Consider the following 228281-nt stretch of genomic DNA (forward strand, 5'->3'; position numbering starts at 1 on the left):
AGATATGCCAAAATAAGAGTTGGTGGGAATAAGAAGTTTATAACGGATGTAGCAAAACAGGGTAATGAAGTGTGACATAATTGTTGTGTTTACTGTAGCCAGAATTTACATCTGTTGAGATATTTTCCTGTTACATATGCAATCCGATTATTGCCTTATTAGGGTAATTTACTGCATCCTAACGAAAACAGTGTCTAAATGGCCGTATTCGCTGGCCCTTCATCAGATCTGATGAAGGGAGCTTGAATTTCAAAAACTTATACCCCCAAATCTAGTTGGTTTCTAAGGTGCTGCTGGACTCGAACCGAGCTTTTCTACTGCGTGCCAACACGGCTACTCTCTGAAACTATCTAAATGGCCTCATGTGACCTCTGAATGCTTTGGACATAACCATTTCCCACATGGATCTTCCCAAGTGCACAACTGCATATGCAGCCATAAGATGTGGCTGTCCCAGCGTGTTTCAAAAATATTCAAAAAGAAAAAAAGTGCGAGTTATAAGGAATTCATCAGGAGCAGAGTTTATAAAGATGTTTGGGTTAATGCCTATGAGTTGGCAAGTTCCAGTTCATGCTCTGGGGGACAGATGAACTACACTAGGAAGCTGCAGAACTGGCATTCCCCGACCCTCTTACTGGATGCCTCAAGCACAAGACAGAAAAGGCCACAAAAGACCCACCTGCCCTGTGTGTGCTTAGTGTTACTTTACCAAGCAAAGGTTTAGTAAACCTGTCCCCCCCCCCTTATAGGTTGATCTTCAAGTCTATAAAGGGCCAACTTTGCCCTGGCATAAACCCAAGGGAATTATCCATCTGATTTAGTTATTGCCGTCCATTTCTTCTATGCAGTCCTTTTATGTACGCCAGTAAGGAAAGTACGTGCGTACTTTTGCAATCACTTCAGGATGTGTCCGTTTACCAGTTTCTGCCACTCTGCTCTGGCAGTTAACACAGCACTGACACTGAAAGAAGTGTCCCTTGGAAAAAGACAGGCACCTTTCCTCCCAGGACATTCCACTGACATCATGAAGATGATTTTGCATACGCCACTTGTTGTGCATCTTGCAGTCGCCCCCATCCGCCACAACATTAATTTAGCAGAAGAGATTAGCACCTATGGTCTCCAGGGATTAGATGTGCTGCATAAATCCAGCCATTTACCTAAATCAGTCATAGCAATTTCTTTAGCTCCAGGATTAAACGGCATAGGATTAGGTAGGTGTGGGTTTCATGTATCGCAGTAAACTTCTGAAGCTACAGCAGACACAGACTAAAAAAGCGAGACAATAGTCCTTAAAAGGAAGAACCTAAATCGGGAGGGGGGGGGGAACCATTTGGTAAGCAGTTAGGATTTTTACAAAGACAATTAAAAGAGACGGAATAAAATTGCGGCAAGTTAAAAGGGCAGCTGGTTTGGAGAGCTGCTCTTCAAGAGAGATACTTAAAGAGATCCCATGTTCTAGAGAGCACCAGTGGGATATGGTAGCTTGGTGGTTTGGATGCCGGTTCAAACTCCTGCTCAGTTATGAATAAAAATTCAAACCCTTAAGTAACCCCAAGTAAGTCACTGCCTCTGAGCTTAACCCACCTCAGGCTACATCTGAACATTACAAAGCCCTTGAGTTTGCCAGGGAACCACATGAGGACGTTGTATCCCATGTGCAATGGGAGCTTTTTTGCCTCCCAGATAATAGTCAAAAGGAGTCCATTAATCCCACCCAATTTTCTATTTATTTGCTACATTTACATCATGTGCTTTCTCTCAAGTGCTCATAGCTGCCTCCATGTTGTGGTTTGTGGACACAAAAACAGCCCTGGCTCAGGAGGCTACAGCCATGTCTCCCTGCCTGCTGTGGTTGCAAACAGAAAACAGCAGCCTACTTTCGTTGTCTTTGTAAAATCCTAACTGCTTGCATCATGAACCTGATGAGACACAATGTAAACGATGCAAAATCCTGCGTGCTCATGGGTTGGCAGGGAGAGTTTAGGTTGTCCTAACAACATTATGCTCCGAGAATGCAAAATAACAGCACCATACCAATAGCACAAATGAGCAAGAGTCCAGTAGAACCTTGAAGACTAATAAAATCTCTGGCAGGGTATGAGCTTTCATGAGCCACAGTTCACATCTTTAGGTATCTGCCAGAAATTTTGTTAGTCTTTAAGGTGCTACTGGACTCTTGCTCTTTTCTACGGCTGTTGACAGACTAACACAGCTACCCATCGTGATATAGTACCATACGGATATAAAGGCATTTCTAGTTGCTTCCCAACAATACAGTCCTGAGCAATAACACCCTTCCAAGTACATTTAAGTTCTCTGCAGCCTATGGTTTATGATTGCTGATTGTCTTCTGCTGTCACTAGCTACTGCTTCTTATTTTTATACAATTTGTCAACGCTGACAAACAAAATATGGACAAAACTAACAATCCTTCTACCCAGCTCTGGATATATGCATTGCATTTCAAAAGCATATTCTATACAGTAAAGTTCATTGTTCCTGTCTTGCGTATATGAAAACAGAAGCAGAGAAAGAGGCTTGCCCAGTTCTCTCAGGCATTGAGTAACACACCAACCCACTAACAAGCCTTACAGTACTGGGGGTGGGGGAGAGATAAATGCTGTTCAACCTCCACAAAACATGTATAGATCCTTGATGAGAAAATGTTCCTTTCATTGGAACAGGTACATATGCCTCATAAAGTAGGGCATACACACCAGCATTTGCCAAAGATAGCATAATTGGCTGCCTGTCCTACCTTAGCAAAGCAAAAAGTGGCAGCTTGCCTGAAAGTAGGACAGCCCCTATCAAAAGCAAGATTCTCTATCCACTGTAGCTAGAAGGAAGGGAGACAGGTCAACTGGAAAAAAAAGAGAGAGAGGGAAAGACAGAGTAATTCTAAACATTTTACTTTATTCAAATGACTGCTCAGCTCCATGCGAAAGGAGAAGAGCCCAGAATATACTCTTGACAATGAACCACTGAATCCAGCTAAGAGCTCCACCAAGCTCCGGGCTCCCTTTAAGTGACACTTTGGGTGAATTTGTTAGCAGTCATTCTATAAATATTTGATCCTGACATTACTTTCAACAGAATCCTTAAAGAATGGCAAAAGAAGCAGCATGAACATATTTTTCCCTATTTGCAGCTTCAATGGGTATGGCAAGATCAAAAAAGTACAGGGGTCCCCAAATACCTTGCTATGGCCCAGGTGCACTGATGTTCTCACCAGACGGCTGCCTGGCATTACATTTTTCTAACCTGGTGGTTGAATCAGGTGTCCTGCTGCATTGGGCACCAAAATTAAGAGCTTGGAGTCTCACATATGACAGATCGGGGCCCCTTTCCAGCCAGGATTCAGCCTCTGTGGTTTTAGGTTCCTGTTGTCCACTCACCCACCTCCTTCTTGAGCTCTTCTTCGTTTTGTTACCGCTATAACGGAGGGCATGTTGGCGCATGTGTGGTCTCTAGGGAGCACACATACAAAAACTTGTGGTATCTATAGAGGTTAAAACCTGATGCATCTTCAAGATGACATGTTGTGTGTTTATCTTATCCTGCATTCTCTAATGATAGTATGGAAGCTAACCACTCCTGGACCCTGCAACTTGGGAGATCTTTGTAGGCAACTTGTCTGCTAAATGTCTTACTCTACCTCAGAGCTAAGCAACAGACAGTTTTAGGTGTAAACAAGAGCTGAAGTCATCGTTGGTATCCAACCCCTTTCCCAGAGAGAAACAGTATATACACCTTAGGTCTTCCTGGGTGACGGCTGACCAACCTTTAACTGCAGTGAAGACATGGGTTTTTACTTGTACAAGCTGGGGTTGGTGGTGGTGCATGAGGAACAGCAGAAAGAAGGCGACAATGTCAAAATGCTGCCCCCCCATCTCCTTGGTCATGATTCTATATGCTCATAGGGGTTCAAGCAAGCTAACCCCTCTCCCTCCTTTAACTGACTCTCAACAATTCATGTCTCCTGGAACACATCAGTCCCCATCAAGCCACGCTGGAGAGGGGGAGGGAGGCCTTTTTCTCAGACCCACTTATTGCCCACGCATAGTTAAATTGTGGAACTCCCTGCCCTAGGATGTGGTGATGGCTGCCAACTTTGAAGGCTTTAAGAGGGGAGTGGCCATGTTCATGAAGGAGAGGGGTATCCATGGCTACTAGTCAAAATGAATACTAGTCATGATGCAGACCTATTCTCTCCAGGATCAGAGGAGCATGCCTATTATATCAGGTGCTGTGAAACACAAGCAGGATGCTGCCACAGTCGTCTTGTTTGGGCTTCCTAAAGGCACCTGGATGGCCGCTGTGTGAACAGACTGCTGGACATGATGGGCCTTGGTCTGATCCAGCATGGCTTTTCTTATGTCCTCTATACCTGGAAGTCCTTCAGATATGAACCAAAAACAACAGCCTTGCTTTGTCTGGATAACCCAAGTTGCAGCTTTTGTGAAGGACAGTAACCTATCAATCTTCCTCCCACGGAAACATGAAACAGGGCTCCCATGGAACTGGGTGGAAGTGGGTATTATCTCCTACCATAAAACCTCAGTGGTATGCCAACTTTATCTGCCTGTCTTTAAGAGGGGAGTGGACATGTTCTTGGAGGATAGGGCTATCCATGACTACTAGTAAAAATGGATACTAGTCATGATGCATACCTATTCTCTCCAGGATCAGAGGAGCATGCCTATTAGGTGCTGTGGAACACAGGCAGGACGATGCTGCTGCAGCCGTCTTGTTTGTGGGCTTCCTAGAGGCACCTGGCTGGCCACTGTGTGAACAGACTGCTGGAATTGATGGGCCTTGGTCTGATCCAGCATGGCTTTTCTTATGTTCTTATGTGGTTCCTGTCCAATATGCATCCCCAGTGCTAGAGATTCTTCTACTATATTTTTCCTTAATTTTTTTAAGAATAACAAGGTTACCCTATCCTAGGTATACTGTTTAGTTTCAGGAATTTACATTAAAATATCGCCTTGCTATGAAAAGGTATGTGTGTGGGACTTCCGGTGGTGTTGCTGGGGTGAGTGCTACGTTTGCCCAGGAGCTCCTGAATGAAATCCAAGTTTGCGTTAACCTTGGGGTGTTTTATACACTCCAACCCGACCCTTGCAAGTGGGTTGGGTAGCAGGAATTCCCTGCAGCCCATTATTGCAGTTTGACCTCCTAAATACTCCGAGGGAGCTTTATAAGTCCCCCGGAGTTTTGGATGCCGGTCCTGCCTGGGCACTGAGGGAAAGAAATCGCCAAAACGCAACTTCGGCATAAGACTCTACCCTCCACCACCTTATAACCAACATAAGGACTACTTTAAGACAAGAACCTCACCTCTGGATGCCCAAGTGAGTACACAAGAATCCCTCGTTTCTTACTGGCGTACTGAATAACCGGGGGGGGGGGTAGATGAAGATATTCCCAGTACCCTTATTCCTCCCTTAACTGAATCGGATAAGTTTGACTTACAAAATCCACCAGGATTGGAGACAGGAGCCTTATCAAGTTGATCAGCTTAAATCAAAACAAAGAGTTAGAAGGACGCTTATGAGATGGACTAAAATCCTTACCAATGAGAAGCAACCTTGAGGGAAGGGGAGGGAGAATTACTCTCTGAGTTGCCGGTGAAAAAAGGACTTCCTGCCACGTTTGCATAACAAGGGATTCCTTGGACCGGAAGACCCTCTATACCACCCTCTCTATCATCTGTTCTACAACAACAGGAAGTAAGTCGTAGGACCGGATACACGTCGCACTCGAGCAACATAGAAATAATTCCTGAAGGAAACAACCATCGAGAAGAGGGGGTAGAAGGTCTGCGGCGAAATCAACTTCCGGAATACTTCCTGGTTTGATCCGACCTAGAGCGTCCGGAAAAATTGTTAAGCTGATAATTGAACTATTCTTTATTAACTGCAAGCCAGAGGGCCCTGTCTGACGACATGTATTTTACCAGCCTTATTTCAATGTAAATGTCTGGATTTTATTTACAAATGTAAACGTCTGGAACTCACCCCTGTTTCGACTTATTACATAGCCCTGCCTTCACAAAATTAAAAGAAACTTCACAGCCTTAACCATGGAGAAAAAACTACAGGAGATGTTTATTAAACAATCTGAGGCAACAGTTAAACAATTTGAACAGATGACAACACAGATGGCGCAATTGATTTCAATGGTGACTACTCTTGACCAATCTGCACAAACTATCAATCAGAAGATGGATGCTGTCACGCAAGATATAAAAGACATCAAGACCCAAATTATGACTATGAAGATGGAAAAAGATGTCAAGGATCAAATGATGATCATAAACACAGACAAGCAAGTAATGGATTCTTCTGTCAAAAAGGTTATGGAAGTACATGAGGATATAAAAAAGAAGATAGAACAAGAAAGCAACCTGCTTGTGACAATTAAAACAGACATACAACTGATGGATTTCTTAGTTAAAAGAGCTGTGGAGGGTCATATGGAAACAAAGAAAAAGATAGAAAGACAAGAAAAACAGACTGAAGCAACACAAACCAACCAGAATACAGTCAAGATGAAGGTCAGAGAAAGCTGCCGAGAGAACAAAGAGATTTGGCTTTTACACCTGACTGATCCACTACAGATCCGGAAGGAAATATTAGATCATGGGTAAAGGTCTGGTTTGAATACAGGCATGGCTATTTACGGTATAAATTGAGATTTGGACGTTACAAAATAAAATGGATTATACAGAAACTTTTTTAAAAAATATTGAAGATGATGATATTTAGTATGATTCTCAATGGCATTTAAACTTAAAGGATATTTTTAAATTCATGTTACAATGGCTGCAAAATTGTTAGATGCAGCCAAAGGGAAAGGGATGGATGTTCCAGAAAAAAGGGGATTAGATTAAAATGTTAGAGCTGGAGGAGATGGAGACTAATTCTTGGGATAACGGGAGATTTGGATGAATTATAGTGAACATATATAATATCTGGGGAAAATGGAAGGTTACCTTTTACTCTGATCCAAAATGTTAAATTTTATTTGATATGAAATCTTAGTATGAGATTAATATTAGGATCAGAATACATCAACGATGGACAGTTATACTTTAAGAGGTAGATGGAGGAGGGGGGAAGCCTATTTGTTTTATTTTCATTTCCAATCAAGACAACAATTGGTGTATTTGTGACATTGATATTGTTTTTGAATTGTTGTTGATACTATGAAGAATTTATAGTTTTAAAAAACCAATAAAAATTTATAAAAAAAGAAAAGGTGTGTGTGTGTAAAGTGCCGTCAAGTCGCAGCCGACTTATGGCGACCCTTTTTTTGGGGTTTTCAAGGCAAGAGACTAACCGAGGTGGTTTGCCAGTGCCTCCCTCTGCACAGCAACCCTGGTCTTCCTTGGTGGTCTCCCATCCAAATACTAACCAGGACTGACCCTGCTTAGCTTCTGAGATCTGACGAGAGATCAGGCTAGCCTGGGCCATCCAGGTCAGGTGCAAAACCCGCACTCTTATCAAATGCACAACACCGTGGAATCTTTTTTGGGAGGGAGAGAACTTACAAAAGAAAAACTGGGGCGCTCAGTAAGGCCCTGAGGGTTCGGCCCTCTGCCCCCATGTTATTTCCCTGTGCTAAAACATCCTCTCGTTTGCATAACTGGCCGTAGGGTTTGTTGTTAGATACCAGGGCTGGATCTGGCCCCTTGAATCGATGCCCTTGAAAGCCCCCTTACGGCCAACGCTAGGGGGGTGGTGTTATCATTCCATACAGCAATGGCACCACGAGCATTCCTTATCAAAGCGAACCCCCACGCTGTACTCCAACCCAAGAGCGCATGCGCGTTCGCCTCCCGCCGCGATACAAACTCCGCTTTCCCAGCCGGCAACGAATACTGACGGTCGAGCCACGCCCACTCCCCCACGCACGCGCTGCCGTCCCCGGCGCGGTTTCCATAGCGACCGGCGTACACAGCCGCCGAGCCAGGTGCGAAGGGGGAGAGCCGCCATGGCGACTGGAGATGCTGAGTCCTCGAAGGACGTCCTCAACGGACTCCAGCTGGAGGCGGTCATCGGCTTCAATGGTATCGGGCCCGTGGGCTACAAGAAGGGCAGGAGGTGGCTTGGGTTCAAGTCTCCACGCAGCCACGGAGTTAAGACGCGGGCTGGTCGCGCTGTTGCTCGGCCTCACCGACCCCGCCGAGTGGGGAAGGTGGTGATGGGGAGGAAGGAACTGGAGAGGCTACACTGACAGGGCAATCCTAAGCAGAGTTACTCCGTTCTGAACCCATAGGTTTGAATGGGCTTAGACTGGAGTAACTCTGCTCAGGATTAGTAGAAAAGGGCCAGAGTCCAGTAGCACCTTAAAGACTCACAAAAATATTTTCTGGTAGGGTGTGAGCTTTCGTGAGCCACAGCGTGAGCTGTGGCTCACGAAAGCTCATACCCTGCCAGAAAATATTTTTGCATTTAGAGAGCTGTGGCTCACGAAAGCTCATACCCTACCAGAAAATATTTTTGCATTTACAGAGCTGTGGCTCACGAAAGCTCATACCCTGCCAGAAAATATTTTTGCATTTAGAGAGCTGTGGCTCACGAAAGCTCATACCCTACCAGAAAATATTTTTGCATTTAGAGAGCTGTGGCTCACGAAAGCTCATACCCTGCCAGAAAATATTTTTGCATTTAGAGAGCTGTGGCTCCCGAAAGCTCATACCCTACCAGAAAATATTTTTGTGAGTCTTTAAGGTGCTACTGGGCTCTGGCCCTTTTCTACTACTGCAGACAGACTAACACGGCGACCCACTGTGAATTATCCGCTCAGGATTGCACTGTTAGTTCCCTGGAGAAAGAGAGGAATGTCATTGATGAATGGGGGGGGGGGCTGGGTTTCCTGGGAAACCTCTAAGGCTGACAGTTGTCTCTAAATGCTCAGTGTGCAACAGCCACACTCTGTGCATGTCCAGGAACACAATCTATTATTGATAGACTGGCAGTGAGTTAGGTTCTGGCACCTAGCCTCCGTGAGTCTTGCTTAAAGTCCAGTGGGATTTGAAATTTTGGGGGTTGGTAGGATGCGGGGGTTTGATGGTGGAGGGTGGAGAAATCTCTGGGTTCTTCACAGAGGCATTGAGAAGTGTCACCGAACCCGTTCTCCTTCAGGCTTTCATTTCTGTTAAAGTGGGACTCGGCTTCTGTTCAGGCTTCCTGCTTCCTCTGTGCGGGCTTGCAGAGCTTTGTGGAAGGCAATGGAGGCATCGTCATGGAAGGCAGACCATGGAAAATGAGTATCTAGGACTGGATGTTTCTACAGTGAAGTAGATGGTGACATTCTGAAGAGGAAAACAAGCAAACAAAAATATATTAGTTTACAAAAGTCAAATGGCTTGTGGGTTTTGATTTGAAGAATATGTGGGGATAGAGGAAAAGGTGTGAGAGCCTACACGGGAGAAAAGGTGTGAGAGCCTACATGTGACTCAGCATTCTTCCAAAAGCCACAGTTGTCTTCTTGTCAAAGAGAGTGCTGGCTAACTAGTTGAAATAGTTCAGAACAAATTCCTTCTGTCTCCCACAGATCTTTGAACACAGAGTGGTCAGGGAATCAATCTGTATATATCAAAAAGGGTCTGGGCACTGAGCTCTGCTCTGAAACTACAGACTAGATCAAATCTAGCATTCACTTGGCATATTTATTAAAGTGTTTATGCCTTTATACCCTGTAGCTCATGGTGGCTTACAATTCTAAGTTAAAACCATCCATGGTACAACAGAGCTCTATTTACACCCCCCCAATAATGCCTGCTGCTCAAACCCTATTAAAAGTCCTAACAAATAAAACAGCCATAAGGTGCTTCCTAGAAATGATGACCAGCTCACATCCATAGGGAGCCTGTTCCACAAGATGGGAGTCACAGCTGAAAAGGAATGGGCTCCAATACCATATCTGCAGCCTTAAGTGGAGGTACAACCAGAAGCTGATAGCTAGAAAACTGTAATTAGCACAAGGGGACATATGGAAAGAGACAGCCCTTCAAATATGTGTATCCTAGGCCATGACTTTGAAGGTGGTAACTAGCACCCTGAACTGAACTCAGAAACAACCTGGGCGCCAATGAAGCTGTTTTAAAATAGGCAGGATTGTTCCTATCGGCTAGCTCCTGGCAACAATTGGGCTGCCTCATTCTGAACCAGTTGCAATTTCTGGATTGTCTTCAAGGTCAGTCCCATGCAGATTATGTTACAGTAGTCTAACTGCGAGGCCGTAAACGCATGGATTGTCATGGCCAGGTTGGCTGAGTCTGAGAACAGGGAGAGTAGATGAATCGGATGCTGCTGATAGAAAGCACTCTTGAGCACCTTTCCAACCTGCTTTTCAAACAACAAAGCTGGGTCCATGAGCAGCCCCAAGCTTTTAACCTGCTCTGCAAATGCTGACTCCTTTCCGTCCAAAGCAGGTGGGTCTTCAAAGCATCAGTCTTTCTTACCAGCACGACCTTTGCAATGCGGCTTCAACTTGTTCTGCCTGCAGTCTGCATAAAGAGTAAAAAGAGGGTTTGGAAGATAACTCAATGGGGAAGAATAATTGTGGAATAGAGATCAAAGAAAAGAGTTCAAAAACCCCTGGTATGTTTTTATGGAAGTGAGTTAATGTGGGTCAGCGTGGGAGATCTCCTTGTGTTTGAGGAGTTTGCTCATCAGCTGACATTATTCACTGCAGATGGGAAACCAGTAAACAATGCATTAAAAGAACCTCTGTGTCCTCACACAAATGCATGTAACTAAAGTCCAGAGCACTTCACATTATTTCCTCAGCAACATGAAAATCTTTCTTGCCCCTGTTTGCTTTTCAGGGCATGTGCCGTCTGGTCTCATCTGCCACCCAGATCGGGAGCACCTCATCTATCCACTGGGATGTACAATTATCATACAAGGCATAAACATTCGCACTCAGGAGTTCTTACATGGTCACACCAACTATGTCTCCTGTGTCACGGTTTCTTTAAGCGGATCTTATGTGGCTTCTGGTCAGATCACATTCATGGGCTTCAAGGTACACGAGGGACCCTTTTAAAAACTGTTCATGCTCCTGAGAGTAGCTATGATGACATGAGGAAGATATGATACTTTCTCATCCCTGATCATATTGGTGTAGGCTGTAAATGTTGTATACTGAACCCATTTAGGTCTTGTACCTTTATACCTGTAGGCTACAATCATAGAAGTGGCCTTTTTCTTTTTCTGTGGTTGGGCTAATGGAAAAGACTAGGTCTGCGTTGTTTCCCTGGTGGAAATTTTGTTTAAGCAAAAAAATAAACATTCCCCTTTCAGGGTGAGATGGAAAGACAGTGTAACTGCAATGGATTTTTTTAAAAGTCACACAAGGGAGGCATCAGTGCTGTGTTTTTGAATTGCCTTATAGTATATGTGTATGTGATTCTGGGCAAATCACTTAGCACCTCTTGAGTTCTTTTCATAGACGCCAACGATACTTCTTATTCTGTGCATAGCAGGACAGAATGGCAGCTCTTCTAGACTTTAAAATGCCTAATCATTCACTTTTTCCGTTCTTCTGCTCCATCTTGGTCCATTTTTGATGCTGCCGTTTGTCTGTGAAATGGAATGCACCTGTCAGGCTTGTGAGATCTTCTTTCATTTAGGGAAGTGACACAATCAGCCATTTCTGTCTCAGTGAAGCTTTATATGATATAAAGGGTGGCCATGTTGATAGATTGTTTTAAAAGGCATGTTTATGGCTCTTTAAATTAAATTTTTTTGGCTCTAAATATCTTTCCCCTCCCAAACTTCAGCGCCATCCTAAATTTCATTGTCATTCTGACTTTTTTTTTTCTTTTTGCCCCAGGCAGACATCATTTTATGGGACTACCAAAAAAGAGAAATGTTAGCTCGGTTGTGTCTTCACAAAGGCAAAATTGAAAATCTTGCATTCTCTCCAAATGACCTGTACCTTGTGTCACTGGGTGGTCAGGATGATGGAAGGTAACCGTCATTAAATTAGTGACTTCCCCTCTTCTTTTATGTCCGGTGCGGAGACTGCCGATGCCTAGTGGAGTACTGAGAGAATGGGCTGTCAGGCTTCTATTGATGTTGAGTCCTTCCAATATTAGTTTTTCTTATTGTGAGGGTTTGTGATGCTGGGATGATTGTATACAAGTCTGACCCATTGAGCTGCCAAAGCATTCAAAGCTAGTGGGATGAGATGATTGCGAGGATAGAAAAGATAAGGGCCACATTCAAAGCACACTGTGCAAGGAGGCCTACACAACTTGTGACCCACTGAGCTGAATGCATCTCACCAGCCATATATTTTGGCCTGCCAGGCGCTTGATGGTCTCCCTGTTTTGCTGTATGCCTGGGACTGAAAAGATGGAGATTGTCCTTTCCTTTACCTTTCCTTTAATGGTACAGCTTTATTGGCCAAAGCCTTAAGCCTAACTGAAGATTGTCAAACACTTGATAGGCCACAGTATGGGTTGTATGCTGTATTCATTCATTCATGTGGGCTGGACACTGCTACTGTTAGGTGGATTGGTAATTGGTTGACCAACCGAACCCAAAGGGTGCTCATTAATGGCACAACTTCATCCTGGAGAGGAGTGACCAGTGGGGTACCACAGGGGTCTGTCCTGGGACCAGTACTATTTAACATTTTTATAAATGACTTAGATGATGGAATATAGAGCATGCTAATCAAATTTGAAGATGGCACCAAGTTAGGAGGGGTAGTTAATACCCCGGAGGGTAGGGTCAGAGTTTAGAATGACCTTGATAGACTGGAGAGCTGGGCCATAAGCAATAAAATGGATTTCAATAGGGAGAAGTGTAAAGTACTTCACCTAGGCAGAAACAACATAAGGCACAAGTACAGGATGGGAGATAGTTGGCTTGACAACAGTACATGTGAAAGAGATCTGGGAGTCTTAGTGGACCACAAACTAAACATGAGTCAACAGTGTGATATGGCAGCTAAGAAGGCCAATGCAATTCTGGGCTGCATCAATAGGAGTATTGTGTCTAGATCAAGGGAAGTAATACTACCACTGTATTCTGCATTGGTCAGACCTCACTTGGAATACTGGGTCCAGTTTTGGGCTCCACAATTTAAGAAGGATGTTGACAAGTTGAAGTGTGTCCAGAGGAGGGCGACCAGAATGGTCAAAGGTCTGGAATCCATGCCCTATGAAGAGAGACTTAGGGAGTTAGGTTTGTTTAGTTTGGAGAAGAGAAGGTTGAGGGGAGACATGATAGCCATGTTTAAATATTTGAAGGGATGTCTTGTTGATGAGGGAACTAGCTTGTTCTCTGTTGCTCTAGAGACTAGGACACGGAGTAATGGGTTTAAACTAACAGAAAAGCGATCCCACCTGAACATTAGGAAGAACTTTCTGACTGTGAGGGCTGTTCGACGGTGGAATGTGCTGCCTCGGAGGGTGATGGAGTCCCCGTCTTTGGAGGTCTTTAAGCAGAGGCTAGATGGCCGTCTGTCGGGAGTGCTTTGATTGTGGGATCCTGCATGGCGGGGGGAGGGTTGGGGTCACTGGGGATGTGGGGGGAGGTAGTTGTTAATTTCCTGCATTGTGCAGGCGGTTGGACTAGATGACCCTGGGGACCCTTCCAACTCTATGATTCTATGATTTAAGTATGTATACCCTGCTTTGCTCCCTGGAGGGACCCAAAGCGTCTTACAATAGACTGGAATCCAACTCTCAGCAAAGATGCTAAACATCTGGTAAGATGTTCCTTCTACTCCTTCCCTCCATGCAGGGTCACAAGTTTTGACCAAAGTGCTCCCTTTGAAAAGCTGTTATACAGTACCATGGTTTGCAAAGCATATTCCCACAAGATGCTGCACACTGCCCTGAGTCAGCAAAACACTTCTGAGAAGCTGAATTTCATAGGACCAGTCTTATGCTTACAAAAAGGGATTAGACAAGTTGGCTTGACTTTTATTAGTAGCAGCATGTACCTTGATATTGGACCAGGGTATCCATTTGCCACACCTGAATATATTTGTGTCATTCATTTTTCTGACATGGCACTGCTGCTGTCAATGCATTCTACTGTTAGCTGGCATAGCTAGTCTTAGAGCTGGGTTGTACTTTTATGATAACTATCGCATTGCCATATGACATGCCAAGAGATTAACTATTTTGAAATGTATTCACATCCTCCCATTTTATGATATTAGGCTTTACCTTGGGAAGAACGTTGCGCTCTGTTTAATCAAGCATATATTCTACTTCTAAGGTCATAAACGTATGTGGACTTGAATTCAGCGGGATTTGCTTTTGAATAAACATGCATGGAAGTTAAATCAGCCAATTCAAATTCTCTCCCTTTTCTGGCAGCATGGTGGTGTGGAGCGTCCTAAAGAAAGAAGCCATTTGTGGCAGTCCTGCTTCTGCTCGTAGCGCTGGGAATCCGACCACACTGGTGTATTCAAACTGCAGGGATGAGATGTTTGTTAGCGCTGGAAAGTATGGCTTTGTTCTTATTGGAAAGATCCCCATTCCATTTTGAAAATAAACTCTTAACAGCGCAATCCTAAGGGGGGGTAACTTGGGGAGGGCCTGGGGACTGTGCAGCTGTGCCACCTTCTGAGTGGCTTCCTGTGCCAGGGCCGCAAGCCAAAAATGCATTTTTCCAAAAATGCTGCAGAACTGCTTCATTGAGTTCCATGGGGCTGTGCCTCTCGTTTTGTAGGTGCAAGTTCAATCCGGCAAAAGGGGGCGTTTCCAGGGCAAAAGGGCTCAAGGAGGTGACTAAAGTCAGTCCCGCCCCTGGGAATGCCCCCTTTGGCACCGGTGCAAGCCCTTGTGCCTGAGGAACGCTGCCGCCGTGGCACCCATATGTGGCGCTGCTGCACAGCTCCCCACCACCAGAGTAAATACCCTTTTCTGGTGTTAGTGCCCACTTAGCTGGCAGAAGTGGCACTAATATTGGTGCACAGGTCACAACGGCTCCAAACCGCTTTCGCCCCCCCCCCCTTTCAGGATTACTCTGACCATGTCTATTTTATTGTGCACATGCTATTTACTTGAGTGGCAAAGACACTGAAAAAATGAGAGTTGTTTTTCTGTCAGTGTTTCTGAGATTGTAGTGGAGTAGTTTCTGATTACCCAGCAACATTCCTTATTGGCATTTCTGCACCTTTTACACCTAACAGTGTGTTTAGAAAGCAGTGCACAAGAGCTGAATCCTTACATTCTATGATTGACAAGTGTAGTATTACACCAGGTTCCTCCTATAAAATTTACAGTGTTTACATCCAAAGGTCTACAAAGGCAGGGCACTGTAAGATTGGTCCGTGCTGAACCTTTTAATAACAGAAGAAAGGTGTTTTTTGAAATTGTTAGTTTGTTCCTTCCTTTCATCACAATCATCGGCTTTAATGGAGAGTGAGGCAATGGAATCAGACACCTGCACTTTCCTTGGGGCTTGCTCTATCTTGAATGATTACTACTTACATTTAGCAAATTGCAGGTGGCTTCAATGGAAAATAAGGTGGTTTGAGCATGTTTGGTGCTGAGGCAGGACACATATCTGAATCTTGCCTGAAATGACCTAAAACTCCAACCAATCTTGCCTGAAATGGCCTAAAACTCCAACCAACCCACCCCCAAACTTCTTAATAATGGGAGATAGTTAGGTTCCTAATGCACCACTGTGAACATATAGGAAATTGCTATATACTTCTTTTGACATTGGTAGGCTGGAAAGAAAATGGTAAATGCACCTTTGAATACTGTGCTATTGGAAAGATTTATTTGACGTTGATCTCATTGGAAGTGATTTTGAAATATGTTGTTTGGCTGCAGTGGAACTATTCGTCTATGGGAACTGGATTTACCCAACAGAAAAATCCGACCTACTGAGTGTCAAACAGGGCAGCTGAAAAGAATAGGTAATTGTGCTATGGTAAGTTGTCTACTGAACTGTCATTTACAAAATAAAGCAAGTTAAGCTCCAGGCCAAAAAAAGAGCAATTTGTAACAGCGCTAGATTTTCATACTTGCAGTTCTTTCATACGAGGCAGCACTCAATCTTTACCCCTATCACTCAAAAGAAAAATTGCAATGAATTTCTGATGTGCTGGTTCAAAGCTATTCACTCGTCACCGTGAAGGGTGTGATATATGCTCTTAACCTTTTCCCTCTTCATTCTTCCTCAGATGACAGAGGATGACAGTTACTTCTATATAGGCACGTCCACTGGCGATGTCCTGAAACTCAATACGAAAAGCACACTGATGAGTGATTACGGCCCAATAAAAGAAAAGTTCAGCCTGGTGAGTGGATGCTGTGCTCTGCCTCTTGCCAGCAGAAGAAGTGTAATCAAATAAATTGTGTGCGGAGACTTAAGACCACGGAGGACCGGGCAGTGGGATCCAGGTGCCTGTCTCTTGGTGCCAAGCTTGCCAAGGAGAGCTGCCTGTTGGGTCTCTGCCACGTTACAATGATACCCTTGTGGATGGCCCGTAATTGCTGTAATAGCTTAGCAGGGGTCAGATGACTCATATGGCCAATAGGGTTCCATTTGGTCCATAGAACTTCCGACTCTGGTCTGACCAATGCCTTCCATGAGTACAGGTTGAGCTGCTGTCTGACAGATAATCCTACTTACCTGTGTGATTGGCTATATATTTAGAACATTTTTGTACTGACCTTGCTCCAAGGAGCTCAGCATGAGGTCCATTTTCCTCTCCTCCACTTTTATCTTCATGACAACCCTGTGCGGTAAGCTAGGCTGAAGGCATGCCTGTCAAAGTTCACAAAGCAAGCTTCATTGCAGAGTGAGAATTTGAAGCTCGGTCTCCCAAATTATAGTCTTACCCTCTAACCACAATGCTGCACTGTCTGCCTTCTGAGGAGCTTCACTACTTGGTTGGTGCCTTTAGTCCAATTTGCAAACCCCAATAAAAGAGCATTTATATAGGAGATCTGTGAGTATAGGCCTGTAAACTTTGATATGTCTAAGTATTTTTGGACAAGGTATTATACCTTATATCTCCACTGTAAGATACAATTATTAGTAACAAGCATTACATAACTGTTAAGGGGTAATTTATATAAGAACTTTAGAATGTTGTGTACCAGCATTAATGTTCTAGTCTTTACTTCAGGAGCTCTCCACCATTCTTTCCTACTGCAGTTTTCTCCCCCTTCTTTCATGCTAAATATGTATAGTACAAAATCTGCTATTAGCCCTCTTTATCTTTCATCCTTATGTTTATGCTTTTTGCTGTCTTGGTCCTTATTCCTGAGAATGGCTTCTTTCCTCTCCTCTGTTTCTTCTCAGGTCCAGCTTAATTAGCAAAGCCTGATTCACCTTATTTGATTCCTCATTTGTGTGGATTATAAACCCTCTAAATATTCCTGTACAGTACATAGGACCTCTAATGCAACATCTCTTCTCAAACCTGCAGAAGGCATGGCGGTGGGGATGGGAACCCAGCCTCAAGTAGCCTACTAGTCTAATAGACTTGGACAGGGACTTGGATGAGGACTGCTTACCTAGAGCATCATGCTACCTGTAACACAATCCAGATGTGTTTGTGGTATGGGGAATTAAGAAGAACTAGAGATGAAATGGAGAAAAGTAGGATAATTGGAATAGAGCATGAGCTTTGAATAGACCCTAATGCTATTAGAAGGAGTTATGGAGAACATGAGAATATAAAACAGAGAGATTGTTCTGGAATTCTGGAAGCCTTTCTTTCCTAATTCCTGTTTGTAGGATAAAAGTGAAAGATACTTTCAAACCATTTCTCTTTATTAGGATGTTGTGGATGCAGATGTGGCATATTAGTTTGTATGGCATACAGTACACAAGGGAGCCCCGTGGCGCAGAGCTGCAGTACTGCAATCCAAACTCTGCTCACGACCTGAGTTCGATCCCAACGGAAGTTGGTCTCAGGTAGCCGGCTCAAGGTTGACTCAGCCTTCCATCCTTCCGAGGTCGGTAAAATGAGTACCCAGCTTGCTGGGGGTAAAGGGAAGATGACTGGGGAAGGCACTGGCAAACCACCCCATAAATAAAGTCTGCCTAGGAAACATCAGGATGTGACCTGGTGTTTGCACAGGGGACCTTTACCTTTACACAAGGGAGTCTCCATGTCTGACTTCTTTTAATTTTCCTGTTGGAGCAACCTATGTCCCATTTAGGTCCCATTCCTAAAACCAGCTGAAATTTTTGAGAACTCAGTTTGATCCCACAGTCCATCAGTGGGAAGTGCTGATGGCCTCAGGTTTTCCAAGATCTCCCTTCTCCCCAGCAGCCATTTCTGACCCCAGTAAAGATTATTCCCAAGATTGGTAGGTCCATGTGGGTCAGGAGGCTGCGGTGGAGAGAGGGAGGGGTGCAAAATCAATCCCTCTGGGCTCTTGCATGACCAAAACTCCATTGACTGAGCGTGATTTTGCCCCCTTCCCCCTCCTAACTGTTGTCTCCTGACCCACATGGTTTTTACTAGGAAATGCTGGTTGTGGGAGGGGAAAATAGGGAAGACTGAGGATCATTGTGTGGACCTTGCAAGGTCCTTGTGCTGAATCCAAACCATTAATTACACTGATTTAATAAAAATGAGCCTTCCTTCCTATATGTTTTCTCTTGAAATCCATTTATAGTTCTAAGAGACTTATTATAGATTCTGCACATAGCACTGGAGGGAAGTTAGATAGCAAAATCACTCAGAGTGCTCTTAATCTTCCTGAAATTTTCCCTTGCTGATGATTGTAAGTTGGGTGAGAGAAGCTGTGAGAATCCACAAGCAGAAAGAGAAGCTATGTAGGCAGAGAGATAAAACATAGTCCTCCTTTGGATGCTGTGGTAAGCTGGTCCTTGAAGATGACAAACCATGAAAATTGAGCGGCTGAGAACTGAAGCAATATTCCCAATCCTACTGGACTAGGCACCCTGAGACCATCATTCTTTAGTCTCTTCCAAGGTACCACTTCCTGTGCACGCACGTGCCTTTCATTATTCACATACACCTGATAGCAGGTGCAGCATAGAGGATTAGTGATACAGTTTGGTCTCAAATGTCAGCCATGAGTTCTCTATGGGTAGTGTTCTTTTATCCTACCGTGTTTCCCCGAAAATAAGACACTGTCTTATATTTATTTTTCCTCAAGAAGACACACTATGGCTTATTTTCAGGGGATGTCTTATTCCGAGGGAATCAGAACTGTCCTCCCTCTCGGCTCCCGTTCTCCCTTTACCACCCCCTTCCGGTCCCGCCCCCAGAGGCCCAGGCGCGCTGGTCGCCGGGCCTTTGAAGTGGCCGCGGGAGACTGCATCTGCTCAGCTGGGCTCCTCCTGGTCTTCTCCACACCAGCCCCGGGGTGCCTTATTTTCGGGGTATGGCTTATATTAAGCAAATGCTTAGAAATGCTGCTACGGCTTATTTTATGGGTATGTCTTATTTTCGGGGAAACACGGTAAAGGTATATTCCAGTAGCAAGATATAGTGGAGTTAGACAGGGTGAAATCCAAGCAAGTGGAAGAGCAACAGGAAAACCTGAGTTTATTGCTGAACTTTCTATGGCTATAGAAATTTAGAGCATGTACTTGGGACAGGACTAAGAGCCCAACTAGATGCTCCATGCAGACATGCATAACATTCCCTCAGAGCCCTTATTAAGCAGAAAAGAGCTGCCCAAGAAAGAGATGATCGGAAAAACGAGGAAAGAATCTTTGCAAGGACAAGCATTGCTTTTCTCTCCACAAAGATCCAAACATATGTGTGTGTGTGTGCAAGTTGGGAGGGGGAGCTGAACCAAGTAAAGAATTATGGACCCCCATCTGCTCCTCTGATCTCAGTCATTATGTCAGAAGCAGCATTTCCTGTTTAGAAAGGTTGGTTGGGATGATGTCACATGCACTTGCATGTAAAGTATAGTATGGCCCTAAAACAGCTTAGGTATGTTTTTGACCTGAGGAAACATTGATAAGAAGCTGAGGAAGCCTTCAACAGAAATGATTGGCAATTGGAATGGTGGCTGTATCACAGAATACTCAAGGAGCATTTCACTATGTCCCTGTTTCTCACTTTTGGAGAGACCATAATTTTTTGGAGCCCTGGAGATGGACCAGCTACCATAGCACAGCTGAACTTGAAGCTCCTCTAAGTTGAAAAAAAGAGATCTTCCTAAAGGCCTTTTCCTGAGTGATGACAAACTGAAAGCCCTTTTTGCAGTTCAAATACCCCTTTAGTGTTCAGAATTACTGTTGTTTTTTCATAGCGATCGTTGCTACAGATTCATTTTTTAGAGTAGTTGTGCTAGTCTGTTGCAGAAAAAAATATACCCCGAATAGGAAAAGAAAGTAATCCAGCAAATAAAAAAGACACATTTATTAATTCCAGTATATGGTACCCAATGCATTTTTAAGGTTTGTTGCTCTTCACTGGGGACAACAAGCAGAATCACCTGCTCTTTCAGTGGTCATTGCTGGACTTAGCTGGCTAGTAGCCTTTAGGCCAAGTTATCAAAGTTAGTTCACATGCAGGGTAATCTGTTTTTGTCTCTTGAGTGAGCTCTGCATTTGAAATTCACTGGGATCCATGTGTTGGGGTTAATGATATTTGTCTTCTGCACCTGTTGGATTAATTTCTTTTCTTAGTCTGTGGCAGAAAGGAAGGCAGAGGCTTGGATCCTTTCCTTCCTTTCAGCTTACAGAAGGCACTTCCACCAGGCAAAGTTAGGCAATTTCCCCTCACACTGCATGCCCCTACTTCACTTCACTGACTCCCCAAGGCACTTTTTGGGGGTACAACAGGAAAGCTCCTTATAACAGACTTTACCTTTTGATATAAATATAAATTTTCCCTCACAAACCACCCCTGTTACTTCTGAGACTTATGACTTGTCTTGTGTTGTTTGGGGAATCTGCCAAAGAGACTCTTTATTTAGTATCCAATGATACCCTTCTTTGGTACACAAGAGGCTGCTTGAAGTAAAACTTGAAAAGGTTTTGTCTCCTCTTCAGGGAATGAATAGATCAGGTATACAAAGTGACAGAAAATGAATGTGGCTTGCAACAGAAAAACAGGGGTGAGGAACTTCTGATATACAGGAGATATTTTGTCATTCAAGATGTAACTAAGGTTGTTCACATACAAGTGTTGATACGTTTATTCTGTATTCAGATTGATCTCTCTTGGCAGTCACTGCTTTGTGTCATACACAAAAGCTTCAAACACTAGTTCTTAAACTGGAGGAGTTAGGAACTTGTACACAATTTCACAGTTTACTTCTTTATACTGGCCTAGTATCACTCTTTTCCTTACTGCTATTTCCCATTAAACACTTAGGGGTCACCCTCTCTACCGCAAAGCTATTTCCTTTTATAACTGGCTATGGATTCTGCTTGATCCTAAAACCAATGTGTGTTCCTCTCACTCCAAAGGAGAACTCTGTACAGACAACTTATAGCTCACTCCCCTGTCTCCCACTCTTGTCTGTTGACTGCTCTCCCCCAACTATCAGCTCTCAACTAACAGTTTTCAACTCTAATCGTCAGAATTCCATTCAAACTCCCTGTCAATGAAAGGGTTCTATGACCGGGACAACTCTTTAGAATGCAGCTGTCCATCACACTTCCCTTTGTCTAGCACAACTACTCATGCTACATCGAATCCATCCCAGTGTGTCCTGTGACTCCTTATATGTTAGCAACATTACTGCTGCATGAGCTTTCACGTCATAAGCAAGGCCTGACGTCATCCAATGCACTAAGTAGACAGTGCACATACAAGATAAAAGAAAAGCACCAAGATAGCAGAATCAGCAAAATGTCTTGTGGCATAAAGTGTTGTCGGCCTGAGCACGTTTCCTCATATGCATGAAAGTGGGCAGCAGTGTGTGTGTTTGGGTGCATTTTGTACATTGCCACTCTATCAGTTCACTCAAGGAAGTTCTCAGTTTAAAATAATGGCTTACAATTAAATAGACACAATACCCAAGGAAAGAGGGCCAGAAAGGGAACAGGAAAATAAGCAAGTTTAGGTACCAACTTTTACATAATGATTCCATAATGAGCAGTGGAATGACTGTTGGTAGAACCGGTTCTGGGAGGGGAGGCTGTAAATGGCAATTTGTCCAGCCAGGCCAATAGAGGAGCATCACTGTCTCACCTCTGCCTTTGATGCTGACAGGTGGATCTGCTGCTGCAGCTGGAGATATGTGTCAGGAATACAGAGAACATATATCTGTCTACTTGGGTGACCACTTCATGCATCTGACAAAATGTGCTCTTCCTACCAAAAGCTTATGCCACAATAGATTGGATCCATCGATCAAACAGCAGAAGGTGCTGACAGTCATGAATCTGTCCCACTTTCTCCTTCCTCCAGCAGCTATTTCCAATCCCTGGAAAGTAGATTCCCAGGGTTGTTGGACCTGCATGGGGTCATAGTCACACATGTTGCTGGGCCATAATGAAGAGAGGGGAAGAGGACAAAATTGCCTTTCCTGTATCTTTCAAGAACAGAGTTCCACTGATGGAAGAGGCAGGAAGAGCAATTTTCTTCCCCTCCATTCACTGTAGCCCACTGATGTAAAAGGCTGTTATTCAATGTGGGTCTCGCAGTTCTGGAAAGTCATATTTCGCCTGTCCTGAAGAGAAGAATCTGGTACGGTTAGGTTCCTAGGCAAGGGAGGCTGGTATGGGAATAGAGCCAACTACTAGGAGGGCTTCCTGGGATCTCAGCAGCGGAACAGCACCAATTACTGTGACTTGAGAGCAAAACCATCTACAGAAATTGGGGGTTTAGAATGTTCTTTTCATGTATTTGGAGTAGCCTCGGCGTTGATGTATTGGGGTTGTGTTACTGACTAAATATAAACCCATATAATCTCTATTAAAACTGAGTACTGTACTGTAATTGTTAATGTGCTGTAATACAGGTGTCTAATATTTTATCCGCCCACTGAACGTGGTTGTCTTGGGTGATCTTGTGAGATACAGAATTTGGGATTGATTGAAAGTACGTAAGTTAACTCTTATGCTACTTTCTTACAAACCATTCATAAGAAAAATCTACTCTGGGCTTGAAAACTCATAATTATTGAGACCTGTACTAGTTCTCTGCCTGGGAAACTAATAACAAAAGAAGGAAGTTGGAGAGAGTATATAGTCTCTGACATGTTGGCTTGATTCCAGGTGAATGTTTCTGCTAGTGCAAGTATTTCCACTTGTAGAGTGTGACTTTTTAGGCTCTCCTCTCCTGTGCCAGCCTGTACTACCCTCTGGAATCTTGTTCCTGGCCAGGGGGACTCCAGGAACAAGATTTTAGGGGGCATTTTGTGTCACTCCAGGATGGAGGGACATCACACTCCTTGGGTAGAAATCCTTGTGCCTGCGGAAACCCTAGTCTGGATCCAGACCAATGTCTCAGTAATATTGGACATGCAACCTTTGAATGTACAGTGTATATGGACCAGAAAGTATGCTCTGTAACCCATACATATTCATGTGTGTGGTTGATTTAATATCCTACAATAATAGAAATTTAGACCTGGAAGGCAAGAGAATGAACATCCTAATCTAGCCCGCTGTGATGAAACAAGACATACTTATTCCAAGTATCCCTTACAGAATATTTGTTTATGTATTTCTTGCCCACCATTCGCTAGACTATTGACTCAAGGCAACCGCCCCACATCATCCAGATTGTGGCATGCCATAAACAGAAGGCAGGAAGAGTTCTGAATAGCTGGCAGGTCAGAGAATTAGTTTTTAAAGACAGAAACAGCCCAGCTTTGTGACAACATGTTTTCAGTGACTTTCTTCCCATAAAAATAGCAAATGTCATGCAGGGAGAGCCATATGTTGACTTCTGGAGCTCAGTGCTTTATCAACTGTTTCTCTCATTAGCACAGCTACTCAATGACTTTTAAAAAATAACAGAGTGCAATCCAGCTATTGAAATGAAAGCTTACAAATGAAATGCTAGAAAAGCAAACAGTGATAAAGTAATAAAGCAAATAATCCACAAACAAAAATTTTAAAAATCACTTCAGATTATTGAGCCATAGAATGTATCCCATTGTTTCCAGACACTGAGTCCAATCCAGCATCATGGCTATGTATAACTGACATTAATGAGAGGTATATTGCACTCTGTCTTTTGAGGACCAGGCAACAGAGATTAGCTCCACTGAAATATCACTACCATATGTGTTAGGAAGTGGCACTTTTTTCAAGTATTTTCTTGATTGATAAAGGTGTGCCAAAGTCAAGGGGAAGGGGGCATTTCTTTATGGAGACATTGCTGCCTCAGATGTCAAGTAAAAAGAAAGGATTGTGCCTTAAAATATGAGGGTGTTTACATTTTCAGCAGTCTGTAAACCACTTGAGGAAAAGCAATTAGAATATGGCAAAGAGCATCATATCCCTTCAGTGGAAAAAAGTGAGCTTCATTTGCCTTGGGAGATAGCTTTTGTAGTCAGGGTTCATCAGGGCTATGGTTTTTTTTGAGTAGTAAATAAATAAAAAAGTGTTAAACCCTCTGTTTTGCTCTCAAGGGAAATAGTAAGGAGTAAAGGAGAGTGCTGTGTCGTTAATATGAACTGCTCAGTGTCATGAATGACAAGTGTGGATTGTAAATCTGCCGCAGTGGTTCAAAGAACAGTCTTGACAGGAAAAAATACCAGGGCTGAAATTCATCTGTTGTTGGTATGAATTGTGACCCTTAAAAATTGTTGTTGGTTTTAGCTATTGGTGGTATCTGGTTTAATTCTGATTTAGGCTGAAACTTAACCATAACATTCCACTGCAATCGGTTAAATTTCGAGTAAGCATGTCTAGCATTGGGAGTGGTATTATCAAGCTCTTCTGGAATATTATGGCTCTGTCAAAAAGAGTGCATTAATGTGCCAAATATGCAACAAGGTAGTCAAAAGCTGCTGCCATGTAACTTCTTAGAAGTGGGAACATTTATTTATAATCTTGCCACCTGTCATAAATCTAAACCCAAGAGGTGTTCAGAATCAAGTACTCTTTTAGGAAGTACCATTGAGCAGTAAAGAGAAGAGACAGAGCTGCTGAGTGTTTGATAGCTAGAGACCTGCAAATTGCTTTTGATGCCCCCTAGAAAGCTTTGTATTTAGAAATAATCCTGTATCTGAATAATAGTTCTTTGGGCGGAGAAGTACCTATCATTTTGCTAATTATATCTGCATGAAAAGAGGCTGCCTGGATAATGTTTATTCCACCCAAATCAGTCATAAAATTCTGTTTACCTCACGAGTGCCTTTCCACATTTGGTTGCATTATTAACGGTGCTATTAACTGCAGCCCAATTCATACTTGCAGACAACTTTGTGGGGGTCATAACGCAATTATATGTACAGAGTTTGACCTCATAAGTAGTTTCTGTGAGCAGCTCCCCACACATTGGGTGGGAGCCTATAGAAGCAGAAGGAAGCTGCAGAGAAGAGGATGTTCCCTACCTTTCCTCAGCACCTCTGCGCTGCCGAGGGTCAGGAGACCCTCATAATCAAAATGTACCTGGTAAGAGAGGTTGCAGTGAGGAGGGGGAATCAGGTGAAGTCCCCCCCCCCAGGCCTCCCCTCAATTGCCAGCAGAGAAACAAGCTCTCTGCCAGTGAAAGAAAACTGAGGAGGCCATTTCATTAATTAATTCATTCATTTGATTCGATTCGATTTGTATGCTGATTCCTGCTCATTTGTAGCCCCCTATGCCATGTTGCATTTTGTTTATGAAAGTTCCCTGACCCTCTGTAGAAGATTTTCAGGGGGCTGCGGAGAAAAGGGGAAAGCAGGAAAGACCTATTTCCATGAGCTCCTTTCATTGTTAGCCTCCAAGATCTATCCTTGGAGGGGCTGTGCTGGTAAGGTGTGAAAGCTTCCCCTAAAAAGGTAAAGGTAAAGGTCCCCTGTGCAAGCACTGGGTCATTCCTGACCCATGGGGTGACGTCACATCCCGACGTTTACTAGGCAGACTTTGTTCCCCTACACAAAAATAATTCAGATGGTTTACCACATGGAGCCATGCTAGGAGATCTGGACATGAAACTAACTCTCAGTCTGGATTGGCTCACAGTTGTTCTTTTGCGTTACCATCTAGTCTTATTCATACCCTGCTAATTTACTTCCCAGATAAGGTTGCCAACCTTCAGGTGGGGCCTGGAGATCTCCTGCTATTACAACTGATCTCCAGACAATAGAGATCAATTCCCCTAAAGAAAACCGCTGCTTTGGAGGATGGGCTGTATGGCATTATACCCTGCTGAGGAGTTTGAATGGAATTCTGAGGTCCCTCCCCTCCCCAAACCCCACCTTCCCCAAGCTCCACCCCCCAAATCTCCAGGTATTTCCCAACCCAGAGCTGGCAACCCTATTCCCAAAGCTGGTAAGTTTGTTCTGTTGATATCCACCTCCTAATTGTATTGGCTTTTAAAGATATTCTCCAGCTATCCAAAGCAGAAAACAACACATCTGGATTGTGGACAGACTCCACCATTTAGTGTATGAAAACTGTTAAGTCGCGTGGGCGATACACGAGTCAGGAGGCAGAGTTACTACAACATAGCTTTATAGTGATTACCGCTAGCTAACTCAGTACGCACCCTGCTTATATGCTCGCTCAGCCCTGCAGGCCACACACACCCAGTACTCTATTGGGTGGCTACAGCCGTTGCAGCCAATGAGAACACACAAGCACTCGAGTCTGTGATTGGACAGTTGCAGTCTTACAGCCAATACGAACACGCAGCTCAGTAGTCTGGAGAAACTCCAAGCTCAGTATAGATGGTGCTTTCTGCTGCATACATAACAAAAACCAATTCACCACTTATGCTGTCTGTACCCATGGACAAGACTACAACTTTAGTTTTCTATTTTAATTGGTTGGAAGAAAATTGTCTTTACCGTAATTGCCATCTCAGCCCTTCTAGGAATAAAGGAAGGAGCATGGTTTCATCTAATTGAGGAGAAGGGAGATTTCCCTTTGGCCAGCTGTTTGTGCATTTAACTGAGCTCCTTTAAAAGTGAAAATATCATTTATAAATTTGTTCAGAAAAAGAGCTGAAATCATCCTTGCTCCACCTCTTTACAGGGATGCCCTTTGTTAAGCAGCCTGTGGGAGCAGAATGAATCCATAACTCTTTCCAGAATATCAATTTTTAATTAATATAAGCAGCGTAGGATCCAGATTAGCTCCGGAGAGCCCCCCCCCCCCACCATCGTAGTTCTCTCATTATTATATCGGAAGCTGCTAAGATTCACAAAAGCACCCTAGATCAGATCCTCATCTTTTTCATATCAACATACTTATGGGGGGAAAGGAGCTAACTCAAATCAGTTATCCATGATGGTACATTATAATGCGACGTGTTCCTTAATGAATATCTTCTTTGTTGGGGCCCAGTCTTCCAACTTACATAAAAGATTCCTGGCATGTAGTTTTAACATGATAACAAGCATGGTGCAGCTGCTGCTGCCTGTGGCTCTCTGGCACGTGTCCACGGCACAACTGGAGGTTGTGTCTCTTCCATTCATACTTCTAGTTTGCATCAAATACTAATGAACATTGGTGTACTGGTGTGTGAACTGGTTCTCATGGTGTCTATCATATTCCCACCATACACACAGGAGCACATCTAGGGAAAATATCAGCCAGAAGCTCCTTAATAACATACCCTGCCCACAACGTTCCTTGGCTACATTTCACTGGCACTGACTTAAAAATAGCATAATCCTCTCTGTTGTGATGCAGAGGAAAGAGTACATATGGAAAAAAACACCCTTAGGCAATTAAATGTTATCTGCATTGAATTAGTCAGGAACCTGAAATAGTGAAGGTTGAATTCCTTGTAAACACAGGTTTGTAACTAAACATGAGAAAAGAGCTGCAGTTTCCTGGCCTGTGGATACATTGCCTTTAGTTAATGCTTCTTATTCTGATGCATGGTAGTACTGATCAGTTTTGTCCCTTTTTTGAAACAAAAAAGATGAAGTCTTCAAGCGAGAGAGGGCTTGGGATAACATGGATTTGTGAAACTGCTTTTTAAATTTTCTGTCATTACAAAAGGTAATTCCTTCCCCAATTTGGCACAAGAGCACAAATTTGCTCTCACAAATACAGACTGTTCATTATGTATCCACATTTTACAATTTTTGGATTATTATAATGGGGAGGGGCTGTGGCTCAGTGATAGAGCATCTGCTTGGCATGCAGAAGGTCCCAGGTTCAATCCTCAGCATCTCCAGTTAAAGGAACTAGGCAAGTAGGTGTTGTGAGAGACCTCTGGCCTGAGACCCTGGAAGGCCACTGCAGGTCTGAGTAGACAATACTGACTCTGATGGACCCAGGGTTTGATTCAGTATAAGGCAGCTTCATGTGTTTCATGTGTTTATTATATCTGGTTAACTTGCTCTGCTACTAAACCTCAGTTTATGTGTATGCATGCCCTCCATCACTGTTTCTGCTTTATCCAACCGTCAAGAGGTTGCATTGCTTTCCCCCACGATTTCTGGATGCTTGCTAAACACAAATTCAGAAAATGCAGGGAAACGCGCAGGGAGATCGAGGCGACCTCTGACGGTCGGAAAATGCAAGCATAAAACAAAGCCCTGAAGTAGTTGGCGGGGTGACCGCAAGGAAACAGCCATGCATAAATGGCCTAACTTGTTAGTGATGGTGGTGATTTTGGGTAAGAACTCTTCTCATGGTAGCTCTCTGAGGTCTGTTTCTTTTCTAGATGTTTTCACACTGCAGGCTGATAATGTCTTCTTCTGCACGGTTTGAAAGCAGAGTACTGATAAAGCAGTAATCTTAATTGCATCCACACCAACTCAGGGAGCAAGACAAATACTCTGTTGAGCTATTCAGTCAACCTGCACAAATGCAATGATTTGGCTAGAACATAAGTGTCTTAATGCTGTGTTTTTTCCTAGGGAGTCACAGCTTTGCTTTTGTTGAAGACGGGTGACTTAGTCATTGGTACTGGAGCTGGAATTGTAGCTCACTGTTCAGGATCCAACTATAAAACAATCAAGTGAGTTTCTGAGGATTCATAGGCAAGGACATTGTTGCTCAGTGAACCTGCAGACAATGAAACGATGAAAACTAATACATAGCAATATGGTACTAGAATTGGTTTTTCCATATGTGTACCATTAGACTGTGGTACACTTTAGATAATTGATCAGATTTTTCTAGTACAGGTGCTTTCTAAGTAAATCTCAAAAACAATCCTGTGTATACTAACTTGGAAGTAGATCCCACAGAGTTAAATGGGACTTATTCCCAAGGTACTTTATGTGTTCATATTTAACAGTCATTGCTAAATTATGTCCCCTGCCTCTTACACTGGACAAAGCAGATCTAGTACAAGAGGGTTGCACTGTCCTTTTGGTGCAACTTTGCAAGCAGAGCTGCCAAACTGTAGTGTTTTGACTAGTCAAGATAACTTTTGATTGACAAATGTAACTGGAAGATCCATTTTTGTCAAGAAAATATCAATCCTATGTTGCCCAGAGGTTCTGAGTGCTACCATATGCCCCCAGACAGATTCCCTGTGCCTCCCCTTGAACCATTTAGGTGACCCCACCCAAATTTTACATTAACGTGAATCATATAACCTTTCCAGCTCCATGAGCCCCAGGCTGACGTGGCCTCTCTTAGCATTTGTAGTCTCCCTCTGACATTACTCAATGTGACACAAAGGTTGATAATTTAATTTAATAAAATTCAACTTTAAAGGATAGATTTATTAAAATATATTGATGTCAATGTGTGAAGCTGATGATCCAACTGCAGTTTTCAGAATTTCCAAATGAGAACATTTTCAGTTAACGGATTAAGGGCAAATGCCATAGGTTTGATTTGGGTGAATTGGGTTATTGTTTCTTTAAATTCATGAAGCTGCATTTTTAAAAAAATAATTTTTAGGCCTTCATCCCCCCCCCCCCCCCGCCCAGTTACCAATGCCAGATTCTATTGTGAGCTGTTGCTGGAAGGAAGGATAAAGTAGAAATCAACTGAAAGCAAGAATTGGGAGGGAGGGATGGTCAGATAAAACTTAATCTTTAATACAAAACTTTTCCTTGGCTTTACAGAAAAGTTCAGTTGCAAGGTGCCGTCACGTCCATCACGCCAAGAGGGCAGGGCCACCAGTTTTTTGTGGGCACCAATGAGGCGCAGATTTATCGCTTCTCATATTCGGAATTTAAGGACGAGCTCATGACCACCTGCCACAGTGAGGCCATCCATGATATCATTTTCCCATAGTAAGTGTGACCCAAGAAGTCTTCTTATCTTTTAAAACAGGGAGCATGGCAGGCTTGGTAGATATCATCAGTCTGAAACTTTATTTTACTAACCGTTACCCACTGATTTACAAAGCATGCATTTACTGGCAGCATCATCAGCTAGTCAGTTGTATCCATTTCTGGGCTTTTGCTTGTAAGCAATTAAGGTTGAAGTCCTAGCATTATTTAAGTTTAATGAGACTTATTTGTGAGTGAGCCTGTTTAGGATTACCCTGTAAAACAGACCAGGCTAGCCGTGGGATTTTCTCTTACTGCCTGAACCTTTTATGTGGGCTCCCTTTTGCCCTACCATAGTGGTATCATGTTTTTCCTCCATCCCTACACATGTTGTGCTTTGGAATATTTGGTAGGATGTTCAGTGCAGAATGGATACATAAATTTACTTGAGCACCTTCTGATAGTGACGGTTACTGCACTTGTATTCCCAGCGATGTATTAAGAGTTTGAAAATGTTATAAAAATACTGTTCACACTTTCTATGTATTCCCACCAATGTATTAAGAGTTTGAAAACGTTATAAAAAATACTGTTCGCACTTTGTTTGCCCCCTTTAGCTGTGAAGATGTCTTCCAACCATTTATAAGCCGTGGTATCCAAAAACCCTTTTAAAGTGATGTTTTTTATAACATTTTCAAACTCTTAATACATCGCTGGGAATACAAAGTGCAGTAACCCCCACTAATGTTAAAGATATCAGCATACAACAAACTAATATTTTAAGATGCACATACACAAAAATTAGGAAGGGCAACATGAGTCTATGGAAGGTGATTATGCATTGGTAACTCATTAAGAGAACAAAACAGTATAGCCTAAGATAAAAAACATTATATAAGGATCTGAGGAACTCTGTGTACTAATATATCCTATTAAGATCCTGCTCAGAAAGAAGTTTGGAAGTTTGAGAATGTTCTGAGGAAGTTCACCCCTACGAAACAACTTGCAGCATAGAATATATGAAGAAGAACTGTATAAAAGAATTACTTTATATTCAGTCTGCATTATAAGGTGTCATTTTGTAAGACTTGCATTACAAGTGTAATATGTACAAATGCATTGTGAGTCTTGAATATAAGTTCACACCTATAGTTGGGTACTATTTTATATTTTGTTGGTCCTGCACATTTAGTACCCGACTCCTCCCTGTTCATCGTTAACCACCTGGAGGTTGGCAACCCTAAGTGGGAGCCATTTCCTCTTGAGAGGACCCCGTGTGCTTGGGGACTGCATCTCAGTGATTCAATGAAATGGATGGGGCTATGTAACTGTCCTATGAGAAAGAGCCACGTGATCAGTCCCAACAACATGGTTGCGTCAGATGTAGTCCACAGTTACGTAGGACCTGTTCATAGAAAAATGACTTCCCCACAGCTGAAACTGTATTGAAAGAATACCATCATTGAGTGGCGTTGTACCTGCAAATGTGGCTCTTTCCCCCTCTAAAGCCATGAGCCTCATTTAATCCATGCCTGATATTGGCTACAGAAATGACCTTCCATATAACTGGTGGTGCTGTGTATGACAAGGAGGTTGGTTCTCCTAGATTCTGGGTAGGCCCTTTGCGATGCTGTGTGCACCGGACCATCATCTGTTTGCATTCTGCTAATGAACAAGCAGGTGACATCCCATTTGCTGCCCGTACTGAGATATGACATTTCTTAAAGACGATGGCTGAGTTGCTGTCTTCTGCAAATGAAGCCTGGCAGCTTGAGATGGGAGAGCACGTTGGGCTTTGTGGGGTGGGCTTTGTGGGCCACAGCTGTCTCCCCTGCCCTCCTTTTCATGCAGTGTCAAACATTTTATTGAGTTACATCAAAATGAATGTCAGAAACAATTGCAGGTTGCCCTCGTCCTCAAGCACCAGCAGACATATTTTCTGTTTAATGAGACAGTCTTATAAGATTTGTAGTAATCCGATGCCTGTGTGTGATTCATGACTTCTGTGTGAGAAGTGCTCAGGTGAGCTTGCTCGGCGGAGCTATTCATTTAGGTCTCCCTTGGATTCCTTATTTGTTATCTAATCTTCTGCAGAATGCAGTGCAACCTTTGAACCCTTCTGTGTTCTCTGTGCAGCCCTTAAAACCAGCTATGTTCTTTGTCTTGACATTCTGAAATACTTCAAAGTGTTGGTGTTATTCTGCTGCGTACAACCCGTAGGATGAGTGACTCAAAAGGAAAACCACTTTGATGAGACTGTCTTTGTTTTCTTTCTTCTGGTAGCTCTTCCTGGGCTGTGTTGAATTAAAAATGACACCATTCTCTCCTTTACTACCCAGTTATTGGATTATTTTTAGTTGTCATTCCCATAGCACCCTGTTGGCTAACAAATTAGTGTTTCAGCACTTTGGGAAAGCTCAGGCTTCCTGTTCACAGCCATGGTTGTATTTTTAAGCCTCCTTCCTGTGTATTGGAGCTCACTGATCTAGATACCCAGTCCCAAACTTCAGAGCTGTCACAGATGAAGAAGAGTTGGGTTTCATATGCCAACTTTCTCTACCACTTAAGGAAGAATCAAACCAGCTTACAATCACCTTCCCTTCCCTTCCCCACAACAGACACCCTGTGAGGTAGGCAGAGCTGAGAGAATGTGACTAGCCCAAGGTCACCCAACTGGCTTCATGTGTAGGAGTGGGGAAACAAATCCAGTTCACCAGATTAGGGTCCGCTGCTCACGTGGAGGAGTGGGGAATCAAACCCGGCTCTCTAGATCAGAGTCCACCGCTCCAAACCACCACTCTTAACCACTACACCACGCTGGCTGATCTTCTGTGAGCTCAGAGGCAAAGCTGTTTTCTGCAACAGCATTCATGCTTTTGGATGCAGTAGAATCTGAAATGGAACTGCATGACATTCAACAGAACAACTTAGTCACCATTCCTTTCCTTTGCCCACCCCCATACTTTCACATAATAAATGTTATTAAAGTGCCTAATTCCCCTCCCCCCCAGTAAACCAAGTCGTCTGCGACTTGACGGCACTTTACACACACAAACCAAGCTGCTTGTGTTCAGTGATTCTCAAGAACATCATCCCAGTTCCTTCTGTTTTCTCTAGGTGCAGCAGGGAAGGGCCAGACTTTCACCAGTGATTTACAATGGTGGGTGAAAGGTCACTTGAGAGTGACTAGTCACTCTCCAAGCCATTAAAACATAGCGCTCTGCCCTTCCTTCAATGCTGCTGTCCTACGTTTCCTTTTAAAACTATGGCCGTAGCTTCTCTTCTCTTTCGCGTGACAGGAGGAGGCGTTCACACACAACTTTGCTCTGTGTGGGAAAACAACAGCACCTGCATCCTTTCACATCTGCCTCTCCTCCTCCTTCTTCCACCACACACACCCTTGCTCTGGACAGGAAAGGAGCATACTATTGATCCCCCCCCCACACACACACCTGTATCAAAGCAGCTATTATCCTCTTCCAGGGAAAGCACATTGGTAAATGTCCCTCCCATCCTTTGCAGGTCAAGTTATAGTTTGGCACAGTGGTCGTAGTTTTCTTTGGGAAAATAGCCGCAGAAAGGTTTATTTATTCAGGAGACTTTTATGCCACCTGGTTGAGGTGGCTTACAGTTAAAATGATAAATTATCAATATACAAAGCAAATAAGCAATGAAAACAAACCATTAAAGCAAGTCCAGAGACATAAGAGCAGCATAAAAGTATCTATAAAGCAGACCTCAGGTCAAAAACAGACCACAAAACAGCTGGAAAGATAAAACCCCTAATTGAAATCCTGGCTACAGTGAAATGTTTTGGCCTGGTGCCTACAGTATTCCTGATGAGCATGAAGGGGGAGGGCATTCCAAAGGAGAGAAGCCGCTATAGAAGATCATGTCTTCAGTTGCCACCCTCCTTATTTTTTGAAGGCAGGAGGCACACAGAACAGCGTTTCCTCACTCGAGTGCTGAAGACCTGCCCCGAAACACTGTACTTTTTGTGCAGACTGCCATTTTGTAAGTGGCTCCACCCACTAAGCCACCATTTTGGGCCTGGCAGCTTCTATAAAAACTCTTAGACATAGTATTATACTTTTACTACAAGTTATGCTGTATAGACCATGTGTAGGACTTGTTTAATCCCATGTATTCAGAGAAGCTGTTTATTTCCCATTTTTATTGCATTTTAGAAAGTAGGCAGAAGGTCTTTGTAGTGGGAGACCTATGCCAGTTAAAAAATCCATCTTTTGTAGTATGCTTCTGCGTTCGCCATGGTTACTTGATGTCCTTCAGCCTCCAGTTATGTTTTGCCAGCCAGACACTTTCACTGCCCTTCACCCTTACTCTTTGTTCCTTTATGGGGGGGTGGGGGTGCGGGGAATGTAAAGTTCGGCAAAACTCCGTTGTAGATTCTGCAAAGTTGCACAAAGTTCCAAAGTGCAGAGTAGAAACAGTTTTTTGGTTCAAACAAAAATATTGCAGGCATCTCTGTGGTACAGAGATTAAGTGCAGGATATGCAAATATTTTAAGAGAGTTGCACTATGGGTACAATGTACAAATATCATTTTGTCCAGTGTGCCCTCTGAACTGGGGCTGCACATGGCCTCTTCCGACCATACATTATGTGGGAGTTCTGTGATCATATCTCCCGTCATATTGTTTAGCATTATAAAGATTCTGGAAGGAGGAAGGATTGGAGTTGTGGTGCAGGGACAGGGAGGGGTTAGACTAGAGGTGGGGAACGTCAGGCCCGGGGGCCGTTTAAGGCCTGCAAAATCATTTGGTCTGGCCCTTCATGGATCCTGGCAGATCTCTACCTCAGAAGGATCTAAGACTGGCGATCGGCCCCTCTCGCTGACAGGAATAGCCTCTATTCAAGGCAGATGTGAGTTTGTTTTGCTGAGAAAAGGAATCTTCCCCCTCCCCCCGCCGCCTTATAGAAGAGTCGTTAGCTATGGAGCTGCTAGGACAGCCCAAGAAACTTTAACCCTTTCCCACCCAGGCAGTGGAAAAACGTATTCCCTCTGTACTACAAGAGGGCTGAGGGCAGAAGTGGCGACAATGGAGGGGTTAAAGGAGGCAGGGCCAGAATGCACGGGGGTTGGGAGTTCTTAGCCAGTGTGTCCTCATTTCACCCCTGCAGGCGGAGGTAGCAGGAGCCGGCTGTAGAATCCGGCCCCGGCGTGGTGCTGGACGGCTACACCTGGCTGGTGCAACAGACTATCCTGTGCCACCAGGTGGGCGAGTGCGCCACTGGTTGGATGCCTGCCTGCTTGCCCGCACGGGGTGGGGGTCATCTGGGGGAGCTGCCTGCTTGGGGCTTGGTTGGCTAATTTTTAAGTTGATAATTTTGTGTGGCCCGCAAATGATGTTATAAATGTCCAAATGGCCCTTGGCAGAAAAAAGGTTCCCCACCCCTGGGTTAGACCATCCTTCTCCCCCCGGTGCTGTTTCCTTGCAGATATTGCCCCCTCCCCAGAGCTGCAGTATAACGATAAAGAAAAAAGAAAGGGATGATATGGGTTCTAGAGTTGCCAATCTCCAGGTACTAGCAGGAGATCTACCGCTATTATAACTGATCACCAGGCGACAGAGATCAGTTCATCTGGAAAAAATGGCCGCTTTTAGCAATTGGACTCCAGGGCATTGAAGCCCCTCCCCTCCCCAAATGCAGCCCTCTTCAGGCTCTGCCCCAAAAGCCTCCCGCTGGTGGCAAAGAGGGATCTGTCAACCCTAATGGGTTCCCTAGTGGTGCTAATAGCCGTTCAGAGGAAAGGGTGGATTTCTGTCAAGGAAAGGGCATGGTGGGAAGGGTTCTTCCCCCTCTATTCCAGCATTGTGGCCTCCGTCCAGTTCACGTGCACACATTGTGGCTACTTTATAAAGGATACAACAAGGAGGTCACCGATCTCCCACTTAATGTGTAGCTTGACAAACACCAACACTCCTTTCCAGATGACCAGCTTGCAATGATACATCAGCTAATGTTACTCGTTTATAAGATCCAGACTTCTTACACTGAAGTATTACTTCTGTTGTAGGAATATCACATTTTCCCGGCACACTGGTCATAATATTTACCCCGCACTCAATGCAGTTCTCTCCACATACAGTGCAGGTATTTGTTCTTGTGTTTGTCTTGTAGAACATGGCTGGTGGGAGCGTTACAAGAACCCACGACACTAGCGACAAGAGATTGTTAATATCAGTGGCCTCTGCAGCAAGGCTGGCCTTTCATTCTTTATGCAGGGGCCAGATATCAAACTACTGGTGCTGGGTTAAGATAATGTTTTCTCTTGGGAAAGGCCCCTGAGAATGGTGAGTGGGCAGGGGCTGAAGGATTGGAATGCTGGCTGGGAAGGGTAAATGCTGGGATAGAGGACTTGGGGTGAGGGGGGTAAGAGAAACTGTGAAAAGTTTTGCTGTCTGTGCCAGCATCACATCTCCCCAAAAAGCAATCTACCTGCAGTCAATTTTGGATACTGTCAGAGAATATAAGGCCCAAGGCCTATGGTTGCCAGCTCCAGGTTGGGAAATACCTGGAGATTTTTGAGGCGGAGCCTGAGGAGGGTGGGGTTTGGGGAAGGGAAGGACTTCAATGCCATAAAGTCCAATTGTCAAAGTGGCCATTTTCTCCAGGTCAACTGATCTCTGTTGGCTGGAGATCAGTTGTAATGGCAGGAGATCTCCAGCTGGTACCTTGAGGTTGGCAACCCTACCACGGCCGCATTCATTTTTACCATTTACCTTAGGAGCCCACCTGCCCTTTTGAGCTCCAGTTTGTATCGAAATCGTCTGAATCTAGTGACATACAAGCTTTATGGCTTTGGCCTCTACCTGGGTATGCTACCAGACAGGACAGAAAGTAAAACACCTATGCAATAAAAACAAAAAAAGGAGTCTTGAGGCCTCTTAAAGACAAACAAATATGTTGTGGCATAAGCTTTCACGAGCTAGAGTGCACATTTTCACATCTATGAACTGAGTCCTCAGTTGAAAGAAATATGTGTATATGGTAGAGGAAAAAATGTAAAATAATGGGATCAAAAGGCAGAGAAATGCAAGAGAGACTGTGACATTGCTTGGCAAAGTTCAGTTGTATATAAGATGAGCACAGTGAAAAGTCACTGCATGAGCAACCAGTGATAATATCATCTTTCGATATACGATACAATACATGCTAAGCTGATTTAATAGCTGCTTGGTTTACTGGGGTAGTAAAATGATAGGAATCCATAGTGTTCGTGGAATGAGATAACATCAAACTTCCCAATCAATTCTAGTTCGGAGGTTTCCCACTTTTAAAAATTATTTTGTTGGAAAATATGACTTTCTGGTCAGCCGCTGAATGATCTGGTAGATTGAAATGTTCTCCCCACTGGTTTCTGAGAGCTGTAATTTTCGATATCAGATTTATGTCCATTTATTCTTTTGCTTAGAGGCTGACCTGTTTGTCCTATGTAGTCAGCCAAAGGGCATTGCTGACAGATTATTGCATATATCACATTGGAGGATGAGCAAGTGAATGAGCCCCCTGATGGTATGGCTGATACTATTAGGTCCTGTAATAGTGTTTCCTGAGTGGATATGCAGTGGTTTCTGGTGCACTGCATGAGACACATTTACTTTCCTTTCTCCCTGGGCAGATCTCCGGATCTGTGACACTGGAACTTTCATCTATTTTCTGAGTTATCCGGAAAGCAGGTTTTTGGTCCAGAGATACACTTACAGCTCTTAAAGTGGATAAGTTTCATTTCCTGGTATTGGTTATTTAATTATCACTGTGGGGACTTGCTTTGAACCTGTTTATAACATTCGCTTTTGAGCTGGCGCCACGCTTGGCAAAGGGAGGACTTAATGGGAAATTCTGACTGTGAAACAGACTTTTGGGGGGGATATAGCTTAGCCCTAGCATCTGGTACTCAATATGGGGTGGTTGTCTAGTCCAGGGCTTCTTAAACATTTTTCCACTTGCGACCCCATTTTGCCTGAGAAATTTTTACGCGGGTATATAGGTATATAAAATAGGTATGCAAATCAAACATTACTGATAATAAATCATAAAGAAATGTATTTTAAAACAATTCTTTGGTATACATATAATGTTACCATTTTACTGTTGCCAAATGTATCGCGACCCCCACATTCAGTGATGCGACCCCATATGGGGTCGCAACCCACAGTTTAAGAAGCTTTGGTCTAGTCAAAACCTAGTAGGATGTCTGTTTATTGTTTGGACCTTCCCAAGCCTGATTCTCTGCCTTCCATAGTGGTACATCTGACTTATTTGCCACTTGCTCCAAGAGTGACATCCGAGTGTGGTATACGCCTGAAAACAGGGAGCTGCTACGAATAACCATTCCCAACATGACCTGCCATGCAATAGACTTCATGAGAGATGGCAAGAGCATCATTTCAGGTAAATTACCTGTTGGATTTGTCCCGTTGACTGTGGTCTCTTTGCCTTAAAGGGGACAAATGGACCACTACGTTCTGCCCAATGCTTGTAAAGGTTTTGGTCACTTTAGAAATGTACTGTTGCATCATGGGAAAGTGGGTGGAAATTCAGAGGAAGTAGTGATATCAGTTTCCATAATTTTAAGTCCTGGTAGAGATATAGGCAATGCTTAGAAATTTACATTGGCTTAAACCTTGCAGCTCTTATAACCACTGCTGTCTACATACTGAAGAGAAATGCAATATGGTCCATCTATCATCTTAGTGGTAGTACATGATCAAAGTTCTAATATGGAAATGGCAACTAGCCACGCTGACCATAAAGTGACAAAAACATTAATGGGTTGGAAAGACACTTTGACTTCAACAAACGGTTTCTATATGTCATTAGCTTGGAATGATGGGAAAATCCGTGCTTTCACCCCGGAAACTGGACGGCTGATGTATGTGATTGAACATGCTCACAGCATGGGTGTGACAGCTGTGGCCGCCACAAGTGACTGCAAAAGAATTATCAGTGGAGGAGGCGAAGGTCAGGTAATGTAAATCTGATAGATAAAATACATCCTTGGCTAACACCTTTGCCAATTGAAAGCCATTCTGTTTTTGTATAGTCTGTCTTAACAGAGTACAGGTTGCACATCAAAACAATCAGATGTTGTGGCACACCGATTTCCTTTAAAACCAGCCATAGCTTTTCATGATCCTCACAGTCAAAAGCTGTGCTGTAATTTGTGAAACACAAGCTGATTTTCTCCTGAAATTCTCTTGTATGCTCCAGTAACAAGCGTAAATTTGCAATGTGATCTCTAGTGCCTCTAGCTTTTCTGAATCCAGCTTGAACATCAGGCATTTCTCATTCCATATATGGTAACAGTCTTTGTTGTAAGATTTTGAGCATCAGTTTACTTGCGTAAGAAATTAATGCGATGGTCTGATAGTTGCTGCAGTCTTTGATGTCTCCTTTTTTTGGGAATGGGAGTGTAAATTGACCATTTCCAGTCTGTGGGTCATAATTTTGTTTTCCATATTTGCTGGCATATCCTTGTCAAGATTTTGATGGACTCCATTTCTGTGGCTTGAAATAGCCCTATTGATATCCCATCATCCTGAATACAGATTTGAAAAAACAGCAAAAAAAACCTTGCCAGCAGGGGGGGCAGAGAGCACCAGATGTGGGTGGGGAGGAGCAAAAAATCCACACCTTTCCTTCCACGGTTTCTCTAAACCTGGATGTGTTGTTTTAGGAAAGATCATATCAAAGAAGGTTGAGGGAAAGTCACAGCAGAGCCAGAGAAAACCCAGAAGGGGAAAATCCAGACAGAAAACCCAGAAGGGGAGCATCCAGACAGTAATGTCATGGAGGAAGCCCCCAAAAGAACCACTCTGCAGTTTGTCAGGCAGTGTGCCACAAGAGCTCTTTGTAGAAGCAACCTTAGACTGGAAGAAAAAATGGTGGAGCTCTCTCTGCCCCACCTACCTCATAGGGTGTCTGTTGTGGGGAGGGGAAGGGAAGGTGATTGTAAGCCGGTTTAATTCTTCCCTAAGAAAATCGGCATATAAAAACCAACTCTTCTTCTTCTTCCTCTTCTTCTTCTGTCTCCTCTCATCCCCCACTTTTGTTACAGTAAAGACACGTGCCTTTTCCCATAAATTCTAATAGCAGTGTGGCTGGGTCTCTCAGGTTATACTAGACTCAAATCTACTGCATACCAACATGGCTACCCTATGAAATCATCATTCAATATAAGGCAGTTTAAATCCTTTATAATGGTGGTTTTTTTGGCAGTTTGGTGTTGTTGTGCTAATGAGCCGTTACAGATTAATAATTGTAGGTAGACTTTTCATATGATTTGGTATCTGCTAAAACCCAGTTCTGTTCAATGGGTGACAGTATATACATTCAGTTGTACATCACCACATGGTGAACAATCAAAGGATTGGAAATTAAGCTTACGTACATTAATATGGGAAGCATCCCACTGAGCATATGGATTGCATGTCCCTGGTTCAAACTTAATCTCAGCTATCAACATTTTCAGTGGCTTTCAGCAAGCTACTGTAATGAGAGATTCCTCTTTTGCATCGAATTAGAGAATCTGGACTAAACAATTTCAAAAGGCTTTGCCTATGCAAACTGTTTAGCAGCAGAGTTCTCTAGAATTTATCTATGAATAGATTATTATCAACTTTTAAGTCTGATAATACAAATAAGGGGTGTGTTTGGTTCTTTCATCTATAACCAGCAAACCAGACTGAAAACCTTCAGAGACTTTCATCTTATATTGAGAAAAGAAATCATTCTCTTTATAATGCAAGACAGTAGAAAATACAGGCATGTAAAAGTTAACCCTACTATTACTGTGAAAATGACTGCTAAAATTACCAAAGTTCCTAGTATTGTTGAATCATACAGTGAGTAGTAGTTTTAAAAAGTAAATCAAGTTTCAGGTTTTTGTCTCACTGCCCTTAAGGATTAGCAAAAAGCCCAAGTTATGCACCCAAAAATCTCACCTAGTCCTCTTCTGAGAAATCCATCCAGAGAACTCTGCTTTGCTTGCCACAGTAGTGCATATTTATAGAAAAACATCAATCTTACCAAGAAAATACCAAGACCACAGTTACACAGCCCGGATAACCCACAAGAACCAATCAATCTTACCTTTTGCTAAATCGGTTCCAGTATAACCATTTGATTATTATCTAGATAAGTGATTGGTTCTTAACTAAATATGAGATAACACAAGCGCAAATAAGCCAATCAACAAGCGCATATGAGTTATATCTGATCTAGCAAGATGAGAAGGCCAATCTCAACTTCTTCTAAAAAAACATTTTAATCTAATTTTTCTGTAACTGTTTCAATTAACTGTCCAAAATGAAAGTAACTTTGAGCAGAGTTCTGTCCCCGTGTATTGGGGTACCATAGCCCACTAGATGCAATGAGTGGATCCTTATGTTACAGTCATTCTATGTAGGGGTATGAAAAACAAAACCAGCAGCAGAGTCAAGGGACTATGAAATGCAGGAAATACAGAGTGAAATGTAATCGTGCAAAAAAACCCCAAAAACTAGTCACGGGAAATATGAAGAACCTTCACTAGTTGCACTAATCATCTGTAATGGGTGAAGAGTTCTTGGTTTTAGTAAGAAAGTTATATATATTTATTGATACAGTCTGTTCAACCAGCCAAAGGTTAATACTTAAAAGTAAGATAGTTAACCCCTGTGATGAGTGAGAAACCCCATGTCTTTGTTAGGGTGGGGTAGTAGGCAACTTCTTGATGAATTTCAGCTCAACAGGTTCATGTTTCAGCCTGTCTTTGACTTTTTTTGTTGAAGAATGGTGACTTTCAGTTCAGAGACAGAGTGTCTGGGGAGACTCATATGTTCTTTCATAGGTTTCTGTATACTGTGATTTTTAATGTCAGGTTTGTGTCCATCAATATTTTGCAGTGGGAAAATGTTAGGTGGCATTATAATTGCTTTTTGCAAGTGAAATGTTGCCGTATCTGTCTCTGCTACTTCTGCTCTTGGGTTGCAGGTGAGAGTGTGGGAGATCAGCAAGAGCACCCGCAAACTGGAAGAGGTCATGAAAGAGCATATCTCTTCTATTTCGTGCATCAAGATCAAGAAGAATAATCGGGAATGTGTCACTGCAAGCATTGATGGAACGTGCATTATCTGGGATCTTGTGTATGGTCACTTTCAAACAGGCCACAGCACGGCACTCATTCCTTCCTCTACACAGGCTGTTCCTCACAGAGGTTTTCTCTGCCTTGGCATCCAAATGAGAATGATTGTTTTTGGAGCATCCACACAACATCAGGCTCCAAACATCTTTTCCCTGTCCTCAGTACACTATTTCCCAAACCTGCTTTGGGGGAAAAGTGCTGTCCACTCATGTTACCATGTCATCTGGATGGGAAGGTGTGAATTTTCAAAGGTCCTACTCGCATTGGCACCATTTTACTTCCATCAAGCCTTCAAGGCTGCTGGTTTACTATTGGCACCACCAGATGGCTTTAAAATTGTGGTAGTTGCTATAGCATTATAATGGTATTGCGCTATAAAGCTATAAGTGCTATATCATTTACTCATTTTAAAAAAAAAACAACCTCAGCAATGCAGCAGGGAACAATGCAAGGAAAATGGTAGCTGGCAGAGGAAAATGCACACAAAAATACTTCTGTGTGGAATCTCCTTTGCCCAGCACAATGCCTCTGCACTCACAGTGGTGATGAATGCAGGATGGAGAATCCTCATTGTGTTGATGCAGCGAGAGAAGCCCAACAGAATGTCTGAAGTTAAAGCTTGGCTATGTAAACCAATCATCAGAGAATACCTCAGACAGTTCAATATCGGAATGCCTCTTTTCACCTACTAGCAGAAAGTCACATGCTCAATTCCAGATCAGTAGACAAGTGCCCGAAAAGCCAAAGCAACTGGTGAAGGTGGTCTGGCTAGATCAGACAATAAATACATGACTTCTGAAGCTTGGGCTTTTGTTTTTCCTAGTCGTTTCATGAGACGTCAGATGATCCTGGCCAACACCTTATTCAAGTGTGTGTGTTATCATCCAGATGAGCACCAGCTTATCACAAGTGGCACAGACAGGAAGGTGAGTGACTATGCGGACGCAAAGAGAGGCGCTTTCAGATAGGTCCAGCCGGGCTGGCCACTGCCTTAGATCCGACCAGTACAAAGTAAAAGCTCATGAAGCAGTTTCATCATTGCTCTCTGAGGGAAACCTTGGACAGCTTTTCTATATCTAATTTCCTCTGGCTTCTAGATTGGTTACTGGGAAGTGTTTGATGGATCCCCGATCAGAGACTTAGAAGGCTCCCTGTCTGGTTCCATCAATGGGATGGATATCACAGCTGATGGAACTTTCTTTGTTACTGGTGAGTTGAATGAATGAGCAAGTGGTCCTAGGATCCCCTTGGGTCAGAGATATTCTGCTTTCCCTCTGCATTTGGGCTCCCTCCCTCTTTCACTCCTGCAAGCTGGCAAGATTTAGTGTTATGAATCTTAAATTTGAGACGAATGCTGAAGCTATGCAGTCCTGGGAGACCCAAGAGCTATGTCTCAACTTTTCAAAAATTTACATTTTCATTATCCCATTGTGTCCGTGTGTGTGTGAAATGCAGGCTGGCAATATTATCACAACAGTGGCATGTGGGAGGGGTACTTAGCCTTTTCACTGCGGACCATTTTTGTAGTCAAAATTGCTCCCTCCCATGCTGTTTTTCAAACAATGTTGTGGTGGTGGGGAATACAGATCCTCTTTTTTGTTGTAGGTGGGAAAAGGCAGCTGGGAGAAGGGATTTTGAATGTAAAAGCAGCCCAATGGGAAATAGTTAAGCAACCTCTCCCCTAGCACCACTGATGAAACCACATTTTCAGCTTCTTCCCTTCAAGCTTGTAGTTCACCATGAGAGGGGCCGTGGCTCAGTGGTAGAGCATCTGCTTGGCATGCAGAGGGTCCCAGGTTCAGTCCCTGGCATCTCCAGTTAAAGGGACCAGGCAAGTAGGTGATGTGAAAGACCTCTACCTGAGACCCTGGAGAGCTGCTGCCGGTCTGAGTAGACAATACTGACTTTGATGGATCCAGGGTCTGATTCAGTATAAGGCAGCTTCATGTGTTCACAAATAAGTAAATAGAAAGCAAGTCGGGAGATTGACAACTGATATTCTGGTATAGGTTTCTGCCAAAGAGTCAGACGTCCTCTGAAAACAGAATGGAGATTTTGCTCCATTTTGCTTATTGGATCACAAAAGAATAACAGTATGGGAAAGTGAAAGAACCAGCATAGTCTCTGAAAGAACAAAATTTGAATAGGCGTGTGGCTGTTTTTGAAGGTCCTGGTTGAAACCACCAGCAGTTTGGATGACCACCACCCAACTGCTTGCCCTTCGATCATAAGAACATAAGAAAGACCATGCTGGATCGGACCAAGGTCGATCAAGTCCAGCAGTCTGTTCACACAGGGCCCAACCAGGTCATGCCTCCCAAACCTGTTCCCATCCCTATTCTTTTTTAGACAACCACCATTTTCGTGTGGTTTCCATTTCAACTCTCAAAACCCCTCTCGGTTTGCTCCTAGAACAGAAAACTGGCAGCCTTTCACTGCAGCCTAACTGGTTTTCCTCATCTCTACCCCAGGAGGTGATGACCACCTGGTGAAAGTATGGGACTATAACGAGGGCGAAGTGACTTACGTTGGAGTTGGCCACAGCGGCAGCATCACCCGCCTGAAGATCTGCCCTAACCACAAATACATCGTGAGTGCAAGTGCGGACGGTGCCATCCTTCGCTGGAAGTACCCTCATGCCAACTGATGCCTCAGAACACAGCAGTTGCTGCTGAACATTTAAAAAAAACCTGGTTTTAAAATATTCTTTTCAAGTTGACATTGTTTTTGAAGCTTAGTAACCCTTGCTACTCCTCGGGGAGATGCTGGTTTGTTTTGTAAAAAGAGTGATTCTGAAATAGCCAGACCTTCCCCGGTCTTATTCTGCATAGTTCCAAGTGCTTCCTGTTCATACTGGTTTCAGTTAATGTCCAGTCCCTCGGCACTGTGAACCCCAGGCTTGCAAATGTGTATTTATGTTTGTGATTTATTCTGTTTGAAATTTCAGTAAAAATTCTTTGTCCCATCGCGCTCCTTCATAATGAATCCTGTGTTGTGCATATCTAGTCTTCTGTGTGCATCTTTAATTCTCCTGCTACAAAGACAAAAGGCTTAGAGTCTAAGTTGTAATTCTGCATTTTGGAAGGGCTCTCACCAGTTATCATATACCATGATGCAGTCAACAGTGATGCAGGAATGCTAACCCCCAAGCTGTTTATCTAGTAAGTTATTTATCCAGCTTCCTTCCCAAAACCACTGCAGAAAACAAGCTCTAATGTTATTTCCAAACCTTATTTCAATCGCCAATTATGAAGTACAGAATTTGTAAACTGTTTAATGCTAATTCTCTCCAGGAAAAAAATGGGTAGACCAGCCAAGCCGCTGGTGAATGGGGCCAAATGCAGCACATCCTTATTTTAAATAGGAAGGGCATAAGAAATTCTCATCAAGAGACAGGTATCCTCTGTTGGATGCAAGAAGGAATGATGGATCCATTTGAAGAAGAAGAGTTGGTTTTTATATGCCAATTTTCTCTAACTTTTAAGGAGAATCAAACCGGTTTACAATCTTCTTCCTCTCCCCTCAGCAGACACCTTATGAGATAGGTGAGGCTGAGAGAGCTCAAAGAGAACTGTGACTAGCCCAAGGTTACCCTGCAGGCTTCATGTGGAGGAGTGAGGAGTCAAAACTGGTTCTTCAGATTAGAGTCCACCGCTCTTAACCACAACACCATACTGGCTCTTTTGCTGTATCTGTGGTATATGTTTCTCCCTTTGGTATGATTGGTGCCTGTGAGGAGCAACTAACACCGTTTTACAGGCTCCCATATGGCTATTTCAAGGATTTAATCTACCTGTTAGCCTCCCTGTTGACAGGAATGGTATCTGTGAAAGTATTCTTTCTTGTAGAGCATTTCCTACTTTTGAAGAAGCAGCCATCTCACTGCAACATGTTTCAGGATAGTTCTTATGCATGACTTGCCTTCCTATACTGTACGTAACCTTAGCAGGGGGGCTGTGTCACCATGTGGTTGAGAAGAGCAAGTGAACAGTTTTTGTTTTTGTTTTAGTTTAGTTTTTTTTCAGGGTACAGAAAAATAGGGAAATGGGAAGGGGAAAATAAGACTACATTCAATACTTTTCACCACTTTTCACCAGCACATGAGCACATATGATTTTTGTCATTATTTCCCACATCAATTCTCTAATATTATTTTTAGTAATTCTTTTCAGATATAACTTCATTAAATCTATTACCTAATTTTGCTAATTCCCCCTTTTTACACCAAACGTCCATCTTTCGTTACCAAACAGAATGAAACTATTCCTTATAACTCAAACTGGGATATATACTCATATACATCAATATTTGTCATAAAAAGGTTGCCATCTTAGCTTGTGTTCTTCAGTCATCTTATAATGTAGCATGGCTGAAAGTCTTGACATCAAGGCATATTCACGCATTTTTATAATCCATACCTTTAAGTCAGGTATCTCCTTGTCTTTCCATTCGAGTTTGGACCTGTACCAGTCTCGCTGCTGTCATTGCATATTGATACAACTCTTTGTACTTTGGTGAAATTTGAGTTGGAATTAATCCCAAAAGAAAGTATTTAGCTTCCATTTGAAAGCTCGTATTCGTCAACTCTTGTATCTCTCTATGTATTCTTTTCCACAAGATTTGTACTTTTTTACCATTGTCCACCATTGGTGAAAGTAAGTTCCTTCTGTGTCTGAACATTTCCAACAATTGGCCTGATTTACTTTATACATCTTCTGCTGGTCCTTCAGAGCAAAATGCCATCTATAAAACATTTTGTACCAGTTCTCTCTTACTGTTTGAGATCTAGAGAACTTGATATCTGTTTTCCACATTTCCCCCCAAATTTGCATTGGAATAATCTCTCCAAAGTTTTGCATCCATTTCACCATGCAGGTCTTTACTTGTTCTGATGTAGTGTCTATAGCCAACAGCATTTTATAAATTTTTGACAAAAGATGGTCTTGGGTTTTGGTAATCAAAATTTCAAATTCTGTCAATTTTCTCTGTTTTGCACCTTGTAAATAATCCTTTCTTAAGGCATGTATTTTTTGATGATACCTGAACCAGGAAATCTTGACATTTTCTTCCTGAAGTTCTGGTAAAGTTTTTACTTGTCCGTCTTTCTTGACTAAGTCATTATAAGTAAGTAGGTCATTTTTACACCTACTTGCATAGTCCATGTATGCTTCTGTAGGGGACATCAGTCCTGGTGGTGAAGGACTAAGAAATCTTTTAAAGAGTTCCATACTTTCATCATCTGTACTGGTAGGTTTTCTGTATTTTCATTCTTTGATCCTGTTATGACTTTTTTAGTCCAAAGCCATTGATGAAAACCAAATCCAAATTCTGCTTTCTCCAGCCTAATCACTCAATCTTCTGGGCGTAAAATCCAATCTGTCAGTGCTGCTAAAGTTGCTGCTTGATGATACAGTTTTAAATTTGGTAGACCCACTCCTCCTCTGCTTTTCTCATCTTGTAAGACTGCAAACCTTACTCTAGGTTTCTTTCCATTCCAGATGAACTTATTTATTCTTCTCTGCCACTAGGCCATTGTCATAGGGCTTATGTAAATGGGGATTGTCTGAAAAAGAAAGTCTTCTTCTGGATAACAAAGAATGCTTTCTGCTTTTGGCAGGTACCCACAAGATCTCAGTTGTATCTTCTTTGCCTTTTTTTTTGTCTGCTTGTGTCAGCTCCAGCTGTATCTTCTCTGACGTCTCCTTTGGAGTGTATGGCACTCAACTGGATTAGTTCTGCTGTAGGTTACGTCTGTGTCTCCTCCAAGCAGGGAGAATGAACATTGTAGGAGAGACCAGAGCGGGTTGTCGAACCAGTAAATAAACCATATGAGAACATACACTTAGTAGTCACAACCAGTAGCTAAGATGGTCAGCCTGCATCTGGAGTGTACCACTTATCACTGCAGGAGGGTGCTCCTGACTGACTGCTTCTCCGCCCACAGAGAAGTACAGAAAGAGCTATAGACTAGGCTAGGCTTTTTTTAATGTGTAGCAATGCTCTTATTTCCTCCCCATAGGAATGTAAATGAGAAATAGGATGTAGCTGATCAGGGACATCTCCCAGCTCCAGATCACTGGATAACTTGGCCCAAATCAGTGTACCATCAAATGATTTCATGCTGACCTGGATGGCCCAGGCTAGCCTGATCTTGTCAGATCTCAGAAGCTGAGCAGGGTCAGCCCTGGTTAGTATTTGGATGGGAATACCAGGGTTGCTGTGCAGAGGAAGGCACTGGCAAACCACCTCGGTTAGTCTCTTGCCATGAAAACCCCCAAAAGGGGTCACCATAAGTCGGCTGCGACTTGAAGGCACTTTACACACACACACACACACAGGACACAACCATTGCGCATGAAGCACGCAGACATAGGTTTTATGTCATCTCACATCCATTCAAAGGCAAGATCTTGGTGGAGGGAGTTCACACACTCTGCAGCAAGTCTCATCCACTGAGGTTCTTGCATGTGTGATTCACCCCCGCCCCAAGTTTCCTTGGTTTTAGCTTTTGTGTTTGCTGCCTACCTGGGAATCACCAGCATTTGCCACCTTTGTAGGAACCCTTTCCTAGTCCATCTTTCCCCACATGCCTAATATCATAGCATATCCAGGAAATGGAATTGAGTTCCTTGAATTGCAGACCTGACGCATGAGGGCACAAAATATTTTTCAGTGTTCTTTCTTCTAAACTCAAGGTTAATTTCCAACTATGATTTTTAAGCACAATTGTAGTTCAATTGAAGCCAGTGGTTAAAAGCTACCTTTTGTTTCAAGACGATTCCTGACTTTTGCTATTAGATTTTCTGCAGAAAGACATGTGTGATTAAAGATGCATTAATTTCTAGTTTGTAGTTGAAAAATAGGGTCAAAATCTCCCAAATAAAAAGGGGAATTGAGCAATTCGATCACATGGTCCAACATGAAGTGCTATTTTCTAACTTCCATTACAGCTCAGCTTTTTTTTGTTTTATCTGCAAATGGGCTTCATAAACATCACTGAGATGTTCTTCCGTAAACCCAATTTTTAGGATTGAACCCTATTTATTGCACTAGCTAATCTATCCACTAGGGGGCAGGCAAATGCTTCTCTACTCCACCTGGAAAAAAGAGTTTTGATTGGGATTTTACGGAATATATCTCTGATTTCAAACCATTTACTCTGCAAAAATAATTTTATTTGTATTATTAGCTGAAAATATTATTTGTATTATAAGCTACACGAACAACAGATCTCTTCAGATGGATACACCTCTCTAGATGGGGTTTAATTTTTTAAATTATGAATCCTTAGCATTTGTAATCTGAAAAGTTGTTTACAATCTCTATTTTACTCAACCACACTACTCTAGGGTAAAACATTGTTATCATTTCCATTTTTCAGATGAAAAATTAAGTCTGCAAGTTAGTGGTGTGTTCAAGTCTTGAGGTCTGGTGTTGAGCTTTAAGTGCTGCTTCCACTGTATAATAATGCCTAAGTGAGCTCTGACTCACAAACAAATTATGATTCATTGCTTCACTAGCCTGCTTGGCATGCTACATACAGTGCAGGCCAGTGAAGCAATGAATCAGTGAATCTTTGTAGGGCTTTTGTTTCCTTTGGGTGGCAGTCATCTGGAGATTTCAAGAAATGTCCTTCTTGCTTTTCCCCATTGATTTGTTTTACCCTATGCATCGGATAAGAGTGAACCCCTGCCAAATTACGTTTGTTTGGACTTTAGACCCATCCAGAGTATAGTAACCCAATGTCAAGGGGGACAGGGCATGTGCACTAGTGATATTTGTGTAGAAGAAAGAAGTCTGGGAAGAAGAAGAGTTGGTTTTTATATGCCGACTTTCTCTACCACTTAAGGAAGAATCAAATTGGCTTACAATCACCTTCCCCTCCCCTCCCCACAACAGACACCCTGTGAGGTAGGTGAGGCTGAGAGAGTTCGGAGAGAACCATGACTGGCCCAAGGTCACCCAGCTGGCTTCATGTGGAGGAGTGGGGAAGAACATTTGCTATGCCAAGGCTAAGAACATCTGCATCTTCTGAAATTCCCAGTACAGTAGTTAAAAGGGCAGGAGCCTTGTTGTCCTCAGCATCTGACCTGCCTTGTCCAGTATTCCCCCATTTTGGTTCAGTGCAGAAAACGGATTGCATTCACAGTGCTGACGAAGGCATCAGGCAAAAGCAGGCACTGTTTCGTTGTTGATATTGGTCTTAATGCTAGTTCCCTGCATGACTCCTGCTTTAAAGATTGTATTGTCCAGGCTGATCCCACCAGCAGTGTAAACCATTAAGTGGAAAGCAAAGACCAGCCTGGTATGATGTAAATTGAAAGTACGGCTATGGGAACTGGCTGAACAATGGACACAGATCACCCATTGCCCTTCAAAGCCACAGTGGAGATACAGGCTTGTGGGGTGGCTCAAACAGTTGAAGAAGAGTTGGTTTTTATATGCTGACTTTCTCTACCACTTAAGGGAGACTCAAACTGGCTTACAATCACCTTCCCTTCCCCACAACAGACACCCTGTGAGATAGGTGGGGCTGAGAGAGTGTGACTGGCCCAAGGTCACCCAGCTGGCTTCATGTGGAGGAGTGGGGAAACCAATCCAGTTCATCAGATTAGCGTCCGCCACTCATATGGAGGAGTGGGGAATCAAACCCGGTTCTCCAGATCAGAGTCCACCACTCCAAACCACCAGGCTTAACCACTACACCATGCTGGCTGTGGGGGGCGGGGGGCTGCAATCAGCTCCTGCTTCAAATTTACATTCCTTTCATTCCCTTTCTTCCCTCACTTCCCCCCCACACCTGTGCATCATACTCCCATCACCTCATACATGGACCCTGGCTTTTCAGTTCTGAAGGAATGAACACAGTACTAAGCTGGGAAATGCATGCTCTGCGGAGCTGAACAGCTGGGCCCCATACATATTCATCACAGGCAGAACGAAATCACAGCAAACACAGTGCATAAGTTACCGCAGCAGAGGGGTAACCGAGCTAGCAGCTGACCTTTCATGTTGGAAATCAATGGAGCATGTCTAGGGCTCTTCTTCGGTTGATGAGAGCTCCCTGAGAAAGCTGCACTCACCTGTCTCTCTGTCACTCAGACTCGCACCCATCCATCATTTAATACAATTACTAACCAGCCTGCCTTTTATGTATAATTCAGCTGCGATCGAAAGGAAAGAGACTTAACTGTGCCAGGAAGTGTTAAGAGAAAGGGAAGTGGCCTTGCTTTTAATTTCAGGTGATTCTTCCCCCTCAGAGATGTGACGGGATCATTAGCAGGTTGGAGCAAGCCATGTGACTGACTTGGGGCCAACAAGTCTCTTAAGAATGCACTGAATATAGGAAGTCTTAACATTGCATTTACACATACAAACAACACAAACCATGACACTTGCATAGCTATTTTGGACATTAACTAATCCACTGCTTTCCTTTTCTTCTCCATTCCTGGCCCGAATAAAGACTCAGAGGTTAGTCCTGTTAAGGATGTGCACTTTCAGAGATTAAATTCTTTGTTGACCTACACGCTTAAGTGGGAATTCCCATTGAACTGAAGGGCACTAAGGAAGTTGGAAGATTTGGGATTTGAAAGGGAATTGCCAAAGGTTGGCACAGCCATTGTAAGAATGCTATTATTGGAGATACATTGGGTACTAATTGTGTGTGAGCTGAGGGGTCAATTTGCTCACAAGAAAGAAAGGCAGACTGTCCTTATTAATATTCCCAGAGCCTGCCTGGTTTGCTGTGAAAAATAAATATTTAGAAAAATAAATATTTAGAAAATTATGCAAGGTGATTTCTACTGTATGTTTTGTTTAAATTTTAATGCTCCTTGATACGTTTTTAAGATGGCTATGATAAAAGTTATCTCTTGGTGAACATATGAAGCTGGCTTATCCTGAGTCAGACCAATGGGCCAGTGCTTTCTACTCAGACCACTCTTCAAAACCTCAGGCTGGGGAGATATTTCCTAATCAGGCTCCCTAAGGTCGTTTAACTAGTGATGCTAGCAATTTAACCGGTGCCATTTTTCAGAAGAAGAAGAGTTGGTTTTTATATGCAGACTTTCTCTACCATTTAAGGAAGAATCAAACCGGCTTACAATCACTTTTCTTTCCCCTCCCCACAACAGACACCCTGTGGGATAGATGAGACTGAGAGAGCTGTGACTAGCCCAAGGTCACCCCGCTGGCTTCATACGTAGGAGTGGGGAAATCAATCCAGTTCACCAGATTAGTGTCCACTGCTCATGTGGAGGAGTGGGGCATCGAACCCGGTTCTCCAGATTAGAGTCCACCGCTCCAAACCACTGCTCTTAACCACTACACCACGCTGGCTCTCTTTCCCTTTCTCTTTCAGGCAATTCATGTTCTCTACCATAGAGTTGCTGCCCATCCACACATTGGTTGTGTCCCTTGGGTGGGCACTAGGCACAGTAGAGTAGGGAGTTTCATCTACAGAGTCATGAGAGACATGGGCAACTTGTGTTTGGGAGACCAAGGAATATCAAACACTACATTTGCAAGTAAGATGTGGCCAGTTGTGACCTTTAGATAGCAACTTTAGTCCTGCATGTTACATTTGAAACAATCCAGAGTTAACCAAGTGAACTGGAATAGTTACTCTACAAACAATATATTATGTTATTATATTTTTATCCGACCCTTCCTCCCAAGGACCAGGGTCACCATACTGTTAGGCTGTGAGAGAGACTGGGCCAAGATCATCCCTTGAGCTTCAAGTACTTGAAGGGCTTCAAGTACTTGAAGGGCTGTCATATAGAGGAGGGTGCCGAGTTGTTTTCTGTTGCCCCAGAAGGTCGAACCAGAACAAACGGGTTGAAATTAAATCAGAAGAATTTCCATCTAGACATTAGGAAGAACTTTCTAACAGAGCAGTTCCTCAGTGGAACAGGCTTCCTCAAGAGGTGGTAAGCTGTCCTTCCCTGGAGGTTTTTAAGCAGAGGCTAGATAGCCATTTGTCAGCAATGCTGATTCTATGAACGTGGGCAGTTCATGGGAGGGAGGGCATCTTGGCCATCTTCTGGGCACTGGGTGTGTGTGGGGGAGGTAGTTGTGAGTTTCCTGCATTGTGCAGGGGGTTGGACTAGATGACCCTGGTGGTCCCTTCCAACTCTATGATTCTGTGATTCATGACACACTGAAGGTTATAACCCAAATCTCCCCAGTCAGCTCTTGTACTACCACAGCACAATGGCATTCTTACCAGTATATCAGGCATCCTCTACTTTTCTGAGCCTATGGACACATGTAGAATTTTGGGAGAGGCTTGTGGTCACCACCGGCCAATCACCAATGGACTGCCATGTCTTAGGGCCAATCACAAAGTGGCCATAGGGAGACGTTGCCAAGCCCAGAGATACCAATGTATGGCCAGGCTGAGGGAGCAAGGCTGTGGTCCTCACGCTCAGGATGAGTTCAGCACTTTGTTGGCAATAGAGTTGCCAGGTCCCTCTTTGCCACCGGCAGGAGATTTTTGAGGCAGATCCTGAGGAAGGCAGGGTTTGGGGAGGCGAGGGACTTCAATGCCATAGAGTCTAATGGCCAAAGCAGCCATTTTCTCCAGGTGAACTGATCTCTATTGACTGGAGATCAGTTGTAATAGCAGGAACTAATACCTGGAGGTTGGCAACCCTACTAGTCAAACAGCAAGGAGCCAACCCAATTTGTTTGATCAAGAAAGACCTTTTGGATTTTATTCTGAAGAGTCAAAAGCAAGCAGGCACCATGAAACACACTGGCAGGTGCCATAGGGATCGCTGCACTAACTTTTGAAAACATTTAAGAAAAATCTTCAAATTAGAAAGAGTAATTTTTTTGAGTTAAGCTTTTTTCCACATTGTGTGAAAAAATGGACACAAATCCAGTTTTGAAATTCTCCTGCACATCGCATTTTATTTGGAATCTCCTTTAAAAAAAATCTGAATTTCATTTTAGGTTCTTAATGTTTAAGAATGATGATAAAATGTATCAATACGAAGTGCTTGTAAAGTCTGTCAATGAAAATGCTTGAAAGGTTTTTTTGACAGACCTTAATATTGACCTCTATCTTAGGAAGATAAGACCTAGATATTAGTATGCATTTGATAGGAACTTTCACAGAAGATAGATATAATTTAATGCTACATATAAAATCCATATGTCCCCCTTGCTGACTAATGAAGTCCAAGCTTTAGCACTCCAGCCAGCTCTTTGCCCACAGGCACAGAGAGATGCTGTCAAGGTAAAATCTGGGTGAAGTTTAAAGTAGCTGGCTGGTTTATGCTACTTCCCTGAAGATTAAAAATACACATCTCAGATTTAATAACTCTGGATAGGGTCCATTAAATTTAATTTAATTTCTGCATTTCACTCCACTGGGACACAGATACTTAGCTAGAGGTCTTACCAGGTCTCGCCTTTTCAAAAAGTGTTGTTGTTGTTTGTTTTTTTAAAAGCCCTTCACCTCTTACACAGAATTTCTCTGTATATGATCCTAAGGCTTTTTAATATGAGCTATACTTTGCCTTTATTTTTCTTATTATTATAACTACCTATTATTTATACATTGTCACTAACCACAATGCTCTGTAGAACATGAGAAGGGCCCGGCTGGATCAGTCAGAGGTCTCATCTAATCTACCATCATGTTTCTAAATGCCAGATCTGTTAGCCAGATGCCTGATTATTTTTATTTTTTTATTTTCTACAACTGTGCAGTTGTAGAAATTACTACCATCAGTAAACCACTAGAGTTATTGGGGCAGGCTCACAGTACCATCCTAAGCAGAGGTACACCCTTCTAAGGCTGCTTAAAGACTGCCAGATAGGGTAAGGTGGGCTGGGCTGGGCTCACCACCTCCCTCGGTAGCTGATTCCACTCTTGAACAACTCTTGCTGTAAAATAATTTCCCTAATATCCAACCGGTACCTTTCCACCCACAATTTAAACCCATTATTGCGAGTCCTACCCTCTGCTGCCAACAGGAACAGCTCCCTGCCCTCCTCTAAGTGACAGCCTTTCAAATACTTAAAGAGAACAATCATGGAAACTTTCATATGCCTACAATAGCACTTCCTAGTTCCTGGTATTCCACATATGAATACACTTCTTTCTAGAAGGCAGTCTCAGTAGTGTCATACAGCCCCTCATATAGCTGCAAATGAGGAAAGTAAAAAAGCAACAACAAGACATGATGCTTTTATTCCCATTAATAAACAGAGAAGGGGTACAAGGAGTTAACACTGTGAGGTAAGCACATCTGGAGGAATATCTCAAGCAACGTGGGGAAAAGGTCTATCCATCCTAACTCCATTCTCTGAGGGTCAAGCCTTACGCAGTCTGTTCAATGAATTGCCAATTCACATTAGCTGAAAAAACAATACAATAAGAGGTGAAATGATAACGTGGTTCTAGCTGTAAGTAACAGCGTACTGTTCTATGATGTTTGAAGGCTGAGAGAACAAACATTTGTGTGAATGAATCTGAATGAGGGTAGAGGAGCTAGAGAACCCAATATAATGAATATTAAACCTAAAGAAGTCCTAATTGCTCAGGTTACAATTTACCAACATCCCAGATAAGAAATAGGAAATGTTTAACCCTCCTTGTAGAGTATAGATTAGAGGGGGAAATGTTGTAAGGCTTGTTCTGAACTAAAACCCACATTTACCTTTGCACCTCCCAGCTCCCTAGCATTGATGTGAAGGACTGTAATGGCTTTCCTTTAACTTGACATTAACAAAGAGCCCTTTTAGTCATCAAATTCCAGTCATGACTGGGCTTTCAGTAGCTTCACCATTCAGTTTCCTTCTCTGGTTTCCAGGTCTTGTTGATTGTTACTGTGTTGGATCTCCAGTGTTTCAAGAGCCAAACGAGAAGGGAAGGGAAGACAACCTGCTTTTACTGAAATACATTGGTCTGGGAACGTGTTTCTCTTCCTTCTGCTGCTTCAGTTTAATCTGCCTTACTTGGGCAGCTGGGAAACATCTCACAATCTATCTCCATTAGGGTTGTGAAAAAAAAAATCCAGTAAATATGGGGTTCGGGTTTATTGGGCCTGATTTTTTCAGTAAACCTGGAATAAGCCAAATACCCATACCAGTAAATTTCAGTATTCGGCTCATTTCAGGGTTTGCCAAAAAATTCAGGCCCATTGTAGTCTATGGGGATTTTTTTTCAAAGCTCCTCTGGGGGCGTTTTTGGAGGTAGAGTTCCCAAATTTTCAGGGTAGCTTTAAGGGATTCTCCTTGCATGAACCCCAAAGTTTGGTGAAGATTGGGTTGGGGGTCCGATTTTATGGGGTCTGGAAGGGGTCACCCCCCCTCCTCCATGCATGGTAAAGTTTACAATATTTTTCTATGGGGAAAGGGGGCTACCCCTTTGGGACCCCATAAAATTGGACCCCCTGCTCCAAACGTTACCAAACTTTGGGGTTCATGCAAGTTCATGCAAAGATTCAGTTTCCCATGAATCTTTGAAATGGTCCTGCACAATTGTGCATGCCCATTGCAATGATTCATGGGAAACTGAGTTTTCAAGCAGGTGACCATTACAGACTGTGAAAAGTAAGTAATTTTAAAATTCTCCCCAGGGGGGGGATTTTTCAAGGTAGAGTCGCTGCAAGGGACTCTCTTTGCATGAACCCCAAAGTTTGGTAAAGTTTGGGACAGGGGGTCCCCTCCTCTCATACCTTCTTGGCTCTCAATAACAGATCCCCCCCCCAAAAAACAGTACCCTGCCTTGATCTGAATGAATTGGGTAGGTAAGTCAATCATAAAAATATATTTCAACTATTGCTGTTGTTTTCTGCCTTGTAGGGGGAGAGGGGGGAAATACTGCCAGTGTTCATTTGAATATGATAATCCCACTTTATGCAGTTTTAAAAAATTCAGTTTACCAAGACATTATAATGGTCAGGGAGATCCAAAAATAAACGAAAGGCCAAAGTACTTTTCAAGGTAGCCCGTTGGAAAGACTTGCTGAATTCACTGGTAAGCCATGCAATATGATGGCATCCGTGAATGCCAACACGTTGTGTGAGGGACTGGCGGACAGCACGCTCCTCCTCTACACTGATGCACAATAATGCAAGCCAGAACACAAGTGAATAGCCAAGACTAGCACAGCTAAGCGGATAACCCACTCTTCCAAGCACATCCTGAAATACCAGGCTGACTGCCTTTGCCTCTTGTCTTCCTCTCAGGCATCTCCTGGCAGCTGCAATCACCTCTGGTAATAAATCTCCTTGTTGCAAGCACTAAGGACGATGGGCAAACTGCTGGTCTGACTTAAATTTTCATGGCTAGAGGGTAGCTTGCGCTGCAAGAGAGGACATTCTCAGGTTGTGTGATATTTAGAAAGCTGGACAAGCCTCTGTCTGACACAACCCCTCCCACCTCTGGCTAGGGTTGCCAACCTCCAGGTAGTAGCTGGAGATGTCCTGCTATTACAACTGATCTCCAGCCGATAAAGATCAGTTCAACTGGAGAAAATGGCCGCTTTGGCAATTGGACTCTATGGCAATTGGACTCTAAGCCCCTCCCCTCCCCAAACCCCACCCTCCTCAAGCTCCGCCCCAAAAACCTCCCGCTGATGGTAAAGAGGGACCTGGCAACCCTACCTCTGGCCAAAAGAAACATCCCAAGTAGTCCCAACAACACCATCTACTCTAGTTAACATTCAGATCTACACAGTGGAAAAGAAATGTGGAGGATAAATTAAACTCTTTTACTATGTCATCCTGAGGAGAGTTATACCCTTCAAAATCCATCAGAGTTCAATGAGGTTAGAAGGGTGAAACTCTGTGTAGAGCTGCACTGCTAGTGTGAGAATTAAACGTGATTTGAAATAGCTGTGAAGAGTCATGGGCCCAAACAAAGACCCTGCACTTAGAAAGACCAAGCAATGCTTCCTTGAGAAAACCAGGCAGTCACAACCCCCTATCCCTCCTCCAATGTCTCTGACCCAAATCTTGAAGCTGTGCATTGCAAGAGGCAAACATTTCTTTGGATGACTGATAGGAATCAGGAGGAAACTTCCCAGTTGCATGGTGGCTTCTGGTGTGTCAGTAGGGTTGTCAACCTCTGGTGGTGGCTGGAGATCTCCTGCTATCACAACTGATCTCCAGGTGATAAAAATCAGTTCCCCTGGAGAAAATGGCTGCTTTTGCAATTGGACTCTATGGCATTGAAGTCCCTCTCCTCTCCAAACCCCACCCTCCTCAGACTCCACCCCCAAAATCTCCAGGTATTTCCCAACCTGGAGCTGGCAACTCTATGGGTCAGTAACATGGTGGCCGCCAGGCCACTAGGCCAGACACAGTTGCATAGTGGCTGCCACCACTGTGCCAGGCCCAGTGGTGTGGTGCCCACTGCCACTAAACCAGCCCCTGGTGACTGTCACTGCTGGACTAGGCTCATTTGTGAGGTGGCCACTGCTGGGCCAAGCCCAGTAGTTTGGGTGGTGAATCTCTGGTGCCTGCTGCTTAGGGTTGCCAGGTCCCTCTTAGCCACCATCGGGAAGTTTTGGGGGTGGAGCCTGAAGATGGGAGGGTTTGGGGAGGGGAGGGACTTCAATGCCATAGGATCCAACTGTCAAACCGGCCATTTTCTCCAGGGGAACTGATCTCTATTAGCTGGAGATCAGTTGTACTAGCAGGAGATCTCCAGCTAGTACCTGGAGGTTGGCAACCCTACTGCTGCTGGATCTGTCCCCAGTGAAACTTCCTCCATCAAGGGACATGACAGGGGAAGGGGACAGGACTTTGGCCTGCAAGGTACAAACGCCAAGGTTTGGAAGGCTCAGTCATATTGTTGTAGTTGTCTAGTAACTTCCAAAATGGCCACTGAGAGCTCAGTGGCATTATTTTCTTAAAGCTACAGCCATTTTTCTATTATTTTGAGGGAGGGGGTTAATTTAAGATTTTTCTGAAAACCTGCGATTTCCTTCAGTTTGTTGAGAAATCCCACCATCTGTCCCTAGCTTACGGTTCTCAGATGCCTGGTAATGGCAGACAATCGCCCGCCGATTCTTGCAGCTGCCCACCAACACTCAGCTGGTCAATGGGTGGAAGAAGGCAGGCTGAAAGGGGGTGGCTGTTTGTCTTCATCACCAGGGCAAGGAGAAATTATGGGACCTTCCCCCTTTTACTAATGGGGCATCACCTCGAGCAGCAATAATAGCCCTTCTTCTCTCCCCACCCTGGCTTTCTTAAGTCGACCTTGAGGATGGAGCCCCTAGCCAGCTGGGTTGGGAGGGCTGAGTTGGATATGATGTCACCACACGCTGCTCAATTGCTGCCCCCTGTACTCGCCCCCTAAGATCTCCCGCTGGTTGCTAGGAGGGACCTGGCAACTCCACCCTAGCACCATTTTGTACATCTATTCTCTGTGACCTGGTTGAAGTTAGGTAGATGATAATAATGGATGTTGTTAACTTCATTTATAACCTTCCTTTCTCATTGAGATGCAAGATGAACTACAAAATATGAAAAACAATTCAAGACAGCAAAGACACCCCCCCCCCAATAAGCAATGCAGTAGAACTAGGACTTAAGAACTGGTAAAAAAACATGAAAACAAAAAAACCAAAACCCTGTCTACAGCATGACATACCATAATGCCAAAAGAAGTTGAAAAGGCAGAAGACGCTGTACTGGAAAGGGAGGTGATGCATATAATAAACATTGCAAAAAACTACAATATTATCCAATAGAGGCACCCTCATGAGCTATTCTGTTCTACTGTGGTTCTAATCCCTTTATAAAAATGCCCTCCTGAACATTTCAGTTTTGCGTACTCCGTGAAATGATAGAAGTATGGGGCCCTTCCAGACCACCTCAGGCAGGCCATTCCTCCTCTCTTCATTGCTTTGAGAATATCAGGTCTCGTCTCTCTCCCCAAGCCAAAGATACAGCTGCAGTTCCATGACAGTCTCACCTGCAGGCCCTGGGGATTCTCAGGGGGTGGTTGATCTGACACTGACGGCTTCCCACCCCCACCCCCACCCCCCTGCATCATGATAGAAGCTAGTTTCTTTTCAGCTAAAACGCTCTGTTATCAAAGTCCTAATTGAATTCCATTTTTAATCAGAACGCAGCTTAACAAAGATCAAATGCAAAAAAAATTCATTATCTAAGAAAAATACATTTTTAAAGATAATACAATTTGGATTTTGAAGCTGAATAATCAGATTGCTAAAAGAGAGAGCTCTTTTTAATGGGCTCAATTGATATGTCACAATTCTGCAATCACTTCCTTGCATGTTTTCTACTTTGGGGTAATAAGTTTGTGCTCATTTATTTATGTTTTTAGCCTGCCTGATACTGGAGGCTCAAGTCTAGACAGACAGACCTTATAAAACTAGTCTAATTAAAATGAACTAAACAGATTATACGGAATGTTGAAATCATGTATATTACTTCTATCAATCATCAGCCCAAATAACTCAGCATAGAAAATGGCATAGTCTCTCCAGGGTTTCCAGGCTGGGAAAGATGCTTCTCCGGATGGAACAGAATACTGGCCACCTGAGAATCTTTTCCAACAGTGGCTACCTGAGTTCCTTTAATTGAGGATATCTAGAAATTACAGTAGGACTTTTTTTTTTGTCTGCCCCATGGTAGAGAGTGGTAAGCTACAGTACTGCAATCAAAAGCTCCGCTCATGACCTCAGTTAGATCCCGACAGAAGTTGGGTTCAGGTAGCCGGCTCAAGGTTGACTCAGCCTTCCATCCTTCCGAGATCAGTAAAATGAGTACCCAGCTTGCTGGGGGTAAAGTGTAGATGACTGGGGAAGGCATTGGCAAACCACCCAAAAACAAAGTCTGCCTACTAAATGTCGGGATGTGACGTCACTCCATGGGTCAGGAATGACCTGGTGCTTGCACAGGGGACTACCTTTACCTACTATGGAGCACCTCCACATTAAGGCTAGGATTCCCAAGATTAAAACTACAGTTGCCAACTTTCCCCCAGTGCCTTATGGTGCCTTAACAGCTGTGTAAGAAGCAGCGATTCTGCAAATGAAACCTTACTCTGTGTGAAGTTGTATCCTTACCATGCGACTATTGTCACAGGAATCCTGCCAGAGAAAAATAGTTGGTGCCTCTAGTTCAACCCCTACTCCTGTACCAACTTTAAGAAATGACTCCAAGCCCAGCACAATGTAAAAAAAAGAAAGAAAGATGTTCTGTACTCTCCTTAGTGCCAGATTTCTTGGGCAATCATCAATAATTCCACGTGTAGTGTTGGTACCTTGGCTTGTATATACACATGACTCTTTCATAGTTATAAGACACAAATTTACCTTCTTAGCTCAAATCCAGGATTCCAGGATCAAATGCAGGATTCCAGGATGGACATTAGTAACTATGGAAAACAATGACAACTCACCATTCCTTGGGGTGGGGGGTGGGGATAGCAGAAGAGGCACAAACCTGATCAGAAATAGCAGCTGGCAAATTTTTCTTGCTGGTTTTAAACTGCTGCTTAAATTTTCTTTCTTTCTTTCTTTCTTTCTTTCTTTCTTTCTTTCTTTCTTTCTTTCTTTCTTTCTTTTGCTGGCGCCATAAGCAAGGAAACCATGAAAGCCAGGAATTAACTTTGGCTAATGGAAGACTGAAGTTCTGCTGCCCAAGGGAAATACAGCAGTGCTAAATGAGAGTTTGGGAATGGATATGGACATAGGGGGACTTGGACTTGAAGGGACTGGAGGCAAGACATCCATGGAGACTTCAGCCATGTTCATGGCACTTCCCTGATTGAGGAGGTAACCGTTAGGGAGACATGAAGTGCTCATGGTGACCCCCATAGGGTTTCCAAGGCAAGAGATGAACAGAGTTGGTTTGCCAATGCCTATTTCTTGGTGGCAACCCTGGACTTTTGGGCTGTCTCCCAACCAAGTATTAACCAGGGCTGACTTTGCTTAGCTTCCAAGATCTGATGAGATCAGGTTAGCCTGGGCCATCGAGGTCAAAGCAAGAATGGATAGTTGGACACATACTAAAGAAGATCCACCCCAAACTATGCCCCATTTGAAAACAGCAGAAAGGTACCATTTTGGACCAGTCTTACTTCTCAAGAGCCATTGGAAGCTTTCAATCTGAGGATATTTTGGTGTCTCACCTGCCTTAATTTCCCCAGAAGCAGTAATAGCTCGGGCTATGAAGCGGCATTGTGAATCAGCTCTAGCTGATATAAACATGAAGAATTTCCACCAAACAGGATAGTTCTGATTGGCCAGATTAACAGCTAAAGACATAACAACGATTACAATAACAACAACAACAATAAAAACAATAATAGCAGTGACTAAAAATAGGGAAATGACAGAGCTTTATAAAATTATTCATGGGGTGGACATAACATTTTCTCTTTCTTCCATAATACTAGAATTCATTGGACAACCAATTAAATTGATGGACAATGTATCCCAGACAAACAAAAGGAGGAGGAGGAAGAGGAAGAGTTGGTTTTTATATGCCAACTTTCTCTACCACTTAAGGAAGACTCAAACTGGCTTACAATCACCTTCCCTTCCCCTCCCCACAACAGACACCCTGTGAGATAGTTAGGGCTGAGTGTGACTAGCTCAAGGTCCCCCAGCTAGCTGCATGTGTAGGAGAGGGGAAACAAATCCAGTTCACCAGATTAGTGTCCATCGCTCATGTGGAGGAGTGGGGAATCAAACCCAGCTCTCCAGATCAGAGTCCACCACTCCAAACCACCGCTCTTAACCACTACACCACGCTGCCATGCTGAAAGAAAGTAGTTCACCCATAGAGTAATGAACTTACGGAATTCACTGCCTCAGGATGCCATTGTGACCAGTAGTTTAGCTGGTTTTAAAGGGGTGGTGGTGGAGAAATTCTCGGAGCATGGGTCCTTTGGTGGTTCTCAGCCACAATGACTTAAATGGAACCTCTGGGTTCAGAGGCAACATTCGTCTAAACATCAGTGCAAGGGGCAACAATGGAAGAAAACTGTGGTGTCCAAGTCCTGCTTGTAAGGCCTTCTGAGGACACTTGGTTGGCCCCTGGGTTAAACAGGATGTTAGACCATTGGTCTGATCCAGCTTGGCTGCTCTTTTGCTCTTAGCAAACAATTCCCTTGGCGATGGAAATTACAGAGACTGTACGACAGATTCCATTTCTGATCCTAGGAAATCTTAGATTGTCTTATCACCTGGCTACTACACATTATGAAACTGTTGCTTTGTAAAAGTGACTTACTCCATCAGTGGCAAAAAAGCACATGGTCTCATCCGGTCTGTCTGCCTGAGGGGCTATGTTGCCATTCTCAAGGCCTCTGTTTGGCATGCAGGTGACTCTGGAGAACTGATAAACGTAACTGTGGATAGACTGTTACATGTGCCTATGGACCATTAAATTTTCTTTCCAGCCCAGCATTCTTAAAACACCTAAATTGCATGGCTGGGCCTGAAGCTCATTTAAAAGATAGGCTGAATGGCAAGGCAGTCCCATGACACAATGAAAGCAGCCTGCAGTTATACCCTTTGGAGTAGTAAATCAAGTATTTCTCCTCTCAGAGAAATTAAGCCAGATACTGACAAACCGCCCTCTGCCCTACTCTCTTGGGCTGATGACCTCTTTTCACCCATGCTGGGCCCAGTGATAAAACAGGAGAGTCTATTGAAATGGTAACATTGAGCCAGATCAGCTGTTGCCAATGGGTCAGCGCAACCATTGTCAGATGTCCACTAGGTTCTAACACCTTTCCATTTCCCCAGGAAGGCAGAAACATTTTGGGAAGATTTGACTTGCTTCAGGCCCCAGGAAAGGAGAAATGGAGGCCTCTTTTCACACACATTCAGGACTGAAATAATTGCCTATGTATTCATAAGGGGGGAGGGGCTTTTTTGGAAGGGGGAGGCAGTACCTTACCTGTATTCATGCCCCCAGTTACATAAGAGCATGACCAGAAAAGCAGTTGGATCCAGTGTACCACTTCTGTAGGCAAAAATCATTCCACCCATAGAAACGTCTTCTCTCTGAGTCTCTCTCCTTCTCATGCCATTGAGAATTTGGAGCTGTTTATCTCTTATTTGCTCAGCAAAGGGCTCAGCATTCATGCTTGCAGAAATCAATTATGAATGCCCAGAAGTAGGGATGCTTGAACCTCAGCACTTCGGCTCACATCCTCTTCGTCGTTTGTGATCAGGCAACCAGTTTTGTTTTCAACAAGACTATTAGTTGACCCAACAAGTTGCTTCAACATATTCCTTCTAAACAGTTCAGTGCAGCGCCATCGCCTTTTCATGTGTGCACATTCTTGCACTTCCCAACCGAGTTTTATTCCCTCTCCCATCCTTGCTGCACCATTGCTCTACTTGGCAGGTAATTCTTTAAGTAGACAGTAAAATCAATCACATATAGTATAAATCAGTCACAAATGTTGTCATAAATCTACCATTCGGTGTGTGTCTGAGTAGCCCTAGAGATGTTAATGGCTGCCTGTCTGTTTAGATTGGGTTTTCGTGAATGTGTATTTTTGCAACAACAAAAAAACAACCTGATGCAAACTTGTTCAGCAAGTGTTTGGTGCCATACTGAACAGACGTAGAGGTCAGCTTCGCGTCTGATACCCACATCAATTGTCAAACACTTTTGCTGCAAAATGTGCAGTATCTCTTCCTGAGAGTACAATCTGGGTGGGTAATGTGGCCACTCCCCTTCTAAGACTCCAAGGATGTTCAGCCACCGCAGATACTCCACAGCCACTAACACACCAGAACAAAAAACAAAAACAAAAAAACAAAAAATGGGGCATTCTGAAGGGGGAGGGAATAGAAGCCTCTGTTTCAAGAAGCCTTTCTTCTGCTCAGAAAGAGCTCCAAGGAAGCATGAAGCATTTGAATCCCCACCTTTTTACACGCTGCTTTGTAATTGGCTATGAGAGAAACCAAGCTTGCGTGCCCTGTGCTTTGCCTTATACATGGGGATTTCACCTGGGCTGAGCTAAGGGGAGAGGGAAGAATAGGATTAACAGAGGAATGAGAAGTCCTGGGATTTGTGAGGGCTGGCAGCGAGGTCACCTCTAATGGACAGAAAACTCATGCATAACTCCAAGGAACAACAGAGACAGACTGGGGGCGAATGTGAGTGAAAATACCCATGCATAAACAACCTAAGATAGCCCACAAAGGGCCTGGTCTGGGCATGGCGGCATTATACCTCCAGGCTGGGTCTGAGTGGATCCTGAAATAATCCGTTTGCTGCAGCTCCCATTAGGCTCCTCCAGGCAGGTTGAGCTTCCTCTGCTGACCATATCTGGATGGGTGATGTGGTGTGTAGACTGGGCCTCCAGCTCTCCCTGAAAGCAGGCAGCTTTGCTGGTGCTTTGGGTCCGGGTTCAAGCCCCCACACAACCTGACAGCACCTTATTTTCAAATTAAGGGGTAGGCTGGATATAGATTGGCTTTTCTTATGCCATCCTTTCGTTAGTAGGTAAACACTTGATCTGGTTGCAAGACGCCCAATTATTACTGAAGAGATAGGTTGGAGGCCCAGTTATGTCCAGAAAGCACTTCTCCTTCTTAGAATATGACTTCAGGTAGGGCCACATATTTGCTTAGGAGGGTGGCGTTTTCTGCCTTTCTTGGCTTTGTTAACTGACTCAAAACAGTCTGTTGAAAAGCTATGAGGAATATCAGTCATCTGACAGAATCAGCATTTCCGTTAACAACCATTTCCAGACTACTGTGTTCCTGCTCTGGTTCTCACCTGTCACGTCACTTTGTACCTGGCTTGACAGCAAAGAAATCTGACTCTGCCTGGCAGCCAGATAATACCATCTCCTTTGGGGCCCGGCCTTATGGCTCAGAAGGTGAGGCAGCAGCTTTGGTCTTAGGCTGAACAAATGCCCAGTCATGGTGTCCACCTTAGATATCTCCTATAACATTTAATCACTTTAGCTCATGGAATCCCAGCCTTAAAGACAGAAGTGTGAAGAAAGCTGGCTTTAATGCTAACGTTGATAAAGACTGATAAATGTGGCATTGCAAGGTTGCTTAAAATTATGTGCAAAGATGTTCTGCTGTTGAAATCCAGCAGGTGAATTTGATTTGCAAGCCCATTGCAGAATTTTAGTTTTTGAAAATTTGGATAATGTCTTTCTTTCTTTCTTTCTTTCTTTCTTTCTTTCTTTCTTTCTTTCTTTCTTTCTTTCTTTCTTTCTTTCTTTCTTGTTTAAAAGAAACTGGGAGGCATTGTTGGTTCCATCAAAAACTATTCTTGTTGTTCTAATGTAAAAAGAACCCTGCAATCACAGCATGCTTGTTTGTTCACCCGTCTCTTCATTCATCTTCCTCTTGTGTCCCCTGTGGCGGAAATCCAAAACCCTGCAGAAGCTGGGGGAATGGACTGTGCAGTAGGACCTGTGGAAGAACTGACTGGGAAGTGAGGCTATTTTGCATCCTCTGATTGCTTCAGAGCTTTTAAAGGCATAATCATGATTGTTGGCGGGCTAGGACTCTTGAAATCCTATACAGCAAAAGGGTTCTAGAGGGAGATGGTTGATAGGAGATAGGACCAAAACGACTGGGAGACTCGAAGGCCACCCTGGATGGCACTTGTTACTTCAGCTATTTGCTGAGTTGCCAGTAGACCTGGAGAAAAAAATTGTCCTATCCCTTTAAGGGCGAAAACGCACGGTCGCTTTAGCCTCCTTTATTCCCTGTTTCAGCCAGGATTCAGCCAGGATCGAACGCATGCGTTTCGCCGAACATGCGTTCGGTCCTGGCTGAAACAGGGAATAAAGGAGGCTAAAGCGACCCTGCGTTTTCGCCCTAAGAGAGGCTTGTTCCAGATTATATTTACCCCTACGCCCTGAAGCACTTCTGCTTTCCATTTCCACATATTAAGCCTCTGTTAAAGGGCAGGACATTTTTCTCTTGGTCTCTTGGCAACTAGTAGGGGTTCCCTTTGGGCCTGAAAAGTGGCACTACAACATTCTGCCTCTGTGGTGAGGACTTAGCCCTGCCAATGCAAAGGCACAGAGGGTAGTGCTGGAAGTGGAAAGGCGGGGTGCCTTACTTTTCTTGCCATATGATTATATTCCTGGCATTGTCAGCAATGTAGACAAGTGAATGGGAGGAAATTGAGCCAGTGACTTCTCCTGGTCTTTGTGTTAAGCAGAGGACCATCAGGGTCTATTTGAGCCTGTGTGACAGCTGTGCTCCACCCTCTCTTTGAGGGAAACTGGCCACAGTCTATGCAAGAGCTTCTTCTAGCACAGCTCCACTTATTAATGCCTTTGTTTTACTTCTTTTTATATGTATGCCCCACTTTTCTCCCCCAATGAAGACCCAAAGTGATGTACGACATCATTGTCCCCTCCTTCATTCTATCCCCGCAACTACCTGTGTATTAGGTTGGGCTGAGATAGAAAATGACTGGACCAAGGTCATCCAGCAAACTTCCATAGCTGAACAAGGATTCAGATCCAGGTCTTCTAGATCTTAGTTGGATACTCTAACCACTACACCTTGCTGGCTTTGTAAAGCAGAGCTGTTCTGGAGAGATTTCCATCGACTTTATTAGCTCTAAGCTCTCTGGGACTGCCACAGTGCCGGATTTATGTATAAGCTAAACAAGCTATAGCTTAGGGCCCCACTCTCTTGGGCCCCCCAAAAAATTTTTAAGGAAAAAAACCCCTGGATGTACATTTCCAAAATATAAGATAAAAAACAAATAAAATAAAACCTACATACAGCAACAGTGTTTTGTGTTGTGTAGACTCCTATGATGTAAGTAATGGGCCCCGCCTGCTAGCCTGCTCCCTAAAATAACACTGGTTTGCTCATTTCTACTGGTTTGCTCAGTTCAACAATTACTTTGATAAAATACATATTTTGTTATGTGCAAATGGCTTTAGATACCTATTAGGTCCATAAATTACCATATATTCAACACAAAAAAACAGCAACAATTTGTTGTTGACAAAGGACAGCTGGACATATAAAGGGGCCCATTACCTTTAATAGCTTAGGGCCTCATCAAACCTAAATCCGGCCCTGGGACTGCGGCTTTGGATTTTAAATGGTTGTGTGTCATAGTGTTTTGTATTATTGTTGGGAACCATTTAAAGCTGTGAAGGAAAGGTGGTATACAGATAGCTTAATTCATAAAACAAAACACATGAAAAAAATACCCTTGCTTTTGTAGATAGTGTAGACATGTCTCTTCTCCTCTGGACAGTTTTTTTTTTTAATTAAGCAATGAAATTGTCCACTGCAGAGGCAGCATACTAAGATTCAGCAACATGGGAAGGACACCCCAAATGACACCTATCAAGACAGCTCCACCTAGGAGACTCAGGCATGTCCACCGGAGCAGGAAGCAGTCAGCTTTTTAACCACCGGATCCGCCCTAGCTACAGTCTTCTGTGTCTGACAAATACTTCCTCAAGGCCAACACCGCCAACAGGTCTTTAGCCCAATCCTTCAAGATCTTCCAGATAAACGCACAAATGGTCCCTTGGGCAGTTTTCACTCCTTTTGGCAGGGCTTGAACAAAAAGTGCTCTGTGTGGACGGCGTCCAAGATACATACAGGCAGACGTGATACTGTAACAGTGTCTCTCAAATGTTTGACAGCATGCTGTGCCACCCTATTTAAAAACACAACAATCGAAACTGGAAAGACATACCATATTCATGCCCTAAGCCCAAGCCCAGAGCAATGACTCATGCAGAGATGCGGCAGGTGACTTCCTCCGGGGGGAGTCTCTGCACCAGGTGTGTCGGAACCATTCCCAGTACACAATGCTAAATTACTTGACATCACAGGAAGCTGACTGAAAAGGCCAATGGCCACTGCCTCTCGGGAGCCTTTAATTATATCTTTTGGCAAACTAGTGGTTTCCTCAAGTAATGACGAGATGACCGAACGCACAATTTAGGAATGACTGCACCATGTTTCTGTGGCCCTACTCTTTGCAGGAATAATCTCCCATAATTTATATCCCTGTTTCCCTCCAAACAAGTTCAAGTAATGTTGAGCTAAATCCTACAGCTACTGCTGTGCCCGTAAAGGAATAAAAGAGATTTTTATTTTGTTGCCCAGGGAAAGTTGAAATCATCCTCTGAAGGTACGATCCACAAGGCAAATTTTCCAGCTTCAAAGTGGCCTTCTTTGGTTAGTTTCTCCATGCATTCCAGTCTCTCAAACTATTTAACCAGAGGTCCTCAAGGGCTTCAGATGCTCAGAACTCAAGACTTTTGAACACAGTTGGCTTAAGATCTGAGTAGTATATGTGACACACAGCCAATGGGCACAGCCCCTTCAAGCAATTGCCAGGTCTCACTGCATTTGAGTTACTAGACAATTTATGTGACTAGATCATGGCAATTAGCAAAGTGGTCTGGTGACTACCACATTACATGTTCAGCTTGCAGTTCTCTCAGCCTGTGTTTATTATGCTGGTAATGTGGATCAAGCAAGAGCAGGGGGCTGAGCTGAATGCTGAAGCAATCAGTCACGAGATGACTTCAGCATGCGCTGAACTAATATTTATCTCCATTGACACAGAACTTCCTGAGCACTGAAAACACTGCACATACTCATTACACTCCATTCATTACAACAGTCTTGTAAGGTAGGTCACTGTCGTTTCACATGAGGCTGCGGCTGACAGAGGGCAGCTTACCTTAAGCCGCTCAGCAAATTCACAGGTGCAGTGAAATTTGAAATGAACTGTGCATGGATTTACTGACATTGCATCCGTGGTGGGCCCTTTTGGTGCGTAAATGCTCCACTCTAATTCTCATGACCGTCAGGTGCATGGACGTGGCCTGGAATCCATGTGTGATCAGAGTTTCTTGGTTGCTGTCTTGATTCACATACAGAACAGGGCTTTCTCTTCATGCTGTTGCAATCCACCTAAGTGCTTCTTCTTAAGACAGTTCCTTTCTGGTCACTCACTCACCACACTCTTCTTGTAAAGTGGGAATCGGAGGGATCAAGTAATAGCCTACTTCAGGGATGGCACTGGCATGGGAATTCACCGTGGGGCTGGGTCCCTCCCACAATCCTGGCCAGGTCTAAAGGTTTTTGGAGCACCAGGGGAGGGACCCTCAGTTCAAGGGTCAACTGCGCTGCTCCAGTAGTGAACTGATCCTATCTGTGGGTTTTTGAGGTGACAGCGGCTGAAATGAGAACAGTACAAATCTGGGACATCATGTTCCCAGCAGAAAGCACCTTTGTTCCTTTGCTTTTTAACCTCGGAAGGGATGCCCAACCCCAGCTGGCGCAGGTGAGGCGAAGGCGGCCGGGCGAGTTTCCATGCGACATTTTCCAGTCACAGAGACCTCCAAAAAGAATCACAGAAGGATCAAGTTGGAAGGGACCACCAGGGTCATCTAGTCCAACCCCCTGCCCAATGAAGTAAATTCACAACTACCTCCCCCCCACATACACACACACCTCCACGCCCACAAGATGGCCAAGATGCCCTCCCTCTCAATTTTTGATATATGCCACCACAGCTGCACGAGTGATATATGCAGCTAAATGGAAGTCTTTGGAGATACCAGACAAAAGAGACTGGATAAAAAAGATGCTGGAATTGACTGAAATGGCGACGCTTACAGCTCTGATAAACCAGAATGATAATGTTCAGTTTTGGGGGGAAATGGGAGCCTTGGAGAATGTATTGTGAAAATCAATTTTCAATAGGTTCATTTAAAGGATACTCTTTGATCTAATCCCTTACCTATAGTTTATATTAATGTTATATTTAGGTATAGTTTTTAAAAATGTTGGATAGGATAAGACTATAATATTTAACATACTGGGATTAGTTCCGTTAGCAAAAGTTTATACAATTTAATTTTAGATGGAAGTGGGGGAGGGGGAAGTCGTTTGATTGTTAAATTAGCAATATTATTAGAATTTTGTATTATTGTTGTTATTATTTTTTAGTACTGGATATTGTTTTCTATGCTGATATGTTATATGAAGAAAATTAAAAAGAAATTATTGGGGGGGGGAAAGATGCCCTCCCTCTCACGATCTGCCTAAGGCGTAGAAAAGAGATCGCGCCGCGCGGTCCCCGTCCCCGAGCCGAGCAGGAACCGGCCGGCGAGACGCAGGTCGCGCCTTCCTCGGCAGCACCTGCCCGCCTCCGCCCGCCTCCCTTCCCCGGCCAACCTGGTCAAGGCGCTCCCGCTCCGCCAGGCTCCAGCAGATGCCACTTCTGAGCGGCGGCAGCAACGCCTCGCCGCGCCTCCAAAAACGCAGCCTCTCTCCCCCCGCCCACTGTTTGCTGCCACCACCGCCACTGCCACCACCCCGCGCGCTCGAGCGGGCAAGCGGGCGGGCGCCCAGCCGAGGGGAGGGGCGGCGCTTGGCTCGGCGCCTGCAAACTCGGCCCGCGCGCCCAGCCCTCCCGCCCTGTCCGGCTCGAGCGCCTCAGGCGGCCTCGAGCCAGCGCAGAGCCGAGGAGGCGGGAAAAGCGACCCGCCACGCGCCCAGGATGCCCGCCGGCCCCCCGCCATGAGCCCGGCCCAGCCCTGCCCAGCCCGAGCGCTCCGGGAGCCCAGCAGCAGGAGGAGGAGGAGGAGGAGGAGGCCGGCGGCGGAGGAGCCCAGCGTCGCAGCCCGGGCCCCATGGGCGAGCCGGAGGCGGGGGGGAAGCCCGGCCCCGCGGCGCGGCCCCCCTCGGCCAGGGCCGCCCCCCAGCGGGCCGGGGCCGGGGGGCGGCGCGGAGCCGCGCGCGCCCTGAGCCGGCTGGCCCGCCGCCTGCTGCAAACTTTGCGGGGGTCGCGGCGGCGGCGGCGGCGGGGAGGCGCCGAGGCGGAGGACGACGAGGGCGGCTTCGGGCGGCCGCCGGGGCCCGAGCGCGAGCGCGGTCAGGCGGGGGGCGGCGGCGGCGGGGGAGGAGGGCGGCTGTCGGGCCCCGGCGCCCCTCGGCCGCTCACCCCCGGCGCGCAGGGGCTCAAGAACCACGGCAACACGTGCTTCCTGAACGCCGTGGTGCAGTGCCTGAGCCACACCGAGCTGCTCGCCGCCTTCCTCCTGCTGGCCCTGCCCGACCGCCAGGGGCCGCCGCCCGCAGCCGGAGCCGCCTCCGGCGAGGTCACCCGGCACTTGGCGGCGCTGGTGCGGGCGCTCTGGACCCTCGAGTACACGCCGCAGCTCTCCGCCGATTTCAAGGTAGGGGCGGGAAGGCGGTGGGGGGGGGGGAGGCAGGCAGAGGGAGGCGCCGGCTCCACTTGGCTCGGCCAGGCGACTGGGAAACGCTGCCCCGGCCACCTGTACCCCACCCCACGAGTCGTCTGCGGGTTTCAGCCACGGCCCGAAGCGTAGGTTGCGCCCGCAGTCACTGATGCCGTTTGTGCACGGGAGAGTTTGCCTTGCGTTTGCCGCTCTCCAGATGCACATTTTTTCCCATCCGAGTTCTCCAAACTCAACGATAAGCCCCCAGGCAGAGTTTTGAGAATTCAAATTGGGGGGAAATGTGCATCTAGAGAGCGGCAAACCCAAGGTAAACTCTCCCGTGCATAAGTAGTCTTGAGTCCTCTGACCTCCGGTTAGCTCTGCCAGACCCTGCATAAAAAGGGGCTCAATGCCGACCCTAATAAGGCCATTTATGCTTGGTAATTAGCAGCGCGTTCCAGGCTGAAGTGCCCCACATATTTTCTTGTGGAGTTTTTCACGCTGAACAACATTCAGGAAGTGATGGCGAAGCCGGCGCATAACTGCTCCACGTTTCTTAAGAACCCCTTTAACGCGACCTTTTGTGTTTGCTCCACCCCCGCTGCGAAGAATCCCCTCAAGGAACCATGCCAAATCACACAGCCGCGGCTTAGCTATGCAAATGACTTTTGCTAATGGAAGGAACGAAGGAACAGGCGAGTGGGGTGGTGGTGGAATTTCTCCTTTTGCATCGGGACCGTGAATAGGCATTTTAAACGTCACATTTTTTAAAAAGAGCTTTGAGCGAGCATCAAAATCGACCTTGCATAAATCGCCTAAGATCAGATCCTTTGCTAGTGCCCTTGTGTAGCTGAGTCCAATAGCCAACGTTAAGAACCCAAGTCCGCACCCTTCTCTCCAGTCGTATCATACTCTCTATTGCTTCTTATGCCTGTGCGGCAGCCTGGTGCTAGGAGTGGCACCATGGGCTGGTTTGTTGCCTATGATGAAGAAGGTGGGCGCTGCTAACAGCCCAGGCACATGGGGGCCAAACCGGAGTGGCTGAGCCAAAAAGTTTGGAGCTAGGTGTTGAAAAATATTACCAAAGTTGCGGGGGGGGGGAGTCTGTTTTATAGGAGAGCTGGTTCTGCTTGGAGGGTGGGTGGGGGTTGATCCTAGGCGTGGCATCCTGACCTGCTTCATAGAAGTTGTACTGAGCGGTGTCTGGTGTTAGGATCGACAGCTGGTCCTGTCATTGCTTGTAGAGCTACTGGAAAAATTGACACATTTTGTCTCCAGGAAGTTGTGTTTGTTTTGTTCTGGGAGAATAATAGAGAAGTATTAGCGTGGAAGAGCCAAGGAGGGGATAGATTCTGATTAAGGGCACCCTGCCAGCTGCTTCACCCGTCACCTCTCCCTTCTGGCAAACGCTGTAAAAGGGGATGCACTGGAGAGGTAACTAGCACGTCTCACTTGTCTGGGGAGCCCTGCTGAACTTTGTGGTGCTCGACATTTGTACTGTGCTTTGAAGTTGGGAATGAAATATTTATTATTGAGTAATTGCTGCGGAATGCCTTCCCCTCCTGAAAACTTCCTTTGCTAGTGTGACGGTCATGGAACTGAACATACCAGCAGGTGGGGAACGATGATCAGAGGCACTGGCTTGCCTTGTCGGACTCCTGCAGAGCTCTCTGCCAGTCTTTTGCCAGGGAGAAACGAGATGCTTCTTATCAAGGGGCTGTAGCCTGGACAGAAGCACAACACCTTATCCCCTCTCCCTGCTAAATCTCTCCCCGTATATTGAGCTAGGATCATAGCACCACTGGGGCAGCCGATACAACGTTCTACCTATGCAGTCAGTTGGCCCTTCTTTTAGATTGGTGCCTGGCCAGTAGGAGGGAAAAAAGATGTGGAGGAAAACGGAGGAGATCTGAGACTGAGTCTAAAGCTGCTGTGTGGAAAGAGAGTCGAGAGGGGAGGCCAATAGGTCTACACATGAACACATGAAGCTGCCTTATACTGAATCAGACCCTTGGTCTATCAAACTCAGTATTGTCTACTCAGACCGGCAGTGGCTCTCCAGGGTCTCAGGCAGAAGTCTTTCACATCACCTACTTGCCTAGTCCCTTTAACCTGAAAAGCCAGGGATTGAACCTGGGACCTTCTGCATGCCAAGCAGATGCTCTACCACTGAGCCACGGCCCCTCCCCTCCACATCCCTATCTCCTCTATGGCGTGATCCCCCCCCCCCTTGTGTATCAGACCCAAATTGACTGGAGGGGATCTAGAAAGCATTGAGGGTGTGGGCTCTGGGCATTGCTTTCAAGATCTCTTCCCTCTAGTTCACAACCAAGGTCCAGGATATTTGGTAGGATGTGGAGGGACTGCACAGCCAGTAGCTCAGGACGAGACCTTTCACTAGTGGAACGAGTCTGGATCAGCTTTTGGGTTTGCCAGTGTGGCTTGTTTAAATTTCCGGAGCTTTCTGCCCTGAAGCAAAGGATGAGTGTGCATCGTAGAAGACTTGAATATCAATGTTTGAAAGATAGGCCTCTCTTTCAAGAAGGGAGGGGGAGGAGCTGTGACTGTGACACTGAATTTTTCTCTCTTTTGGGATTGGCCAAAGAGTGCATTTCCTACAAAAGTAGATCTGGGGGAGCTAGGAGGCCTTCTAGACCAAGGGCTTCCAATTTCTTCTTGTTGTTTGAAGCTTGAAGCTATTGTCTGGTCCCTCTTGTTGACAGATAGGATTTTCTCGGTGGTCAGGCTTTTGCATCTCTGATCTTCCTATGCTGGTTTTCTGAGGCTGTTTGAAGCAAGTGCCTGACACATGGCTTTGGCAAATCTAATTTTACTAATTCAGTTCCTTAACAGTTTTGCTAGTGCCAAGATTGGAGGAGGGGGAGGGGGTGGGAAGGCTGTGTCCCTGTAAATGCTGCATCTGCTGTCAAAGGTTAAGTTGTTTCAGCTTTACCTGCATTTTTTGTTACCATGTGAGAAGCCTGCATGGCTCAGGAGGAACCCCAGGTGGGTAGAGGGTTATGAATTAGAGTCTGGAATCTTGCGACGTTCCATGTTGTGGTTGTTTCTGGAATCGTAGACTTCTGGTTCTGCAAAGAAGAAATCCTCAAAGCAGAATATGAAACAAATTAGAGTATCCAAGTGCTCATATGTGTTCATGAGCATGGAGCTCTACACAAGGAGGTAGATTTGCATGTCACATTTTATAAGTAGCAGTTCTGTTTGAAAATACATGATGCAAACTTGCTTAAGCTAATACAGGTTGAGTATCCCTTATCCGGACATCCGATATCTGGACTGACCCGAAAACCAGACTTTTTGAGCTGGCATTACTCACAGGCCCTCAGCAGCCCTTCAGTTTGCTTTCTGATGGTTCGATGTACGCAAAATTATTAAAAATATTGTTTAAAATTACATTCAGGCTATGTGTATAAAGAGTATATAAAACATAAATGAATTTCGTGTTTAGACTTGGGTCCCAACCCCAAGATATCTCGTTATGTATATGCAAATATTCCAAAATATGGAAAGATCCGAAATACGAACCATTTCCCGTCCGAAGTGGTCAGGATAAGGGATACTCAACCTGTATAAGCCAGGCACTTTTTCAGCCACTGGATGTTTCTGACAAGGAATATTGATATGGTAGAGAATCTGAAAGGCAGTGTTTGTGGTAGCTGCTGGTGAAAAGAAGCTGCAATATCAAGTGATAACTTACAGGCATAAATGGCCATCACAGGTCTAACACTACAGAACTAAAAGAAAGAACTGATACATAATCCAGTCACCGCAAATGCAACTTTTCAAATGTTCACATGTTCATTTGCCGGTCATTAAATGTTGAGTAACCTAATGATGTTAGTGGACAGGGTCTGCTGGTTTACTCCTTTTTTGTTGTTGCTCATATCACAAGGACTAGAAACATGCAGTGTTGAATGCAGTTTTTCAGAATTCTTCGTAAGTCACCAGCACCTGTGTGAGACCATTATATTCTATGTAGAATGACATAAGAGTGAATATGAACATTTCTACCGTCTTTGATTAGGCTGTTTTAAACTCCACTGTGACCTTAATAGGCCAGAGCAGGAAGACCGGTTTTTCTTTGTATATACCCCATATTTGGACACAGTTAGTGATGGGAGGGGGGCAGGGTCTGTGGCTCTAGTGGTAGAGCATTTGCTCTGTATGCAGAAGGTCCCAGGTTCAATCCCCGGCCTCTCCAGTTAAAGGGACTAGGCAAATAGGTGATGTAAAAGACCCCTGCCTGAGACCCAGGAGAGCTGCTTCTGGTCTGAGTAGACAATACTGACTTTGATGGACCAAGAGTCTGATTCAGTATAAGGCAGCTTCATGTGTTCATGTGACCTGCTCAGTGAGTTGGATGTTGGCTCTTTGTGGTGCCTCCTTCTTGCCTCCTTACATCTGGCACTTTGCTAGTCCATGATGAGGTAGCCATAACAGAGCAGCATCCTATTGCCTGTCACCATCAGTACAGAACTATAGGGTAAAAGTTGTCTGTTGAGCCTTATGTTTATGGAGCCTTACACTTATGGAGGTTATTTTTGGAAAGTGTTGACCTTATGGAAGAATCTGAAACATTTGGCATCATTTAGATCTCATCTTTGCCACAAGCTTTCCATGTGGGCTTAGGACAGTCTATTGTTTTTCAGTCTCTGTCCCCTATCTTCAGGGTGGCGATAACAACACTGGCCTACCTTGCAGGGTTGTTGTTAAACCAGTCGGAGTAGACAGTAATGACATGGATGGACCAATGGTCTGATTCAGTGGAAGGCTGCTTCATGTGTTTATATGAGAATTGCCAAGGAAGGATTTTTATAAGGTATCCAATGTGAATATACAACTTAGTAACTCCATGCAACATTCCCCATTTTTGAAATGTGTCTGAAAGATAGAAGAATTTCCCCCGTGCTGGAGTTCTGGTTCAGGCTGGGCAATGTTTCTGCTAAGCAACAAGCATTGGGGGCACCTTTTGTGTGAGTCTTTCAGGTTTTTCCCCAGCCCCCTCTCCTCCAAAATCTAAAAGAAAGTAATATTCCTTGTTTAGTTCTCTGCCATTTTTTATGGTTTTAGCTGCTGGGTGAGGGAGCCCTTTGGTGCTCACACACCCCTCACTTTGTTTATTGTGATGTTGCATGGTGCTGTGTGCCCAGATGGGGCTGTATTTCTAGGAAACAGCACAGCAAAAGACTCAGGGAGGGAGGCTGTGCAGGAAAGAGAGCGAGAGAGTCCTGTGGAGAAAATGTCTGTGTCGGTGCCATCACCGGCTATTTCACACACACACACATACACACACACACACACACTCTCTCTCTCTCTCTCTCTCTCTCTCTCTCTCTCTCTCTCTCTCTCTCTCTCTCTCTCTCTTTTCATTCAACTCCTTTTCATTCTTGATGGTCAGGTGGAGAGGGTTTTCTGACTGCTGACAGGGAAGGGGAGCTCTGGCTCCTTAGCTAGTCTGTGCAGCCGTGGACTCAGCTGGATTGTTTCTGCCACAGCCTTTTAGTGCCCTAAAGCGCAGGGCTGGGTCTGGAGTGTCTCTTTGGCATTCAAGACTCTTGCTGTGCAGCAAGATTGTCTAAATCAGGGCATGGTAGGCATAAGAAGGACAATGTTATCCTTCAGCTTTGCCAGGCTTGAACTACCTTAGCCGTTCTCTCAGCCACTGTGCGCTCCTGAAATACTTGTTTCATTCATTCCCTGTAACGTTGGCATGTGTTTGGGGAGTGGTAGCCTTGTAATAGGAGGGGATAGTTTTTATGGGTATGGGGTGTAGTTTTCAGAATGTAGGACTAGGGAGACCTGAGTTCAAATCCCTGTTCTGTGCTGGAGGAGGCCTGAAGAGATTTGGGTTCATATCCCTGTCTGACATGAAGCTCACAGGGCGATCTTGGGCCAGACACATTCTCAACCTAAACCTACCTCACAGAGTTGTTGTGAGGATACAAAGGGGGAAACGAGAACCAGAAAAGCAATGGAAATCGTGAGAGGTGTGTGTGAATGAAATATGTGCAGTACATAATTTCCTACTTAAATTTTTCTATTGCTCTAACAACGTATTTTGGTCACGTCATGAGACGACAAGAGTCACTGGAAAAGACAGTCATGCTAGGAAAAGTTGACGGTAGCAGGAAAAGAGGAAGACCCAACAAGAGATAGATTGACTCAATAAAGGAAGCCACGGCCTTCAGTTTGCAGGATCTGAGCAGGGCTGTCAAAGATAGGACATTTTGGAAGACTTTCATTCATAGGGTCGCCATGAGTCGGAAGCGACTTGATGGCACTTAACACACACACACACACACACACACAACAACAACGTAAAATGTATAATTTATGCCTTTGTTAGCTTGTAATATTGCACTATTTGACATATTTATGGTTTTTAAAAGTCTACATTCCTTAGTTTTCTAGAAGTAAAATCTCTCTCCCCCCCCCCAATACCCAATACAGAGAGAGCTACAAACTGGTGAAGCTTATACTACTTTTTTGCCATCAAGTCACAGCTGACATATGGCACCCCCTTATGAGGTTTTCAAGGCTAGAGACATTCTGGGGTGGTTTGCCATTGCCTGGCTCCACGCGTCATGACACTGGTATTCCTTGGAGGTCTCCCATCCAAATACTAGCCAGGGCCAGCCCTGCTTAGTTTCTGAGATCTGATAAGATCAGGCTAGCCTTGGGCTATCCAGGTCAGGGTATTTTCCTTTAAGTACTTTATTATGCAGTTTTACTATTCTGCATGGTGTATTCTGGTTGGCTCCCCATGGGTAATGGAGGGAAGTTATGCAGATTACAGAAGTCATAACCCCAACATTTTGGAATAATTATTTATTTTAATATTTATACCCTGCTTTTGTCATCATTGGGGACCCGCAGTGGCTTATAACATTGATCGCCTCTCCTCTATTTTATCCCCTCAACCACTCTGTTAGGTAGGTTAGGCTGAGAAAGAGTGATGAGGTAACTTCGGGCAAAAACTCATGGTCGCTTTAGCCTCCTTTATTCCCTGTTTCAGCCAGGATTCAGCCAGGATTGAATGCACGTTCGGCGGAACGCATGCGTTCAAGCCTGGCTGAATCCTGGCTGAAACAGGGAATAAAGGAGGCTAAAGCGAACATGTGTTTTCGCCCGAGTGAATTTTCATGGCAAAGTAACCTGGGTCTCCCAGGGCCAAACTAGACGTGATAGTGTCTTTGGGTCTAACACATGGCTACCGCCAATTAAAAATGATGCAAGGGTCTGATCTTAATCAGGCCTTCAGGGCAACCAGCTGAGGGGCTCTTGTTTCCTCCCTTCGTGCTCTTTTTCCTCCTCTGAGAGTGTATGCAGCTATTTTGGCACTTGAAAAGGTGTATGTGTGTGTGTTGGGGGGCGCAAAAGAGCCTTAGTCCATCATGCTGCAGCCCTGGGAGCATTTTTAAATCCCTTTAAAATTGCGTCATCATCCACGGGTCGAACCTCTGCACGCTGTCACGTCTATTTTGGCCCCCAAATCCTAATCAGGCACTCTGTCCAGTATGCTGTGCTTGGCTCTTATACATCTACTTCACTACTTTGAAGATTTTAGCTACAATTTCACACACTCGCGCTTCCAAACATTTTTTCTCAGCCATCAGAGTGAGAAGAACTTGATTTGTGCATTTGCTGTGTGTACAATGTATGTAGGTGTAAAGTGTTGTCAAGTCGCAGCCGACTCACAGCGACACTTGGGATTTTCAAGGCAAGTGGTTAAGCAGAGGTGATTTGCCGTGGGCTTCCTCAGCAGAGTCTTCCTTGAAGGTCTCCCTTCCAAGCACTGACCCAACTTAGCTTCCAAGATCTGACAAGATCGGGCTATACTATACCATTCCACATCCCGCATTTGCTGTACTCCTGCAGAATTGTGCCATTCATAAAGCTCTCCTGTTGCCAGTTTGTGACATACATTCCCCTGATGTCTTTCCTTAAATTTGTACTTCTGTTGGGGACAACCTGCATTCCTATCCCCCACCCAGTACTGGTTGCAGTATGCTTTGTCTTTGTGAAAATGCATTTCTTCCCCCAAGTGGAACATTCATGGTAATTGTGATCATTGTATGGATAGAAGTTGTTCCAGAGTCATGAGCAATGTATTCATTGTTACCTGTGGTGTCCTTAGTAAAGAGGGATTGAATTCTCAGTATGTACCCATACGTTTGTATGAACATATTTATTTAAAAATAATTGCAATGTCTTTAAAGGCCATGGTTCCTGTACATTATGCATCCCCAGTGTTAAGAGATTCATCTTCTACTATATTTTTCCTTTATAAATTTTTAGAATAACAAGGTTACCCTATCCTATGCATACTATTTAGTTTCAGGAATTTACATTAAAATATCACCTTGCTGTGACAAGTTAGCTGTGCAAAACCAGCGCTCTCGCAAATGCACAACACTCTGTAGGTCACCCTGTGGCATCTTTTTTGGGAGGGAGGGAATTTGCAAAAGAAAAACTGGGGTGGGGAAGGGTTAGGCACTCTGCCCCCATGTTATTTCTCTGTGCTAAAACATCCTCTCATTTGCAAAACTGGCCATTGGGGTTTTGTTATAAACATTTGCTCTTGAGGCCCGGAGTATGTGGGACTTGATCCTGGCCAAATCTGGAAAGTAGAGTTTCGTGCCATAGGAGTCTTTCCCCTGATGTTTGAAGTATCTGTTCCCCATTTGCTGATGGGTGTTGAGAAGCTCTGTTCTCTTTCTGGGACATTGTGGTGATGCGGGAGAATACAAATAGTTACACCCAGGGCTAGGGGAGGTGCTGACTATATGGAGCCACTCTTTTTCTTCCGGTCACCCCTGTGAGTGGCTGGCAGATCTTCTCTGGTCCATTTTGGCTTTGCTTGGTGGAGTCCTACAATTGCTCTTGAGCCGATCAGGGTTAGATGCGTAGACGGTTCTTCTTCATTCGGTCCAAGGTACCTGTCGATTTGATCTGATCCGAGATTGTTCAGCTCATGTTTATTTATTGCCCACATTTCTGCGGTGCTCATGCCAGTAATATCACATTTCTACCTTGCTGCCGCCTCCGCTGCCACTGACCTTTCTTTTCATTCTCCTGACAGATCCTTGATCAGCAATAAATGAAGGGAGGGGAATAAGAAATAAAGCCCACAGCCAACATTCAGATTCCAGATGAAGGAAACAGACCTTTTCAACTCAATCCCAGAATTGATTAATCGGAAGTATCTGAATCTGAGATAACTTATTTTCATGGATCAACATCACTAAATTGGCTTAAACCTTCATTCTTTGGTTTAGTCACCAGACAAAGGAAGAGCTTAAGGCAACAGTCCATCTATGTTGTCCTTCAGCTTTTTCTCTGCAGTTACGTTTCTGCAATGGAGATATGTAGTTCTTTAATGCATTTCTGCCTCTCCCTTCCATCCTACTCAAGATCCTTATGGTGTTTTACAACAGTCAAAAGCACAACAGATAAAACCAGCAGGAAAAAATATACAAGACAGTAGACTAAAAGGACAGTTAAAAACATTTATATTTTTTATTTTACCCTTCCCTTTTTCTCAAGGACTTCATGATGGCATATGTCTACATCCTCCATTTTATCCTCCCAACAATACTTTGAGGTAGGTTAGGCTGAGAGAGAGTGACTGGCCCAAAGTCACAGAGCAAGCTTCCATGGCAGAGCAGGAATTTGAAACTGCCCCCCTCCCCAGTCCTAGTCTGACATGAGAGGTTGTAGCTCAGTGGGAGAGCAATTGCTTTTATGCACACCCCAAAATCAATCTCCAGCACCAATGTGAAAGACCTCTGCCTGAGACCCTGGACAGCTACTGCAGGCAGAGTAGACAATAGTGACCTTGATGGACTCAGTATAAGGGGGTTTTTTTGTGTATAATTTACTCTTACCCCTGCACCATGCTGACTGTCTGCTGAAGAAAAGGCATAACATCAGAGACAGCCAGCATGGTGTAGTGGTTAAGAGCGGTGGACTGTAATCTGGGGAACCGGGTTTGTTTCCCCCCTCCTCCACATGCAGCCTGCTGGGTGACCTCGTGCTTGCCATAGTTCTTTCAGAACTCTCTCAGCCCCATCTACCTCACAATGTGCTTGTTGTGGGGAGGGGAAGGTGATTGTAAGCTGCTTTGAGACTCCTTATGGTAGAGAAAAGTGCGGTATAAAAACCATCTCTTCTTCTTCATCATCAGCCGAGCAATAGACATAACAGGTCAAATAGAAATCCACCAAGCCCTAGCCACCACAGTTTGGTTCTTTTCAAAAGGACTGTTTTCTTTAATCAATAAAATCCTTAACACGGAGGGGGCCAGGCAGAGCTGTTTTGGCAGGGCATTTCTAAATTGTAGTACTGCTGTGGGAAAAGCCCTCTAGTGACCACCCACCATCTGTATGACAGGGGGAACGACACAGCGAAGGGCTTCTTAAGATCATGCTTCATTGTCCGGGTAGGTCGGTATGGGATAGTGGAGTCCTCCAAGTACTCCAGTACCAAGTGCTTTAACTCTGTAAAGCAAAAAAACCCCAGCACTTTGAATTGGGCTGGGAAACAAACTGGTGGCAAGGGCAGGTGAAACAAGATGGGAGAAGTGTGCTGCTGGCAACCTGCTCCTACCAACAATCTAGCAGCTACATGTTGGACCAGCTACAGTTTCCAGTCAGTCTTCAAAGGCAGTACCACATAGAGCATGTTAAAGTAGCCTGGGTTGTAAGTCAGTAGGGCAAAAACACCACCTGGTAAACAAGCCAAAGCTGCTACCACCACAACCCCGGACATCTACAAACAGCTGTGAATCTTTCAGCAGCCCCAAGCTGTAGTCCTGGGTTTTCAGGTTTAATACTCTTCTGCATATTAATATTCTGTTGACCCAAGCGCGGCAATTTTAAACACTTCTCAAGTCTTCTAGAGCCAGACGTTAAGCTGTAAACCTGTTATATCTGACTGTCTATCTATGTTTTATACAGATTCCACATCCATCCATTTTAACTGTGAGGCAGATATTCTTTCCAGAAACTTAACTTCTCCAGGGAAAGTGACTTTCCAGCAATGATTCCATTATAAATCTTTGATCAACTTGAAATATAGCCAAAATGCATCTGCCATAATTCAGATCAATCTGACTCCAAAGGTTACCTCTGTACTTTATACCAGGAAATGTTCTGTTTGGTGAAACTAATGCATGGGATGTTCCTTCCAATGTCTCGCACTTCAGTGTCCATCTGTGGAGACATTGAAAGTTGCAAGGTAGATCCTGGCCTGCTGAAGCTGCCCATATTTCTTGTGAGTGTCAGGTTTCAGATCAACAGTGATGGAAAGTCTTGGTTTGCTGGTTGGATACCAGAAGAAAAAGAACAGAAAAATGGTGCCCACTCTATAACAACACATGCCAAAAAGGAAGTCAGTTGGCAAGTGATAGCTATTCAAGATCTCCAGGGCTTCGCCTCTGGAGAAACAGTTTTGTTCTCTCGTTTCCTATCTCACATTTAAATACTTCTAACAGAATGGCTCTTGCTCAAATCACTGATGACTGTAATTGGCCAAACTTCCACATTTCATACATCTGATTTTACATGTGAAGCTTTCCCTATGATTTTATTTCCATGCCAGGAAAAGCTTCACTTGCTTTACTGCTGAATTATTTATTTCTTTAATTTTATTCAATTTATGCCCCACCCTAGCATAATTAAATCAAAAGAGTTTCTGTCTAGACATTAGGAAGAATTTTCTAACAGTCAGAGCAATTCCTCAGTGGAACAGGCTTCCTCGGGAGGTGGTAAGCTCTCCTTCCCTGGAGGTTTTTAAGGAGAGGCTAGATGGCCATCTGTCAACAATGCTGATTCTATGACCTTAGGCAGATCATGAGAGGGAGGGCCCCTTGGCCATCTTATGGGCATGGAGTATGGGTCACTGGGTGTGTGTGGGGGGAGGTAATTTCCAGCATTGTGCAGGGGGTTGGACTAGATGACCCTGGTGGTCCCTTCCAATTCTGTGATTCTATAAGACAACCAATAAATAGATATATAAGTTAAAAACATGCAGTTAAAACTATATCCTATCCTAGTCTAATACAGTGCAATGCAAGATGGCACCCTAAAGTGCACCCTATTCCATGGGGAGGAGTATCACCAATATGGTGATACGGTGACTACCCGTCAAATGCAAGATTTAATCAGTTCAGAGGACAGAGACAGAAAAATGGGGGGGGGGATGCCAAGCATATGCTAAAGGGTCAGGAGCAGGGCCATTAAGAAAAATACTGCTAACTCTGAATTAAACACATACACACCCCTCTGCAATTTTTTTTTAAAAGACGGGGAATACCAGGTTGAAATTTTTCGGGAACCCAGAAAATAATTGTAGTAGAGATTGTTTTTCCTCACTGAAATGAACCCTCTGTTTGCACAGACCCTGTAGTCTCCGCTCTAGTGTGAAGCAGATTAATTATCCAGCCCATCTTTGAGTTATGCGCTGTAGCGAGCGATTTCTGATGATTGCTGCCCACTCCTTTCTGATGTGTGCAGTTGGCCTGGGTGGCTGCTGAGAATGCCGTTTTATTATGGTAACATTCCTACGCAATCCCATATTTAATTTTTGTTTAATAGGATCGTTATTATGCAGCCATAAGCAATAAGGCTTCAGTGATGAGCTACCTGCTGAGTTTTCACTACATACCACTGATAAGTATCTGGAGGGCAGATCTGTGAATACTCAGTATGCTATGAAGAACTGTTAATAATCAAATGCTTGTTACCGTTTAATTGCTCTTCAGGATCCAAAGAGCATGGACAAAGAACTTTGCTTGAAGCAGAAGGAGGTTTGACTTCTACTGCCCTTTCTGGCAGTGCCTGGTATGGCCCAGGCTTGGGAATTTGGCAGCAGGATGTGACTGGGATGTAGAGGAGACAGGACATCCAAGTCTTCGTGAAGGAAGGGCTCTCAGATGTTTTCATTCTCCTTGTGCTGAGGGATCTCTCAGGGGAGATGTCCACCCGGTGTGGCTTCTTCCATTCTGGTAGGTGAAGCCTCTCCTGTTATAGCAGTGGTTCCCAAACCTTTTGGGCCACCACCCCCTTGGTTCCACAGATTCAACCCCAGCGCCCCTTACCTTATCCTATAAAAAGCATTATTCAGAATAGGGGTTTGCATGACACACTAAAGACATTAAGAACACTAACATTTCAAAACAGTAACAATTAATTGCACAGCTATTCAAAATCAAATTAAAACTTCTTAGTTGAAATTTATTCAACAAAACTTTTGAACTTGATCCAATGGTACCAGCTCTTCAAAGTCTGGGGAAAAAATCTGATACTTTCCACCAAAATTGCCAGCAAGGTGCCATAGCTTGATCTATTGTAAATTAGTGAAAAACACAGTTGAAGGGGCCCAGCTCTAGCATCCCCTGCTGCCCCCTTGCCTCTTAGTGCCCCCTAGGTGATCCCACCGCCCCCCAGGGGATGGTACTGCCCACTTTGGGAACCACTGTGTTATAGCATTGCCGTGCTGCAGATCTGTCCAAGACATTTTGCTGCTAGAGATGAAAAATCCAGATGGGTTTCTCCTCTTCCTCCTCCCTAGAACTGGGGGTCCATATATGCTGCAGAGTGACAAGATCAGACATTGGGTCGACACCACTCATCTCTGGTTTTGCATAAAAGCAGTGGAGGCTCACTCCCATTACACTCAACTTCCTCCTAGAAAGCCATCACAGAGCCCAACTAAATGTCAGTCAGTTAGCACCCAAGAAACTCCATGCATGCTTACATTTCCATCATCACCAACAGGATAAACTCCTGGGGCTGTGTCTTTCTTTCTGCAGCTTGCTTCTTTAGACTTGTAAACAGAGTTTGGCTACCTGCAGGAGGAATCATTTGCTGTTCTTTAAAGGGTTCCAGAATCTGTCACCTGAGGCAAATTCTCCATTTGGCCAAGTTTGCAAGGCTGAGAAAAGCAACATTTGTGCAATCCCCAAGTATAAAGGGGGCAGAAGCCCTGTCCACTATTGCATGTGGTCAGCCTACCTGGAACCTAAACTATAATGATATAGGAAGGGTATGCACTTACTACTCCCCCCGCCCAAGCAGTTGCTGCAAGAGAATGCTACATTTGGGGTTTGCCATGCGCTGGCTTTTCTAGATCTTTGCATGCATTCATTCTGATGTACTGGAGATCAGATAGATCTGAAGATGCCTCATTCTGCAGAGCTACATTTGTTCTGATCCTGATATTGATGTCTGATGAGAATTTTTCATCCTCTGCTGCCAAATCAGGTCTTAGAATAGGAAACCAGCTTGCTGGGTATCTGGATCTGTTAAGGATTGCTGGGCGATTGCACTGCATGGATGGCAAAATCGTTGCCATTCAGAGATACAGATATAACCAGAAAGGCATTACATCCTTTTTGGTGCGGGAGTACAGCTGCCGCTGCTCTGGACTTTCCAAACAAAAGAATGGTAAATCTCAAGATTATTTCTTTATTTATCAAATTTGTAGTTCGCCCTCCCCAGCAAGCCGGCTCAGGTGAGCTTTTCTTTGTCCTCCTGTCCCCTGCACTTCCTTTGGGGGTGTGGTTCTTGGAAGCTACACAACTCTTTGCTGTCCTGGAGCTCTGGGTCATTGTCTGGCCACCCCACTCTATTCCTCCTACTGTTGAAATGTGATTGTTTAGCTTCTGAGCCACATGATGGCACATGGTAGTTTCAAAGACTTGGCCCTGAACAATAGAAGAAGACGAGTTAGTTTTTATACCCTGCTTTTCTCTACTTTTGAGGAGTCTCATAGCGACTTACAATCTCCTCCCTCTCCTCACAACAAGCACCTTGTGAGGCAGCTGGGGCTGAGAGAGATCTGGGAGAGCTGTGACTAGCCCAAGATCACGCAGCTGGCTTCATATGTAGGAGTGGGGAAACCAACCCGGTTCTCCAGATTAGAGTCCGCTGCTCTTAACCAATGTGCTGGCTCTCTAATGGTAAGAGTCTGTTGCAGCAATGAATCTGTCCTTATGATGTTTAACTGCCCCTGTGCTCCCAGTGCTTGAGGCTGGAATTCAGAGCCACAGTCTCTCCTGGAAAGATGCTGTCACCTGCCTGTCATCTGTCTCTGTTGATGTCTGTGAGGGAATGAGGAGCATGCCAAGATGAAGGGGACTGGGTGGATCTGAGAAGGCTGCAAGTCAGCAGTGAGGAGACATGGGTGAAAATGGGGCGCAAAGAGGCAGATCGGAATGAAGTCAGGAGGACATGGATGATGTGCGTCTCCCACCTTTGTGTTTCTCCAGCCAAAAGATTTATGTTGGGTTGATTTGGCATAGCTGTGAGGTAGTTAGGGCCACAACAAGACACTGTTGCCCTCTTTCCTCAGTCAGTGGTTTTCTGGTTTCTCATAGAGACATTCAAGAATTATCTAAAGCTAAAAGCTGGTCCGCAACAGTGGTCATGACTCCTAGGAGTCAGGACAAAGCGTCCTGTACCTTACACCCACCAATCTGACCTCAAGTCCTTGTTGATCTTAGCTGTACTCATTGTGAGAAGGAAATCAACAGAATGCTGAACTTAGAACTAGGAAAGCCTTTTGGTTCCATGAAGCTCACTGGGTGCCCTCGGGCCAGGCACTGTCTCACAGCCTAACCAGTCCAGCAGGGCTGTTGTGAGGCTACAAAGAGACGGAAGAGGAAACCACATACAGCGCCTTCTGTTCCTCAGAGAGAGAGTGGGATACACATCCAGTAAAAATAGAAGGGTAGAAGTGGGAATCCTGACACAAGAGAGACTGTATTTTGCAGAATGGCAGTTTCTCCTTTATACCCTCCCCCCACATGCACCCTGCCATTCAGAAGCTGCCACCTCCTTGCTGCTCTTGGGTGGCTCCAAAAATCCTGCGAATGTCAAGGAGCAGCTTCATTTTCCGTCAGCATATACGCAGCCGGTTCCATGTGTCCGATTACGTTTCTGTGGAGCTGTTGTTGTGGTGTGGCAGTACCAGAGCTGGTTCCTTGCCCAGTATACCTGCATTCCGACACAGCTGGCTGTGTGCCCTGTCTGGCATGGTGCCCCTCCCCCCGGCTTGGCACAGACTCTGTTTTCTTTTTCATGCACGCCTTTGCTGCCTATTGCCAGGCACTTAACGTTCCCGCCTCGACATTCTGATCACCCTACTTAAACAAACATAGCAGCGATAGTTAGGGACTGGCTTGACCTGGCTTGTAGGTGAGGATAGCATGGAGGGATGAAGAGTAGAAGGCATGTACCTTTTGGAGGTGGAGCCATAAGAAGAAGAAGAGTTGGTTTTTTATATGCCGACTTTCTCTACCACTTAAGGAAGAATCAAACTGGCTTACAATCACTTTCCCTTCCCCTCCCCACAACAGACACTCTGTAAGGTAGGTGGGGCTGAGAGAGCTCTAAGAGAGCTGTGGCTAGCCCAAGGTCACCCTGCTGGCTTCATGTGTAAGAGTGGGGAAATCCAGTTCACCAGATTGGCCTCCGCCGCTCATGTGGAAGAGTGAGGGATCAAACCTGGTTCTCCAGATTAGAGTCCACCGCTCCAAACCACCACACCACGGTGGCTGGAAATCGCTGGTGAGGAATAGAAGTACTTCAGATTTAACCACGGGGGCTGCAAAAAGGCAGGTTACCTCTTATTACTAGCTTCTGGAACTAAGCAGTGAGGGATACCCGTTGATTAAATAACGTCATATCCTGCTTCTAAGTTTCCCAGAGGCAACTGGCTTATATCTATGGGCGGGGGGGGGGGGGAAGAATGCTGGACTAGATATCCCTTTTATCTGATTCAGCAAGGTGATTGTTCTCTGCTCTCTCTCTCTCTCTCTCTCTCTCTCTCTCTCTCTCTCATTTAAAAAGGTCATTCGTCTGCGATTAGGGCATCACGCTTGACTTGTAGATTTAGCTCAGGGGTGGGGAACCTTTTTCCTGCCAAGGGCCATTTGCACATTTATAACATCATTCGGGGGCTATACCAGGTGTAGTCCCAGTGGGGGGGAAGAGGCTAGGGTTGCCAGGTCTCCAGCCACCACCTGGAGGTTGGCAACCCCAGGGCAGGCCACGCAGAGGCCTGGAGGGCACCCCGCTCCCCCGGTCCTCCCCCCTCCCAGGCAGGAAGGCAGCCAGCGGTGGGCCCGAGCAAATGAGGCACCAGGGGGGCGCAGCCCACGGTCAATCAGAAAGGGAGGGAGAAAGGAAGGAAAACAGAGAAAGAGGAAAAGGGAGAGAGGGATAAAGAAATGGAAAGAGGGGGAGAAATAAAAGGACAGAGGGAGACAGACAAAGAAAGAGGGAGAGAGAAAAGCCTTCCCCCCCCACACACACCCGCCAGCCCCACACGACCTGGCCCCAGGCTCCATGCCCTCCCCCCTCAGAGTCCACAAAAGGCCCTCCGAAGCCCAATCGGCTCCTGCGCGCATGCTCTGCCGCCGGGAGTCGCGGGCCTCTTCCTCCCCCCTCTTGCTGCTCGACAGGCAGCGAGAGGGGCTTAAAGTGTGCCCCGGCATTCCTGCACGCTGCAGCTATAGGGGGCAGCCTTGGGGGAAGCATCCCTCCCCTTCCTCTCGCCGACCAACAGCTGTCAGTCGTCAAGAGGAGGTCCCAAGGGCACCGCAGCGCCCCTGCAAGCCGTGGCCCCAGGAACACCCTCAGGGAGGGCAGCCCTGCACCGCGCCTCCGCAGCAGGGCCCTGGAGATCCCAAGGGCCACAAAAATGTCCTTGGGGACCGCATACGGCCCCCGGGCCTGAGGTTCCCCATCCCTGATTTAGCCGGTCACAACTATGTTATGCACTTTTGAGGTTAGCTGCTTGTGGGTGTGTCTCAGGTCCCCATTTTCAGAGGGAAAAAACGGCAGCTCTGCACTTCCTAGAACTCTGCACCCTGAAATTTGGGGGGGGGGAGGAGGAGGAGGAGAGAGAGAGAGAGAGAGAGAGAGAGAGAGGCGCCGTGGGGGTGGGGAGGACTGGAATATCCCCGGTTGTCAGGCACGCAGGCAGCTTTGCTTTAGAGGAGCAGCCTCGTTGTCAGTCAACTATTACTCAGCTGGTTGCTACTCCTCTCCCACCTCAGAGAGCCTCTGGGTCTTTAAGAGCTGCACACTAAGGCAAAATATCTAAAGTGCAGCCTTTACCTGCATTAGGGTTGCCAGCCTCCAGGTGGTGGCCAGAAATCCCCTGCCATGACAACTGATCTCCAGGTGACAGAGATCAGTTCACCTGGAGAAAATGGCCGCTTTGGAAGGTGGGCTCTATGGCGTTATACCCCATTGTCCTCCCCTCCCCAAGCCCCACCCACCTCAGGCTCCACCCGCCGAATCTCCAGGTATTTCCCAACCTGGAACTGGCAACCTACTCTGCCCGGAGATGCAGCCATGGGGCAAGTTTCACCTGTTGAATCTCTGTTTGCCATACCGTTGTTAAAGACACAGGGGCCTTGTGCCAGGACAAGAATGGGAATGGCTTCATCTGTGGCTGGGGGAAGCTCCTGGATACGATCCTAGACCTGAATGGCTCTAGGGATGTTAAAGACGCCAGACTGAAAAAAAAAAAGCTTTCTCTGTTGGGCTGGGCACGATTAGATCAAACTCCTCATTAAAGCGTAGTCTGTCGGATCCTTCAGAACATCCCCTTTATTGGCAAGGCACAACTCTGTTTTGGGAACCAGGCGCCTGGTTTGTTTGCCTGGCAGCTGAAGTCTGTGACGGCGGGGCCCTGAAATGCAGCCAGTGGGAGAAAAGAGCAAAATGGCCCACCGAGGCAAGAGAGAGAGAGAGAGAGAGAGAGATGCCCCGAGCTCCTGTCTCCCTCCTGGGTCCTCCACAGTGTGGCATTGGTTGCCATAGCAACAGTTTGGCAACGCAGTGGCAAGCAGAGCCTCCTTTTGTCTCCCGGAGAGCAGCACCAGGGATCCGTTTAGCATCCGTGCCTGTTGCAAACCGCAGACAAACTATGTGCTCCTCTTATGAGGGGAGGGTGTCAAGGTACGGAAGGACAAAGCTCTGTAAATCCTCCTATTTAAGAGCTGGGTAGGGCTGTCAGGGTTTTTTTTTTTTAACGCGCAAAGCCAGTGATTCTAATTTTGGTATGTGGGATGAAGGTCTCTGTGCAAAATATTCTGGAAATCTCTGATGAGGGAAGTGCCACACAATTGTGGCGTGTTCTTTTCGAGGGCAGAGTTCAATAGCTTCTGAAGCCTTCAGACTTAACCTATGTATTAAAAACTGAGCAGGATTCTAATTTGCGTGGTTCTGGCTAAAAATCTAAAAAGTGGTGCGGAGCTGTGTGTTTATGGAGAGAGGTATGCTGCCTAAGAGATGTAAATAGGTTTACTATGTGTGCCATTACTCTTTGTTAACTATTTATTGGAGCACTTTGGGCCACTTTTCTCTGCGGAGGGGACCTAATGCCACTTACAAAATGAAAACAAACAAACAACAACACTAAATTATAGCAAACCACAAACCCACCCACAAATAAACAAACAACAAATCTGGTTGTTCCAGATTTGGCAAGCTGATTTTCACAGGTTCCAGGCTTCGAGCCCTTGGCCAAGGGCCGGGAAAACCTTTGGCTAGTGTCCAGGGGATCACATCTTTGGCCCCAAACCAAATGGACCTGCTAGCTTGTTGCAGCAATCTGCTAGCTTGTTGCAGCGATCTTCCTGCGCCAGCAGCCTGATTTCCCCCGTGGAAATACCCATATAGCCTTTAGGTTAATAACCTGTGTCTTAAACCATTTATTTAGATTAAGAAGTGGAGGAAATGACAAACTAAACCATCCTGTTTTCTATTTTGTATTTCCTCTGAGGTGACCAATTTAATATCTACTTAAGCCTTCTGTGCCGGGAAACTCCCTTATATGGCCCAACTCTGCTATTTTTTCCTGGGCTAGGCAGGAAGGAGTTCTAGTTCTTCGCCAGATCCCAGGACTCGTGTTTGTACTAAGCACCTGGTAGCTAGCTAGTATGAGTTGGTTGCCAACCTCCAGGTGGGGCCTGGAATCACAACTGATCTCCAGTCTACAGAGACCAGTTCCCCTGGAAAAAATGGCTCCTTTGGAGGGAGGACTCTGGCATTATACCCCGCTAAGGTCCCTCTCCCTCCCCAAATCCTGCCCTCCCCAGGCTTCACCCCAAAATCTCCAGGAATTTTGCCAACCCTATGGGTAGTGGTTAGCGTATTGGATAAGGATCTGGGAGACCCAGGTCATTCAAATGTGCTCTGCACAATTCAGGCCTACTTTTCACTGGAACGGGGATCCTATATATGGGCTGTGCTACTTCAGACTGCAGGAAGACCCCTTGTGATAGAATGCCCCTTCATACAATACATTTTCCTCCATATAGAAAGCTGAGAATCAGGAGGAAAGTTTCTAACTTTGCCTTTACATTAAAACAATGCCAGTTTTCAACATGGAGAGATTTGGGAAGGGAGGAAGGAACATGTGAATACCCAGCTGTGGTCTGAAATGCTACAGCCCAGGCGATTTCTCAGCAAGGCCTTGTTCTGGTTGCAGCATTTCTGATGAGCGCAGCATAGAATTTGGATCCAGGTTATTCCAAACTCTTATCAAAGGAGGATAAGGGCAGTTGGAGGGAGGAAATTGAGTGGATTTTAGGGAGTATGCATTCCTTTCGCCTGCACTTTGGCTGCAGTCTCTTTTCCCCATTTCATGTTTTAAAATTGCTAATTTCTTTCACTTCTTTTTAACCACAGAATGTCGTCTCTAAGTACGGTGCTCAGTTTCGTGGAAATTCACAACACGATGCCCTGGAGTTCCTCCTATGGCTGCTGGACCGCATGCATGAGGACCTGTGCTCCGTGTCTCTTCATCAGAAAGGGAAGGCATCTGGAAAGGTCAGTGTCTGATGGGGAAAATCTATGGCTTTACCCTGAATGCTCTCTCACCTTTATGTTGATCGTAAATTACTGGCAAAGTACGTACCAAGTAGTGGAAGTGTGTATGAAGTTGCTGTGCTGGTTGCTCTGTATATTTCTGGTTTTTTGCTTTTAAACAAGGTAAAGGTCCCCTGTGCAAGCACCGGGTCATTCCTGACCCATGGGGTGACGTCACATCCCAACGTTTACTAGGCAGACTTTGTTTACGGGGTGGTTTGCCAGTGCCTTCCCCAGTCATCTTCCCTTTACCCCCAGCAAGCTGGGTACTCATTTCACCGACCTCGGAAGTATGGAAGGCTGAGTCAACCTTGAGCCGGCTACCTGAAACCAACTTCCGTTGGGATCGAACTCAGGTCGTGAGCAGAGCTTGGACTGCAGTACTGCAGCTTACCACTCTGCGCCACGGGGCTCTTGCTTTTTGCTTTTAGATGGCCTGTCAAGCATGGCAGTCTTTGCCCATTTCCTTAATATAAAGTGTGCTTGTTGCTAGACATGTATATAATCCTGAGGTGAGAGTGGGGATTGGCTACTGGTATTGTAAAGCACTGATAAGTTCTTCCAGTGTGGTGTAATGGTTAAGAGCAGTGGTTTGGAGTGGTGGACTCTGGTCTGGAGAACCGGGTTCAATTCCCCACTCCTCCACATGAGCGGTGGAGGCTAATTTGGGGAACTGGATTTGTTTCCCCACTCCTACACATGAGGCCAGCTGGGTGACCTTGGGCTAGTCACAGCTCTCTTAGAGCTCTCTCAGCCCCACCTACCTCACAGGGTATCTGTTGTGGGGAGGGGAAGGGAAGGTGATTGTAAACTGGTTTGATTCTTCCTTAAGTGGTAGAGAAAGTCAGCATATAAAAACCAACTCTTCTTCTTCTGCTTCTTTCTTCTTCTTCTTCTAAGCAGGGCAGATAGTGATGTTTCTCTTGTGCCGTTTCAAGGGGAAAAGGCATTGTGTGTAAAAGATTCCAGGTCTCCCAAATGCAGTAGTCCTGTACACAAGATGTATTAGTATACAGGACCATGCAAGTAGAAAGGGAGATCCTCCTACACATGTTCACTGCATGTGGGTACAGTTCCTATACATGGCTTGAACACTGTGCCCTCATTTAGTTGAATGTGTGAAGGAGGGGAGTGAGGCCAGCCGACTCTGTTAAAGTGGGGAGGGCAGTGGTCTTGGTTCTGATGTCCTTGTGATCATTGTTTTGGCCACAAAGTTATCACACATATGTAGCTGGTGTTCCTTTCTTCTCCTGCTCAGATGTCAGAGGCTACCTTCCCTCTTACACATTCAGAATGGTTCAGGAAACAGGAGGCTGATGCAGTAAAATCAGCAACTTTCCTTTTGCCCCATCCTCCTCCTCTGGGACAGTGGAAGGGGAGGTGGTGCTAGAAGTTCCAGTCAGGTAAGTTGAGAGCCAGCATGGCGTAGTGGTTAAGAGCGGCGGACTCTAATCTGGAGAACCGAGTCTGATTCCCTGCTCCTCCACATGCAGCCTGCTGGGTGACATTGGGCTAGTCACAGTTCTCTCAGAACTCTCTCAGCTCCACCTACTTCACAAGGGGCCTGTTGTGGGGAGAGGAAGGGATTGTGATTGTAAGCTGCTTTGAGACTCCTTTCGGTAGACAAAGTAGGGTCTAAAAACCCTTCTTTTTCAGGTTTGGGTATTTAAAACCTGTAATTGAGTTGGAAAGACATAGAGCTGCTGCTGGAGGGTCAAGATGGAACAAGCCTCAGTGCTCTAGGGCTTCTAATGGACTTGTTACTGGGTTAGAGGTGTGGTGGTGTCGGAATGTCCCAAAGTTGCCTCTGACCCTTTTTTCATTTCCATGGCACTTCTCCCAAGACACGGCGGTGACTCAGGCTGCAGTCCTATGTGCATTTACTTGGGAGTAAGCCCCATTTAACCTAGTGGGACATTTGTAATGGAATTTCTGAGGGACTACATCTCCCAGGATGACACTGATAGAACAACCTTTTCCAAGGGAAGGTGAGAAAGAGAGGGAAGGGTGAAAGGGAGGGAAGAACTACACCCCGGAACAGACCTGTGGCAGTTGGGAGAACACTAGTGGGGACTGAAGAATTTGGAGGAAAGAACCTCTTGGAGTCCTGCTACAGAATGAAGGTGGAGGCTTTGTTTACTGACTTAGTTAGGAGAGCTCTGAGAAGAAAAGCCTGTAATCAGTCCATTCCAACCTCTTACCAGCAGGCACAAAAGGCCTAGTTATCCTCACCGAACCCAGTTATTACTTCCCAACCCCTCTCAGTTGAAGCTTCCCTGTTTACTTGCTTCATTAAAATTCTTATTGCTATTAACGATGGGTCCCTACAGACACTGGAACCGGGGCTGCCAACTTCCAGGTGGTAGCTGAAGATCTCTCACTATTACAACTGATCTCCAGGTGGCAAAGATCAGTTCCCCTGGAGAAAATGGCCACTTTGGAAGGGGGACTCTATGGCATTATGCCCAATTGAAGTCCCTCACCAAACCCTGCCCTTCTCACTCAGGCTCCACCCCCAAAATCTCCAGGTATTTCCCAACCTGGAGCTTGGCAGCCCTAACTGGAACCCACCAGGGCTGATAATGGAAGTGCCAGCCCCAAAGTACCTTCAGCACTTGCCTCAGTGCTTATCAGGAGAGGCATGCAACGAACCTTTACTGATATCACCACTTTTGTGCTATAAGTATGGGACTGGTAAATAATGTTCCGTTAAACCTCTGTTAAAGGGGCAGGACGTTTTCCTCCATAACTCTCTGGCCGCCATAGGAGGCTGGGCCAAGTTCAAATGGTGGCCAAGGCACACAGTTCTTTGCTGCCACCCACCCAGAGCCCAATGCAAAGTGGGCTGTAGAGGTGCATCCTCTGCATCACATCTTGGAGCCTGAAGAACAGCACCAGAGCAAGTGCTGTTATCAGTAATTGATTACCAGCGGCTGATTACTTCCTTGTTAGCTCTCCAACATGGTGAACAGCACAGTTGTAATGCATATTTGCTCAGAAGTAAGTCCCACTGAGTTCAATGGAATTTACTTCCAAGTAAGTGTGCAGAGGCTTGGGCTATGAGTAGGGTTGCCAGCTCCCTCTTCACCACTGGTGGGAGGTTTTTGGGGCAGAGAGTGAGGTTTGGGGAGGGGAGGGACTTCAATGCCATAGAGTCCAATTGCCAAAGTGGCCATTTTCTCCAGGTGAACTCATCTCTTTCAACTGGAGATCAGTTGTAATAGCCGGAGATCTCCAGCTGGTACCTGGAGGTTGGCAACCCTAGCTATGAGTAGGGACTTGCTTCCATGTTAAACCTCTTTTGGTCAGAGGGTTAATGGCTTTATTTGCTGTTATTTGGGTGACAATCATCCTTCTTCTCTTCTTCCCCATGGTCAAAAAGCAGAGAACTAATCTGAATGCAGTGTTCCTTACAGTCAAACTATTTTTCAGAAATCAGGTGGGAGGGGGGAAGAGAGAGAAAGAGAAAGAAGAGAAGGAATTCCACAGAGTGCAAAAGGGCTTCCCAAATCTGGATTCTGCAGCTCAGAGTAGTCTTGTTTATTCATAAGAGAACCAGAATTTTGTAAAATGCTGACCAAAATGAATCCTGCCATCTCAAATAGCAGAGAGGTAGTAATGCTTTCTATCTGATGTTTTGCCAACATCAATAATATGCCAGAAATTAAAACCATATTTGTCATCTCATATTTAAAATAAAGGTAACCTATATGCAGAGACTGGACTGAGAAGTGAGGAAAGATGGATATTTAATTTATAATTCATTATTTTATTAAAAAAACACATAGCAAAGGCATAATCGATTTGGTTCTTTCGAAGCATGGGTGTACCCTAAAACTCTGAACTGGACAGGTTTTCTGTCACTATGACTGCAAATATAGTAGCATACAGCTTATGTACGACGTTCCAGGTAGCATATAGCTTACAAGCAGCTCACAACTTGTGTTCCAGTATTATACCAGCGTGTCTGTGTTAAGTGCCAGCAAGTCACTTCAGACTCATACAGCCCATTCGTGAAGGGGGGAAAGCTCTTTAGGAGCTGTGTGACCCCGTACCGGCATAGGTGCCACCTTATCATGGAATAAGGTGGCATCTATGCCACCGCGGGGGCAAACACTCCAGCGTCCGGGAGGGAATGCTCGTGCCAGCATGGAGGGGGGCATTCCCAGGGGCAGAGCAGCCTTTGGGTAGCTTCCAAACCCCGTTTGCTCTGGGAACACTCCCATGAGCTGCAGCAGGGCTACACCAACTTTTTTGTTGGTGTAGCCTCACTTTGAGGAGCCCCATGGCGCAGAGTGGTAAGCTGTTGTACTGCAGTCCAAACTCTGCTCATGACCTGAGTTTGATCCCAACGGAAGTCGGTTTCAGGTAGCCGGCTCAAGGTTGACTCAGCCTTCCATCCTTCCGAGGTCGGTAAAATGAGTACCCAGCTTGCTGGGGGTAAAGGGAAGATGACTGGGGAAGGCACTGGCAAACCACCCCGTAAACAAAGTCTGCCTAGTAAACGTTGGGATGTGACGTCACTCCATGGGTCAGGAATGACCCGGTGCTTGCACAGGGGACCTTTACCTTAGCCTCACTTTGTTCAATGGGGCATTTCCCCCTTTTTTAGTATTTTTATTTTTTAAACCTCTCTTTTTTGTCTCCATGGCGGCCGAGAAGCCTCTGAGGAGGCAGCACGGATCCATCACTCCTGGCTGCCATGGATCTACCCCCCCTTCAGGATTGCACTCATAGCAACCCTCCTCCTGATTAATTGGATAAGAGACAGATGATTAAATCTCTTCAATTGATAGAAAACCTTAAAATAGCAATAGTTAAGAGACCTCAGACTCTGGCATTCATAATTCATTGTGGTAGAGTTTCTGACCAATGTAACTTTTAATGTGGTTTAGGATAGCACCCCTGACCTGGATGGCCCAGGCTAGCCTGATTTTGTCAGATCTCAGTATTTGAATGGGAGACCACCAAGGAAGGCCAGCATGGCTGTTCAGAGGCAGGCAATGGCAAACCACCTCTGAACAACTCTTGCCTTGAAAACCCTACAGCGTCGCCATAGGTCAGCTGCACCTTGATGGCAAAAAATAAATAAATGATAGCACAGGTCTGCTACATTCTGAGGAGAATTGTTTTCAGAGGGCAAAGTCCTGAGGATTTGCGGCACTGGGCCCAAGGGAAAGACTTAATGGCTCCACAGAGTGCCCAACTGTTCCCTTGGCAACCCAAGGTGGATTTGGCCCCAAGCGTGTCAAATGGGTCATAGGCCTAACGGGCTGGGGGCAATCTCCCTTTTAGCTCACCAGCCCCTGTTGGTGTATGACTACTAATCTGTCACTAATTGCACTGACAGGCAGCTTTCCGGAATAGACCGGCAGCTGCTTTGTTGCCAGCTAAAACAGTAATTAAGAAAAGCAGAAAAGGCCCTGATGAGTCAGAATGAGTTCAGCTCATGTACTTTGAGTGCCAGTCGTGAGCAGGTCTAAGACAGGATCGCTAGCAAATGGCTCCTACATGCCATGTCTTAGTGTGGACTTTACTGTTCCAGCATTTTCTTTGTGGCGGTACCGTCCAACATTAACTACTGGCGCCTTTATTGGGCAGGAGATCTCCTAAGTCCTGAGGGGGGTGGGGGAAGTGGTAGAAATCAGTGAACCTTATATTTGAGTACTGACATCTTTTTTAAAGAAAAACAAAAAAAAGTACAGCTGTTTACATTCAGGCTCCAGCAAATTGCATCAATTTGGAAGCCTGCTAGGGAAAAAGCTACTAGGGCTTAGAAGATTTCTGCGTGTACATGTCTTTGTGCAAGCAGAATTGTATGGAATTTTGATCTGGTCCTTTGTGTGTGTGCATTAAGTGCCGTCAAGTCGCTTCCAACTCATGGCGACCCTATGAATCAGTGTCCTCCAAAGTGTCCTATCCTTAACAGCTTGCTCAGATCTTGCAAATGGAGGGCTGTGGCTTCCTTCATAGAGTCAATCCATCTGTTGTTGGGTCTTCCTCTTTTCCTGCTGCCTTCAACTTTTCCAAGCATGACTGTCTTTTCCAGTGACTCTTGTCTTCTCATAATGTGTCCAAAGTATGCCAGCCTCAGTTTAGTCATGACTAAACTGAGGCTGTCTGGCCCTTTACACTAACTTAAAGATAGCGTTATCCCAAATTGCTTTTCCCCTTGCACAAGATGTTACACAAGCAATTTCTGGACATAATAAGATATAGAGAAGAAAGTGCTAGGTATTGCACAAGATCTTGCATAGGTGGAACTGCACTGGAATCTGTTTCTGTTTCTGGTTATACATCACCAGATCCATCGCCAGATCCAAGCCTAGAGCTAATTAGTTCATACACTTGCCGAAGGCGACAAATTTGCTGTTTTATTTTGTATGTACAAGGAATTTCTGATAGTGATGGGATTGGAATGGTTGTCTTGAGCTGGTAGATTCTAATTAGATAACACTCACCAGTGAATTTGGCTTCCAGTTCTGCCGAATGAGGATAATAACTGCTGGCCTCCTTCACAGGGTTGTTGTAAAGATCTGAGGCAATATGTTTTAAATGCCTGGAACACACAGAATGTGCCAAATATTACTGTTAGTAATTGTATTAATATTATAATTAATATTAGAATTTCAGCATACGTTGCTACAAAATGTGGCCATGTGTAGGCTGTCTCATGTCAAGCCTATTAACATGCAAGTGGTCCCCTCCATGGTGTAGTGGTTAAGAGCGGTGGTTTGGAGTGGTGGACTTCAATCTGTAGAACCAGGTTTGATTCCCCACTCCTCCACATGAGTGGTGGAGGCTAATCTAATGAACTGAATTTGTTTCCTTACTCCTGCACATGAAGCCAGCTGGGAGACCTTGGGCTAGTCATACTCTCTCAGCCTCACCTACCTCACAGGGTGTCTGTTGTGGGGAGTGGAGGGGAAGGTGATTGTAAGCCGGTTTGAGTCTTCCTTAAGTGGCAGAGTAAGTCGGCATATAAAAACCAACTCTTCTTCTTCTAATAAATGTGTGGTAAGGTTGTGACGTAGTGTGGGGTTGCAATCTACAAGATGGGGGGAAATAGTCTATCTTGCCTGAGGACATTTCTGGGGGAGGAATCAGAGCTGCCTCACTTCAGAGTGTAAAGGAGGAGGAAAGAAATGTACAAAGTCCAAGGCTATCTCCCACAGATGGAATGTAATGCAGTGTTTCAAAAAGCCTGGTAACAAAGTGCTGATGCTGTTACAAATGACATCTAAATCAACATTTGCATTTTTCATAATAGCACATTGAATGAAACAATGTTATTTTCCAAATGGTGTGTGCATCCGTGCGTGCGTACCCCACCCTCACAATTAAAAAGTGTCCCTCTTTCACTTTTTTGTAATAACATTTTAACTTCTCTATGGGATCTAAGGCTAGGGTTCCCAACTTCCTGCGAGAGATGGGGATCCCCGCCCCAGCTCCTATGGCTGGTGGGATTTTTTTTTTTAAATAACTGTTAGTGATGGTGTGTTGTCACTTCTGAGGAAAACCCAGAAGTGATGGCAGTCTGCTTTAGGAATAGTGGGAAGCTCTGTGGTTTTACTATAGATTTTCTGGTCATTCCTGGAGAGGCATGGTGTCACTTGTGGCTTTTCCCTGAAAGTGATGTCACCCCATTGCCTGACGCTCCCCCTGCTATGTCCCTGACCCCCTGGACTCCCACTGGTTGCCAGGCCATGCTTGGCAACCCTATCCAATACTCTAATCCTACTGTGGGACCATGGAATGTGTCCCCAGCTCTGGTGGGGACACCTCCCCTGACCATTGCCCAGGATAGTTTCCTGGTGTTTGTTGGCCAGGGTCAGGCACCAGATATGGGTCACATAATTTTGGGGCTGCTGGGAGAGCCAGTGTGTTGTAGTGGTTAAGAGCAGTGGTTTGGAGCGGTGGACTCTAATCTGGAGAACTGAGTTTGATTCCCCACTCCTCCACATGAAGCCTGCTGGGTGACCTTGGGCTAGTCACAATTCTCTTAGAGCTCTCTCAGCCCCACCTACCTCACAGGGTGTTTGTTGTGGGGAGGGGAAGGGAAGGTGATTGTAAGGTGGTTTGATTCTCCCTTAAGTGGTAGAGAAAGTCAGCATATAAAAACCAACTCTCCTCCTCCTCCTCTGTGACCATGGTCATCCAAGAGCTACATAGCCAGTGGTTATGGGCCTTTTTGAGCAGGCAATGATGCAAGTTCTTCCCAAACCAATAACATTACTTGGATATTTATCAACTCTTTCTTCTCATCTCTCTCAAACACATGAAGGCCTTCCATGTGCCCCAGCTACCTGGGTGTGCTACACATTCCAGGTTAAAAAAGTGTTATTACCATCAGTTATGAAAGCACCCGGAGTGTCTCTTTGGTTTTTTTGAGCAGTACAGAAGGAATGTTTGTGAAGTGCTTCCAGTACTTGAAATGCCCTGTTGAAATGTTATTATTAAAATAAGTAGTATGACAGCCTGGTCTACGGCATCTGGTAGATGATCTTACCCTCTCATCTACTCTCATCAGCATCTTATCATCAGCTTTTCAATCACGCTCACCCCGATCTGGCACAGACATAAGATGCAGGGCTCTCTTCACTGAGTTAAGAGCCTGGCACCAGTTTGCAGGATTGTGCACTCAATTCTCCCCCAGTCCCCTTCCCTTACTGGTTCATTTCCCCTATATCCCCCCTTTCCAAAACAGCTCAAGGCAGCTTACAATCTAATGCTTTGGTTAAAATCAGTTGTATTAGAACACAGCAAGAATATCAGTTATGACGAGTACTGTTATAAAAATTCACATAGGGCAAAAACCGTCAGCATAGTGGGGTCAACTCAGCAGAAAACAATTCCACAGACTCAACAGCCCACTCCAGCAATTTGCAAAAAGCCTTTTGAAACAGGGCCACCTTAGGCCACGGGTGTCAAACATAAGGCCCACTGGCTGGATCCAGCCCCTTGAGAGCTCACATCCGGCCCGTGAGCCAGCCCAGGCAGCCCCCCCTCCACTCTCGAGCTGGGATGGCAAGGCGTGGCTTGGCCCCCACCAAGTGACATTTATGTCACATCCGTCCCTCATAACAAATCCGTCCCTCGTAACAAATATCCGCCCCTTGTAACAAAGGGCCTGCCTCAGGCCTTTGCCTAAACACTGGTACTGACTAGGCCATCCATGCCTTTCCTGGCAGGTCATTCTATAATGTTGGGGACACGTATGGCCATATGGTCAGGGTGCACACCCTCTGGGTGGAGGGGATAACTTAACCATTTCAGGTTGACCAGGGGAGGGCCATAGGGCACCTGAAATCTCATCACCTCTGGTGAGCTCCATGCTTTGTAAGGTATATGGGGGATAGCATGCATAGTGGTAGCTCATTCTGACTCTTTGTATCCTTGTATGTACCAGGTTGTAAGTTTCATACGGGTTGAGTATCTCTCATCCAGACATCCACTATCCGGACTGACCCGAAAACCAGACTTTTCGAGCCAGCATGCAGGCATTTCTCACAGGCCCACAGCGGCACGCCAGTTTGCTTTCTGATGGTTCAATGTACACAAAATTATGAAAAATATTGTTTAAAATTACATTCAGGCTATGTGTATAAACTGTATATAAAACATATGTAAAACATGAATGAATTTCGTGTTTAGACTAGGGTCCCATCATCCAAGGTATCTCATTATGTATAAGCAAATATTCCAAAATATGGAAAGATCAGAAATACGGATCACTTCTGGTCCCTAGCAGTCAGGATAAGGGATACTCAACCTGTACTTGGATTCTCATTACATGTATCTGTTGCTGGAGGGTACAGTAGCATCACTGTTTATTATCACACTTTCTTGGGGTCAAAAAGGTTCTGTGTAACTCAAGAGTTTACTAGTGCTTTGAACATTCGTGGTTCCAAGGAAGGTATTTACTGCTGCTTTGTTCCATGGAGCATCTTGACAATTAAGATTCTGAAACGGTATCTCATGAAATCTTAGATACTGACTTGCCCTTCAAAGATTAGTGATCTAGAATAGAGACAGGGGAGCTGGAAGCAGCAGTAGTGGTAGTAGCAGTAGTTGGTTTGTATATGCTGACTTTCTCTACCACTTAAGGGAGAATCAGACCAGCTTACAATCACCTTCCCTTCCCCTCAGCAGACACCCTGTGAGGTAGGTGAGGCTGAGAGAGCTCTAAGAGCTGTGACTAGCCCACGGTCATCCAGCTGGCTTCATGTGTAGGAGTAGGGAAACCAACCCTGTTCACCAGATTGGCATCCGCTGCTCATGTGGAGGAGTAGGGAATCAAACCCAGTTCTTTAGATTAGAGTCCACCGCTCCAAACCACCACTCTTAACCACTACTCCACAATGGCTCTCCAAAGAAGGCAAAAGGACCCTATTATGGCCCAGATGAAGAAGCTTCTGTGATGTGGTGGAAGTCTGGAAACCTCTGGAGCTCCCTGCCCATCGACCTTAGTGAGAAATTCCATTTTGTCCAAGTGATACTTATACCATGGAAGCAAGGCAGAGTAGGCAGGTGTCCATGATCAAATTTTCTATATTATTTCAATACTGTCCCTCTCAGCCTAATATACCTTTAGTTGTGGCTATCTGTTATGCTACAGAAAGGGAAGGAAGCTTCAGATCATCCACTTCCAGTCATAAATATATTGATGCATTTTTTGTTTTAATGCTAATCAGGTGTTTTTGTCTAGCAGGCTGTCTGTGTTCATGGCAGCTGTCAAACTCTGATTGGCAGCTACCCCTAGGCAAAGGGGACAAGCCACTGAATGCACAGGGCTTGTTCTTCCTTGTCTTTTAGGCAGGTGCCTTAGCGCCTGTTCCCCCCCATCTAGTTGAGGATCCCTCTGGTGTCCTCTGAGAGTGTCAACAGAGAGATATTGGTACAGCTATTATTGTGGTTTTTAAATAGCAGCACGAATTTCTGCAAACCTAGGCAGGCAAATTAATAAACCTATTGTGCAAACCTCTAACTGTACAAAATCCGTCTGGGGAAGATTCAGCTATAAACTGGGTATTAATAGTGAATGCTTCTCAGTTGTGTTTTGCTGAATGCTGTGTGTAGGGCAATGTTTTCCTAGAAAGGTTGCATTTGAATAGTGGAGAAAGATGCCTTTGGTATTCAGAATATGGTCTCTGAAAACCAGAAGAGTTTTAGCAAGGCATGGAGATATATTTTTTCACTTGTCACTGACCAGCTCCATTTGTGATCTGCCCTAATGCTTAGGATGGAAGTCTTAGGAGAGAAGAATACCAAGCTGCCAGAGAGGGCACAGTCTCATAGCTTGCATACACCTCTTGACCGACTGTTCTTGCACTGGAGGTCCCAAACTGACATTATAAGGCTCTTGTAGGTAGCAGTGGGACTTGAAACAGATTCAGGATTCTGGGGACTCCAGGTTGGAGAACCTTTCTATTTGTTTATAGTCTTGGGCCCATGTTCAGGGTAATGGTTCCCTTAGTCAAAATGGATTCAATTCTTTGCTTTTCCAGTTAAAGGACGTCACCGACTAGGACAGAACACCTGCCTGAGGCCCTAATTAGCTGCTACCTGTTTGAACAGCCAACTGATTTGGCCTCGTTTGGCAAAATCAGAAATATGCTGATAATTAGATATACAAAAGGTTGTTAGTAGTATTTGACAGATGGCATAGAACCATTTTAAAATATTAAAAACCTTCTCTGACTCTCTTTTGCTTGCTAAACTTGATCGTACTGTCAGCCGGCAGACGTCGTTAAATGTTCATCCAATACTTGTTGTTTAGGCATGTTTGCCTACATGTTTTAAAAGAATGGTCTGGCAAATTATGAGGATATTTGCTGTGTCATCAAAAGAACACTTTCCTGGGAGTTAACCCCATTGAAAAGACCTGAGTAGGATTCTGAGTGTAACTGCTTAAGATTACCCCCTTACAATAAGAATTGGAGATTTCCAGGAATTCATATCATACCAGTTTCACATTATACCAGTTTCAGAGAGAGAGAAAGTGTGTGGGCTGGCAAATTACCTCTCTGTGCATTGCTTCAATAGTCCATCAGTACTTCATGGAAGGAAATGGGATCTGAGAGTGCTCAACTATACCTCATACAGGGAGCCTCTGAACCTGCCCTTAAGAACAAAGACCTCTCCACAGTTTGTTATGTCTCCCCAGCTATTGTATACTACGTACACATGGTGGCACGGCTTTCATGCACTTTCTTATACAGAACATATGCAGGAACACAATCGAAGAGGCTGCGAGGCACCAGTCTGGCTTGGGAAGCGAGCCAGAAGCGAGAGGAAAGATCGCCTTCTCTAACCAGTCCCGATCATGTAACATGATTGGATTTTGGCAGTCCATTTACATCTCGTACAAGATCCTATATCTTTGTGCTTTGGTTTTCTCTAGCGATGTCAGGCTGGCCACATCGCACCCGCAGCAGCTGAATGCCCTGTAATCCTACACGCTGAGATAAGTGTTTGATTGTGCAGCCTTATCTCTTGCTCTGCCTCTGGCTGTGATTTGCTCTGGTGGTTCCCTGGAGAAGATGGATTGTGCGATTCCTGGAGTGCACTGGGCCTGGCAATATTTTAGTCTCTCCGACCTCCCCCCTCCTCCTATCAGTAGTGTGGCCTTTCCCCCTTTAGGTGGGGCGGCTTTTCAGCTGCAGCCCCCAGAGCTGAGGCATGGTAGAAGTCTTCCTGCTATGATGCAATGTGCTGATTCTTGCTTCTATGCACTGGAAAGTGTTCTGCACCGTTATGTCTCTTGCACACCCTCTACTCCAGGGTCAGTAGGGCAGCTGTGATACTCAGTGTTTCCTTTTCCTTGGGCTTATTTTTAATGTCAGGTTGAAAGCTTAGCACCACACTTGATAGATACCTATCATCCATTATGTTTCCCCCCCTCAAAGAACTGAAAAAAGATACATTTTTTAAAAACTAAACAAAATGTGCCAGTTTTGTCTGTTGCCAAGGTTTTGCCATTGCTCATTAATTAACTCCCTGTCATATACTAGTTCTTTAAAAAACTTTTTTATCAACTTATAGTGAAGATGCAAAATGCATGCACTGGACAGATCAATAGATCAAGCTCAGAAGTCAGAAGAACATAATTCTCTGCCAAGAATACAGACACACCACTTATCTCAGGCGCATTCCAATGCTTAGCCTCTACTCTCCCCCATTCTCTGTATCTGTTTTTCACACACACGTATGCCCATCTTTTCCCTGCACATACGTACATCTCTTTCCCTGAGTCCTCACCACACATGCAAACTAGCTGTGTCTTCCTTTTGCATGCATTCATGCACACACACATATGCACACACAAAAGCCCTACAAAAAGGAAGTCACCTGCTTTTGTAGAAGATACATGAGACTGCTGAGCAGTTGAAGTGAGAATTAATTGGCACTTATCTCAGTTTGAAAATGTGCCATTTGTGAGGGCATGCGGCGAGCACTGTACTCCTCCTGCACAAAGAGCTCCATTTCTCTTCTTCCCGATAGAGACAGCAGCCCTTGGAACCTGATTTTAGCACAAGTGGGGAAATTTGGGGTGGGTGGGGAAGCTGGAGGGTAGGAAAATGTGAGGTCAGTTGAAAGTACCTTTGAAGGAGCTGGCCAAATGCAAGTTACAACAGTAGCACAGGAGGCCTGGCATGTGTTCAGGGCATTGTTCAGAGTGTGTACTGGCTCAGATAGAACGAGGCTATCAGCTCTGATGCATGCATGCATATCTGTGTCGAAATCGCCATTCAAGCTTCCCCTGAGTAGCAAATGAGATGGCTTGCCTGGAATCACTCACGTGTCCTTGGGCTTGGGAGTCCAGCTGGCCTGCAGAAAGGAGGTACAATGGAACATAAGGAAGACAAGGATAGTGTCAAGGGGAGGGGCTGTGGCTCAGTGGTAGAGCATCTGCTTGGCATGCAGAAGGCTCCAGGTTCAATCCCCGGCATCTCCAGTTAAAGGGACTAGGCAACTAGGTGATGTGAAAGACCTCTACTTGAGACCCTGGAGAGCTGCTGCCGGTCTGAGTAGACAATACTGACTTTGATGGACCGAGGGTCTGATTCAGTATAAGGCAGCTTCATGTGTTCTTGTGTCTTGCCAGTTCCTTCATCCTGAGGAAAACTTGGAAGAGGAGGAGGAACTCATCACTGGACTCAGAAAAGCTCTGTATCTCTGTGTATCATGGTATTTCTGGAAGGACACTCTATCCTTGGACCCTCTTGATTCAAGTGCACTGCTTGCACCATGCTTGGGGTTCCCCCCCGTGTGACAAGACTGAAGCCCCTCCTAGCCATGCTCAGCATCCTCTGTGATTCCCCAGCAGGGCCCCCTCACAGGCCTCAGAACTGGGTGGGGAAGGGGATTGCGTTTCCTGATTCCTTCTTCTTCTGGCCAGCCCCTCTGGCAACCTAGAGAAATGTGACCTGCTTCCTTCCTGGCCTGGGTGTCAGCCCTGTTTTATCCCCCACCCCTCCATGCCTCCTCTGTGGATGGTCCCAGAGCCCCCTGGCCAGTGGGATACCCTAAGGGTATAGGGCCAGCCCCTCGCACTCCTGGGACTTAGCCTCTTCCTCCCCACCCCCTCAGAGCCTTGCAGAAGGCGCTGCTGCCTCTGCGCTGACAGCTTCTCACTAGGATATGCCCTGGCTCCCTGTCCTGGCAGCAGCCAGCTAGTGGCTGCACAGAGGTCCTGTTGCCCACCAGCCAGCCATTCATGGGCCTCTGCGGCATGCACCCTCCCCATCACCTGAGTTGGAGCAGGCAGGAGTGGCCCAGACATTAATGAGGCGGGGAGTGCTCCACATATGGGCAGTGCCTCCAGGACCAGCTTGGAAGCCAGTGTAGATGGCAGCGGCAGGGAAACCAAGTCTAATGTGTCTGGATCAGACAAAGTCACACTGTAATTGCCGCACCTTCTGCCATAAGACTGGCAATGATAGAGATTCTATATGGGGACCATTGTTAGATGGTAGAGTATTTGTTAAAGCTCTAGAATATGAGTGTCCAATCTACACGCTTCCAGGATCGGGGCTTTTGCCAATGTACTGAGCATGGGGATGTGAAGTCTGCCATAAAATCCCTCTTTTGCTGCCTGAAAGCCATTAGTTCAACATCTGTGTTGTCCAGCTCTTTTGCTGGTAGTTACTTTATGGACAGCTCCTCTTTTTGTCACCAGCTGAGTCCTCAGACCTAGCCCAAACCCTTGAGACCTTCATCTGCTGGACAGTTCCCCTGTCCATTAACTCACTTCGAGGTTCCTGTGTTGGACAGATGGGCATAACAGGGTTTTTTTCTCTAGACTTAATCATGAGCATAATAAACTGGGAATACACTGAATGCATATGAGGTAGACAGGGTGTGCTTTTGGCACTCTGCTCCAGGCACACCCTGGAGTGAGAGGTTTGGGAGAAACTTGTGCTTCCCTTGGCAACATGCCATTGTTCTCTGAGGAGGCCCAACCTCACACTTTCAGAGCACTGAAACACGACACACGCTTGGCTTGATATGATGGGCTGCATTGAAAACAGCTCCATGCATGCATGTGTGCGTGTTTCACGCTGGAACTTTCCAAAGTTCAACAACCACAGCTGTCTCAGCTGCATCCCCGGAAGACCCTGTCATTCCTACACATCCTTCAAGGAACTGTCTCTGTGCTGGGCAGATGGTAGAATTCATTAGCTCTCACTGATCCTTCCCTTGGCCTGATCGTGTAAGCACTCGGAAGACATGGCTAAAACAGGACTGTCTGCTCAAGCTGCTGGTTCAGTCCCAAAAGCATGGGGGTGGGGGTGGGTGGGGAAGCAACAGGGTGTGTGTGCAGCTGCTTGGACTTTTAAATTGCAAAGTGTGAGGTTTGTCTCTCTGTAGCTGCTTGGCAAGGACTTTGGTGCTGGGGAACCCTGAGAAGCCTTGGATGGGGATCCCTGTGAAGATTCATCAGCAGGGATTCTCAGCCTCTGGAAATGAAGGAGAAGTGTAGTATATATATGCATGTGTGTGTGTTGAGTCTGAGACAAAAGAGTTTAGATAATAAAACCACCAGTGTGTTTGTGTGTGATTATTCTACATCACACAAAAAGTCCTTCAACTCTAGGAAGTTCCTGAGCCAGCGTGGTGTAGTGGTTAAGAGCGGTGGTTTGGAGCGGTGGACTCTGATCTGGAGAACCGGGTTTGATTCCCCCACTCCTCCTCCACATGAGCGGCGGAGGCTAATCAGGTGAACTGGATTTGTTTGCCCACTCCTACACACAAAGCCAGCTGGGTGACCTTGGGCAAGTCACACTCAGCCCCACCTACCTCACAGGGTATCTGCTGTGGGGAGGGAAGATGATAGTAAGCCAGTTTGATTCTGCCTTAAGTGGTAGAGAAAGTTAGCATATAAAAACCGATTCTTCTTCTTTTCCTCTTCCTCCTCCTCCCTCAGTTGCCACCTTAGTTGTTTACATAGATCTGTATCAGACCAAGCATTTATTTAGTCCAGCATTCTGTTTTCCACAGTGGCCAAAGCTTTCCCCTGTTGTTTCCCCAGCAACTAGTATTTGGAGATGCTCCTTCTGAAAAAGAAGGTTTCTGTTAGCCATATCCTCCATGAATTTGTCTGATCCCTTTTTAAAGCCCCCAACACTTTGAGGGCATCAGTACATTATGACAGGGAATTCTAGACGTTGTGTGAAGAAATACTTTCTTTTGTCTGTCCTGAATCTATTCCCCATCGCATTGTTCTTCACTATGTTCATCACATAGAGCAAGAGTGTCGAACCCATTTGTTACGAGGGCCAAATATTACATAAATGTCACTTGGTGGGGCCGTGCCATGCCTCGCCAGCTCAAATTGAGAGTGGGGGGAGGGTGGCTGCCTCGGCTGGCTTGCGGGCCAGATAAGAGCTCTCAAAGGGCCGAATTCTGCCCTCGGGCCTTATGTTTGACACCCCTGACATAGAGGATATTTTAAATTGCTTATGTTTAGTAACTTACCCTGATGCTTCTTTGACGGACTTGATTCTTCTTTCTGGCAAGGAGAGTTTCCACACCAACCTCAGCTGTGTAATCCATTTCAATTATGTGGTCCATCTTTGAGTTTCCAGGTAGAGTTCATTCTGTTGACCCAAACCTTTGGTGCTTCAGCTTGCATGGATGTTTGTTGTGTGGTGTTCTTTGCTGATGCTTCCGGCACTCAGGCATTGGGATTTTTTACTGCTGCTGGCCTTACTAATATTCTTGTTTTAGTTTATTTGCATTTATAGTTGCTAAGAGGCCTTGAATGCCCTGTGGGGCAGAATGATGCCTATAATTTTTTTAAAAAAACTATAAATGTACAATGTGGAATCTTTCAGTCAAACAACTCTTATCTGTTAGTCTCTTGTCATGAAAACCCCAAGGGGTCGCCATAAGTCAGCTGCGACTTGAAGGCACTTTACACACACACAGTACCGGCTAGATATTAGGAAACATTTTTTTTACAGTAAGAGTTGTTCTACAGGGGAATCAGCTACCTAGGGAGGTGGTGAGCTCCCCCTCACTGGCAGTCTTTAAACAGAGGCTGGATAAATACTTGTCAGGGATGCTCTAGGCTGATCCTGCATTGGGCAGGGGATTGGACTAGATGGCGTATATGGCCCCTTCCAACTCTATGATTCTATTATTCTGTTCTGTGTATCAGGTCATAGAGCGTACGCTACACAAAATGGTGGCAGCAGGGCAGGGCGTGATGCAGTGGCAATTCACGGTTAAAAATAATGTGTACACTAGACTTCAATAGAGGTGTGTGGAAATGGAGAGCTCCACGCACATGCAACCTTAAGCCTGAAAGCCAAACTTCATGAGTGGTTCAATAGACTATGATAGGATCTGGGACTATAGGTGGTAGATTCCCTGGGCAAACTGTAACTGGCATTGATTGTCTGTTCATTTGTTTAGGTTCTAAGATCAAATTGAGCATCCTGTTTACATACTGACCACCTAGTTCCCTTCCAGGCAACCTGTCTGACCTGGGAGAGGTGATTTCAGGCTTCATGCTAGAAATACCCAGATTGATAGTTCTCAGTGATCTAAGCTTTCATGTTGATGACATTTTGTCTGGGCTGCCTGAGGATTTGATAGCCTCTTTGTCTAATATAGGTCTCTCTCAGATCGTAATGGACCCCACACATACCAAAGGATATACCTTAGACTTCATTTTTTCCCCTGATTCAGGGGTGTGGTTATTACCTACAAAGCCCTGAATGGCCTTGTACCCGCATAACTATAGGATTGCCTCTCCTGCTGTCTTGCACTGGGACAGCTTGGCTGAACCGAGAAAAGCCTTCTAATGGTGCCACCTGGCAAATGGGTAAGGTTGGCACTTGTCTGTTTGTGTGCTTTCTCGGTAGTGGCTCCCACTTTGTGGAATGGCGAGCCTGAGGATGTCAGGAAGGCTTCCCAGCTTCTATCATTCTGCAAACTGGGCAAAACAGAAATGTTCAGGAAGGCATTTTTAATGTGTAAAACAGACATGTTCAGGAGGGCATTTTGACAAAGGGGTTACAACTGTAGTAGAATGAACAGTCTATGAAGGCACCTTTATAATGGAATGGGATTTCAGTGCTCTGCAATTATTGTAGATATCACCTGCTTTTACTGTAGATTTCGCCTGCTTTTACTACTGGTGTGGAGTAGTGGTTAAGAGTGGTGGACTCTAATCTGGAGAACCGAGTTTGATTCCCAACTCCTCCACATGAACAGTGGACTCTAATCTGGTGAACCGGATTGGATTCCCCACTCCTACACATGAAGCCTGCTGGGTAACCTTGGGCTAGTTACAGTTCTCTCCAAACTCTCTCAGCTCCACCTACTTCACAAGGTGTCTGTTGTGGGGAGAGGAAGGGAAGGAGATTGTAAACTGGTTTGATTCTCCTTAAAAAGGTAGAGAAAATCGGCATATAAAAACCAACTCTTCTTCACCTTGTAATCTACTTTCTGTATTGTTTATAGTAAATGTTGCTTTAGATAACCTGTTGTTTGCCTCTATTCCTATTGCATTGTTCATTGGTTGCCTTATGCTGTCTTATTACATTGTTTATATCCTGTAACCTGCCTTGAGTCTCAGTGAGAAAGTAAATAAAGTAAAAAATTAATAATTAAATACGCGGGTCATGACTAATAGAATTTTGCCATAGTTAACTGCATCATTTATGATAAGTGGTAAAGATATCACTTGGCTTCAGTTCTGGAGACTGGAGATGACATGGCAAAACTGGCAATTTATTGGAAAAGCCACTCTGAGCTGCTTCCACAATCAAATTGTCTCTTAATATATTCAGTACTTGTTACATCATGGCACTTTTATCTAGTCCACGATATGTATATACCATTCTTTCTGGAACTGACATACTGTTTCTGACACATGGGGGATGTAAGTTCCTGCATTTTCCTGGCAGAAGAAGATATATGCAAGTAAGTCACTGAAGCAATTCATGTGAATTTATCCACTAGCAGTGCAATCCTATGCAGAGCTTCTCCTGTCAAAGTCCACTGATTTTGATGGGCTTACACTGGAGCAACTCTGCATAGAATTGCACAGTCAGTCTCCTTTTATGATATGAAATCTTGCACTGAAAAAGTATTCTTTGCACTTCAAGAGTTGCTACTCTCTCAATAAATTCTGACTCTCTTGAACCACAAAGTTCACTCTTGAAGGTTCTTTATCTGTTAGTTTTTTTTCCTGTAAGGCTTGAAATCCTGTGAGGTTGTCTGGTAACCTGAATCCTCTTGGAGCAGGGGTGTCGAACTCATTTGTAATGAGGGCCGGATATGACATAAATGGCATAAATTTGGTCGGGCCAGGCCATGTGTACCAGCCCACAGTGGGCTCGCCAGCCCAGATCGGGACTTGGGGGGGGGGGCGGTGTCTGCCTTGACTGGTGAGCTAGCAGTGGGCTTGCCAGCCTGAATCAGGATTGGGTGTGTGTGTCTGCCTGCAGCAGTCTTGCCAGCCCAGATTGTGATTGGAAGTGGGTGGCTTCCTCAGATGGCGAGCAGAGCATGTACATCACCCTCCCCAGTAGCCTCTGACTTTAGGGGCAGTGGGGAAAGGCGATTCAAGTATTGGGCTGGAGCCCCCTGCCTTCCGATCCCCGCTGCCTGCGAGCTCAGACCTCCACAAGGAGGTCCCAGGCCCAGCTGGCAAGTGGTGTGGATTGGAAGGCCCCCGCAGCCCAGAATCGGGAGCAGGGGGTGGCCTGCCTCTGTTCATGGGCCAGATAACAGTGCTCAAAGGGGCGGATCCGGCCCGCAGGCCTTATCTTTGACACCCCTGTCTTAGAGCTTGTGCTTGCAGACTCCAGTAAGCTGAGAAGGAGCCAGATAATGTTCTGTGAGGTCTTCTGCTGAAGTCAATAATGTTAGGGTATGCCGCCTCTATTACTCCCTATTACTATGTATGGGTGTGAAAGCTGGACAGTGAAGAAAGCTGATAGGAAGAAAATAGATTCCTTTGAAATGTGGTGTTGGAGGAGAGTGTTACGGATTCTGTGGGCTGCCAAAAAAACAAATCAGTGGGTTATAGATCAAATCAAGCCTGAACTGACCCTAGAAGCTAAAATGACTAAACTGAGGCTATCGTATTTTGGTCACGTCACGAGACGACAAGAGTCATTGGAAAAGACCGTCATGATAGGAAAAGTTGAGGGCAGCATGAAAAGAGGAAGACCCAACAAGAGATGGATTGACTCAATAAAGGAAGCCACAGCCTTCAGTTTGCAAGATCTGAGCAGGGCTGTCAATGATAGGACATTTTGGAGGACTTTCATTCATAGGGTCGCCATGAGTCGGAAGCGACTTGACGGCACTTAACACACACACACATGCCGCCTCTTAGTGTGAAAGAGCTTTGTTTCCCCAGATGCTGTCAATTTTGCATGGTGGCCTTCCTGAGACCTGACAAAGTCTGTGTCTCAAGGGAGCTTCTCTGGATAGCTTCACTTGCTCCACTGACCTTTGTTTGCCAGTGTTCAGCTGTCAGATTGGTACGTGTCCAGTAATATTTGCAGCCCCAGCATTCTCTTTTGTTCCCATCTGGAGGCTTGGTAAGTAAGTGAAGATGTCCTAGAAGTTTAATCTGGTTCAAAATGCAGCAGACAGGCTTTTGTCAGGAACTAGCTGGATGGATCATATAAATTATGTTCTTCCACATCTGCATTGGTTACCAGTTTGCTCCCAGCCCAATTCGAGGCTCTGGTTCTTTCCCATAAATCATAGCCTGGGACTCTTGTACATAATGGACCGCATCCCCTTGGGCCAATTCATTCCTCCCATGACAACCTCCTTGCTGTCCCCTCTCTTAGGTTCATCTGCTCCTTCTCAGTTCTGGTGAGAGCTTTTTCAGTTGTATGTCTGGGGTTGTGGAATGGCCTGCCTATGGACAGGTAGCAGACAAAAACACTTTCTGTTTTCTCTAGGGCATAGAAGTTTTTTGGAGGGAGGCTGATGAAGTGTTAGATTTTGTGGTGGATGGCTGTAATGGGCTTCTTCATATTTTGTTTGTTTGTATTGATGGAATTTTTATGTTTTTAAAATCATTATTGCAACCCAGTGTTGCCTTTTTAACCTGTCTGGCATCTCTGAAAGGGAAAAAAGCGGGTTATAAACATTTATATTATTAAAATTAATGTGCCTGAAGAGTACCCACCTGGCCACATGATGGGAATCAGTTTGCTTGCATGGAAGCATATCAGCATTCTTGTGTATTTACACCTAGGAAAAGCAGGGCCTCCTCGTCTGAATGGTAGCATGTGGTGATAGCTGTCTGTTGTAAATATTTCACAGACCAGGAAACCAAAGGAAGATGACCAAAGGACCTCAGAGTGTCCAGGTTGTGGTCATAGTAGCAGCAAGAGATGTCTTTCTGACCAGTAATCAAATAGAAAGATCAATTCTCATTGTATTCCCTGCCGTGAAATTTTTGCTCATTTGTTAAAAACATGGTTTTTTCCATGTGTTTGTCTCTCTCCTGCTGCCTTCTTTGTCATAGTCCTCCTTATGTCTGTTCATGCTGGAATGCGCACGTTAATGTATGTAGGTAGAATTAATAGGGGGGAATCTAACTAGAATAGAAAGAGATGTCTTGCATATCAGTCATCCCCCACTCTGTTTCTGGCTTTTATCTCACCATCCTTTGCAAGAGTGCAGGGTAGTATGCAAGGTTCTCCCCCTGCATTTTATCTTGACCCCATCCTGGAGGAGGTAGATTAGGAAGTGGTGGGGTGTGTGTGTGTGTGACTGGACCTAGGTCACCCAGTGAGCTTTACAGCAGCATGATTTAAACCTGGGTCTTTCCAGTAGTAATATAATACTCTAACCATTACACCACACTGTGTAATGTATCATATAGTAGTATATATGCATAACACACAGTCATATATATACTGACCACTTAGTAACTTAATGACATCCTGCAATATAACTCAAACACCCCTGCGGATGTCAGCTATCAATCCCCATACCTTACTCCCATTTATTTTGGTGTGCATATATGCACAAGTACGTGCACATACACAAAGAAAAAATAGGTGGGGGAGTGTTTATGTTTGGCTGCAGTGTGCCCAAATTACCACCTGCTGCATAATAATTAGCTGCTATAACTGGTATTATCAACCTGGTTGTTACAGTGCTGATGACTTGTAATTTGGGAAGCTGACTAAGGCATCTTGCTGGCTGTTGCTGCTGGCGTGCTCCATTCTTACTCTTTCATGCTCTGCTTAGCTATAACCTCACTGCAGGGAGCCCTTTTCATTTGGGGCTGGAGAAATTCTGAACCGAGTATGGGAATGAGATCAAGATTTATAGCAACAAGAGGTCGAACTGTTCAGCATGATGAGAGGTAAACAACAGGGAAGTGGAAGAAAACCAAGGAATAGAATTGTATCTAGAAGGCAAGGGAGTAAACAGAGCATGGGGTATTATGCCCCCTAGGAAAAGAAGCTATTTCCTATGCAAAGAAAAAGGGGTCTCATCTTAGTTCCCATGACTGATATTGACTGTGATGAAAACCAGCACACCACCAGCACATAACGAGCAAACCTGTATGAAAACACTTCATACTTTTCTCTTGGTGTGTGATGACCATTTGAAGCAACAGTGTAGGGTGCTCTAATTGTTGTATTTTCTCCACTAAGCCTGTACCATCTGTTTCATCATTATAACAGTTACATAGAGCGTAATGTCACAGATGTGGACCTGATCCAAGCAGACTAACTACAATGCTCCTAATGAAGATTGTGGGGAAATAAATGCATGAGAGAAAGCCTCATGTAAGTGGCTCTAGTGTTTTGCTGCAGAGCTATCAAGTTAACAAACACAAGGAGATGGGCAATCCTGAAAATATGTGTTTATAGTCTGAAAAGGCTAAGCAGACCTCTTGTCTGCTGTGGAATACAGTTCTTTCGCCTTTTCCCATCCATTCCTGTTATTTTCCTGGATCAAAGCAGTGTAGCAAATCAATGGTTAAACTTCAGAGAACGGGACCAGAACCTTTACATTCCTAGGCAAAATTAAGAGTAAAACTCAAGAAACTCAAGAAAAACAGTCTCCCATAGGAAAGGTATTCTTGCCATTTATTAAAGGAGTCACTGATAGGATGGAGAAACTTTTGAAAAAACATAACCTACAAACAGTGTTTAAACCCACCAAGAAAATACAACAAATGCTACGATCAGCAAAAGACAAAAGAGACCCCCTCACCTCTGCAGGAGTATATCGTATACCTTGCAGCTGTGGAGAAGTTTACATCGGGACCACAAAACGCAGCATACAAACAAGGATAAAAGAACATGAAAGATACTGCAGACTTGGCCAACCTGAGAAATCAGCAGTGGCTGAACATGGACTGACACAAACAGGACACAGGGTCTTATTCCAAGACACTGAAAGACTGGACAATTCTACCAACTATTTTGTCAGATTGCACAGAGAAGCCATTGAAATTCATAAACATCAGCACAACTTTAACAGAAAAGAGGAGAGTTTAAGAATGAATAAGGCTTGGCTTCCTGCCCTGAAAAACCTCCAGACAAAGACAACATTCAACAATAGCCATACAGATTAGTTTTGGATTACACACATTAACAGATCACTTCAGGATACAATGGTTCCATATTAACATACCATACCTTCATTAGCACATTATCTTGATACTTACAGGACAATACTTTTGCAGGACAATACTCAGCTCAAACCCAACCCCTTTCTGACTATATATTACTCTTCCTACACCCTTGACACTGAGAGACACTGTCCTTCAGTGTTACTACTCTGAAGATGCCTGCCACAGTTGCTGGCGAAACGTCAGGAAAGAAAATTCCAAGACCACGGTTACACAGCCCGGATAACCTACAAGAACCAAAAATTAAGAGTAATTCATCAAAGGCTATTTGGTTGGAAATAGAATTACGAATGCGTAAAATGGAAATAAGTCATCATAAAATACAAGAGGCAACTTACATTGCCTTGGAACTAATGTTGTGAAACTTGAAGAAGGTAAGACTCAGTGGACTCTTAAGCAGAGTTACAACCTTCTAAGCCCATGGACTTCAATGGATTTAGAAGGGTGTAACTTGGCTTATAGAGCCCTGTGGCGCAGAGTGGTAAGCTGCAGTACTGCAGTCCGAGCTCTGCTCACGACCTGAGTTTGATCCCAACGGAAGTCGGTTTCAGGTAGCCGGCTCAAGGTTGACTCAGCCTTCCATCCATCCGAGGTCGGTAAAAAGAGTACCCAGCTTGCTGGGGGTAAAGGGAAGATGACTGGGGAAGGCACGGGCAAACCACTCCGTAAACAAAGTCTGCCTAGGAAACTTCGAGATGTGACGTCACCCCATGGGTCAGTAATGACATGGTGCTTGCACAGGGGACCTTTACCTTTACCTTTTAATTACAGTACACCATATACAGCAGTAAAGACCACAAGTCCCAATCATTTATCCAAGTAAGTTTATGAAACCATTTTGTACTGTGCAGCCTTATTACTTGTGCAGAAAAGCCGTCTTGAATAGTTCAGTTAAAAATTTCTATGCACTTGTAATATCAGTCCTAATTGCTCTCCAGCCTATATCATCTAAGCTATGATAGGTTATTAGCATTTGTTTATTTTCTGTTTATGCCTGATGTTACTCTTTTTTTAGTTAAAAAAAGAACATTCAAGCGGTTTGCCAGATGACATGACATAAACCCTGTGACAGTTTTCTTGGGGACAGACAACACCCCAAGGATCTTCTTTCACACTATTGCCTTCTATGCTTGATCTGAGAACCCCAGCAGGAATTTCAGTTCAGAGATATAATCTGAGCCTGGACATAAAACCTGCCTGGGCTGAGGGGATGAGATAAACCGATTGAGGTAAGGGATGTTTCCTTTTAACACTGCACAAGTACAGTTTATTTAAAATAACACAAGCTGAGATAAATTTTAAACACTGACCACAGAGAAATGGGTTGGCAATTTTTAAACGGTACATGTCAGGGAAATAAACCTTTCCAGTCAGTTTTTTTTTACTGTGTTAGACTCATATTAAAATGTTGCACTTAATCTACCACATTCAGCTGTATTTCAGTTCCAGGACTCTCCTGTTGTGCTAACCCTTTAGCTAAACATCCTTTTCACTAAACTCTCTCCCAACTTCCATAAGAACATAAGAAAGGCCCTGCTGGATCAGACTGAGGTCCATCAAGTCCAGCAGTCTGTTCACACAGTGGCCAACCAGGTGCCTCTAGGAAGCCCACAAACAAGACAACTGCAGCAGCACCATCCTGCCTGTGTTCCACCACACCTAATATAATAGGCATGCTCCTCTGATACAGCCTTCAGGTGTCAAGATGCTAACCCATTCCTGCTCCCCAGCTCACAGGTCCTGTTAATTGACGGGATCTCTGTCACTGGCTCCTTTGTGAATGCATGTACAACCCTTAATTTTTCTTTATACTAACGTTCAACTCGTGTACAGCTGAACTTTGTGATTTAAACTGCACCCTTATCCAGGTGCTGGTCTCTAGTTTCATTTGTAAAGGGAACACACATTGGCTCTTTCTTACAAACTAGATGTATGCATGTACAGGCAGGAGATACATCTGTCCACTGTAACATCTGTCCACTGTAACATGTGGAGAGGGCTTCTGTCACAAGCCCATTCATACATCTAATCACCAATTCCCTGCACTAATTTAGTCAATATTATTTGTTAGGAAAAGGTGATGTGCTTGGATAGCATTCTTTCTTTTTTTTTTTTTAGTGAAATTCAGTGTGATTGTAGAAACTTCTGATGAGTTGCTCTTGAGTGCACTACTATATATCAACTAAGTATAACTGCCTTCCTTTTTGGTGCCAGGGTATAGGCCGTTTAGCTTAGTCCTGTGCTTGTGTATTACCAGGACTGTCACACCAGGACTGTCTCTTGTCCTGTGACAGTAATTATAGAAGACATCACTCAGGTAGCATGCCTTTCTAATCCTTGGTTTATGGTGGCTGTATAGACACTGGGTCCTGCATCAGTCTACCATGCTGGTCGCCACACCATTCACTGATGTTCCCTCTCTCGTTCGTCCCCTTAGTGCTCAGCCCATCTTTCCATCAAATTCTTCTGGAGGGCTGGTGATCTGTAAACGCAGCTTAATTCTCTGCTGCTTGTGACAGATGCTTAGTGGCCCTCCCTTCGAAACACGGTGCTAAAGCTGAAAGATTTTGACCAAATGGTGGGATGGAGCAGCTGCCTCTCCACCCCACCCCCCACCTCCCGCTCCCTAAAAAATGACAGACAGGGAGAAAAAAGCTGCTGCAGCTTCAGAAGATTCCATAATTAGAGGCAATGATAGATCACCACATCTGTTGCTTGATTTCCTTTTGAAATACTTGGAGCAGGAGGTGTGTAAATAAGAACTTTGCTTTATGGTTGTTGTCTAGTATAGAATTGCCACTTACACTTTACATCGCCTCCTTAGAGCCTTGAGGACAACAACTCTCTTACTGCAGTGTCAGATTTAGCATCCTGGAACAAGCTTTCAAACCTCTTAACATACTGGAACCCTTTTGCCTTGTCTTGCCTTCTGCGAATCTCCTCTGTATTGTAGAAGACTTGGGAGCATTCTATACAGTTGTCAGTTAGTGCAGTGTACTAGCTAGACTTGTTTAGCCTTGTTGTTTCCCTGCATGAACTATGGCCCTCACCCTCAGCACCCTTTCTCAGTTTTGCATTGCACAGAAAAAACAACGGTGAGAAACAAACAGATTATTTCCCCCCAGTAATAATAATAATGATTTTCTCATTGCTATTGCGCCTGGCAGTTCAGCATGGTGGCAATAGGACTTCCTTACAACAGGTTTTCCTGCATTTCCCCTGCCTGAGTTCCCCACAGCAGCCATACCCACCCCCTGTGTTACTGGGGGCTTTTTTGTTTCCCAAAAAAACCCAATAATTGATGTATCATTATAGCATTATAATAATTAGTCAGATTTTCGGAAATCCCACCTTTAATTTAAAAAAGAAAACCTCTAGCCCCTTTCATTTGGAGATATATGGAGAAAGTCATAGCATCACAATAAAAAGATCTAGAGCAGGGGTCCCCAACATGGTGCCAGTGGGTGTCTTGGCACCCGCCGACACCTTTTCTGGCACCTGCCAAGTGTTTTTAGGAGGTGGGTAGGGCCAGGTAGGGCTTTTTGTCCCGCAAGGCTTCTGATTGACTGTTGCATATTTGATGAGCTGTGCAGATTTTTTTCCAATGCTGCTTTGGCAGCAGCTGCCACCACAGTGCAAGGATATGTGGCAATGATTTTGTGGCTGGTTCTGCCTCCTGCGGCAGCCATTTTGTAGCAACCATTTTGTTGCTAAGCCCCACCACGTCGTGCCAGGATTCCAAATGTGCCCACAGGCTCAAAGAGATTGGGGACCCCTGGTCTAGAGACTTACTTTCTTTTGAAAATGAAACCTGGGAATTCAGAAGATCACAAGACAGATATTATATTGCTATAGTAATCTGTAAATTGCATATTAAAAACAGTGTTATGGGAGGCATGGCCACTGGGACAAGCAATATGGTACTGATGTGGATGGGACCAGGAAATATCCCGACTATCCTGTCTACATGGCAACAACCTCAGCTTTGCTGAGATCTTTCCTAAAGATCACAGTAGAGCAGGTTTAGGAAAGATCACAGGAAAGGTGGGGGTGGGGGAATGGGAAGGAAAATGGGAAATGGAACGAAGAAGAAGAGTTGGTTTTTATACCTCACTTTTTCTCTATCTTTTAAGGAGTCTAAAAGCAGCTTACAATCGCCTTGCCCTCCCCACAACAGACCCTTGTGAGGTAGGTAGGACTGAGAGAGTCCAGAGAGAACTGTGACTAGCCCAAGGCCACCCAGCGGGCTTCATGTGGAGGAGTGGGGAATCAAACCCGGTTCTCCAGATTAGAGTTCGCTGCTCTTTACCACTACAGCAAGCAGAGTTAGAAAGCAAAAAAAGAAAAAAATATGAAAGAAAGAAAAAAAGAAAGAAAGAAAGAAAAAATATGAAAGAAAGAAAGAAAAAAATATGAAAGAAAGAAAGAAAGAAAAGAAAGAAAGGAAAGAAAGAAAAGAAAGAAAGAAAGAAAGAAAGCAAATACCCAATGAGGAAGCAACTCACTTCCTTTGACTTTTTAGAGTCAGTTGTCCATCACTACTGACCTTTTCTCTGAGAAGCTGATAGGCTTCCAACTCAGTATCACCTAGTTTTGGAATCGTCGTGTGCTGGGTCCTGGCACAGCTTCCTTTTTAATCTTCCCACAGAACAGATAATTTTGCTCTGTACACTAATACCAGACTGCTGTCCTGGGCATAATCAGGACAGCAATGTTTCCACAGCATCACAAGGCCAAATTGGATATTGCATACAGACTGTTGCGTACAGGCAGGGACCAGGCTGAGGTGCTTGGCCTCTGACTCCACTCCCAGCAATGGAGGGTACTGGGGGGGAGCAGAGCCTGTCACGGTTTACTCTTCCCGGTAGTGTGGGTGGACTGAGTGCGTAACCAAGGCAGCACTCTAAACAAGGAACAGGTTCACTCACCAGTACGAGTCCCTTTGCGTCAAGGTCTAGGCTCAGTCCTCCCAGGTTCTGCAGGGAAGCCGGAAAGGCAGGAGCGGGTAGCTGGCACCTAAACAAGACAATACTGTGCACAGAGATCTCAGCACGAGCAGCAGAGTTTGTAGTAATTAGCAAAGTTGTTCCCACACTGACTGACTGGCCAGCCCAAGATTTATGGCTGTTCCTCCTCACTCCCTTCCCGGGCCAGCTGTTCTGCATCACTTGCTGGTGTCGGCTCCTGCAAACCCCTACGACCAATTGCCTGCAATCTCGCACTGTGACGCCTCTCCTGCAAACTGAGCCGAACCTTTGATCTTTGCTGGCTAACTGGGCTGGGCAGGTCCGGAGGTGATAACCTTCTCTGTTCCTCTGCTCCTTCCCAATATGCACCACCTTCTTCTGCATCTGTTGTCCTTGCTGGTTCAGACCTATGGTCCAGTCGCCCTGGTAAGCCTTCCACCGGTGCATCACCCTGCTCTGCCACCCCTCCCTCCTCTTCTTCCGAGGAGAGTTCAGGCTGACTCACGACACAGACTCTCTCTCTGAGCTTTCTTTAAAAAAAAAAAAAAACAGTTAACAACAGCCTTGTGAGTCTGCCAAGGGGCACAGAGAAATGGTGGTTCACGGTACTTAAACCTTTCCCTGTTGGCTGTTTTCCAAATCACCCTCCAGATACTCTCCCCTCTGTGGGAATAAAGATATGAGTACTGACTCTTTTCTTTCCAAGGGGAAAAGCATGTTGGAGAGGATGGTCTTGAGCAGGAAAATAGTCCATAGGGAGACGCGTGTACTCTCTCTCACACACACAGACACATGCACACGCACACACACACACAGCTGCTCCTCCAATTAAATTCATCATCTTTCATTTTTGTAAAAATAAAGTAAAGAGAAAGTTGCATACATTGTTAGGCAATGTTTAGCACAGTCCACAGACACTCATGCAAGCAAGAAAATGCAACCGAACCACCTGCAAAATGGAGATTCTCTTCCTGAGAGTTCTGATGATATGGGGTACGGGTTCTTTCTTTCACAGGATATCTACAGAGCTCCTGAAACCCTCAATCCCAAGTTAGTTTTGATACTGTAAAAGTACACAATGTCAGTACACTAGTGACTTCCCCTGTAGAAACTGTGGCAGTGATATCTTTTGCAGAAGAATGGAGGAGTTTTTGCTGCTTCTATACTTTCTATTGATGTTAGCATTCAAGTTCTTGTTGCTTTCAATAACCAGGCAGCACATTAATTTTTGGGCCATGTTAGGTCCCCTTGAATGGAAGGGGTCATTCTCACCATTGCAGGCAAGTGGTTTGACCAAGGTCCTTGCAGTGGTCTGAAAGTGATCCTGGCCTGGGAGGGCATGGAGTTTTAAATGTTCTGGGTTTGTTAGTTTGTATACCAGCAAGCCAGGTTGAAATTACATGTAAGACATAGTCCTGTGATGTTCCTGCATATATTTTTTTAAGCAGAAAGGCTGATCTCTTGAATGGAGGACCAGCAAAGGGGAACCCTTATCTATCCCTTGCAGGTGGAAAAACAGCTTGAATTGGGGGGGGGGGGGCAGGGATACCAGCAAGCAGCATGATTTGGACTGGGAGAAGATCCAGAAAGGAGAGGATTATGACACACCTCCTCTATCTTCTGCTCAAGACTGCAACCAAGGCTGAAGTAAAAAAAAAATAACCATTGGGGAGAAAGTGGGTTTTGGGGAGGTTTTTTTTTTTTTTGCCTTAGTGCATTACTTTGCACAAAAAGGCCAGGAGCCCTTTGAAGTAGCAGGGGCTATATTTATAGGAACTGTACACAGTCAGCTAATGCTTGTAAAGAGCAGGAAGTCATTGGAATAAAGCAAACACTCTCATGGTCATGTTTATTTACATGATTCTCTCCCCTACCTGTGCCCCGTTGCCACACCCATTGCTAACAAACTTACTGCAAGAACTGTGTGGCAGGAGGAGGGAATCACTTTTGTTCTGCTTCTCTGAGTTGTTTCCATGACCTTTTCTCTGTTACTCTGGTGTAGGTAGCAGCTCCTTCCTGTGCTGGCTGTTGTCCTGACCCTAAAGCACTTCCATAGTACTCACAGAGCCTCCATTGTCTGATGCAAACTAATTAACTGCCTTGTTCCTTCTCCAGTTCTGTCACACACTTCCAACAAATACGCACATGAATGCCGGGTATTTCCTTTCTTTGTATAAAATGCACAGACTGCATTCTGACACGCAAAGAGACACCCTGCTCATGCAGAACCTTATCTGCTTGGCTTGTAAAGCAACTTCCCTCAAACAAAAACGAAAAGCTGCTTTATGCTGAGGTAGGTCATTGGTCCATTTTGCTCAATGTTTTTGTGCTCTGACTGACTGGCTTCCTCAGCCCACGTCTTACACGGAGGTCTTTCCCAGGCCGGCCGCCTGAGCTCCTTTTTGACTGATGCTGCTGCTTGTGCGTGGGTAACCAAGGCTGTGATTAACATTCTTCTTCTTGATGGAGATATAGCTTGGGTTAGAGCTCAAGAACTTTCTAGAGTTGCCTTCTGCAGCAGTGCAGAACTCATATGTAGAATTGCACAGAACACTATTGTACACCATTCCTCAAACACTGTCTAATCCTAAACCCTCACAGTTCTTTTCTCTGAAGACTCCCACACACACTTTCTCCCTCTCAGCAGTTTTACACAAACGCTTCCTTGTTGACTACAGTCCACAATAGCCATGCAGATTAGCTTTGGATTTCACACATTAACAGATCACTTCAGGATACAATGGTTCCATATTAACATACCACACCCTCATTAGCACATTATCTTGATACTTACAGGACAATGGTTGGCACATTACCTTTGATACTTTTTGCAGGACAATGATTCAGCTCAACCCAACCCCTTTCTGACTATATATTTATTACTCTTCCTACACACTTGACACTGAGAGACACTGTCCTTCAGTGTTACTCCTCTGAAGATGCCTGCCACAGCTGCTGGCGAAACGTCAGGAAAGAAAATACCAAGACCACGGTTACACAGCCCGGATAACCTACAAGAACCAGCTTCCTTGCTTAGTTTTTGTGGGAGCGGAAGCCATTTTTTTTTTTGTTGAGTAGCTGTTTCCAGTGAGTCTGAGTACAGTCTTTCTGTGGTGTGGTGTCTTGATTCTTTTGAGGCACTTCGAACCTTACTAAAACCTGGTGCAGGCTCTTGGTTTACACACAGAAAAGAATTTAAATGTTATTGTGGCTGCTAGCAAAGCAGTAAAACTGATGTGAAGCCCAAATCATGATTGGTCATTTGGCGTGCTGGTAGAACAACTAGGGTTGCCAACCTCCAGGTATTAGCTGGAGATCTCGTGCTATTACAACTGATCTCCAGCCAATAGAGATCAGTTCGCCTGAAGAAAATGGCCGCTTTAGCAATTGAACACTATGGCATTGAAGTCCCTCCCCTTACCAGACCCGCTCTCCTTAGGCTCTGCCCCAGAAACCTCCCACTGAAAAGCCTAATCGTCTCATAGAGTCCAATAAAGACAATTAGGAGGAGGTTACAATCAGTTCTTTATTTAGCTAAACAACAGTGTGTGTGTGTTAAGTGCCGTCAAGTCGCTTCCGACTCATGGCGACCCTATGAATGAAAGTCCTCCAAAATGTCCTATCTTTGACAGCCTTGCTCAGATCTTGCAAATTGAAGGCTGTGGCTTCCTTTATTGAGTCAATCCATCTCTTGTTGGGTCTTCCTCTTTTCCTGCTGCCCTCAACTTTTCCTATCATGACGGTCTTTTCCAGTGACTCTTGTCGTCTCATGACGTGACCAAAATACGACAGCCTCAGTTTAGTCATTTTAGCTTCTAGGGTCAGTTCAGGCTTGATTTGATCTATAACCCACTGATTTGTTTTTTTGGCAGTCCACGGAATCCGTAACACTCTCCTCCAACACCACATTTCAAAGGAATCTATTTTCTTTCTATCAGCTTTCTTCACTGTCCAGCTTTCACACCCATACATAGTAATAGGGAATATGATGGCATGAATTAATCTAGTCTTGGTGGCAACAGAGCTGGGGTGAAATAGCCCACAATTAAGATGCAGGGTACTCACCAGAGAGACAAAGGAAGCATCAAACCTTTATGCTTTCATATGGGGGCAGGCCCATGGCTATTGACACACAGATTGACATAGAAAAGCCCCAATCACACTTTAGGGATATACTTTACTTTGATTAGACTATCCTATAGATTTTGCCTGATGTTGTTTCTAGGAAAGCTCTAGGTCTTGCACCACCAGTTGCGGAGAGGGACCAGGCAACCCTAAGAACAACCACTGTGGGTGATGATTGCTGGCATGCCAATGTTAAACTTTCATGGACCACTGTATGTGAGCATTTTAATGAAAATGCCATGTGGAATGCTTCTACAAGAAAGTAATTTGTCTATGGCCACTGTAATACCTGCCCTGACCTGGATGGCCCAGGCTAGCCTGATCTCGTCAGATCTCAGAATCTAAGCAGGGTCAGCCCTGGATAGTATTTGGATGGGAGACCACCAAGGAATACCAGGGTTGCTGTGCAGAGGAAGGCACTGGCAAACCACCTCTGTTAGTCTCTTGCCATGAAAACCCCAAAAGGGGTCGCCATAAGTCGGCTGTGACACACACACACACACACACACACACACACACACACACTGTAATACCTAAACTGGGCCTGCATAAGAATATAGAACCTGTGTCCATATAAGAGTGGAGGCCCTAAAAAACAACACCACTTAACTGCTGAATAAAGGCTAAAGATGACTTTTCCCCATAAGGGTTTACACTGGCACAGGAGAAGAAGTACATTCTGTTTTGACAAAGAGGTTTGCATAGAGCTTTGTGAACATCTGAACTAGTTTATGAACCACTGTGCAGTCATGTTCAGAAGTAATCTCCATTTAAGGCTGGAGAAAAACTGCTTGCTTGGTAGTCGGCGAGTCATTGCTTTTTTAATCCGTTGTTCTTCCTTGCGTATCAGGAGGTATCCGTTCCTTTGCTTTTGTAAAGGGAAACCGCTTTTCTAGACAGGGCAAATGGTTTGATTAATGATACCCCAAATCTTTTTTTCCATCCATCCTGCTACCTTTGCAAAATCCATTAAAAGGCTAATCTTGTTTGTCTTTATGGTGGGGGGGGGTATGGCCAACATAGCCCCTGATCTGTGAGGCTGCTACAACCCAATTCAGATGTTACCATTACTGCGTGGCGCAGCTGTTGCTGCTGGGGAAAGTACTCAGAGCTCCATGACACTGCAGGTAATGTTCGCTAAGGGCCACTGCATGGATTGTGCAGTTACTTCCCCTCAACAGTTCCAGGTGGAGAGGCCACTTGCGTACATTAGTACTACATTGTGTAACTTTGACTCTACTGCCAGGGAAGGAAGGTTGAGGACATCTTTGTACCAGCAGAAAGGGATCTGGGCTGGGTTTCTGTTCTCTGTCTCAGGTATTTAGTATGGGCATGGCCAGAGGCACTAGCGTTTCTCATGGGCCCAGGGGCAAGAGAGGGCAATTGGTCATTGGGTCTGAGCCTGAGTTTGCAGCCTGTCGCCCTGAGTGGCCTGGTTCATTGGATCCAGGACCAGACCAGGTGTTGGACTTTTGATTTATAAATATTTTTATATATAAATGATGTTTTCTGTATTTTTGTAAGCTGCTTTTGAGTCCCCAGCGGGGAAAACAGCAGGATAGAAATGCCAAAATAAATACATACAGAAACAGTTTGGGGGTAGTGGTAGAGAGAGAGCCAGCGTGGTGTAGTGGTTAAGAGCAGTGGTTTGGAATGGTGGACTCTGATCTGGAGAACCGAGTTTGATTCCCCACTCCTCCACATGAGCGGCAGATGCTAATCTGGTGAACCGGGTTGGTTTCCCCACTCCTACACATGAAGCCAGCTGGGTAACCTTGGGCTAGTCACACTCTCTCAGCCCCACCTACCTCACAGGGTGTCTGTTGCGGGGAGGGGAAGGGAAGGTGATTGTAAGCCGGTTTGATTCTTCCTTAAGTGGTAGAGAAAGTTGGCATGTAAAAACCAACTCTTCTTCTTCCTCCTCCTCCTCCTGCCTAGTAGTGGTCACATGAATAACTCCTGGATTCAAGTGGCCAAGGTTGATGCCACCCTCATCTTATGTGATTGATTCTCCATCTGAGGGGTGCGCCAGCCATTTCTTCCCATTCTCAAGGGAGAGTAATTGGTTTGCTTTATTTGATACTTTTTGTTCCTTTGCTGCCCTACCATATACAGTGAGTTGCTTTTGGTCTCTGACCAAGCTGTTTAGTCATTGCCCTAGCCTTCTGATTTACCAACAAAAACAAAAACAAAAAACACCCACTTAAACTTAGGGTTGCCAATCTCCAGGTGGTATTCAAAAATCACAGATGTAGGCTAATGATTCACTTATATCAATATTTATAAATATAATTTCCTCAGATTGCACTATTGCTTCATAGCACCTTTTCAATCAACAAAATTAAATGTACAGTTTTATATATACAACAAGGCAAAATTCATAAAAAATCAAATTCAACAGAAATTAGCAATTGACTTGTGGTGTCTTTCTTTCATGAATTATGCATATATTGTCCATAAATGTCCTTGAGTCCAGTTGGGTAGAACAGGATTCCGGTATCTTTGCCTGTTTCAATATTTCTTCAGCTACCCTGAAGGACATATATTTATGACGTCTGGATCCTCTCTCAGAACGTCCCTTGTATCCTCAGCATTTGTTTGTAATATCAGAATGCTGGTCTGTAGATAAATTATTTAAATAGAACTATAAATTAACATTCTAAGCATTGCAATATTAATTATTTTACACATATATAATATAATTACAATTATACTTACAATCATAAATGAATTTTCATACACAGTGACTTGTGTGGTGTCAACCTGACAAGAATCCTTTCTTGTTTCCAGTCAATTAATTCCATACAGGCAGTATACTTAAATGCTTACTGCATTACTCATTAGGATCGATCCCAGGTGCAGGTGTTAATTTACAAGAAGGAGGTAAGATCATTGGCCATATTTAACCCCTTAGGGGATATGCAGTCAAAGAGTTGCACAAAGCGTGCTTCCTGCTGACTTAAAATTCGTTCTATGTTAGATCTCTGGAACTTCTTAGGTGTTGCTTGCCAAACTGCAAAGAACTGAAAGTCACTATCTGTATGTTTGCACTTCAACCAATGCTCCACTAGGGGCGCTTCTAATACTTGATTTTTTATTCTGGACCTGTGCTCCCCAATTCTTAATTTAAGGGGGCGTGTGGTTTTTCCAACATAAATTAATTTGCACATACAAATGACTAAATAAATAACATTTGCAGAGGAGCAATTTGTAAATTGACGCAGTACGTATGTGAAGCCAGTGTCTTCCCTTGTGAAACTCTTTACTGGGAGGGAGAATCGGCAGACTGCGCATGATCCACAGCGATGATGTCCAACAGCCCCTGTGGTGGGAGGTGCTACATTGAGATCTGTATGTATTAGTGCATCTCTTAAAGAGCCCGTTCTTTTAAAACCAATCAAGGGTGGTATTGCACATCCTGCAATGCTCTGTACTATGTGCCAGTGTTTATAAATGATTTGTTTTATCTTAGTTGCCAAATGTGTAAATTGTAAAGAAGCTGTTAAATTCTGTTTATCACGTTTCTTGCAAGTAAAAAGAGTAGACCTATCTATCCCATCAGCTCGAAGGCGTGCACTATTGATGATATGTGGTGGATAACCTCTGCTCAAAAGGGTGTCTTCCAATTCTGATGCTGCTTTTATATAGTCCTCTGTGCGTGTTGCATTCCTTTTTAACCTTAAAAACTGGCCATAAGGTAAATTGTTCCTCATAAAGGAGGGGTGATGAGATTTATAATGTAACAGAGCTCCCTTATCTGTGGGCTTTTTATAGGGAGCTACCCAAAGCTTTCCCACTGAGTCAACATTAACAATTACATCAAGAAATGGTAGACTGTCATGATCCGTCTGAAAATCAAACTGAATATGCTCATTGTATTGGTTAAGCTGTTCCAAAAACACATTACAATTCTCTTGATTGTCAAATAACATGATCAGATCATCCACAAAACGGCGAAAGAATAGAACATGTTTTTTAAATACCTCATTACAAAAAATAAACCTCTTTTCAAAAGAAATCATAAAGATATTTGCCACCGATGGAGCCGCTGCTGACCCCATCGCTACTCCCTTAATCTGCTGATACATTTCTTCACCAAACCTAAAATAATTGTTCTCCAGGAGTAGGTCCAGCAGATCCATTAAATAATGGGTCGGAGGTGTTTGGTCTGCTCTACTCGCGAGTAGTCTTTCTATAATTTCACGGGTCTCTTCTAAGGGAACATTAGTATAAAGAGCCCTTACATCCATGGTGGCTATTATTATATTAGGCATATTAGGAAGATTTTCAATATCCTTAATAAAATGCGTGGAATCCAAAATATAAGATGGTGTATCTGTAGAAAATTTATGCAAATGACTTTCCAGATATTTGGAGATGTGGTCAAGTGGTCCATTTATGCCCGAAACTATGGGGCGTCCTGGAGGGGGTATTCTCCCTTTATGTATCTTAGGCAAAACATAGAATATAGGAATTCTAACAAACTTATTATATAGAAAATCAGCTTCTTTCTTTGTTATATAGTCCAATGAGAGACCTTCAAAAATTACAGTTTTGATACGATTCAATACTATGGAAGTAGGATCACCTCGCAATTTTTTATAGAACTCTTCATTACTAAGTTGCCTATGACATTCTGAATCATAATCCGTTTTCCTAAGCAGGACAATAGCCCCGCCCTTATCGGCTTGTTTGATAATTAGATTGGGAATTTTTTTCAGCTTGTTAATAATTTCCCTTTCTTCTTTAGTAATGTTCTGCTGATATGGAATCTTCTTCTGTTCTATTCTTTCTACATCCTTTAGTACTAATTCTTGAAATGTAGATATCAAATGGTTTTGCACTGGAGGTATGAAAGTTGATTTTATTCTAAAGCCTGTGGGTTGTGGGGTGCTCTGCTTTAAAAAATCCCTTAATTTAAGCTGTCTAACCAATTTAAAGATATCAATGCGGGTCTGCATAGCAGAATATTTAGGAGTGGGAGTGAAACCTAAACCTAAATTTAAAACTCGAAGTTCCTCATTAGTTGGAGTATAGTCTGAAAGATTTACAACTAAGTTTTCCGTCCTCTGCGGGGCCGCCTTGGATAATAGCCTCCGCGGGCGTAATTGCGTGGGCGTAAAAAATAATCCCGACTAGATGCCCTGCTTGAGAGACTTGAAGATTCTGATTCCTCCTCAGGTGAAAGGAACCCCTGTTCATCTCCCTGATACTGTCTTCTTGTATTCTTCGTATTTAGCCAAGGATATACTGTTTTGTTTGTATAGTCAGCAGTGTCTCTGTCTAATTTCCTGATTTTATAGGCTCTCACCTGTTCTGTATAATCATTCAATTCACTATTCAATTGTGCTATTTTCTGATCAAACGTTTTCTTATCCAGTATTTTATACAATTCCTCTTTCTCTTTTTCTACTTCTTCCTTTAATTTCTCAGCTTCTACTGTGGCTTTTTCTATGAGTAATAACATTAAGTCATTTGAACATTTGTTTAAAATCTCAATCCATCTCTCTTTAAATTTATCATCCTTTCTAAACAATGTAGGAGCTTTTTGTATACGTAGCCCCCGTGGGATCATGTCCTCTTTCACATAGTCTGTTAATGAGGTAGCATGTAAATCACATCTTATAGCTTGTCTACTTTTAAAACCAATCATTTCTATGGTATCCTTTTTCTTGTCTGGTTTTTTTCTTATAGAGTCCCTGTTGCCTATAATCCTTTCTCTATCCTCATTAGTGTAGGCAAATTTTCCACTATACTGTTTAGCCATTTTACATACAAGTAGTATTCAAAAAAATGTAAATTCAACTGTAAATTGGTAGTATTCAAAAATCACAGATGTAGGCTAATGATTCACTTATATCAATATTTATAAATATAATTTCCTCAGATTGCACTATTGCTTCATAGCACCTTTTCAATCAACAAAATTAAATGTACAGTTTTATATATACAACAAGGCAAAATTCATAAAAAATCAAATTCAACAGAAATTAGCAATTGACTTGTGGTGTTTTTCTTTCATGAATTATGCATATATTGTCCATAAATGTCCTTGTATGTGTATGAAAATTCATTTATGATTGTAAGTATAATTGTAATTATATTATATATGTGTAAAATAATTAATATTGCAATGCTTAGAATGTTAATTTATAGTTCTATTTAAATAATTTATCAACAGACCAGCATTCTGATATTACAAACAAATGCTGAGGATACAAGGGACGTTCTGAGAGAGGATCCAGACGTCATAAATATATGTCCTTCAGGGTAGCTGAAGAAATATTGAAACAGGCAAAGATACCGGAATCCTGTTCTACCCAACTGGACTCAAGGACATTTATGGACAATATATGCATAATTCATGAAAGAAAGACACCACAAGTCAATTGCTAATTTCTGTTGAATTTGATTTTTTATGAATTTTGCCTTGTTGTATATATAAAACTGTACATTTAATTTTGTTGATTGAAAAGGTGCTATGAAGCAATAGTGCAATCTGAGGAAATTATATTTATAAATATTGATACAAGTGAATCATTAGCCTACATCTGTGATTTTTGAATACTACCAATTTACAGTTGAATTTACATTTTTTTGAAATCTCCAGGTGGTGGCTAGAGATCTCCTGGGATTGCAACTGATCTCCAGGGAACAGTGATCAGTTTACCTGGAGACGATGGTTTCTTTGGAAGGTGGACCCTGTGGCATGATATCCCATTGAAATCCTTCCCTTCACCACACCCCGCCCTCTTCAGGCTCCACCCCCAAAAACTCCATGCATTTCGCAGTTCGGAGCAGGCAACCCTACTTAAACTGGCAGGTCGGCTTTTGTACAGTCTTCTCTCATCCTAGCGACTATAGAACAGGACTAAATTTGTGAAAACTGAAATGCAAAAACACACCTCCAGAACTTTAATTTCCAAACTGCCAGCTTACAACAGGGTCACCTAACCAACACCGTGCTCCCCCTTTTAGCAACTGTTTTGCTACTGAAAGCCAGTGGGAAGTGTGAAAAGTGAGGAAAATGGTGGTGGGCAGGGGCGAGAAGGGATTTTGAAATGGGGACCATGACAGAATTATGATGAGTAGATTCGGCTAGGGGCCCTTGGCTTGGTCTGCATTGAGAGGTGTCTCAGTAGCTACAACTCAGCTTCTCCTCTGTTTTCCTCTCAGCCTCCGCCTGGACAGGAAGACAGCAGTAGCAGCGGGATCGCCCAGCCAGCCATCCAGCCTCTTAAGGGTCAGAGCTTTGTGCAGAACCACTTCCAGGCACAGTACAGGTAAGCAGTCTGGGCCGGGTTGAGGGGGGTCCACATAATATTCACAGACTGTACCAGCGTTGGGACTGTACCTGCCTTGGGAAAAGAGACTCCCTGTCCTTACATAACCACGTACAGTGGGAAAGAGCCTTGGCATCTATACCCTGTTTGTTTGGAACCTCCAGGGCAACTGGAGGTTGGACTAGATGACCCTGGTGGTCCCTTCCAACTCTTATGATTCTATGAACTGCTTGCCCACTGTGTGAAACAATATGCTGGACTCGATGGACCTCTTCTGTGATCTTGCAAGCTTATGTTCTGATGTGTCTTTACTATCACTATTGCAATGCTGCCAAATTACTGCATTTCATCCTGGGCAGCTAAGGCACAAAAGTCAGCCCTCTGTGGGTTAGAGAATAGGTAGGGAGTTGCAGGCAGACCTGAAGGACGTGGGCTTAGATGAGTGAGTGTATACTCTGCTGGCATCAACGTCCAGCTCAGACCGCAGGAAGAAGTTTTAGGTGGATGAAAAGCAATCATTCAGATTTAGGTGGATGAAAAGCAATCATTCAGATTGTTCACACCAGAGCTGTCTCACCTACTTGGTTGTCATTCTGTGAGATCTTGCCAGGTGCCGGAATGATGCATTTCATCAATGGCGACACTGGCAATGACCATGCTCCCAAACATTGCAGCAGAATGTTGGTGGCAGAGAAAAGCTAGTGGATAGACTTCTGGAATGGAACCAACCGTACGTTTTCCTGCACTGCCTTAGTTTTGTCCTTATTCTTAGGTGTATTTAGTCCTCTCAGCCGCCGAAGCTGCAGGGACCCATCAATCACACTTCTTTCCCACGTAGAGTTGCATGGTAGGGGTCTGCTGGGTTTCTTATAGACAGCTGACAGTGATTGTATATATCATTCTTTAAGGGCTTATCTTGCTTTGGGGAAAGAGACCCTCATTCCTTACATAACCATGTGCAGTGGGAAAGGAAGAAGAAGAAGAGATGGTTTTTATATGCCGAATTTCTCCACCACTTAAGGAAGAATCAAACTGGCTTACAATCACCTTCCCTTCCCCTCCCCACAGCAGACACCCTGTGAGGTAGGTGGGGCTGAGAGTGTGTGACTAGCCCAAGGTCACCCAGCTGGCTTCATGTGGAGTAGTGGGGAAACAAATCCAGTTCTCCGCCGCTCATGTGGATGAGTGGGGAATCAAACCCGGTTCTTCAGATCAGAGTCCACTGTATTTACCTGCTTCTGACTTGGCTTTGAACTTGGACTGCTCTTGACCATGCTTCTCTGCCTTTGGCCCTGGGACCTGACAACTATTATGCAGACACAGAGCCATTCATGGCTCCTCATTGTACTGCACCAGACAGAGGCGAGAGGGAAGGGAAAGCATTACAGCCTCAGTTTGGATGATGCATGAAGTCCTTTCTTGGCATACACACACACATATGTTGCGCCAACTGCTGCTTTGTGTCTCTAACAGTGGGAGGAAAGAACTGGGGATGAAGTTTGAGGCTCCTGGCAGTGAGGCTGCTCTCTGAGATAAGGCTTTAATGGATGGTGCCTGCCAGAGCTTTCCACTGTTTCTCAATGGACCCACTGTGGGTTCTCAGTGGGGTGATCCTTTGCTCCAGGGCACAGTGGAACATGGGAGTGGCAGGCACGGAGAAAGTGAGGCAGTCAAGTTCCCAGGTTACTGTTCAGTCATCAGAGAGGAGTGGAAGTAAGTGCTGAACGATCCCACATCTCCCAGTATCTGAAGGGCAATGTAATTTTCTTACCACTCGTGTTATGCTTTTAATTGAAGGGGGCAGCATAACTGTATCGTCACTGATCTGAGATCTGTTGGATTTTGAGGGCTTCGTTATGGCCAAACTCATGTTAATTTAACAAAGTGCACAAGGCTATTGTACACAGAGACGCCCATCCAAACCTCTTTGTGTGCCAGGAACAAAACTGCTCAAAGCTTTTTGTCTATTCAACTAATATACTTCATTTATTGTAGGAAATCCATTCCTGGATAGGATAGAGTAAAATATAGTTCCCTATCTATTCTAACTAACTAGGTTGGAGGGAGATCCAGGACTTGCATCCTCCCCTCATGGTGGCAAGATGGTGAAGAGGGTGCCTGTGTGTGTGAGGAGGTGAGGAAGAAGCAGGAAGGAAGTTTCCCTGAGAGTAGCAATCTACACATCAAAAGGATCGTTCTGAGCAGTAGAGAAAGGACGCCCCAGTGTCTTGGCCCCTCTATCTCTTTGACTCACTAGTCTTGTTCCCCTCTGGAGTCTGAGGTCAAGAGACAGTGTGAAGTCCTTCATTTCCAACAAGATCTTGCAGAGCTCTAGCTTAAAGCTGGGTACTTAAGGTTGGGTGGAAAAGGTAAAATAATATAATAGAGAAATATATATATATTATTTTAAGCTGCTAAATCAGAATTAAAAACCTTAAAAATGATGAAACATGGCACAAAGGCATCTCATAAGGTTGATAATCTTGAACCACACACCATAAGCATTTCGGCCCATAGGCCTTCCTCAGTGGTCAAATAAAACTCATATAATGCACACACAAGTATTTACAAATATGTCAACATATACAGACAACTATATACTAGCCCAGGCATGTGTGTTGGGTGTATCATAAATTTCAAATTATAAAACACTCTAGCTGGAGTGCCTGGAATTTGTTCTACACTGGGCTGTATTGGACTTCCATTCAGAATGTGTGCGCAAGTGTGCTCTAGCTTAACCAGGACAATTGAATTCTCACTGGCCGCTAAAAGTGCTTTTCAGCCACTCTTTCTCAGTGGGGAGTACCTGTGTGAGAAATGGGCAGTTTTGAATGCACTTCTGTCAGGTTTCAGAACTGATTGATGGCAGTGCAAGGAAGCTGAGCTGTAGTTGCATCCCAACCTTCGTGCCTGTGATTTTGGTCCCAGACTGCGCCTTGTTTTTGGTGGGTGGGTTAGTACACTGCAAAGCTTCCCGGGAAGCACATGTATAGGGTCTACATGTAGGTGCTGTGTCCATTCCAAATGTATCTTGCCTTCTGCATTCAGCTGCTGGTGCTATGTTGGCTCCTGTCCCTGGACAGATCAGGTGCTCCTTCCCCACACTTAGGTTGCATAAAGGTTGCATGATCCATTCAATACACACATGAACACACATTACGCTGCCTTATACCGAATCTGACCCTTGGTCCCTCATAGTCAGTATTGTCTATTCAGACCTGCAGCAGCTCTTCAGGATCTCAGGCAGAGGTCTCTCCCATTGCCTTTTTGCCTAGTCCCTTTAACTGGAGATGCCGGGGATTGAACCTGGGACCTTCTGCATGCCAAGCAGATGTTTTACCACTGAGTCACAGCTCCTCCCCAATAGTTTGTGGACACATTTTTTCTTGAGTACAGAAGGTTAGATACCCAAGAAACCAAGCATTTCCTTTGAGCATTTTTTGCCAATCAGCAAATATGCATTTTCCCCCTTTGAGGAATGCAATGATCCATGTTCCTCCCCCCCCCCCCCCAATGAATTTGTTGTCTACCTCCAGAGAAATGAACTGCAGGAAATCTGGAGTGTGAGTGGGTGGGTCAGAGGCAAGAGGAGGAATGGAGTTGTGGATTGCCTGTGAGATGTCATTGGCTCATGTGCAGTTTTCACTCTGAAGGGCAGCTCAACCCCGCGCCCCCCGGAATTTTAGCTTGCTCAGTTTTACATTATGGTCTGGGTTTAATTTACATCAGGCGGTAGGACTAAAATTGAATGAGACATTTTCTTCCCACTGCTGCAATCCAGATGCATAGTCAGGGAAATGAGTTCCCATCAGCAAGGTGTATCACTAAGAATTTGCTAAACACCCTGGAGCAGATTATGAATTTCTGAAAATGGGTTAAGAAATTTACAAGTGCTGACGTGACAGACATTGTGGTATATCTAGAATGGGATTGCTGCAAAATGTTGCGATTCATGTTTGCATCTAACAAATGATACTTGCTGTGTGTGACAAAGGAATATTGGACTCCAGCTGCACACAAGATCATTCAGAGAGCAGAGGTGGGGCAGTCAGAAGGAGGCATGGCCTTGCTTGCTGCTTGGACTGTATACTGCTGAGAGGAGCTTTTGTACAATCCTACTATTTCTGTTTCATAAGAACATAAGGACAAAAGAAAAGCCATGCTGGATCAGACCAAGGCCCATCAAGTCCAGCAGTCTGTTCACTCAGTGGCCAACTAGGTGCCTCTAGGAAGTCCACAAGCAAGACAACTGCAGCAGTATTATCCTGCCTGTGTTTCACAGCCCCTAATATAACAGGCATGCTCCTCTGATACTACAGAGAATAGGTATGCATCATGACTAGTATTCATTTTGACTAGTAGCCATGAATAGCCCTCTCCTCCATGAACATGTCCACTCCCCTCTTAAAGCCTTCCAAGTTGGCCGCCATCACCACATCCTGGGGCAGGGAGTTCCACAATTTAACTATGCATTGTGTGAAGAACCCCTTTTCTGTCTTGTTCATTAAGCCTGTTTGCTGAGTGGGGCATTGATTTGTGTCTGCATTGCTCAGGAGGCACTGGGCTCATTCAGAGAATTACATATGCTTGGATCCTTCGTTCGCAGCTAAGCCCCATTCTCTATGGGATATTTCTCTATGGGATATATATTGGTGCTCGTTCCTATCAGTCGTCAGTTTATACCAAATGGGAGAGGAGGAAAAGCAGACACAAATACCACCATCTTAGTTGCTGGTGGGACTAGCCAAACATGTCATGTTGTAGCCGAGACTGGGACAAGTGCTGTCATTTAAGACCATAAGGTTGTGATAGCATGTCCCTTTGGACATTATGCGCTCCCATTGGATCTTGTCTGAGAACAACGGAAGGTGTCTAGGTTTGGTTCTGATGTATAAGACTTTGAAGAGCAAGGATTTTGCATTAATGTAAAAGGGGCTTAGTGACCCCTTTTTCCCAGTTGCATGTTTTATTGCATTGTTAAAGAGATGTTTGTCATGAGATACCCATCAACCTTCAGTCTGTACCTCAGAGACATATGGCAGGTGACAAAGAGCCATTTTGCTGCTACAGGACATGTCTGTCAGTATGGGATTGGGTGGCACATGCTGCATGTTTATCTCTAGAGGTGAACTAGAAAGAAAGAGAAGCTGCAAAGTCCCCAAGATGCTTCATCCATATTCTTAATGCAAATGAGAATGGTTAATATGGACATGAGAGAAGCATTCTACGGTGTGTGTGTATGTGAGTGTGTAAAGGAACTAGAATGCAGTAAGGGGATCTTGGAAGAGTAAAAAGACTTTTCACCTGAGGATTGTTCTGTCTGCCAGCTGGCTGAGCCAATGACACTTGAGGAGCCAGAATGAAACTGACAGGAGTTAACCAAAAAGGCTCCTGCATTAAAGGATGGAATGAGTCAGACAGGCTTTGGTAGAGTAAGTGGCTTTAAAGGCGTTGTTGTTAAATTTATTCCTTTGCATGTGGACCATTGTGATTTGTGGGTAGAAGACAGAACCCTTCACACAGGGAGAGAACTGATCTGAGCAAGCTTGCTAGGTAATATCGCTGGTCTATGCAGCGACCATGGCCTTAAGTGAACTCTGCTGCCGAGGCTAGAAACCTTGGCATTCATTGGCCTCTTGGGAGTACCTGGTCCCTTGTTGCTAATGGGAGTTGAGTGAAGTCATCCATTCCATCTGTCTGTTTATCACTGTTGGTTGTTCTGCCAGTGTTTTCATTGGCTCATGTCACTCATTAAGCAAATCGCCTGTAACTAAGTCTGCACAGTGCTTGTACTGTTTGGGGCACAGATTCGGCTCGCCAAGGTTTATTTCCCCCCATTTTAGAGAAGGCATAATGGTTTGCTCAGATTTTGGCAATGGATGACCCCAGGAGGAATGAAATGAATGCAGCAGCTGCCCCATTACACTTCCAGACTGCTGTTCACCCTGAGGTGTGGACAGTGGAAGAACATACTTCACTGAACAAAGGAACTAGGTATATGACAAAAACTTACAGTTCAGTCCGAAGTGGAGTTACACTCTTCTTAGTCCACTGAAGTTAGTGGGCTTAGTAGAGTGTAACTTGGTCTCGGACTGCACTGGTAAGTGAACGCTTTGCAATGAAGCCAGCCGTAATGTCTGTTCTTTTCTTTTTAAAAAAAATAGTTTTATTCATTTTTAAGGGGGGGTACAGGAAAGGAAAAAGGTGTGTGGACCAATAGGGAAAGGTTGTACAATTCGTTGTGTGTCCATGCCCGTCAAAACCTGTGTACATTTCTGCTTTGGTTGTCATTGTTATTGTTGTAATAGTTCACGACATGGGTCGTGAACAACCAATTGCCACTGCTGGGGGACAGGGAAGGACACACTTGGCTGCATCTCACCTTGCAAGGGTGAGGGGAGCAGTAAAGCATGGGGAGTAGGGAAATGGTACTTGTGTTATGGACCTTCAGCCCTCATCTGTTCTGTGCTGTATTTTCACTAATTGATTGGCCCTTGAGTGATTTGCAAGGCCACCTACTGTGTTTCGGCCTAGTTCTCACTGAGGTGATAAGCCCTGAATTTGGCTGCTCCACTTCACAATACAGGTGGGACTATTTAGAATAAATGCTCTTCCATACAAAAAATTTTCCCCTCCACATGGAAAACTAGATGTCAGAAAGAAGTTTCTAGCCAGTCCCCTCCCTATCATACCAATATTCTAAGTTTAGTGGTTTTTCTTCCCTTTCAAGAGCATCCAGTGATTTGGACCAGCTCTTACAGTCCAAAGTGGTACAGCTCAAACACAAGTTTACTTCTTCAGTAGGGTTGCCAGGTCTCTCTTCGCCACCGGCGGGAGGTTTTTGGGGCGGAGCCTGAGGAGGGTGGGGTTTGGGGAGGGGAGGGACTTCAATGCCATAGAGTCCAATTGCCAAAGCGGCCATTTTCTCCAGGTGAACTAATCTTTATCGGCTTGAGTCAGATGTAATAGCAGGAGATCTCCAGCTACTACATGGAGGTTGGCAACCCTATTCTTCAGTGAGAACTGGGTCTAAGGCAGGGGTGTCAAACATAAGGCCTGGGGCCTGAATCTGGCCCCTTGAGAGCTCTTATCCGGCCCGCGAGCCAGCCAAGGCAGCCCCCCCTCCCCGCAGTCCCGATGTGTCAGTGATCAAAGACTGTTAAATAAAAGAAAATATTGTAAGAGGGTTATTGTGTTAAGCATGTTTGTATTTTAAGTAAAAAAATTGGCTTTGCCTGTGTCTGCTATAAAGTTTGTATCTCCGGTACCTGGCATTAAATTTTATGGTACATGTGGCCCGGCCTGACAAAGTGACATTTATGTCATATCTGGCCCTCGTAACAAATGAGTTCGATACCCCTGGTCTAAGGGTCAAATAGGAGCTCCGCAATTAGACGCTTGCGCTTAAAAAAAACCACAACTTCTTAGATGCTGTGCCTATCTTTCTTTCTTTATGGCTCTAATTGCTAGTTTGAAGAGTGTGATACACATCAGGATACGCAAGAGAAGAGTTGAACACCTTCTTCCTCTGATTTTCAAAGTAGCCATGTTGGGCTTCTCATCAGTAAACAAAACAACAAACAGTGAATGGCAAGAGCTCCCAGGCATAGAATCATCCTAATCACATCTATTTTGACCCTAAAGCTACATTTGGAGGGCAAACTCAGCTTGTTGCTGGGGTCATGTACAAGCCTCGTTCCCCCCCCCCTTCTTCCAATCAGTGCAATGAAGGAACTGTTGTTAGAAACTGACTCCAGCTAATCAGACCCTATGAATATAGGGGGTTGGCTAGAATTACCCCCCCCCCAATGAGGATTCTAAGCATAAACTCTGGTTTTGAATCTGCATTAATGGGGGGAAATAAACTTTGATTAACCCATGGACCTGCATTTCAACATTGGAGATAACTGGAGGACCTTCTGACTGAGGTTCCTTCATTGTGTTCTGTGCAAGATGGGAGAGGGGGAGAAAGCATACTCATGAGCCCTGCAATGAGCTGCACTTTTGCATATTTTAACTCAAGTTTGTCACAATCTGAATGCCGGCTAAGCCTCGGATCCCCACTGATATAAGGGGGATAATATTACTTTGCCTTGTGGAAAGGACTTTTCACCCCGAGCGTAGCGCAGCGGGGCCATAGTTCAGTCCCTGGCATTTCCAGTTAAAAGGTTGTCAGGTAGCAGACATTAGAGAAGATCTTTCTCTGCCTCAGACCCTGGAGAGCCACTGTCAGTCACAGAGAAGACAATACTGAGATAGATGAGTCAAAGATCTGACTCTGTCTAAGGCAGGTTCATGTGTTCAGATAATTACCTACCTAAAAGCCTTTCCCATAACACTCGAGAAACAGAGCTAGAACTCTGAAGGTAGCAGGGGACATTGGTCAGGTTCAGCCTGTGTTCCTGGGTGCAGCATTTTACAGTAGACCCTTGCCATTCATGGATTTATGACTCATGATTTCACGTATTTGTGTTCTGTGGCCTGACCACATGGTATGATACAGCTGGCGCTATTCGCATGACTACTCTGCATATTGGGAAATAGAGAGCACGCATGAGTGTGCTGGTCCCCAGGGGTGGTTTGGCCCTTAAGGGCATCAGGAAACGTCTGAGTCAGCTGATGTCCCGGGGGGCCACCCGAGCCCCAAGTGAGGGGATCTCCTCACCTCACATGGGTCGTGAACAACCAATTGCCACTGCTGGGGGACAGGGAAGGACACACTTGGCTGCATCTCACCTTGCAAGGCCCTTTTCCAGGGGCATTTTTCCGCCCAGTCTACCCCTCCTGGCTCTGCACCCTACCACTGCACGATTGCAGTGTATGGATAATATGTATGTGCTGAATGAGTTGTGGGGCACCTACCATGCCTGCCTGGACTGGTGACTCACATGACTGCACCCATTTGCAGAATTACTGTGTGACTTGCCCAGGCCACGCAGGTGACGTTGCCACAACACTCTCTTGGCAATGCTGCAGCCAAGCTGGGTACCATGCACAACTTGTTGTCTTGTTTGTGGGCTTCCTAGAGGCACCTGGTTGGCCACTGTGTGAACAGACTGCTGGACTTGATGGGCTTTGGTCAGATCCAGCATGGTTTTTCTTGTGTTCTTATGTTCTAACTTACCAAGGCAGGGCCTCCTTCTGTGGGGAGGTGGGTCCCTTTCCAGGGCCAGTTTGACCTCCCAGTCTGTTCCCAGCAGCTGCCCCCACGCCTCCCAGTATTTACAGATTTTGCCATTCATGGTGGTCACAGAAATGAATGGCAAGGGGGTCTCCTGTACTTCGTTTCTTATTACTGAATGGTTACCATGCATTCCTTGTGGGGAAAGTAAAGCAGTGCATTGGGGGACACTGTTGCACTGACGGCAAAACTTTCACTCCAACCTTGATTGCTATAATTGATAGGAATTCTGCAGGAGGTTTAGATTACTCGCCCAGAGGTCCTCACATTATGTAAACCATTTTTTCCCCTTCTGTCACACACCACCCATCATAATGATGGACATTTTGCTAATGGTTAACAATAGTTTGGCTCATCATGAAACTGGCCCGACTGAGGTGTTCCCGGAGCGACACATGCCATGTTCGGATCTACTGTATTGCATCAGTTGATTCCCGTGGTGTAGAGAAATCACATTAACCCCCACGCCCCCCCCCTTTGTGGGGAGCAGATACAGGAGATGAGCGCCCCCAATCCCCAGCTTTTATTCCCAAGCCACACACACGCTTGCACTGCCTTCCTCTGCTGTGACATTGCAGCCATCTCCATGGCAACCCATTGTACTGTTTCGGAGGGTGGCGGGCTCGGTGGTAACTAGGCAAACACTGTAGGAACGTGAGCATTTGCTTGAGAAGACTCTGGGCATTCACTTCTTCCGCTTCTCACTTCCCCTTCTGCAAGCAGCCGCACCTGGAGAGCAAGCAACTCATGCAGGAAGCCTCCCTCGGTGCCACTCTGTGCCACAAGATATCTCCCACCTCACATTCTGTGGGTAGAATGATCCAGACAGGAAATTGAAGTGGCTCCTGTGTGACAAATGTTGTGTGAGGAAAGCAGTTTGCCTTTTTTCCCCCTTCTGGGTTATTGAATCAGACCGAGCCAAATGTCCCATATCTGAATCTCTGTTTCCTGTCATGACAGCTAGAGCCACACAAGAACAGACAGATTTGCCCTGGGCTTGTGGCGGTGTCATGTGCATTTGCTGATTTTTATTTATTTTTTTAAAGTGTCCATTTCAAGCCCTTATGATAGCAAAGTTATTTATTTATTTATTTTTAAAGCATGTGTCCAATAGCTGGTGAAAATTCAGAAGTTCATGAGGGTGAGAAGATTGGTGTCCTGCGTATCTCTGTACCCTTTCCCCATAACTACGGTAGCAGAGCTGAATAGTGCCGCAGAAGAAGAAGAAGCATGCAGATGTTTTTCAGTTTTCATAAATGATATAAATTTTAGCTTTTCTTGGAACAGAATTTTGGTGTGTGTGTGTTTTATAGAAAAGGGTTATAGGGGGACTTCCTCAACAGTAGGCAGAATGCAGCACTAGGTTAGCAGAGGCTCTAGCGTCCCCCCACCCCAGTACACAATACTAGTTGGGTGTCTGTTCTTTGAAACCGTGTTCCCTGATCCTACCTGCATGACTTTGTGGCAGCCGTGGTTTGCTTGAGATCTGAGACAGCATTAAGATTCTGTCTGCCTTCTACAGTCAAAGCGAAGTAAGAATTTGGGGCCTGTCTCTGCCAAGCCAGCCTTCCCCACACCGGGCAGCCTCATGTGCCCCCTTAAGGCCCCTTTTCCCTTTGTACCGGTTGAGACAGACATGCCGGGCATGCAAAATCGCTCTGCTTTCCAATTAATTCCTTCCCTATTAATGCTTATTTAAAAAAATGGCCGCTTTCATTTTCGGACTGCCAACTTCAGCTCCGTGCATCAAAGCCTGTCTATATGCAAACGATCTATTAACACACAACACCGCTTCACTCTGAGCTTGCTGGCTTTGATGCACATGAAGGAAAAAAAAATTGGGCTTAGAGTTTGGTTTGGTTTTAATTTTGAATCTGAGCAAAAGCAACTGGCTGTTTCCATTAAATCCTTAACTATGTTAATGTTTAGCCTTGATAGAAGACTTCTTCAAACTTAGGTTTGGGGAAGGAAAGGTGGGTGGTGGGAGCCTGGCAGGAGGTCCTCCTTTTTCTGGATTGGCCCTTGGGGGAGAATCACTATGAATCCTCTGCTAATCTTTATCCTGCATTCTAGCTAGGGTTGCCAACCTCCAGGTACTAGCTGGAGATCTCCTGCTATTACAACTGATCTCCAGCTAATACAGATCAGTTCACCAGGAGAAAATGGCCACTTTGGCAATTGAAGTCCCTCCCCATCCCAAACCCCGCCCTCCTCAGGTTCCGCCCCAAAAATCTCCCACTGGTGGCGAACAGGGACCGGGCAACCCTAATTCTAGCTCTATGACCTGAAGTACAGCCACTTTGAATTGCAGTTAAGGCATCTTCAGGAATGTGTTTGTTGTATGGTGCAGGTTCTTGCATGGGGTCACACAGGGACTTACCTGCTTGAAACACTTTGTTATCTAGGGCTTGGTTATCCAAAATGCTCAGTTAACTGGCTTTGTCCAGAGGGCAAGCTTCTCCCCCTCAGCCACCATATCCCTTCGTCTTTGCATGTGCATGTGACCCATTTCCACCTCTCCAGCTGAAAAAAGGGCAACCAAAATGCCCTATGAGGAGTAGTTGAAATGCCTAGGGCTGTTTAGCTTGGAAAGAAGGTGGTTAAGGGGAGATATGATAGAAGTCTATAAAGTTATGCATGGTGTGGAGAGAGTGGACAGGCAGAAGCTTTTCGCCCTCTCTCATAATACTGGAATGCGGGGTCATCTGCTGAAGCTGGAGGGTGAGACATTCAAAACAGACAAAAGGAAGTATTTCTTCACACAACGCATAGTTAAATTGTGGGACTCCCTGCCCCAGGATGTGGTGATGGCTGCCAACTTGGAAGGCTTTAAGAAGGGAGCGGACATGTTCATGGAGGAGAGGGATATTCATGGCTACTAGTCACAATGAATACTAGTCATGATGCATACCTGATGCATACCTGTTCTCCAGGATCAGAGGAGCATGCCTATTATATTAGGTGCTGTGGAACACAGGCAGGACAATGCTGCTGCAGTTGTTTTGTTTCTGGGCTTCCTAGAGGCACCTGGTTGGCCACTGTGTGAACTGACTGCTGGACTTGATGGGCCTTGGTCTGATCCAGTAGGTCTTTTCTTATGTCCTTATGATTTTGCTGGGCTCCTTACAGCTGGTTTTGCCAGCTGATTCCATGCTTGGGTAAGTCCCCTTCAGCTTGCTTTGAGCTGTCAAAAGCCAGCTTTGTCAGAGGGCTCCTGGGCAGCTGGCCCATTTGTCAACCCTCTGTGTATGACTGCTCAGTGGCTCATGGAGAATGGGAAAGGTTCCGCCAGCTGTGGGGTTTATCACCATGGCATTCCTTATGGGTTGGCATTTGGTTGCTGTGGATTCCTGTAGGTAGGGGGTGGGGCAGAGCAATGCTTGAGTATCTGGCACGTTGGATTCAATGACAAACACACAACCATTCCCCCTGAGTGCCAGATAATAAAGAAGAGTTGGTTTTTATAGGCCGATTTTCACTACCTTTTAAGGAGAATCAAACCTGCTTACAAATGCCTTCCCTTCCTCTCCCCACAACAGACACCTTGTGAGGTAGGCGAGGCTGAGAGAAAACTGTGACTAGCCCAAGGTCCCCATCTGGCTTCATGTGTAGGAGTGGGGAAATCAATCCAGTTCACCAGATTAGCCTCCGGCGCTCATGTGGAGGAGTGGGGAATCAAACCTGCTTCTCCAGATTAGAGTCCACCGCTCCAAACCACCGCTCTTAACCACTACACTACGCTGACTCCCAGCTTATACTGTACATCTACATAAAAATGCATGTCACACTTTTGCACCTCACAGACGTCTCTTCAGAGAAAAAACAAATATAGTTTGCTTTAAGTAGAAAGAAAAGGGAAGCTAAGAAACACTCTGTGCTGTGTGTCAAATTCTAAATGACAGAAAACACAGTTTAATATCAAGGGATATGGATGTTTCTTTTCTTCTCAAAGCTATGCGGAGGGAATGGCAGCCTGCCCCTCTGGATGGTTTCACTCCTGGTAATGTGAGACTTCTTGTATACACATCATATTTGTGGGAGTGAGAGCAAAAAAATGAAAAAGATAAAAATAGGGCTGAGTAATTTTTAAAAACTATTTTAAAAGAGTTGATTCAGAGATGGAGGCAAACATTGGGAAAAGAGATGTTTCCCCAGGAAAGTTGTAGTTTATTTGCTAAATGTGCTTGATATATAATGATTGACTTCTAAAATGCAAAGTGCGACAGCCAAAGCCTATTTCAAGCTGTGCCCTCTGACCCAGAAATCCCGCTCCTTAATTGCACGTCCATAGATGTTGGCTAGTGTTTCCCATCTGTGAAAGCTAGACAGTCTGCACACTTTCCGATGCCCTTTCCTTTTTCATTATGTCATGTGTGAGGGTTGAGCCCAGACAAACATGTTACCAAGCTGAATCCAGATTCCAATTAAACCCTCCTGATGAGGGGCTGGTTTGTACTAATAGATCTTGATCCAGTGCAACAGATTGGTGTAATTGCACATGATGCAATTACTTTGGTTGGGTTGAACATTTTGGTACCATGCCAGATTCTGTTATTTTTGGTATGCACAGTGACCACTGCAGACAGATGCGTGTCATTTCAGGTCAATTCAAGGTAACACGCCTAGAGGAACCGTGTCACAGAAAACAGCTTTTGTAGGACTGCTTTTTTGGGGGTAGTACAATGTGAAGCATGAATGAACTGATCCTATATGTTTGTGTCGGGATGCACCTTTTATGGTAATAAATGGTATTTTCCTCTGTATCTAAATATACCTTAGATTCTCTAGACATTCTTCAGTTTAAATGAAGCCATGGTTAATGTTATGTATGTATATAGTTAGGCAATATGCAGGGGGAACTTAGGAGCTTGAGTCCTGAACGAAGGATCCTAAGTCCTGCATGCACAAATGGCCCAAACCGGCACGCGCCATTGGCCCTAAGCCGGCACGCGCCATTGGTGACCCGGGGTTGTTTCCCCCCTATCACGGACCGGGGGGGGGGGAGTGGCTGCGGGCAGCCAGGGGGGCATATAAGCAGGGCCTTTTGCACTGTGTTCTTTAGTTCAGTTCCTGTTCACAATAAACGTGGTTGCTGTTTGAACTCCGTCTCCAACCTCGTGCGTCCTCCCCACGCGGACTTAACAGTTAGGGTTAGGTTTTTATAGGTTTGAATGATAGAATCGTACTATCATAGAGTTAGAAGGGTCCTCTAGGGCCATCTAGTTCCTAGTTCAGGAAATTCACAACTGCCTTCCCGCCTCCACACCCCCAGTGACCCCTGCTGCATGCCTAGAAGATGGCAAAATAATAATAATAATAATAATTTAAAAAAAACCTCCAGGATCCCTGGCCAATCTTGCCTGGAGGAAAATTGCTTCCTGACCTCAAAGTGGCAATCGGCATTGCCCTGGGCATGTAAGATAGGTCCACGAGAGCCAAGCACTGGCAAAACCCTTCCTGCCCTCCCTCTCATGATCTGCCTAAGTTCACAGAATCAGCATTGCTGTCATATGGCCATCTAGCCTCTGCTTCAAAACCTCCAAAGAAGGAAAGCTTACCACCTCCCGAGGAAGCTTGTTCCACTGAGGAACTGTTCTGTCAATAACTTCTTCCTAGTTTTTAGCCAAAAACTCTTTTGATTTAATGTCAACCCATTGGTTCTGGTTTGACCTTCTGGGGCAACAGAAAACAACCCTGCACGATCCTCTATATGACAGCCCTTGAGGAGAGGCTGTGCGGTAGAACACATACTTTGCTTTGCATCCTCAGCGTCTCTAGCTAAAGGGACTAGGCAAGTAGGTGATGTGAAAGACCCCTGTCTGAGACCCTGGAGACCAACTGCCGGACTGAGTAGACAATAATGACTTTGATGGACTAAGGGTCTGATTCAGTATAAGGCAGCGTCATGTGTTCAAGATCTCAGCTGATGAAGGATCAAGAGTTAGGTGATGTGGAAGACCTTTACTTGAGACACAGGAGAGCCAGTCAGAATATACAATACTGGGCTAGAGAGATCAATAGTCTGACTCAGTAGCCCTCTGCCCATGACCCATCTGTACACTGAATCAGTGCATCGGGGGGTGGGGGGTGGTCATGAATGCATCGACTTTCCCCCTGCCTATACTCTCTGTCTAGCTTGTGAGCTCAGAACTCTCTGGCTTGTGAGCATAGAACTAGCTATCCAGCTGTAGCCTTTCCTGGGCAGAAAAGATCTGGTCACTGTGGTGTATGCCCTGGTTATACCTAGACTACATCACTACAATGTGTTCTATATGGGGCTGCCCTTGAGAAGTGTTCAGAACCTTCAACTGGTACAGAATGCAGCAGCCAATATGTTGACTAGAGTGGGTCGTAGGGACCATATCCCTCTGTAGAATGAGTTCTGCTGTCTGTGTTGATTTCTTTCCCATCCTCCTGGTCTTTTTTTGGAATCTTTTTATTTGTGTGTCAGGGAGAGGAGTTTGATCTCCCAGGTAATCGTGTTAGATACAATCCCATTAACAGGCTAGCGCTTCTAGTAGGCCAATCTTATTAAGAGCTGCTCTCGTTTCTCTTGTTCAGCTCTGTCCACTGCTGGGACAAAAGCTATTCCTTCCAGATTTAAAGCTGCTCTTCCATATGCTAGAGATGTTTCTGTGGGATCATACTAAGTTGGGGTTCGTTTGTCTGAGGAAGAGAGGTGTGAACTCATCTTGTCCGATGGTCAGTTCCTCCCCATTATGTTAAATTCCTGCCCTTTTTTTTCCCTCTCCCCAAGCATTAGTGTAGATGGAAAGCTATTGTTTACATCAGGGGTGGGGAACCTTTTTTCTGCCAAGGGCCATTTGGATATTTATAACATCATTCACGGGCCATACAAAATTATCAACTTAAAAATTAGCCTGCTATATTCAGTCAAACATTTAGCCAAGAGGCACGACCGAAGATTGCTCCAAGTGTCTGCCATGTTTCTCCACGGCCCGGGTGGGAAAAGGTTAACACAGTTTCTTGGGTGTTCCTAGCAGCTCCATAGCTAATGACTCTTCTGCAAGGGGAAAAGAAGGTTCCTTTTCTCAGCAAAACAAACTCACATCCGCCTTGAACAGAGGCTATTGCTGTCCGTGGGAGGGGGCGGATCACCAGTCTTAGATCCTTCTGAGCTAGAGATCTGCCAGGACCCACGAAGGGCCAGACCAAATGATTTCGCGGGCCTTATACGGCCCCCGGGCCTGACGTTCCCCACCCCTGGTTTACATTGTAAAATGCAATAGCTATTGATGGTACTACTGCTACTACTACTACTGTTATTATTACAATAATAATAATGCATGCTTTGGTTGGGTGTTTCTCTCAGAAACCTAATATGTGAATCTCTGCCTTCCTGAAGAGGAAGAAGAGTTGGTTTTTATATGCCGACTTTCTCTACCACTCAAGGAAGAATCAAACCGGCTTACAATCACCTTCCCTTCCCTTCCCCTCCCCACAGCAGGCACCCTGTGAGGTGGGTGGGGCTGAGTGTGACTGGCCCAAGGTCACCCAGCTGGCTTCCTGTGCAGGAGTCGGGAAACAAGTCCGGTTCTCCAGATGAGAGTCCACCGCTCCGAACCACTGCTCTTAACCACTACACCACGCTGGCTGCATATATACTGGTATCCTATATTGGAACACATGTTGTAAGCTGCTTGTAAGCTACACACTACCTGGAACATTGTATGGAAGCTGTATGCTACTGTGATATGTGTTACTACTAAGTGAGTGCATGGCAGAATTCAGATGGAACTGAAGAAGTCTGAGGACGAAACAGTACTTCTAGAAGACCGTCTTTGCTGTGTTGTTCGCCTTGCAAAACTGCTTTGTGACCATTCTTCAGACTTTATCAATGTTTGTATTCTGTACATCTCTGATGGACTTCTTTATGTGTGCAGCCAAACATTATACATCTATGGCATTCTTGTTTTGTCTACCCATGTTTGTGTTTTGATTAAGGTTCCTTCTTTAACACAGTGGTGCTTTATTTTGATTCCCGAAGAAACTGACATTTGCAGGCCTGGCTCCTTGCCACTACAAACTACGGCTGCAATCTTTCCATCTTGGAAAATTTTCATGTATGCAAAAGAATTTTCATGCAAGTTATAAAATCATTTGCACATCACTGTTAAAAAGATATGAGCATTTGGGATGTATTTATTTAAGCATTTATGTGATGTGAGCATAGATAGTTTTAAAAGGGAGTTGGATTTATGGAGGAGAGGTCCATCAATGGCTACTAGCCATGGTTACTGAAGGGAGCCACATCCAGAGGCAGTAAACTTCTGAATACCAGTGCTGAGGGCCATACTAGACATGATAGTGTCCATGAGTCCACGGTGGGGCCAATCATAACATTTTTAAATCTCTTTAAAATTGTAGCAGTGTCCACAGGTTGGACGTGTGGACACTATCACGTCTAGTATGGCCCTGCGAGGCAGCAGCAGGAGACGGCCTTGGCCTCTCTGCGATGTTTTGCTTGGCTCTCTTGGGCAACTAGATGGCCCAGCAGGCTCTTCTTATGTCCTTAGGGGCATTTTTCTTCCTAATGGGACTCAAAGCAGTGTGCAATAGAAAAAAAAGATTGTTCATTGCAGCATCAATTGGAGCAGCTAGTGTGGCCTTTATCAAGAAAGAGTGTGAGTGTGAGACTATGCTGGATGGCTGGAGAGAGGTTCTCAGCTCTCCTGGTGTGGTTCTCCAGCCAGAGATTGTTTGCTGTGCAAAGGAGGGTTCCAGCTACAAACCTTCTACGGTGCAGTGGCTGCTGAGTACGTGCTAGGAGAACTCCTTTCTCAGTTTGTCTAGGTGGGTCTTGGTCTACATCATGCCTCGGGCAGTGATGCTGGGCTGGTTGAGTGGAGAAGTCTGGGCTTTTTGCAAGACAACATAGAAAGGGAAGGGGAAGTATGTACATCCTTTAAACAAGGTTAGGGATGAGGAAAAGGAGATAAATTGCTGAGGAACATGGAAGCTATGCTGTTTTCAGAGGTTGTTTCCTTAAGTGAAGTGGCTCTGTGGTACCACTGGAAGCAGAAGAGGATGGAAGCAGCCCAGGTCCAGGACTGGGTGCAAGAGGAGGCTAAGGTTGGTCTGACCCCTCATTTGTACTAAATTTTTGAGGAACAAACAATCATTTTGAGGCTCTTGGATGAAGATTCCAAATTGATAATATGGCACTGGATTTTAGTTGGATTTAAAGCTAAACAAATAAGGCTGTGTATGTAGGAATGTGACCTTGAGCCTTCATCTGCACCATGAAACCAAGTCTACTGATGTACATCCAGAAATATTCTTCAGCCAGACATCAGGCATCTTGGAGGAGCAAATTCCTTCAAACAGAGGAATTTGGCATTGGGCTGAAGTTAGCATGTGCAGTGCCTCAGATGAGCTCACAGCCTCTTCTTTCTATTACTGGATCCAGCAAGGGAGAGTGTGCAAGTTAGGAATCTGGGACCAGGTTGTGGCAAAGATTTTCAAGCTTACTTTTTCTAGTTGAATCTAGTAACTCTTTACAGTTAGGTATGAAGAACAGAGGGGGTACTGGTTAGGCAAAATGAAATCCTGTTATTAGAGTGGGCCATGAGAGAAAGCTTAGTCATGTATGAGTTTGTGTGAAAAGACAGGCCTCCCCCTCAGTTCTATGAGAGAAAAATTTCATTCCCTAACAAAACCTTTAAAATATATCCCCCTACTTGAGCCTTGTGGCACCTGAAAGTTTTCATGCTGGCATAAATATGTGTAAAGCCCACCTTTTCAGATGAAGTAGGCTGCAGTCCACAAAAATTTGTTCTAGAATAAGAACTTGTTAGTCAAAAGATCCCTTACTCAGAAAGATTATGTTTATGCTCGATGGGGGAGGTGGAAACTACAGAGCACATGCTTCTGAGATGTCCACATTACAAGGAGGCCAGATCAAAATATCTCCAGCCCGTGTTGGGCTTCTTGATGAATCGGATGCGGCCAAACTGGAATATCTGTTGTCTGATAGAAACCACTGGGCATCCAGACAAGTTGCCAAATTCTGTCTAGGGATATGCAAGACATGGGGAAACAATATTAAAGCTGACGCAGAGTTTTAAACCCATTTATTTGACTAGCTCAAATGTTCTAATATATGCTTTTTATTGTTTTTCAAAAATTACTATACATCTCATTTGACAATACATCCTATATACCAATCTTTGAATCGATAAAAAATTAAAAAATTATTAGGTGTATGTCTTCAATATTAAATATAATTAGTTATAATTGACTTCCCCACCGACTTCCTCCCTTCCTACATAAATCTGGTATCTCCTTTGTATTAATATTTTCTAATCCTAATAGGTTATTATTTTAATGTTATATTTTCCCCTTATTTAATACATTTCGATAAGTAATATTAATATAATATTAATAATAAAAAGAGAAAAAAGAAGAAACCCATTAAAAAAAAAGAAAAAGCAGAGACAAAACAAAACACATTGACTTAATTTTCTCCAGTCACTCATCTCTGTCATGTTATAATGGATTAGATCTTAAGAAGCTTTATATACCCCCTAGTAAAAAATTATTTTGATATTATTATTCCTCTACTCCCCACATTTCCCATATTAAAAGTCAAATTGGTATTCTTCTGGCTTTCTTAGCCCTTCTTTTTAAGCTTTTTCTTCTGTCTGGAGTTTCTGTTGCCATCTGTATGCTTTCTTGAAGTGGTCTCTTGTCTGTGACAATCTTCACCCATTGCTCCTTGGACTGTTGATCTTTTTGTATTCCTGTAGTAGGGTCTGTCAGCTCATTATTTCTTGTCGCTCAAATGTTCATGCAGCTATTTTTGTTGTTGTATTGAACTATTGTTGTTTTAATGATGTTTTAACTTTGTAATACTGGTCAAGGACCGCAATAAATTATAATGAATGAATGAATGAACTTGTTAGTCTTTAAGGTGCCACAAGATTTCCTGTTTCTTAATGGTACAGTCCTGAACAGATTTCACTCTTTTAAGCCGATTGTCTTCAGTGGGTTTAGAAGGGTGCAACTCTGTTTAGGATTATTCTGTAAAACCCTTTTTATATTTTGTGGCAACAGATTAACAAGGCCACCCTGCTGTAATTTGTGCTTATCTTGTAAAATGTTTAATTTTGCATTGCAATGTTACACATATTTTCTTCTGAAATTCATGGGTTTTGCTCAAAGTGTTTCTAATTGTTGTTCTTTCCCTGCTCTGTGTATATATATTCTTTTACTGGGAATGCAAGGGATATATCTGATAAAGTGGGGCCTTGCCCATAAAAGTCTATGCTTCAGTCAGGTGTCACAGATGTATTTTGTCTTTAGTTCCAGATTAACAAAGCTACTCAACTGAAATTTAAAATATATTGTAATTTTAACCCCTCAGATGCTCTAGCATAGAATTGGCCACACAGAGATTGATTGCCCTTATAGTTAAAGTTGTTGCCTCCTATCCCAGAGTGAAAAAGAACTATCGTTTTACATTTGTGTTACAGCAAGCCACTTTATATACAAGTTTAGAATGACCAGTTGTCCTTTCTTTTAGAAAACTTCCTTAGAGTGGCGTAAATCACTGTTTTAAAATACGCACCAGTGACACTGGTTGTAACGTTCCATGTGGAAATTCTAATATGTGAGGTCAAACTTATCTTCGTAGACCGAAGGGCAGTTTGTACACAGTTGTGATGTAGTACTTCGGAGATTAACAGTGCAGTCCTAAACAGAGTTACACCCTTATAAGATCATTGACTTCAGTGGACTTGGAAGGGCATGACTCTGTTTAGGATTACACTCTCAGATGGCTGTCTTAAACATACTTCCTGGAATACCAGTCTCATTGACCTAGATGGTGTTTGCTTCTACATCAACATCAATGTGTGAATCTGACAACAGACGCACTTTCAGGGCCTCGTTTTTCTACATTCCGCGGGTTCTCTTTTAAGCCCTGTGGCCAAATATGTGTGTCGTACTCATAGAATTCCCTGTGTGAGGCTAGCCCTGCTTTCTGTGATAATCTTGGTATCTGTTGACATGGGATTTGACTGTGATTTCTGGTTCCTTTCCAGGTCCTCCTTGACCTGCCCTCACTGCCTAAAGCAGAGCAACACCTTTGATCCTTTCCTGTGCATCTCGTTGCCCATCCCCTTGCGTCAAACCAGGTATGTGAGCCATGTAACACTTTAACTCTGCCATCTCTGAGTAACCAAAATGAAGACAGGTTACCTTTAATACTCCAATGAAAGCCTGCATATTTTTCTCCGGAGGTTTCTCCTGTCATCTCCGATTCTCTCTCATTTATTTGGAGCATTGTGTGCCACCTTTCTGCAAAGTGGCTAACAATTCCAAGTTCAAAATGTGGAACAGTGACACTTAAAAACAGCTAAAGCAACATCCAGTCCCATTAAAAACAACCAGGCACTGCACAAGATTCAGCAGCTGCCTTCCTGTCAGTTCGTTCAATTCAAAACTACCAGAGATCGAGGTGCCGGCATTTTGCTTTCCTCTCTTGAAGAGAAAGCAGCCTTTCTTTTTATCCAGGTCTAACATGCAATCTTCCTTGAAATCAGAGCAAACAGGTTGCAATTTCTTCTACAGGAGTCAACAGACAATTGCCAGGATCTCAGTGGTCACTGGCACGGATGACTCTGTTTACTTGTGCTTTAAGCAGTCTCTGCAGGTTCTCTCTCCCTTCTGGGCAGAAACTTGTCTCTGCGCAAGTCAGTACAGTGAAGAAGTCAAACAAACCTGCAGGGGGGAAAATGGGCATGTGGGTGGGGGCATTAGGTGTAAAGTCAGTGCCAAGCAATTTTGTGAAGTGGAAAAGTGTGCCCGGCACTGTAATGCTGCTGCAGTGGCTGGTACTGGCAGAATATGTCCCATTGAAGCTGCAGATGAGTAAGAAATTATTTCCCCTATGGCTAAAGATTTGCCTCGTGGTGCAGCATGGTAAGCTGCAGTACTGCAGTCAAAGCTCTGCTCATGACCTGAGTTCAATCCAGATGGAAGTCGGTTTCAAGTATCTGGTTCAAGGTTGACTCAGTCTTCCATCCTTCCGAGGTTGGTAAAATGACTACCCAGCTTGCTGGGGGTAAAGTGTAGATGACTGGGGAAGGTAATAGCAAACCACCCCATCCACATAGTCTGCCTAGGAAATGTTGTGATGTGTCATCACCCCATGAATCAGTAATGGCCCTTTACCATTTTTAAAGATTTGCAGGCATAACTAGTCCCTACCTTCTAGCAAGGATATTGTAACTGACACCTTGTACCATCCTTTTATATAGTGGAAGGGCTTGCCCATACTTACAGCAGTCTTCCAAGAGATCCCAGTTGTTCTCTGTTACTAGAGCAAAGGTAGGCAGAGGATTGTGTGTACACACATGAGCCCAAGTCTGTGCATGGAGGAGAAATGAGCAGAGAGTGTATCTAAAGATTCACATGCGACTAGCAAATTTCTTTTCCTTTACGGATCTTCCAGGGCTTTTTTGGAGCAAATAATTGGGTCAAGGGGGTGTTATTTCTGGACTCGTATGCAAGATTGAGTGGCCAACCCAAGGCTGATTTAAGCTAAACATGAGCAAACAAAGGGCCTTAAATATTTGTGTGGCCCATTATCAGTAGTTTGCTGAGATGAAAGATGCTCATTGTTCAGGGCAAGCACATAGCAATTTGAGGTTGTATCTGAAGAACTGGGTTCTAGTCCAATGAAAGTTTATGCTGGGAAAAAATTGTTAGACTTTACGGTGCTGTTCATCTTTTGTAGCAATTTTAAGAGTGTTCTTCAGTGTCATTGAACACACTGGTTCTCTGATAAATCACCCTGGGATGTTTTTTTTTTGCCACTGTGAACAAAGTTTCTTGTTCAGGATCACAAATCAGCCAGACTCTACAATGACATGAACTGGAATTTCCAAATGGCAGGCCCCAGGATTGCGGCAGCTGTCGAGGTGGACGAACCACACAGAGCCTGTGTTGGGAAAAACCAGGGCTCGGTTTTTATTGGCTACAACTGCAGGAGTACTGACACAGCGAAGGGGATGGATCCCGGTATCCCACAACCTGCCTGTCGTGCAATGTGACCCTGTCCCCCCAGAACTGTCTGTGTACAACAAATCGCTCCTATGGTTGCTTCATGTCTGAGCCAGGGACTGATTCCTGTTTTGTCCTAGGATGGCGACAGGTCAGCCGCCTTTTGTAGTTTTTCAGTGCCCTGCAAAGAGGCTGCAGTTCGCTGCAGTTCGGAATTGGGAATTCAGGCCTCTGCCCCTCTTTTTTGTTTCTCTTCCTACATGAGCAGATATGCTGGCTGATACTGAGGGGGAGCACGCGCTTTCCTCCTTCCTTCCAGCAGTGTGCTGGTCAAGTCTGTGGACGTAACAGCAGGGGGCTAGGAAAAGTTGTCTTCCTGGCTTCAGCACTGCAAGGTGAATCAGAAACAGTGTTGGGTGAGGGGGAAGCCTCTGGATTGGAAACAGCTTCTTTGGCAGCTGTTTATGCACAGCAGGGAGCCAAAGGCCGAAAACCAGCAGCTTCTCAAGCTGTTTCTCCCCTGAGCATAGATCCTACTGTGATACACCAGAGGGAAGTCAGAAGGCTGGGAAATGACAAACTGGCAGCTTTACAGAAAATTTCTTTTTAGAATTCCTGGGTCTTGCTTAAGAAACGTAGAATAAATAAAATGGTGCCCATTGGGTTTTTTTATACCACCTTTTCTTGGTGAAGCTGTATAATTAAAAAAAACTTTTTTGAAATGCACAGAAGTCTTAATTAGGTAAAATGGATTAACAAGATTCTGAACTGTGAATCCTACTACAAACCCTTTCTTGAAAATAAGGCCTGTTGGTTTCTATGCGTATTTTTGAATTAGTATCAACATTAAGAAGTAGAACATACTGCAGGCTGTATCTTCTTTCTGCATGCCTTATTCTTTTCTCTCATGCCATGCCATCTCATTTGGGTACAGACTAATTTTCCATCAGTGCAATAGTGGAATAGAGCCAGCATGGTGTAGTGGTTAAGAGTGGTGGTTTGGAATGGTGGATTCTGATCTGGAGAACCGGGTTTTGTTCCCCACTCCTCCACATGAGCAGCGGAGGCTAATCTGGTGAACTGGATTTGTTTCCCCACTCCTACACATGAAGCCAGCTGAATGACTTTGGGCAAATCACACTCTCTCAGCCTCACCCACCTCACAGAGTGTTTTTGTGGGGAAGGGAAGGTGATTGCAAGCCGATTTGAGTCTCCCTTAAGTGTTAGAGAAAGTCGGCATATAAAAACCAACTCTTCTTCTTCTTCTTCTTCTTCTTCTTCTTCTTCTTCTTCTTCTTCTTCCTCCTTGCCTTCCCCCTCCCGCTGTAGCCCTCTGGTCTCCAAGAGCTGCTGGGGGAGAGGGGTTCCTGAGGAAGTGGGAAGGGGCAGTTGTTGAAAAATCCCAGTTTCAACTGCATCCAGCACATTATCCTGAGGGCCCTGGGTGTATATGCTCCCCATCCTGGGGAAAACTAAGGAGGGATGCTAAAAACTAGGACTGTGCAAAAAAAAAAAAAAAATCGGTATTTTTTGGGTTTATCAGACCTGAACATTTTTGAAAAATCCAGAAAACTAGGATTTTTTTTTGGACAAGTCTCAGGTTAATAAGCCCCAGCCAGAAAATACCAAAAATAAACCCTGAACATGAAAAATGAATTCCATGCTGCCCTGATTCTCTGCGTTTCTGAGAATCGGGGCAGCATGGAATTCATTCAGAGGCAGGTAAATAAGGGGGGAGCGAGAGGGGGAAATGGTGGCATGTCAAAGCAGGCTAAATAATGCCCCCCCCCCAAAAAAAAATTCTGCATTATTGGGATCTGTGTATTTGGCTCCCTTTATTGCCACCTTTTTCATACCAGGAAACGCCCCCCCCCCTGAAAATACCGGAAAGGTTTTTTGTTTTGTTTTTACTTTGGTAAATTGATATGCACACCCCTACTAGAAACCTACATTATTGCTTGGAGCAACTGAGTTAAAAGAAACGATGCCTGATTGGGGCTGTCATGTCAGTTTAGGGGGTAATGAAGCTACTCAAAAATGGAATGGGTAGAACTTTTTAAAAATCCTGGGATTGAAACTGCATCAAAATTGGTTTAAACTCAACCAGTCCATCCTAAAATCTGGGATAATCTCTGTTGCAGGCTGAGGAAAGCTTTACAATTAAGCGTGACTTCAGTTGAACCATGTGTTGATTGAACATAGTTCATCCTGCTTTAGGGGATCTGATGGGATTTAAAGTCCCTGAGTAACATATCTTTATTATCTTTGATTCTTCCTTGTTAATTCAGTTTATCTTGACTGTACCTCAGTTGTGTGTGTGTGTGTGTGTGTGTGTGTGCCACATACACCAGACACTTTCTTAATTAACTTCAGGCTCTTGCCCACAAAAGCTCATTGTCTGACAATTTTTCGGAATCTGTACATTTCTAAAATGACTTCTGGTAGGAACTTCATTTAATTTTCACTTCATACCCCATGGGGGAGATTCAGCATAGCTTTCCCCTCCCTGCCTTTTTTTTGTCTATCAGGTCTCTGAATAAACCCTCATAACTCCCTCCAGATTTTTGGCTTTATCTATGATTGGACTTTTGAAAACAATGAGGCTGCCTCCATAAGAGGGACACAGCCACCTGAGCTCTGCATTGTGGTGAAGAAAAGAACTAAAGATCCTCACTTACTTTCATTTCTCTATAATCCTTTTTTCAGTCCTTTGTTTTTATATATAGGGATCTTCAGAATCCTGTGTTGCACATTTGAATGGTCAGATATGCATATGGTTTGTCAATGTTATTGCTGAGATTCACTAACTCTCCATAACCAACCCCGCACAATAGGCACTAGTCTGGCAACCAAACGAACATAAAATGTGCATGCATCTGTCTACCCAAAAGAGATAAGCCTTTTATGCATGGCTGTTTCCCTCTCTTGGTCACCCCTCCAACGACTTTGGGTCTTTGTTTTGGTTATGCATGCCATTTCTGACCGTCAGAGGTCACCTCGCTCTCCCCTTGCTTTTCCCTGTGTTTCCCCCGTGTTTTCGGAGACCTATTTATCTCAAATTTGAAAATGCAGGCAAAACATGGGGAAATGCAGGGGAGAGTGAGGCAACCTCTGATGGTTGGAAACAGCATGCATAATCAAAAGAAAGACAAAGTCGTTGGAGGGGTGACCAAGAGAGGGAAACAGCCATGCATAAAGGCTATACTGACATGGATCTAAAGACATAGGGAATTATTGTTGTTATTGTTATTGTTAAACATGCAAGTAATGCTGGATCTGATTTAACCTTTCCTACAGATTAAAAGTCTCTTTTAAACAATGAAACCTCTTTCCATTTTATGGGCATCCAACTGTATTAACTATTAAAGAGCTGGTGGCATAACCAAATAAATAAAACCAGTCATTTAAGTAGATTAATGCATACACGTTTAACTTATGCGGCACAGAATTGGGTGTCTGTGTATGGAGTGGGGTGGGGGCTGGCTGAAGAATTAAATGTGTCTTAATTACTACCCTTCCCTTTTCTTGTAGACCCTTGAATGTCACTCTTGTCTTCCAATCCAAGAGTCAGCGATTTGTGCGCGTGGGCCTGGCTGTGCCTCTCTTCAGCAAGGTGGCAAAGCTGAGAGAAATGGTGGCAGAGGAAGGCAAGATTTCACCTGACCAGGTAAATCAAAATTAGTTTTCACCCTATCAGTATTGTAGCTATAGTTACAAAATGGGGCTCGGCAGGGACATGACCTAATTCTCGAAAGCTCAGCTTTCTTGTACTGGTTCTCTGCTATTTGTGGTTCTGAGCGGCTGTAACTGGGCACTTATTAACATTTGAAAACTATCCCTTCTTCTTCCCAGTAGTAGGTACATTGTTGAGAGCAAGAACTGAATTGGCTGCATGATGATATCACTGGTAGTAGGCTAGAGAATGACTGGTTTTTCAAGAGATTGTGGCCAAGAACAGGCTCAAAATGGAGCACAGCTGCCACCACCAGAATACCAGGAGATGAGCCACCTAAATGTGTCTCATATGTGTTCTTTTTCTCTTCTCTTTTTCCTGTTCCCACCAGAAAAAAAGAGGACTAAACAAGAGCTCCCGAAAAGATCTTGGAAAAAGCAGTGGGGGGCAGTTGTCAGGGGAAGGATATGTTCACAAGATGACTCCTGTTTTGGTTAAGCTTTTATTGCAATCACATTGTTAAGTCGACGAGAGGGGATCACCACATAGGAAAGAAGCTGAAGAGGTCCCACAAGGCCAGAAGAGACAAGATCTGTTCATCAAGGGTTCTTCTGGCAGCCTCCCCAGAGGCTGTTGAAGTGTCAGAGCCTTACCGTAGTGGAATAAGAAAGCATGTCTATGGAAGAGGTGGGATGCAATTCTCAAAGTCTCATTAGATCCAGCCTCATCCTCCCTGAGGATGCTCTGTTTGGTACTTGTGGGCAAACAATAGCAACAATCACTAGGGCTGTTGAATTTTAAAAAATTCGGTATAGTTCGGATTCGAATGAATTCGGCCCGTTTAGATTCGGGATATGCCGAAGTCCGAACTCCCCCACTTAGGGTCCGTGCAATTCGGCGGGAATTCAAAGTTTAGGGAAAAAATTCGGCCGAATAAAGCCATTAAAAACACAACAGTGCCTTTCCGCGGCTCTGGGGGGACATTTTTGGGGGTAGAGGTCCCAAACTTTCAGCGGAGCTTCAAAGGACGTTTCTTGAAAGACCCCCCAAGTTTTGTAAAGATTGGGTCAGGGGGGGCTGAGATATGGGCCCCGAAAGGGGTCCCCCCACCCTTAATGTGCATGTCTGAGCAGAGCTTGCCGCCCACGCACAAAGCTCCCAGCCCCGACAAACAGCTGATAAGTTTGCAAAGCATTGCAACAGGACTGCAAAACACACACACAGACTCTGCTTCCCCCCCACACACACAGGAGAAAAATTATAGATTAAAGCCCCCAAAGGGGTCTTACTGTGGCTGTCTTCTGTTCCATCAGGAGGGGCTGGGGAGGACTCGGTAATCCAAGATGATTCCAAGTAGGCACGGAACGTTTTGCTCTGGAGATGCACACAGGATCAGCTGATCCATTCATCCCAATAGGGAAAAGGGGAAAGCCCATATCTCGGGACCCCCTGACCCAATATTTACAAAACTTGGGTGGTCTCTTAAGAAGGCTTGTCTGAAGCTCCGCTCAAAGTTTGGGATCTGCACCCCCAAAAATACGCCCCCTGCAGCCACAGAAAGGAGCGAATGTGCACAAGCACCCCCCCACACACACAGGAGGATTTCCCTCTCTCTCTCTCTCTCTCTCTCTCTCTCTCTCTCTCTCTCTCTCCCCCCCCCCGGCCCGGCCGCACACCAGCTGATTCCTCCAGTACTCAATCCTGACTGATTGGCCAGAAGAAGACCCAGCTTGGCCACCGATTGGCCGGGGGAGGAGAATGCTGCTTACTGATGGTTATGCTGCTTACTGACGGCCCTGAATTGGCGGGATTTATTCGTGAACTCCCGAACTCGCTGAATTCGGCTCCCCAGTTGCCCGCCATTTTTTAGTTCGGTTCGTCCCGAACTAAAAACCGCCGAATCAAGGGAAATTCGGCTGTTTTTCAGTTCGGGCCGAACCGAATCAACAGCCCTAACTATCACAGAGAAATCAGAGAAGTCAACACGATGCCTTTTACATACTACTTCTTGTTCTGTGCATACTTTTCAAGATGGTCAAATGATAGAGAGTTCTTCTACTCTTCTAAAGTGTGCTAGAAGAGTAGAGTAATGCTCTCAAGCATATTTATTTTGTTACTTTCCCCTATAAGTGGCATTCAGGTGTATATTAGAAAAGGCTTGAGAGTTTACACCTTGTTACCTTCCAGAAATTGAAGTTTGTCTTAGCTGTTCATTTCTCATATTACTTGGAAGATTGTTGGTAGACAAGTTTGTTGGTAGACAAGTGGTGTGCATCTGATTTTGAAGATGCAGATACAAGTACACATCTCTTAATTCATCCAGGATAAAAGGAATTCTGAAGGTGGCTGCAGAGGTTATAGAGAAATAGGGAAAATGGATATATGAGTGAGTTCTTCATCTGTTTTCCCCACTTCTGCTATAATATCCTATGTGTGAGGGACGGATGGACGGGGCTTTCACATCTCCTCACAGTATAAAGTGTGAATTGCATCGGTGTCTGGGGCTTGCAGATCTTGTCATGGGGTAATATGGTAATTTGCAGGTCAGCATTCAGTTACGGGAAGGCAAACAGAGAGAAATTTGGAAGTATGATTCCCAGTGGAATTGGGAATAGATGGAGCACTGGGTCAGACCCACTGGAGGATCTAGGCAGATTTAAGAAGCAAGGTGGCACAAGTGTAACACAAAAGAATTAATCTAGAGCAGAGTTTCCCAAACTTTTTGAATTGTGGAGCACTTTTCAGGAGAGAAATTCGTCATGGAGCACTAATTTTCACCTAGCACCTATACACTATAAACCGAATGACAGTAGTATTTTTCTTTCCAGTCTTTTCACGGAGCACTAGGAGATGTTCCGTGGAGCACCAAGTGCTCCGTGGAGCACAGTTTGGGAACCTCTGATCTAGAGAGTCAGAACCATTAACAGGCCAGAGTCAGAACCATTAACAGGCCAGGGTCTGAGTTGAAGAATCCATCCTCTTCTAGGTTGCCTTTGAAATTGGTATCGAGAGGAGCAACAGGTTGGTGGGTGGGTGAGCATGGGGGTCGAAAGACTGGAAAGGAGTCACATAGGTAAGAGACAGGGAGGTCATAGGCAGGCAGGCTGACAAGCAGAGGCACTGAGAGAGACACTTGGGAACGACACAGGCATGTTATCAAAGCAAAGTCCCAAAGCCTAACCTGGAAGAACATCAGGCCAGGTCGGGGACAAACCAAGGTGGAAAAAGGAAGGAGTGGAGCCTTGCTGGGACCTGGAAGGATAATCATTGCCACCTTTCTTTACCATTTCACAGCAAGTGAGTTACCACAGTGGGCGCCAGGAGGTTTTTGTTTGAGTCCCCTCTGATCCTGATATTCACACATTACCTGCAGGTGGGAGAATTGCCCTTCTTGCTGCTTCTGAGGATGGCGTGAAGCAGTTCTGGGAAGCATTCCATAAATGAGGAGCAACCTTACTTTTTGATGCAGATTACCCATATTTTGTGAATGAAAAGATGTTGAATTATCTTGAGAATATATTTTATTTATTTACTTGTTGCATTTAAACCCCACCTTTCATTCTCCGCTCCTCCATTTTATTGTCACAACAACACTGTGAAGGAAGTTAGGCTGAAAGAGTATGACTCGGCCACAGTCACCCAGCAGGCTTCCTTGGCAGAGTGAAGAATTGAACTTGGTTCTCCCAACCCTCTAACCACTACACCACACTGGAGGAAGCAATCTTTCTATTTTATAAGCGCTCAGGGTGTGTGTGTATTGCAGAGAAATCTCACCACTAAGTGAGTGACCCCTGTCATTGTATTATCAGTCCTTATTTTTGGGAAAGTGTGCCTGTAGAGAAACGCGCTCCACTTTGAGCTACATCCCACTATTTAGAGTTCTGAGGCTACAAATCCCCCCACATTCATTTGAAGAGGGTTCTCTGTTGGTGTAAGAACAGGAAACAGGAAGTAGATACCTAGAGGTGACAGAGACTTGGGGATGCCAAATGCTAGATGGTATCTCTTCCTAGGAAGGGCAGGCAGAGGAGGAGTATGCATTGGGGATTATTGGGGAGGGCTGTAGCTCAGCTTGTAGAGCATCTGCTTGGCATGCAGAAGGTCCTGGCAAGTAGATGATGTGAAAGACCTCTACCTGAGACCCTGGAAAGCTGCCGCCGGTCTGAGTAGACAATGCTGACTGAGTAGATAATACTGACTTTGATGGACCAAGGGTCTGATTCAGTATAAGGCAGCTTCATGTGTTCATATGTCCATGTGTTCAGTTGTGGTAAGCTGTCCCTGCGAAGGCTAGTTGGAGTGAAAGCAGGAGATGGGGCACTCGGCGAAGCCTGTGAGAAGCAATGCAGATAGAGTGCTAGGAATGCTGGCCCTCTTAGGGGGACATTCCCTAGTCTACCAGCCTGTTACAGCCTAGATAACCCAGAGAGAACCCCTCTGGGAGTTAGGTTGGCTTGCGAGAGCAGTGCTGGGCAGAGACCCGGGATGGCAGCTGAGTGTCTTGACCACTCAAAGCACCCAAAGGGGAATGGCACCCATGGGTCAGTGGGGCACCCTGCAGCAGTGCCCAAGTGGCAAAATACAAATGTATCCACTGATTTGGTTCCTACTTAATTTTGAGGCTCATTTCCATGATTTTATTCTATATGGGTCAGTTTCTCAGGCCTCTCTATTGACTAGGCGTGAAGATAACAGATCTACAGCTAGAGCAAAAAATTGTGCTGTAATTGCTATCTATGTAGAATTTTAAAAGATGTACTTCAGTATCAGTGGTATATCTGAACAGAGATCATTTTTCAGGCTTAAGGGTTAACTGTGTTATTTACTGGAACTGATTACCCAACTGTTCTGCTTGGGTACTTCAGTAATCCTCTTTATTTTGGGATTGGTTTATCATCTGACTTCATAACACGTCTTGGAGTATATATTTTGCTGGAAGTCCCATAATTTTTGCCAAGTGACAAATATGGGCAAAACATTTATCTGGAACTCCATAATATTTGTTCCTAGTTCCTTCCAGTTCTTGCCCAGTCCCACTACTGTCCCAGTTAGTCTGGTACTGGCTCTGCAAATATAGACCAGGGAGGTTTCCTTTTTGCCAAATGCCTCAAGCATGCAAGACTGGCGCCCCTGACTACTGTTTCCTATTGTAGGTGATCCTGGCAGAATTGAACCAGTCTGGATTCCAGTGTTCCTTCTCGGATGATGAGGACCTGACAACCATCACCGAGGGTGACAACATCTATGCTTTCCAGGCTCCACTCTCCTTTAACCGGGCCAGTTCTTCCCGCCTTTCAGGTATGCCCTGCTGTGGTGGTGGTAATTTCTTGGAATACTGCCAGTGTCCACAAAACAAGGTGCTTCTTTTTATCAGCACTTGTGGAGGCCAGCCTTTTGCCACATGCTAAGTCCAAAGTCTGACTCACTCCATTGTGCATTGTGATACATCTGCGTTTCCTGACTTCCATGCCTTGGGAATGGGCAATGGTGTTGCACTGGAGAGAGGGGCTTGCCTGTACCATATGAGAGCCAGCATGATGTAATGGTTAAGAGTGGTGGTTTGGAGCAGTGGACTCTAATCTGGAGAATCGGGTTTGATTCCCCACTCCTCCACATGAGTGGTGGACGCTAATCTGGTGAACCTGGTTGGCTTCCCCACTCCTCCACATGAAGCCAGCTGGGTGACCTTGGGCTAGTCACACTCTCTCAGCCCCACCTACCTCACAGTGTGTCTGTTGTGGGGAGGGGAAGGGAAGGTGATTGTAAGCCGGTTTGATTCTGCCTTCAGTGGTAGAGAAAGTCGGCATCATCATCATCCTTCTTCCCCTCTCCATATTGGCAACTCATGGAGCTTCAAGATAGAGGCGTGTGCTGAAAGGACTGAATCCTTTTTTATTATTATTAAAGTGGAGGAGAGGAATGAACAGGAAAGTCAAAAAAGTTGTTTCATCCCCTTACTCTGCTGAGATTAACAGTGTTTTGTTTCAACATTCAGCCCTGCCTGAGGGCTCAACTAGATGGCTTAGCAGCACGCCTCTGTATTTTAAACCTGGATCTACCACAGACATCTATGAAGTAGAGGTGGGAGGATGGTTTGATTTAAAGAGCAAAAGGGGTGCATCATGTCTCAGAAGAGCTGAACTTCCATTTCCCTCCATTTCTCTCCTTGCATTATTCCCCTCTTCCCAAGCATGTTTCCAGCAACTGAGATCTAGCTACAGATGGAAGAAAAAATGCCAAGCAAGAGTGGCTGTGGGGAAGCAATCTGTGGGGCTCAGGGATAGGAGCCTGCACTCCTCACCCATGAGCCTCTGTTGCATCGCCACCTGCCAGCATGGTGTAGTGGTTAAGTGCGGTGGTTTGGAGTGGTGGACTCTGATCTGGGGAACCAGGTTTGATTCCCCACTCCTCCACATGGGCCGTGGAAGCTAATCTGGTGAACTGGATTTGTCGTGGGGACAAACCTGGTTGGTTTCCCCACTCCTCCACATGAACCAGCTGGGTGACCTTGGGCTAGTCACACTCTCTCAGCCCCACCTACCTCACAGGGTGTCTGTTGTGGGGAGGGGAAGGGAAGGTGATTGTAAGCCGGTTTGATTTTTCCTTAAGTGGTAGAGAAAGTCGGCATATAAAAACCAACTCCTCCTCCTCTTCTGCTTTCTCCATGATGGCAATGTAGCTGGGGTTAAACATACAGATCTGCCACTGAGGAAACTCATCACGCTGCATCAAATGGCAGCCCTGAGGAGGCAGGTTCCCTTATTCAGAGGTCAAGCTGAGATATGACTGCCAAATGTACCTGCCCCGAGGACTGGCACTTAGCTAAATGTCTGCCTAGTGGCCATAAGACTGGCATTGGTTCAAAGACTGCATGCCAGCTGCCCGAGGGTTCCAGTTGTAAAGGTCATGATGCCTTTGCACAGCAGCATTCAAAAGTCAGTGAGAAGCAAAGGATGAAGGTAAGGCCGGTATCTTTAACCAAAGTTCAGGGGCTATCCATCATCCTGTCCTTGGTGGCCCCAGCCAGCACAGATTAGCCCTAGTCCAATTGCAGCAGACAGAAGTGTGGGCTTATTAAGATCTATAGCCCAGCAATTGCATCATGAGGTCACTGGGAGAGACCTTTCCCCTGCGGAGTCGGCATATAAAAACCAACTCTTCTTCCTCTTCCTCTTCCTCCTTCTAGCTGGATAATCATATCACAGTGATTTCAGCTGTTTCCTAGCCACTGATGCATTTGTTTTTGGGTCACCTCCAATCCTTACTATGTGTTTTTGTCCTGGCCAATAAAATCCTGGTTAAAAAATCTGGAAAAAATACTTACTAATGTCTAGGGATGGTTGCACAATTCAGTTAAGAGTAGGTTTCATGATCTGGGACCATTCCACTCCCCCTTAGACTGCTCTTCATTTATACCTCCCAGACGAACAAGGCGAACTGTGTCAGTGGCTATGTATCGGGATTCTATGATGTGGTGTTAAAATGTGTTATATCTGATGTGATACAGGAAGGTAGGGAGATACCGTAATGAAGATTTGACTGCACTTTACTGACAATGCTTGAAGAAATGCTTGGGACTGCATTAACACACAGCCAGGGATCTTAGTAAATATCTGCGTGCACTTTCCCAGCAATCCTGAAGCATGGGATCCTAGAAGTGGGCACCCAGGGCTCTTAGAAAACCATCCTGATCTCTCTAGGAACACCCTGCAAGATGAAAGGGGGGAAATCCTGTATGTGTGTGCTTGCGCGTGCTGGGTCTCTGTGTGTAGGATTCTCTGTTTACACCTTAGGTTCTGCTCCACAAAGTCCTTTGAAGTTTGACAGGAGATCACTGAAGTGAATCCACAGGGGTGTTGGGAGATTGAATCCCGAACAGGGTAAAGCGGTGAGAAGCTGCCCATCCCAGGCCTTATGGGCTAGGATTATGCTGTTTGAAAGCATTGCCTATGGCAAAATCTTCTGCCTGTCGACAATGTACATATCAGGCACCTTATGCATGCAATGAGATTTTGGTCTGAAGGCACTGTGAATCTAGCAGGTCCCCCTTGTATCCATTCTGAGGTAGTCCTGGCCTGTCAGAGGGTTGCTTATGTGGTACTTTCTGAACATCTAATCTGCTCCCAATTTCTCTTTTTCTGATGCTTCAGCAGGGAAGATGATACAGTTTACTGTGACCTGTGCATCTCTGATTTTCCCCACTAATGTGTCTGCTCCCAAAAGTTATCCTTTCCTGCTTTCCATCTTCATGGCTTCTTGTTTGCTGAACAAGATAAATAAAAGATAAACTTTGCAACAAATAACTCATAGAAATTGTTCTGCTTGCAGATTTTGTATTTTTTTCCATAGATAATATGCAGGGCGCTGACCACATTGTGTCAGATAAAGTTTTAAAGTTTGGAGAATCTTTCATGGCTGGTGTACTGGTTAGAGCAGGGGTGTTGAACTCATTTGTTACGAGGGTGGGATATAATATAAATGTCACTTGGTCGGGCCGGGCCATGCCTCGCCAGCCCAGATTTGGGACTAGGGAATGTGGCTGCCTCAGCTGGCTTGCGGGCCTGATAAGAGCTCTCAAGGAGTTGGATTCAGCCCCCAGGCCGTATGTTTGACATCCCTGGGTTAGAGTGTTGGACTAGGGTCTGGGAAACCTAGGTTCGAATCCCCACTCTGCCATGGAAGCTTTCTGGGAGACCTTGAGCCAGTCATAGACTCTCAGCCTAACCTACCTCACTGTTGGTTCTTGTAGGTTATCCGGGCTGTGTGACCGTGGTCTTGGTATTTTCTTTCGTGACGTTTCGCCATGAAAGAAAATAGCAAGACCACGGTCACACAGCCCGGATAACCCAAGAACCAATGAACTCTGACCGTGAAACCCTTCGACAATACTACCTCACTGTGTTGTTGTGAGGATAAAATGGAGGAGGGGGAGTGACTTTGGGTCCCTATTGGGGAGAAAGGCAGGGTATAAATCAAGTTAAGAAATAAATAACCTATCATGGCTTCTTAGCGACATAAACGAGAGTGAAAACTGTCACCCCGGATGAAGACCGTACCAGACTCCAGGACTGCTGCCGACCATGTCTGCATTCTAAACTGCTGCCCCTAAACTCTAAACTACTCGCTAGGAATCTTCAGCAGAATTTTAAAAAGCCAGCGCTTCCATATCATTACAATTTCCAGGTGCGTAAATGTTATAACATTTACACTGGTTGTGGTTTCTAGTGTCGCTATAGCTGTGGTGAGCTGGAAAGCCCAAGCAAACGTTCTCTGAGCCTTTCCAAATGTAGTCAGATATAATAAAGTAAAATAAAGAAAGACCTGGGGTTGGGTACTAAGCGCTGTGGCACGGAACTTTCTCCCTTCCATTGCAGCCGGGGCGGGGGGGCTTACTGAAATCCTGCTTTTGAAGGTTGGTGGGTCCTTGGGGTAGTGTGGGAGGGCAGCAGGGGGTCTTTTGAGTGGGGGGAGGGAATTGGCGTAAATTTCATGCAAGTAGAACTGCGGCTTTCATGAATAGAACACAGCCGATGATCCAACCCATAGTTTGGCTGGTTGTGCTCACTTTTACTCCAGGCATGTGTTAGGAGGTCAAAGACATAGAATCATAGAGTTGGAAGAGACCACCAGGGTCATCTAGTCCAACCCCCTGCACAATGTAGGAAATTCCAAACTACCTCCCCCCAACACCCCCAGTGACCCTTACTACATGCCCAGAAGAAGGGCAAGGTGCCCTCCCTCTCATCATCTGCTTAAGGTCATAGAATCAGCAGCATTGCTGACAGATGGGCATCTAGCCTCTTCTTAAAAACCTTCAGGGAAGGAGAGCTTACATAAGAAGGGGTGGATACACAGGATGCTTTAAGGTCCCTGGGGAAGGTGCCCCAAGGGAGCTAAAAACTCAGAGGGATCTATCATACCTTTCCACATTTCTGGAGCTGAGTTTAGAGATATTGACCTGACATGGCCCCGGTGAACTGATGGCACCTTACCGAGATGTTAGGGCTGTGATTTTGGAGGGACTTTCCAATTTTGTGTGGCTGCTGTAGAGATTTACTACCTGGGATCAATGGCATTTTACAATTTACATTTTGCCCAAATGGGCTTTGCTTCTATTTTATGACTAATACAAGAAGTTATTTTTAGCTTCCCTGGATCTGGCCGGCAGCCAAGCCATCCCTCTTTCAAAGGGTCAGACTTGCATCAAGATAAATTGGCTTTTCAGTCTTTAAATGCCGCTAGAGATTCAAGGAGCTCATATCAGGGACAAATGTGAATCTTGGACTGGCAGGAGGGTGTAGTTAGGGCAGAAGCTTGAAGGGGCAGAGAAGCAAAGAACGGCAAAGGGGAACCCACTGTGGAAGTTTGGACAATGAAACTAAATCTGTCCAGATTTGGAACAATCCTGCAGGTCCTTATCTGCAAAAGAAGAGTGAGGAGCAGCAGAATGCAAAAGGGAAGAAGGAGGAGGAGAAGAAGAAGAGTTGGTTTTGATATGCCAACTTTCTCTACCACTTAAGGAAGAATCAAACCGGCTTACAAATCGCCTTCCTATCCCCTCCCCACAACAGACACCCTGTGAGGTAGGCAGGGCTGAGAGAGTGTGACTGACCCACGGTCACCCAGCTGGCTTCGTGTGCAGGAGAGGGGAAACAAACCCAGTTCACCAGATTAGCCTCCACTGCTCATGTGGAGGAGTGGGGAATTGAACCCGGTTCGCCAGATCAGACTCCACCACTCCAAACCACCGCTCTTAACCACTACACCACCCTGGCTCTATTCCACTATTCCACTGATGGAAAATTAGTCTGGACCCAAATGAGATGGCATGGCATTAGAGAGTGATGGTGAAGCTTTCAGTATGGACAGTTGCTTTACTTTAGTCTTATACAAAGTGTCCCCTCCCCCCATGACGGATTGCTAGAGTTGGGGAATAAACAATGGGGAGATTTCTTGCAGGGTCAGGCAAGCAGAGTTCTTCCCAGCTAGTCCTGATTCCAGTAGTTGAACACTGGATTGCAACTGGCCCAGAGTCTGACTACTGAGATTCAGGGATAGATGACAGGAAGCTGTGAATCTAACCCCGAACCTCACAGTATGGGGAGGAGGAAAAGTTTAACTTTCCTCGCAAGGTGTTTGGGAGAGTTCTGGGCAGGGGAAAAGATGCCTGCCTCATGCCCCCATGACAATACAATCTGTTAGGAGTTCAAGCAGACAAATCCATTCTTTCCCATTTTTGCCTTCTCTAAACTGATGTTAAACTACGTTTACTTTAAAAAAAACACGCACTTTTACTTAAACAACACACACACACAGAGCTGAAGGCGGGGCTCTGAACGAGCCCTCAGTCCTGCCTGCATCGCCTCCACCTCCAAATTCCACGTGGGCTTCGGAGCCAGCAGCCGACCCAGCCAGCAGGTAAGTGAGGGAGAGAGGTTAAAAATGGCAGCAGGGGCAAAGTGGCCCCGGATAATGCCGAATAAATTTGGCATTGTTCGAGATCCACTTTTCGGCTCCCTTTTATTGCCACCATTTTTTTTCCTGGTTCAGCTTTATCCGATGCGCACCCCTAGTGCTGTAGTCCAGCAAAAACTTTACCACTTGATTCTGCTGATTGTATGAACTGGCTTTAAATGCCATTTAGGGACATTACTCCCTATATTGGTCTACATCGCCAAATTCTGTGATATTTGCCTGGGTCTGGATTCTGCATAACTGAGGCTTCACCAGCATGGTGTAGTGGTTAAGAGCAGTGGTTTGGAGCGGTGGACTCTACTCTGGAGAACCCGGTTTGATTCCCCACTCTTCCACATGAGCGACGGAGGCTAATCTGGTGAACTGGATTTGTTTCCGCATGAAGCTGGCTGGGTGACCTTGGGCTAGTCACACTCTCTCAGCCCTGCCTACTTTGCAGGGTGTCTGTTGTGGGGAGGGGAAGGAAAAGTGATTGTAAGCCAGTTTTATTCTTCCTTAAGTGGTAGAAAAAGTCAGCATATAAAAACCAACTCTTCTTCTTCTTCTTAGTGGTGAAACCAGCTTCACAGCCTAGCTGTTGAGAAAAGGATGAGGAGAGCTGAGCCTTGGGGCTGGCGGGGAGTCTGTCCAGACTGCTGTAGTTTGGGCACAATTAGCTTGTGTATGCAAAGTTAGGAGTGAGACTGAAACTGAAGTGCCGTGGCAGTGATTTATTGCCTCTCCAGGCTAAACAAGAGGCCTTAATTGAAAAACATCAGAAAAGACAGCGTGTGCATATCTGGGAGATGGAGTTCGTGGAGATTTTGCCTTTTGGACAGCCCCAGCGCCAGGTGGCTTTGATGAATCGTGGAGCCCAGAATCGAGGGAGGTGGGAAGCTCATGCTGCAAATTGGGGTGCAGATTGGACTGGTTATGCCTGAGAGCCCACAGCTAGTGATAATGAGTAGTCAGCCTTAGGGAGGTTCCTTAGGTGACTTGTTGGAGTGTTAGTGTTCATTTTTTCCTGCAGGCTTACAGCGCTGGAAGGGTTTGATATGGACCATTTAGTCAAATCTCTGTCCCAAGGGCAGGATATCCTGTATTCTGTGAGATTCTTACTCTACTGCATCTAGCTTTTCCATGAAAAGTGCCAGAGAATGAGTCCACAAATCTCTAGTCAGTTTGTTCCATTGTAAACTGCTGTTATAGTTATGAAGCCTTTTCCTACTGGTCAGTGTTTTGTCTAAATCTAGGTCTGCTGTGCTGTATATTATTAGAAGTAGTATTTTTTAAAAATCAAATTCTGTGCAAAAGTAACCGAAATTTGCTGCTGAGAAAAAGCTGAATTCTGCTGGCTGTTAATATCTTGCAAATTAAGCTCATTTGCATATTTTCTTATGCATTATTCTGTAGTATTTACTGTATTAAATAAATTATTGTATTGCGGGAAGAGCATATACAGTTGTTACCCTGAGCAGGCAGTCTCCACTGAAATTGGGGATATTAGCTGGAGACAGAGAGCGAGAGAGGCTAACTGGGATCAATAACCTATGTATACCAGCTCCCGGGTGAGAACTCTTAAATGAGCAGGCAGTAGTTACAGTTGAAAAGGGTTTTATTGAAGAAGAATAAAAAATAAGAAAAATATATTTCAAGCAATGAAGGTACACAATGAAGGCAAAGCATACAAGAACTAACTTAGAGAAGAAGGAGGAGGTTGGATCAGGTTTAGGGAAGGGTGATAGTTACTAGTCTTGAATGGACGTCCACAAGAGCAGCGATGAGGAAAAGGAACAGCATTCCTGGAAGTAAATGATAAAGCCCACACGCAAATGGGGTGGGTGGGTGCAAGGACTTCCCAGTGAACCCCACCCATACGGTTGTTGGAGTCACAAATAATATGCACAAATGATTGCTCTCTTTAAGTATTTGAAAGGCTGTCAGAGGAGGGCAGGGAGCTGTTCCTGTTGGCAGCAAGTAATAGGACTTACAATATAATGGGTTTAAACTATGGGCGACAAGGTACTGGTTGGATATTAGGAATTTTTTTTTTACAGTAAGAGTAGTTCAGCAGTGGAATTGGCTGCCATGGGAGGTGGTGAGCTCCCCCTTGCTGGCAGTCTTCAAGCACTAGCTGGACAAACACTTGTCAGGGATGCTCTAGGCCAGTGATGGCGAACCTTTTAGAGACCGAGTGCCCAAACTGCAACCCAAAACCCACTTATTTATCGCCGAGTGCCAATGTGGCAATTTAACCTGAATACTGAGGTTTTAGTTTAGAACAGGGGTGGGGAATCTTTTTTCTGCCAAGGGCCATTTGCATATTTATAACATCATTCGGGGGCCATACCGGGCGTAGATCTCCTGGTGTGTGTGTGTGGGGAAGCTAGGGTTGCCAGGTCCTCTTCACCACTGGTGGGAGGTTTTGGGGGTGAAGCCTGAGGAGGGCGGGGTTTGGGGAGGAAGACTGCACAGCCATAGAGCCCAATGGCCAAAGTGGCCATTTTCTCCAGGGGAACTGATCTCTATTGGCTGGAGATCAGTTGTAATAGCAGGAGATCTCCAGCCACCACCTGGAGGTTGGCAACCTTAGGGGAGGCTATGCAGAGAAGGCTTGGAGGGTGCCTCAGCTCCCCCAGGTCTTCCCCCTCCTCCCAGGTGGGAAGGCAGCCAGCGGTGGGCCCAGGCAACCAAGGTGCCAGGGGGACACAGCTTGCAGCCTGCGGTCGATCTGCAGGGAAGGAAAGAAGGAAGGAAGGAAAGAAGGAAGGAAAGAATGAAGGACAGAAAGAAGGAAGGAAGCAGGGAAAGAAGCAGGGAAAGAAGGAAGGAAAGGAAGGAAGGAAAGAAAGTAGCAAGGAAGGAAGGACAGAAAGAAGGAAAGAAAGGGAAGAAGGAAGGAAGGAAAGAAGCAAGGAAAAGGAAGGAAGGAAAGAATGAAGGACAGAAAGAAGGAAGGACAGAAAGAAGGAAGGGAAGAAAGAAGGAAGGGAAGAAAGAAGGACAGAAGGAAGGAAGGAAGGAAGGAAAGAAGGAAGGAAGGAAGGACAGAAAGAAGGAAGGAAAGAAGGACAGAAAGAAGGAAAGGAGGAAGGAAGGAAAGAATGAAGGACAGAAAGAAGGAAGAAAGGAAGCATGGAAAGGAGAGAGAGAGAGAGAGAGAGAAAGAAAGAAAGAAAGAAAGAAAGAAAGAAAGAAAGGAAAGAAAGGAAAGAAAGGAAAGAAAGAAAGAAAAGGAGAGAGAAAAAGAGGGGGGAAAGAGACAGAAAAAGAGGAGAGAAAGAACAGGAGAGTGACAGAAAAAGGAAGAAAAGAGAGAAAAGCCTTCACACACACATACAGCCAGCTCCCTGCGACCGGGCTTCAGCCTTCCCACCTCTCCCCCCCCCCCGCCAAGTCCACCTGATCGGCTCCCACGCGCATGCTCCACCCCGGGAGGGAGCGACTGGCTTTTTCCTCTTCTTCCCCCCTCCCTCTTTCCCTCCCTCCCTCTGCGGCGGGCGAGAGAGGTTTCAACCGCTGTGCCGCGCGGCGTGCAAGGGACGCTTCGCCTTCCCGGCTTGGGGGAAGCATCTTCCTCCCTCCCGCCTCCCGCCTCCTCTTGCCGATGGCGAGCGGGGGTTTAAAGGGGCCGCAGCGTTCCTGCACGCTGCGGCTTCAGAGAGGGCCGTGCTGCGCTGCATTTCTCTGGCAGCTGCAGCGGAGCCCAGGCTGGGCCAGGAGCCCTCTTACTCCTCCTCCCAGAGGCTGCGGGGGCTGCTTGGGCGCAAGTCCCGCCGGCCGTCACCGCAGCACGCCCCCCCCACCGCACGGGCCGCTCCCTCTCCCCGGCGCCGCTTCGCAGGCTGCTCGGCTGGGCTGCGCGCTAGGCAGAACCGGGGCGGCGGCGGCGGCTCCTCTTGGCCGAGCGGGGGAGGCGCCGCAGGTGGCGGCCCGGCCTTCAGGGGCCTTTTGCAGCGGGCGGGCAGGCGGGCCCTGAGGGCGACCGCTGCCGGCTCGCCCGCTGTCCCCGCCCCCGTTCTGAAGCGCCTCCCAGTCCGACCTCGGGCATGAGGAGCCAATCCGGAGTCGCTGCGGACCGCCCGTGGCGCGGGGCCAGGCAAAGCCGCACCTCGACCCCTCGCCTCCAGCCCGGGAAGGGAAGGGGAGGGAAGGCTGCTTCCCCGGGGGCTGAGTGGAGGCGGCCGGGCGCATGCCGGCAGAGAGGGCTACGCGTGCCAGAGTCGGCACGCGTGCCATAGGTTCGCCAACATGGCTCTAGGCTAATCCTGCATTGAGTAGGGGGTTGGACTAGATTACCTGTATGGCCCCTTCCAACTCTGTGATTCACACACATACCACATCCTCATGGGATAGCACCATGGCAGAAGCATGAAGTATGTGTGTGTATAAGAGAACCCTTATATATGTGTGTGTTATCAGAGCTGGTTCAAATCCACTTGCCCCTAACATTGTCTTTCTGGTAGGGTGCTTATTTCCTCAGATGGGTTGTGACAAGAACTTTTCAAAAGTGCCACAAGCTTTTGCATTAAAGCCCTTTCCTGAAGCAGGTGCCAAATGGAGAAGGCGCCACCTGGGGATTCCCTCACTTTTATTTTTGTCTCCTTTTTCCAGGTTGTCCTCACAGCCTCCCATCTTCTCCCAACTCTTCGGAGCCAGAAGGCCAGCGGTTGGCTCATAACGGGGCCATCTCATCAGACTTTTTGCACCATGGTGGAGGCAGCAGAATCCTGCTCCTTGTCTGTAATGTGGCTGGGTCCGGGCAGGAGGGTGTGAGGTAAGGAGAGCTCTTGCGAGATCTTTTCAGAAACAGGTACCCGGCCTTTGGGCATGCAGCAGAACTGGTGTGGTTAACCGGGAGCCTGGCTCATGAGTTGCAGAAAGTAGTACATCAAAGATGCGAGCTGGTGAGCACGGGAATGGAAGCTTAAGAGAAGCCCTTAGTGCCTAAGGCAGGGATGTCAAACATACAGCCCAGGGGCTGGATCCGGCCCTTTGAGAGCTCTTATCTGGCCCACGAGCCACCCAAAGCAGCCACCACCCCAGTCCATGAGCCCACTGCAGGCTCTCCAGCTGAGGAAGCCAACCCCCCCCCCCAAGTCCTGATCTGGGTTAGCGAGGCCTGGCCTGGCCTGACCAAGTGACATTTATGCCATATCCAGCCCTCTTAACAAATGAGTTTGACACCCCTGGCCTCAGGTTACTGCTAGTATGCCAAAGGTCATGGCAGGATAATCTGTAGCAGGTAGGGTCAGCAGGAGACAGCGTGTCACACTTGCAGGTGGACATGGGGATTGAGGGAGAGTGGGTTCTTAGTAATTGCTATGAAAACCCTGTGTCCCACCTAGGCTACTTCTGCATCCCATCTCTTGAGAACCACTGTTCTAGGCAGCTCTGACAGGAGAGACATTCTGCCCAGTGTAGACCTAGATGCTAAATGTGTACATCAGCACGGTCCCAAATTAATTCCTCAAGAAGACTGCTAAACGTCCCCACCTCAGAGGTTCTGAAGGGCTGCTTTTGAAGGCCCTCTCGTCTCTCAGAGTTTACAGCGCTGGCCTTCAGAGTCCACTGATTGTGTGTGGTAGCCGCATCTGAATAAATGAACGAGGTCCTCGGTTCTAGATTGTATGTTAACAGGCCACAATTCTACTGGGGCTTGCGGATGTACAGGCATTGGCGAAACAGCCTCATTTTTTTAAAAAACCAAACCTCTGGCTGCATGAATTTTGCATGGATGCGGTGATTACTCCGTAGGATGAAAGCCAATCATACCCTATTACTAACACTGAGGATGCAGAGATGTCCCCACCTTTCAATACAGAGAGGGTACTTTAAAGTTTTACTTGCCTTGTCTTTTAGATTCCTGTCTGAGTCGCACCCCCCCCCCCCAGGCTAATCAGCATCTCTGAAAAGCAGGAAGCAATCAGATTCGCTAGCAGCAGCTGGGCTTGTTAAGAGCAGTTTTCCTTGTGTCGTTTGGCACAACATCTGGACCCCGTAATGTTAATACTGGTTCTGGAAAAGGAAGCGCAGTGGCAAAGTGTATTGTCTATGCTCATGACAAAGGGGTTGGGGCAGCGGTCCTGCCAAATCGGTCTGTGCATCTGGTCTATGGAAGCATCCTGAGCCAACCCCCTTGCTCTGCTTAGGACCGTTCAGCTTGCAGCTATGTTCTGCCCAGGGTGTGTTTCTTTCCTCCAAAAGTCCATTTGTTCCCGGGCTGGAGATGGGGAAGCTGCACTCCGTTTACCAGCAGCTGATGCCTGTGAGGAGCTCGCAGGAGGGCAATTGAATGCAAAAGCACTGTAGGCGGGTAATGAATTCACATTGCACATCCCAAATGTCATTAAGTAACACTCTGCATGCTTGCAGTGGCTAATAAACCATGATCGGCTGGGAAACAGCTTGTAACATGCTGAGCTTTATGGAGGGCAATTTATCTAGCAATATTTCCATTTTATGCAGGCAGGCCCAGCCTGACTTCCCCCCCTCCCCTCCTCTCTCCAAGTGATGTTCCAGGGGGAAGAATTATGCAAAACTCCCTCCTAGAAAACTGGTCTCTTGTGAAAGCTGAACTTCTGCATACCCTACTTCTTCAGCCAAATGGCTCAGGGAGATATGAGGATATAGGGTAGAAAGGGGATCCATCATTGAGGTCAGTAGTTGTGGGTCAATACTGGTCAGGACCAGAGAACAGGGTAGGACACATGTTAGACAAGGCAACTGTGAGAATGATGCTGCATGAAATGGTTTTATTTCTGCTGCTCTATGCTCGTGTACAACGGGTGAGGTGGAGACGGTGGTACATGTATTTTTGATGTCCGTACTACAGTGGATTAAGGGGCTAAGTTTGTTTCTCCTTTACTAGCTAAACTCCCAGAATGCTCAGAGAGGGTATGGTTACTTTACTTTACTGTAATGATACTGTTCATATGGCCAATTTGGCCCTGATCAAAGTCACACTGAGATCAAAAATTAAAGAAAAATAACTATCTAGATAACGCATAAGAAAATTGGTATTTTTAAAATCTTGATTGTCTGAGGGAAAAAACATGGCAGCTGCCAATGTGATATTAAAATACACCCCTGAGAGCTGGTATGGTTGGAAAAGTTATTAATTGATGGGGGGGGGGAAGGTAAAGGTCCCCTGTGCAAGCACCGGGTCATTCCTGACCCATGGGGTGACGTCACTTCCCAACATTTACTAGGCAGACTTTGTTTGCGGGGTGGTTTGCCAGTGCCTTCCCCAGTCATCTTCCCTTTACCCCCAACAAGCTGGGTACTCATTTTACCGACCTTGGAAGGATGGAAGGCTGAGTCAACTTTGAGCCGGCTACCTGAAACCAACTTCCGTTGGGATCGAACTCAGGTCGTGAGCAGAGCTTGGACTGCAGTACTGCAGCTTACCACTCTGCACCACGGGGCTCCCTATTAATTGATGAAGATCCCATTATTTCAAAGCAAGTAGCCCAATTTTGTGCTTATGTGGTCAAAGCTCAAAACAATAAAAGGGTTGCTGGTAATGATAAAAAATCATATTAACTACAGATCTATGCTTTATATTGTTTTATACTGTTTTATGTAGAATCTTACCTATTTTGCTAGTATTTTTTGAAAACATAAGGTTTTAGGCTGTTAGATTTGTAGCATAGAATTTGTGCCCTGATATTTTCTGGTCTATGACTGCAATAAATTTATTATTATTACTATTTCTGCTGCTCTTGTTCTGCCATATGTTGAAGCATGAGGGTCTTCAATGTAGCAAGCGAATTTCTTTTTTGAAAGGAGAAACATTTCCTGGCTTTTCGTCCTGTGGTTTTCATGAAGCTGCTTTTTAACGTTTATGAGACCCATTCTTGTGAGTTGCAGAAGCTGGCCAAAGAAGCCTGGAGTTTCAGGCTGTCATCTGGCTGAGAATCACACGGTTTTTGCCAGAGTTTTTAAGCTCCCTGCTGTCCACTTAAAATATGAAATCAGGCATTTCATTTTTTTTATTGGTTTTTTTATAGTAAATCAGAAAAAAAAAGAAAAAGAAAAAAAATATATATTAAAAAAGAGAATAATACATGCCATTATAGAGCGTACAGTTCCATTAATACATTAATACATTATTATTCATCTAAAGATATATATTGCGCCCTAATTCAAGCTTGAAATCAGGCATTTCAAACCAAAAGTGGCAGTGGTTACAATCTCTTGAATTCCAGGCAGAATGTATGTTTCAGTTTATGAGAAATTAAAAAAGAAGATGCAAAATAGTTTAGCATAGAAAACTAAGTCTAAAGACAAATATGTTCATTTCCCCCTGGTCCTAGAACTGACAAAGGGATCAAACACATTTACACTTAAGATAGTTTCAGAGGATAGCCATGTTGGTCTGCTGTTAGGGTTGCCAGGTCCTTCTTTGCCACCGGCGGGAGGTTTTTGGGGCAGAGCCTGAGGAGGGTGGTGTTTGGGGAGGGGAGGGACTCCAAGGCCATAGAGTCCAATTGCCAAAGTGGCCATTTTCTCCTGGTGAACTGATCTCTGTTGGCTGGAGATCCGTTGTAATAGCGGGAGATCTCCTGCTAGTACCTGGAGGCTGGCAACCTTATCTGCAGTGGAACAGTTAGATCTGAGTAGCACCTCAGAGACCAACAAGAGTTTTGGGGAGCTTTTGACTTAAATTTTTTTTTTTTTAACTTATACCCCGCCCTTTCCCGGCAAGGCCAGGCTCAGCACAGCTTCCAACAATAGCAACTCACAATGTAATACAATATAAATGTAAGATTAAAACATACAATTTTAAACCAGTTGTCCAGTTTAGATTAACAAGATGGCGTCCTAACTCCATATTCTTAGAAATGACAAGAATATCCTCAATGGTGAGGATGGTCTAAGGTGATACTCCGGAGACCAACATCGACCCAGAAAGTCCCAGGTCCTCCAAGGAATATGGACAGGAAGAGGGAACAAGGAGAAGGGGGAAAGGACAAAGAAGGGAGGGGAGCTTTGACTCTTGAATGCTTACACCCTGAAATTCTTGTTGCTGTCTGAGGTGCTACTGGACTCAAATCTAAACATTTACCCTTAGTTGTAGATGGGGGTGGGGGAATCAGTTACCCGTTTTAAGGGGGAAAAACCCTAAGGAAAGCCAGTAAATAGATTGGCAGTGTTGCCTCTCCCAAATCCTTCTCATGGACTATTGTGCCAGGGCAGGGTTTCTCTCAAAGTCTGTGGCTTTGAAGTGGAAATAAAATTTTCCTGTTAGTCAATTTGCATAGTCTTCAAGCAGGTCTGCCCTTAAACCAAATTTGTTAATCTCCTCCTTTCCGGCCCACCGTTTTATGCTCAATTTCTGACAAGGACATCTTGTCTCTTCGGTCCGGAATGATTCATCCGTGGAAATTTCTGAGCAAATATTTAGGTTAAAATGCAAGATTTCTAGACAACAAATTGTATTTAGGAACAGGGGTGTAGGGACGGATACCGCTGTGCAGATCTATGAATTGACAGGAGATGGCTCCTAACCAAAACAGGTAAATTACTTTGGACACAGACAAACATGTTTTTCTAGCATGCTGAAAAACGGGTTTAGCCTTGTTCAGAAACCCCACAGGAAAGAAATTCCAAGAGGGATGTCCCCTGAAGCACTTAAAGTATATGTAGCACATAGCTTTCATCATAATACTCCCGCACTCTTGTTAGTTTACCCTTCTGCAAAATGAAGAGAATGATTTCAAAAGCACTGGGATTTGATTCCTGCTTTGCTGTTCTGATATCAGAGGCCTCTGCAGGGCACCGAAAAAAATCCAGTACATCTCGAGTGTGAGAACGCTTACTGAGACCCCTTTCCTCACTCCTTTGACTGCCCTGCCTCCTGCTGGTCTTGCATTTGACCTTCTTGACAAATTCCCCTTAGGTCCTCTGCATAGATAGGAAAGTGGTGTGGTGGTGCCAGCAGCTGCCACAAAACCTCATGTAAAGAAAATTCACCACAACTCATTCCATTGCCATCATTCGGATTACCTGTGACCTAACCACAGCATGCCTTCACCACTTCTCTGACCACGAAACAGCACCAGGAGTTTGGTTTGCCAGTTATTCATAGCCCACAACTCACTGTCTGAACAGTGAAATCAGTTGCTTCCGTACAGTGAAATTGGTTGTTTGTCTGCGGATGCTTAATAACGAGAGCTGACACCAGAGCTGGGATGATCAAAGGGCCAACTTTATTTTTATTGTTCAAGAGGGATCTGCAGCGCACACAAGCCAAAAACATCCCCCCGAACTAACTGCAGTGCGGGCAATTTGTCGGGATGCTGAAGAGTCAGGCCTCCTCTTTTTTGTGCATCCCCGTTCTTAGGGCGAGACCCACCCTGGCTCCGAGCCGTCACGTGCGGTATGGCTCTTGCTCTTCCTTGCCAAGCCTTTTTAGTGCTCGAGGGAGGTGTGCCACGTCCAATCCACCCTAGCCGCGAGGTCTGTAGGTAAAGGATAGTGGCATCCCTCAAGGAGTTCCTGTCCCAGGTCCCTGTCAGGCACCGAGGCCCCAGGCCTGGTCTGAGGGTTATTCCTTCATCTTCCAAACTGATATCTCAGGGTGCTCACCGGAGTTGTACCATTCCTCATGAAACCACCTTTTCCTGCACTGCTTCCGCACACTACCTATCACTAGATTGATGTGTTCTTTTTGTAAAGATCACATGTTTGTTTTCTGTGTGGATGAGAAGGGGTGCATTTTTAAAGGTCCTCTCCATATCACCACCATTTTCTGTTCCTCAGCTCCCCCTCCATGACTGCCATTTCTCCCTGCACCCGACACAGCTTTTGGGGCTTTAAAAAAAACCCAGAAATTGCTAGATTACTATAGCATTATAGCGATCCATTGTCATGATTGACTAATGCATCTGAACTCCCAGCTTTTATTTATTTTTAAGAAGTCTCTTGCCTTTTTCATTACAGTGATATACGTTTCCTCTTATGTCTCCACAGTGAAAAAGGACTTTTAAAATTAAAGATGGAAATTTAGAGAAACTAGTAGGTGGTATCAATAGATTGTTAGAATGCTCTAGCACGATAACAGTAGCTACTTTTTTTTTAAAAAAAGAAAGGAACAATCCCTCTAGGTGCAGCGGGGGGGGGGGGGGCAATGCAGGAGAAATGGCGGCTGATGGAAGAAAGTGCACACAAAAATCCTGTGTGAATGCCCCATTGCTAGTGAAAATGCCTCTACATGATGTTGTTGATGATGGAGTACCCTCGGTATGTTGATGCAGTCATAGTCGCCTGGCCACAGTCATCCCAACCCAGATATCCTGATCTGTTATGACATCACTCTTTTAAAATAATGCAGTAGACACTACACTGGACTCGAGCAGCTATTGGAACAGATTTTTTTTGGCAAAGGGCATCAAGTGAAGTCTTCTTTATCCCCCCACCCCCCCACCCCATATTCCATCTCTTGTAGGAGCTGGCATGTTCCATGCTGGAATGTTGGCCTCCCTTATGAATAAACTTAACTTTGACTGCCAGATTTAAAATGTTCCATTAAAAAAAACCCTACTCTGTTGGACTATGTCTGTGCCAAAGTTCAGGTGTTTTTTTTTAGTTGCCTGAAATTTCCTTAACTGTTAGGGATTTACACGTCTTATCCCCAGTTTCTACATGAACATATGAAGTTGCCTTATAACATTGGTCTGTCAAGGTCAGGATCCAGTATCTCTCTTGCTGGCAGTCTCTCTTCGGTGTCTCTGGTAGGAGGCTTTCACATCACCTATTACCTGATTCTTTTAACTGGTGATACCAGGGATTGAACCTGGGACCTAATACATACAAACCAAATGCTATACCCTTTTTTGCCATGGCCATTCCCTTCGAAGGACTTGCAAAGGTTTCTTATTCCATCCCTTTCAGACTTTTCTAATTAGATTTCATAAATTATTTACTTACCAAATTTCAGCTATGTGAAACGCCTGGAAATCCCTTAGCCATGTACCAAGAACTCTTTTCAGTCTGGAGAGAAATGGTCCCCCATTCTCAGCCTTTCCCCCCTTTTTTTTTGGTAATCAGGGTTTCTTTGACCATTCGTTGACCAAATTCTAACTTCTCTACTAGTATAAGAGTAGGGTAACCATTTTGAAATATACTTTTAATTGTGGGGGTGGGGGATGTACTGATCTCCTACTTTCAGTTTCTTCTGAAAATGGGGAGGGTGTGTGTGTGCACCAAATTTCTGGACTTTAGCGTATAGCCTTGAGACTGTGACTGAGGAAATGTGGGTGACAAATGTTCTAAATAAGTAATGAAGTGCCATAACGATTCTGATAACCTCATCATTGAGCGGCAAGGCCCAAGTGTCTGTGTATCATGCCAGCACCACCAGGTGAATAAAAAAAAAAACACATCTGGAGGCAGACATTCTTGCCTGATGACCCTTGCAGCAGTAAGCATAGCCTGATCATTCTTCAACATGTTCTTCAGGTTTGGCCCTCCACTGCTGATGCGGGAAGACCGAGCCATGTCGTGGGAGCAGCTTCAGCAGTGCATCCTGGGCAAAATGCGCTACCTAATGAGAAGAGAGGCCCAAGGGCAGGTGAGTATCTGCTGGGCTCCAGGGTCAAGTGCATCCACCTGTCCTTCCTGCCCTGTGTTGGAAAAGGGAAAAATATCCTGCATAGAGGACGGTGGGGGGCGCTACGTCCACAGCAGGATATAAGAAGGAACTAAGTGCCAAGTGGCAGTAAGGATTCCGGAGGGCTCATGGGCACAAGTGGCAAGCCCTTCTTCCCCCGAGTCCCTTTTGAAACACCCTCCTTTCCCTGAGTCAGGAAGCAAGACGTGGCCCACGGAAGACTGTGCTCCTCTTTAGCAGCCCTGGACTGTCGCTAAATTATAAACTTTTGATCTGCAGACACTAAATCCCCCACAGGGACAAATGATTAATTTTAAATGTTACATTAATTTTTGTGTGTGTGCATGTTACTTGCCTTTCAGATTTGTTCTAAATGGGTAGCATTTTAATTAAATTACATCTTATTAAATCATAATCAGATGCCTTAAGGGACCTAAAATTAAATTCCAGAGCAAAATGAAGATTGATCGTCGCATCTGTATTCCAGGATTGTCACTTGTAGATGTTCGGTGGGTCTTTTCCCTGTGCATGATCAACATCGAGCTGTAGTCTCAGCGGGAGAGAGAATCCTGCTTCTGGCCCGTTAATCCCTTCTGTTTCTTCCAAACTGAATTTTTGGAAATAAAAGCTGGAGGAATAAGCATTACAGATTGGAAAAGCGTTCTCAGAGGGGGTAAACTATTTCTTTCTCCTTTTCGGGGGTTTAAACTGAGCATTTGGCATTTGACGAGAAAAACATAAATGGGGAGATGTGATTCCTTGCCAGTAATTTGGGGAGTGGGCAATATATAAAGGGAAACCCTGTACGCTGCAGGAATTCCTTCAGGGGTACATTGTGTCTTTTCTCATGTTGCTTGGCCCCCCAGGATGCATCCACACATCACTGGATGTTGCTGTACTGTAGCAATCATTTGCTGAATTGTCCTGTCTGCACAGGCTAGTTCAGCTGCAAATGATCACTACATTTCAGGGATAGCACAGTATCCAACAATGTGTGGATTTAGCTGCTGTATCAGAGGCACTGGGCAAGATGTGCCTTTCTATGGCATTGTTTACAAATGCAGGGCTTTACTTTTCCTCATTAGCATCCATTCATTTATATAGGAACTTCCTTTACCCACAATGACCCCCTGTGCTTGGTGTGCCTCTCCTTTGTTTGCTGTAGGAATCTTTGCATTTTCCTACCTTTCATTAAACACATGAAGCTGCCTTATACTGAATCAAACCCTTGCTCCATCAAAGTCAGTATTGTCTACTCAGACCGGCAGCGGTTCTCCAGGGCCTCAGGCAGAGGTCTTTCACATCACCTACTTGCCTAGTCCTTTTAACTGGAGATGCCGGGGATTGAACCTGGGACCTTCTGCATTCCAAGCAGATGCTCTTTCACTGAGCTACAGCCCCTTAGCAAGATCCACACACTCCCCTTTATATACTCCAGTATGAGACGCCCCGTGGCGCAGAGTGGTAAGCTGCAGTACTGCTCTGCTCATGACCTGAGGTCGATCCTGACAGAAGTCAGTTTCAGGTAACCGGCTCAAGGTTGACTCAGCCTTCCATCCTTCCAAGGTCAGTAAAATGAGTACCCAGCTTGCTGGGGGTAAAGGGAAGATGACTGGGGAAGGTACTGGCAAACCACCCCATAAACAAAGTCTGCCTAGTAAACGTCGGGATGTGACATCACCCCATGAGTCAGGAATGACCCGGTGCTTGCACAGGGGACCTTTACCTTTACCTAGCTCCTTTGCAGTCTGTGGGGCTGTGTGCCCTGCCTGAGAGATGTGCTGGACTTATGCTGCACCAGTTTTCATCTTAGCATCCATGGCATGTTTATTTGGTGCCACCATATGCTATATGCAACCCTAATGCCCGTATTTGTCCCAGTATATCCTAGGAGATTCAAGAGGGTGGGCTGTTTTAGAAGCTTATATAAAATCACTTAGGCCTCTTAGTTCTTTCCAGTAATCCCAGATGTGCATGAGTTGGCTGTAGCTGTTCAGTGGTGAATGAATGCCACTCTGCACATGCTTGTATACTAAGATTACAAGGGGAGGGGCTGTGGCTCAGTGGTAGAGCATCTGCTTGGCATGCAGAAGGTCCCAGGTTCAATCCCCGGTGTCTCCAGTTAAAGAGACCAGGCAAGCAGGTGATGTTGAGTCTGTTATTTGGTGGCCGATAATAATGAACTGTTCGCAAGGGGGTAACGCCCCTCATTTCTGTGTCCAGGCAACTGTTCAGTGTATGCAGACCTATATAGGCTTACTGGTCCCTGCAGGAGCACATCACTGGCACACGCGCAGTTCATACTGCCTTCGTTCTGTCAATCCGTCTGGCTGACTCAGAATAGGACTTGACTGCCTGTCTGCCTTTTATTCCTTTCCTTTGTGATGTTGACTTTGGATGGACTCAGAGGACGAAAGAGCCCACATGGTTGTCCTTCTAAATCCAGCTGCACAGAGATTGCTTCTTGTGCTAGTGAGCCCGGTGTGTGCAGCAGCTCAGCATACCACTTCAAGCCCGTTGTGTTTGCAGTGTCAAAAGAAGGATTGAATTTTTGGCATGCTGAGCAATTTATACATGACCTGCTTCCTGCGTGGAGCAGCTCTCCAAGCAGCCAGATGTAAAGCAATCTTAAGGCAGCTTTTTGGTCATCTGAAAACCTAGCCTACGAGGCCCATGACTCCGAGAAAGGCTGCCTGAGGACAGTTACTGGATAACGCCCCCCTCTTTCTTTAGCAGTCCCTCTGGGTCACAGGGAAGGGACGTATGATTGATGTTTCCTGATTAGTTTTTTTAAAAAAGAATTGCAAAGATAACTCAATTAAACTTGCCAGGCATAGCCGGAGAGGAGATGTGGTTTTTAACATCAAGGGCCAGCATGGTGCAGTGGTTGAAAGTGGTGAACTCTAATCTGGAGTACCAGGTTTGATTCCCCACTTCTCCACATGAGCGGCAGACTCTAATCTGGAGAACCGGGTTTGATTCCCCATTCTTCCACATGAGCGGCAGACTCTAATCTGGAGAACCGGGTGTGATTCCCCACTCCTCCACATGAGCGGCGGACTCTAATCTGGAGAACCAGGTTTGATTCCCCACTCCTCCACATGAGCGGCGGACTCTAATCTGGAGAACCGGGTTTGATTCCCCATTCTTCCACATGAGTGGCGGATTCTAATCTGGAGAACCGGGTGTGATCCTCCACTCCTCCACATGAGCGGCGGACTCTAATCTGGAGAACCAGGTTGCCTTCCCCACTCCTACACATGAAGCCTGCTGGGAAACCTTGGGCTAGTCACAGTTATCTCCGAACTCTCTCAGCCCCACCTCCCTCACAAGATGTCTGTTGTGGGGAGAGGAAGGAAAGGAGATTGTAAGCCGGTTTGATTCTCCTTAAAAGGTAGAGAAAGTCAGCATATAAAAACCAACTCCTCTTCTTCTCACCTAGAAGCAACTGGCTCTTTCTGCTGTATGCTGTGCTTGGTTCTCCCCTCCCTCTTCCAAGGAGTCGGGAGGAGTGGTGTGCCTGCAGCCCAGTTCATCCACAAGGGAGCCATCCCCAGGTTGCTTGACATGAAATATTAAGATGGAGCTACCTAGCAAGATCGTGTTCCTAGCAGGAGGCATCAAAAGCTGAGGCCTTTTCCCCTGCGTGGGCCAGGCAATGAGGGGAGATTTGCAGTCCATGAAGTCTTAATGAATTGACTTCGTAATACAGGCTCTGAAACGAGCTATCCAGCCACCGCACCTTGGTCAGGCTGCAGGTGCTGGAACAGGAAAGCTCCCTGCTGACTTCGTGGCCCCTTCTGTCAGGTGCCACCTTGAAGTGTGATGGATAATGAGGCTCAAAGGCAGCAAATGCTGGACTCAGAAGCTGGCCATTCTGACAGCATTAAATTCACTCTCATGCGCAATTTTTGCTGGAGAGGTGGGCAGATGCTTCCACCCCCTCGATGCAATGTGAGGTTAATATAAATTCCTGGGCAGCTTGTTGGGCTTTCTTTCTCCCACTGTGGGTGTGTTTTCTGTTCTTTGTTGTGTACCTCAGGCCGTTTCCTTATGTGGGGCTAGGAAAAACTGGACCTACTGGTTTCATCGGGCACTGTGGATTTTTTTTTTTAATTAGTTATTGTGCTGCCAAGAGATGCATTAAATCAAAGCAGCATTTCCATCAAATTGGCCTCTACCTGAAATGAATCAGTTTTGCAGTCCCTCTGAAAAGCCATGAGAGAATAGCCACTCCTGTTTGCCAAAGAGAGGCATATGCCAAAGCTTTGGGGGTGGTTGCAGTAAAGGCTCTGCTCCCAGCAGGTCACCATAGCACCCCACATAACAAGGGTAACCGAACACAGCCTGATTGGCAGGTTGCAACCCACGTGGTCTTCATATGAGGGAGGCTGCATGTAAGGTTTGTTGATATCAACCGTGAACGTTTTTAAAGGCAACCACCAGCACCCTTTATCAGGCCTACAATCTCCCAGAAAGCCCCCTGCTGTCTCTATAAAATAGGGTTGCCAGGTCCCTCTTTGCCACCGGTGGGAGGTTTTTGGGGTGGAGCCTGAAAAGGGCAGGGTTTAGGGAGGGGAGGGACTTCAATGCCATAGAGTCCAATTGCCAAAGCGGCCATTTTCTCCTGGTGAACTGATCTCTTATCAGCAGGAGATCAGTTGTACCAGCAGGAGCTCTCCAGCTAGTACCTGGAGGTTGCCAACCCTACTATAAAAGCATTCTCCTGAAACATGTGATTATACTCCAAACCCATTCCCTTTCGAAAATGCCCTCCTGAAGCGTGGGAGCCTTCCTGACTTCCTCAGACAAGTCATTCCACATGGAGGGAACCGCAACCAAGAATCCATGTGTACAGGCAGCTGTAGATCTTAGCCGTTTGCAGGGCAGGATCTTCAGAAAGCTTTGCTCAGATCAGCTAAGTTGTCATGGCAGACCTTTGCAGGAGAGGTAGTCCTCAAGATATGAGGGTCCGAGGCCTTAAAGTGATGAAAGGCACTCCTGGCTGCTGCTCTTACCCGCTTTTTCAGAAGCAAAGGAGGGTTCTGGACGTGTGTGTTGCCTTTGTTTCCTGCTGATTCTACTGTGTTGGTTGCACAAAATAAATAGTGGTTGGGGAAGGCAAGGGTGTCTGTTTGGAACCAGACTAGCAAGAGAGTGGATTTGATTTGCACCCCCACGTATCTTCCTCTCCCCACCGCTAGGAGTACAGCGCTAAATACATGAGGCACAAAAGCAGACATAATTCTTTCTTCCCATTTGTTCTTGTGTTTTCACCAAAAAAAGAGAAGCCATCAACTTAAGAAGTTAACAAGGCCCCTTGTAACTTAACACAGCTTGTTCTGGGCTTGTGGTTCTGAAGAGCTGTTTTCATTAAATTAGGTTTAATTAAAACGTGAGGGTATTTAATTAACTCTGTGGCCCTCTGCTGCTTTCATGGCTGCCCGGGGATATTAATAGAAGCCTGACTAGTAGCACCAGCTGGCCATTTGGAGGGAGATAAGTGTGCTGGTGAGTGCTGCCCTGTTGTTTTGAGACTGAGGTGTAAACCCAGAGGAGGTCCAGGGGAAATGGAGGGCAGGGGAGATTACGAAGCCTTCTCTGATGTCATGATGTGGAGGGGAAACGAGGGATCTCTGAGGACATTTATTGAAAGCAAATTAGCCAAAGGTATGACTAAGAGTATTCCACAGTTTTGTAACAGGAATGGGAAAAGTACAGAACTGGAATATAATTGTTAAAAGCAGGGAAAAGGAGGAAGAAGAAGAGTTTATTTTTATATGCTGACTTTCTCTACCACTTAAGGCAGAATCAAACCAGCTTACAATCACCTCCCCTCCCCCTCCCCACGACAGACACCCTGTGAGGTAGGTGGGGCTGAGAGAGCTCTAAGAGAGTTGTGACTCACCCAAGGTCACCCAGCTGGCTTCATGTGGAGGAGTGTGGAAACAAACCCGGTTCTCCAGATCAGAATCCGCTGCTCCAAAACACTGCTCTTAACCACTATACCATATTGGCTAAAGGATTTAGCAGGGTTTGTATTAGGCAAAGGACACCCAGCATATGCTATCCTGTGTAGCTGCTTGCCTCTCCCCATAATTCACAGAAGCAGAATATGACGCAAGATCATTCAAAGATTGTGGAATTCCTCTTATCTTGGCACAGGATTCTAGCTATTTCGGTACAAAGTTCTGATTTTATAAAAACACACAGCATACTTCCCTAGATAAAATATCTGTCCAGGACATAAGCACAGCTTGCCTTGCTAGTAAATAAGAGACTTGGTGATTCTTAACAGGGGCCGTACATCACTCCAGGACATGATTTACAAATCTTGTGGGACATTCAGAACTTTGGTGGTGGAAAGTGCCTTCAGGTCACAGCTGACTTATGGCAACCCTGTAGGGTTTTCAAGGCAAGTTCAGAGGTGGTTTGCCATTGTCTGCCTCTGTGTGGGCTGAGAGAGTTCTGAGAAAAGTGTGACTGGCCCAAGGTCACCCAGCAGGCTTCATGTGGAGGAGCAGGGAATTGAACTTGGTTCTCCCCTGAGAGTCTGCCACTCTTAACCACTACACATAGGAGGTATTTGGGATTTTAGACAACCTGTTCTCCCCATTAGCAATAGTTTCTGACAGCACAAGTGAGATGTTTTATACGTTTCATTCCACCTTGAGGATAAAATCTCACATGTGGATGCCTCTCCCAGGTCCTTAAAAAGTGGAATACAGTAAATAAGATTAAAATCTTATTTAAATCAGATTAAAATCTGATAGCCTTAAGTCACAAGGGTCTCTTTGAACATAGACTTGAGATTTGTGTATCATATTCATTGATCATAATAGATTTGTTTAAGTTTCTTTGTCTGGAGTGTGGTTTTTATGTCTGGAGTGTGGTTTTTATGTCTGGCTTAGAGTACAATTGATGAAAATATACACTTGGCTGTAGATTAAAGGTAAAAAACCACTGCACTCTAACCCTTCAAGGCTGTGGCCAGGTACTGTAATATATTTATTGCTGTAGCTTTGGGAAGCAAAATAACTCAGCATTTACCTGTCTAGATAGGGGGAACAGGCACACATACCTGTTTCAAGGAAAAGTTGTCCTCTCCAGTCCCCAGAGTTTCTAATGCTCTATATTACCTCCAAGATGGTGTCATGTGGGAGAAATGAACAGAGGAACTTCTAGAGAGGGGTTGATCTTTCTCTACTGGGAACTATCTATCTTCTCTACTGGAATCTATCTTCCCAGGGTAAATATCCACCAGCCAGTGGTTTCCAGTGGCCTGAATGCAGCCTCCAGGTAGTGGACAAGACAGAGTAAAAGAGGAGGCTATGTGCTCCCTTAGGGCTCGACAGATCCCCAGAGGGTAAAGGTAAAGGTCCCCTGTGAAAGCACCGGGTCATTACTGAACCGTGGGATGACGTCACATGACATTTACTAGGCAGACTAGGTTGGCAGGGTGGTTTGCCATTGCCTTCCCCAGTCACCTACACTTTGCCCCCAGCAAGCTGGGTGCTCATTTTACCAACCTTAGAAAGATGGAAGGCTGAGTCAGCCTTGAGCCGGCTACTTGAAACCGACTTCCGTCAGGATCGAACTCAGGTCGTGAGCAAAGCTTTGGCTGCAGTACTGCAACTTACCGCTCTGCGCCATGGGGCTCCTTGATCTCCAGAGAACCGGCCCTTTTTTCCAGCTGGGTGGGTGGGGAGGATAGAGGCACAACTGCAGCCTGTGCAGGTGAATAGATAGCAGATGCCCATGGCTATTTTTGGACTAACTCATTAAGGTACTTGACATGTGTCATTTGCATAAAAAGATGCACACATCCTGAATAGCAATAAGAAATAAGAGTGAGGAGGTGGGAAAGTTTGTTTCCCCTAATTATCTTTCCATGTGATATCCTATGCACTATAGAAATGTCTTACATTGCAGCACAGGTTATTGATCTACAAAATGTGAAGTTGGCTGTTGTGAATTTAATTCATCTATTTTTGGACTGACACCAAACCCCTCACGCAGAAGCCATGGGGAGGAAATTGTGGTGAACAGAGTTGCTGGTTGTTCCCTATCCACGCAGTAAATATATATCGCACTGGGGTAGAGGGGCATCTCACTCTTTCCGAGATCTGTCTAAGAGAACTAGATTATGATCCAAGTGGTGCCAGGATAATGGATTCATATTTGTCCCTTCATCAGGTCTCATTACAGTCTCTGTCAAGAGGACAAGGGAACTGGACACGGAACATAATGAAATCCGGAATGTATTGGCTAATCATACTCTGGTTTTAATGACAAAACAGCATTATGGAGGGAAGGGAGGAGTAAATTAGTCCATTTGTATGACAACTGGGAAATTGCAACTGGCACCAGGGAAAAGGTTGCAGAATGTGAAACAATTTTCTGACGGAGCGTCAGACAACGGAGATTGGGGTTGCGGTGTGGGATAGATCTGCCTGCGTGAACATGTAATTTACTTGGAGTGCATTATCAGGTCCCAAGTCTTTGTTTTAGATTAATTAATCCACGGTTATTATCGGTATCTAGTTCTGTGCAGAAATGAAAAATCACTGCTTGACTCATGCTCATGCCCTGGAGACAGAGAAAGTCCTTCCTGTTTTGCCGTTCTTTAACCACTTAGCTTGTGTGACCAGAGGGATGCTTCAAATGAACATGAGCACCCCCTGTTGAAGCATCAGAGTTGGGCAAACGTCTATCCCTGGGGCTGTATTTTTTACCCAGCAAATTCCTGTAGTCATGATGGGCAAGGCTGAGAAAGGGCCATAGGGCAGGTCCATATATGACAAGAAAACCTTCCCCATGGGGCCTGGATCAGTGGCATTCACATACCCTCGTGTCAGGGGCAGGGTTTGTCACTGTCCCAACAGTGTTACCAAGTCTGGCACATTTTCCCCTTGGTGTGAATGGCAATTGCTGTCTTCTCTAAGAGATCAGGGACCTCATTGGAATGGGGAATAAAGCTGTGCCTAGCGGCCAGGTTTTCTTTGGAAGCAGGTTTTGTCCTCCTAAGAATGTTGCTTATTGTGTCCCATTTTTAGTCCCATAGAACTCACTTGAAGCCATTCATGCTTCCTCCTGCATGCAATGATTGCCTTATCTTGAATTCTAATCATGCTTATAGTGTCATGGAATGTCGGAAGGGGGCGGTATGATGTGAACTAACTTGTTTGTAAACTGGGTGGGGGACTGATTGAGGAATTTCCCTTCCATTCAGATCCCCCCTTCTGGAATACAACCAAGTCTTAGGACCTTGAGCAGACCAGTTCTTTCCCCACTCCTCCACATGAAGACAGCTGGGTGACCTTGGGCTAGTCACAGTTCTCTTTGAGCTCTCTCAGCCTCACCTACCTCACAAGGTGTCTGTTGTGGGGAGAGGAAAGGAAGGAAATTGTAAGCTGGGTTGATTCTCCTTAAAAAGGTAGAGAAAATCAGCATATAAAAACCAACTCCTCCCCCTCTTCCTCCTCCTCCTCCTCCTCCTCCTCACTGTTCTCAGCCACACCAAGGGCAGTGAGCATGCTCCAACCTCATCAGCCCTTTCTCGAGGGGGGCATCCTTAAACTACAGCAATGCATTTTTTCTGTACCTAGAACAGGGGTCCTCAACCTATTTGAACCTCCGGGCACCTTTGGAATTTTGAAAGGGGTTGATGAGTGCCACCTTGAAATGGCTGTCACAGGAGGTGGAGCCAAACCCAAATGGCTGTTACACTTTGCAAAAGAATTGCAGAAGGGGGATAAAAAAAAATGAAAGAAAGCCCTTGGGGTTGGGAGAGAAGGGAGTATAAAAAGAAAGAAACCCGGAAAGGGGAATAGAACCACAAATCTGGATGCTTGCTAGCGTTCCTGATCCTCCCTTGCCAGCTGCTGCTGTTGCATCCATGAAAAACCCTTTCATTTGAATGAGGGAAGCCAATAATAAGCCCTGCTTTACCAAGGCCCCATCCACCTTCTGAAAAGCTTGGTGGGCACCAGGAGAGATACTGGTGGATGCATGGTGCCCAGGAACCCTCACCTAGAAAATCCCCCAAAGATGCAGAAAACCTGATCTTGTCGGTGGGAGGGCGCATTTTGCTGTCTTTTTGATTGAAACCTGTTGTTAGAAGGAACGAGCTAGGGGTTTGGTGAGGAATTGCAAAGGTAAGGGGATATAAGTGATTGGGGGTTTTTTCACGGAGGTTTGTGGCTGTTTCACGTCTGTTTTACCGCACTGCTAATTTTTTATTTTTCATGACCGCTTCGGATTTGGCCAAAAAAAATTGTGTCATCACTGCGTCTTCTCAAACCTGTGTTGGTGCAATCTTTGATTTTTCTGCGCAGTTTTTGCCGCAGGGCTCCATGAAAAATTTCCCCTGGTTCAAACTTCGCATCAATTTTCCTCGCCCATGCCGGCTAATTTCTCCTCCCCTGTGAACCGCGATTGGCTGGGGAAGTTTCGCGCTCGGACAAGAATACCGCCCCTTTTCCTGCCTGCCTGCCTGCGTGGAGTCATGGCACTTCTCTCCCTCCGTCCCAGAGGCAGGCGGGTGGGCAGGCGGCACGCCTTCCCCGCCCAGGATGGGCCTTGGAGCCGGGCCCTCACCTCCAAGCCCAGGGGGATGCCAGATGGCCTGCTCCAGGGGGAGGCCGGCGGGGCCACGGCATGTGTGCCTCGCGTGCCAGGGGTGTGGGGGCAGCTCGGTCTAGGGCAGCTGGACCCATGGGGGGGTTGTTCAAGGGAAGGGGCTGTTGACCCCCCTACCCCAGCGGGGAGGGGGGATCTTTGAGAATTCGGATGGGAAAAATGTGCATCCAGAGAGCGGAAAACCCAAGGCAAAACTCCCTCCCATCACCCTTCTGAAGAGGAGTGGCCAGTCTGCTCTGGGTCTCCCTTTTCTCTCTCTCTCGATGCACTGGGGCCAGATCGGGGCCGGCGCGCAAGCCAGGGGCCCTCTCTGCTCCCTCTCAGGATGCACTGGGGCCGGATCGAGGCCGGCACGCAAGCCAGGGGCCTTCTTTCCTCTCCCCCTCCCATGCACACAGGCTGGATCGGGGCCGGCGCGCAAGCCAGGGGCCTTCTTTCCTCTCCCCCCACTATGCATCCTGTGCATCCCCAACCTGATAAAAGAATCGAACAAAAGAACTATGGAAATCTTGGAAAAGGGGGAGAGCAATGTGTGCTGATCGGCATGCTGCAAAGAGAAGGCAAGGGAGAGTGTTTGGCCATTTATGCATGGGAGCATGGTAAATAGAAAAATTACATAAGGAAACCTGAGGGACTGGTGCTTGTTTTTTTTTGTAAATTGGTGGTGGGGACATACTCTGGGAAATCGCTTTAATGCAAGAGGTTTACAGTGGCCATTTATGCATGGGAGGTTTTGCCTTGGATTTGCTGCTCTATAGATGTACCTTTTCCCCATCCAAATTCTCAAAACTCAACAATCAGCCCCCAGGCAGAGTTTTGAGAATTCGGATGGGGAAAATGTGCTTCTAGAGAAATCCAAGGCACTCCTCTTGAATTGGCACAGGTTGGAGCTGCTCCATTCCAACTTTCAGCTAAATACTTCTCTGGGCATATGGATGCAACTCCCCCCCCCCCCAATCCTGCCTGTCACTAAAGGGCAGTGGGTTCCACACTTATAGAAAATAGAGGGAAGTTTTGAGGAAAGTGCTGCCTTGCCCCCCCCCCCCAAATTGGAATCTGACTGTTCCAAAAGCAGAACAGAGCAAGGGTGTAAGTAAAATGTAGGAGACCAGAGGGACTGGTGCTTGTTTTTTGCGCTGGGGCTGTGCCCGCAGAGGTGAACCACATGAGGTAATCTGCTGGGCGGGCATAAACAATGAGCTTGCTGGAAGGGGAGGCCTCCTGCAAAGGGGACAGCATGCTGTGTTCCCATGAAAAACAGAAATTACATCAAGATTGACAGGAATAAATCGCGGCCATGAAAAAAAATTATAAAACGCTTTTTTTTTTTTTTTGCTCCGTGGCAAGAGAGCATCAAAATTGTCCGTGAACAGTTGGCCATTGGGAAAGTCCCCTCCCCCTGAGCCAAATCTTCCTCTCCAGTATACTATAAACTTTTAGGACCTTTAGCATGCCAGTTGCCCTATCTTCTGTTTCCCCATCCCCTTTGTTTAACTCACCTGTCCTCAATGTTCTAAAGGTAGTGAGCATGTTCTGTCCTCATTAGGTCTGGGGGGGTGTTTAAACTTTCAAACAAATATTTTTCTCATCATACCTAAGGAATTCTTCAAGAAACTCCTTGGTTGTCTGTAGACAGACCCAGTTTATTGTCCCTCTGATATACACTTGGCTATTATATAAGAGGTAATGAGCCCTATTCACAAGTTACAGTGAATGCATGTGCAGTCCATGTACAGTGTATACTTGGTTGTTCTTTGTATATGTGTTGAGTAATTCTCATGTTATAGCCAACGCATGTACAGCTGAATAGATAATAAAACCCCACATTTATCCAGGGACTGGTCCCCAATTTCATTTGTAAATTGAATGCGAATTGGTTCTTTCTTACAAGCAGATGATGTATGTGTGTTAGTTGTAACATGTGAACAGAACAGATAACATGGGGACAACTAGAAATATGCAGGAATATTCAGGCCCTGCTATACTGGGTATAAGAGTCAGCTCTCTTCCTGTAGAACACCAGTCTGACTAGAGATGAGGAAAACCTGCTGTTCAAATACTGAGAACTCACCTAGGATTTGTGAGCTGCACTTTGGAGAGGTTCAGACATGAGTAGAATAGCAGGAGACAGCAAGCCCCATTTTCTGTTACTGTAGAAGGATACAAGTGGGTCATACCAATGCCCAAGGATCTGTGAAGGCCACTTCAGAGATGACAAGGAGGCAATGTCCACATAGGAATAAAAGTGTACAGAGCATGGACGCGATCTTGTGCAAGTTAAGAAACCATAGCACATGCTTTGCCTAAATAAAGTCCCAGGTTCAAACACACACATCCCAGCATTGCCAGTAAAAAAAGGAACTGTGGTTGCTGGGCGGTAAAGGACAGCACCAGTTGAAGTGGACTGTACAGTGTTAGATGCACCAAATTCCTGATTTTCAGTATAAGACCACTTCTTATGTTGAAAGCCCAAGTATCCATTTTTGTAATGCTCTTTCAGAGCAGTTTAGTAACATATAATCTACAACAAGGCAATTTATCAAAGATCATTGGAACATAATTCTGCAGAAAGACTGTTTTGTGGCAAGGATGCATGCTGGGAAGCCATTGCAAGAGCAGCCATGAAGGTTGGTAGGTTTCCAATCTGAGATAGATAAGTTCGGAGAAGTATGTTTGTATTCATCTTTAGAGTCTGGTGTTATATCCAAAATGCTTCCATTTTGAAAAGAAGCTGTTCTGAAAGCTAACCAATGTATCTTTTTATTAGTCCTTTTCCCATTGGGACAGCATAGGATTAGGGTGGGCTAGGGAGGGATATGTAATGACTGGGAGGGGCGTGCTTATTTTCCATAGGGTGTGTGGTATTGGGGAGGGGCTGTGGCTCAGTGGTAGAGCATCTGCTTGGCATGCAGGAGGTCCCAGGCTCAATCCCCGGCCCCTCCAGTTAAAGGGACTAGGCAAGTAGGTGATGTGAAAGACCTCTGCCTGAGACCCTGGAGAGCCGCTGCCGGTCTGAGTAGACAATACTGATTCGATGGACCAAGGGTCTGATTCAGTATAAGGGAGCTTCACGTGTGTTCAATCATTTTTATAAAACAATGCACATTATAAAAAAAATACAAATCCCTTTCAGGATCTACATCAGCATTACTTCAGAATTTGCTTTACACCTGCTTAAGTCTTGAGGCACTCTATCAGAACAATAACCTATGCTGAAAATTATGGCTATAACAAGAAACAACAGCACGTAGGGCTCTTTAAGAAATGGCAATTTACTGTGTAAAATTATTTATACTGAACAAACATTATATGTATAGGAAAAAATATCTATGAGAAAAATATCCAAGACTTTGTATTAACATCATACAATTTGACATCCAAGAGTTTGTATTGACTTCATACAAAAAACTTTAGACAGGTAAGACCAAATATCAATAAACACGAATAGGTTAATTCACCATATGCTTCCAAAAAATTAACTAATTAACAGTCAATTATACAGATGATGTTTCCACAGCAGCACCACAACAACACAAGACGACACCTCCAGATTGGTGATCGTTTCGCTTGATAACAGCTTCTTCAGTTGTATACTGGCATGCAGGAGGTCCCAGGCTCAATCCCCGGCCCCTCCAGTTAAAGGGACTAGGCAAGTAGGTGATGTGAAAGACCTCTGCCTGAGACCCTGGAGAGCCGCTGCCGGTCTGAGTAGATAATACTGATTCGATGGACCAAGGATCTGATTCAGTATAAGGGAGCTTCACGTGTGTTCAATCATTTTTATAAAACAATGCACATTAAAAAAAAAAAAAATCCCTTTCAGGATCTGCATCAGCATTACTTCAGAATTTGCTTTACACCTGCTTAAGTCTTGAGGCAGGCTTTCCTTTCATTGCTGAGCAGCTACAGTGAGGGAAAAAAGTATTTGATCCCCTGCTGAATTTGCCCGTTTGCCCTCTGACGAAGAAATGACCAGTCCATAATTTTAATGGTAGGTCTATTGTAGCTGTGAGAGACAGAATAACAACAGGAAAAACCCCAGAAACCCAGAAGACAAAAGTCAGAGATTGATGTGCATTATAATGAGTGAAATAAGTATTGGATCCCTTTGCAAAAGATGACTTAGTACTTGGTGGCAAAACCCTTGTTGGCAATTACAGAGGTCAGACGTTTCTTGTAGGTGGCCACCAGGTTTGCACACATCTCAGGAGGTATTTTGTCCCACTCCTCTTTTCAGATCAACTCCAAGTCAGTAAGATTTCGAGGCTGATGTGTAGCTACTCGAACCTTCAGCTCCCTTCACAGATTTTCGATGGTATTAAGGTCTGGAGACTGGCTAGGCCACTCCAGGACCTTAATGTGCTTCTTCTTGAGCCACTCCTTTGTTTCCTTGGCCGTGTGTTTTGGGTCATTGTCATGCTGGAATACCCATCCTCGACCCATTTTCAATGCCCTGGCTGAGGGAAGGAGGTGCTCACCCAAGATTTGATGATACATGGTCCCATTCAACGTCCCTTCGATGCGGTGAAGGTGTCCTGTCCCCTTAGCAGAAAAACACCCCCAAAGCATAATATGTCCCCCTCCATGTTTGACGGTGGGGATGGTGTTCTTGGGGTCGTAGGCAGCATTCCTCCTCCTCCAAACACGGCGAGTTGAGTTGATGCCAAAGAGCTCAATTTTGATCTCATCTGACCACAACACTTTCACCCAGTTCTCCTCTGGGTCATTCAGATGTGCATTGGCAAACTGCAGACCGCCTGTACATGTGCTGTCTTGAGCAAGGGGACCTTGCGGGCTCTGCAAGATCTCAGTCCTTCACGGCGTAGTGTGTTACCAACTGTTTTCATGGCGACTATGGTTCCAGCTGCCCTCAGATCATTGACAAATTCCCCCCGTGTAGTTCTGGGCTGCTTCATCACCGTTCTCATGATCATTGCAACTCCACGAGATGAGATCTTTCATGGAGCCCCAGACCGAGGGAGGTTGACAGTTAGGGTTAGGGTTGTCACCTTCTACCCAAGCTGCTTGGCAAAAGTCTTGTAGCCCAGTCCAGCCTTGTGCAGGTCTACAATCCTGTCCCTGACATCCTTGGACAGCTCTTTGGTCTTGGTCATGGTGGCTAGTTTGGAATCTGATGGATTGATTGCTTCTGTCGACAGCAGAACCCTAACCCTAATCTGGCTGGTTGATAGGGGATCAAATACTTATTTCACTCATTATAATGCACATCAATCTCTGACTTTTGTCTTCTGGATTTCTGGGGGTTTTCCTGTTGTTATTCTGTCTCTCACAGCTACAATAAACCTACCATTAAAATTATGGACTGGTCATTTCTTCGTCAGAGGGCAAACGGGCAAATTCAGCAGGGGATCAAATACTTTTCCCCCTCACTGTACAAGGTATAAATGCATTGCTTCTGCCCTTCCACACCAATATTGATCTTATTAGGCAGGTGCTGGACTTGTGGTTTGTCTTGCCTTGTGATTTTATTCCAAGTTGTGGGATTTCACTCTGCCTGAGGGCCAGTCCTCTCATAGTCAGTTGCCTCTATACACGAAGAGCTTCATCTTTTCCTTAGCTATATGCTAACTTGCAATGACGTACATAAACTGAGTGGTACCTAGGAGGACACACAGTGTTTCCTGTGATCCAAGTAGTTGGAAGAAACTGTAGAATGAAATGACAGCCAGGAGGGCAGAATGAGAACTGGCATAGCATAGTTGCTAAGAGTCTGAACTGTGAAGTTCCAAGTTCAAATCTCACCTCAGCCATAAACTTGCTAGAAAACTATTTATTGGCCTCAGTCCCAGATCTGCAGCATGGAGGTTACCAATACTGGTGAGTTGCTTGGTAGTTGTCAGAATAGCTGAGATACATGCTTTGGCTGCTTAAAATGAATGGCACCAGTGCTTCTTCTTCCGGATATCTCTGCACAGTTGGCTTTGCCCTCATATTCCCCATGCAATTGCCAAAGAGGGGTTGCAGCTGCTCAGTTGTACAGGAAACATGGTTAACTGGACCGTCGTGACATACTCATTAATGATTCGATGGAGACACTGTGATTTGCTCCTTGAAGGATATCTGACACAAAGATTAGCCACACTTCTCATCCCAAGAGGCAGCTGGCTCTTTGGTTCTCTCACAGAGCTTGGCTCCTTCCTCCAAGGTCCCTGATTTAAAAATAATAATATGTGGGGACAGGAGGGCATGGAATTCTTTGGCTCACCTTCCCCCCCCCTCATTTGTCTTTTCAGGCTACTGGGAGCCTGTTCCGGGTGCGAGTGGTTGGAAGCTCTGCAATATGCAGCTATCTCTGTCCTCAGGACAACTGGCCTCTCTACCATCCAGCTGTGGACAGGTAAGAGAAAACACAAAGACTCCGCTAGACGGGACTGAGGTGGGTATGCGTCCAAAGAGCAAAGAAGTGGACTGAGGATCATAATCGGAGCCCATTCCCTTGCAAACGGGGAGTCTTGCTTTCTAAGCGACTCTGTCTCTAACTTTATCCAAAATGTATGCCCCCCTTCTCTTACAGAGCTATCAAGAAGAGACCCCTGATCTCTCTCTGTATATATATTGAGGAGAGAGAGTTCTGGTAATTATTTATTGAATTTATTTAGCATTTTAGGCTGCCCAATCCCAGAGGATTACCGTCTGAGTGAATAAGTAATTTGCATAAGCTTAATGGCCGTATTCAAATAAGACATAAAAATGCCACATACTAAAAGCCCATTCCTCTGCTGGCATTAAATTCTTGACACCATGCACAAGCCAAAATGAGCAGGCCATGACAATGGTTCTGGGGGATGCTCAGCTTGGTACATGGCAGGTATTGAGAGGAAGCGAGTTCTGCTCTAATGGGGCAGCTGCCAAGAATCTATGCATGTGATTTTCTAATGTGTTGTTAATACAAAGGCTTATTCAGATGATATTTCACCTCCAGGAACCTGTTGAGTAAGGGGGAAAGTCTCAGCCTCATACTCTTCCTCTCCCACCCATACCAAGTATCAAATTTCATAGATGAACCAAGAATTCTATCATTAAGTTGAATGGGGGATTTCCTTGACCCCGCAGTTAAAACCCACCTCCCAGTCTCACTGCAGATAAGGGTGGGAGTGGGGTGTGTTGAGTGTACACACCTTGAGAGTGTCCTCAATTGACACAAGATGCTAGGCTGTAAAGATGGAAGCACTTTCTCAACTATGTCATGCATGCCCGGGCCTTTGGGGTTTTTCTAGGACAAAACCAGTATCAGGACTGTCATAGATAGGAAGCCCTGCCCTTCTACTGAGCAGCATTTGTCTCGTCCCTCAGCTTCCTCCCCCAAAATTCTCTCTGAACCAGCTCCTGCAACTCAGTCGCAGGCAAGTACTGCAGGTTTGGGGGGTCCAGTTCCCAGTGTGTCTGCAGACACATTTCATTCAATTTCCCTTTAATCTAGTCAATTTTGCAGTTCCCTGCATCCTCAAAGATGTGGAGCAATGGATGGCATCTTTTCCAGTAGAGCAATAAGCATCCTTCCTTGATATGTTACCTCCTTGCCAGGGATCAGACACTTCAGCCTTTTATGCAAGGACGTTTCCCCCGCGGTCACCCTGCAGACTTCTTCAGGGCTTCCCTTTGATTATTCATGCCCTTTCCGCCCGTCAGAGGTCACCTCGCTCTCCCTGTGGGTTTTGCCCGCATTTTCCAGATTTGGACTAAAACAGCATCTAGAAAATGTGGGCAAAATGCGTGAGGAGAGCAAGGCGACCTCTGAAGGGCAGAAAATGCACGAAGCCCCAAAGCAGTCAGCAGGGTGACCGTGGGGAAACGTCTATACATAAAAGACCTTCGGGGGGGGGGGTCCAGTTACTGCTACTTGTGTAGTGATTGCGCTGCATCAGCATCACCAGCCTTCGGCATATGCTGTCCACTGTTCAGGGACCCCGACCGGACAGCAGATTGGATGAGCGCCCCCAAGGAATTACTATCCTCGGAATGCATTACATGAGGGTTACATAGTCAGCAGGTCACAAAGCCACCTTAAGGCATTGTTACCAACTTCTACTTAGATGTGGCCATTTCCTGCTCATTACCTCTTGGCCTGAATAGTCAAGGGGGCATTGCCAGGTCACCTGTTTGTAGCTGAAGCTCCCTAGCTCTTACTGGGTGGGTGGGACCAAAAGAACAGATAGATCCAGGGATACCCAATTTTTTTTATACATAAGAGGTGGGTGTGGAACATATATCCTGAACTCTAGCACTTAGAATCATAGAATCATAGAGTTGGAAGGGACCACACCAGGGTCATCTTGTCTAACCCCCTGCACAGTGCAGGAAATTCACAACTACCTTCCCTCCACACCCTGTGACCCCCTACTCCATGCCCAGAAGATGGCCAAGGGGCCCTCCCTCTCATGATCTGCCTAAGGTCATAGAATCAGCATTGCTGACAGATGGCCATCTAGCCTTAAAAACCTCCAGGGAAGGAGAGCTTACCATCTCCCGAGGAAGCCTGTTCCACTGAAGAACTGCTCTAACTGTTAGAAAATTCTTCCTAATGTCTAGACGGAAACTCTTGATTTAATTTCAACCCATTGGTTCTGGTCCGACCTTCTGGGGCAACAGAAAACAACTTGGCACCATCCTCTATATGACAGCCCTTCAAGTACTTGAAGATGGTTATCATATCCCCTCTCAGTCTTCTCCTCTGCAAGCTAAACATACCCAGCTCCTTCAACCTTCCCTCTTAGGACTCGGTCTCCAGACCCCTCACCATCTTTGTTGCCCTTCTCTGGACACTTCTCCTTTTAAGCAGTAGTTCCAACACCCAGTGATCCTTTGGCATGCACTTCCTCCCCTCCCCATGTCATAGCCATGCGCCATGGCCCGCAATCTTTCAGCAGCAGCGGTGTTGCTTCTGCGGCGTGCGGTGCCGGTTGCACGTTGCTGTCGAACGCTCGGTGAGGGGCCATTGAATTATTAATGTCTTACCGCCGCTAGCTGGATTCCAGTCAAAGATAATGTTAGCTCAGATAATGTCCCCAGGAAGCAGGGAGTGAATCCGCTGCTGTCATTGTGCCACAGTGCTTGCTAATTATGGATCCGGGGGCTTTGATGGGGATCCCCATTTGGGCGTTTGGTGCAGGGCTGGGGAACAAACTGCACAAACAGAGAGGTTTTGGGAGAGGAAGAAGCAGAAACCCAAGCTAAATGTTCTTTCTATGCACTCCACCTGACAGTTTCTCCACAGCACCAGCTGGGCGTTTCTGAGGACCACCTGCATTCTTTGCTGTGCGAGAAGTCCACCACATGGGAAGGTGTCTCTTGTAGGGATGCTCAAGGGAGGAAGTTCGTTTGTTGACCCTGGCCTGAGCTTTATCATTTATTGCTACTTTTAAAACAAATCCTGCTTTTCCTCCTCGAAGCTCTGAGAGGTATACATAGTTTGCACTTTTATCCTCACAACAAGGCTACGAGGTAGATTAGGCTGAGCGTATGTAACTGGACCAAGGTCACCCAGTGAGTTTTGTGGCAGAGTGGGGATTTTAATACAGATTGCCTCCTCCCCAGTTCTAGTCTGACACTGTAATCACTACAACATACTGGGTCTTGAGTGCTTTGTCGACACTCATCCCAGTCCCTGAGGACACATGAACACATGAAGGTGCCTTATACTGAATCAGACCCTTGGGATGAAAGAATCCTTGTAGGATTCCAGAAGTGGGAGTAGATTCCTGGCTAAATACCTCTGAGGCAGTTTGCAGTGTGTGTGTAGGGGGGAGGGAGGTGTTCCAAGACCAAACTGACAGAGTTGTCTGCTGCAGAACCACAGACCTTGTGTGGCAGAAAGGGGTTCTTTTGTTTTGTTTTGGCTCTTCCTTCCCTTGATGGATCATCCCTCCTATTGGAGCATGCTTCAGTAAACACAATTGTGATCATGGCTCATTAACATCTGGAGGAGGAGGAGGAGGAGGAGGAGGAGCAGCAGCAGCAACAGCAGCAGCAGCAGCAGCAAATGAGTTGCGTCATGGGCACTTAGCTGGCTCCCACCACTAAGAGCAACCAGCATTTCTTAAAAACAGAGATATGTTGCTGCTTCTGTGGGAGGAGCCTGCCCCCTGCTGGATACATTTGGGACTTTGCAAGGTCCTGCTTTGTCCAGCAGCTCGCAAGCTGTTTGTATATCTAGCTATTGGATGGTATCTGGAAAGGCAACCTCTGACTCTTTGTCTTCGGTGCAACCCTTGTCTTTCCTTTGGCTGTAGCCTTTTGGGAAAGGAGCAAAAGTTTCTGGGTTTCCCTTTGGTTACTTTACTCTTACCCTAGCAGCTGAGCTTGTTGTGCCTTTTTACACCTCTCTCCCCAAAAGAAAGATTCAAGAGATTAAGATGGTCATTATGGTGAGTTATGGTGCATAGGTTAGATTACTGCAGTGTGCTCTGTGTGCGGCTGCCCTTGAAAAGTGTTCAGAAACTTCAATTGGTGCAGAATGCTGCAGCCAGGATTTGGACTGGAGTAGACCATACGGACCATATCACTCCAGTCTTGGCCTTCTCCCAATCTGTTTGTGGGCACAATTGGAGGTGCTGGTGTTGACTTGCTGCTGTATATGGTTTGGGACCAATATACCTGAAGGACTAACCGCTTAATGAACCTACCTACCTACCCGACCACTGTAGTCATCTACCAAGGCCCTGCTTTGGGTTCCCGTACCTTCTGAGAGTAGGTGGCTAGCAACCCAGGTGAGGGCCTTCTCAATTGTGCTCCAACTCTGGAACTCTCTCTCCCAGGGAGATTCATCTGTCCCCTTTTGTTGCCATCTTCTTGTAATGGGTAAAGATTTTCTTTGTTTCATTTTGCATTCCCTCTCTGATCCCCCCTTCCTACCCAGTGTTTTAATTGTTGTTTTAATGTTTTTGCATGTATTTTAACACTGGTTTGAATTGTTTTAAGATGAGTATTTTGTTGGTTTTAATGGTTTTTAAGATGTGGTTTTAAATTTGTTAGCTGCCCTGGTGACTCTTGTGTCGGCAGAAGAGCAGCCTATAAATTTTGAACAACAAAACAATATACGGTATACAATGTATTAACCTAGAGATGGGGCTCATGAAATGCCTGTGCAAAGGTGCCACAGGCTCAAAATGTGTCCTTTTTTTGTAATAGAAAAAATATGTTGTATTTTCCAATATTTATGTGCTTTTGGTTGTTTAAACCAATAATGTGGCTGTATGCTGGCCTTAAAATATTAGTAAAACCTTTCACCAGGGCTAACAGGGTAAGCTGCAGCACACACAATTCAGAGATGGTCAACCAGAGATGGTCATCTGAGGTCAGCTATTATGCTGTGTGGAACAGCAGCAAGCAGACAGTGGAGTCCTAAAAATGATGGTAACTTGGCATAGATGGGCAATAACATCCACTCAAGTCATGTATGTGCATGGAACAGGGGGAAAGTCTTGCCAAAAAAAGGTGTTCTTTCTTGTATCTGACCCCATAAGCCTGAAGGATCTTATGCTTGAGGCACAGCTGTCTTTTGGGATCATGTTTTCTGACCTGGGTTTTTCCATGGCTCATGGGAGTCTCCATTCTCTTTGTGTTGGTGCCAGGGAGACATAATTAGGCCACTTACATCAGTCTGTGAATCGTATCATGGAATGTTACTTCAGCGACCATGGGGGTATCCCCACCACCGCCATCTATATGTCTGAAAGCCAAGCGTGGCCCCTGACTATGGATATCTAAATCTGCAGATCAGGGCCACATTAAATAGATTTTCCTGCAAAGTTGGGGTAAGTCCCCCAGGCTTGCAGAAAAATCTGAAATCTTTAAAAATATAATGATTTTTAAAATTATTAAATTATTAATAATTAAATTATTGTCGAAAATGAAAAATCGTCCTCTGCACGTGTGCAGAAAATGTATCTACCTCCTGCATGGTCATCGCTGGCTGCAGCTGAGCCTGGTGGCTGTGCCTGGCCCTGCAGCAGCCATAGAGGCTTGGAACCACACCAGGCCCATCTGTGGCAGAATGCGATAGGTGCTCAGGGCTCAGCAATGGCCATGGAGACTGGGAGCAGTCCTGGCCTGGTGGTGGTTGTAGTGGAGCCTTGGAACTGTTCCAGGCCTGGGGGCAGCCATGAAACCCAAGAGACATGCTGGGCCCATCTGTGGTGGAACCTGAAAGCTTCTCGGGGCCGGCAGTGGCCGTGGAGGCATGGAGATGCACCAAGTCTGGTGGCGGTAGTCAGCTGGGCCAAGCGAGAAAGAGGGGGGGTTGATGGTATCCCCCTCAGTGACTATCTTGGGCCCACACACACTTAACTAATAGCATCATTTCTTTCTTCGCACTCTTCTTGCAGAGCACTGCAGTTTGGTGGTGCAGGTGGTCCTGCTCACGTGAAGCTGGTGGTTGAATGGGATGTGAACACCAAAGAATGGTGAGTGTATGTGGCTCTGGAGAAGGCAAACTGTGGCTAATCTCCCTAGGTAGCCATTGGGGGCAAGGGAGTGGCCTCCAAAATATAGGGTTGTGCAAAAAAAAAAATCAGCAAATTTCAGGTTTGGGTTTATTGGGCCAGATTTTTTTCAGTAAACCCAGGAAAAACTGAATATCCATACTGGTAAAGGGGTATCTGTCTTTGATTCCAGGTTTACAAAAAAAAAATTTGGGCAGGACCATTGCAAGCATTCACTGATCACTGCTCATTTCCCAGTGGTCTCATAATCAAAAGGCCCAATCTGAGCTCCACTGTTAAGGCCGACTTCACACAAATGGGGAGGGAAACCTTTTCTCAGACTACAGCTGGAGGAACTGCATAGTTGAATGCTACCCTGTGGTGATATAGAGAAAGAAAGAATGTGTACATTTTGCAGAGGGAATGTGTACATTCAGAAAGAATGTGTACATTCAGTGATGCAGCCTCCTACTGGTTATCTAAAGTGGTCCAGTCCAAGACCAGTTTTGTCTTCTGCCTTTTGGTGTGAACTGGGCCTTTCTTCTGAGGGTGGGTCATGAATCAATGCTGAAAGGCTATATGGAGATTTCCAGTTCTGTGATTTTTAAATGCCCATCTATTGAAGTGGTATTGCTTAGAACTTCTGTAGAACATTCTGGTGATTTAATGGGGCTAAGTTTGGCATTTTGAGAAGGTAAGATCTGAAGCTTCATAAGAAACCTGACTTTCAAAGGAAAGTGAGTGAAAGCTGTCCTGGGTAGGACTCCCAAAATCCCTGCCCAATTTGAGAAACTATGCCCTGTTATCTTAGAATAGCATTGTCTTCTATGTGAATCTAAATCCACCTCTATTGGACCGGTGCCTTTAGTTTGTAGCTGCATGTCTCAGCTTAAAAGGAGTTTCATCACACAATCCTTAGACAGCTGCTTCAGGATTTTGAGAGTTAATGCAGCTCCGGGAAGGAGCAGCAGAATGCTATGAAGCCAAATGCCTGTCCGTAACAGAATCCCTACTGACCTGCTCCTCTGTAATTTTGCAGTCTGTTTGGCAACATACAGGAGGAAGTGGTTGAGGATGCAGACAGTGTGAGGCTGAAGCAGCAGCTCCATCAACAGCAGCATAGCTGCACTCTGGACGAATGCTTCCAGCTTTACACCAAGGAGGAACAGGTATCCATCGAGCAGGCCCACTGGTATGATTTCGAGGCAGGGGGAAGTGGCCAGAGCAGGTAGGTCCCAATTGGTTAATGGGTCCCGAAGCTACTTGCTTCCTAAAGATGAAGTGCTCCTTGGGTTGTGCCAGTCTCTTCCCCTTAGAGGTATTCTCTGTTTAGCATAACTAACTGTGGTTCTGGAAGAGGTAAGCATTGACAGCAGTATTTATTTATTTATTTAGTTTTCCAAATTTATAGCCCACCCTCATTCCCAGCAAGCCAGGCTCAGGGCAGGTAACAACTTTTAAAATGCATAAAACCATCAGGTATCAACAAAAACATCAGCCATATCAATAAAACATCAGAATAAGACCGTAGACAGGTGGCCTTAAAATTATCCAGATGCCACCATGTAACTGGGTTTTAGCAGGTCAAGCCCCCACAGATGCTAGAGTGGGGGGAGGGAACGATGGGGAGGCCAGCAACAATGGATAAACTTGCGGCTGCCCTCAATTGTAGGCCTGATGGAATAGTTCTATTTTACAGGCCCTGCAGAATTCCTTAAGGTCCCGCAGGGCCCTGATGTCACCAGGAAGACTGTTCCACCCGTACTGTTCCCCTCTCATACAAGCGGTCGCTGGGTCTGTTCCGGGGTCTTAACCTCACAAAACAACAGGTGGCTAGATTGTGTCTTTCTTTGCAGCTGGCCCCTGATGATGCTTGGCGCTGCCCCCACTGCCAGGTGCTTCAACAAGGCACTGTGAAGCTCAGCCTGTGGACACTTCCAGATATCCTCGTCATCCACCTGAAGCGCTTCCGGCAAGTGGGCGAACAGCGCCACAAGCTGACCACACTTGTGCACTTCCCTCTGCGGGGCCTTGACATGGCTCCCCACGTGGCCAAGCGCAGCCGTGGCAGCAAGTGGGGGCCCTGGAAGCACATCAACCCAGAAACCAGTCCCTGTAACTTCCTCTACGACCTCTATGCTGTCTGCAATCACCACGGCAGCCTGCAGGGCGGGCATTATACAGGTGCGTGTGCCAGGAGTGGGCACTTCGGGGCAAGCGAATCACTGAGCAAGTGGCGCTTAAAGGGATCAGTTCGCCCAAAGTGGGTGCTGCATCCCCACAGGCAGTAATTGAATGCTAGAATTAGTACTTTCATCTGAGCAGGGCTGTGTGCAGGTCTGTGCCAAGGGGGTGCAGTGGGGCTAGAATCCAAATTCCATATCTAGAAGTTATTGTTTTTGCAAGCAGAATAAATTTTGCAAGCTGGTTGCCAACACAGAAACACACATAAGAACATAAGAAAGCCCTGCTGGATCAGACCAAGACCCATCAGGTCCAGCAGTCTGTTCACACAGTGGCCAACCAGGTGCCTCTAGGAAGCCCTCAAACAGGATGACTGCAGCAGCATTATCCTGCCTGTGTTCCACAGCACCTAATATTATAGGCACCCTCCTCTGATCCTGGAGAGAATAGGTATGCATCATGACTAGTATCCATTTTGACTAGCAGCCATGAATAGCCCTCTCCTCCATGAACATGCCCACTCCCCTCTTAAAGCCTTCCAAGTTGGCAGCCATCACCACATCCTGGGGCAGGGAGTACCACACACTGTTCACACACACAAATGTTCTACCCACTGGCTTTGCCTGACTGACCCCATACTAGAAAAAGTATTCCACATGCCCACAAACTCCCCTCCTCCTGCCCGGCTGCTCCAGTATAAGCTCAACACACTGGTTGCCCTCCATGGATGAGGCTGCTTGCAGTCTCCCAGCAGTACGGCTGCTGCGCAAGAGAGAGGTAGCGGTTGCCTGCCAGTGCCCCATGGAGTCTTCAGATCCTGCTAATGCGGTGCCTGTTCTGTCCTCAGCCTACTGCCGCAATGCCTTGGATGGTCGCTGGTACAGCTATGACGACAGCACTGTGGAACCAGTCCTGGAGGATGAAGTCAGCACGCGAGGAGCCTACATCCTCTTCTACCAGAGACGCAGCGTGACTCCAGGCTGGTCTGGAGGAAGCTCTCTTAGAGGTTGGTTTGGGTGTTCAGGGAGCCATAGACAGTTCTTTGGTGCTCCGGCTTATTATTTTTTAAAAACGTAGATCAGTTCCCTGTTGTTTGCTAGAGTTAGTGATATGCACATAAGGAATAGTTCTGATTGGTCATTCATCTGGAGATTAGGGCAGAGCTCTTGAGACTTATGCTGATATAAATAATGGATGTGAGCATTCACTGCAAAGGGATTGTTTGCAAACCTGTATCAACTTTATGCAGGAATTGAAAAGAGCAAGAGTCCAGTAGCACCTTAAAGACTGACAACATTTCCGACAGGATATGATTTTTTGTGAGCCACAGCTCACTTCTTCATAAAGCTCATACCCTGCCAGAAACTTTGTTAGTTTTTAAGGTGCTACTGGACTCTTGCTCTTTTCTACTGCTATTGAAGAAGAAGAAGAGTTGGTTTTTATATGCCGACTTTCTCTACCACTTAAGGAAGAATCAAACCGGATTACAATCTCCTTCCCTTCCCCTCCCCACAACAGACATCCTGTGAGGTGGGTGGGGCTGAGAGAGCTCTAACACTAGCCCGAGGTCACCCAGTTGGCTTCATGTGTAGGAGTGGGGAAAACCAACCTGGTTCACCAGATTAGCATCTGCCACTCATGTGGAGGAGTGGGGAATCAAACCGGGTTCTCCAGATTAGAGCTCTCCGCTCCAAACCACCACTCTTAACCACTACACCACACTGGCTCTCAGACAGACTAACATGGCTACCCATAGTGCAGGAAAGTCCTACAATACAGTCCTCCAGTTTTTAAGGATCATGAGCTTAAGTAAGGAATAGTGCTGTACCAAATTTTGTTGGATTCATTTTCCAGTGCAATAGTTCTTATTTTCAGTGGGAGTGGAGCAAAAGTGTTTATGAATAAAACCCTGCCTTCCACTCTTTTACACATGTTTTCACATCTGTTTACAGCTACCCCCCCCCCCAATCAACTGGTACTTTTGTGCCATTTTTAAGTACTTGAAAGGATTCAGTGTTGTGTGATCGCATCTATTTATTTATTTGTTGTATTTAAGCCCTGCCTTTCTACCAATGTGACTAGGGTAGCTTACAACAACATTAAAATACAGATTTATAAGCAATCAATATTACATCCGAAAATGTTTCGCAGCAGCTTAACACTATACCAACCGCCAACCCATATAAAAATCAGCAGAAAAAAGCAACAAAAAGCTAAGCAGATAAAACCATCTACTCAGCAATAAAATCATAAAACAGCAGAAAAATACAACCCAGAAGGCAGCAGGAGAGCAAACCAACAAACCAAACTCAGAGACCAGCACTAAAATAAATAATTGGCTTCATTCATTATTAAGAGGCCAACATTGATTGAGGGAGTGGATTGGGTGTCTTGGGGGAAGGAGTTCTAGAGTCTGGAAGCCCAAAACCTTTCCTATATGTCCCCCAATCTGGGATTGGTGCACAGAGTAGGGCAGCTCCAGGTGGTCTTAAACTATGGGCAAATCCATGTGGGTGGGTGCAGGTGGTCCCACTCCCTCAGGCATCCTGATCCAAGGCTGTTAAGAACTTTAAAAGTCAATACCAGCCCTTTGAATTGGGCCTGGATACAGGTTGGAAGCCTGTGCAGTTGGTTTAAAAATAGGCAATGGGGATCAAAGTAGCCCCATGGCACAGAGTGGTAAGCTGCAGTACTGCAGTCCAAGCTCTGCTCACGACCTGAGTTCGATCCCAACGGAAGTTGGTTTTAGGTAGCCGGCTCAAGGTTGACTCATCCTTCCATCTTTCCGAGGTCGGTCAAATGAGTACCCAGCTTGCTGGGGGTAAAGGGAAGATGACTGGGGAAGGCACTGGCAAACCACCCCGTAAACAAAAGTCTGCCTAGTAAATGTCGGGATGTGATGTCACCCCATGGGTCAGGAATGACCCAGTGCTTGCACAGGGGACCTTTACCTTTAATGGGGATCATCCCCGCCAACATTCAACCCCTTTGTTTGTACACCCATTTGCAAAGGGACATGTCAAATCATTCAGGGGGCATATGTTATGAGGGAGAAGGCAAAAATGTTTGCATTTATCCATCTCAACTTGTCACTAGTCAGGGAGACATTTTTTTTTAATGTGAAAAAATCTGCAGTCTGCAGACAAGGGTTGCCAGCTCCGGGTTGGGAAACACCTGGAGAAATTTGGGGGTGGAGCCTGAGGAGGGCGGGGTTTTGGGAGGGGGGACTTCAATGCCATAGAGTCCAATGGCCAAAGCGGCCATTTTCTCCAAGTGAACCGATCTGTATCGGCTGGAGATCCGTTCCTGGAGGGCCACTGGCAGCCAGGAGTAAGCAGAGCCAAGCCCCATTAGCTCTGTCAGTGCTGCAGGAGCCACTCAGCTCAAACCTTTCAGTGGTAACCATATCCACTTGTCAGTTACTACTTCCCATGCTGCCAGCTGTTGGCTTGCAGCCCCAGGGCTGCTCAGCTTGGTCTGCTCCTGGGCCATTTTAACTCCCTTAGCCCACCCCTGAGTGCCACAAATAACAAGGCCAATCTGCATCACGGCACAGGACAAAGAATGAGTTTAGTAATCGAATGCCAGGTGCTATAAGAGAAGGCCGAAAACATCCAAGGTCACCAACCCATTTGACAGCCAATTATATTAACAATACTAATTGCCACATTTGTATCCTGACTTTCTTCTAAAGAGCTGACGGTAGTGGTCATCGGGGATTTCCCGTGAGGTAGGTTAGGCTGAGAGATTGTGACAGGCCCAAGGTCAGCTTCCTGTCTGAGCTCCACTGTGTATCCACTACATCACCCTGGCTTTCTGTGTAATGATGCTAAGCGTGCTGATCTTTTGCCTCTGTGAATACAAATTCAACCTAGTGCCAAGCTGATCCTGGAGCATTATTATTTAGCACTAAATCTCCTTGTTTAAATCTCCTCCCTTGGGATCATCTCCAGTTTTTCAGGAGAAAGAGGAAGATGGTCAAAATCTTAAGAGGAAAAAAAAATTATCCTGAACCCGACCGGCCAGCATTGAAGTTCCTGCTTACAAACCTACGCAAAGTACAAAGCTGGGACTAATTAAATAGGATTATTCAGCATTGGATAGAAGATATAATAGCTAGCCCTGCTCTGCTTGGCATTGATTAGGCCTCCCTGGGAAGATCGTGTCAAGATTTAGGCTTTGCTCTTCAAAAAATGGTCAAGAATACAGCTGTATTCCTATCTGCACAGTCTATCAGCAAACGCTGGACCAAGGAAATCCAAGGCCACTGTATAGAACAAATAGTGATAATTAATTTAGCATTATGGATTTTTGTAATGTATTCTGTCTAACACTCTGAGGTTTAAAAAAACAACTAGGGACACACACACACCAGACAATGGAGGTAGTGGCTAAATAGGGAAGGAAGATAGGGCTGTTGGGGGGGGGGGAATTCGGTAAAATTCGGGTTCAGGTTTATTGGCCATTTTTTCCCAGGAAAACCCAAATGCGGAATTTCCTATACTGGTAAAGGTAGGAATTTGGCTTTAAATTCTGGTTTCCTGAAAAATTCGGCCATTTAAACCCTATGGGGGCTTTTCGTAGCTTTCTGCGGCTCCTAAGAGGGCATTTTTGCAGGTAGAGGTCCCAAATTTTCAGGGTAGCTAGAAGGGACTCTCCTTGCAAGAACCCCCATGTTTGGTGAAGATTGGGTCAGGGGTCCGGAGTTATGGGATCTGGAAGGGGTTACCCCCATCCTCCATTGAAAAGCATTGGCAAAGTGGCTGTGTTCAGAATCTTTCCCAATGTTTAAAGCCCGGCTTCTCCATTGAGATACATTGCAAAGATCACACTAAAGATTCTGAACACAGCCACTTTGCCAATGCTTTTCAATGGAGGAGGATGGGGTGACCCCTTCCAGACCCCATAACTCTGGACCCCCTGACCCAATCTTTACCAACCTTGGGGGTTCTTGCAAGGAGAGTTCTTTCTAGCTACCCTGAAAATTTGGGACTTCTACCTGCAAAAATGCCCCCCTAGGAGCCGCAGAAAGACGTTCCTGAAAAACGTTCCTGAAAGTTTTTTTGAGGAACGGCAAATTTGGCTTTGCCAACCTCCCGAATTTTGTGGACTCAGTAAACCCGAACCCGAATTTTACCGAATGTGCATTTATTCAGTATTTTTTTGGTTTAGTTTCTACTGAATCAACAGCCCTAAAGGAAGATCCCAGTTGAGGATAGGTGGCTCAATTCCCTTAACCTGGTCATTTGGCAGCATGCTTCAGTTGTGCCTGGAAGTTTGTTGTTCACACAAGGAGTGAACAAATCTGTTGGGTTTGCTGTTATACATTCAGAATTCCAGGCTGTTTGGCAACCATACAGGTAAGTCAGTGAGAGCTCATACACATGTTCAACATGCATTCAACAGTGCCTAAGAGTGTATGTGATCAAGGAACTCAGAATTGTGGCCTGCCATTATTCACAACATTTATTTACAAAATTTATATCCCACTTTTCTGCCCTAATAAGGACCACCAAGATGGATAATAAATTAAAAATATGCATAATAACATCATATCTTAAAAATGATTAAAACCAACAAAAACACATCATTAAAACAATTAAAACTGGAGTTAAAACACATGTATAGAAGCATAAAAACAACAATTAAAATATTGGGCAGGAAGGAAGGATCACTGAGGGAAACACCAAATGAAACAAAAAAGTCTTCACCTGCTGGTAGAACATGGCAACAGAAGGGGACAGACAAATCTCCCTGGGAAGAGAATTCCAGAGTTTTGGTGCCACTACTGAGAAGGTCCTCTACTGGATTGTCACCCACCTGGTCTCAGATGGTGGGACACCTGAAGCAGTGCCTCCGAAGATGACTGTAATGGTTGGGCAGATTCATAAGGGGGTAGGGGTTCTTCTCAACACTGGTATAGCTACAAAGTCCCTGGGAAAGGCTCTCACCACACTTTGTGGATTTCCTTTGCAGGTTCCACTAGCTCCTCCGTTTCTGAACACTGGCTGGCCCGGCTTGGGGGAAGCAACAAGCGAGAGAGCTTGGTGTCCCGGAGCTCTGCTACATATCCATCTCTGCCAAAAATGCCTGACTCACCCTCCCTTACCAGTCCTGGCATGCATGAGAAAGGTGCTTACTCTCCACTGTCTACTCGCTATATCTACTCACACACACACTTCAGCACACAGCCCTTTGTGCACAAAGTCAATCACATTCTCCCAGATGGAACAGGTCTTTGACTTTTGTCTGGCCATCAGGTAGGATACAACTTTGAGGCCACTGGAAGACTCTTGGTTGCTCCCCTTCAACAATCCTTGAGTGCTGGATTGGCAGCTGAGCACATCAAGCCATAAAAGTACACTATTGGCTGTCTGTCCTTTGGCTGTCTGTCCTTTGGCTGTCCACTGCACTTTTCACTGGCCTCCACTGCACATTGCCCAGACCAGATGCTCCCCCAGGGTCCTCATTCTCAACTACCAGCTCTTGGCTTGGGCCCTCCACTGGCACAGGTAATCCCTCTAGTGGATCAAACATCCACACTGTCCTGTAGGAACATGTTTGGCTCTAGCGACTTCTAGAGCAGCGGTTCCCAAACTTTTTGAATCATGGAGCATTTTTCAGGAGAGAGATTCATCACGGAACACTGATTTTCACCTAGCACCTATAGGGCCGATATGATGGGCAACAGATGGCAAACTTTGAATTTTCCACAATGAACGCCGACTAGCCCTTTACAGTTACTGCTTCACAGCACACTGCAGGAGCTAAATAATTTCTACTCGATACTTACCTACACATAGTTCATGGCTGCAAAAATTCACAGTTTTGAGATCTTATCACATTTATTTTATTTATTTTTCTTTCCAATCTCTCAACGGAGCACTAGGAGATGATTCGTGGAGCGCCAAGTGCTCTGTGGAGCACAGTTTGGGAACTGCTGTTCCAGAGGAACCCTGGACCAACCTTCTTTGCTTTCTTTTCCAGGTGGATTTGACTCACGGCCCCTTGTGAGGGGTGTCCAGGGAAGAAGTCTCAGCCTGAAGGCATCCCCCAGCAAGGTCAAGCTGGGAGTCCCCAAGCCCTTACCCCTGCGCTGGTCCTTTACCTCCAAAGACTGGCTAGCGGAGCCCTCTGGCGAGCTGGTGGAGTATTTGGAGTCTGGCCGCAGACCTCGGTTCACCAACGAATCCATTGTTCCTCTTATGACCAAGGAAGGGGAGGACAGTGGGCCCGCTGTCACCAAAGCCAAGCTGAATCCGGTACTGACAGGAACGGGCACCACTGAGAATGCTGGCAAAGTGCCCGCTGCCATGGAAAACAGCAGCACTCTGAAGAGGGCGGGGAAGCCAAAGGAGGACGTAGGCGAGCAGCCGCGGACGCCCAAGAAACTGGTGCTTTCTCTCAGTGCGGTACCTCCAGCAAAAGAGGAGGATCCCAAAAGCAAAGCAAGCATCAATGGGACCTTGCGCACTGGGACAAACATGCCCCCGTCCAGCTATCAATCCAAGGGCAGAGGGGCCCAGGACCAAAAGGTCATGCCCTGTGTTGGGGACAGGGAGCCTGAGGGGGAAAGACAGCCAGAGGGGAAACTGGCTGTCTTCAAGGCCAGCTTCCTCCGAAGGGACCCCAAGCGACACAGCGAGTGACAGACACGGCGCATTGACACAGACCGTGGGCTCCTCCCGGGTATTGCTGCCCAACGGCACGTTGAATTCCGCCACTGGAGGCAGGGCAAGCAGCGCGCTAGGCCGCAGCACAACCGAAGGGCTGCCCAACGGGCGGATTTGCCGTTCTGAGTTGGACATCAAGCGTGCTCAGAGCTCCTGCAGCAGCAAAGGGAAGAGTGACTGGGTCCTGAGCAGGCCCACCTCCCTCAGCAAAACAACCAACAGTGTCCCTTTGCAGGGTTACACACAACCATTAGCTCTAGAGGGAGTTTCTTGTGGCACCCTCCAGCGGGCGAGGTATCACACAGCATCCCTGGGCAGGAGGATAGCCGTGCCAGAGTCCAGCTTCTGAACTTGTCTGTGGTTAAAGCTGGAAGTACCAAAAGAGTGCCAATGCCTGGTGCTTATAGGGTCTCAGGGCCTTGGGGTCAGATCGGTCAGTTGCTGGGAGGTTCGGCTGGTGCTTTTCTCATGGGGAGGGAGGCTTCTCCCAGTCAACAGCTGTCATATTCAATGGGTGCCGAATGACATCTTTGCCTTGCCGGGGAACGAAGGTGAAATGGGGACCTTGTGGACTACGGGGTTAGAATAAGAAAGAGAGAAATCATATGGAGAATATTAGAGTTAAAGTATTTATTCTGTACGGAGAAATAGTTTTACGGATGCTGATGAGAGGATGTGCTGTTCTGTGACAGCAATTATTTTGGTATCTGGTTATGGGGAAGGGAACAATAGGAGGGGAAAATCTAAACATTGCTCTATGCAATAATCCCAACTTTTCTATTTTGTGCAGATCTTTGAGTTTTACAGGCTTATTTGTTATTAAAAATGTCTCAGATGCTTGGTGAGCCTCTGTGGTTTGGGGAATCAAAGTTGGAAATAGGTAGGCATTGGAGGGTGGGTGGGTCTCCTTCATCTGGACTGTTCAGCCAATGGGGTGAGACTATTTTGTTCTTGTCTTCTGATGGTCTGGAAAATGAAAGCTGCAACCTTCTTCTGGAAGCCTGTACTGTTCAAAATCCACACGAACGTCAGCACAGATGCCTTTGACTGTATCATTCCCATCCAATACACTTATGGCCCAGAAGGTTTGCTCCCTATGCTTTTCTGCACTGCATATATTATTTGTGGGCACCTATTGATAATGACTAGTAGAAGAAGAGTTGGTTTTTATATGCTGACTTTCTCTACCACTTAAGGAAGTATCAAACCAGCTTCCAATCACCTTCCCCTCCCCACAACACTCTGTGAGGTAGGTGGGGCTGAGAGAATGTGACCAAGGTCACCCAGCTGGCTTCATGTGTAGGAGTGGGGAAACAAATCTAGTTCACCAGATTAGCTTCCACCACTCATGTGGAGGAGTGGGGAATCAAACCCAGTTCTCCATATCAAAGCCCACCGCTCCAAACCATGGCTCTTAACCACTATACCACGCTGGAGGGAAGGAGAATATTTATTTACTTTAGACTAGAGGGAGAATATTTATTTACTTCATTTATACCCTGCCTTTCTCTTCAATGTGGACCCAAAGTAGTTTACATTGATCTCCATTTTAGCCTCACCACAACCCTGTGAGGTGGCTAGGCTCAGTGTGTGTAACTGGACCAGGGTCACCCAGTGAGCTTCCATGGCAGAGCAAGAAAAACAGAGGACTGTGAAGAGATTCTTGAGGGACCACTAGGGAGTGGGGAATTTAGGGGAAGAACTTCACCCTGTCATAAATGAGATAGGAAGAGAACCAACTGAGGATAGAATTATGGGAACCTGAGATCTGAAGAGGGATGTGGGAATTTTATAATATAGCCTGATTTTATAATATAGTCAGATTTTGGAAGCTAAACTGGATCGGTACTTGAAAGGGAGACCTCCTAGGAAGACTGTGGAGGAGCTGTGGCTCAGTGGTAGAGCATCTGCTTGGCACGCAGAAGGTCCCAGGTTCAATCCCCAGCATCTCCAGTTAAAGGGACTAGGCAAGTAAGTGATATGAAAGACCTCTGCCTGAGACCCTGGAGAGCCACTGCCGGTCTGAGTACTGACTGTGATGGGCCAAGGGCCTGCTTCTGTAAAAGGCAGCTTCATGTGTTCATGTGATTTAAATCAGTGGTACTCTGCAGAGGACGGCAATGGCAAACCACCTCTGCTTAATTGCTCGCCTTGAAAACCCCACCAGAGGTCACTGTAAGTCGGCTGTGACCTGACGGCAGTTTACACTCACACAAGGTCTGAAGGCAGTCAAGCTGGAGAGAGCAACCAGGAGCTCCAAAGGCAATAGAGAGGATAAGAACAGATCAGAGATATGCTAATTTGGCAGTGTGGAAATCATCAGTGATTGTGGTGAGGGGCAGTTTCAGTGGCGAACAGAGGTGGACGCCAGATTGTAGGAGGCAAAAAGAGGAGCTAGAGGAGAGAAAGCTGAGACAACAGGAGGAAGCAACATGCTACCAGACTCCGTTGTGATATCTTATGTAGGCCATGCACTCTGTATTGTGCTCATGTGGGATTTTAAAATAAGAACTACCTTTAGTTCACACATTGCAATTCTAGAGCAATGCAGAAAGCTTCTGTGCAGATATTCGTAATGAGGTTTGTTTTCCTGGCTGTGCTGTCCTTGTCTTGGTCTTTCTGGTATGCTTCCATGTAGCCCCAACAACTGTCAAGAGAAAGTGGTCCAGCCGAGCACCAGATACCCAGGGAAAGTCCCCTATAAAATGTTGAACTGGGGTTATTAATCTGGGCCAACCTTACCATGGCCATACACTCTGTATGCCGCTGCAGCTGGACGGGGAGGGGGGGACACGAAGTGAGCAATCTCCTGCTCCCTGGGGGCTCTTTTGTTAAGCCATTGCCTAGCAACGGCAGCAGGAGTGGAGCAAGCAATGGAGTCTTCCCAGGCAAACCAAGTTTCAAGCTTTACATATGAGACAGATGACTTCATGTTCGAAGACAGGAGTTCGATATATGAGCTGCAGCTGAAGAGACAGAGAGAAGACAGGAAGGTCTGTGCTGGGGAAAAGTTAGGGGGGGGGAGAGAAGGTCCTTTTCAGGGTGCCTAGAACACCTCCTGGTTCCTCCATGCTGAACCCTTGCATCATGCAACTACGCTCCCAGGAGCTTTGAAATTGTGAGGGCCCTTGCTCCCTCACGTGCAAAATAATTTTTTAACATAGAATGCACTGCTTGTATTTGTAATAAGCAATGAGGTCAGTTACTGTGATAGTCCCAACGTTGGATTTAAGGCCCCTCTGTGGTGTTGCTGACATGCCACAAGCCAGCCACCGTGCATCTAGATGGCAAGGCAGGGTTAAAATATTTTAAAATAACAGTGCATTCCTAATCACAGTTACACCTTCTAAGGCCACTGGAAGGGTATAACTCTGCTTAGGCTTACACTGCACATTTAATGGTAGTCACCCCTGACTCTCCCCAGAAAATAGAGTGGGAATGCAGCCAGTCTAATGTGAGCATCTACAAGCTCCAAACCTCACTTTCAGGCAGGGCGCAACTGCCACCAGCCAGGGCATGTAAAGCTGCTTGGCAAAGCGTAGCCAGAAGGAGGGGGCATTAGACCTCTGTCAGAAGGAGCAATCATTTGCATGTGTATCCGTTGGCAAAAGCTGCAGTTCCTGGGAAGCTTCAGGTCTAAAAATGGGGAGTTTTACTTTTTTAAAAAGTCCTATGCCGGGTGGTGAGGGGAACCCATGTGTGTTTGTGGAGGAACATTCTTTGGTTGGATGGAGAGTCTGCCAAAGCAATCACAGGAGACGAAGAAGAAGAAGAAGAGTTGGTTTTTATATGCCAACTTTCTCTACCACTTAAGGCAGAATCAAACCGGCTTACAATCGCCTTCCCTTCCCCTCCCCACAACAGACACCCTGTGAGGTAGGTGAGGCTGAGAGAGCGTGACTTGCCCAAGGTCACCCAGCTGGCTTTGTGTGTAGGAGTGGGAAACAAATCCAGTTCACCAGATTAGCCTCCGTCACTCATGTGGAGGAGTGAGGAATCAAACCCAGTTCTCCAGATCAGACTCCACCGCTCCAAACCACTGCTGTTAACCACTACACCACGCTGGCTCTTGGCCGAGAACCAGTTTGAAATAAAATATGCATCTGTATTGGATCTGAAATCCACACCCCTGAATGTGCAGTTGGAGGGAAGGCAGAATGGTATAGCCCGATCTCGTCAGATCTCAGAAGCTAAGCAGGGTCAGACCTGGTTAGTATTTGGATGGGAGACCACCAAGGAATGCCAGGGTTGCGATGCACCACCCATGTGCAATTGTAGCGTATAACACAGAGTGTGCCATTCCCAGGATATAAGTTCGCCTTTTGCTGAGGTTGCAGTCTTTCCCTACTGCTATGTCCTTGACCATCCCATACACACTCCAAAGCTTGCTTTTCCCTTTTCCACTGTTGGGAGGGAGTATGAAGTAATGATGGGGAGGATTTAGCATGGGGGTTTGGATGATGGAGACACTGAGGCAGGAGGTGGAGACACTGAAAGGAGATGAATTTGGGGCAAGGTAAATATCACTTCTGTGCTCCCCAGGAACTAAACTTAGATGGGTCCCAGGTAATGGACGTTAATGTATTTATTTATACCCTGCCTTTCTACCCAAAGGCGACCCAAACTGGTTTATATTGTTCTCTCCTCCATCTATCAACACAACAACCCTGTGAGGTAGGTCAGGCTGTGTGTGTGTGTGAGTGTGACTGGCCCAAGGTCACCTAGCAAGTTTCGGTGATCCCCAGTAACTAAGCATAGATGGGTCCCAAATAGTTAAGCCTCATAGATATTGGTGATCGGGATTCCCTTTGAAATGCCTTCCACTTCCTCTCTGCTGTCCGCACATAGGAAGCAAACTGTAGCAACACTCTCAGATGCAGCATACCAATTTACAGTTAATGTGCAAAAAATAATATCGACACACGTGAACACATGAAGCTGCCTTATACTGAATCAGACCCTCAGTCCATCAAAGTCAGTATTATCTACTCAGACCAGCATCGGCTCTCCAGGGTCTCAGGCAAAGGTATGTCACATCACCTACCTGCCTCGTCCCTTTAACTGGAGATGCCGGGGATTGAACCTGGGACCTTCTACATACCAAGCAGAGGCTCTACCACTGAGCCACAGCCCCTCCCCTAATTTCCATAGGCTGCTAACTCTCATCCTTGGACAAGCAGTGTTTCCAGCACCCAGGTAAAATTGTTGGAAATAAAAAGATTTATTTCTTTAAACAGATTTAAATTTTGAATAAAAAGAAACCCAATCTCAGGATTGAAAGCAAGAGATTTTTAATTATTTTCTGCAGCAAAAAATAATGAGAGGAAAGATTTTAGCCAAAGGCCACAAAATGAAACTTTCCTTCTAACAAGCTCCTCCTATTTCTTAATCTTTTATACTTCTCTCCAAAGTTCTTTGTTCCAAGAGGATTTGAATATTTCCTCCTCTCAAATCCACCCTAACTCTGATTTCATCTGTGGTCACATGCATATGATTTCATCTGTTATTTGGTGATATCCTGTTCCAGGTACGAAAAATCACCTGCTTTGTTCAGTTTATGTTAGACAGAACTATTTTCTACTGACTTATATAAATAACCACAGCTTACAAATATAATAGAAAAATAAATTTTTTCTAATATGCTAGAATTAAATTAATTAAAATCTTACACATCCCACAGTCCCCCCTCATGATCAAAATCAAAATTATTTTGAATCTTGATCACTCTATTATATTAACTTACAATTTTAAAACAATCATGTAGACACAGTGTTTCCCTAGCCATTTTTTCTAAACCAAAAAACCAAGTATTACATCAAAATGGCTTTCTAAAAGAGTCTCAAAAATCTACTCTTGTTCTTTAGCTAACGATTGTGCTTTGTTGGTTCTTGTAGGTTATCCGGGCTGTGTAACCGTGGTCTTGGAATTTTCTTTCCTGACGTTTCGCCAGCAACTGTGGCAGGCATCTTCAGAGTAGTAACACTGAAGGACAGTGTCTCTCAGTGTCAAGGGTATAGGAAGAGTAATATATAGTCAGAAAGGGGTTGGGTTTGAGCTGAGTATTGTCCTGCAAAAGTATTGTCCTGTAAGTATCAAGATAATGTGCTAATGAGGGTATGGTATGTTAATATGGAACCATTGTATCCTGAAGTGATCTGTTAATGTGTGTAATCCAAAGCTAATCTGTATGGCTATTGTTGAATACTGTCTTTGTCTGGAGGTTTTTCAGGGCAGGAAGCCAAGCCTTATTCATTCTTAAACTCTCCTCTTTTCTGTTAAAGTTGTGCTGATGTTTATGAATTTCAATGGCTTCTCTGTGCAATCTGACAAAATAGTTGGTAGAATTGTCCAGTCTTTCAGTGTCTTGGAATAAGACCCTGTGTCCTGTTTGTGTCAGTCCATGTTCAGCCACTGCTGATTTCTCAGGTTGGCCAAGTCTGCAGTATCTTTCATGTTCTTTTATCCTTGTTTGTATGACCACAAAACGCAGCATACAAACAAGGATAAAAGAACATGAAAGATACTGCAGACTTGGCCAACCTGAGAAATCAGCAGTGGCTGAACATGGACTGACACAAACAGGACACAGGGTCTTATTCCAAGACACTGAAAGACTGGACAATTCTACCAACTATTTTGTCAGATTGCACAGAGAAGCCATTGAAATTCATAAACATCAGCACAACTTTAACAGAAAAGAGGAGAGTTTAAGAATGAATAAGGCTTGGCTTCCTGCCCTGAAAAACCTCCAGACAAAGACAGTATTCAACAATAGCCATACAGATTAGCTTTGGATTACACACATTAACAGATCACTTCAGGATACAATGGTTCCATATTAACATACCATACCCTCATTAGCACATTATCTTGATACTTACAGGACAATACTTTTGCAGGACAATACTCAGCTCAAACCCAACCCCTTTCTGACTATATATTACTCTTCCTATACCCTTGACACTGAGAGACACTGTCCTTCAGTGTTACTACTCTGAAGATGCCTGCCACAGTTGCTGGCGAAACGTCAGGAAAGAAAATTCCAAGACCACGGTTACACAGCCCGGATAACCTACAAGAACCAATGAACTCTGACCGTGAAAGCCTTCGACAAGATTGTGCTTTGGTTTCCACGTTTTTAATCATAAGTCTTGTTGGCTTCTGAATAAAAGTTTAAGTTTGCCTGCAGGTTTTACCGACCACTTTGAGCCTCTTGCACGTGAGCTTTTGCCAGCTGCTATGGCTTTGGCTGCCACGACGTCATCTACTGTCCTTCTGGTCTCGACCTCACACGGTGGTAGCGCTTTCTTGCATCTGGAATAATGGACACAGCTTCCCTTTCCATTCACCTTCACTGCAACATTTGCGGTGAAAATAATTTGGAACGGACCCGTCTACCTGAGCTGGAGAGTAGTATGCTTTTAAGATTTTACAAACACCTAATTTCCTATAAAACAAGAATGGACAAGAGTCTAGGGGGGGAGGTTATACAACACAAACCAGTTTTTGGGTTTTATATATTTGTTTTTAACCTTTTTATTCGGTGTTCCTTGATTCTAAAAATGCTAAGAGAGACATTCATACAGAGCCTCAAAGGGCAACAACTTGTGTGGCCCCCGGGCTAATGTACAGATGCGTGTCAGTGGGATAGGCAATACATTTGACCATTTTAAATAAAAAATTTTTTACACAAATTTTAATTAGCATCTCTTTTTTAGGGTCAGATTTATTCTTTTTATTTTTCCTGATAACTGGGGTTGCCAAGCCGTGTAAAAACTACACTTTATTCTCATTTCTTTCTTTTCTTTTCTTTTTTGAACTGTTTTATAACTTCCCCAACAAACAACCCCCTCTGTCCTTGATTTTTTACATGTACCCTTTGATATGTCACATGCTTTTGTTATTTGTTTTGCTTCCTGATAGATGCCCTTTTCATTGTATGATTGCAAGAGTATTTCTGCTAACCCTGTTCCCCAGATGACTATTTTAGTGTAATTGTGTGAGGATGTGTGTGATGCATACCTTCAGGCCCCTTCAACCACCCCCCTCTTGTTTTTGTAGTCCTTACTTTTGCCATCCAGTTTCTTTTCTTCTTCAGTGCAGGGCCTTGTAGGGGGCAGTATAAAAACTGGGGTTAAAGTCATTACCATATTACAGGATGTTGATTTTGCTGTAGTCACTTTTGCCATTTCATCAGCTCTGCAATTTCCTTTGGCCTCCTTGGTATGTCCAGTTTGATGTTATTGTCACCTGTAACTAAATATTGTCCAAAACCTGTAAAATCAAATCTCCATGCCCTACAGCTCCTCACTAGCTGTCAGGACTCCTCGTTCTTTCTAGATGTGTTTATATGCTTGTACAACTTCAAAAGCATATTTGCTGTCAGTATAAATGTTCACAGTCTTACCTGCTGCTTTAAGTAAGGCCTGGTTTAATGCATATAATTTGGCTGCTTGTGCTGAAATTGACGCTGGTAATGGCTCTGCTTTAAGCACTTCGCACTCAGTCACCAGGCTGTATCCACTCTGCCTTTTTCCACTCACCACTCGAGAAGATCCATCAATCCAAATCTCGAGATCTGCGTTGTGGATAGGCTTATTCTTGAGGTCTATCCGTGCCATGGTACATATATCTACAGTCTGTAGACAGTCATGATGTTCCTCCAGGTCAGTTGTTACAGGCAGCAGACTAGCAGGATTCAAACGGTTACAAGGTTCATATGTGATATCATCAAGCCACTTGGCCCCTCTCTGTTGTAACAAAATAGTCACTGCATGAGGGCAAAACACTCTGATTGGATGTTTAATAGTCAGTTTCCTTGCTTCCTCCACAGCCAGGGCGGTTGCAGCTACTGCCTTCAAGCATGGAGGCCACCCTTGTGCCACTGGATCCAGCTGTTTGAACAAATAAATTACAGGTCTTTTAGTTGGCCCACAAGTTTGTGTACAGCACTTCTGGTTCCCCATCATGACACATTTTCATCAAGTCTCTGGTTAGTTCACTGTACTCTTTTATCCACTCACAACAAAATCCCAATATTCCCAAGAAGGACCTTAGCTGTTTCTTAGTTTGAGGGAGTGGCATGCGACAAATAGTCTCTTTGTGAGAAGGTAAAAGATCTTGTGTTTTCTATGCTATTTTGTGTCCCAAATAAATTATTTCCCTTTTTGCTACTTTCCCATTTGTCAACAACTGTTATACCACTAATTTCAATCTTTTTCTAACTTATAAATATAAAGGATATTGTTTAATCCTGACTGACATTGACGCTCCCAGTCAAAGGTTACTTGTATGGGTAAAATATTTATTTGGCCTGCATTACCATCTTGCACTTATACGCATTTGTTTACAAATGATAATATTTTCTTTTTAAACCCCTGGGTGTTATTGTTTCCTTGCCGCACAACATCATATGGTTCACATACATTTATTTTTATATTAAAACTTTTATCCCATATAAACTTAAAATAACGTTTAGTTTATATAATACATCCCTGCCCAACAATGCACTAAGACCTTGAAAAGTCAATAAAAATAGATAAAAAGTTATATCTTTCACCACCAATTCCTTTTCTTCTAAAAAAAAGGACTATTTGTGGGTTTTCCATTAATCTTAATCTGTATTTTTCAACTTAAATCTTTTTGGTTTCTTTATCAGTGCAAAATAAATAATACCTGAATCTATTAAGGCTGAAAAAACCTTTTTTATTATTATTATTATTAATGATGCCACAAAAATGTTATAACAACATAAAACATAAAATAAAAAAAGACTTTGGCTTTAATTTGACTGTGTTTTAAAACACTCAATATATTAACATGATTACTCCGTCCCTGGAGAAAACATGCCCACAGCATTACCAATATTCATCTCATTGAATAACCATAACTATCCTCCCTCTTTATAAACCCTTCTGCTTCCCTCTCAAAGTCTCTCCCAACTATACACAACACCTTTCTTCAGTCTTCCTCTTAAAACACTTGCCCCTTTGCAGCACACTCAAAACATGCTAACTTACTCAGGTCCTTTTAAAATCCACTTGCTTTTTACAAAACCATAATACACACATTTCCTTTTCACCTTATAAGCATTTCCAGTCTGTTTCTTTTCTTATAAAGTTTGATACAGTTCACAAGACTCTGCTCTCCAAATTCCAAACACTTTGACTTGGCCCTTCCCCCTGCGTTCAGCAAGAGGGCTGGTTCAGTCAGAGTTAACTTAAAATTCCATTTTTTTTTGTTTCACATTTTAAACTTCAGAGAAAGAAAGGATCTTCTGTTAACAAAACAGTGTTGCTGGCTTGATTTATGACCAGTCTGATAAAAAAACCTAGAGGGAAAAAAAACAGAAAAGCAAGAAGGTTTAAAGAAACACTTTAAAGCGGAAA

At 45.2% G+C, this 228281-nt stretch overlaps 2 protein-coding genes across 2 annotated transcripts; both read left to right on the forward strand.

The window, feature by feature from the left end:
- Positions 1-8001: 8001 nt before the first annotated feature.
- CFAP52 (cilia and flagella associated protein 52) lies at positions 8002-45353 on the forward strand. Its single transcript, XM_056859546.1, has 14 exons — positions 8002-8077; positions 10844-11043; positions 11854-11990; positions 14360-14488; positions 15830-15929; positions 16183-16299; positions 28934-29034; positions 30098-30268; positions 38516-38664; positions 39094-39239; positions 42247-42398; positions 43221-43323; positions 43495-43606; positions 44869-45353. Exons 1-14 carry the CDS (start codon positions 8002-8004, stop codon positions 45042-45044), a joined length of 1869 nt encoding a protein of 622 aa, XP_056715524.1. The 3' UTR covers positions 45045-45353.
- A 26675-nt stretch (positions 45354-72028) lies between these two features.
- On the forward strand, positions 72029-218336 carry USP43 (ubiquitin specific peptidase 43). The gene is given in 16 exon segments (XM_056848198.1): positions 72029-72574; positions 93307-93447; positions 133897-134003; positions 155250-155342; positions 160744-160879; positions 166039-166183; positions 176954-177116; positions 184805-184916; positions 201851-201954; positions 207941-208018; positions 209076-209205; positions 209893-210220; positions 211068-211226; positions 216197-216352; positions 217208-217865; positions 217867-218336. Coding segments are annotated over 16 exon segments (3432 nt in total). The 3' UTR covers positions 218243-218336.
- Positions 218337-228281: the final 9945 nt, after the last annotated feature.

The sequence above is a fragment of the Euleptes europaea genome, chromosome 1, assembly GCF_029931775.1.
Source record: "Euleptes europaea isolate rEulEur1 chromosome 1, rEulEur1.hap1, whole genome shotgun sequence".
Classification (NCBI taxonomy): domain Eukaryota; kingdom Metazoa; phylum Chordata; class Lepidosauria; order Squamata; family Sphaerodactylidae; genus Euleptes; species Euleptes europaea.

Bases quoted from the DNA above. Each gene is read 5' to 3' on its own strand.
- CFAP52 (XM_056859546.1), top strand. From the start codon at position 8,002: ATGGCGACTGGAGATGCTGAGTCCTCGAAGGACGTCCTCAACGGACTC. The intron at 11,991-14,359 runs GTAACCGTCATT...CTTTTCTGGCAG, and splicing joins GGTGGTCAGGATGATGGAAG to CATGGTGGTGTGGAGCGTCC. The intron at 39,240-42,246 runs GTAATGTAAATC...CTTGGGTTGCAG, and splicing joins GTGGAGGAGGCGAAGGTCAG to GTGAGAGTGTGGGAGATCAG.